This window comes from Manis pentadactyla, chromosome 7 (genome assembly GCF_030020395.1).
Source record: "Manis pentadactyla isolate mManPen7 chromosome 7, mManPen7.hap1, whole genome shotgun sequence".
NCBI lineage: Eukaryota > Metazoa > Chordata > Mammalia > Pholidota > Manidae > Manis > Manis pentadactyla.
In genome coordinates this window covers 39434159-39722516 of record NC_080025.1, presented here as the reverse complement: position 1 = coordinate 39722516, position 288358 = coordinate 39434159, and the positions used below count along the sequence as shown (strand labels likewise).

Genomic DNA, 288358 nt, shown 5'->3' with positions numbered 1-288358 from the left:
ACTGTAGGGTTCCTTTTTGTTCTTTTGATGGTGTCGTTTGCTGTACAGAACCTTTTAAGCTTAATATAGTGCCACTTGTTCATTTTTGCTGTTGTTTTCCTTGCCCGGGGAGATATGTTCAAGAAGAGGTAAGTCATGTTTATAATTAAGAGGTTTTTGCCTATATTTTTTTCCACGAGTTTAATGGTTTCATGGCTTACATTCAGGTCTTTGATCCATTTTGAATTTACTTTTGTATATGCGGTTAGACAATGGTCCAGTTTCATTCTCCTACATGTAGCTGTCCAGTTTCGCCAGCACCATCTGTTGAAGAGACTGTCATTTCGCCATTGTATGTCCATGGCTCCTTTATCAAATATTAATTGACGATATGTGTTTGGGTTAATGTCTGGAGTCTCTAGTCTGTTCCACTGGTCTGTGGCTCTGTTCTTGTGCCAGTACCAAATTGTCTTGATTACTATGGCTTTATAGTAGATCTTGAAGTTGGGGAGTGAGATCCCCCCTACTTTATTCTTCTTTCTCAGGATTGCTTTGGCTATTCAGGGTCTTTGGTGTTTCCATATGAATTTTTGAATTATTTGTTCCAGTTCATTGAACAATGTTGCTGGTAGTTTCATAGGGATTGCATCAAATCTGTACATTGCTTTGGGAAGTATGGCCATTTTGACGATATTAATTCTTCCTAGGAACGAGCATTGGATGAGTTTCCATTTGTTAGTGTCCCCTTTAATTTCTCTTAAGAGTGACTTGTAGTTTTCAGACTATAGGTCATTCACTTCTTTCGTTAGATTTATTCCTAGGTATTTTATTCTTTTTGATGCAATTGTGAATGGAATTGTTTTCCTGATTTCTCTTTCTATTGGTTCATTGTTAGTGTATAGGAAAGCTACAGATTTCTGTGTGTTAATTTTGTATCCTGCAACTTTGCTGTATTCCGATATCAGTTCTAGTAGTTTTGGGGTGGAGTCTTTAGGGTTTTTCATGTACAATATCGTGTTATCTGCAAATAGTGACAGTTTAACTTCTTCTTTACCGATCTGGATTCCTTGTATTTCTTTGTTTTGTCTGATTGCCGTGGCTAGGACCTCCAGTACTATGTTAAATAACAGTGGGGAGAGTGGGCATCCCTGTCTAGTTCCCAATCTCAGACAAAAAGCTTTCAGCTTCTCGCTGTTCAGTATAATGTTGGCTGTGGGTTTATGATATATGTCCTTCATTATGTTGAGGTACTTGTCCTCTATTCACATTCTGCTGAGAGTTTTTATCATGAATGGATGTTGAATTTTCACAAATGCTTTTTCAGCATCTATGGAGATGATCATGTGGTTTTCGACTTTCTTTTTGTTGATTTGGTGGATGATGTTGATCGATTTTCGAATGTTGTACCATCGTTGCATCCCTGGGATGAATCCCACTTGGTCATGTTGTATGATCCTTTTGATATACTTTTAATTCGGTTTACTAATATTTTATTAAGTATTTTTGCATCTACATTCATCAGGGATATTGGTCTGCAATTTTCTTTTTTGGCTGTGTCTTTGCCTGATTTTGGTATTAGGGTGATGTTGGCTTCATAGAATGAGTTTGGGAGTATTTCCTCCTCTTCTTTTTTTTTTGGAAATTTTAAGTAGAATGGGTATTATGTCTTCTCTGTGTGTCTGATAAACTTCCGAGGTAAGTCCGTCCAGCCTCGGGGGTTTTGTTCTTGGGTAGTTTTTTGTTTACCACTTCAATTTCTTTGCTAATAATTGGTTTGTTTAACTTTTGTGTTTCTTCCTTGGTCAGTCTTGGAAGGTTGTATTTTTCGGAAGTTGTCCATTTCTTCTAGGTTTTCCAGCTTGTTTGCATATAGGTTTCCATAGTAGTCTTTAATAATTCTTTGTATTTCTGTGGAGTCTGTTGTGATTTTTCCATTCTCATTTGTGATTCTGTTGATTTGTGTTGATTCTCTTTTTCTCTTAATAAGTTTGGCTAGAGGCTTATCTATTTTGTTTATTTTCTCAAAGAACCAGCTCTTGGTTTCATTGATTTTTTTCTATTGTTTTATTCTTCTCAATTTTGTTTATTTCTTCTCTGATCTTTATTATGTCCCTCCTCCTGCTGACTTTAGGCCTCATTTGTTCTTCTTTTTCCAATTTCAATAATTGTGACGTTAAACTCTTCATTTGGGATTATTCTTGCTTCCTGAAGTGTGCCTGGATCGCTATATACTTTCCTCTTCAGACTGCTTTCACTGCTTCCCACAGAAGTTGGGGCTTTGTGTTATTGTTGTCATTTGTTTATATATATTTCTTGATCTCTCTTTTAATTTGTTTGTTGATCCATTGATTATTTAGGAGCATGTTGTTAGGCCTCCATGTGTTTGTGAGCCTTTTTGTTTTCTTTGTACAATTTATTTCTAGTTTTATATCTTTGTGATCTGAAAAATTGGTCGGTAGAATTTCAATATTTTGGATTTTGCTGAGGCTCTTTTTGTGGGCTAGTATGTGGTCTATTCTGGAGAATTTTCCATGTGCACTTGAGAAGAATGTATATCCTGTTGCTTTCGGATGTAGAGTTCTATAGATGTCTATTAGGTCCATCTGCTCTACTGTGTTGTTCAGTGCTTCCGTGTCCTTACTTATTTTCTGCCCAGTGGATCTATCCTTTGGGATGAATGATGTGTTGAAATCTCCTAGAATGAATGCATTGCAGTCTATTTCCCCCTTTAGTTCTGTTAGTATTTGTGTCACATATGCTGGTGCTCCTGTGTTGGGTACATATATATTTAGAATGGTTATATCCTCTTGTTGGACTGAGCCCTTTATCATTATGTAATGTCCTTCTTTATCTCCTTTTACTTCCTTTGTTTTGAAGTCTATTTTGTCTGATATTAGTACTGCAACCCCTGCTTTCTTCTTGCTGTTGTTTGCCTGAAATATGTTTTTCCATCCCTTGACTTTTAGTCTGTACATGTCTTTGGGTTTGAGGCGAGTTTCTTGTAAGCAGCATATAGATGGGTCTTGCTTTTTTATCCATTCTATTACTCTGTGTCTTTTGATTGGTGCATTCTGTCCATTTACATTTAAGGTGACTATTGAATGATATGTACTTATTGCCATTGCAGGATTTAAATTCTATGCGTTCAAGGTTAGCCTCTTTAGTATCTTGCTGCCTAACTTAGCTCGCTTATTGAGCTGTTATATACACTGTCTGGAGATTCTTTTCTTCCCTCCCTTCTTATTCCTCCTCCTCCATTCTTCATATGTTGGGTGTTTTGTGCTGTGCTCTTTCTAGGAGTGCTCCCATCTAGAGCAGTCCCTTTAAGAAGCCCTGTAGAGGTGGTTTGTGGGAAGCAAATTCCCTCAGCTTTTGATTGTCTGGGATTGTTAATCCCTCCTTAATAGTTAAATGATAGTCGTGCTGGATACAGTATCCTTGATTCAAGGCCCTTCTGTTTCATTGCATTAAATATATCATTCCATTCTCTTCTGGCCTGTTGGATTTCTGTCTTAAAGTCTGATGGTAGCCTGATGGGTTTTCCTTTATAGGTGACCTTTTTCTCTCTAGCTGCATTTAAAACTCTTTCTTTGTCCTTGATCTTTGCCATTTTAATTATTATGTGTCTGGGTGTTGTCCTCCTTGGATCCTTTCTGTTGGGGTTTCTGTGTATTTCCGTGGTCTGTTCGATTATTTCCTCCCTCAGTTTGGGGAATTTTTCAGCAATTATTTCTTCCAAGATACTTTCCATCCCTTTTCCTCTCACTTCTCCTCCTAGTACCCCTATAATACGGATATTGTTCCTTTTGTATTGGTCACACAGTTCTCTTAATATTGTTTCATTCCTGTAGATCCTTTTATCTCTCTCTATGTCAGCTTCTATGCGTTCCTGTTCTCTGGTTTCAATTCCATCAATGGCCTCTTGCATCTTATCCATTCTGCTCATAAATCCTTCCAGAGTTTGTTTCATTTCTGTAATCTCCTTTGTGGCATCTGTGATCTCCCTCCGGACTTCATCCCATGTCTCTTGCATATTTCTCTACATCTCTTTCAGCATGTTTATGGTTTTTATTTTGAATTCTTTGTCAGGAAGACTAGTTAGGTCTGTCTCCTTCTCTGGTGTCTCTGTGATCTTGGTTTGCCTGTAATTTTGTCTTTTCGTGGTGATAGGAATAGTTTGCAGAGCTGGGACAAGTGACGGCTGGAAGAACTTCCCTTCTTGTTGGTTTGTGGCCTTCCTCTCCTAGGAAAACAGCGACCTCTAGTAGCTTGTGCTGGGCAGCTGCACACAGACAGGGCTTCTGCTTCCTGCCCTGCTCCTATGGAGTTTATCTCCACTGTTGCTGTGGGCGTGGCCTGGCTCGGGCAGCTGCTCCAAAGTGGTGGAGTCGCATTGGAGGGGGATCGGCCGGGACGCTATTTATCTCCGTAAGGGGCCTCCATGCTCCCTGCAGCCCAGGGGATTAGAGTGCCCAGAGATCCCTGGATTCCCTACCTCTGGACTAAGTGTCCCACCGTGCCCCTTTAAGAGTTCCAAAAAGCACCCGCCAAAACAAAACAACTACCACAAAAAATAAAAAATAAAAATAAAAAACAAATTTTAAAAAAAATGGCCCCTTGTTTTTCTTTATTCTCCGGTTCCAGCCTCAGGCACCCACTCACCATTCTTGCTGCCCTGTTTTCCTAGTATCCAGAGCCCCGCACATGCACTGTGTCTGCACTCTGGTCTGGATGGCTGGTGTTGAGTGTTCAGCAGTCCTGGGCTCCCTCTCTCTCCCGCTCTTCCTCCTCTCCTCCTGCTGGGAGCTGGGGGGAGGGGCGTTCAGGTCCCGCCCGGCCAGGGCTTGTATCTTACCCCCTTCATGAGTCGCTGGGTTCTCGCAGGTTTGGATGTGGTCTGGATGTTGTCCTGTGTCCTCTGTTCTTTATTCTAGGAAGAGTTGTCTTTGTTATATTTTCATAGATATATGTGGTTTTGGGAGGAGATTTCTGCTGCTCTACTCACGCCACCATCTTGGCTCAACTTCTCCCCAGCTTACTCTTTAACTTAACCTATGTGCTGTTTTTTTCCTCCTCCAGCCCTTAATCAAGTAATCTGCAACTTGGACAGGAGGCGAGTATCATGATTAATTTAGCAAACAAGCCTGTCTATAAACAGCATAATGATCAACAGGAAAGATTCCATCTTAAAGCTAAGATTGCTTTTTTTCTCATTACTAGACTCCCCCTATTATCAAGTCCCCCCCACATACCCCATTACAGTCCCTGTCCTTCAGCATAGTAAGATGCTATAGAATCACTACTTGTATTCTCTGTATATACTGCCTTTCCCGTGTCCCCCCCCAACTACATTATGTGTGTGAACTGTAATGCCCCTTTTCCCTCTTATCCCTCCCTTCCCACCCATCCTCCCCAGTCCCTTTCCCTTTGGTAACTGTTAGTCCATTCTTGGGTTCTGTGAGTCTGCTGCTGTTTTGTCCTAAGATTGCACTTTTAAACCCAAGTTAAGAAATAAGATTCTTAACATACTCTTTAGCAAACAGACAATAACTTAGCCCACCTTGGGGCAGGGCAAGCAGTCCTAATTGGAATGCTCCCAGAGGGAAGCTGCTATCCTGGGAAGGAATCAGAGCAGTAAATTTCTTGTGTTAATTTTGCAGAATTACCTAAAGTACTGATAATAGCAGAGACTTAATGTCTCTCATCAAAGATAAACATATAGGAACCACTTGACAAGTCAACACCCCTAGCCCTTTGTGACATTCCTGAAAAGTCCTTAAAAAGAGGAACCCTTGATCTTTCTGCACACCTCTCTCTGAGGTTGCCCACATTTTCTAAGTGTGTAGGCTTAAATAAAACTTTCCCAATCTTTCATTGCACCTCTTCTCTGAGGTAACCCACTGTAACTCCAGAGGGAAAATTCCAGGGCAAAATACCTCTAAAACCAAAATCAGTAAAAGCAAGAAGTGAAGTTAAGAAGCTGGTTTATTTCTTACAAGCAGCCATCCAGTCTCTCTCTTTTGACCAGGCTGCTGCAGAAGAGAACTCCACCCAACCTCTCAGGTCCAGATAAACCCTCGCACACCCTTGTAATTACCTATTGATCTGTAAATGGACTAATTCTCCCACCCCTTGGAAACACCTATTGATATGCAGATGCGCTAAATCCAGGCAAGTCTTTCTGAAAATATTGCAGTTTACCCACAGTCCACCCCTCCAGAAATCTTACCTCACAATCTCAACATTCCTCCTCATCTGCAATGATCCCTGTGTGAGAAAACTGGAGCATTGTAACCAGGCTAATAACATAAAATATCAACAACAATAAAATCATGATAATCCTCAAGCAAGAGGATTTAGCTAGGCTCAAAGTCATATACAGGTTAAGTCTATATAGCTGGCCCATTCCACAGGCAGTCAGTAGCTGGACAGTAAGGAGTTCAGAGCAATCATCACATGGCAGCAGCAGCCAGAGGGCACATCCAGGCATCAGGGACTGTAGAAGAAAATTAACTTAAGGGTGATAAGATACGTATTTCAATGACACCAGCAGAGGCAAATCTTGTCCATCAGGTAGGATACATGCAAGAGAGTGGTCCTGTGATAGAACAGTGACAGGAATGGGATCTCATCCTGGGCTGGTATATCAGACTTTCATCCCCCTCCCTGTGGGAGTTACAGATGGGTCAATATATAGGGCTATGGGAGGTACACGCATTCACCATAAAGATGAAACAGAACTTCCCCATAACATGCTCTACCTCCTGGACATTTTGAGTACACTACTGTGATCTTTGGAGGCCATTCAGCTGTTACTCCAGGAATACACAGGAGGCCAGCTTCCAGGCCTTTTCCCCAAGGTGCCAGAAGGGCCAGCCATCACTGGTCCATGTGTCGAAATGTCCAGGTCCACGTCCACTCAACAGTGTCTCTGAAGGCAAATTCTGGCACACTAAGACCCCCATGCCTTAAGATCCAACACCACCGACCAGATGGTTGCCCACCCCTTAAGATCCAATCACCAATACAGAACACACCCTACCCCTACTCCTTAAAAACGTGCTTCCATACCCATGAGCTGCTGCTCCCTCTCTCTGGGGGCAGCCATTTTCTCTTACAGATAATAAAATATCTTGCATGGCCCATGTCTCCTAAGTCATTCTGGGGTGAGGGTCACAGCAAGATACACTTTTAGTCTCCAGGGTTTAATGCAGTTGGGGCTGGCAGCAGGATGTTACCCTGCTGGGTATATCCTGGCTCCAAAAATTCCTCTTTGGTTTGCATGTACAGTTGTATAGGAGAGACAGCAAGGTGTGTGAGCATATCCACAGGGCTCGAGGCTCCTTTCTGGGTCTTCTCATTCAAACACCAAAGCACAGTCCATAAGCAAACTGACAAGCCCCATAGACTATTGGTGTCCAACTTCAGGCTAGATTTCAACAACCATTGTATCTCTCTATCATTCCTGCTCCAATAGGGTTATATGGTACATTAAACGTCCACTTTATTCCTATTTACTGCACCCAATCTTGTAACGCATGTCCAGTGAAGTAGGTGCCTTGATCACTCTCAACCACCTGTGGCCAGCCAAAGGCTGCAAAGAGATGCTTGAGGCCCCTCTTCATGGTTTACTGATCTGCACGACATGCAGGAAGAGCAACCAATAGGTCAGTAGCTGTATCCACACAAGTCATGGCATACCGATATCCCTCCGATATGGGAGAGGCCCAATATCATCTATCTACCACCTGACAAGCAGTATTAGACCTCTTACTACTGTTCCATGTTGCTGCGGGATCCAGTGTTAAGTCCCTCTTAGAGCACACAGGGCACTCCTTCTGGGCTCTGCTGACTTCTTCAAAGGTCAACAGCAAGCCCCACCAACAGGCTACAGCCCACACTGTCTCTTGTCCTGTGTACAAAAATGCTGATGTAACCATTGGGCTACATCAGGGGCAGGCTTTCCTTTGAGCCAGTGCACCTGGGCCAATGTGTCTGCTTCATCACTCCCTGGGGATGCCAAAGACAAATGGCCAGTCATGATACATGGTAACAGTCTTAGTCTAAACAGAGGCCCATAGGTCTTGCCACAACTCTTGCCCCCAAAGGGGCTGGTGACCAACCATCCAGCTGGCCTGGTACCATGTTGGTAGCCAAGGGCCAAGCCCCAATAGATGGCCCTGCCGTCAGTGCAGACAGCTATGGGGGAGGGCTCCTGGGTGATCCCAAGCCATACTGCCCACAACTCAGCCCATTGACTGTTCTTCCCCTTTCCATCCTCCATCCATATTGTCTCAGTCTTGGGGATGGAAAGCCACAGCCCTCCACTTCGGGGGCTGCCCACAACTGGAACCATCTGTATACCAAGCATCTTCAGTTACAGGGGCTTTTCCTTCCTGATAAGGACTATTGGCTACCAATGGCTCAAAAGCAAGTTATTCCTGCTTTCCACTGGTATAGATCACTGGCCCCAGTAAGCATTGGAGTTCTCCACTTAAGGGGCTAGTAAAGAGGGTGCTATGCTGCTGTAAATACATGCCCCATTTGGCCAGTGTACGTGTCTGTGCCTCGCCACTCCGTGGCCTTTGGGTCCAGTCTCACACCCATCCTAAGATGGGATAGGTGGTTATTACCTTGGTTGGAACTGTTCCAGTTATGGGCTCCATAGCCAGCAAGGCATAGTACGTACACAGCAGCCAATTGCTTCTTTATCAAAGTGTACTAGATCTCTGCTCTTTTCCATAGTTGTGACCAGAATCCAGTGGGTTGAAGTGTCTATTCAAGCGGCTGCCAAAGATCCCATCTGTAACCATCCTCAGTTACATGAACATCTAGCTCACAGGGCCTTGATGAGTCCATTACATTCAAGGCCCACATGACCTTGACTGCCCTCTTGGAAGCTGCACATGTCTCATCCCATTCCCACCTGATGCGCTTTCATACCAACCAGTATAAGGGCTTCAGAATTTTTGCCAACAGTGGGATAAACACTCTCCAGTAGCCCAAAAGACCCAGAAACTCTTGTAATACTGCCCCAGTGGTAGGGGTGGGGAAAGCCTGGACCTTGTCTATGACTGCTTCAGGAACAACTTTAGTTTTACCTGACCAGACAACCCCTGAGAATTTCACAGACAAACCAGGTCCCTGAACCTTTGTGCTGTTCACAGCTCATCCTTTCTCCTGTAGATGTTGCAGCAGTCTAGGAACTGCCCCCTAAATCTGCTAGAGAATCAAACATAAGCATAATATCATCAATATAGTGATACAGCCACACTATTTGCAGTTTTTTCCATGTGGCCAAGTCCTGGGCTACAAGTCCATGACAGATGGTGGGACTATGGAAATATCCCTGTGGAAGGACAGTGAATGTCCACTGCTGGCCTTCTCACATGAAGGCAAACTGTTCCTGGCTTTCCTGTGCTATGTCAATAGAGAAGAGTAGCATTAGCAAGGTCCACAACATAATGATATGTCCCCAGTTCATGACTTAGTGTGTCCAAAAGGGCTGCTATTGAGGGATCAGCAGCATGCAAAGGGGGTGTGACTTTATTCAATTTCCTATAGTCCACAGTCATACTCCAGGAGCCATCTGGCTTTTTCACTGGCCACACTGGGAAATTAAAAGGACTATGAGTGGGCTTTATGATGCCCACCTTTTCCAACTACTGTAGAGTTTCTCAAATTTCCTTGTGCCCCCCCCCCAGGCAATTTATACTGCTTAGTATTTGTCACACATCTGGGTATAGGAGAGCTACAGGTGGGTGCTTAACATGTCCCTCAGAACTGCCTTTACCACACATACCCTCAGTCTGAACTCACCTGCAGTGGTCTATAACCACAGGCCCTGCAGGATATCCATCCCCAAAATATATTCAGGGATGGGAGAAATGTACACAGTATACTCCTTTGGGGATAAACACCTTATCCCCAATGGGATTTGGGCTTTCTTCACTCTAATTGCCTTACCCCCATAGCCACCCATTACAGCAGTGGTCCCAGGAAAATGCTCCGGGTTGCCATGAATCAGAGAACATTCAGCTCCTGTGTCCACCAGCACCAGGACACATTGTACATTCACAGGGACCAATGAATTGCTAAGTCTACATAGGGCCTCTGGTCCCCACCACATCTCCAAGGTGGGGACCTAGACCCTCCCCTCAGTCAAACCATGATACCCAATCGTCGTCCTTTTGGGGTGAGGGCCAAGGCAGAGCCTGAGTACTGTCCCCAGGAAGTCTTGCAGGAACACAGGTCAGACATGGGGTTTTGACTCCAGCTTCCATGTCCTGGATCTCAGCAGCTGGAACTGCTGCTCTGGCTTTACTGGGTGCTACAGTTCTAACAAGATCCTATTGGGCTGCCCACCAACCTTTTCTTTCACTACCCTGGCCTTTCTGGGTCCTCCAGACCTTCATGGGGCCTTTTGCACCTCTCCTTTCAGTCATAACCCATACTTCCTTCTGGTCTCTTATTGTTTCAGCTTCTCCCAGATCTGCTAAAGTACGAGTAGCCTCTCCTATGGGTTGCCCTATGTGGGGGCAAGAGTAGTCACCAGGGACCCAAAGAGAGATGTGGGAGCTGTATGCAGCACCAGGTTTCTCATTCCTACAGTGAACACCTCATCAGGGCCCTGGGGGTCCATATTATAGGTGATATTTTTCATGCCCAGCTCCCGTAACACCTGCTAGAGCTCTGCATACATTTTCCAGCTAGTGGGGAAATATGGTTAATCTCCCTGATTAGGCCAAACTGCCCTGATGGCTGCTGTCAGTCAATCCAGAAGCACCTGATTCCATGAGGTGTGAAAGGCACTTTGTAACCTCTGCCAGAGGGAAGGGTGAGTCTTCAGGGAAGTCAGTCTACTCATTTCAGAGTATGGCATAACAATTTTCCAACCCCATACCCCAGAGATGCAAAAGCCATGTAGGCAGATGTTCCCATGGCTTCTGCCAATACCGGACGCTCATGCCCACCAGCTCATCCTGGGTATAGGGGCGGAGCATGGAGTGCTCCACCATCTGGGAAGGGGAGCGGCTCCTCCCCCTGAGGAAACCACAGTTGTTGTGTTCTTATTTTCTTAATTACAAGCAAGCAGGCCTTTAATGTGGAAGAGGCTGGTGCCTAAGCCAGTGGCCCTGGCAACAGATCGGCCCTCGGCCCTGCCCCCTCATCCTCTCCCAGAAGCTCCTGTACCATCTCCAGGGCTGAAGGCCCGCTCTTTCCTCCCCCTCCCCCATGGCCTCCTGCAACATGGATTCTCTGGCTGCCTCCTCCCTGGCTCCTGAAGTATCTTCCAGAAGCATAACCTGTCTTCTCAATAACTGCCTCTCTTTATTAAGGGGATCCCATAGGTCATTGCCCAGCTCCTCCAAGCGATGTTGAAGTGTGTCTCTCTCCTGCTGAAGTCTCTCCTTGATAACACTTTCCACTATCTTGAGGAAAAGACATCCTACAATCTCAGTTGCTACATGGCCACTCAGGGCCTCTAAGCATGGAGGGCTAATTCCACAGCATCTGGTGTCTCCACCCTTCCACAGTTCTGCAGAAGGTTCCACCCCTGTAGGAGGTGCTTTACCCCAGGTCAATTTCCCACTGGGGGCTCCCCAATTGGAAGCCCCACAGATAGGGGGCTCCAGCTGAAGCTGCATCCTCTACCACTGCAGCCACTGGGGCCTCCCCACCATCCACAGGGTGGGTTCCAGGCATCTCCCCACCATCTCTAGGGGCAGCCCGCCCAAAGGTCACATGGGAAAGCTGGCAGTGGACATTCACTGTCCTTCCACAGGGATACCTCCACAGTCTTACATGTAGACAGATTTTGGGTTCAGAGGTCCTGCCAACTACCTCTAGATGTAACTCTGGGGAGAAAATCCCGGGGCAAAATACCTTTGAAACCAAAATCAGTCAAAGAAAGAAATAAAGTGGGAGAAACCCACTTATTTCTTCCAAGCAGTTGTCAACGACCTCTGCTTTCCCATGCCTCTCACAACCCGGCTGCAGGAGAAGAGGACCGACCCAACCTCCCTGGTCTGGATATGCCCTCTCTCGCCCTTGTAATCACCCATTGATAAGGAGATGCACTAAGGCCAGGTAAGAGATTCTGGAAATACTGAAATTTTACCCACAGGAGAGGCTGAGGAGGGGGGCCAGCTGTCCAGGTCAACTGCCCAGGAGGTACCTGGGTGGATGCCACTGGCATCTTCAGAGCAGGAAAAGGAAGGCAAAACCTGGCAGGAAGAGCTGCCTGAAGCACTAAGCCTGCAGGGAGGCATCCTGTGGAGGTCCATGCCCCTTGGAGGTCCACGCCTGGCCTGGAGCCTCAGAGGCAGGATGGCAGCAGGGACAGGCCTGCAGGTCTTTGGCACCCAGGTGGCATTTAAAGTAAAAGGACACCTTGCAATTCCCAGGGCTAGTGGAGTGGCAAGAGGCCCTGCCCAAATGCCTGGGCACTGCACTGCTGCATTCTTCCTGCAGCACCATCTCCGGACCGCCTGCACCCCTGACCCTGGGCTTCCCAGACTCAAGCCCTTGTAAAAGCACAAGCTTCAGAGCTGGCCATCTCATCTGGCTCCCGGGGAATGAGCAAGTCACCAAGACTCTAAGGCTCAGGATTATACCTCAAGGATAGAGAGAAGGGGACCCGATGCCTGCGCGACATGGCTTGCCTTCTGCCTCATTACACTGTACCACCCCACACACAGTCAGTGTGAGGAAAGGAAGACACAGGAAGACAGAACAAGAGCAGGATTGTAAGCAGGCAGCTGTGAAGGCAACCACAGGCTGGCCCAGCTGGGGACACTTGGCCACCTTTGGGAAGAATGATGACAATTACCCCCATAACAAGAAGCTGTAAAAGTGAGATTTTCAGTTCTGATGATGTACGTGTCTAACATGCCCAGGATGAATCTCATGTCCCCCTGGGTACAGAGGGTGCCTTTTGTAGAAGATTCACAGGGGCCACAGAGTCCTGCCCTCTGCCTGTCCAAGGGTCTGTCACACACCCCTTCCCACCATCCCACCACCAGTCCCACAAAAAGCTCAGGTCTCTCCACATTCCTGATGTTCCAGCTGAACTGTCATTCACCACTGAAGAGGTCCAAGGATGTGAGAACGGCCATCCCATAGGAGGCCCAGGCCATTCCTCCATCCCGCTCCTGGGGCACCACCTACTTGTACACCAGGTCCTTGGCCGCTGATGGGAGGGAGCACCCCATGCACAATGGGGGATTCAGCGGCTGGGTGCCATAGCCTGCATGCCCACTGTAAGCACGCATTCTGTGTATATGCACATGAATGTGGCATGTGTATGACTGGGGGGGGTGCGTGTGAACATGTCTATATGCATCTGTATGTATGTTATGGGAGAGTGTATGCATGGTGTGTGTGTACATGTATGTGTATGTGTGTGTGTGATACATGTGTGTATGTGATATCGGGGTGCTAATGGATGGCTCCTACAGGTGCCAGAGCCCACTGACCTGGGGAACCGGGCAGGATGCCGTCATGATGACAGTCCCTGTTTCTGCATCTGCATGGCAGTATTTCTCCCAGGAAGGAGGGGATGGGGCCTCAGAGTGCCAGCTGTGGGTGCCACATGGGAACTTGTCCATGAACACCATCCCTTCTCCACGTAAGGGGCTGCTCACAATAGTGTGTCCATTCCAGAGCTGAGGAGCAGTGGCTGCGCCCATGGCCAGGCCCATGCAGAGGATGCCCCCAGGCCCTCCCCAGCCCATCCCTGTGGGGTGGCAGCTCTGGCAGCCCTCAGATGGCTGGGCCCCCACATCCTGGAAACAGCATGGAGGAGCCTGCTGCCTGTCCCCATATGCCCCCACCTTGTTCACTGCCAGCCGTTCCCACTCTGGAGGAGACATCTGAAACCTCATTCACTCACCAGGAAAGCCAGAAAGTCCCTCCCCATAAGATGTGGGATGTCAACCCCAAGCCCAGGCATGGCCCTGCTCCTGGCCTGCCTCCATCCCTTTCTCTTGGCCTGGCCTCCACCACAGTTAAAGATACTTCACCCATGCTGGGGACCTGCCTGACCGCCAGCCTGAACACCCGAGGGTGTTTATGGGTGCTAGCAGGACACTCAGCAACAGGAGCCCAAGCCGGCTGCAGACAGAGCCAGGCTCTCAACACTGGAATCCCTCAGGGCCTGTTGGAGCAGGCCTCAGAGCCTGCCTCACAGGGCCTCTCCAGCCATAGGGCCAGCCCAGGGCCCCCTGACACACCCCACATCTGTTTGCTAACTAACCACGGTCCCCAGACCCACACCACTGCTCTGAAGCCACTGTGGGAACAGTCGAGGAGAGCACTTCTGTAGGTCTTATCCCCACCCTGCTAGACCCACTTCCCACCCAGAAGCTGGGGAGAGACCCATGCACAGCCACCAGCCTCCACTGCTCACTCCTCCCACGTCCTGGCCTCCTGCCAAAGCTGCCGGTCCTCTGGTCCCATTGGATGCCCAGAAGGTTCTCAGCCCACGAGCATGGAGCAGAAAGGAGCCTCCATCGGGGCAAAGGGACACAGTTAACACAGAGGGTGAGGTGGTCCCTGTCAGAGAGGAGACATGTGTCTCTTCAGTTCTCTTAGTTTCTGGGGTTTGGCTTGGGAATCATCCTTTCATTAAATAAGGCTCACTGTGGCAGGAGCCGTTTAGAGCATGGGCACTCAGTTGCTGTCACTCTTGCCCCACTATTTCAGGGTGAAAAGTACATAAAGGGATTGCCTGTCCAGGGCCAGACAGTTGAATTGGGGTAGATATCTTGACATCCAGAGCAGAGCTGTGTGGCATCCTCCAAGCGGTGAGTGGCCTGCAATCAGAGCTGAAGAACGGGAAGTGGGGGCACCAGGTGGGGCGTGAGGTCCTAATTAGGAATTTGTGGAAGAGTCTTTGAAACTAATGAATCTGCAACCACGGCTGGGCTCAGCAGTCGCCAGATCTGTAGCCAGCCAGCTGCCCCATCCATGTCCCCATCTGCAAAGGGACAACAGGCACATGCAATGGTCTGTGGTGATGGGAACAATACTTACGTCACAGCACAACACAGTGGTAGCCTCACGACATCCCATACACAGGGTAACTATTCTTGTCTCTTTAACAGGACAGTTTTTAATTCCCTGCAAACTAGATTGTAACCTGAGGTTGAAGGGTGACCCTTGACTGGAAACCAGGATGGTGTAAGCAGTGAACTAAGGATCAGCTCCCTGCAGGGCACCATGTTTCAGGATGGAGGGTTTCACAAGTGGGGCACAGCTGGCCCTTCCAAAAGGCAGAGAGGATGTCATGCTAATCTGTCCTCCCAAGCTACCTAACAGATACTCAAGAACCCAAAGCAGATACAAATGTGGGGCTCATCCTGGAGGAGGTGGGATCATACCAGGGCAGCAGATGTGCCTGACACCTGCTGGGGCGTCACACAGCCACACAGCCAGGGCACCACTGAGACCAGTGTGTTCAGACCAGGGAGGGAACAGAGACTTCTGTCAAGCCAATGTCACACAGAGGGATGGGAGCCACCATCACAGCAGGACAGCCTCTCCACCACCTCTCAGGGGCCCCTCTGGCTCCAAGGCCCTGGCCATATGCATATCTTTGGGGGCCCAGCCTGGAGCCACAGGGGAGAACAGAAGTCTGCTGGTCCCAGCGAGCCTTGCCCCACCTCCGGGTCTCCTCCCTGGGTAACATCCAGCCTGAGGGGTCCTGCCAGGGAACCCTGAATAGTCCTAAGAAGTGGGGGACAAATACGCAATCAGACATGGGGTGCAGGTTCAGGTTCTGATTGCCCGAACCCCACCAACACCTCACCCACCTGAGCCTCAGCACCGCTGGGACTGTGGGCTTGAGGGGCCAACACCATCCACACCCAGTACGGCCTCAGCCTCCACCCAGCGAGAGTATGCAAGGTGGCAGGGTGGGCACAGGCCTGCACCACAGACAACCACACCAAGACACAGCCCAGGAAGTGTCCTTGGTCCCTTGTACACTCAGCCCCACTGCCCTCCTTCCTTTTTGCTCAGTGTGTGAGGACGTGTAGTGTCCCCTGTGCACAGCACACCCCAGGCACAGGGTGTCTCCACATTACCCCTCTGAGCCTCACCATAAGCCAGAACCAAGGAGGACCAGGTGGCTTCAATAAGTAATCAGTATTCAAAGGTATTAATAAGAGAATTACTTTATTTGAAGACACACAGACCTTGTTTTGGACCCTGACTTGTGTGTCCTTTACTAAACATCTCTAAGTCTGTTGTTTTGCTGCAGAAAGTAGACAGTCCCACTCCAGGGCTGAGATGACACTCTTAATTCCATCCTAATTCCCCCACACACCTCCCCAGCAGGGTCACATGCAGTGTAGGCCCGGGTAAAGAGGCTTCACCAACTCTGTGGTGCAGACTGAGATGAGGGAAGGTAGTACCAGGTGCACAACATGGGGCGGGCTGGGGAAGCCCAGGCTGAGCGCCTGGAGGGAGGGACACCTGGAACAGACACCCCGGCAGTTGATGAGAGGACAGCTCCAGCAGATCTTCTACAAATGTGCACACTTTGTAAAAGTTACATCAGGTTCAAACCTCAAACCATGGCACTGTAGGAAGGAGCATCTGAAAACAGCTGTCCGTTATCTGGGCCATGCAGCAATGCATTCCCCACTGAGCCAACCTGGGGTGTCCCAGCAGGTATGAGCAGCCTGGAGACGGACACCCCAGCTGGCATGAGAGGCGTGGAGAGGGACACTCCAGCGGGCGTGAGCAGCACTCTGATTCACACTCGGCTGAGTAAGGTTGAGAGCCGGGTCTGAAGAGCATGCCCCTTTCTGCAAGTTCCCTTGTACACTGGAAATGGAGGCACAACTGTGATCCCATTAAAGGTAAGGGCTGCAGGATGTCGGAAAGGGGGCTGGAAGGACGTCCCTCTCTCACATACCACTTGATGAACCACTGTGGCACCCACCCTGGCCAGCAGTGACTTCATGGGGCTGTAGGATCCAGAAGGGAGACTGAGAAGCCCTTGTCCTATCCAAGACCAAGGACAGTGGCCACCAGGCTGCTGACCTGCCAACTGTCATCTGCCTGCAGAACAGGAAGCTGCTCCACCCCCTGAGGACTCGGTCTGTCACCAGCATGAAAAGCCAAGGGACCTGGAGGAGCCTCCCTGCCTCACCTCAGTGACAGGCCCACAGACCTCAGCCAGCTGTACACCTTGCAGTGGCAGTGAGCTGGCTCCAGCTCCTCTAAGCCAGGAGCCCCAGGAACAGTGGCTTAGACCATGGGACAAGGACCCATAGACAAGAGAAACTTTGTGAAGCCCAGAACTCCAGCGGAGAAGTGCCAGACCCTTTTGGGGCAGAGTCCAAGGCTGCATGTGCTGGAGAGGCTGAGGGCAGCTGCTCTCCATCTGCTCCCCCACCCAGGATGACAGCACTCTGGAACAAGAGGGACCCTCAGCCTGAGGTTTCTCCCTCAGGGAAAAGCAAGAGCATGTGAGCGAGCACCCAGGTTCTCAACTGGGCGGGATGCTGCAAAGAGGCCTGTTCCTCTCTCACCCTGTGCAGAGGCTGTGACATGAACTGTACCACCAGGGCCATGGGCAACTGGCAGAGTAGAAGTCAGGCTCAGAATGGATGTGTCAGAGGACAAGTGTCCCAGCAACCACATCATGGATGCCATCAGGAGGCCTGCTCATGAGCCTCTGGGGACAACTTGCCTGCAGATCCCCCAGCTGTCCCAAGGCAGCCCCCATGGTCCTCCCCCGCTTGCCCCACCCTATAGCCAGCCCCTCGGGCAGGCTCCCAACAGCGACAAGCGAGTTTTTCAGATAGCTAGGAAGGGAATGCACAGAAACCAGCCCAAGTTCTGCAGTCAAGGGAAAGACCACAGACTCGAGATTCAGCACCACCTTTGGGAAGGCAAGAGGGCAGCTGGACTTGGCACCATCAAGAGAAAACTCTGAGCTTAAGGATTCTGCCTCAGATGGAGCAAGGAGTGTGAAGCAGGTGTGCCCACAAGTCTGAGGACGCCTCAGAGCCCTAGCAGGACTGGTGGGAGGAAGTCCTGTCCCAGAGTCAGTCAGTAAAGATGGGAGGAGGGGGCTGCCCTTTCAACCATGAAGGCAGCAACAAGATTTTAAGGAATATGAAAAATCGGGAAACATGGCAAACAAATACCAAAGAACACAATTTTCCCAGTTTGCAGTGTACCCAATAAAGAATTCAAAATAGCTGTTTTAAGGGAGCTCAGCTACAGGAAGACAGGACAATGAAATGGGGAAAACAGCACATGAACAAAATGAGGCAGAATGATAGAAAAGAAAACTGAACAGTTCTCTGGAGCTCTACCCTGAAAGAACAGGAGAAAGGGCAGACAGCTTATTTAAATAAATAATGGCTGAGGATTTCCCAAATCTAGAGAGAGATCTGGATATCCATTCTCATGAAGCTCATAGGTCCCCAAACAAATTCAGCTCAAAGTGATCCTCTCCAAGACAAAGCTGTCCTTCAGAAGTGGAGGACAGATAAAGACTGTCTAAGCAAGCAGAAGCCAGGCTTAGCACCACTAGACCTGCCCTGTAAAAAGTGCTGACTGGAGCTCTCCAGGCAGAAATGAAAGGATACTAACCAGTAACACCACATGGCAAAGGTGAGTGTCGGATCCAGAAAATTCTAATACTGCAGTGTGGTGATGTTAACCACTTACCTCTGTATAAAGGTTGAAGGACAAAAGTATTAAAAATAACTTTAGCTACAGTAATTTGGAAAAAATACACAATATAAAAAAAGGTAAATTAGGACACCAAACACATTACTAAAGAAGGCAGTGAAAGGCTAGAACCTTTGTAAGCAATAGAATTTCAGTTGTTATCAGCATAAAATAGACTATTATATCTATATGCTGTTTTACCTAACCTTCATGGTAACCACAAAGCACAAACCTACAGTAGATACACAAAAAGAGAAGGGAATCCATGCATACTACTGTGAAAATCATCAATTCACAAAGGCAGATAGCAGAAGGAAGACTGGAAAGGGAGATGTACATACAAAACAGCCAGAAAACAATTCACAGGATGGCAATAATAAATCTTTAGGGGAAAATCTCTTAGATAATGGTCTTGGCAATGATTTTTTTTTTTTGGATATGAAAACAAAAGCAAAAATAAACAAGTGGGATTACATAAAATAAAAGTCTTCTGCACAGCAAAGGAAGCGATGCACAAAATGAAAACGCAATCTACAGAATGGGAGAAAATATTTGTAAACCACTTTAAATGTAAATAGATTAAATTCTCCAATCTAAAGGGAACAGAGTAGCTGTATGGATTCATGATAAAAACACTCAACAAGAGAAAGGGGGTATAAAAAGAACACACCTCAGGATAAAAAGGCCATATATGACAAACTCACAGCTGACATTATACTCAACAGTGAAGGACTGAAATCTTTTCCTCAAAGATCAGGAACAAGATAAATGTGCCCACTCTCACAACTTCTATCTAGCATAGTACTGGTAGTCCTAGGCAGAGCATGCAATTAGGCAAGAATCAGAAAGCAAGAAGTAAAATTGTCTGTTTGCAAATGATATGATCTTAGATATAAAAATTCTAAAAACTCCACCAAAAAACTTTAGAACTAATCAACAAATTCAGTAAAGTGGCAAGATACACAATCAACATACAGAAATCAGTTGCATTTCTATATACTAACAATGAAATATCTGAAAAAAGAAATCCTATTTACAATAGCATCAAAAACAGTAAAATATTTAGAAATAAATTTGACTAAAGGGTGAAATATTTGTACACAGGAAACTATAAGACTTTTTTGTTATCATTAATCTACAATTACATGAGGAACATTATGTTTACTAGACTCCCCCCATCACCAAGTACCCCCCCGACAAACCCCATTACAGTCACTTTCCATCAGCGTAGTAAGATGCTGTAGAATTGCTACTTGTCTTCTCTGTAAACTATAAGACTTTTATGAAAGAAATTGAAGAAGACACAAAGTGTCCATGCTACCCAAAGTCAATGCAATGCTATCAAAATTCCATTGTCACGTTTCACAGAAATACAAAAAGCAATCCTAAAATTTATTTGGAACCACACAAGTCTCCAAACAGCCAAAGCAATCCTGAAAAAGAACAAAACTGGAGGCACATACAACCTGACTTGAAACTATATTACAAACTATTTCAATTAAAACAGTACAGTACCAGCATAAAAAAATATATAGACCAACAGAACAGAACTGAGAGCTCAGAAACAAACCCTAGCATATAAGGTCAACTAATATTTGATAAGGAAGCCAAGAATACTCAATGGGAAAATGACAGTCTCTTCAATAAGTGGTGTTGAGAAAACAGGGTAATAACAGGCAAAGAATGAAATTGTACCCCTATTTTATACCACTCACAAAAATTAACTCAAAACAGATTAAATGTTTTAAAATAAGACTTAAAACTGTAAAACTCCTAGAAGAAAATATAGGGCAAAATCTCCTAGATGATGGTCTTGGCAATGATTCTTTTGGATATGACAACAGAAGCAAAAATAGACAAGGGGGACTAAGTAAAATAAAAGGCTTCTGCACAGCCAAGGAAGTGATGAGCTAAATGAAAAGGCAATCTATGGAATGGGAGAAAATATTTGTAAACAACATATCTGATAAGGGTTAATATCCAAAATATATAAGAAACCCATACAACTCAATAGCAAAAAATCAAACAACCCAGTTTTAAAATGGGCAGAAGATATGAATAGATATTTTTCCAAAGAAGAAATACAAATGACCAACAAGCAGATGAAAAGATGCTCTGAGTTGCTAATCATCATGGAAATGCAAATCAAAACCACAGTGAGATATCACCTCACACCAGTTAGTATGGTCACTATCCAAAAGACAAGAAATTCCAAGTACTGGCAAGGATATGGAGGAAAGGAGCTTCCTGCACTGCTGGTGGGAGTGTAAATTGGTGCAGCCAGTGTGGAAAGCAGTGGATCATTCCTCAAAAAACTAAAAATACAAATACCATAGGACCCAGTAATTTCCCTTCTGGGTACTTATCCAAAGAAAATGAAATCTGGATCTTGAAGAGATGTGTGCACGCACATGTTCACCGCAGTATTCATCACAATAGCCAAGGAATGGAAGCTATCTTGGGTTCCATATGTCTGCCCGTCAATGGGTGAATGGGTTAAGAAGATGTGATACACCTAAAGAATCCACTCTCAAACTACTAGAATTAATATATGAATTCAGCAAAGGTGCAGAATACAAAATTAATACACAGAAATCTGTTCCATTCCTATACATTAATGATGAACTAGCAGAAAGAGAAATCCAGAAAACAATTCCATTCACAATTGTATAAGAAAGAATAAAACACCTAGGAATAAACCTAACCAAGGAAGTGAAAGACTTATACTCTGAAAACTACAAGATACTCATGAAAGAAATTAAAGAAGAAGCCAATAAATGGAAACACATCCCATGCTCATGGATAGGAAGAATATATATTGCCAAAATGGCCATCCTGCCTAAAGCAATCTACAGATTCAATTCAATTGCTATCAAAATACCAACAGCATTCTTCACTGAACTAGAGCAAATAGTTCTAAAATTCATATAAAAACACAAAAGATGCTGAATAGCTAAAGCAACCCTAAGAAGGATGAATAAGGTGGGAAAAATTATGATCCCTGACTTCAAGCTCTACTACAAAGCCACAGTAATCAAGACAATTTGGTACTGGCACAAGAACAGACCCATAGACCAATGGAACAGACTAGAGAGCCCAGATATAAACCCAAGCATATATCATCAATTAATACATGATAAAGAAGCCATGGATATACAATGGAGAGATGACAGCCTCTTCAACAGATGGTGCTGGCAAAATTGGACAGCTACATGTAAGAGAATGAAACTGCTTTAACGCCTAACCCCATACACAAAAGTAAACTCCAAATGGATCAAAGACCTGAATGTAAGTCATGAAACCATAAAACTCTTAGAAAAAAACATAGGCAAAAATCTCTTGGACATAAACATGAGTGACTTCTTCATGAACATATCTCCCCGGGCAAGGAAAACAAAAGCAAAAATGAACAAGTGGGATTATATCAAGCTGAAAAGCTTCTATACAGAAAAGGACACCATTAATACAACAAAAAGGCATCCTACAGTATGGGAGAATATATTCATAAATGACAGATCCGATAAAGGGTTGACATCCAAAATATATAAAGAGCTCATGCACCTCAACAAACAAGAAGCAAATAATCCAATTAAAAAATGGGCAGAAGAGCTGAAAAGACAGTTCTCCAAAGAAGAAATTCAGATGGCCAACAGACACATGAAAACATGCTCCACATTGCTAGTCATCAGAGAAATGCAAATTAAAACCACAATGAGATATCACCTCACACCAGTAAGGATCACCGCCATCCAAAAGACAAACAACAACAAATGTTGGTGAGGTTGTGGAGAAAGGGGAACCCTCCTACACTGCTGGTGGGAATGTAAATTAGTTCAACCATTGTGGAAAGCAGTATGGAGATTCCTCAAAATGCTCAAAATAGGAATACCATTTGACCCAGGAATTCCACTTCTAGGAATTTACCCTAAGAATACAGCAGCCCAGTTTGAAAAAGACAGAAGCACCCTTATGTTTATCACAGCACTATTTACAATAGGCAAGAAATGGAAGCAATCTAAGTGTCCATCAGTAGATGAATGGGTAAAGAAGATGTGGTCCATATACGCAATGGAATATTATTCAGCCATAAGAAGAAAACAAATCCTACCATTTGCAACATGGTTGGAGCTAGAGGGTATTATGCTTAGTGAATTGAAATAAGCCAGGTGGAGAAAGACAAGTACGAAATGATTTCACTCATCTGTGAAGTATAAGAACAAAGAAAAAACTGAAGGAACAAAACAGCAGCAAAATCACAGAACCCAAGAATGGACTAACAGTTACCAAAGGGAAAGTGATTGGGGAGGATGGGTGGGAAGGGAGGTATAAGTTGGTGGGGGGGAGACAGGGGGCATTACAATTAGCACGTATAATGTGGGGGGAGGCACGGGGAGGGCTGTACAACACAGAGAAGACAAGTAGTGATTCTACAGCATCTTACTACACTGATTGACAGTGACTTTAATGGGGTTTGTGGGGGTACTTGGTGAAGCGGGGAGTCTAGTAAACATAATGTTCCTCATGTAATTGTAGATTAATGATTTTTTTAAAAGGCAAAAATCTCTTGGACATAAACATGGGCAACTTTTTCCTGAACACATCTCCTCAGGCAAGGGAAACAAAAGCAAAAATGAACAAATGGGACTACATCTAGCTAAGAATCTTCTGTACAGCAAAGGATACCATTAGCAGAACAAAAAGCCATCCCACAATATGGGAGAATATATTTGTAAATGACATATCTGACAAGGGGTTAACATCCAAAATATATAAAGAACTCACATACCTCAACACACAAAAAGCAAATAACCCTATTAAAAATATGGTAGAGGATATGAATAGACATTTCTCCAAAGAAGAAATTCAGATGACCAATAGGCACATGAAAAGATGCTCCACATCACTAATTATCAGGGAAATGCAAATTAAAACCACAATGAGACATCACCTCACACCGGTTAGAATGGCCGACATTAAAAAGACTAGGAACAACAAATGCTGGTGAGGATGCAGAGAAAGGGGAACCCTCCTACACTGCTGGTGGGAATGTAAACTAGTTCAACCATTGTGGAAAGCAATATGGAGGTTCCTCAATAAACTAAAAATAGAAATACCATCTGACCTGGGAATTCCACTCCTAGGAATTTAGCCAAAGAAAACAACTTCTCAGATGCAAAAAGACATATGCACCCTTATGTTTATTGCAGCACTATTTACAATAGCCAAGATATAGAAGCAACCTTAGTGTCCTTCAGTAGACAAATGGATAAAGAAGATGCAGTACATATACACAATAGAATACTATTCAGCCATAAGAAAGAAACAAATCCTACCATTTGCAACAACATGGATGGAGCTAAAGGGTATTGTGTTCAGTGAGGTAAGTCAGGCAGTGAAAGACAAATGCAAATGATTTCCCTCATTTGTGGAGTATAACAATGAAGCAAAACGGAAGGAACAAAACAGCAGCAGACTCACAGATTCCAAGAAGGGACTAGCAGTTACCAAAGGGGAGGGGTGTGGGAGGCTGTGTGGTGGAGGGAGGGAGAAGGGGATTGTTGGGTATCATGATTGGTGCATATGGTGTGTGTGGGGTCACGGGGAAGACAGTGTAGCTCAGAGAAGACAAATAGGGACTCTGTGGCATGTTACTACAGTGACGGACAGTGACTGCAATGGGGTAATGGGGGGACTCAATAATAAGAGTGAATGTAATAACCACATTGTTTTTCTTGTGAAAACTTCATAAGAGTGTATATCATTGATACCTTAATAAAAAGTGTATATCAAGGATACCTTAATAAAAATAAAATAAAATAAAAGAAGATGGGATATATATGTGTGTATATGTATTATTCTGTCATGACAAAGAAGGACATCCTGCCATTTGCAGCAACACGATGGACCTTGAAGGCATTATGCTCATGAAATAAATCAGACAGAGAAAGACAAATACTAGATGGTTTCATTTTTGTGCAGAATCTAAAAAAGCTGATCTCAGAATGGTAGTTGCCACAGGTTAGGGGTGAGGGAAGCAGGGAGATGTTGATCAAAGGTACAAACTTCGGGTCTGCAGATGAATTGATTCTGGGGCTGTATGTGCAGCACAACAACTAGCAAAGCATTACTGTATTATGTACTTGAAAATAGCTAAGAGACTAGATCTTAAGTGTTCTCACCGTAAGAAAGAATGGATGTGTTAACTAGAAAGAAAGGAAGAGAGAAAGTGAGAAGTAAAAGACAGACAGACAGCAGCAGTACCTAATGGGTAAAATTTTGGCAGTAACAGCACTCCAAGATGGTTGATTGAAATAGTCACTGAACAATGCAATTGCTTTTCACCCTAAAATCACCTTCAGGACTCCTTGTCTCCCGGCCTTTCAGAATACTCTGGAGATTTTAACATCTCCCCCACTGGGTTTTGGATTTAACCAAATATATTGAAGAGAAAATTAATTTCATTTCTAGTACCACTGTACACAGAATGATTAAATTACTTGATGATCATTTTAAGAAACAGAAGACAAGAAGATAAGGATGTCCCAGATGAGGGGAAGGCCCAGTCTAGGGGGCAGAAGGTTGTGAGGGGGAAGGGCTAGCAGATAATGACTCAGGTGTTGTGTGCCGCTCATTTTCTTTGGGTGAAATGGGAGAACAAAAAACACAGACAACACAGACAAATAGACAGACAATGGCTGCAGCCTTGATGTGGCACAGCACCTTTATTTTTATACTGCCTTTCTCGGACCTCAGCCAAGTGTTATACTCATCTTTCTCTTCTCATGGGGGACAGGCCAGAACATCTTGTTGATTTTCTTAGAAGCTGCCTAGTTAGCAGGGGTGGTGTTTCCACACATCCCCAAGGTCTTCCTATTTTCAGCGTGAGGCATCTTGGCTCATCTTTGAGGACAAGATATGTTTTTGTGGGCAGATAACTTCTAAGGATGGCATCATCTGTTCTCAAGTTGGTGCTTTCCCATGCTGCATTCAGACCTGGGGGAAGGTGCTTTCCCATTCTGCCTTCAGACAGGTGAGAAGACAAAGGTCGTCCCCTACACTCAGGATGAAGGGCAGCAGAGTCAGGTGGCCATGGGGCAGAGGAGCCAGCTGCTGAGAATTCAGAGTGCTGGAGGTTGGCTCTGAGCCACCCAGACCATCAGGTCTTGTAGGGGAGCCAGCTAAGTGCAGACCCTCTAGGCAGCAGATGAACAGGGAGGAGCAGGGCTTAGACCTGAGTGGGGGGGCTCCATGCCACCCTGTGGCTGTCCACTGCCCCTTATGGGCTCTGAGGACTGGGTGTTGCTTCACATCTACCAGGTCACTATGTCTGGAAGCCAGAGGCACAGAGAAAAGAGGGACCCTCCCTGCTCTCCCAGCTGGAAAACTAGAAGGAACTGCGGCAGTGTGACATATTCAGGTATGAGCCACGTGGTGCTGGACAGGGAGTGGCCAGTGGGGTATGATGGGACTAGGGAGGTTCTCTTGCCTCTGATGACAACCAGGAGGGAGGTGGAGCTGAGAGGAGGGTGCTCAGGGCTGCAGGTGGGAGGCAGGAGGAGGGCATGTGCTGCAGGCTGCTTGGAAGCTGAGCCCTTCCCAGCATCTGCGCTGCTTATGTGCAGCCAGGCTCCTGGACAAGGAGCGGCAGTGCCTGGCGCTCAGGCCTGTGTGTGGTCGCTGCCTTTCCACAGCCAGTGCTGATCACAGATGAGAGGAGCTGGAGGTGAGATTTGGGGAAGCAGAGAGCGGCCTTGAAACTGTGGAGAGTGCACCCTAAGGACTTCGGCCCTGTGGGGTGGGAACCCAGACTCTGGCTGAGGCACCCACTTGGCACGGGTGCATTTCTCCAGGTTCGGAACTTGAGTATCCCTGGCCATTCCACAGCCCCTGAGCCTCTGGCCTGGCGGGCCTCCAGCAGAGGCAAGGACTGTCTGTTAGGCCTAGAGCAGGGTGTGAGTCTACTAGCCACTGCCCAGGCAGATGGGCCCCGCACCCGGTGTCTGCTTCTCAGCCTGGAGGGAGGAAGTCCCCAGGGGCCCGCAGGGCGGTGTTCCCACCAGGTGCCTCTGCTCTGCCTGCCATTCGAGCAGCCATCTGGCCTTTCCTCTGCCATGCAGGTTTGGCCTTATCTCTGCTGTACAGGGGGTCGGGGAGCTCTGGCATCTCTTCCTCATCTTAAAAGAACGCCAGTCACCTTATGACCCCATTTAACCTTAATTATGTCCTCAGAGGCTGCTCTGGGGTTTGGGCTCACCCTCTCAGCTCCAGAAATCACAGCAGGGAGGCCCATGGGCTCCTTGCCCAGAACAAAAGTAGGACAGACACTGTCACCATGAGAAGCGAGAAGCGCTGAGCACACCTGACCTGCCCAGAGCTCTTCCCAGCCATGGTAGTCGGATGTCCAACCTGGATGAGCCCTGCCAGCAACCCTGCCTCCCCGAGTTAGATTTCCTCCCTGGCATCCGCCACAGAGATAGAAATCTCCAGATGGAAAAGGCGATCCAGGCTGGCTTGACCACCTCCACCCAGCCTGCCGGGCCTGGGGAAAGTGCTACACCACAAACGCCCCATCCTAGGACAGCCCTGTTGTGCCCAGCAGCACTTGTCCCCCACCAGATCTGGGCCTAGACCCACAGGATCTCCTGATCCCACAGGATGCCCCCACCAGGTCCCTCCCCTGGGCTCACTTTGGAAACAGTGTTAGCATTCTCGTGTGGGTACATGCCTGAGCTCCTCAAAGCCACAGCCAAGGGCCTGGTGCTGTGAGTTTGGCCTGAATTATGGATGCCTTCCAGCACCTTCCAGGCCTGCTCAGTGGCTAGTCCTCTCTGAGGACTGTCACTCTAGGTCTTGGAGTCCAGGACTTCCCATGGTGGGCTCCCCAGCATGAACCTTGGGGCTCTGTCCCAAGCCCCCTTCCTGCCCTTCCCTACCAGCCAGTGCATTTCCCCGCAGTCTGCTGGCTCCCTGCACATTCTGGACACTTCTGGCCCTGGATCACTGTCTGCAAAGTCCCTGTGCACAGACCCCAGCCCACTCCCACTCTGGTCTGCTGCAGGGGGCCTGTCCCGCTGCCCAGATCCTGCATGTCTCCCTGTCATACCTAGACTAAAGCACAAAGCCCTTTACCTGGTCCCTCAAGGCCTGGGGTCTCTGACTTCGGCTGCAATAGCCCCTCTGGGTGCTCCCCACCCCTGGCCTCAGTCCCCTTCATCCCCCCAACAGGCCGGAATTTGACCCACCTGCCCCAGAACCTGTTTTCTCAGCTGTCCTGCTGCTGGGGCTCATGAATGAGATGGTAAGGGAGTCCCTAGACCCAGGAGCTTTCCTCGTGGCCCCCAACTGGGGTCATCCATGACATAGTTACACAGGCCCTGACAGTTCTTCCATTGACTCAGCCAGTGTGGACCTGTGTGTGTAGCTTAGCCCAGATTTCATCAGTTCAATTATTTGCAGGGGAAAGAAACATAGCAGCGGGTGAGCACTCACCCCATGTCAAGTAAGGGAGGCTGGATTCTCAGACAGCTGACCCCTGTCCTTCAAAATGGAAACCATGTCCTGTAGGCAACATTCAGCCCTGCCTGGCCTTGGGGGTACCCAGGAAATGCTGGCTTGCTTACTGCCCAGTACAAGACACCCTCCAGTGGTGGCCTGAGGGCCCCAAAGTGCATTTGGGGATGGGATGTTATGATTAGCCCTTGCTAATAATGGCTGTTGAGCAGTTCGTGCCACCATGTGTCAGCATTTTACCTCCTCCTCTCCACTGTCATCAACACACCAGAGAGGTGCCCCACATCTCTCCAGTGCTGACTGGCTTCCATGTCATGTGAGTAAAACATGGCAGAGCCAGGATGCAAACTGGTGACCCCCCGAGCCAGCCATGCAGGTGGAAGTGGGTGCAGGTGTGCTCTCCCACCTGAATTCCAAGGTGAGTCAGAGCCAGGTGGGGTTCCCAAGGCCTCGAAGCCACAGGGTGGCAGGCAGCCATCAAAAGACCCCAGAAGGAGTCAGAGCTCATCCTTGATGGTTAATTTCTTCTTTTTCTTTTACATTAAAAATAGTTTTATTTTGTCAAAATACATTTTATGTAAAATAATACTTCTGAGGTCAAGATTTAAAATTCTGTCTGACTTTATCACAACTGTTATAATTTCTTTTTGTTGTTCTTGTTGTTGTTTTGGTATCATTTATCTACAATTACATGAAGAACATTATGTTTACTAGGCTCCCCCCTTCACCAAGTTCCCCCCACATATGCATTCACAGTCACTGTCCATCGTGTAGTAAGATGCTGTAAAATCACTGTTGTCTTCTCTGTGTTGCACAGCCCTCCCTGTACACCCCCACACTATACATGCTAATCTTAATGCCCCCTTTTTTTTTCCCCGCACTTATTCCTCCCTTTCCCCCCATCTTCCCCAGTCCCTTTCCCTTTGGTAACTGTTAGTCCATTCTTGGGTTCTGTGGCTCTACTGCTGTTTTGTTCCTTCAGATTTTCTTTGTTCTTATACTCCACATAGAGTGAAATCATTTGGTACTTGCCTTTCTCTGCCTGGCTTATTTCACTGAGCATAATGCCCTCTAGCTCCATCCATGTTGTTGCAAAGGGTAGGATTTGTTTTCTTCTTATGGCTGAATAATATTCCATTGTGTATATGGACCACATCTTCTTTATCCATTCATCTACTGATGGACACTTAGGTTGCTTCCATTTCTTGGCTATTGTAAATAGTGCAGCGATAAACACAGGGGTGCATCTGTCTTTTTCAAACTGGAGTACTGCATTCTTAGGGTAAATTCCTGGAAGTGGAATTCCTGGGTCAAATGGTATTTCTATTTTGAGCATTTTGAGGAACCTCCATACTGCTTTCCACAATGGTTGAACTAATTTACATTCCCACCAGCAGTGTAGGAGGGTTCCCCTTTCTCCACAACCTCACCAACATTTGTTGTTGCTTGTCTTTTGGATGGTGGTGATCCTTACTGGTGTGAGGTGATATCTCACTGTGGTTTTAATTTGCATTTATCTGATGACTAGTGATGTGGAACATCTTTTCATGTGTCTGTTGGCCATTTAATTTCTTCTTTAGAGAACTGTCTGTTCAGCACCTCTGCCTATTTTTTAATTGGATTATTTGCTTTTTGTTTGTTGAGGTGTGTGAGCTCTTTACATATTTTGGATGTCAATCCTTTATCGGATCTGTCATTTATGAATATATTCTCCCATACTGTAGGATACCTTTTTGTTCTACTGATGGTGTCCTTTGCTGTACAGAAGCTTTTCAGCTTGATATAGTCCCACTTGTTCATTTTTGCTTTTGTTTCCCTTGCCCCGGGGAGATATGTTCAAGATGAGGTCATTCATGTTTATGTCTAAGAGATTTTTGCCTAGGTTTTTTTCTAAGAGTTTTTTTTTTTTTTTGTAGATAATTATTTTTTTATTGAGGGGTAGTTGACACACAGTATTACATTACATTAGTTTCAGGTGTACAACATAGTGATTCAACATTTATATACATGACAATTCTAGGTACCAGCTATCACCATACCAAGCTGTTACAATATCTTGACTATATTCATTACATCCTGGTTACATATTATTTTACCATTGGAAGTGTATACTTTTTTGTGTGTGTGAGGGCATCTCTCATATTTATTGATCAAATGGTTGTTAACAACAATAAAATTCTGTATAGGGGAGTCAATGCTCAATGCACAATCATTAATCCACCCCAAGCCTAATTTTCATCAGTCTCCAATCTTCTGAGGCATAACAAACAAGTTCATACATGGAGAACAAATTCTTACATAGTGAATAAGTTCTTACATGGTGAACAGTACAAGGGCAACCATCACAGAAACCTTCGGTTTTGCTCATGCATTATGAACTATAAACAGTCAGTTCAAATATGAATACTCATTTGATTTTTATACTTGATTTATATGTGGATACCACATTTCTCTCTTTATTATTATTATTATTTTTAATAAAATGCTGAAGTGGTAGGTAGATACAAGATAAAGGTAGAAAACATAGTTTAGTGTTGTAAGAGAGCAAATGTAGATGATCAAGTGTGTGCCTGTAGACTATGTGTTAATCCAAGCTAGACAAGGGCAATAAAACATCCATGTATGCAGAAGATTTCTCTCAGAATGGGGGGGTGAGGTTCTAAGCCTCACCTCTGTTGATCCCCAATTTCTCACCTGATGAACCCCTGCGACTGTGCCTGTCTTAGGTTGTTCCTCCCTTGAGGAATCTTACCCATCTCTGGCTAACCAGTCATCTTCCGCGGCCATACAGGGAAATGTAAAGTTGGTAAGTGAGAGAAAAGCCTTATTGTTTGAAATGGTTAGCTTTTTATTTCTTTGCATATTTATGCCCTGTAGTTTCTATGCCCAGCATTTGTCTTGAGGTATCTTTACCACTTGGAAGAATTATGATACTTTTTTTTTTCTAAGAGTTTTATGGTTTCATGACTTACGTTCAAGTCTTTGATTCATTTCTAATTTACTTTTGTGTATGGGATTAGACAGTGATTCAGTTTTATTCTCTTACATGTAGCTGTCCAATTTTGCTAGCACCACCTGTTGAAGAGACTGTCATGTCCCCATTGAATGTCCATGGCTCCTTTATCGAATATTGATTGGCCATATATGTTTGGGTTAATGTCTGGCATCTCTATTCTGTTCCACTGGTCTGTGACTCTGTTCTTGTGCCAGTACCAAATTGTCTTGATTACTATGGCTTTGTAGTACAGCTTCAAGTTGGGAAGTGAGATCGCCCCCACTTTTTTCTTCCTTCTCAGGATTGCTTTAGCTATTCAGGGTCTTTGGTGTTTCCATATGAATTTTTGAACTATTTGTTCCAGTTCATTGAAGAATGCTGTTGGTAATTTGATAGGGATTGCATCGAATCTGTGTATTGTTTTGGCCAGGATGGCTATTTTGACAATATTAATTCTCCCGAGCCAGTAGCATGGGATGAGTTTCCATTTGTTAGTGACCCCTTTAATTTCTCTTAAGTCTTATAATTTTTAGGGTATAGGTCTTTCACTTCCTTGGTTAGGTTTATTCCTAGGTATTTTATTCTTTTGATGCTATTGTGAATGGAGTTGTTTTCCTGATTTCTCTTTCTATTAGTTCATTGTTAGTGTATAGGAAAGCCACAGATTTCTGTGTGTTAATTTTGTATCCTGCAACTTTGTTGAATTCTGATATTAGTTCTAGTAGTTTTGGAGTGGAGTCTTTAGGGTTTTTTATGTACAATATCATGTCATCTGCAAATAGTGACAGTTTAACTTCTTTACCAATCTGGACTCCTTGTATTTCTTTGTTTTGTCTATTTGCCATGGCTAGGACCTCCAGTACTATGTTGAATAACAGTGGGGAGAATGGGCATCCCTGTCTAGTTCCCGATCTCAGAGGAAATGCTTTCAGCTTCTCGCTGTTCAGTATGATGTTGACTGTGGGTTTATCATATATGGCATTTATTATGTTGAGGTACCTGCCCTCTATACCCATTTTGTTGAGAGTTTTTATCATGAATGGAAGTTGAATTTTGTCAAATGCTTTTTCAGCATCTATGGAGATGATCATGTGATTTTTGTCCTTCTTTTTGTTGATGTGGTTGATGATGTTGATGGATTTTCTAATGTTGTACCATCCTTGCATTCCTGGGATGAATCCCACTTGGTCGTGGTGTATGATCCTTTTGATATATTTTTGAATTCTTTTTGCTGGTATTTTATTTAGTATTTTTGCATCTACATTCATCAGGGATACTGGTCTGTAATTTTCTTTTTTGGTGGGGTCTTTGCCTGGTTTTAGTATTAGGGTGATGTTGGCTTCATACAACGAGTTTGGGAGTATTCCCTCCTCTTCTATTTTTTGGAAAACTTTAAGGAGAACGGGTATTGTGTCTTCTCTGTATGTCTGATAAAATTCTGAGGTAAATCCATCTGGACCGGGGGTCTTGGATAGTTTTTTGATTACCACTTCAATTTCTTTGCTCGTAATTGGTTTGTTTAACTTTAGTGTTTCTTCCTTGGTCAGTCTTGGAAGGTTGTATTTTTGTAGGAAGTTGTCCATTTCTTCTAGGTTTTCCAGCTTGTTAGCACATAGGTTTTCATAGTAGTCTTTAATAATTCTTTGTATTTCTGTGGAGTCTGTCGTGATTTTTCCATTCTCATTTCTGATTCTGTTGATGTGTGTTGATTCTCTTTTTCTCTTAATAAGTTGGGCTAGAGGCTTATCTATTTTGTTTATTTTCTCAAAGAACCAGCTCTTGGTTTCATTGATTTTTTCTATTGTTTTATTCTTCTCAATTTTGTTTATTTCTTCTCTGATCTTTATTATGTCCCTCCTTCTGCTGACTTTAGGCCTCATTTGTTCTTCTTTTTCCAGTTTCGATAATTGTGATGTTAGACTATTCATTTGGGATTGTTCTTCCTTCTTTAAGTATATCTGGATTGCTATATACTTTCCTCTTAAGACTGCTTTTGCTGCGTCCCACAGGAGTTGGGGCTTTGTGTTGTTGTCATTTTTTTCCATATGTTCCTTGATCTCTATTTTAATTTGTTTGTTGATCCATTGATTATTTAGGAGCATGTTTTTAAGCCTCCATGTGTTTGTGAGCCTTTTTGTTTTCTTTGTACAATTTATTTCTAGTTTTATACCTTTGTGGTCTGAAAAGTTGGTTGGTAGGATTTCAATCTTTTGGAATTTTCTGAGGGTCTTTTTGTGGCCTAGTATGTGGTCTATTCTGGAGAATGTTCCATGTGCACTTGAGGAGAATGTGTATCCTGTTACTTTTGGATGTAGAGTTCTATAGATGTCTATTAGGTCCATCTGCTCTACTGTGTTTTTCAGTGCTTCCCTGTCCTTACTTATTTTCTGTCCGGTGGATCTATCCTTTGGGGAGAGTGGCATGTTGAAGTCTCCTAAAATGAATGCATTGTATTCTATTTCTCCTTTAGTTCTATTAGTATTTGTTTCACATATGCTGGTGCTCCTGTGTTGGGTGCATATATATTTAGAATGGTTATATCCTCTTGTTGGACTGAGCCCTTTATCATTATGTAGTGTCCTTCTTTATCTCTTGTTACTTTCTTTGTTTTGAAGTCTATTTTGTCTCATATTAGTACTGCAGCACCTGCTTTCTTCTCTCTGTTGTTTGCATGAAATATGTTTTTCCATCCTTTGACTTTTAGTCTGTGCAAGTCTTTGGGTTTGAGGTGAGTTTCTTGTAAGCAGCATATAGATGGGTCTTGCTTTTTTATCCATTCTATTACTCTGTGTCTTTTGATTGGTGCATTCAGTCCATTTCCATTTAGGGTGACTATTGAAAGATATGTACTTATTGCCATTGCCGGCTTTAGATTTGTGGTTACCAGAGGTTCAAGGTTAGCTTCTTTAGTATCTTACTGCCTAACTTAGCTCTCTTATTGAGCTGTTATATACACTGTCTGGAGATTCTTTTCTTCTCTCCCTTCTTATTCCTCCTCCTCCATTCTTTATATGTTGGTTGTTTTATTCTGTGCTCTTTCGTGTTTCCTTTAACTGATTTTTGTGGGTAGTTGATTTTATTTTTTGCCTTTCGTTAGTATTTGGTTGGTCTGGTTTCTTTGCTGTGATTTTATTTTCTCTGGTGACATCTGTTTAGTCTTAGAAGTGCTCCCGTCTAGAATAGTCCCTCTAAAGTACCCTGTAGAGGTGGTTTGTGGGAGGCAAATTCCCTCAACTTTTGCTTGTCTGGGAATTGTTTAATCCCTTCTTCATATTTAAATGATAATCGTGCTGGATACAGTATTCTTGGTTCAAGGCCCTTCTGTTTCATTGCATTAAATATGTCATGCCATTCTCTTCTGGCCTGTAGGATTTCTGTTGAGAAGTCTGATGATAGCCTGATGGGTTTTCCTTTGTAGGTGACCTTTTTTCTATCTCTGCCTGCCTTTAATACTCCTTCCTTGTCCTTGATCTTTGCCATTTCAATTATTATGTGTCTTGGTGTTGTCCTCCTTGGGTCATTTCTGTTGGGAGTTCTGTGTACTTCCGTGGTCTGATCGGTTATTTCCTCCCCTAGTTTGGAGAAGTTTTCAGCAATTATTTCTTCAAGGACACTTTCTATCCCTTTTTCTCTCTCTTCTTATTCTGGTACCCCTATAATGCGGATATTTTTCCTTTTGGATTGGTCACACAGTTCTCTTAATATTGTTTCATTCCTGGAGATCCTTTTATCTCTCTCTGTGTCAGCTTCTATGCGTTCCTGTTCTCTGGTTTGTATTCCATCAGTGGCCTCCTGTATCTTATCCATTCTGCTTATAAATGCTTCCAAAGATTGTTTCACTTCTGTAATCTCCCTCCCAATGTCTTCCCTTACCTCTTGTATATTTCTCTGAAGCTCTGTCAGCATGTTTATTATTTTTATTTTGAATTATTTTTCAGGAAGACTGGTTAGGTCTGTCTCCTTCTGAGGTGTTGACTCTGTGATCTTTGTCTACCTCAAATTCTGCCTTTTCATGGTGATAGAGATAGTTTGCAGAGCTGGCACGAGTGATGACTGCAAGAATGTCCCTTCTTGTTGGTTTGTGGCCTTCCTCTCCTGGGAGAACAGTGACCTCTAGTGGCTTGTGCTTGACAGCTGTGCACTGATGGGGCTTCTGATTCTTGCCCGGCTGCTATGGAGTTTATCTCTGCTGTTGCTGTGGGCGTGGCCTGGCTCGGGCTGCTGCTCCAATATGGCGGAGCTGCATCGGAGGGGAAATGGCTGGGAGGCTGGGGGCCTCTGAGCTGCCCTGCTATCCAGGGTTTTAGGGTGCCCGGAATTCCCCGGGATTCCCTGCTTCTGGGCTCAGTGTTCCGGGACACTTCCGTCCAGCTGTGGTGTCCCTGTCCCTTTAAGATTTCCAAAAAGCACTCCCTTTTCTTTGTCCCTGGGGCACCAGCTGTGGGGACCTGCTCATAGGTCTTACTGTCCTGCTTCCCTAGTTTCCGGGACCCCACGCATGCGCTGTGTCTACGCTCTGCTGTGGATGGCTAGGGCTGGGTGTTTAGCAGTCCTGGGCTCCCTCTCCCTCCTGCTCTGACTCCTCTCCTCCCGCCCAGAGCTGGGGTGAGGGGCCTCAGGTCCCACCGGGTCGGGGCTTGTATCTTAACCCCTTTGCAGGGTGCTGGGTTCTCATTGGTGTGGATATAGTCTGGCTGTTGTCCTGTGTCTTCTGGTCTCTCTTTTAGAAAGAGTTGTCTTTGTTGTGTTTTCAGAAATAAATGTGGTTTTGGGAGATTTCCGCTGCTCTACTCATGCAGCCATCTTACATACAGCTGAATTGTCCAAGTTTTGTACAACGTATATGTTGTTTTTCTAGTTCGAAAAATCAAGAGTTATCTTCTAACTGATCTAAAATGTGAAGTTGAAATCCTTCCAGACTTGGAGGCCTCCCATGTTGCTTCCCGTCATCCCCAGACCTGCCCAGCATGAGAGAAGCCACGGCTGTCTCCACTCCACAGAAGGCAGACTGGGGTGTGGAATCACTTGGCTGCAGTCATTCAGCAAGTGAGGAGCAAACTGGGGCCCCAGGATGGCTTCCCTCTACAAACAGGCATTCTAGGGGCCCAATCTCTGAGCCTTCACCTAGTCGGAAAGCCCCAGCGCCAGCCAGTGCCTTTGAGCAACAATGTGTCTGAGATGTAATCTGCTCACAGCACCCCACCCAAAAGTCTCCAGAAGCAGAGGGAGGGACCCAGGCCAGGCAGATGTGGGGAGAGGACTTCCAACCTGCAAAGCTTGCTCACCCTACAAAAAGGAACCCAAACACTGAGGAGGATTTCTTGTGTGTAGAAGTGTCTCCAGACTCACTCACTCCATCTCACTTGTCTGGCACAAAATGACATCACATTTGAATTTAAAGAATGCAGCAACAGTAAGACCCAACATGGCAAACTGTTCCTAAGGGCCACAGGTGGGCAGCGCTCAAGTGCCCCCTTCTGCCCACTGCACGTTGAAGTCATTGTCATCATACAAGGTACAGACGAAACCTGAACGGAACCAGGGATCTGCCTACTGGAGGGAAGGTGCCACAGGCAGGCAGGGCATTTGCCCAAACACAGGGACTCTGCTTGCAGGCAAGTTACCCATGTGGGGCAGGGGGAAGAGGAGTCAGGAGCAAACTCCTGTCCTTGATGGGAAGCTCCCCACACTGACACATCCCCACCCTTTGGCCAGTTGGCCCCCAAGGTTGGATAATCATGGGATTCAGCACATCCAGGGCTGGAACACACTTTATCTCTGGAAAGAGGAGGAAGAAGTCACAGACAACTCTCTGGGAAGGAGAGAAGGCCTTTCCTATCGCAAGCTGGGCTTTTCCTCAGAAATAATGGTGATGGAACAGAGAGGTGGGGCATCTGGGCCTGAGTGGACCAGGTGAGAGGCAGATCCAGGACCCAGGATGGCCTGCAGGGCAAAGCCACTGCAGAAGGCTCAAGGTCGTGAGGTGCTGCTGGGTACCAGGGCAGAAACTGTGGCCTTGCAGCCCACATGAGAGAAGTGCAGGGCCAGAGCAGGGCTGCCAGCAAGCAAGGGGCTGGGCTTTCAGAGAGAGGTGATCATGCATGGGGCAGCCTGGGAGTTAGGGGCAGGGACAGAACCCTGGAGGCAACCTGGGACCTCAGGGGTGCAGCAGGTGGAGGTGCAGTCCTGGGAAGAAGGGGCCCAGGGTCAGAGAGGCTCAGGGAGCCAGGACCCTGAAGCCTGCAGCAAGGAGGAGGAAGCATGACACTGGGAACACAGACACTGGGGACATAGGATGCTGGGGTCACAGTCGCCCATACATGGGGCTGTTACATGAGGGCATCATTGGGCCCCACACTCAATGCCATGCTGTTGCTGTCTTGAAATTCTCAACAAACCAATTCCCTTGGACATGTGCCTGTATTGAAGCCTGGGGACAATGAGGCCTCAGGAAAGTGGGAACATTCGGCATGTGTGGACAGTAGGACCCATGCCCTAGGAGGCCTCAGGCAGAGAGGCAGTGTCCTTCTGAGCAACACGAGCACCAAAGGACCAAGTGTCCTCTCCTAACCAACCAGCATCCTTCTACAGGAGCCAGCCAGTTACGAGAACTGGACAGCAGGGGTGAAAGGGAGGTAGCGCCCCTAGCCCTTCCCCTCTGCCCCCATTCGGGCAGCTGGGGACAGAGAGTGGCAGACTTAGGTGTCCAGGTGTGACACAACTGGGCGCACGGTGTGCCACCCACCATGGCCACTCAGCAGAAACAGCCTGGACCCCTGAATGGAAAACAAACTGGGGCACCCATGCAGTAGATCCACACGGTGGAATATTCCTCAGCTATAAAAAGGGAAGGGAGAGCAGATATACCCCATGTTGTGAATAAACACACAGGACATACAGGCAGACACAAACAGCCACGTGGTGTCTAGTCCCATTTGCATGAAATGTCCAAAATAGGCAAATCCACATAGACAGAAAGTAGATTGATGGTTGCTCTAGGGAGACCTAAAGTGACTGCCAAGGGGAAGCAAGTGTCTTTGGGGTGATTAACATTCTAGAATTAAACAGTTGGTCGCACAACTCTGTGAATATACTAAAAACTGCTGAATTGTACACTTTAGAGGGTAAATTTTATGGCATGTGAGCTACATCTCAGCAAAAATAAAAAATAAGATACAAATAAAGAATGTGACTTTTTTCCTCTTTAATATAAAAATACCTCAGACATGCATGGTGGCTGAAGCAAACCAGGCCCCGGGCCATCAGGACCATCAGGAGCTCATTGATTTAACAGCAGCAGAGTCCAGTCTGACCAGTTCACTGTGTCGGGAGAAACCAAAAGTGCTTATGTGGAAACTGACTCCTCAGAACAAGGATAATCTAAAAACAAAAGAAACAGTGAAACAGCTGAGTTGGTGTTATGCAAAATGAAATCCACATGCCTGCCCAGCCAGGAACATGGCAGGAACAATTTGGGGGATTCCATGTGAATTAAGTGAGAAGTATACAATATCCATGCCAGGAACATAGTCACTTGGTTTTATGGAGGTAGAGTGATACATTCTTTAAAAACACATGACAAGAGAGACATGGTGGAAGAGAGGAAACGTATTTTCTATCTCTACCCCACTGTTTTCCTACCTGTTGAACAAAGTGACCAGAGAAGTACGCGGTGGCCCAGAGCACCCGGCACAGATGGTGGGAGGGAGCACAGAGGCCTGAAGGTCTGGTGGGGGCTACGTGGGAGGTCCCATAGGCCCCAAGGCCAAGGGCCCTGTCCCAGAATGTCAGTGACCAGGACCTGTGTCCTCTGCATGGTGTAGGGGAGGACCAGAGAGCAGGGAAAGAGAGGGGCCAGCAGGGCCTGCCAGGGAATGACCATGGCTTCTCTGAGTCCTAGCCTCCCCAACCCCAGGGGGCTGTGCACTGCAGGGCCAAGCCACCCAGGGGCAAGAGAGCTCTTGACTTGAACCTCTGAAAGTACATGAAGCCCTGGCTGAGCCCAGGAGGCTGTGTCCAGGGCTGCAGGGCCAAGGCAGACAGTGTGGCCGAACCACGTGGACACATGGCATGGCACCCTGGGAGCCCTCCCATCCAGGCCCAGGAGGCAGAGGGATGGAGGCAGTCCCCCCAGCACTTGGCCACCTCACCCAGCGCCAGAGGGGTTCCTCTGAGAAGAGGCCTTCCGGTGCCCACCCTGCACAGAAACAGCCCCTGCCTTCACGCAACAGCTCCACACTGCATGTACCATTCACCAGTACAAGACGCCTGTTCTTGTAGAAAATTCAGGAAAAGACAGGAAGGCCCCACAAGAGAAATCACATGCCCTGCAAGCTGTCCCCATGCTCAAGGCCCTCCATCTCCTGGGGGCTGTGCAGAGGGCAGCCAGACTGCCCTCATGGCTGTAAGATAAATTCTAGCCAGAATAAGCAGGCAAAGAGAGGCAACAAAGGGCCAGGTAATTTATTTAAATACCCCCGGGTGAGGTTCTGTGGCCTTCTTGTCACAGGCCAGAGAAGTCACACCCGGTTGGGGAGGTGGGGGGCTTATAAGAGATTAGGAGGGGGAGGAGTGGGCAAGCTATCTTAGGGGGTGTTGAGAGGTATGATTGGGTAAAGGAGACATAATAGACAACTAGAAACTCTTTTCCTTCCAAGAGGGAGGAGGCTGACATCCGGGTCTTAGTTGGCACATCAGGATGGAATTCAGGGAGAGCTGTCCCCTTTCCATATACGGCACGGGCTTTGGGGTCTGGTCTGTTCTCCCCCTATGGCATCTCTCTGTTCTGTTTGCATGTCTTTGTTTTTCCTTTCTCCAGCCTAACAATGGCCCCTAGGGCACGCAAACTGCACCATCACATCTAGAATGGACCCCATCTCTTCCTTCACTGCACCTTTTCGCTGTTTATCATTTTTTAAATTGAGGTATAACTGACATGTACCGTCACATTAGCTTGAGAGGTACAGCACAGTGATAGGGTATGTGTGTGGATTGTGAAGTGACCCCCACCACCACAGTGAGGCCACTTACAGCCCTCACCTCACGCAGTCGCAAAGTGTTTCCTTGTGATGGGAACTTTTAAGATCTACTCCTGGTGGTACAGTATGGCTACCTGGTCACCTTATTGCATGCTGCATCCCAATTGTCATTCATTTTCTTAATTTTCATACTAAACATGCATTACTTTCAAACTGGGGGAAAAAATGGTCCACCTTATTAAGAACCTTTTTAAAAACATGAGCCCAGTCAGGCTCTGTCCAAGGCAGGAGCCACCTGGATCAGTTTGGGAGGTGCCAACCTCCACCTCTCCTTGTCTGCCCCTCCCTCTCCCACACTTCCTCTAAAGATGCCCTGGGGGCCTGGGCCGCCACCTGCTGCCCCCTGACACTTGCCTCCATGTGCTCTCCTGCCAGCCTGGCCCTGGCCCTGCTTTCCCTGAAGGCTGCTGTCAGCTGGCCCCAGCCCTCACCTTGCCTGGTAGGTCTGGGCTGTCCTCCTGACCTGAGCTCATCCTGGAAGGGCCTCCCCACTTCTCTCTGTTCAGGGGCATCCCTGAAACACCTTGTGGCTTTTTGATGGGACAAGAGCAAAGGAAGGAGCTCCCCCCTGGGGCTTCGTGACTGCAGAAGAGCAGGATTAAGGCTTCTCAGGCCCCACTTGGCGCTGTGCCTGAGGACTCTAGGCCCAGGCCACTGTCCCAGATTAGAGGTGGCTCACAGCAAACCTGGCTGGGGTGACCTACTTCAGCCCTTGGGGTCTTCACCACCTCCCATGGCAGGCCTGCCCCTTACCCCCATTTTCACAGCTGGCTCACACCTTTCTCAGCCTGTCAGGCTTCTTTCCCTCAAAGAAAGGTGTGCTGGGTGCTGGGCATCAGCCACCCAGGTGCCCTTCCTGGCCCACCTTCTTCTCCCTGAGGAGACAGGGAAGAAGGCCTGTGCCCCCACCCACCTACCCTCCTGTGCACAGGACAGGAGCCCAGAGCTCAGCTCCTCCCCCGAGGACAAGGACACTTCATTTACTGCCTCAACTATGAGACCTAACCCCAGGACACCAAGTGCTCCACCAGCCCTGGCAGCTGCACCTGGGTGGTCCCCACCAGACCCCATCCAGGGGAAAGACCGAGGCCCCAGCCAGGCCAAGGGGCCACCCAGCTCAGCACTCCACGCCTGTCACCTGCTGATCTGCGGGGGCCCCAGGCTCACCTTCTCTTCCCCACCACTGCCCCTCTCATGACTTCTTGCTGAGAGTCCCTGCCCTCAGGGCTCCAGGCACCAGGGGAGCAGTGCAGGGACAGGAACCACGCTGTCCCAGTGGGGGGCGGCCCTTGTGGCTGGCGGGCTGAAGGCTGCTCTCTCTCCAGTGTCTGTCCCAAAGGCTGGCCTCTGCCCCCAGGGGCCGGCCCTGGTGGACCGGAGCCCTGCACGAAGAACAGCAAGAGCAGCGAAGGCTCCAGGGTGACCCTGTGTCAGCAAGAGGAAGCTCTGTTCCCTGGGTGTGCCCTGAGCTGTGTGGAGCCCCCAGGCCACCTGCCCCACAAGGATGGTGGTCCTGGGATGGAAAAGGACCCCTGCAGCGCTCTTATGGGCACTTGATGTGGTGGCCGGGTAGGGGTTGGGTGTTAGGAGAGCAAAGGGGCCCCAAGAAGGCCAGAAACTGGCCTGGTGGAGCGGGGTCGGCCAGCTGGCACACTGGCCCTGTGCTTTTGCTGCCTCATCTTGGGGAGCTCCTGCCCCTATGTGGCTCCACAGCACCTCTGAGGCCTCCATGTGCGCTGCAGAGGACCCCCTGCAGTGAGGAGCCTTCCCAGGAGCACCCTGCTACCTCGCTCACTTAGCAAGGACCTTGTCTCTCTGATCCAGAGAGCACAAGATGCACCCACCTGCTGCTAATAAAATCCACTTTGCTTCTTGTCTCCATCCATTTGTCTGGACGTCCTTGGCACCCTCTGGGAGGTAAAAAAAAAAAACAAGCACGCAGGTCTTGCCACTGGGGACTGGCTAGGGCGTTCCACCGGCAACAGTGTGCACAGAGCTAGGCTCTCAGAGTTGAGGGCAGGAGGCATCTGTCCACCCTCCACTGGCCCTCCAGGGTCTAGCCCCTTTGGGAGGCATTGCTGGGCACAGGCAATGAGTCGGAGCCTAGCCTGCAGTGGGGCTTGGAGTTCAGACGCAGCCACAGCCTCTCTCAGTTCCTTGTGGTTCCATCCAGTATGGGGGAGTGGGTGCAGAGGGCAAGAGCAGTTCAAAGAGTTTAGGTGTTGACCAGCCTTGTTCAGGGCCTCCAGCAGATTATGTGTGCCCACCCCAGCTCCCAGTGGCTGTCATAATCCATTTCCAACCTGACGCTAGCTTTGTGGGCCAGGCCAGCTCTTCAGTAGGTGAGGAACCACTGGGTGAGGCTGTAGGGACTCTGGATTCAATTCTCCAGGAACCTCAAAGGGCAGATTCTGATTCAGAATTCTGCATTCCAACCCAGCTCCTGAGAGGACTCCCCACCACCAGTGCCTCCCCACAAACATCAGTCCACAGCGCAGATGCCCCAGGCGGAAGCCAGGGGGATGGTCAGCAGGAAAGGCTGTCAGCAGGCCTCCGGGACTGGGCTGGGGCTGCCGACCATGGGCACGCATCTCCCACACCATGGCGGCAGGGCCCTGCAGGAGGCTGGTGACAGGCAGAGGGCTGGGAGGGGGTGGGGAAGCCAGGGGTCATGTGGGGCACCACAGACTTGGTGAAAGGACTGGCCAAAGGTTCTCTGGGAGGAAGGTGGACTTGGGGAAAAGACAGCCAAGGGGTCACTGGGGGGGCAGAGTTGGTGGGATGACAAGCAAGTTGCCATTTGGGGGGCAGGGGGATCTTGGTGGAGGGATGGCCAAGGGGTCACTGGGGGGTATGGACTTGGTGGAACGGCAGCATTAGGGACCAATGGAGGATGGACCTGGTGGAAGGACAGCCAAGGGGTCACTGCTGTTTATTGTTAAGAGTTCTTTCACTCAGCATTATTTCGATTCAACCATGCCGTTGTATTTTTCTTTTTTTTTCAATTAATATTATTTGTTTCATAGACCAGTTTTAGATTCAGAGCAAAACTAAGTGAAAAGTACAACCCACAGACATTTTGTCTCCCCACCCCCACAGCCTCCCCTTCTGTCAATGTCCCCCAGCTGAGGGTTTCTTTGTTATGCTCAAGGAGTCCTCATGGACACATCACCATCCCCTAGAGCCAGCAGCTGACATTAGGCTCACTCTAGCACATTCTAAGGGTTTAGACAAAAGTGCAGTGGCATGTATCCCCCATTGTAGGATACCACAGGATCATTCGCTGCCCTGAAATCCCCTGTGCTCCCCCTGTTCATCCCTCCCCACCCAACCCCTGCCTACATGATCCTTTTACTGGTCTAGCTTCTCCTTTCCCAGGAGTCAGTGTGCAGCCTTTTCAAATTGTCTTCTTTCTCCTAGTGATAAGCATTGAATGTTCCTCCATGTCTTTTCACAGATTGATAGCTCATTTCTTTTTAGCACTGATAATATTCCATTGTCTGAGTGAAGCACAGTTTATTTACACTCTCCTATTGAAGGATATCTTAGTTGCTTCCAAGGTTTGGCAACTATAAATGAAGCCTCTATAAACATCCATGTCCAGGTGTTTGTGTTTTAGAAACATGAGAAGCTCCCTAGCTAGAGGTTCATGGAATAAGCCTTCAAAATCTGGAATTGACTTCTATGCCCAGCCAGACTATCAATCAAGTGGGAAGCTATAATCAAGACATGTTAGACCTTCAATGTCTTTAAAATCTCCCTCCTTTGCATCATTTCCCATAGAGCTACTGCAGGATGTACTCTACTTAAACCAGGGCATAAACTAAAAAAAGAAACACAGGACATGGAAATAGAGCAGGCAGAGACCAGGAGCTAGAGGAGCCTTTGGGTGCAGGCAGGAACTCCCAGATGGCAGTCCACAGTGGGGGTCAAGAGTGGGGCTCTGCAGTAATATTTACTGGGGACATATCGGATGCATCAAATCATGTTGCAATTTGGACAAGTGTAAAGGACTTGGGGAGAGTTTATTTCTTTATTAATCCAACAACAAAAAAAAACAAGGCAATTGTTATTCCACAGAAAATGGAAAGCTGGGAAATAAGGAACAATAATCAAGTCCATATATAGACCTCAGATGTGTCTTGCTTGGCTTACTCCACACTTCAATTCTTTTCTCATGTTAAAAAGAAAGACACAGTTTCAGCCTGTGGTCACTTTTCCTGGGCTGAGTCACCACACTGGGGCTGAATGCCTAACCTATTTGCAGTTTCTACCTCCCTTAGAAATGTCCTCAGTGGGGAATTCTCTGGTCAGCATCCATAAGATAATGTCACATGTGCCCTCTCTGTTTCCAAAGGAATATGAGGAAATCCACCTAATGAGACCCTGACCATGCCTTCTCACACACAGTGTGCCAATGTGTATGGATGATCCTTTAGGACACTATGTGTTTATGAGGTAAGGCAGGGACATGGGACAAGCATCATGATTAACTTTTCCTGCCTATGATGAAAAATGCTGAGATATAAACAGTATAGTAAGAACAGAAGGGACTCCATCTTAAGGCTAAGATTCCATTTTAAAAAGCAGAGAGTTAGGAGGTAAGATTCCTAACATATTCTCTGGTAATCAGACAATAGCCCAACAGCCTATCTTAAGGCAGGGAAGGCAGTCTTAACTGACATGTTCCCACTACTTGAGGGTGTCCACAATCTTGGAGAAGAACAAAATAAATAAATCCCTTGTGTCGGGTTTATTTAGCGAAATTAGTTGGAGGACTGATCATAGAGGAGAGGAAACATAATGTTTCTCACCAGAGAGAAGCACCTTGGGACCACAAATCAAGCCTATGCCCAACAACCCCCTCTGCCCTTTGCCCCATTCTTGAAACCCTTAAAAGACAGAATCCCCAAACTTCCAGCACACCTCCTCTCTGAGGACGCCCTCACTGTCCTTTCTTTAAGTGCATACTTTCAAATAAAGCTTTCTCACTGTTCAAATTATTGTAGTTTGTCTCTTTGCTATTTCACTTTATTTCCAAGTCTTCACTCTGTCTCTGCTTTATTCCTGGTAAGTAGAAATAGGCTGCTAAGAGCAAAGATTTGGGCCTGCATCATTCCTTTGCCTGGGTGACCTGGATGGAACTGCCACTGTACTATGGGCTCTTAGTAGCCTGCCTGAAAATCCCCTTTCCTTGGGAAGTTCTCAAAACATAATCTCACTCCATCCTGTACTCCGTGGCTCCCCCAAATCCTGGGGTGGTAGGGGCTAGTCCCCATGCTGTGCAGATCCAAGCAGACACAGGATGCCAGGTGACCCTGGCTTCAAGAATTGGCAAAGGAATCTGCCCTAGACCAAGAACTTGCCCTCTTTCCCTCTGTACTTTCCAGCTCTCATTACCTGCTGCTCTTACTTTAATGAATTCTTTCCTTACCTGCACTCATCTGACCTGTTCAAGAATTCTCTTTCTTGCCCAGTCAAAGAACCCTCCCCTGTCCAGGTTGAGGTTTCTCCTCCGGCTTCACCTAGTGCACAGGGAGAGCACCCCCCACCCCTGGCACACAGCTGCTCAGCAACATTCACACCACACTGCTGAAGCACTGATAAAAGTAGTCTCTTTCCTGCACAAAACCCTGCTGTGGAGAAAGTATTGGAGATGCCTCCAAATGAAAGGGCTTTAAAGCAGTTTATCAGAGCGCACTAGTGGGCTCCTCTCTGGCCATAGTCCTTGTAAGAATATAGTAATTTATCCTCCATTTACCCCATGGTCCCAAGCACAGCAGCTAGTGAGAATCATGCCTGGGCTTACCCCACCTTCTCTCTAAACATGCTGACCCTCCCCCAAGGCAACAGGCGGAGCAGATCTGCCACAATAAAAGGCACAATGCTCTGCACCAGGCCGCTGCCCTCTCTCTCTCTCTCTCCTCTGTCTCTCTATCCCCCTGCTCTCTCTGCTGCTCCCTCTTTCTCTGTCTCTCCCTCCACCGGGGCCGCCACTCTCTCCTCCAGATAATAAAATCTCTTTCGTGGGCCCGTGTCTCCTGAGTCATTCTGGGTAAGGAGGGTCACGGCGAGATACCCTTTCATTGGTGCCGTGACTTAGGATGAGGCTCTCCCATGGACTTTGCTCTTCCTCCGGGAACCTGAGCTGCTCTGGGAACCCTCACTGCCCGATCCTCCTCCATGGGCTCACCGTCCACTTCCCTGGTCACTCGTCTTCTCACCCAACACCGGCCTTCCATTTGGTGAGTCTCCCCTTCATGGTCGACTTAAATGTCCCTTAGGAACTTGGGAAGTGACCGTTGAGTGTCTGGCACCGCCAAGGGCTCCTCTGAGACAGGGGCACCCCCAACCACAACTTTCAGAGTCATGGTTGATCCCCATAGTTGACCCTTCTCTGCCTCCTCATGGTGAGAATCCTCATCCATTGAGGCCTGGTCTCCCTTTATCTACGTATCTACTCTACTCATAAACTCCTGGTACCAGGTACCGAGCCTCCCCAGCGTTTTCACCTCAACCCCACGGTTAGAGGTGGTGACGACCCCCTAACTGTGCCTGGTCTTCTCCTTGACCTTCTCAATCACTCAGGGATGCCTCAGCAACTTCTGAATGGTCTCGTTCTCACCATGAGATCTGGCCCCTTCGTTCCCACAGATTCACCACTAGGGTGCTTATTCAATAATCTAAAGCCCCTCCACCTCACTCCAGACCTCAAACCTGTTCACTACTATAATGAGATCTGGTCACAATATCCCTTGAACAATCACTCTAAATGGCCCCTAAATGGCTCTTTAGATCCTAAAATTCTCCGCAATTTATACAACTTCTGTGAGTGCACAGGCAAATGGAAAGAGATCCCATATATCCAGGCTTTCTCCTACCTCTGAACCAAGCTCTCTCTCTGTGTCTCCCCTGCAATCCTAAACACCTACTACTTGCCTTAAAGTCCACACCCCTAAGCTTTTTCATGTTCCCAAATATCCTCAACTGCCTATAAAACTCCTAGACAATGCATAACCATGGGCTCTCTTTTCCCCTCCTGGCTCATGCCAGGAGCTCTGCCTGTCCTCTCACTGTATCATTACGTCTCAATCTGTATGTTTGTGTGTCCAAGTGTGTAAATGAAAAATATTTTTCTACCTCCAGATGGTATTAATAAAATTGATTTAAAGACAAGCGCTTGTGAAAATTGGGCATTCTAAAACTTCCAGAAAATTCTAATAGAAGATATTAAGCATTAATGATAATTTAAGTTGAACTGAAATAGACATGTCCTTATGGTTATCAGCTGCCTGTTTACCTAAAGTCATTTAAGTTGATGTTATCTGCTAAATCTTTCAAGAATAAAATGCTTAGAGGCTTGACTTTGTCTAGTATTCAGTAAAAGTTTTGAGGGTAGTCTAGCATAGTTGTTAGGAATGAGTGAACTAAATAAGTGGCAGGTGAACACCTTGATGATTGTGTGTTGCAGTGTGTATACCTACAAACAGCCTGAGAATCTTTGTGTTAACCTAAAACCTTAATGTTTTGCTAAGTAGACATATTTTGTGCTTAGAGATTGGGCTGCAAAGCACACAGTTCCAGAAATTATAAAATGTGTTCATAAATTTATCAATCTAAAGAATGCTAGTGTAACAGTTTATAATAGCCTACTTCTCAGTGTTCACTGAAAATTAAGGTACCTAATAGTTTTAAGTTCTAATTAAAACTACTTAAAGTAATAAGGAAAACATTTCTACATGCTAAAGAATGTGTCTTGATAAAAGAAAGTAACTTTGTTCTAAAGTACAGCTGTTTATTTAGAGGGAGAACACTGAATGTAAAAAGAAAGTTTGTGAAAGAATTTAATATGGTCATGATGTGTGAAATTAAAGCAAATAAGTCTCAATATCAAGTACAAAGCAAAACTAAAATTCTTTGTTAAAACAACAAAGATTTATTAGTCAATTGTTAATGTTGAAAGATTACAAAGGGTTTTCTAATTGTTTTATCAAAACAGTTTCTCATGTTTAAAGTCTCAGTGAGTTGTCTGAGCATTTAATAAAATGAGATCTTAATATTAAAAAGACTAAAAGCTAAGCTTTGCTAACAACTGTAACCTTCTGTATTTGCTTTTAAAGTCTTTTATTGTCATTCCGGTTAGAACAGATAAGTATTGCTTCATAGCAACCTATAATCCTATTTAAGCAAGTGCCAAAAAACTTTCTTCTGACAACTTCCCAAAAATCAAATTCAAAAAGGTACTTTTACCTCTAGTATACTCTGATATTTTCCAGAGGGCCCCTGGAACATGTCAGAGGAATTTTTTCTCCACATTGGAGAAAGTATTTGGCTAATTTGTCTTATTTATCTGATATATATTTACCTGCTTAATTACCTGGAAGGCACTGTCAAAGGGAATGATGCTAAACTTTGTTACTGAATGTTTTGTGTTACAGAAATATCCGAATTTCCTTATGTCAACTGTCTTACAGTAAGCTCTCATCAGATCTTTAACCATTGTCATTTGTAAGTCTTTTGTCATTTATAGTCACTATTTTATTACTCCTAAGCTAGTAAAGAACTAGATTTCAGCAGAACAGTTATTAGTTATATAGGATTAAGTAAACTGAGAAAGATGATTTTGTGGCTTTTTGTTTCAAATGCTGCTGATAAAGTGTTTTAAGCTTTTCCTCTTAAGCTGACAACAGTTTAGTAAATGACTGCCTTTATAAGCAGAATTGAATATCTTTCTCTCTACCTGATCCCTCCAGAATTTAAAAACTCTCAGTGACTATTTTCATGTTTCATGGCAGTATGTTTATTTGCATAAGTTCAATAAGAATCTGCTTTCCTTGTAAGAGGACCAATTAAAAACACTGGTTATATTACCAAAGCTCTGACTGGAACGTCATACCTGAGAGACACGTGTGTAAACTCAGATATGAACAGACAACTTTAAGAAACTAAGATTGACTTTATAAAGCCAACAAAGCCCCTTGGAAGAACTGGCCTGGTACCTTGCTTACAGGGTTCCCAGCAGCCTTACCAGGTGAGTAAGGAAGGTCACTTCCTGGCAGGTGCAGGAACCTCAGGATGTCTTAGGAACCTCAAGAAGAGAGGAATTCACCCAAATGTACAGGTACTGCAGGCACAACCTGATGGCAAGTCTGGCTTAGCTGTCTGGCCTCGAGAAGCCTTTAAAAGTTCAATCTGAAATTCCTTACAAAAAGTTCCAGCAAAGGACATTTAAAAGATCCCATGTAATCAATTACTCTTCTTGCTGCACTTATGCAAATAATCAAGCCAACTGTTAAGTATTTTCTTAATCTGGTTACTTCTAATAAAAATGAGGGTGATTTTAGAGAAGTATTGTTTCAATAATGCAGTCTTATCTATACTACATCCTAATACTAGTCATTGAGATGTAAACTCGATCCAGAATTCTAGTTTCCCCCATGATAGCTGGCTATGATTCTCAATTAGACTCTTCATATTTCTAGTTCTCATATTCAGCCATGCATTCTTAATCTCATCAAGTTTGTCCTTCCAGAATGGAAAATCCAACTCCAGATGTTGCTACTTAACCTAATAACAATTTGTTCTATCTTGCCTAGAAGCCACAAAACTGCAAATAGTAATAGAAATGAAGTCCAGAATAGAAGCGCCAACCTTCCAAGGCCCTCTCAACTGACCAGTGATGGAGACCTAGCTGCACCCTTTACTGCGACCCCTCTCAGCATGAAGCAGCCAGAGCGGTCGTTGCCCCCTTTCCCTAGCAGCAGCTAGAGTCCCCATCTGTAGAGGGGGGAATGAGACAGGGACCATAGGCTTAGAAGGTGAGAGCCTCTGGAGAAAGCAAGGCAGGCTATTTGCAGTCAGAGCAATGTAAAACTAGATGACAGCAACCCCCCCCCCACTAAAACTATGTTGAACATTAAGCTCTAGAATCATTCTTCAGTGAGATCAGTTAATATTCCCCAGATAAAGAAGAGTAGCACATGTTTTATTATGCTAATCATTTGTAACCATGTGTAAAATTCACATTAGCATACTAAAAGGCCCAGGCCTATGTGCTGTCTTTCCTGCTTCAGATCTGACAGGTAATTTTGCAAACTGAGCAACTAACTGCAGACCCAGCTATAGACGGTGTTAGACTGGAGGAAGGAAAAACAAGGACATGCAAACAGAACAGACAGATACCATAAAAGGAGAACAGACCAGACCCCAAGGTCCGTGCCTTATATGGAAAGGGGACAGCTCTTCCTGAATTCCATCCTTCTGATGTGCCAACTAAGACCCAGAAGTCAGCCTCCTCCCTCTTAGAAGGAAAAAAAGTTTCTAATTGTCTATTATGTCGCCTTTAGCCAATCATACCTCTCCACAAACCCCCTAGGATAGCTTGCCCACTCCTCCCCCTCCTAACCCCTTATAAGCCCCTACCTCCTTGACCGGGTATGACTTCCCCGGCCTGTGTTTCAGACCTGGGAACATCACCCAGGAATTGAGCTCAAATAAAGTACCTGGCCCTTTGTTGCCTCTCTTCACCTGCTTATTTTGGGTAAAATTTATCTTACAGATGGTATAGTAAAAGACAGGATTCTTTAGCAAATAGACAATACCTCAGCCCACCTTGGGAGCTGAGCAGGCAGCCTTTTGATATGCTTCCAGACCAAAATGCCAGTATCCCAAAGAAAAATCAAGGCAGGAAATTCCTTAAGTTAATTTTTAATATTCAGAGACCACTTAACAAGTCCTTCCCAAGGCTTTAGGGATAGTCCCCACCTTTTTGGACAGGCTCTAACACAAGACCTCAAATCCCTTACTCTCTCCAGCTCCACCCTCCTTCAATATGTAGATGATCTCCTCCCATGCAGTCCCTCCCTACAGACCTCTCAACAAGATACTATTCTCCTTTTAACCTTTCTCTCAGAACATGGCTATGGGGTTTCACCCTCCAAAGTTCAGCTGTCTGCCGCTCAGGTCACATACCTGGGAGTTCAGCTCTCCCAGCACTACAAGGCCATTACCATAGACAGGAAAAAACTTCTCCAAATCATGACTGTTCCAAACAACAAAGACACCATCCCTAATTCCCAAATGGCAAAGGACCATACACAGAAATCCTTTCCACGCCTGCAGTTAAACTCCAGGGTCTTCCCCATTGGATACACAACTCCCACCGTAAGCCGTTTGTCTCCCCTTATTCCCCTCCCACCAAATCTCCCACAGGTTCCTACTCCACCCTGACAGGACCTCTTACTCTCCGCATTTCGCACTGCTCATCTCCGCTTCCACTCATCACTGAAGAAGTTTCTGCCAGCACGGAGTCCTAAGACCTTCCTTACAACCGCCATGCGTCATGCTTCAAGACTGTTAACCCTGGTCTCAACACTTACTCTCTCACCAGACCTATCTTCCCAACACCAGCCCTTTCTTCTCTTTCAGACTGTCCAAAAGATTGCACCATCAGGATTCCTTTTGCCCTACAGGTTGCTTTTCTGCCTACACATATGTCCCCATTGATGCTATAATTCAGCCACCCTATGTAAACATAGCAATCAGCCCAAGTGCAAAAAATTTCTAACCAAACCTTTAACCAGCTTATATTACAGGATTACCAACCCCTCTCCAAAACGATGATCCTTCAACCTGGAACACGCCATCGCCACTGCAAACCAAGGGCTCATCTGAAGACCTGCCCTATCAATACAAAAATGAACTTCATCACTCCTATCAGCAAGAAGCAGTTTACTGGACTAACTTTCACCCCTTCCCAAATCCTCTACCACTTATAAAACAGAAAAGGGAGGAATGTAAGAATATAGTAATTTATACTCCATTTACCCCATGGTCCCAAGCACAGAAGCTGGTGAGAATTATGCCTGGGGCTTGCCTGGGCTTACCCCGCCGTAACTCTAAACATCCGGACCCCCCCCAAGGCAACAGGCCGAGCGGATCCCCCACAATAAAAGGCACAACGCTCTGCACCACGCTGCTACCTTCTCTCTTGTAAGGGAATGCAAGAAACACCCTAGAGCGAGAGCCACCCAGTTTCCATACCCTAAGGGGGATGAAACTCGTGACAAGACGTTAAGGGATGCTAGTGCAAAGGTCAGGCAAGCGGCGGGTCCCCATTTCAACTTTATTGGTTAAAGCATGGGGTGTGTTTTAACTTCACTGGTTGTGGTGATGTATGGGCGTTGGTGTAATGGCTGTGGAAATCCTATATAATCTATACCTAAAATTGCTTGGGGGTCGACAGCTCGGACTTGACCTGCGTGTCAGGGGAGGTGCTGTCGGCCCCAGCTAGCTGGCTGAATAAAGACTTTGCTTGGATTTACATCTCCGTGCCTGTGTGGTTTGTTCTCTGGAGAAGCCCTGGAGTCCTGGACCCTAACATTTTGGGGGCTCGTCCGGGATCCGAGCGGCTTCCCGGAGAACAAAGGACGGCTGGAGGCAAGGTCTGATTGTCCAGACGGGGCAGTGTAATTCGAGGGTCGCCCCCTCGTGTCTGCATAAATCCAGTATAAAGCGGGAGTCGCCATCCCGTGTCTGGTCTCGGGTTAGTGATCCCGAGTGAGGAAGTCCGGGTTGGTAGTCCCGGCCCCCAGGTTAGCGACCCTGGGTGAAGCCCAGGTAACCAATCCTGGCCTTAGGGTCCGAGTGACTCGGCCTTAGGAAGGCAAGTCCGATCGGCAGGAACCTGGCCTCCAAAAGGTGGAAAAGATCGAGCTCGTCACCCTCTGGCAGTCCGAGTGGACGCCTTTCAGGAGAGTCACGAGAGTTTCTGAGGATCCTGAAAGTGGTGAGTGTGGTGCGCACCAGAGTGAGAGAAGGACCGGTCTGAGCGAGTGTGATCAGATGTGGTGTGTGTGTGTTTAGTGTTATCGTTGATTGTTATATTGTGTTTTGGTTTTGGTTTGTATTTCTTTCTGCGATTTTCATTTTAAGTTTCCCCTATTCTAAAGTTCTCCTGTTCTTTTCGTTCCTCCTTTCTGCCACTAAATCATTCCCCGCGGGCACGGGTCAGGCAACTAAGAGCCATTAGGGCGCCCGCCGTTAGAAGACTCCCGTGACAGGATAAGAGGGTCACAGCCGCGAATCCCAGATAAATTCGCGTCCCCCGCAGAAGAAAAACTGTGCAATGACAGGCACCCGTTCACAAGCACATACACCAGTCATCTTGTTTTAAGTGGCATCTCTATCCCTCGCCTTTGTCTTTCTCGTATTTTTCACTATGGGCCAGACTCAGGCTACTCCTAAAGGTCGGGCTCTCCCGGCATCGCGTGCCCCCCCCCACCCCGGAGGAATGACAAGCCAAGGATCGGAGGCTTGCCCTGGCCAGGTATTACTGTGTTTGTGTCCGTGTGTCTCTTGTCAAACCTGTAAGAATGTTCTGTGTTTAATCAGAAAGTGCCTTGCCAGATGGTGAGCACACCCAGTGTTTTTGTTCGCGAACAAGCCTGAAACCTGCATGAAGCCTGTGGGAGCTCCAATCTGTGTCTGGGTCGGCATTGACTTAGGTGGACGCGCTGGCAGGTCATCGGCCAAGGGTCTTAGGAGACGTCCCTTATCCCTGTCTGGAGGACGAGGTCCTCATCTGTGAGGAAAGTTGGCTGCCGCTCCAGTCTGACAGGCCCTCAACTCAGTTTCAGTTTTGCCTCCGTGGCCGCGGCAGATTCTTCTCTGTAGGCGCCTGTTTGTCGTTTGTCGGGTTTGTCTTAGTCTTGTTGACATAAGAAATGGGACAGACTCAGACGACCCCCTAAGTGTGGAAATGAAAATATCTTTCTACCTCCAGATAGTATTAATGAAATTGATTTAAAGACAAGCGCTTGTGAAAATTGGGCATTCTAAAACTTCCAGAAAATCTGATTAAAAAATGTTAAGCATTAATGCTAATTGGGTTTGCCTGAGGCGGGCATGTCCTTGTGGTTATCAGCTGCCAAAGTTTACTTAAAGTCATTTAAGTTGATGTTACCTGTTAAATATTTCAAGAAGATGCTTGAAGAAAAGCTTGACTTTGTCTAATGTTTAGTAAAAGTTTTCTAAGTAATCTGGCATGGTTGCTAAAAATAAGTAAACAAGTGTAGCAAATAAACATCTTAATAATAATACTATTAATGTATAATGGTATATATATCTGCAAACAGCCTGAGAATTTTTGTGGTAACCAAAATTTTTAAGGTTTGCTAAGTTATATAGACATATTTTGTGCCTAATGAGAAATTGTGTTGTAAAGCACATTTCCAAAAATGATTATATATATATGTTCATAGATGAAGAATGCTAGTGTGACAGTTTACGGTGGCCTGTTTTTCAGTGTTCACTGAAAGTTAAAGTATCAAATAATTTTAAGTTCTAATAAAAACTACTTAAATAAGGAAAACAGTTCTCTATGCTAAAGGATGTATGTTTTAATAAGAGAAAGTATAAAGAATGAAAACTCGTCTGCATGCTAAAGAATGTGTTTTTTTGATAAAAGAAAGTGGCTTTGTTCTAAAGTGCAGCTGTTTGTTTAGAGAGAGACGGAGAGACAAGAGACACAGAGAGAGAGCAGTGTGGTGCAGCAGCGTGGTGCCTTTTGTTGTGTCAGATCCGCTCAGCCTATTGCTTTGGGGGAAGGTCAGGATGTTTAGAGATAAGGCGAGATAAACTCAGTCAAGCCCCGGGCAAGCCCAGGCATAATTCTCACCGGTTTATGTGCTTGGGACCATGGGGCAAATGAAGAATAAATTACTGAATTCTTACAGATATAGTCGTGCTATGTGAAATTAAAGCGAGTGAGTCTTGATATCAAGTGCACAGCAAAATGAGAATTTTGTTTCCAGTTAAAAAAAAAAAAAAAACAGTTTTCTTTAACTGTTAGTCTGCTCTTAATGTTGAAAGATTGCAAAAAGTTCTCTAATTGTTTTATCAAAGCAGTTTCTCATGCTTAAAGTCTCAGTGAGTTGCCAGAATATTTTTTAAAAAATGAAATCTTAATATTAAAAAGACTAAAAGCTAAAGTTTGTTAACTGTGTATTAAATGCACTTAGTTAACAAACCAAAATTTATTCTTAAAAATTAAACTGTGTAGAATCTGGACAAGATTATGTTTCTCCCAGAAAAACAGGTTTCACTGTAAAGGTTTAGATGGACAAACGTGTGACCACTTTTGAGAAAGGTTATAATAGATTGTTTTGAGAACCACCAGGTCTTCTTGTTTAATTTATCTTTCAGGGAAGACCTGTAGACTTAAGCACTTTCTCTGCTTTTTTGTATCTGGTCTTGGACACTTCTGCTGAGTTATGTTCTTCTTATTTTCACTGTTTGTAAGCTATTGATTGAATATAATATTTAAACTATCCAAATATCCAGCATACATTTCCATGTCACCACAACCCACTATTGACGCCCCCAAGAATGCTTGGTTAAAAACTGACAGCAGCAGTCTCCCCTGCTGCCGCACCTTTTTAAGATACAAAAATATCAGAATTTCTTTATGTCAACTGTCTTACAGTAAGCTCTCATCAGATCTTTAACTATTGTCATTTGTAAGTCTTTTGCCATTTATAGTCACTGTTTTATTATTCCTGAACTAGTAAAGAACTAGATTTTGGCAGAACAGGTATTGGTTACATAAGATTAAGTGAACTAAAGAAGATAGTTTTGTGTCTTTTTGTTTCAAATGTTGCTGATAAAGTGTTTTAAGCTTGTTCTCTTAAGCTGTCAACAGTTTGGTAAATGACTATCTTTATAAGCAGAATTGAAACATCCTTCTCTCTACCTGATCCCTCCAGAGTTTAAAACTTTCAGTGACTATTTTTGTATTCCATGGCAGTATGTTTATTTGCACGAGTTCAATAAGAATCTGCTTTCCTTGTGAGAAGACTAGTTAAGAACACTGGTTATACTGCCAGAGCTGTGACTAGAATGTCATACCTGAGAGACATGTGCATGGACTCAGATGTAAACAACTTTAAGGAACTAAGATTGACTTTATAAAGCCAGCAAAGCCCCTTGGAAGAACTGGCCTGGTACCTTGCTTACAGAGTTCCCAGCAGCCTTACCAGGTGAGTAAAGAAGGTCACTTCCTGGCAGGTGCAGAGACCTCGAAAAGAGAGGAATTCATCCAAATCTACAGGTACTGCAGGCAAAGACTGATGGCAAGTCTAGCTTGGCTGTCTGGCCTCAAGAGGCCTTTAAAAGTTCAATCTGAAATTCCTTACAAAAAGTTCCAGCAAAGTATATTTAAAAGAGCCTGTGTAATCAATTGCTCTTCTTGCTGCACTTATGCAAATAATCAAGCCAGCTGTTAATTATTTTCTTAACCTGGTTACTTCTAATAAAAATGAGGGTGATTTTAGAGAAAAGTATTGTTTCAATAACGCAGCCTCCTTCCAGAATGGAAAACTCAACTCCAGATGTTGCTACATAACCTAATAACACAATTTGTTTTATCTCGCCTAGAAGCCACAAAACTGCAAAACCCAGAATAAAAGCGCCAGCCTTCTGAGGCCCTCTCAACTGACCAGTGATGGAGACCTAGCTGCACCCTTTACTGCGCCCCCTCTCAGCATGAAGCAGCCAGAGCGATCGTCGCCCCCTTTCCCTAGCAGCAGCTAGAGTCTCTGTCTGTAGAAGTGAGAATGAGACAGGAACCATAAGCTTAGACAGAATAAAGTGAGAGCCTCTGAAGAAAACAAGGCAAGATCTTTATTATGCTAATCATTTGTATAAGATTCACTTTAGCATGCTAAAAGGCTCAGGCCTGTGTGCTGTTTTTCTCCTTCAGATCTGACTAAGTAATTTTGCAAGCTGAGCAATTCAGACCCAGCTGTAGACGGCATAGTAAAAAGCAAGATTCTTTAGCAAATAGACAATGTCTCAGCCCACCTTAGAGGCTGGGCATGCAATCTTTTGATGTGCACCCGAACCAAAGCGCCAGTGTCCCAGAGAGAAATCAAAGAAAGAAATTATCTTTCGAAGCATATTGTGCCTTTCCCCTATTGCACTACCAAACAGATGACCTCTAATTTCATGATTGAAATAGTTACAAGAAAAAGGGGGGAATGTAAGGGAATGCAAGAAACACCTTAGAGCGAGAGCCACCCAGTTTCCATACCCTAAGGGGGATGAAACTCGTGGGGACGAAACTCGTGACAAGACGATAAGGGATGCTCGTGCAAAGGTCAGACAAGCGGCGGGTCCCCGTTTCAACTTTATTGGTTAAAGCATGGGGTGTGTTTTAACTTCATTGGTTGTGGTGATGTATGGGCGTTAGTGTAATGGCTGTGGAAATCCTATATAATCTACCTAAAGTTGCTTGGGGGTCGACAGCTCGGACTCGACCTGCGCGTCAGGGGAGGTGCTGTCGGCCCCAGCTAGCTGGCTGAATAAAGACTTTGCTTGGATTTACATCTCCGTGCCTGTGTGGTTTGTTCTCTGGAGAAGCCCCGGAGTCCTGGACCCTAACACTCTTTGTCTCTGTTTCTCTGTCCCCCTGCGCGCTCTCTCTCTCTCCCTCTCTCTCCCAGCTCTCTCTCTCTCTCTCCCCCCCACTCCCTCTGGAGCAGCCACTTTCTCTTCCAGATAATAAAATCTCTTGCGTGGGCCCGTGTCTCCTGAGTCGTCCTGGGTAAGGAGGGTCGTGGGGAGATACCCTTTTAGTCCTCGGTAGGATCTGAATAAACTCTTAAACATAGTCGTTGTGGGTAAAACTAACATTTCCAGAATATCTCTCCTGGCTTTAATGTATTTGCATATCCTCAGGGGTGGAGAGAAGTTCATCTCCTTGTCAATGGGTAATATTACCTAGGCAACCGAGGGCCTGTCTGAACCTGAGAGTTTAAGGGGAGGGGCTGGCTTGCCTGCTGCCTTCCTTCCGGAGCAGGGGAGAGAAATGGCACTGGGCTGCAGTTTGTAAGGAATAAATGGGTTTTAAACTTTATTTCTCCCTTTGACTGATTTCGGTTTTTAGAGGTATTTTGCCCCGGGATTTCCTTTACCCGGACTTAGACTCGTATTGATGTCAATCAGCACTAATTAACCGTCAAAAATTATAAATCGGGACATCGCACTTAAAACTCTAGAATTCTAAACTTTTTTAAGCAAAGTTGCAAGATTCAGGCAAACGTTTCTGCAGTTCTGAGAACCCCTTTGGCGGCCGCCGGCTCTCGCCCGAGGCCAGGTGCCGACTTCTGCTCTGGAGCCCACCCCCTTGCTGCGCCCTCAGCAAAGGCGGAACCTGCCCCGAGAGGGGCGACGACGTCACTTCCGTCCGTCCGCCCTCAGCAAAGATGGCACCTGGCCGGAAAAGGGCCGGAGGAGCGACTTCCGGTTGGGCGGTGCGCGGCAAGCGTAGCTTCCGGCGACGCTCCGAATGACGTAAGAGGGCGCCCTGCTAGTCTTGGGCGGATGACGGCGTGGGGTGCATGGAGGTCAGCGGCGGTGCTCCAGGCGCTGGCGGCGTAGGTCTTACAGCAGGGAGCAAGGAACTGTTGACAGAAGGGCGGGATCTGGAGGGGAGACCAGGCCAAAGCGCTGGGACGGCGGGGTTGCGGGGAGCGGTCCGAAGAGGGGGCCAGCGCGACCGGCGAGGGGGTCAGGAAGTGGGGCCGGTCCTTCTTTTCCGAGGCCCGCGTGCGCCCTTCGACGTTCCGCTGACCCCGAGTGCCCCGAGCCCTTCGGTTCCGGGCGGGTCGTCCTCCACGTCCGAGGGCCGCGCCCTGGGCTGGTGTTGGCCTGATGCCGCCGGGTGTTGTATCCTCGTGCTCCCTGATCGTAGGGTTGTCTGCGATCGGAAGCGTTTCCATGGCTTCCCGCTGGCCGGCCCAGCGGGTGGGGTGTTCCCTTTGCGCCAGGATCGAGTCCAGCCAAGCATTTACAGCCGCTTCTGGCTGCTTGTGCAAATAAAACGGGCCGGCTGTGCACCGAGCTCCCGGTAAGGGAAGCGCAGACGCGCCTTACTGGGGCAGGAGTGAGACCCCGGTCACGTGCCCTGCCCAGGCAGGTCGTTTGTGAGCGAGGCTGTCAAATTGTGCAAAGCTACTTAAACAGGATATGTAAGATTCCTGGGGAGGTGACGTTTTGTGTGGGCGTGGGAAGATGAATGGTGGTTTCCCGGGCCCTGGGGTAGGAAAGCTGGAGACAGGCCCTGCCTGGGAGGTATGGGGGTGTGAGGCAGGGAGGAGGAAGGGATAGAATGAGAGCAGTGATTCTGGACCCTATCGTGAAGCGCTTTGGTCAGTCTGGGAGTTGTGCTCTTAGGAGTCTGCCTCTCAAGTAGGTTGGTGATGTACCGAAGCCAGGTTTGAGAAGGCTCACTCGCACATGTATAAGCAATAGAGTACGTCCACTCAAACTGCGGGATCCTTATTATTTGTCCAGGGTTTTCTAGCAGCAGTCTGATTGGAAATATGCTATCTCTTTGGCTTTGTATGCTAGGGCACTCTTGAAGTATAGAAATGAGCCATGTCCAAACCTTATCTGCAGAAACTCCCCTTCAGGAGGTCGTGGGCCAGGCCTGGAGTGTGAATTGTTGAATCACTTTCCAGGTGATTTTGAAGCACAGGCAAGACTAAATAGCCTCCAACCAGAGCTGTAATGCTCCTGATTTTTTATATTTGGTTACGTTCTACAGTGCGACAAAACCCTGAGATTTTTGCTTCAGAAAGTGCTGTTCCTTGCGTGTGGGCAGTTCGCCCCTTACGGAGGGCAGCTGAGACTCCCTTTCCTTTGTCGCATTTTTCTCAATGTCTGTGAGTCAGGAGCTGTTCTTGCAGCACTCTCTCCTACCCTTTCCTCTTCAGGGCTTTGGGATCACCTGCTAGGAGTTACCTCCCTGTCAACCCGGACCGCCATGGCAGCTCACCTGGTGAGACGATGCTCATGGCTCCTGAGAGCGGCCACTCGGTTGGCCCCTGCCATGGCTCCGGCTGGCTGGCCAGGGCTGGCCAGGGCGGCCCATAGGACTCTGGCTTCTTCTGCCCCCTCTCCCAGTTCCCACTCGTCAGGTTCCTGGTCAGAGCTTCTGGAGAAGGAAGCGTTTACTCCCTTCGCAGAGAACCAGGAGGTGGACCAGCTCATTGAGAAGGCCACCGGGCCAGAGGAGCTCCTGAGGCTGCTCGGGAGTGGTCACTGCCTGCACCAGAACCGTGCGGCCCTCGTGCTCATCCGACTCTGCCGCCTACTGTCTGAGAAGCCCGAGCACAAAGCCACACTCACACAGGACGCCCGCCTTCAGCAGCTTCTCCATCTGATTAACAGTCAGGTTGGTTCTGGAGCATGCCCTGGAGTTTTGACAAGTAAAGGACAGCACAGGCAGTGCATGTGGCTGCCACTCTGGCCTCGTTGGCCCTGCACAAAGCAGTCCCTCTTTCTAGGTAGAGACAGGCCTGCTGTTCGCTCAGTCCCTCACCATCCTGTGGCGTTCGCTGTTGCCTAGGTTGCACAGTTGTGTCTCGTTCTCTCTGTCCTCACAGCAGTGGCTAGGTGAATGCTGTGCCCTTGTATGTAGCAAGAGTTCCACTCAGTCCCTCGGCTGCTTCCCCCTCACCCTGGCTGCTGCCCCACGGCATCTCGCTGACACCAGGCGTTCCTTTAAAGCTGGAGGAGGCACAGGGGAGCTGATGGAGACCTCAGAGACCTGAGTGGGCACGGCATGGCATCCCCCAGCCAGCAGACCCTCTGGGACAAGCTTGGGGAGGAGGGGCCTGCCTGTGGTCTCAGGGCAGAACTCAAGCTGGTTTCTGTGCGCTGAGAAAAGTTGGCCCTCATGTACTCCTGGTCTCCACTGAAGTGAAAGGCTGCTCCCCTGTTAGCATTTTTCACTCACCCTGTGTCCAGCTGTGGAGTCAGTTGACAAGTTTCAGGATATGTGGAAGGGTTGTGGAAGAGGTGTGCTAAATCTGTGTTTCAAACTGCCTGTTATGAAAGTGGTATAGTGGGTGTGGCAAATTGGCTTTTAATGGGATTGAGTCATTCAGGAAATACAGAATTCCCACTCAGTGAGGAAGATACCTTGTGGAGGGACTCTTTTAGTTAAATATGTATGTGCTGGGGCTACCATATGTATATATTGTTACCAAGAATATATAGCTCATAAAAATTAGGTCCCTTTTTATTTATTAATTCTAGTTATTTATTGACTTTTGTATACATAACTAAGCAATTTTACAGAACAAGATTGAACATTGTAACAAAATTATAAGCCACTAAGTGTGGGGAACAGTGTTTACCATGTAAGTGGTGACCAAGCTTTCTCATAAAAGGGTTCCCTACTGCCCGGCAAGTCACAAAAAAACAGGCTGGGTCTCTATGCTGAGATCAGATTCAGAGCTCCCCTGCTTCCTGCTCACCACACAGGTGACATCAGTGGCCCTGTGGTCCCATCTCACAGGTGAGGCCACTGACACTGATGAGCCGGTAGTGGGATTTGGGAGGCTCAGCACAGCACAAGCCATGTTCGAGTTCAGATGGCCTGACTGCAGCCCTGTGCCTGCTTACCACAGGCTGCCCTCCCTGAGGGGGACTGGCCAGAGGCCTTCTGCAGTGGTATTTCTCTGAGGCCTAGAAACGCCCTGCTGGGCAGAGAGGGCCGCCCTTGCTCAGGGACCAGCAGGAGGACAAGGAGGCTGGGCAGTGTAGTGCAGAGGGTGGGGCTGGCCTCAGGCGCCGGTGTGGGATCTGGGTCTCAGCCACCACATGGATTCGGAGAGGTGGCTCTGCAGCCTCCACACTGGCACCTGACTTGAGTGGCCAGAGGACTGTGTCTCCTGAGAGCTAAGCTAGTGGTGGTGGTGGCACAGGTGGCCAGCCAGCTGCTCATCCCTGGTGCCTGGGAGTTTGGGGTGGGCAGGACACAGTGGTACCAGGGTGTCTTCACCCATGTGTCAAAGGGCTCACCCTGGGACACTGGGTTGCTGGCTCTAGTCACTCCACTGTGTGTTTCCAGAGACCGTGTCATGGCTGCTTTTTGGGGGCGAAGGGTTGAGGGTTTATCAGACTTATTTTTCTGAGAAAGTTAGAGGGTCTTTAAAAAGTGACATTGTGATTGTCATTGCAAGCTAGAGAATGAGCTGTTTGGCAAAACTGACCTTCACCTTAGCAGCCCCTTGGCCTGAGTCGCCATCCAGTGGGTTCCTTCTGACTCAAGGTGTGGCGGTTGTATCCCTGCAGTGGGCTGCAGAGGAGAGGCAGCAGGGAGCAGTGCCCACTGTGCAATGGGGGTTTGTGTCAGGGAACCTGGTAGGAGTCTTGCCACCCAGGGCTGTGGCTTACAGGGAGGAGCACGTGGCTGCAGCTGATGGAGCAAATGGGGGTGTAGTGGAGGCTGGAGAGCCAGGCTCAGCGAACAGGTGAGGCACTGGCTGCAGGGGCACCATGGGAGCACATGCCCTGAAGTGACAGGTGGTGAACTGACGCTAGGGAGGTAGCTTCTGGCCCAAACCCTTGGCCTGCTCCCTGGTCACATGGGCAGGTTGAGTCCCAGGCGTGACCTTGCCTGTGTCCTCCCCATGCAGATATCCACAGTCTGGAACGGGACCCTTGTGAAGCTGCTCCGGAGCCTCTATGTGTTGTCGCTGCCCACAGCCTCCAGAACACTGCGGTCGGCAGAGCAGGAGGTCCGCTGGCGCCTCCGCAGGCTCAAGTACAAGCAGCTGGCCTTCCTGGTGGAATCTAGCGCCACCTACATGCAGGAGCAGGGCTCCCAGGAGCTGCTGGCAGAGCTGCTGGTGCACCTGGAGCGGCGCTGGGCGGAGATCGAAGATGGGCGCACAGTCGTGGCCATGATGATGAAGGCAGGCCACCTCTCGGAGTCGCTTATGAACCGCCTGGAGGACAAGGTCCGGGATTGAGCACAGGCTCCAGCCCTGGAGCTCAGCTTGTCTCCTGGGGAGGGCCACGGGACAAGAGCCCCAGCATTTCTGTCCAGAGTCCAGGGTTGGCACTAGGGGAACCACTGGTTCCTGGGGGGCATGGAGAGCCTGAACTCCCCTCCTTTATCTTCCTCCAAAATGGCCCAGGTGCACAGCGAGGAGTGGGGAGGCCCATCGTGGCTTGGCTTCTGGTGAGCGTGTCCCAGCGCCATTGTGCCCCCAGCTCTGCAGTCAAGTCAAATTCAGCCCCATTCTGTGGTGGCCGGGGCTGGCCCAGATGGCTGCCACAGTGAGCTCCACAGCCCATGGGCCCCAGGTCCCCTGCCCTGGGACCTGGGGATAAGTTCGGCTGCAGACATGGTGGCCCCAGACAGGGTCTCACGGGTGGCGCAGAGCAGGCCCTGCATACACGGGCCTGTGTTTAGTCAGCTCAGGCCCAGTTGCTGTCTCACAGGGGCTGCACTGCATGGGACCCCTGGCCCTTGGGCCGTCAAGCTGACCCCTGCCGGCTGTGGTTGACAGTGCCTGGAGCTGGTGGAGCAGTTTGGCCCTGATGAACTGCGGAAGGTGTTGGTGACACTGGCAGCTCAGAACCGACGGTCGGTGCCCGTGCTACGGGCCATCTCATACCACTTGGTCCAGAAGCCCTTCCTCCTGACAAAAAGCATCCTTCTGGACCTGGCCTATGCCTACGGTGAGCCTTCTGCACAAGGAGTGTTAGGGAGGAGGGCTCCGGCCGCAGCTGTGTCAAATTCAGTGCCTGCCCCCACCATGCCAGGCACTGGCCGAAAAGGCTGCCATAGAAACACTGTGACTCATGGGCTCTGAGCCTCTCTCTCTGGGCCTCAGGGATACATCTGGTTACAGACACCAAGCTCCTGAACCTCCGTGCCCAGCTTGGGTGGTCGGGAGGGCCTTGGGGTGGCCTGTGACCCTCACCAGGTAAATTCTGGTCTGCTCTGTCCTGAAGGTAAACTTGGCTTTCACCAGACCCAGGTGTTCCAGCGCCTGGCTGCCGACCTGCTCCCGTACATGCCCAGCCTGACATCCAGCGAGGTGGCCCACTGCACCAAGTCCTTTGCCTTCCTCAAGTGGCTCAACCTGCCCTTGTTTGAGGCTTTTACTCAGGTAGCTGGGACCTGGGGCTGGGCTGGGGCTGTCATGCCTGATTCCCACCTCTAGCGCCTGCTTCCTGGTCATTTCATCGGGGAACCATGACTGGCCTGGAAATGCTCCCTGGTGGATGTGGGATCTCTCTTCTTACTTAGAATTTTACTCAGTGGTGAAAGAAAACGCAGAAAGTGGTTTCCTACAGTTTCCCCAAAGCATGTAGGCATTTCCATCCACCTTGGGTAAGGAGCCTTGCAGGCAGTGAGCTGAGAGTCTGCCTTCAGCCACCCCAAGTTGGATTTGTGGAGAGAGACTGTGCGTGCTCTCATGCACATGGGCACCTGTAGGAAACTGCATTTACTTGCTAAAGAGTTTTGAAAGCCACCATCAGTCAGTTTCCAGGGTCTTGGCTTCTGGGTAATCTCTGTCGGGTGAAGAGGGTCTGGCCCAGGCGGGTGGTTCCTGGCCCTGAGGGCAGGTCTACATGGGGCACTGGCCAGTTCTCATCCTGCCCTTCTGTCTCATGCCACTCAGCATGTCCTGAGCCGAGCCCAGAGTATCACTGTGCCACACCTGTGCAACATGCTTCTGGCTTTTGCCCGTGTGAACTTCCGTCCAGGACAAGACCAGTTCTTCAGTCTGGTATGGTCTTCCTGCCCCTCACCCTCCCTGCTGGCCTCTGCTGGGCCCTCCAGGGAGCGTCTCAGGGTTGGGGTGTGGGTAGAGGCCAAATTTGTGCAGAGGAGCCCTAGGTGGAGAGGCAGAAGGCAGGGCCTGGTGTGGGGCAGCCATCTAGAGCCAGGAGTCCCAGGGATGGTCTGGGGACAGCACCCGTGAAATCCCAGCATGCCAGCTCTGTGGCTAAGAACAGCTGTGAGTCAGGAGGGCGTCAGCCAGCTTACCACGATGAGGCCTGGGAGACCCTGGTCTCACTTCCTAACTTTCCCTTAGCACCCTGCCAAGGCTCAGACACCTTGCTGCTCAGCCTCAGGTGTCAGCAGGACAAGGGGTCCCTGCCGGGCTGACAGCATCCTGTGTGTGGCCCAGGCTTGCTCCTGGGTCCCTGTAGTATGGCGCCCTGCACTGCAGCTCCTGTCCTGGGGCCACTCAGGATGGGGCTGGAGACGTGCCACAGGCCCTGCCTGTGAGCCCCTGCTACCCTCCCACCCCAAGTGCCCCACACCAGACCAAGAGTGCCTCAGCTGGGGTTGCCCCATGAACCCAGGGCCTCAGTGTGGCCAGGCCCTGAGGCTGCCGCTGAGCTTCCTGCTGCCCTGCCCTCCCTCAGGTGCACAAGAAGCTGGGGGCGGAGCTGGAGGGCCTGGACCTGGTGCTGCAGGTGGACGTCGTGTGGGCTCTGTGCGTCCTGCAGCAGGTGCGGGACGTGGAGCTGCATGCCGTGCTCCGCCCTGAGTTTCAAGCCCAGTTTCTCGGTGAGCCCCTCGGTGACACAGCCAGCAACTCGGCCCTTCACCAGGTCCCTGTGCCGTCCAGCCCCTCACTCCACCTTCTCCCTCAGGCAGTGGGTCACCAAAAGACCAGAGCACTTTCCAGAAGCTGGTCCATATCAGCGCCACCGCCCAGCTGGAACACCCGGAGTACACAGGCCCCCTTTTGCCAGCCTCTGCCCTGGTGCCCCTGCTCCCGGCCCTGGACGGGAAGGTGACCCCCCTGCAGAAGGATCTGCAGGGGGCACTGAGGGGGTTGCTGGGGACCGCCGACAGGGGCAGCTTCACTGTGGCCACACAGTATGGCTGGGTTCTGGGTGAGTGCCAGTGTTACCCTTGCCCCTTCCACAGAAAGGGCTCTCCTCTCTCCCTGACAGTCCTGACGCGTCTGTCCTGCCCCTCTCCAGACGCTGAGGTGCTGCTGGACGCCGATGGCCAGTTCCTGCCCCTGAGGGACTTCATGGCTCCTCACCTGGTCCTGCCCTGCGGGAGCCAGCCTCTACCCACGGGAGCCAAGCGGTAGGCCAGGCAGCCCCTCCAATCCGCCCTTGTGCTGCTCCTCTGCCTCCGCCCTCAGCACTCAGGCCCCTCTCCTGCCAGGCTGGCCTTCCTGCGCTGGGAGTTCCCCAACTTCAACAGCCGCAGCAAAGACCTGCTGGGGCGCTTCGCGCTGGCCCGGCGCCATCTGCTGGCCGCTGGCTTCCTGCTCGTGGACGTGAGTACCTGTCTGGTGGCAGAGGCAGCACCAGGGGAAGCCCGTTGTCCAGCTGCTCAGCCCTCCAGGAGTAGGTGGGGCAGCTGCCAACACTCCTACCCCAGCTCTGAAGGCCGGCTGTGTTGAGGTCCCCCTCAGCACAAAAAGGGGATGTTTTGAGGGATGGCATGCTGTCCGAGGCCACACGGCTTGTCAGCATCAGGGCCCAGCAAGCAGGGTGGGGGGTGCAGCCTGTACACTGCAGTGACCCCGGGGCTTTGCCCAGGACCTCTGCCACCACCTCCTATCATCCTGTTTGGGGGCCACGTGGGGTCTTTCTTGTTGAGTTTTCTTCTTTGGGTTTCGTTTTTCTAACAACTCTTTAAAAATATGTCGTTCCCAAGTCGCATGTCCATTCAGACCCCCTGCCTGGGATCTCGGGCCCTGCACCTCAGCCCTACCAGAGCCAGGTATCCCCCCCACCCTCACTCCTGCAGCAGAGCAGGGCTCCCTGCCCCCACTGACTGCTCTCCAACACCCCCTCAGGTGCCCTACTATGAGTGGCTCGAACTCAAGTCTGAATGGCAGAAAGGTGCCTACCTCAAAGACAAAATGCGGAAAGCAGTGGCGGAGCAGCTGGCCAAGTGACCTCTCCCAGTGCATGGCTGGGCCCCCAAGGCCTGCATGGGTACCAGGCAGGCAGGAGGTGGCCCTGGACAGGCCTTGGAGACAGGAGGCAGGAGCTGCCCGCCTCTTCAGGTAGCAGGCCACCCTCTCAGGGGTAATAAATCTTGCTGTTTGGTGTCCAACACCACAAGTGTCCTGGGTTTTGTCACAACACCCGGCGTCCCCCCATGAGTGCTGCCTGCATTCCCTCTACCCAGAGGCAAGGAGTCTCCAGGAGGGAGGTCTGGCTGGCTTGCGTGCTGGCCCAGTTGCTCCGTCTATCCGTTGGTGCCACCTTCCCACCTGTGGGGGAGCCTCACATAAGCACACCAGCCTGCTGCTTGGGCCTGCTGACACACAGATGGTGCTAGGGTTCTGAGCCAGGGCAGGGCCCCTGGATGGCCAGTTGGGTTCTGCCCACAGCCGTCTGGGAAGTTCCCTCCCACCAAGGTCACCAGTGAGGGGGCTCTGAGGGCCTCTGCCAGCAAGTGTCACAGGCTCGGTGCATGGGAGCACTGGCTCAAGTAAGGGGGACCGTCACTGCTGTGGCAGGGTCGAGGGTCCCGACAAATAGCAGCGCTGCAGATGGGCCGAAACACCTTCCCCATGGCATGGAATGCATGGCCTTGTCACTCACAGGGTAGCGGGTCAGACCAGGACACCAGGCCCAGGTAGGATTGGAGCCTGCTTGATGCTCAGCCACAGAGCCTACGTGAGAGATTTCCATGCGGTTGTAAGAAACGATAGTTGGTCCTTGAATAGCATGGGTTTGAACTATATAGGTCCATTTACAGACTTTTTTTGAATAAATGTTTTGGAAAATTTTTTAGAGATTGGTGGCAGTTTGGGGCAGTATTTTTCTCCAGCTTTACTATAAAAATACAGTATTAACAATACAACATACAAAATAGGTTTTGACCAACTATTACTGGTGAGGCCTCTGGTCAGTAGTAGCTATTAGTAAAGTTTTGGGGGAGTCAAAAATTATATGCATATTTTTGACTCGGGGTTAGCACCCCAAGCCCTGCTTCGTCCAAGGGTCAGCTGTATGCAGTGGGCCCCCGCCCCACCGTGCCCTCTACTGGCTGCCCTGTTGCTGACACAACATCACGTGGTGAACACCAACAGGCGTGAGCCACTGCAAGGACCCTCATGTAGCCATCTGTTCTCAGGCCTCCCACTTGGTCTCAGCCACCAACCTATTCTCCATTTCTGCTTGGTTACTTGGAGAATGCTCTGGAGAAGAGTCCTACGGTCTGACCACTGAGATTTGGCTTCCACCTGGTGGTTCAGAAGTCACCCAGGCCGTGTGCACCTGTAGCCCCTGTGGCTGCTGGACTGGCTCATCCCTGAGTGCAGTGTGCACACAAGCCCAAGTTCCCATCTCTCTGGGACAAATGCCTGGGAGTGAAGTACATGCCAAGTTTAAGAAACTGCCAAACTTGTGCAGAGTCCCTGCCTACCCCGGGTCCCACCAGCAGTGCCTGAGGGGAGTTGGTGCTGCCTGCTCACACCCCACAGCCTCTGTACCAGCACCTGGGACAGATGCAGGGAGACCATTTGCATTTCCCTAGTGGCTACCGATGTGGGACGCTTGCACACCTTTAGTCCCCCTGGTGTTCTGAAGCTGTGCCTTTGGGTTTCAGTCACGGTGACTGACGGTGCTTGCTGTAGACTTACTGTCCATTCACATCATCTTTCAAGAAATACCTATTCAGATACTTTGTACAGGTATGGATTAGGTTGTCTTACTGAGTTGTGAGACTTCCTTGTTTGCAAAATAAGCCCTTTATCAGAGAGACAGTTTGCAAACATTTTCTCCCAGTGTGTGAGTTGTATTTTCACTCTCTTGATGCTATCCTTTGACGCACAGAAATTTTGAATTTTGGTGAAGTCCAGTGTATCTTTTTTCTGTTTTTTGCTCATACTTTTGGTGTCATATCTTAGAATCCTTGGTGAAACAAAGTAGTGAAGATTTTCGCCTGTGTTTTCTTCTAAGAATTTAAAAGTTTTCCTGTTCCATTTTTATCTTTCATCCATTTTGAGTAAATTATCATTGGTGTGAAGAGAAAAATGTTTTTTTTTTGACTCTCCAGCTGTCCCAGCACCATAATTGAAAAGACAATTCTTTCCCCATTGTATGATCTTGGCACCCTTACCAAAAATCATTTGGCCAGAGATGTATGGGTTCATTTCTGGGCTCTTAGTAGCACACCATCATTGCTTTGTTGTATGTTTTGAAATTGGAAAGTGTGGGTGTTCCTATTTCATTCTTTGTCAAGATTGTTTTGTATCTATCTTGAATCTGAGTTCATTTTGCTGAGGTAATTTTGTCAGCCCTAATTATTTTTGCTCCTTTTGGGATTCTGCCTTTGACTTCCAGCATTTTTATATGTCTGGGTATGTTTGTGTATAGCTTCCTTGCAGTTCATTGAGCTTCCTGAATGTACACGTTACCCAGTAGACTTGGGGCGTTTCCAGCCATGACTCCTTGAGTCTCCTCTTCCAGCTCTCCTGCTTCTGGGGTTCCCCTGTGTGTCGAGGCTCTCAGCAGTGCCCCGCGGTTCCCAGCAGCTCTGTCCCTTCTCTCTCTGTTCCTCAGCTTGCATGATCTCCTGTGCTCCCCCTTCAAGTTCACTGATTTTTCTGCCAGTTCAGATCTGTTCATTCCCTCCGGTGAGCTTCATGATTGCTGCTCATTCTTGATAATCTGATATGACTGTCATTTTTCACTCCTTACTGCCTTCCTTGTGCTGTCCTTTAGCTCTGTGAACATATTTGTGATGGCTACTTTGGAGCCTCTCTCTGTTGAGGATGGCAGCTGGTGGCATCCAGCAACCCTCCGTTGCTGGTGTAGGGGGCATGCTTTCCAGTTTACTTTGTGCCTGATCATTTCTGTTGGAAATTGGATACTTTGGATAAAAAATTCCAGGCACTGTCCAACCCCCTCTCTTTAGGGCTTCTTACTGTTACTTGTTTGTTGTTCAGTGACTGGCTGGATGACTTTGGGGGTCTCTCTCTTCTACTGAAGGTTCAGCCCCTCATGGTCCTCAGAGGTGCCTGGGGATGCCCACAGTCACCCCAGCCTGTGGTCCTGGGTGTATCTTCGTTGGATCCACGAATCTCCTCCCAAATGTCTTTCACCACCAACTGCACTATGCTGAGAGCACCCTTAGGCTTAAACTTCCAAAGCTCTGTGGCAAGTGAAGTCAGTCCCTAAAGGAAGAGGTCAGGAGCTATGTTTTACAGTCATGCAAGCTGCTGAGAGACCCCCCACTCTAGGAGCTGAGCACTTGGTTAGGGGTGGGCAGCAGCCTCACCTGGCATGGACCTACCACCTCATGAGCTGGGAGAGGGCCTGTCCGGGCCCCAGTATTCTCAGCATGCCATGCCCAAGATATACCCTCCCTATAGGTGGGGCAACACAGAGGAAGGGCACCCCACCTCTTGGCACACTTGCCTGGGCCTCAGCCTCAGCCTAAATAATGCTGACGTCCCTGCACGAGCAGGGCAGGGGTGAGGGGCCTCTTGGCCACACAGTCGGGAGTGGATTCTCTGCCTGGTTCAGCAGGGAGGGAGGAGGCATGGAGTGGCCTTGGCTCAGATGCTACAGATAGCTCTCTTAATGTGCATAGGTTTTCTTGAATAGCTGCTTTGTCACTTCTTGGCACTTCAAGACCATTTCCAGATGCTTTAAATGTTTGCTTTGTAATTGTATAATTGTAACCAGTTTCTTGGGGCTGGTCAGTGGTGCTCCTGAGGCTCTTTTTCTGGGCCTTTGTTGCTTTCTCTGCCTTATTGTGGGGTTAGAACTTCCTGGGCTGGCCACCTAATGCCGACAGACACACCCAGCCTCGTCCCCATCTGGGAAGGTACTCAGTCTTTCACTGCCACAGACAAGTTCAGGTCATCAAACTGATTTTAGCTAGCAGTTTTTTTTTTTTTTTGGTATCGTTAATGTACAGTTACTTGAACAACGTTATGGTTACTAGACTCCCCCTATTATCAAGTTCCCACCACATACCCCATGACAGTCACTGTCCATCAGCGTAGTAACATGCTATAGAATCATTACTTGTCTTCTCTGTTATACTGCCTTCCCCGTGTCCACCCACCCCACTACATTATGTGTGTTATTCGTGATGCCCCTTTTCCCCCTTTATCCCTCCCTTACCACCCATTCTCCCCAGTCCCTTTCCCATGGGTAACTGTTAGTCAATTCTTGGATTCTGTGATTCTGCTGCTGTTTTGTTCCTTCAGTTTTTGCTTTGTTCTTATACTCCACAGATGAGTGAAATCATTTGATACTTGCCTTTCTCTGCCTGGCTTATTTCACTGAGCATAATACCTTCTAGCTCCATCCATGTTGTTGCAAATGGTAGGATTTGTTTTCTTCTTCTGGCCGAATATTCCATTGTGTATATGTACCACCTCTTCTTTATCCATTCATCTACTGATGGACACTTAGGTTGCTTCCATTTCCTGGCCATTGTAAACAGTGCTGTGATAAACATAGGGGTGCATATGTCTTTTTCAAACTGGGCTGCTGCATTCTTAGGGTAAATTCCTAGAAGTGGAATTCCTGGGTCAAATGGTATTTCTATTTTTAGTTTTTTGAGGAACCTCCATACTGCTTTCCACAAGGGTTGAACTAGTTAATATTCCCACCAGCTGTGCAGGAGGGTTGCCCTTTCTCCACAACCTCGCCAACATTTGCTCTGTCTTTTGAATGTTGGCCATCCTAACTGGTGTGAGGTGATATCTCATTGTGGTTTTAATTTTCATTTCTCTTACGATTAGTGATGTGGAACATCTTTTTATGTGCCTGTTGGCCATCTGAATTTCTTCTATGGAGAAGTGTCTGTTCCAGCTCCTCTCCCCATTTTTTAATTGGCTTGTTTGCTTTTTGTTAAGGTGATTGAGCTCTTTATATAATTTGGATGTCAACCCTTTATCAGATATGTCATTTAAGAATATGTTCTTCCATACTGTAGGATGCCTTTTTGTTCTACTGATGGTATCCTTTGTTGTACAGAAGATTTTTAGTTTGGTATAGTCCCACTTGTTCATTTTTGCTTTTGTTTCCCTTTCCCAGGGAGATATGTTCATGAAGAAGTTCCTCATGTTTATGTCCAAGAGATTTTTGCCTATGTTTTTTCCTAAGAGTTTTATGGTTTCATGACTTACATTCAGATCTTTGATCCATTTTGAGTTTACTTTTGTGTATGGGGTTAGGTATTAATCCAGTTTCATTCTCTTACATGTAGCTGTCCAGTTTTGCCAACACCAGCTATTGAAGAGGCTGTCATTTATTGCATATTGACCATATATGCTTGGGTTTATATTTGGGCTTCCTAGTCTCTTCCATTGGTCTATGGGTCTGTTCTTGTGCCAGTACCAAGTTGTCTTGATTACTGTTGCTTTGTAATAGAGCTTGAAGTCAGGGAGCATAATCCCCCCACCCCCCCACTTTATTTGTCCTCAGGATTGCTTTGGCTATTCAGGGTCTTTTGTTGTTCTATATGAATTTTAGAACTATTTGTTCCAGTTCGTTGAAGAATGCTGTTCGGATTTTGATAGGGATTGCATTGAATCTGTAGATTGCTTTAGGCAGTATGGCCGTTTTGACAATATTAATTCTTCCTAGCCAGGAGCATGGGATGTGTTTCCATTTATTGGTTTCTTCTTTAATTTCTCTTAAGAGTGTCTTGTTTTCAGGGTATAGGTCTTTCACATCCTTTGTTAGGTTTATTCCTAGGTATTTTTTTCTTTTTGATGCAATTGTGAATGGAATTGTTTTCCTGATTTCTCTTTCTGCTAGTTCATCATTAGTGTATAGGAATGCAACAGATTTCTGTGTATTAATTTTGTTTCCCACAACTTTGCTGAATTCAGATATTAGATCTAGTAGTTTTGGAGTGGATTCTTCATGGTGTTTTATGTACAATATCATGTCATCTGTAAACAGGGACAGTTTGACTTCTTCCTTGCCAATCTGGATTCCTTGTCTTTCTTTGTTTTGTCTGATTGCCGTGGCTAGGACCTCCAGTAATATGTTGAATAACAGTGGGGAGAGTGGGCATCCTTGTCTTGTTCCCAATCTTAAAGGAAAAGCTTTCAGCTTCTTGCTGTTAAGTGTAATGTTGGCCTTGGGTTTGTCATATATGGGCCTTTATTATGTTGAGGTACTTGCCCTTTATACCCACTTTGTGAGAGTTTTTATCATGAATGGATGTTGAATTTTGTCGAATGCTTTTTCAGCATCTATGGAGATGATCATGTGGTTTTTGTCCTTCTTTTTATTGATGTAGTGGATGATATTGATGGTTTTTTTAATGTTGTACCATCCTTGCACTCCTGGGATGAATCCCGCTTGACCATGATGGATGATCTTTTTGATGTATTTTTGAATTTGGTTTGCTAATATTTTGTTGAGTGTTTTTTTTTGCTATTAGTAGTGTACAATTATATGAGCTATATTATGGTTACTAGACTCCTCTTATTATCAAGTCCCCACCAAATACCCCATGACAGTCACTGTTCATCAGCATAGTAAGATGCTGTAGAATCACTACTTATCTTCTCTGTGTTATACTGCCTTCCCCATATCCCCCCCACTTCATTATGTATGCTAGTCATAATACCCCTTTTTCCCCCTTATCCCTCCATTAGAACCCAACTTCCCCAGTTCGTTTCCCTTTGGAACTGTTAGTCCATTCTTGGGTTCTGTGAGTCTGCTGTTTTCTTCCTTTAGTTTTTTCTTTATTCTCCCCACAGATGAGTGAAATCATTTGTTACTTGTCTTTCTCCATCTGGCTTATTTCACTGAGCATAATACCCTCTAGCTCCATCCATGTTGTTGCAAATGGTAGGATTTTTCTTCTTCTTATGGCTGAATGATATTCCATTGCGTATATGTACCACATCTTCTTTATCCATCTACTGCTGGACACTTAGGTTGCTTCCATTTCTTGCCTATTGTAAATAGTGCTAGAATAAACATAGGGTTGCATCTGTCTTTTCCAAACTGCGCTGCTGCATTCTTAGGGTAAATTCCTAGAAGTGGAATTCCTGGGTCAAATGGTATTTCTATTTTTAGTTTTTTGAGGAACCTTCATACTGCTTTCCACAACGGTTGAACTTGTTTACATCCCACCAGCAGTGTAGGAGGATTCCTCTTTCTCTACATGCTCGCCAAATTTGCTGCTGTTTGTCTGTTGGATGTTGGCCATCCTTACTGGTGTGAGGTGATATCTCATTGTAGTTTTAATTTGCATTTCTCTTATAATTAGCGATGTGGAGCATCTTTTCATGTGCCTGTTGGCCATCTGAATTTCTTCTTTGGAGAAGTGTCTGTTCCAGCTCTTCTGCCCATTTTTTAATTAGCTTATTTGCTTTTTGTTTGTTCAGGTGCATGAGCTCTTTATATAATTTGGATGTCAAACCGTTATCGGATACGTCATTTATGAGTATATTCTCCCATACTGTAGGATGTCTTTTTGTTCTATTGATGGTGTCCTTTGCTGTACAGAAGCTTTTCAGTTTGATATAATCCCACCTTGTTCATTTTTGCTTTTGTTTCACTTGCACAGAGAGATATGTTCATGAAGAAGTTGCTCATATGTATGTCCAACAGATTTTTGCCTATATTTTTTTCTAAGAGTTTTATGGTTTCATGACTTACTTTCAGGTCTTTGATCCATGTCGAATTTACTTTTGTGTATGGGGTTAGACAATGATCCAGTTTCATTCTCTTACATGTAGCTGTGCAGTTTTGCCAACACCAGCTGTTGAAGAGGCTGTCTTTTCCCCCATTGTATATCCATGGCTCCTTTATTGCATATTAATTGACCATATATGCTTGAGTTTATATCTGGGCTTTCTAGTCTATTCCATTGGTCTATGGGTCTGCTCTTGTGCTGTTATGGAAAATACTGGAAAGCCTGGACTGGATCACTGATGGAAGAACCAAGTGGCACTTGGAGGTCTTGGAGTGTTGAGATTTTATTTCACATCATCGGGCTCAGAGGGGAGTAATCTCTGAAGGTCTGAGCCCTGAACACAAGGAAGGGGAGCAATTTATATTATTTCTCTATGTGGCATTTCCGCATGCTCAGGGCAAAAGAGGAGCCCGGACGAGGGGAGGAGGGAGCTGGGAGGGCTTTGCCAACTGAAGGAAAAAAGTGGTTTGCTGACCTGGACGGCTGTGTTGGATATTTTCCTTATCACTCCCACCTCTGATGCCCGTTTAAACACTTCATTTTAGGGGGCATCGTCTTTTTGGTTTATGATGGTTATAATGGCTTGTATTTATACTTTTAATTGCTTTGAGCTAGGGCTTTTTTCCTTGGGACTTTTTCTTTGAAGACCTGAGTACTTTGTGAAGAACACAAATTATTATGTTTTTATGCATTATAGGTTGCAATGAGTCCTTCAGACTCTTAATAAGTCTGTGCTTAACAAAAATACTCAGTTTTTTCAGTCCTTATTTATTTTTATGCAGCTGAGCATTACACTCAGGCTGGTTTATCTGAGTGTGAGAGGACGGGTGCTAAAGGTGTAGGGCCGCTGAGGGCAGCTCCCTTGGGTAAGGACCATGCACTTTATAACTTTTGTAGTTAAACATTATAGAAAGGTAGTTTGGAAATGCAGGCTGAGACTTGAGTTCAGCTAGGAGAGACAGGTAAGCATAGCAAAACAACTTAAGGATTACCCAATAGACAATAAAAAGGACAACTTTTTGAGGAAAATTTAGTCACAGGGGCCAGCAGCAGAGAGTTTAATGCCCAGGATGAGAGATTCCATTCCGGCGAGGGCCAGGATCCACGGTGTGCAGGTGTTCATTAGTCAAGAGGGTAATCGTCAGATGCAGAGGTGGAGAGGATCTGGAGGTCTAGCTGGGCTTTCTACTGATGTATTTCTTTGTCTGGAGTATGGGCTCTTCTCACTCTGGAATGATGGACCCATGGAGTGATGCCTGTAACTTTGAGGGCAGTAGTAGTAGTTAGAACAACAATGTGGGGCCCAGTCTATTGAGGTTTGAGGGGATCTCCTTTTCAATTTTTGACCCAGACTGAGTCCCCAGCCTGGAAGGAATGTACTGGGGTTCCTAAGGAGATTGGGGCTCTTTCTATGGTATATTGCTGCAGCTTATTTAGGGTGGCTCTTAAGGCTTGGAGCTCTTCTCTTACTCTCTTATCTCCTATCTGGTGTAGGTTCCCTGGAAGGCTTCCTAGACATGGGGGAGGGTGTCCATACACTAATTCAAAAGGGGAAAAGTCTTGAGTCCCAGGTGTGCAGCAATCATGCAGGAAAGCCAGGTGCAGTGAGTCTGGCCACGGGAGGCCAATTTATTGGCAAAACTTAGTTAGGGTTCCTTTGAGGGTGTGATTTGTTCACTCCACTTTCCCTGAACTTTGTGGCCTATATACAGTGTGGAGTTCCCACATAATGTTGAGAGATTTAGTTAAAATCTGTACTGCATCTGCTACAAAGGCAGGTTAGTACTGCTTTTTGAGGAGGGCTTCTAGTGCAGTTTTTTTTAGGTGGGTGAGCTGATGGTATTTGCTGACTAGATGCCTTCTGGTTACAGTTGGGACAAAGATGTGTCTGTCAGGCAGCAGCCATCATTTTTTTTTTTTTTTAAGTTAGGGTGGCTCCTTCAGCCATGGCCCAGTCTTTCTCTTTTTCAGTGTACTTGGGTGGAGGGGCCTCCACTGGGGGCGTTAGGGCCATGGTGAAGGAAGGAGCTTTATCTGTTTTTATTGGCTGCTGTTTTAGCTGCCTTATCTGCCAGCTGGTTCCCCTGTGTTGTAGGGTTGTTTTCTTTTTGGTGTTCTTTGCAATGCAGAATTGCTATTTTTCTGGGAGCCAGACAGCCTTGAGGAGTTTTAGTATTGTGCCAGCTGAGAGCTGGAGAGGAATCGGAGTCCCTGTGTGTTTAAGAGGTACACAACAGTATGGGGGACCTTGACATTTATTTTTTTGTCTCAGAGTAAGTTTATCTGCTTTTTTTAATGAATAGAACTGTGGCTGCCAGCGTCCTGAGGCAGGGTGGCCATCCTGCCTCAATCAGGTTTAGTGTTTTTTTTTTTCTGACAGGTATGCAACCGGCCAATGCCCGGGCCTAACAGTTTATGTGAGAACTTCAAGGGCTACTTTTTTTTCATGTATGAAGAGACTAAAGGGCTTTTTTCTATCTGGCAGGCCTAGGGCTGGTCCCTATTCTGAAGCAGCCTTTATTTCCATGAAGGTGGCTCTTGCTTCCTCTGTCCAGACAGGGGGTTCTCGGTATGGCACCCCCAGGAGGTTGTAGAGGGGTTTTGCCATTGCCAAGAATCCGGGAATCCAGATTTTGCAGAACGCGGTGGCCCCCAGGAACTCTCGTATGCCTTTCTTCATCTGGAGCTGGGTAAGGAGATAATGACCTTTTCCTCTCTGGCCCCAGTGCCCTTTCTCCCTGGGTGAGGAGGAAGCCCAAGTACCAGACTTGCTGCTGGCACATTTGTGCTCTTCTTTATCCTGAGTCTGACAGGAGTTGCAGGAGGGCTTTTGTGCCTTTTGCACAATTTTCCTGGGTGTCACTGGCAAGGAGGAGGTCATCTATGTACTGCAGGAGGGTGCAGCGCATGGCTTCCCTTGGAAAGCTGGCAAGGTCTGCGGCCAATGCCTCTCCAAAGAGAGTGGGTGAGTTCTTGAACTCTTGTGGAAGCCACAACCACGTTGACTGCATCTGCCGTCCTGTATCCAGTTCAGTTCAGTCGAAGACAAGTAAGAGCTGGCTTTGGGGGGCCAGCCAGAGGCAGAAAAAGGCATCTTTTAAGTTTAGGCAAGTGAACCATTTGGCAGACCCTGGGATATGGCTGAGGAGGGTGTACGGGTTTGGGACCACAGGGTGTAAAGAGACAGTCACTCGATTAATGGCTCGCAGGTCTTGAACAGGCTGGTGCCCTCCTCCTGGCTTTTTGACTGGTAGAAACAGGGTGTTCCAGGGCGACTGACTCTCAGTTAGAATGCCCGCCTCTCTGAGTCTGATCAGTGTTCCTGGATGCCTGCTCTCACCTCTGGTGAGAGGGGGTACTGCCGCTGTCTCTGTGGCTGGGTCCCCAGTGTGAATTCTGCAATGACAGGGGCTGAGTTATGAGCAAGTCCAGGTGGGTTGTCTCTGTTTTTATTTGATCGTTGACCCATTGATTATTTAGGAGCATGTTATTAAACTTCCATGTGTTTGTGGGCTTTTTCATTTTCTTTGTGTAATTTATTTATAGTTTCATACCTTTGTGATCTGAGAAGCTGGTTGGTACAATTTCAATCTTTTTTAATTTACTGAGGTTCTTTTTGTGGCCTAGTTGTTGAAAATGGTCCATGTGCTCTTGAGAAGAATGTGTATCCTGTTGCTTTTGGATGGAGTGTTCTGTAGATGTCCGTTAGGTCCATCTGTTCTAATACATTGTTCAGTGCCTCTGTCTCTTTATTTATTTTCTGTCTGGTTGATCTGTCCTTTGGATGGAGTGGTGTGTTGAAGTCTCCTAAAATGAATGCATTGCATTTTATTTCCCTCTTTAATTCTGTTAGTATTTTCTCACATATGTAGGTGATCCTGTGTTGGGTGCATAGATATTTATGATCGTTATATCCTCTTGTTGGACTGACACCTTTATCATTATGTAATGTCCTTCTTTGTCTCTTGTGACTTTCTTTCTTTTGAAGTCTATTTTGTCTGATACAAGTACTGCAACTCCTGCTTTTTTCTCCCTGTTGGTTGCATGAAATATCTTTTTCCATCCCTTTATTTTCGGTCTGTGTATGTATTTGGGTTTGAAGTGAGTCTGTTGTAGGCAGCATATAGACAGGTCTTGTTTTTTATCCACTCAGTAACTCTACGTCTTTTGATTGGTGCATTCAGACTATTTACATTTAGGGTGATTATTGATAGGTATGTACTCATTGCCATTGCAGGCTTTAGATTCGTGGTTACCAAAGGTTCAAGGGTAATTCCCTTACTATCTAACAGTCTAATTTAACTCACTTCATATGCTATTACAAACACAACCTAAAGATTCTTTTTTTTTCCCCCTCCTTTTTCTTCCTCCTCCATTCTTTGTATTTTATGAATCATATTCTGTACTCTTTGTCTATCCCTTGGGTGACATCTTTTTAGCTTTAGGAATACTTCCATCTATAGGAGTCCCTCCTAAATACACTGCATAGGTGCTTTGTGGGATGTAAATTCTCTCAGCTTTTGCTTATCTCAAAATTGTTTAATCCCTCCTTCAAATTTAAATGATAACCTTGCCGGGTAGAGTATTCTTGGTTCGAGTCCCTTCTGTTTCATTGCATTAAATATATCATGCCACTCCCTTCTGGCCTGTAAGGTTTCTGTTGAGAAATCTGATGATAGCCTGATGGGTTTTCCTTTGTATGTGATCTTTTTTCTCTCTCTAGCTGCTTTTAAAAGTCTGTCTTTACCCTTGATCTTTGCCATTTTACTTATGTGTCTTGATGTTGTCCTCCTTGGGTCCCTTGTGTTAGGAGATCTGTGCTCCTCCATGGCTTGAGAGACTACCACTTTCCCCAGATTGGGGAAGTTTTCATCAATTACCTTCTCAGTGACACTTTCTATACCTTTTTCTCTCTCTTCTTCTTCTGGTACCCCTATAATGCGAATATTGTTCCATTTGGATTGGTCACACAGTTCTCTCAATATTCTTTCATTCTTAGAGATTCTTTTTCCTCTCTGTGCCTCAGCTTCTTTGTATTCCTTTTCTCTAATTTTTTTTCCAGTTACCATCTCTTCTACTACATCTAATCTGCTTTTAAATCCTTCCATTGTATGTTTCATTTCAGATATGGAATTTCTTAATGATTGAATCTCCATCTTAAATTTGTTTCTAAGTTCTTGAATATTTTTCGGTACCTCCATGAGCATGTTTGTGATTTTTATTTTGAACTCTCTTTCAGGAAGATTGGCAAGTTCAGTTTCATTTGGTCTTTTTTCTGGGGTTTGTGAGATTTTGGTCTGAACCAGGTTCTTTTGACTTTTCATATTTCTGTGTGGTGGCCACTAGTGCCTAGAAGCTCCAGTCTCTGGTGCTGCTCAGCCCCTAGAGTGAGGTTGGGGATCGTAGGGGAGCAGCGCTTGTGCCTGGGGGGAGGAAAGAGCTGTTTCCTGCTTTCTGGCTGCAGTGCCTGTTTCCAGTGTCAGAGCCAGTGGGCCAAGCACACAGGTGTAAGCCTCTGTGCTCGGCATCTCTAGCTGTTGTAGGCGGGGCCTCCCTCTGGCTGGCCTGACGCCAGCACAGTGATGGCCGGTTTGTGAGCTGGTGCCGGCAGGCTAGGAGGGAGGCACAGCAGGTTGTGTGTCACAGTGGGGGGCCTCAGAGCTGAGTTAGCAGCCAGGGGATAGAGCGCCTGAAGCTCATCAAAGCTCCCAACGTGAAGGGCACAGTGCGCCCAGACACCCTTGTCCAGCTCTCCCCTCCCCTGTGCAGCAACCTCCATGGAAACCCCACCCCTTCAGCAGCCCTCTCCCTGCTAGGGAGCCTCTCAGTCTGCCCGCCTTTTCCTTTGTCCCAGAGCGGCCGGGTATGGATCCCCTCCTCCACAAGTGACGGGAATCTGTCTCTCAAGCAGTCCACCTGGCCCAGCTCCGCAACTTCCAAAGCACCACACAATTTGGTTTGTGCTCCAAAGCAGACCTCCAGGGCTGGGTGTTCCAGTGGTCTTAGGCTTCCACCTCCTCCCCGCTCCGTTTCTCTTCCTCCCGCCAGTGAGCTGGGGTGGGGGAAGGGCTCGGGTCCCGCCTGATTAAGGCTTTCGTAAGTTACCCTGTTTTGTGAGGTCTGCTCTGTTCGGGAGGTCTGTGTGCAGTCTGGTGCAGCCTTCCCTCCTGTTGCTGTTTTAGGGTTAGTTGTATTAACTGTATTTTCGTACTCCATGTGGTTTTGGGAGGAATTCTCTGTCTCACCTCTCATGCCGCCATCTTGAATCTCCAGCTTGCTGAGTTTTTAAAGAACTGAAAGACTTGGATTATGTTAGTGTTTTTCCTGTACTGATACTATCATATATTTTTCTTCTTGAGCCTGTTGATGTGGTGGATTACATGGGTTAATTTTCAAGTGTTGAGCCACCCTTGCAGACCTGGGATAAATCCCACTTGCTCATGGCATGTAATTGTTTTCATATATTGTTGGATTTGATTTGCCAACATCTTAAGAATTTTTGTGCGATACTGGTCTGTAGTTCTGTTTGTTTGGGGTACTATTTCTGCCTGTTTTTGGTATGAGGGTATTTCCTGTCTCATTAAATAAGTTAGGAAGTGTTCCCTCCTATTTTGTGGAAGAGATTGTTAAGAATTGATGTTGATTCTACTTTAAGTACTTGGTAGAATTTTCCAGTGAAACCATCTGAGCCTGAAGATTTCTTTGGGGAAGCTTTAAGTTACAAATCGGTTTCTTTCCAGGTTATAGGGCTGTTTGGATTATTTTTCATCTTGCTTGAATTTTCGTAGATTTAATTTTTAAGAAATTGGTCTGTCTCTTCAGAGTTGTTGAACTGAGGAGCACCAAGTATCCTTGTAATGTCCAATATAGGGTCAGCATCTTGTTAGCATTCTCGAGAGAAACAGAACCAGCAGGCACATATTTGATGTAAAAGGAGGTTTATTACAGGAAAAGGCTCATGCAGGCATGGAGGATGAGAGGTCCCACAGTCTGCTGTTCACAAGCTGGAGACCCCAAAGAGCCACTGTTGGTGGTATAATTCAGTCCAAGTGCAAAGGCCTAAGAACCTGGGGCCACTAGTGTCTGTCCTGGAGCCCGGAAGCTGTGATATCTGAGGGCGGGAGAAGATGGACACCTCAGCTCAGGGAGAGACACCTTCCTACACTTTCTCACTCCATTCAGGCTCCCAAGGGATTGGATGAGGCTGCCACACTGGGAGGGCAGCTCTCTGCTCAGGCATCTGAACAGAAGCTCATCTCTCCAGAAACACCCTCACAGACATACCCAGAAATTATGATTTACCAGTTATGTGGGCATCCCTCAGCCCAGTCCAGGGGCACATGAAACTACCCAGCAGAGCCTCTGTTGCATTCCTGATTTGGGTGATTTGTGTCCTCTCTCTCTTTTTTTTTTTCTCATTCTTGCTAGAGGTTTATCGATTTTACTGATTTTTCAAAGAACCATTTTTTTTGTTTCATAGATTTCCTCTCTTTTTACTCTTTTCAGTGTCATTGATTTCTGCTCTTGACTTTATCAGTTCCTTCTTTCTGCTTGTTTCGGTTTAATTTGCATGAAGTAGGAACTTAGGTAATGGACTCCAGACCTTTCATCTGTGCTGGTGTGCTGTGAATACCCTTCTCCACATTGCTTAGCTGCAGAGCACACACTTGAGTGTTTTGTATTCTTATTTTCATTCAGTTTAGTTCTGTGCTTTTAAAGAATTTCCCGGGTACTTCCTGGCTGACCGCGGCTGACTTAGAAGTGTGTTGCTGGCTTCCCAGTGTTGCTGTCATCTTTCTGTTCCTGAATTCTGTTTCTGTTTGCATCCACTGTGGTCTAGGTACACACTCTCTGATTGCAGTTATTTGAAATGTGTTGATGTTTGATGGCCCAGGAGTTTGACCTGTCTTGAGGAATGTTACCCATTAAAGACAGATGCACCCTGCTGTCTTCGGTGTATGGGGGGTGCCCTTGGCTGTTGGCATGCTTCAGGTCTCCTACGCCAAACTGAATGCTGTCTTGCTTCACCTCTAGAGGAGCAACGTGAAGCCTTCAGCTGTCCTGGTGGCCTATACAATTCTCCCAGCAGTGTCAGTCTCCACTTCATGGTTTTTGAGATTCTGATGGCTGGTGGACACTTTTGGGGCTTTTATGTCTTCCCGGTGGCCCCATTGTACAATATGTCATTACATGATGTCCTTTCCTTTGCTTTACTTTGTCAGATAGTATTACAGCCACTCTTGCTTTTGTTTTGTTTTGTTTTGTTTTAATACTTGCCTGGCTTATCTTTTACTGTCATTTTACTTTCAGTTTACCTGTGTCATTGAATTGAAATGAAGTTGCTTATAAACAGCATATAGTTCAGTCTTGCTTTTTTAACCAGTTTACCAATTTTACCTCCTAATTTTTGTATTTACATTTTAATGTACTTCATGTAATTTGTGTGTTTAGCCCATTCATGCATGTTAAGGTGGAGGCCTGCCATTTTGTTATCTGTCTTCCGGTTTACCTGTTCCTTCTTCCTTTGTTTCTCTTGCTCTCCTCCAGATCATGTGAAGATTGTAAAGACTCCGTCATGGTTTATTTACAGAGGTTTTGCGTGTATCCCTTCACACGTTCCTCAGTGGTGGTTCTGGGTGGTGAGGCACACACCTGCAGCCTGTCAGCCTGCTGGAAGCGGTGCTGGCTCTCCACTCTGAGTCACGTGTAGACTCTGCTTCCATTTCCACCCCCTGACCTTCCCTGCTTCTAAATGTCTGGAGCATCAGATGGCATGCTCATTGTTTGTTTCAGTCATCACGTATGCTTTAGAAAATTCAAGAAGCAGGGGATTGCCCAGTGGATTGACTCCTATTTCTGCTCTTCCTGTGTTTCCTTCCTCCCTCGTGCTCCAAGATGGCCTCTGTCATATCCTTTTCTCTTAAAGTCCCTCCTTTAGCCAGTCTTTAGGGCAGGTCTGCTAGTGATAAATTCCTTTGGTTTTCTTTCATCTAAAAATGTATTCTCCTTCATTCTTGGATGAGACTGTCTTGTCCTTCAACACTTAAAAAACATTGTGCCACTTCTTTCTGACCTCTGTAGTTTCAGATGAGATGCTCACTGTCATTTTGATCCATGTCCCCTATAGGTATTGTGTCATTTCTCTCTGGCTGCTTTCACAATTTTGTCTCTAGTGCTCAGGAGTTAAATTGTAATACATCTTGATGTGGATTTATTTGGGTGTTTCCTATGTGAGGCCTGCACAGTCACTTGAGTCTGTAATTTTCTAACTTTTACCTAAGAAATTTCAGCCATCATTGCTTTTTCAGCTCCGCTCTCCTGCTCTCTTTCTGGGACTCTGGTTCTATGAATGGGGGATCTTCTGTTACTATCCCTAGGCTCTGGAGCCTCTGTTCATTTCTCAATGTGTTTTCTTCCTGTTATTCAGGTAAGCCATTTCTGTTGGCCTGTCCTCAGTCTCACTGACAAGCCTCTCTCATTTCCATGTACTCACAAGCCCATCCCCCAAGGTTTTCATTTCAGCAATTTTCCTACATTGTTCTGATTTCCTTTGCTTCTTTCTTATAATGTCTATTTGCTGAGATTTTCCATTTGTTTCAAGATAATTTGTTATTACTTGTTGAACCACTTGTAATATGGCCGTTTTAAACTCCTTGCCAGATGGTCCCAGCATCTTGCCCTCAGTGCCGGCACCAGTCAGTTGCCTTTTTTTCATTCTAGTTGTGATTTTCCTGGTTCTTGGACTCCTCCCTGATTTTCCTGCTACGATGGACAGGTCTTTTGTTCGCTTTGTGTTCGGGTGTAGTGGACAGTTACACCATCATGTTCGGATCTTTAGCAGGCAGTCATCCTGTCGGTGCTTGGTGTGCAGAGACTGCGCTTTTTGTGGCCATGGCTCCCAGGGACAGCGTCATGGTTCAGAGGACTTGTGGCATTATTTTGGCCTCGTGCCGCTGGGGCACTGCGGGGATGGAAGGCTTCCCTGCCTGGCCACCCTGTGCCTCTGGGTGGGGAGGTGGGTATCCGGTCCCTGGGAAGAGAGAGTGCTTCCTGGGCTGAATGCCCCATGCCAGTGCTCCCACCCCATACCCGAAAGCCTCTGGGTGGGATGGGGAAGGGGAGCTTGGGCCTGGGGGGAAAGGGGTGGCCTTTCCTTGGCTCCTTATTGGGAAGCCTCCCCTTGATCATCCTGCCAGCTCCCAGAGTTGACAGCAGGACCCTAGTTTCACACGGTAATGAATACACCTCCCTGGTATTCCTGGTAGTGATGCCGGAGAATGAGCTTCACAAATACTCAAGGTAGGAGAGGCTCATGCCAGGAGGGGACAAAAGAGCCTGTAGTGGTGTGTTGTCTAGGGGGTTTTATAGGCAGTTGAGGATTTTTCAAGAACATGAAAAAAACTTAGGGGTGTGGACTTGCATCACCTGCCCTGTCAAGGTGGGCTGGGTCATAGCCTGATTGCTAGGGGTGACAGTGGGGTCACGGGTTATGCTGATACCCTTGCAGAACACTCAAACATACCAGGCCAAGTTGCTCCTGGCCTTTTGACCTTTAACTGATCTGACTGAAGATGTCTATATTCTTAGGTATCTTTCCCTAGAGAATTAGTGTGACCTTGACTTTGCATAATGAATAACAGAGTTTCAATGGGGACTTCTTTGCCTGTTGTGACATTGCTCTCACTGTAAACATTCCGCTCTGCTTTTCCCAGAGGCCCTCACCCTACTCTGACTACACTCATGGTCTCTGTCTCAGTAGGCTTCGAGTCAGGCAGTGCTGGGCCTGGTGCCCCTTCTGCTGGGTGGGCTGCTGTGCTGCTCCCCCAGACCTGGGGCCCCTTGCCAGCTCAGTTTGCTCTTTTCACCTTTGAAAGTTCTGTTTGTATGGTCTCTTATTTCCTGCATCATCGTCAGATTAATCAGGAGAAACAGACCCACAAACCTGTGCCATTTTGCTGGGTCTGGGGTCCCCTTACTCCCTGCTCAAAGTCTTTGGTTTCTGGAAAGTCAGGGTGTTGGCCAGATTGTACGCTGTTGACAGGACTGGGAGCGGGGGAGGACTCAGCTAAGGCAACAGGAGAAGGGCTCAGGAGGTGAGGGAAGAGGCTGGTGTGGGGAGGGAAGGGAGGCAGACAGCCACATGCCCCCACTGAGGGGCATGCAGGACACGGGGCTTCAGCTGGGCATGGGGGATCTGGCGCCACAGCCGTGCCCAACAGGCAGCCGGCTGTGTGGCCTGACTCTGGAGGCGCGTCGCGCTGCCCCCTGCTCCGTGGGCTCTTGCAGAGCCAGCAGAAGACTGAGGTTAGGGAGAGAGCCCCACCAGTGGCTGCTGTGATTGCCTGCCCTGGCCCCGTCGACTTCAGGGTGGTAACAATGTCCGTGTGTCTCTCGGAGCCTGGCACAGGGCGGGCGCTCCGCAAACCTGATCGCGGGGGCTGTGTGGAAGCCAGGGTGCAACCCAAGGGACTGGGTCTGCTGCATCCTTGGGGGTATGGCAGGGCGGATGCCGCGGGCGCGGAGGCGTGTTTCTCCCTCTGCCCGCCCTCCGGAGCGCTAGGGGAAGGCGCCGCGCTGCGGGAAGCCCGGGACCCGCCCGCAGGGCTCCCTGGGGCTGCCTTCCGCTGCGCTCCTGCCGTGCAGTCTCCGGGCCTCCAGTTGCCATGGCGCCGGGAGGCGGTTGCCAGGGAAACCGGAAGACTGACCAATCAGCTCGGGGCTGCGGCACCTGCTCACCTCTCGGATGGAGGCACCACGCCGGCCGCAGAGCCCCAGCAGCTGGGGGCCAGGAGGCCAGCCATGGGAGTGCGGCGCCTCCTCCCCCAAAGCGCCCGGCCCCTCACCCCGAGGTCTAACCACTCCCGCCTCTTCCCAACCGGCTAAGGGGAGATGCCCCTGGGGTCCGCCCAGCCTCCGACAGGCCCCAAACGCCCCTCCCGATAAGGCACGGGATGCTGCGCAAAGGCGGGGCCGCGCAGCGCCGGATGAGAGCACTGCCTGCGGGGAGGGAGGCCGCCCGCCCCACTCCGTGCTCCGCAGGGCCTGGTGCGCCGGCGCACGCTCACTCGGGGGGCCAGGCCGGCGGGGCGGTGCCGACGTCGTCCAATGACCCCCACCCCCGCGGCCGAGGGGCGGTGGCCTCGCAGGCTCGGCGAGACAGGCGTGTGTGGTCGGACCGGGCTCCGGGGGACGCACGCAAGGCTAGGCCATGCCGGGGGAGGCTACCAGCGCTGACCTGCTGTTGCTGGAGGCCGGTGGGCCGGGGACCCGCACAGGTAAGGAGGCGCGACCCCGTCTAAGCGCGTCTCCGCACCGGTGCCCTCGCTTTCCCCGCTGTCGCCCTCCTCCCCGCTCCCTACCTCACCGTCACGCCCCAGCCTGCCTCCTCCCCTTCACGGGCCTCTCGGCACCGTCCTTCCGCGCACCTGGATCCTGACCCCGGGCCGGCCCCCACACCAGACTTCGGGCAAGGGCGGGCGGGGCAGGGGTGTCCTGCAGAGCCAGACGCGACAGGAGGGCCCGCGAACCGCCTGGGCTGGGTGGCGCCTTGCGCTTCCGGCCCGGCCCGCCACTCAGCTGCCGAGCCCCATTGTCTGCCTGGAGCCTCGGGCCTGAGCGGCTGTGGACCGGAGACGGCAGGTTCTCAACTGCTCCCGCTACTGGGGAAGCCTGTGCCCAAATGCCTGAGGCCACCTCAGGGCCGGCAACCGGTCCCCATTGGGCAGGACTGGAGCCTGAGGCCAGGGAAGCCAGAGGGGTGGGCTGCTGGTCTAGAAGGTGGGATGCCCTGGGGGTGCACCCTCTGGAGGGCAGGCCCTTGTCCTTGGAGAGGCTGGGCCAGCAGTGTTGGTGGGGGCCAAGGGGATCTGCCTAGGCCTGGAAGACCAGCCAGGATGACCCACCCAGAGGTCAGCCATGTGTGGCTGCTGGAGGGCCAAAGGCACCTTGCAGTGGGTGAAAAGTCACCTGGGGGTGGAAACAGTGCTGGGTCCAGGGTCCTGGCCTCCCTCTGAGGTCCAGTAAAGGGGTAGGGGGAGGCTGGAACTCCTCAGACCCAGGGTCTTGGGCTGGCTCTGCTTGGACTGCCTGATGACCTTAAATGAGTCCCAAAAACCTTTGACCTTTGGTTTCTCTTCCACAACCCCCTTAACTGAGTTCTGCCCTCCCCCTGCCCCAGGGCCCCAGAGTCCAATATGAGTGCACAGGGGTAGCATGCCAGGCTCAGTGCCAAGAGCCCAGTCTCTCGTACCCAGACACCCCTGCCACACCCACCTCCAGTGTACCCAAAGGTCCCCCTTCTTAGGACTCTCTGGCCACCCCAGCACTCCTGCAGTGGGGCCCAAGGTCTGGGGCTCTTTTTCAGGCAGGTGGGGCAGCCTGGGGAGGGAGCCACCCTCTGTAAGCTTCAGCTCTAAACCTGGCAAACCACTTTACAGACAGAAAGCTGATGTGCTTGTATGTGGTCACAGGAGAGCATGGCAGAGCAGGAACCCCCAGAGAATGCAGCAGGGCTTGGGCCGCCCTGGGCACTGCCAAGGGACCCACTCGCATGTTCCTGGCAGAAGGGGCTAGCAACATGCGGCAGCTGCCTCTGTGGAAAGACTTGGCTGGGTGGTCCCACCGCCCCCAGAGCCCACAGCTCCCCTCAGCCGCCAGTAGGGCAGGGTGGAGCCCCCTCTTTGGACAGCTATCATCAGGGGACCAGCACTCTCCCCTGGCCTGGTGCCCCAGCTCACCCGTGGGACACCCTGCCTGAGAACATGCCTGCATGGCCCCTGCTTCCCCTCCTCCCTGTGCCAGCCCTGGGACCAGGAGCAGGCAGAGCCCCGTGAGACCCCTGACAGACTGGCTTCAGGTGTGGCAGCAAGAGGCAGCAGAGAGGCAGGACCAGCTCACAGCAGGGGCAGCATGCAGGCCCCTACTCCTGGGCCCTCTGATGTGCCAGGTGGCGAGAGGTTGGCACATGTGCAATCCAAGAGATAGTGCCCTTTTGTGCCCACAGCCACTCCCCATGCGCCATGATCCCAGGCTGCTCCCAATGCTGCAAGCTCTGGGACTGCTCCTCCAGACGGGCAACTCCCTTCCCCTTGCCCTCTGCCCTTCCAGCTGACACTCACTCCTGTGGGTCCCCACCGTGCTCAGCTACCCCCGAGCCACTTCAGGGCAGATGCCTGCCTTTTTCTTTCCATAGATCTGTCCTGTAATGCAGCTGAGACCACCACTCCAAGAGGGAACCCGCGGGAGCACTGTGCCCTGATCCGGGGGCCCAGCACCCTGGCCCTCACATTCCTGCCCAGCAAGCCAGGTGCCCGGCCCCCACCTGAGGGAGCTAGCTGGGATGCAGGGCCGGGCCACACCACCATGGCCTGGGCGGTCCCAGAGGAGGGCAGCCCCAGCCCAGGGTCCCCTGAGGTTCAGCCCACAGGGGGCGCTCAGCCAGCCCCACTGGAGCCCCGGGTTGTGATGGGTGAGGAGACACGCTGGGCACCACTACCCAGCGCAGCTCTACCAGAGTCCAGGAATAGGGAGGGTGGGCATGCCAGCCTGAACCCACCCCTTGAGTTGTGTTCTCAGGGTGACCCTCCTGTGCCTTGCCTTGCCCTGGACCCTGATTCCTACTTCACACCTCCCTCCACCCCCACTGAGACCGCGTTTGCCCTGCTCCCCAGCCACGGGCCCCACAGGGACACCCAGGGTGCCCAGGCTGAGCAGGGGGACTCGCCGCCTGCATCACTCTCAGGCTCCTATGTCACGGCAGATGGGGACAGCTGGGCCTCGTCCCCATCCTGCTCCCTGAGCCTGCTGGCCCTGGCAGAAGCGCTGGACACTTCCTCGGGCTGGGGCTTCTCCCCCCCAGGGTCCCTGGTGGATGAGCAGGAGCTGTGCCCTGCTGGGTCCCCAGTTCCCCCATCCCCAGAGTCCAGCCTCTCCGTGGACAGCAGCTCTTCCCTGGGCCAGGAAGGCCACTTCTTTGAGCTGGACTTCCTGGCCAACGAGCCAATGATGCCCGCCTCCCTCCTGCCCTTCCGGGGCAGCCTGATCTTCCAGGTGGAAGCAGTGGAGGTGGTGCCCCTGCCTGCGGAGCAGGAGGCAGAGCGGGAGGCACCCTCCCCGGGAGCAGATGTGGCCGGGACAGGTGAGGACGACAGCACCTTCGCCTCCTCCCTGCAGTCACTGTCCGACCTCTCCATCTCCGAGAGCGTGGATGAGGCCTTTGCCTTCCAGGACGACATTTCTGTGGCCTCCTCTGACCTTGACCCTGCCTCCTACACGGGGGCGGACGACGAGAGGCTGTACAGCGGGGAGCCCCACGCACAGCACATCATCCTGCTCCAGGACAGCCCTGGCGAGCCCACATCCTGGGGCCTACAGCTGGCTACCAGGGGCTCCAAGGGAGAGGCTGGCCTCTCCGCCCAGAGCCAGGAGCCTGTGGCAGAAATGACGGGGACCGGCCCCTCTGCAGGCCCGGCATCTGCTGCCACTAGGGCCCCTCACACCCGGCAAGAAGACCCAGGCCTCACTGGGGTGACCCTGAAGGCCCAGGGGGATGAAGCAGGCTCTCCCGCAGAACCAGCACCTGTCACCTTGGCCACACCTCAGCCTCTACAGGAGGGAAACAGCGCCAGCTTAGGCCCAGAGCCTTGGACTGCCCAGGAAGAGGAGGACCTCTTGCCAAGTCCAAACTCTTTGCAGACCCTGGAGGAGGAAGCTGCCCAGGGACCTGCTGCTGTGGCCAGCTCTGAGCACCAGCTGGGAGAAGGGGACCCCACCTTACCCCAGGATCCTGTCTCTTTGGCCACACACCTGCCCCTGCAGGATGCAGGCCTCCTCTCAGGCCAGGGACCTGCTGCTGCAGCCAGCCCCAAGGCCCTGCAGACAGACACTGGCTGTGGCCCAGGAACAGAGGCCATGGCTGCCATGGCCCAGCAAGAAGGAGGTGAAGCTTGGGGACTGAGGCCAGTGTCTGACAAGAGGGATGCGAGCACCACTGAAGGCCAGGACCAGGCCCCACAGGGTGTCCTAGAACCAGCTGCAGACACTGAAACACCATGGACCTCATGGAGAGATGTGAGCCCCCCCAGACCTGCCTCGGAGGACCCAGACACTGCCGAGCCTGCTTCGGAAGCCCCGGACACCCCCAAGCCTGCCTCGGAAGCCCTGGACACCCCCAACCCTGCCTTGGAAGCACTGGACACCCTGGATCCTGCCTCAGAGACTCCAAACACTCCTGAGCTTGCCAGGGAGGCCCCAGATATCCCAGATCCTGCCTCAGAGACACCAGATAACCCCAGGCCTTGCTCAGAAGCCCCAAACAACCTGCATTCTGCCTCAGAGGCCCCGGATATCCCAAAGCATGCCTCAGAGTCCCCAGACCCCCCAGATCCTATCAGGGAGGTCTTGGACACCCAAGATCCTGCCACAGAGGTCCCAGACTCCCGAGATCCCACCTCAGAGACTCCGGACACTCTGGATTCTACCAGGGAGGCCCTAGACACCCCAAAGCCTGCCACAGGGACTCTGGAAACCCCAGGTTCTACCAGGGAGGCCCCAGACACCACGGATCCTGCCACAGAGGCCCTGGAAACCCCAGGTTCTACGAGAGAGCCTCCAGACATCCCAGATGCTGCCTCAGAGGACCTGGACAACACTGAGCCAGGCATGGAGGTCTCAGACACACTGGATTCTGCCACAGAGGCCCCGGACACCCCGGATTCCCCCAGAGAGGCCCCAGATACCCCCAAGCCTGCCTCAGAGTCCCCAGACACCCCAGATCCTACCAGGGAGGCCCCAGACACCCTGGATTCTATCAGGGAGGCCCCGGACACCCTAAAGGCTGCCACAGAGGCCCTGGACACCCCAGATCTTACAATGGAGGCCCCAGATACACCAGATTCTACCATGGAGGCCCCAGACACCCCAGATTTTCCCAGGGGGGCCCTGGACATCCCGGATCCTGCCACAGAGGCTCTGGACACCTCAGGTCCTACCATGGAGGCCCCAGACACCCCAGATCCTGCCTCCAGTAGGAAGGCAGCAGCAGAGGGCCTGTTGGCCGATATCCCTGAGAACCCTGGTTTGGGAGCTAAGCCCCCCTCACTCCCAAAGGAGGTACCAGGGTCAGAGAGCCAGGGGGAGGGAGATCTCGAGTCAGCACCCCAGGGTGTTGGGAAGGATCCTTGGAGCAGCAGCCCGGAGGCATGTCCTGCTGCTTGCCCTGAGGTTGGCCAGGTGCAGTCTCTGAGCCCAGCAGAGGAGAGGGCCACCACAGAGCCAGGGATCCCTGTGGCTGTGGCCTCAGAGGTGGGGCTCGACTCCTGCCTAGAATTTCCTTCAAGGGCTGTGCCCAAGCCAGGTGGGCGCTGCCCCAAAGGACCTGCACCTATGTCTCCACCACCCTCCTGGCAGCAGGAACCTGTACTAGGCCCAGGCAGTGCAGATTGGGCCCAGGCAGCACCTGGAATCCTTGGTCCCTCTCGGCCACAGCCCCCAGAAGGCCCCACTGGGGGCCCACCCAGCTTGCCGCCAGACAGGCCCTCTGCTCCTGGGGTCATGAAGGCAGCACTGCGTCCTGCGGGCCCCCAGGAAGACTCCGTGGAAGGCAAGGAGTGCCCCAGCTCTCCAGCTCATCTGCCACCCCAGGCAGGAGCACAGCTGGCAGTGGCTGCCTTCTCAGGAACCACAAACACCCCTGGGGCAGGGCAGCGGGGCAGCCTTCTGCCCCATGCTGCCCTCCTCAGCCCCAAAGCAGCCCCCATAGGAGGAATTCATGCCAAAGACCCAGCCTTGAGGATCTCACCCCCCGGCCAAGTGCCTCCTGGCTCCAGGCCCCAGAGCCCGGCTGGCCCCCAAGGTCTCCCAGCCATTGGGCAGCAGGATGACCAGGACAGCCTGGAGGAAGGTGAGGGGGCCTGGGCTGGAGCACATCCTGAGCCAGGGACAGGAGGTGGGGGGAAAGGGGGAAGGCACAGCAGAAAGCAGAGGCCACCTCACACCTCCTGTCCCCAGGCTCGCTGCAGGCTACAGGCTCCGGCCATCACTCAGACAGCCACGGGGAGTCGGAGGAGCCAGAGGAGCCGGAGCTCTCAGGGCCGCAGACTTCACAGTGCCCAGCCCAGGTGCCCGTGCCAGGGGGTGGGCGTGCCCTGGGTCTCTGCATCCAGGCTCTCACTCAGACCCCACCCCTCTCCCAAGGCCCCTGCAGGTGGAGGCAGTGAGGAGACCAGCTCCAAAGCCAAGCAGAGCCGCAGCGAGAAGAAGGCCCGAAAGGTGGGCTGTGGCCGGCTGCACAGGGACCCTCAATCTCAGAACTGACTCCCAAGGTGTGGGGGAGGCTTCCGCTACTGGGTGCTCTCTTGTGAAATCACCAGGGCCAAAGTGTCAGCAGAGAGGGTGCTCCTAGCCCAAGCCACTCACCCTGCGACATGCAGGGGCCACAGGGGTGCCCAGGAGTCAGTGGCAGAGCCTGATCCCTGGCATTTCTGCCTCCCCCTGGGCCTACTCCACCCCCTCCAACCTCAACTGGGCCCCTAGGAGCCCAGGTCTGAGCCCACTGTGCCCCCAGGCAATGTCCAAGCTGGGCTTGCGGCAGATCCAGGGGGTCACCAGGATCACCATTCAGAAGTCCAAAAACATCCTCTTTGTCATCGCCAAGCCTGACGTCTTCAAGAGCCCGGCCTCGGACACCTACGTGGTCTTTGGGGAGGCTAAGGTCTGAGCAGCCGTGGGCGGTTGGGGGGGGAGGCCTGGGTGCAGCCAGCTGACAGCTGGCCCTGTGCGCAGGTCGAGGACCTGTCCCAGCAGGTGCACAGAGCCGCAGCTGAGAAGTTCAAGGTGCCCGCGGAGCCCGCAGCCCTGGTGCCCGAGTCAGCGCCAGGGCCGCAGATGAGGCCAGAGTGCGAGGAGGATGAGGAGGAGGTGAGGCCGGGCATTGGGGCTGCATCTGGGGGGGGCCTGTGGGGCCCCGATGGGGGAGAAGTCAGCTCAGCACCTCCCTGCTGCCCCCCAGGTGGATGAGGCAGGACTGGAGCTGCGTGACATTGAGCTAGTTATGGCACAGGCCAACGTTTCCAGGGCCAAGGCTGTACGTGCCCTGAGAGAGAACCAGAGCGACATCGTCAATGCCATCATGGTGAGCAACTATGCACGTGGCCCTGCTGCCGACACTCCCTCTCCAGCCTGACCTACGCTTTTCTTTTCCTGCAGGAGCTGACAATGTAGCTGCTGACCAACGCCCTGCTGTGCCCTGCCCCCAGCTCTGCTGCTCAGTAAATGGGTGCCTCTACTGCCTCGCTGTTCTGCTCCACTACTTCACCCTCAACAGGCTCTGCCTGATCAGGATTGAGCATGGTGGGGGTGGGGGTTCCTCCCGTAACCTCAGTGTAGTGGACCCCACTCTTGTCCCCAGAGGGTAGTGATCATCTCACCCTTGTCTGTCCCCTGAGGGCGGTGGTCATCTATATCCTGAGAGTGGGTCCCATGTGTCGCCAGGGGGTGAGGGTCCTCCTGTCTTCCCAGAGCCTGGTGCTTCTCCCTATGTCTACAGAGGGTGGGGGTCACTGTGTGTCCCCAGAGCATGAGGGTCCTCTCCTATCTTTCCACAGGGTGGGCGTCCTCCCCATGTCCTGGCATCTGACTTAACCAGAGCTCATGGGCCATCACACCACCTACCTTAGGCCTGGGTGCCTGGGGACCAGGGTTCCCAGAACTCCCCTGATGGCCCCTCAGCAGGGCCTGTGCTAGAGAAGCCACAGAGGCAGCATTTGCTCAGGCAGACTTCAACCAACCCTGCACGGCTCACCCATCTCCACACGTTCTCTCCTATATTCTCCAGTGGCCAGGCCCACAGAGTGGGGACCCTGACCCAGGACAGGAGGGGGACCCGCAGTGTGGGGCCACAGCACAGGGGACACATGCTGGTGGGCCCAAGACAAGCAGTCCCTGGCCCTTACAGATCCTTCAGGGGGCTCGGTGTGCTGCAGCTGGCTCAGGCCAAGGGTGGGCTTGGGGCGCCAGCCCCAAACTAAGGCTGTCTTAATCCATTCTGGATGCTTCCAGACACATCCAGAAATGGCATCTACCAAGGGTCTCCCTTAGCGCTGCCTGGCTGGGGCCCACAACCAGCTCCTGGACAGCCTGGGCCAGAGCCAAGTCTGAGACCCTTCATCCCATCCCGCCCCGCCCCTTATTAGAGTGGAGAGCCTGAGAGACTCCCCTGCTCAGTTACCACACAGCTGCACCTCAGCCCAGGGCTCTGCACCCCCTACCTAAGCCCAGTGCCCATCCTGCTCAGCGTAGGACTCAGTGCACACACCAGCAGGGTGTCACAGGGCAGAGCCACCACCTTGGGGTGAGCCCAGAGCTGCGCCTCCTGACACCTGCACTGCAGTCTACAGGCCCAGCCCCCACCACCTCCCATGTCCCCAGGGCACAGATGGGGCCCAGCCCAAGGGAGACTAAAGCCAAGGGGCTTGAGAGTTGGACACAGTGCCCTTGCTGGTCTCGCTGACAATCGGACCCTGGGCTCCAAGGTGACATGCTCTCCTGGTGGGCCTGTTCTCAGTATAGATGGCTATGGAAACCACCCAATGGGTGGCCTGGGGTGAGGGGCCAACTGAGGCTCACAATGGCCTGGCCACAAAGAACCCAGCCCCAGCACAGGGCCCAGGCGGGCCAAATTGCATGGCCAGCTCCCTCCCCGCCAGATGAGAAACACGCTGGCAGCAGAGGTGAATCATTCACATTGCAGTAAACTTCTTTAAGGGTCTGTGTTCCTGTGCAAAACTGAACAGCTGTCTGGGGTCAGGCGACAGGACCCCTCTAGGAGCAGAGCCCGTGCAGGCAGCAAGACCACCCCAGGCGTGTCCTTCACAGCAGATGGCACTTGCCCTGGCCTCCCACCCCCTCAGGCTGAGTCCTGGTCCAGGCTGCAGCCCAGGGCCTCAATGTCATTGCTGATGTCTGAGATCATGCGGTCCCACTCATCACCCTCTGAGGGTGCAGACTGGTCATCGGTGTGTCCCACAGCCCTGTCCCCAGTGCAGGTGGAGGTAGGGGTGGAGCTCAGGGCCCGCCGGCACCGGCCGAAACTGTCAGTGATGATGCCCCGGCCGTCTTTCACTCCGATGGTCTCCAGGAAGTTCTCAAAGTGCTGACTGTCCTTCTCAGGGATGAAGGGCCGTAAACCTGCAGACACCGGGTGCAGGGGGCATTTGAGCCCCAGCCCACTCAGCACAGTGGTGGGTGGCACAGCCTCACAGCGGCCCCACTTCACAGGCACAGGCAGGAGGGCATGGCCCAGAGCAGCCTTGCACCCACACCCACACCCAGGTCCCATGCCAAAGCTACCCGGCCAGGGAGAGCATCAACTCCAAAGGCCAGGCCCAGCCCTGGAGCAGAGCCCCACAGCAAAGGGGTACTCCTTAAAAAGTCCTGTTGTGGGTAAGTGTCCTCCCTCGGCCTTCCCTGTAGTGACAGCACAGCCCTGGGACACCTGTGCCCTATAAAGACCCTGCAGGGTGGGTTTACAAATGGAAGAGAGCAGGGAGGGGCAGAGACAGGCTGATGAGGGCCTGGAGGGCACCCAGTCCAGCTGCCCTTCTGGGGGCCCCATCCACTCCCTGACCCTGCCAAGTGGCAACAAGATGAAAAGACACACTCAGCCCGGACCCCAGTCCTGCCCGTGGACCTGACCCCAGGGAGGGTGCAGGTCTGCAGCCCAGCCTCCCGCCCTTCTATCCGTGCCTCTCACTCAGCACCCCATCCTGCCCATGAGCAGAGAGCTCTGGAATGGAGACAAGGGTTCAACCCACCCAAGTAGATTGTTGGAGGCAGAGTTCAGGACCAAGGAGCCTCTGCTGTCACCCAGCCCTGTTCCCTAGACACAGCAAGGAGAAGGCACCCTGGCGATGCCCTCAGGCATGGGCAGCAGTTCAGGGCTGCTGCCCAGCTGTTAGTGGCAGGCCCTAACTGCCCTGCCTGCCGGTCCCCCACCCTAAGATGCTGAGCTTGACCCTCAGCATCTCCGCACAAACTGGTCCTTCCACTTTTCCACCCAGCAAACTCCTGCTCACCCCACCTCAGCCTGGTATCTCTTGGTCTGGCTCACAGGATCCTCTCCTGTGCCCTGGGGGGTGCATCCCCACCCGTCCCTGGGAAGGCCCCCCCAGGGACTCACCCAGCAGCAGGAACTTGCGGCTGTCCCCATATAGCTGCCGCAGGTTGATGCAAAACTCGTGCACGGAGGCACCATCCCGATACTCGTGCAGCAGTGCAGCAAACTGCTGGATCTCCTGCGAGGACAGCTTGGTGCGCAGCTGCCGAGACACGTGCAGGCAGGGCGCAGTGAGCAGTGACACCCAGGCCCTCCGCCCAGCCCCGCCCCTGGAGGACCAGCAGCCCACGGGGCCGCATCCTGCCTCCCTGGAGACCCGAGAGGCCCCATTCTTCGGCACTAAACTGACCCTCGACGGGGCTGCCGGGGCCCGCTTATTGTGCCCTGGAGCCCAGAGCCACGCCCCCTAGGGGCACACACAGGGGTCAGCCAGCTGAGTTTTCAATAGCAAAACCACGTGAGGTCGGTAACAGAGGGAAAGCCCACCTACCAGCCAACCAGTCCCTCTGCCACTGTGGTCCTCCCCCACGTTCTCCCAGGGCCAGTTCTGGCGGGGAAGTGGCACCCCACTCGGCCCCAGAAGCTTCTCCAGCTGAGGCCGCTGCCCTGGGCTGGGCGTGCAGGCGGGCCTCGGAGTGGGGGCGCACCGTGAGCATGTAGTCCTGCAGCAGCTCGGCAGCCGTGGCGCTCAGTTCGCTCTCGCTGACCGTCTTGGCGTGCGGCGCCGTCGGCGCGCAGGACAGCGGCAGGACACCGCCCGCTAGCGAACACTCACGGAAAGAGCTGCAGGGACACCAGCTGTGGGCGCTGGCCTCGCCCACCTGCCCGCCCACCGCACCCTGGGGAATCCATCCAGGTAGACAGGCCTGGTGACTGGGCTGGGACCAGGATCTGAGAGAGGGAAGGGTGCCTGCGCAGGGCAAGGTGGGGCAGGGGCAGGGTCTGGTGGGGCAGGGGCAGGGCCAAGGGGAGGCCGGGCCATGTGCTCCGCTGAGATGCAGGCTGGGCACTCACAAGGGGATGGCTTCCGACTCATAGGGCTCCTTCAGGTCCACTTTGGTGGAAGAGTCGTCTGTAGGGGAAAACATGCTTCCTGTCACATGGGGGACGGGCGCTGAGTCCAGTGGCTAGGTTCTCGTGGAGGTCTTGGCACAGGGGGCTCCTGCGTGCGCTTGAGAGAGAAGCAGCCTGTGCAGGCCCGGGCCAAGTGTTGGTGCGCTGATCCTGGCCATCGGCCAAGTGGCCAAGGACGAGGGAAGCACAGCATGTGGATGTCAGCTTTGCACCAGCAGCGTCATGGGACTGTCATTTTGTCTTCTCTGATCCGAGCAGGCACATCACTGCCCCACTTAAATGAAGACTGGATCAGAGATGCTGTACAACTTGCCCCATGTCATGCAGTGGGTAAGGGCAAGGGCCAGGGCCAGCACTGGAGGTCTGACCCCCAGCCTGGACCCAGCCAGACTCCATGGCTGCTTGCTGATGACAGAGACCCTAGGAGCAGCAAAAGGCCTGGTGCTCAGCAGCCACTCAAGAGCTGCTGGACAGATGACCTAAGGCCACATGCAGCAGGTGAGCTGTGAGAGGGCGGGCAGTAGGTATCGGCACGAAAGAGCTGAGAGCCGTGTGCAAGTGGAGTGCCTTGTGCATGCTGACGGATCCCTGAAGACACTACACTGAGTCCACGCAGAGGGCACAGCCTCCTCCAGCTGCCACCTCGGGCCACCCTCATCCTCAGAAGGGCCCTCTCACAGAGCAAGTGGGGGCTCTGGCAGGGAGGCCCCCAAACTCTCAGCCCTAGCATAGAGCCTGCATGGCCCTCTGCCCTGAGTTAGGTGAGGTGCCTCTAGCTGTATGTGGCTCCAGAACATGTTCCGGGCCCCAAAGCTATGTAGGAAGCCGCCAGGCTGGCCTACATGGGGACATGTCTGCCCTAAGCCCTCAGGTTAATGTGAGCAGTGAAGCCTGGACCCAGCGCCAGCTAGAGCCCCTGGACAGCAGAGCAGCACTGCCGTGTTCCAACTCTGCCTGCCCTCCAGCCCACCTACCGCTGTGAAATGACAGGTGGTGGGTGGGTGTCGAGGCTCCATCGAATATGGCTCTGTCCAGAAAGTCAATCGTTGACTCCGTGTACACAATCTGGAAGACTTGGCCGAGCAGGAGGCACAACTCTTCAGCAGCCACCTGCCATGGGGGATACAGATGCACCTTCCAGGCAGCTCTCCGATGCTTCAGACGCCAAAGGGACAGGACAAAGTGCTCTCTGCTTTCCACTGCCCGGGGGGACCACAAAGCGACCAGCCCACACCCAGGATGCTTTCTAGACCTGCGGGTGGCTGGGTGTGGCCTGCAGGGGCATCAGCTGCCAACACCCTCTCACTACTCCTGTCCCAGCCTCAGGAAAAGGGGCAGGGAGGGGCCACATCCGTGGCGGCACACCCGGGCTCCCAGCACAGCACAACAGGCTTCACCTCTGTGCTGTGAAAGCAGGTCCTGTCTGGGGCAGTTAGTTACGGACATGGGGCTGTGTCTAGAGGGGTTTCCAGTGGGGACTGGCATCGTGGGTATGGTCTTACAGATGCAGAGACTAAGCAGGGTACCCAGGGGCTCACCGAGGCTGGAGACCTAAACCTTAACTTGCCACTCCCACGAATCTTCCCGCAGGGGAGAGGGGACCACCCTCCATCGACACAGGTGAGAGGAGCGAGGCCCAGGCAGAAAACACCTGTACCTACATGGCAGGCCCTGTGCTCAGTGGGACTGGGTGGGGCCAGAGCTGCTATGGGCGTGGCCGGGGCTGCTGTGAGCGTGGCAGTCCCTCTGCTCACCTTACTCTCCACCGCCAGGATCACCAGGCAGCATGCCTCCACAGGCCCCACTCCGCTCTCCGCCAGGGAGACTGTGGTGAGGCCTCTGGAACCTTCCGCACACAGACTCTGGCTGGGGGAGATGCCGGGGTCCTGGGCTGGGAAGTCAACACTGGCATCTTAGGCAGGTGAGGGCAGGTGTGGAATTCAACAGCAGGCTCTGGGCAGCCCTACCTGGCTCAGGTGGGGGACAGGCCTGTACTAAACAAGGGGTGGGAACAAGTGAGCCACCCCCAACCCACATTCCCACAGCTGCTGCCTGATAACTAGAACACAGGACCCTCCTGCATCCTTGCCAAAGATGATGTATCTGAGGCAGAGACATGAAATTATGGTATTTAGCTAATTTTGATGTACACAAAAGAAGGTGCTCACAGGACCCATTAACATGCAAGGGGCCATGAACACAACCCTGGCAGAAGAAGGGGAAACTGAGGTGTGGGGGGGCAAAGGTCCGGGCATAGCCTGGGCAGAGTCTAAACTGTGAGCACTCCGCCTATGGCCCTGATACTCCACACATGGTCCATCAGAGAAACGAAGTCTCATGGTGGCTCCAGGCCTCCTGAGGCCAGAGAATGCTGGCATATTTGTTCAGACAGACCCAGAGCAGGAGCTGGAAGTGAAGGCTCAAGTTCCCCAGGGCTGGGCTGTCTTGGCCAGCTCACTGCAGCAGGGGGCACCTGGAGCTCAGACACATCCGGGAACCAGCCCAGGAGCAGCCAACATGGAGGAGTGGGCCTGGAGACACCAGGGCCCCATGGGGCTGGCAGCATCCTGCAGCCTGCCCCCATGTGGAGGCTGCTCCACGAATCCACAGGACTGCACCGTCCCTCGGTGGCCAGAGGCCACAGGCACTGAGCACATGAAATGCAACAAGTCCAAACTGCAGCCTGAGTGTAAAGCACACACAGGTGGTGGGAGGAACAAAGGAGTGCATGCCATGTCACGGGGGATGGTTCTGCTGGTGGCACGCTGGCATGGTGCTGGCTACAGAGGCTGAAATGAAAGAGATCGTCACACCAATTCACCACTCTTGGCCTTCAGAACATTTCCGTAGGTCCGTGCTGTTCCCGAGGAAGTGGGGTACACAGCTCTAGAGCCATGCACAGCAAGTGTGTGCTGCTCCTACAAGCCTGCATTTAGCCCAGCAGGACAGGGTCCTTAGCATGACCAGCCCCATCCCCGGCTGCCCCCAGGCCCTGCTTCAGAGCCTCCAGCCGTACTCCCACAGCCTCAGAAACTCCTTCAGAGAGATGCCTCCATGGGCTGCGCCACCCTGGCATGAACATACATCTGGTCACCCACCCTCCAAGCTGTGCTCACCACACACAACCTCCTACAGGCAGATTTGATTGATGCATCCACCCTAAGGCAGCCCACACTGTGCCCTGGGCTGAAGGGGCATATAGATGCGCCTGCAGGAAGCAGGTGTAACACACATTAGCTGTCCTTGCCAGGGTCTGTGCTGAGGCCTGCCCCGTCATCCTCAGCAGGCCCATGCAGGAGCAGGAGAGGCGTGGATACACACAGCCTTGGGGCTTCGGGTGACTCACTGAGATGGGGGTACAGCCATTCTCCCTTTTCCTTTACCCCAAAAGCTCACAAAGCGTGGATCCCAGTTTTTCCCTCTTTTTGGAAAGTGTCTCCTGTGGAACTCATTCTCTCCTTTCAAAAACTCTGTTAACCGTTTTCTTGGTAATTTATTCTAATGAGTAACGCTGAGTAACAGCCTGCAACACAAGAAACCAAGGGGACCCAGGTCCCTGCACAACAGCTGCTCTGCCTGAGGCACCGGGCCAGAAGCCAGTCTCTCCACGGTCTGCTGTCCCTCCAGAAGCCCAGACACCAGGCTTCTGTGGGGACTGTCCACAGTGGGGCAGCCATGGTAGACACAGAGCTGGTTCCCACGGCTGGCCAGCCTCACTGCCCCCCAGTAGGTGACCTGCATGAGTAGCTCCCCTGTGAGGTGGGAGTGTACAGAGCCCCCCTTTGGGTTACCATGGGGAGCAAGGGAGGTCACATGCCATGCTCTGTGCTAGTCTGAGCCACATTAAATTGCCATTTTCATAGATTAAGAGGTTGAGTATCAGCAATCTAAAGTATTCCTTCTCATTAAACAGTAGATGCTCACTGAGCACAAGGGAAATGAGCAAGCAGGGCACAGTGGGCACCTTGCCCAGATGCTGTGACAGAGCGGGCACAAAGGTGCAGGTATGTGAAAGAAGTGTGTATGATATTGTGCTTGTGTGTGGGGGTGACTATGTATGACTGTGAGCATGCCCGCGGGAAGGGCCATGGCCACACAGCAGCGGGGCTGTAGGCCAGGTGGCAGCCCCCTTCACAAGCCCCTGGGCCCAGGTGGGCTGCAGAGCCCCAGCAGTCATCTGGAGCCCCTGAGCTCAAGGGATCAGGGCTCCTTGTCCTGTTCTTTCAAGAGCCCTCAGTCCTGGGCATATCCAACCTCCAGCTTGCCTGCATACGGGGCCAGCAGCTGCCCTCAGAGCTGGCCTCTTAACACAGATGGCTCCGGGACCCACCCAGCCCCTGCTGCGCCCAAAGGAGCCTAAGAGAGCAGCGCTGCCCCACTCTCTCTCCTTTGCCCACAGCCCACAGGAGAGGCAGTGTGGCACTCCCTGTGCCTCACCACCCAGGAGGGGAGCAGGCTGGGGGAGGAAGCTGGCAGTGGGCGGTATCTTTCTGGTTCTCCTATGAGGACACACTCAGAGCATGCACTGACCAAGAGCTCCTTGATGGGCTACTCTCATCTCTGCTTGCCCAGCTTTGGGAGATCACGTGGCCAAAAGCAGGGGACAAACACTGGCTGCCTCCACTGCTCGGGGCTCAGCCATGGCTATGTGCCAAGGACAAGCCAGCGTCCCAGAAGGGGCAGCGCCAGGCAGTAGCAGGCCCCCAAGGCTCCAAGCAAGAGCCGCCGGGATCAGCCTCTGCTCCCCACAACCTCCTGGGCCTGTCCTCCTCTGGCTGAGTGCAACCTCGGACACAGGGACCAGTTCTGGGCACATCAGGCTGAGACAACTGACCCAACACTGTGAAATGGCCCAAAGCTCAATCAAACCAACAGACTCACTCCTGAGGACCAACGTGTGGGCGGCTTCTGTCAAGGACCCTCCCAACCCCACCTCCCACCTTCATACCTGTCTTTAGGACCACGAGGTGCAAGGCGTCATCCCGCACGTAGGACACAGCGGCAATGTCATGGATGGGAATCCTGAGGATGGTGTCCTCCCCGTCCCGCCAGGCCAGCTTGACGTTGTAGGCAGACAGGCTGATCACAGCGTCGTGCTCCTGGTTCAGGTGTCCGGGGAGCTGGTGGGCTCTCTGGAAGGGACCACAGGCATCAATGACACAGCGCCCGGCATGGGGTTCCCAGGCACCCTGTGTGAGCCGCTGGGGTGCATGGTGCCCCTCAGCATGGTCACGTATGCTCCAGGCGATGCCATGTTCAAGCCATGTGGGGGTCTTTCCAGAGTGGCCTTTAGATGCACACCTATGGTTTATGGTTTAGGTGTCTCAAAACTGTGCGTATTGAAAGCAGCCCCCAACCACAAAGAACCCATCCTGAGACACAGTTCATGTTCTCTGAGGCCAAAGTGCTCCCAGAGCATAAGGGGCTGGGTCTTCCCCTACAGCCACAAGGTCCAGGGCAGAGAGTGGAGAGCTGGGGTCAGAGGATGTGGGTCAGAGGTCAGAGTTCAGAGGTGGAGCAGGCCAAAGTCAGATTCAGGGCTGTGAGGTAGGGCAGGTTGAGGGTCAGTGTTGGGGTTGGGAGGTGGGGTGGGCCAAGGGGAAGGTTCAGCAAGAGGTGGTTACCTTTGCATTGTCTATGAAGTGCAGGATTTCAGTCCTACTGGAGGGGTTCAGGTATCCTGGCACGGATGTTAACTGACCTAAGTACTGGAAGAAGGCAGAGAGAAGGGCCGTCAGCCAGGCCATCACAGACCGGCAGATTGCAGCCTCCAACCCCCACCAGGCCCCTCGCCTCAGCTGTGCCTCTGAGCCTATTCCCACCTGCCAGGGAAGCCTCTCCCTCCAGGGAGAGCCCTACTTCTGCCACTTGTGCCAGGGGTGCCAGCTGGAGGCCTGTGAGGCCTGAGGATGCTGTACACTCTGAAAAGCAGAGGGAACAGCTGGTGTCCAGATTATCAGGCGCTGCACACTACTCCTGACAACACATATAAGAATCGCAAAGGGGAGACGGATTAAAGATGGCGGCGTGAAAGGTGAGACAGAGAACTGCTCCAAAAACCACATATATTATGAAAATATAGTTAATACAACTAATCCTGAAAGAGCAACAGGAAAGAAGGCTGCATGAGACTGTATACACCTGGAGAACAGAGGAGACCTCATGAAATGTGGTAATATACCAAAGCCTTGATCCAGCAGGACCCAAGCCCTTCCCCAACCCCAGCTCACCAGCTGGAGGAAGAGAAATGGAGTGGGGAGGGGGTGGAAGCCTAGGACTGCTGAACACCCAGCCCTGGAGATCTACTATGGAAGCACAAACCTATATTGCAAGGTGCTCTGGAGATGAGTGGCGCTGGAAAGCTAAGACAGGCAGAATACTTCAGGAGAATAAGTTTCCAGCCATTTGTGGAGGACAGGGATCCACATCCAGCTGGTCTGAGATAGAGGAAAGATGGGCGGTCTGAGAGGCTTCATAACAGGGAGAGGGCTGCTGAAGGGGTGGGGTTTGCATGGAGCCTGATGTGCAGGAGAAAAGATAGGTGGACAAGATTGTCTGGGTACGCTTTGCCCAGCAGGTTGGTAACTTTCAGGAGATTCAAGTGCTCTAGCCCCCTGGCTGGCTACTCAGCTCAGAGGCTCCTCACTGTGATACGCAACCTGCCATGCCTTCCTCCTGGCCTGCGAACATCAGCTCACAAACAGGCAGTCCCTGCCCTGGCGACAGGCCTGCCAGAGGGAAGCCCCGCCTATGGCAACTACAGAAACACAGAGGCTTACACTTGTGTGCTCGGCCCACAGGCTCTGATATTGGAGACAGCCACTGCAGCCGGTAATCAGGAAACACCTCTTTCCTACCCCCAGGCACCAGTGCTGCTCCCCTGCAACCCACAACATCACTCTAGAGGCTGAGTAGCTGCAGAGACTAGAGCTTCTGGGCACTACATGGTGACATATACAAATATGAAATTTCAAAGGAACCTGGTTCAGACCAAAATCTCAAAAACACCAGAAAAATGCCCAAATGAAACTGAACTCACCTATCTTCCTGAAAGTGAGTTCAAAATAAAAATTATAAACATGCTCATGGAGTTACAGAAAAATAGTCAAGAACTCAGGGAAGAATTAAGGATGAATATTCAATCTTCAAGAAATTCAATATCAGAAATGAAACTTACAATGGAGGGATTTAAAAGCAATTCAGATGTAGTAGAAGAGACAGCAAATGGAATAGAAATTAGAACAGAGGAATACAAAGAAGCTGAGGCACAGAGGGAAAAAAAGGATCTCTAGGGTGAAGCCAAGATGGCGGCGTGAGTAGAGCAGCGGAAATCTCCTCCCAAAACCACATATATTTTTGAAAATACAACAAATACAACTATCCCTAAAAGAGAGACCAGAAGACACAGGACAACAGCCGGACTACATCCACACCTGCAAGAACCCAGCGCCTCACAAAGAGGCTAAGATACAAGCTGCGGCCCAGCGGGACCCGAGCACCCCTCACCCCAGCTCCCGGAGGGAGGAGAGGAGTTGGACAAGGGAGGGAGAGGGAGCCCAGGACTGCTAAACACCCAGCCCTAGCCATCCGGACCAGAGCGCAGACACAGCACATGCATGGGGTGCTGGATACTAGGGAAACGGGACAGTAAGACCTGTGAGTGGGTCCCCGCAGCGTATGCCCCAGGGACAAAGAAAAGCAAGTGCTTTCTGGAAATCTTAAAGGGACAGGGACCCCACAGCTGGACAGAAGTGTCCCAGGAAACTTAGCCCAGCAGCAGGGAATCTCAGGGAACTCCGGGCACCCTAACCCCCTGGATAGCAGGGCAGCTCAGAGGCGCCTCACAGAGATAAACAGCCTCCCGGCCATTTCCCCTCCAACGCGGCTCTGCCATGTCGGAGCAACAGCCTGAGGCAGGCCACGCCTACAGCAACAGTGGAGATAAACTCCAGAGCGTCCGGGCAAGAATCAGAAGCCCTGTCTGCGTGCAGCTGCCCAGCACAAGCCACTAGAAGTCACTGTTCTCCCAGGAGAGGAAGGCCACAAATCAACATGAAGAGACATTCTCCCAGCCATGACTCGTGCCAGCTCTGCAAACTATCTCTATTGCCATGAAAAGGCATAATTTAAAGTAGACAAAGATCACAGAGACAACACCTGAGAAGATACAACTAACCAGTCTTCCAGAAAAATAATTCAAAATAAAAATCATAAACATGCTGACGGAGATACAGAGAAATATATAAAAGCTAAGTGATGATGTCCGGAGGAAGATTACAGAAGTGAAACAATATTTGGAAGCATTTATAAGCAGAATGGATAAGATGCAAGAGGCTATTGATGGAATGGAAACCAGAGAACAGGAACGCATAGAAGCTGACATGGAGACAGATAAAAGGAACTCCAGGAATGAAACAATATTAAGAGAACTGTGTGACCAATCCAAAAGGAAAAATATCTGCATTATAGGGGTACCAGAAGAAGAAGAGAGAGAAAAGGGGATAGAAAGTGTCTTTGAAGAAGTAATTGCTGAAAACTGCCCCAAACTGGGGGGGGGGGAATAATCGATCAGACCACGGAAGTACACTGAGCTCCCAACAGAAATGACCCAAGGAGGACAACACCAAGACACATAATAATTGAAATGGCAAAGATGAAGGACAAGGACTGAGTTTTAAAGGCAGTAAGAGAGAAGAAAAAGGTCACCTATAAAGGAAAACCCATCAGGCTATCATCTGACATCTCAACAGAAACCCTACAGGCCAGAAGAGAATGGCATGACATATTTAATGCAATGAAACAGAAGGGCCTTGAACCAAGAGTACTGTATCCAGCACGATTATCATTTAAATATGAAGGAGCAATTAAACAATTCCCAGACAAACAAAAGTTGGGGCAATTTGCCTCCCCCACCTCTACAGGGTATATTAGAGGGACTATTCTAGACGGGAGCACTCCTAAGACTAAACAGATGTCACCAGAGAAAATAAAATCACAGCAAAGAAAGCAGACCAAACAAATACTAATAAAAGGCAAAAAATAAAATCACCTACCCAGAAAAAGCAGTTAAAGGAAACACGAAAGAGCACAGAATAAAACAACCAACATATAAAGAACGGGGGAGGAGGAATAAGAAGGGAGAGAAGAAAAGAATCTCCAGACAGTGTATATAACAGCTCAATAAGAGAGCTAAGTTAGGCAGTAAGATACTAAAGAAGCTAACCTTGAACCTTTGGTAACCACGAATCTAAAGCCTGCAATGGCAATAAGTACATATCTTTCAATAGTCACCCTAAATGGAAATGGACTGAATGCACCAATCAAAAGACAGAGTAATACAATGGATAAAAAAGCAAGACCCCTCTATATGCTGCTTATAAGAAACTCACCTCAAACCCAAAGACAGGCACACACTAAAAGTCAAGGGATGGAAAAACATATTTCATGCAAACAACAGAGAGAAGAAAGTGGGGGTTGCAGTCCTAGTATCAGACAAAATAGACTTCAAAACAAACATAGTAACAAGAGATAAAGAAGGTCATTACATAATGATAAAAGGCTCAGTCCAACAAGAGGATATAACCATTATAAATATATATGCACCCAACACAGGAGTACCAGCATATGTGAAACAAATACTAACAGAACTAAAGGAGGAAATAGAATGCAATGCATTCATTTTAGGAGACTTCAACACACCATTCACTCCAAAGGACAGATCCAACGGACAGAAAATAAGTAAGGACACAGAGGCACTGAACAACACACTAGAACAGATGGACCTAATAGACATCTATAGAACACTACATCCAAAAGCAACAGGAGACACATTCTTCTCAAGTGCAAATGGAACATTCTCCAGAACAGACCACATACTAGGCCACAAAAAGAGCCTCAGTAAATTCCAAAAGATTGAAATTCTACCAACCAACTTTTCAGACCACAGGGGTATAAAACTAGAAATAAATTGTACAAAGAAAACAAAAAGGCTCACAAACACATGGAGGCTTAACAACATGCTCCTAAATAATCAATGGATCAACAAACAAATTAAAATACAGACCAAGGAATATATGGAAAAAAATGACAACAACAACACAAAGCCCCAACTTCTGTGAGACGCAGTGAAAGCAGTCTTAAGAGGAAAGTATATAGCAATCCAGGCATACTTAAAGAAGGAAGAACAATCGCAAATGAATAGTCTAACATCAAAATTATTGAAACTGGAAAAAGAAGAACAAATGAGGCCCAAAGTCAGCAGAAGGGGGGACATAATAAAGATCAAAAGAAATAAACAAAATTGAGAAGAATAAAACAATTGAAAAAATCCATGAAACCAGGAGCTGGTTCTTTGAGAAAATAAACAAAACAGATAAGCCTCTAGCCAAACTTAATAAGAGAAAAAGGGAATCAACACACATCAACAGAATCAGAAACAAGAATGGAAAAATCACGACAGACTCCACAGAAATACAAAGAATTATTAAAGACTACTAGGAAAACCTATATGCCAATAAGCTGGAAAACCTAAAAGAAATGGACAACTTCCTACAAAAATACAACCTTCCAAGACTGACCAAGGAAGAAACACAAAAGTTAAACAAACCAATTATGAGCAAAGAAATTGAAGTGGTAAACAAAAAACTACCCAAGAACAAAACCCCCGGGCCAGACAGATTTAGCTCAGAATTTTATCAGACATACAGAGAACACATAATACCCATTCTCCTTAAAGTTTTCCAAAAAATAGAAGAGGAGGGAATACTCCCAAACTCATTCTATGAAGCCAACATCACCCTAATACCAAAACCAGGCAAAGACCCCACCAAAAAAGAAAACTACAGGTCAGTATCCCTGATGAATGTAGATGCAAAAATACGCAACAAAATATTAGCAAACAGAATTCAAAAATACATCAAGAGGATCATACACCATGACAAAGTGGGATTCATCCCAGGGATGCAAGGATGGTACATCATTCGAAAATCCATCAACATCATCCACCACATAAACAAAAAGGACAAAAACCACATGATCATCTCCATAGATGCTGATAAAGCATTTGACAAAATTCAACATCCATTCATGATAAAAACTCTAAGCAAAAAGGGTATAGAGGGCAAGTGCCTCAACATAATAAAGGCCATCTATGATAAACCCACAGCCAACATCATACTGAACAGTGAGAAACTGAAAGCTTTTACTCTGAAATCAGGAACAAGACAGGGATGCCCACTCTCCCCACTGTTATTCAACATAGTACTGTAGGTCCTAGCCACGGAAATTAGACAAAACAAAGAAATACAAGGAATTCAGATTGCTAAGAAGAAGTTAAACTGTCACTATTTGCAGATGACATGATATTGTACATAAAAAACCCTACTAAAAGACTCCACTCCAAAACTACTAGAACTGATACCAGAATACAGCAAAGTTGCAGGATACAAAATTAACACACAGAAATCTGTGGCTTTCCTATACACTAACAAAGAACCAATACAAAGAGAAATCAGGAAAACAATTCCATTCACAATTGCATCAAAAAGAATAAAATACCTAGGAATAAAACTAACCAAAGAAGTGAAAACTACAAGACAGTCTTAAGCGAAATTAAAGAGGACACTAACTCATGGAAACTCATCCCATGCTCTTGGCTACAAAGAATTAATATAATCAAAATGGCCATGCTGCCCAAAGCAATATACAGATTTGATGCAATCTGTATCAAATTACCAGCAACATTCTTCAACAAACTGAAAAAAATAGTTCAAAAATTCATATGGAAACACCAAAGACCCTGAACAGCCAAAGCAATCCTGAGAAAGAAGAATAAAGTGGGGGGATCTCACTCCCCAACTTCAAGCTCTATAACAAAGCCATAGTAATCAAGACAATTTGGTACTGGCACAAGAACAGAGCCACAGACCAGTGGAACAGATTAGAGACTCCAGACATTAACCCAAACATATATGATCAATTAATACTCGATAAAAGGGCCATGGACATACAATGGGGAAAGGACAGTCTCTTCAACAGATGGTGCTGGCAAAACTGGACAGCTACATGTAAGAGAATGAAACTGGATCACTGTCTAACCCCATACACAAAAGTAAATTCGAAGTGGATCAAAGACCTGAATATAACCATGAAACCATAAAACTCTTCGAAAAAAACATAGGCAAAAATCTCTTAGACATAAACACGAGTGACCTCTTCTTGAACATATCTCCCCAGGCAAGGGGAAAGAAAGCAAAAATGAACAAATGGGACTATATCAAGATGAAACGCTTCTGTACAGCAAAGGACACCATCAATAGAACAAAAAGGTATCCTACAGTATGGAAGAATATATTCATAAATGACAGATCTGACAAAGGGTTGACATCCAAAATATATAAAGAGCTCACACACCTCAACAAACAAAAAGCAAATAATCCAATGAAAATGGGCAGAGGAGCTGAAAAGACAGTTCTCTAAAGAAGAAATTCAGATGGCCAACAGACACATGAAAAGATCCTCCACATCGCTTGTCATCACAGAAATGCAAATTAAAACATCAATGAGATATCACCTCAAACCGGTAAGGATTGCCACCATCCAAAAGACAAACAACAACAAATGTTGGCGAGGTTGTGGAGAAAGGGGAACCCTCCTACACTGCTCGTAGGAATGTAAATTAGTTCAACCATTGTGGAAAGCAGTATGGAGGTTCCTCAAAATGCTCAAAATAGAAATACCATTTGACCCAGGAATTCCACTTCTAGGAATTTACCCTAAGAATGCAGCACTCCAGTTTGAAAAAGACAGATGCACCCCTATGTTTATCGCTGCACTATTTACAATAGCCAAGATATGGAAGCAACCTAAATGTCTATCAGTAGGTGACTGGATAAAGAAGATGTGGTACATATACACAATGGAATATTACTTAGCTATAAGAAAAAAACAGATCCTACCATTGGCAACAACATGGATGGAGCTAGAGGGTATTATGCTAAGTGAAATAAGCCAGGCGGAGAAAGAAAAGTACCAAATGATTTCACTCATATGTGGAGTATAAGAACAAAAGAAAACTGAAGGAACAAAACAGCAGCAGAAGCACAGAACCCAAGAATGGACTAACAGTTACCAAAGGGAAAGGGACTGGGGAGGATGGGTAGGAAGGGAGGGATAAGGGCGGGAAAAAAAAAGTGGGCATTATGATTAACATGTATAGTGTGGGGGAGGCATGGGAAGGGCGGTGAAACACAGAGAATACAAGTAGTGATTTTACAGCATCTTACTATGCTGATGGACAGTGACTGTGAATGGGTATATGGCAGTGACTTGGTGAGGGGGGAGCCTAGTGAACATAATGTCCTTCATGTAATTGTAGATTAATGATACCAAAATAAAATTTTTTAAAAATATTCGATAAAGGAGCCATGGACATACAATGGGGAAATGACAGTCTCTTCAACAGGTAATGCTGGCAAAACTGGACAGCTACATGTAAGAGAATGAAACTGGACCAATGTCTAACCCCATACACAAAAGTAAATCGAAATGGATCAAAGACCTGAATGTAAGTCATGAAACCATAAAACTCTTAGAAAAAAACATAGGCAAAAATCTCTTGGACATAAACATTAGCGACCTCTTCATGAACATATCTCCCTGGGCAAGAAAAACAAAAGCAAAACTGAACAAGTGGGACTATATCAAGCTGAAAAGCTTCTGTATAGCAAAGGCCACCATCAATAGAACAAAAAGGTACCCTACAGTATGGGAGAATATATTTGTAAATGACAGATCCAATAAAGGATTGACATTCAAAATATATAAAGAGCTCATGCACCTCAACTAACAAAAAGCAAATAATCCAATTAAAAAAAGGGCAGAGGAACTCAACAGACAGTTCTCCAAAAAAGAAATTCAGATGGCCAACAGACACATGAAAACATGCTCCACATCGCTAGTTATGAGAGAAATGCAAATTAAAACCACAATGAGATATCACCTCCCACTAGTAAGGATGGCTACCATCCAAAAGACAAACAACAAAAAATGTGAGCGAGGTTGTGGAGAAAGGGGAACCCTCCTACACTGCTGGTGGGAATGTAAATTAGTTCAACCATTGTGGAAAGCAGTATGGAGGTTCCTCCAAATGCTCAAAATAGACTTACCATTTGACCCAGGAATTCCACTTCTAGGAATTTACCCTAAGAATGCAGCACTCCAGTGTGAAAAAGACAGATGCACCCCTATGTTTATCGCAGCAGTGTTTACAATAGCCAAGGAATGGAAGCAACCTAAGTGTCCATCAGTAGATGAATGGATAAAGAAGATGTGGTACATATACATAATGGAATATTATTCAGCGATAAGAAGAAAACAAATCCTACCATTTGCAACAACATGGATGGAGCTAGAGGGTATTATGCTCAGTGAAGTAAGCCAAGCAGAGAAAGACAAATACCAAATGATTTCACTCATCTGTGGAGTATAAGAACAAAGGAAAAACTGAAGGAACAAAACAGCAGCAGAATCACATAACCCAAGAAGGGACTAACAGTTACCAAAGGGAAAGAGACTGGGGAGAATGGGAGGGTAGGGAGGGATAAGGGCGAGGAAGAAGAAAGGGGTGTTATGATTAGCATATATAATGTGGGGGTGGGAAGGGGAGGGCTGTGCAACACAGAGAGGACAATTAGTGATTCTACAACATTTTCCTATGTTGATGGACAGTGACTGTAATGGGGTTTGTGGGGGGGACTTGGTGTAGGGGAGAGCAGAGTAAACATAATGTTCTTCATGTAATTGTAGATTAATGATTACAAAATAAGGAGGAGGGATTACCCTGATAGGATAAAATTAACTGCAAATCAACGATTAATGAATGCTTTACATATCCTTAATTTTGATCTTTTAAAGGGTGTCAGAGGATCAGCTATGGAAGTACATTTTTTCTGGTACTATTTCTTTCTCTTAACAAAAAAACGAAGCAGTTCCTGTGTGGTGGTCTCCAATAGGTTCTTCACAATGGTATAAAGGTCATATCAAAGTGTGGGCAAAGGGTTTGTTTGTGTTTATACAGAGGATCAAAGCCTAATTTGGCTACCCAGAAAACGAATTAAGATACAATATGAAGAACTTCCAACATCAATATCCTCTGGAAGAGTCATTCCAGAAGATGATCATCAAAAAACTTCAACAAAGATCCTGGCACTGTTGCAGTTGTAGCTGCATTCATCCCACCAGTTCCTGGACTTGCCATTGGAATGAAGAAGGAGATATCTAAGCTGGCCTGTGCATACAGTAAAACAACAAATTTGACTGGATCTATACTGTCGGAACTCAACTAACAATTAGGAGAAGTGCAAGTTGCAGTGCTCCAAAATCGTGCGACTATAGACTATCTACTGTTAAAAGAACATATGGGATGTGAACAGTTCCCTGGAATGTATTGTTTTAATTTGTCTGATTTTTCTCAAACTATTCAAATTCAGTTAGACAATATCCGTCATATTATTGATAAGTTTTCACAAATGCCTAGAGTACCTAACTGGTTTTCTTGGTTTCACTGGATATGGCTGGTAACTGTAGGTCTGCTTTTGTTATGTATCTGTATTCCTATTCTGTTAATGTGTGTATGCAATTTAATTAGTAGTTTGTTAAAACCTATATGTGCTTACATTACTCTACAAGAAGATATGTCAAAGAAATAATCAATCTTCCCATTTTTCTTCTGTCTGCTACTTCTATAGCTTTTCTTCTTCCTTCCTAATTACAGCCCTTTAGTAGAATTCGTGCCTCATATCAAAAATTACCAAGTATCATAATTCTTCCAAGTGGTAAAGATGCCTCAAGACAAATGCTGGGCATAAAACCCACAGGGCATAAATCTGCAAAGAAGTAAAAAGCTAACCTTTTCAAACAATATTGCTTCTTTCTCACTTACCAACTTTACATTTCCCTGTATGGCCCCGGAAGATGGCTGGTTAGCCAGAGACGGGTAAGATTCCTCAAGGGAGGAACAACCTAAGACAGACACAGTCACAGGGGGGCCATCAGGTGAGAAATTGGGGATCAATAGAAGTGAGGCTTAGAACCTCACCCCCGCTGTTTTGAGAGAAATCTTCTGCATCCGTGGATGTTTTGTTGCCCTTGTCTAGCTCGGATTAATACTTAGTCTATAGGCACACACCTGATCATGTACATTTGCCCTCTTATAGCACTAAACTATGTTTTCTACCTTTATCTTGCATCTACCAACCACTTCAGCATTTCATTTAAAAAAAAAAATAAGGGAGAAATGTGGGATTCACATATAAATCAAGTATAAAAATCAAATGAATAATCATATCTGACTTGATTGTTTATAGTTCATGATGCGTGATCAAAACCGAAAGTTTCTGTGATATAACTGCCCTTGCACTGTTCACCATTTAAGAACTTATTCACTATGTAAGAACTTGTTCACCATGTAAGCACTTGTTCGTTATGCTTCAGAAGATTGGAGACTGTTGAGAATTAGGCTTGGGGTTGATTAATGATTGTGCATTGAGTCCCCTATACAGAATTTTATTGTTGTTAACAACCATTTGATCAATAAAGATGAGAGATGCCCTCTCAAAAAAAAATAAATAATAATAATTTTAAAAAAGAATGAAACCTTGCCCTGTGTGACAACATGGATGGGCCTTGAGGGCAACATGACTTGAGTCATAAGTCAGAGAAAGAAAAATACTGTATGATTTTACTTATAATATGGAATCTAAACAAATAAAAACCAAGCTCATAGTTACAGAGAACATATTGGTGGTTGCCAGAGGCAGGTGGTCAGAGGTGGGCAAAATGGGTAAAAGGAGTCAACAGATACAAACTTCCAGTTATAATGTAAGTAAGTCATGAGGATATAATGTGCACCATGGCAACTTCAGTTAATAATACTGTATTACATAATTGAAAATTGCTAAGAGAATAAATCTTAAAAGTTCTCATCACAAGAAAAACATTCTATAAATATGTATGGTGACAAATGCTAACTAGACTTATTGTGGTGGTCATTCTGCAATATATACAAACATCAAATCATTATGTTGTACACCTAAAACTAATAAAATGCTGTATGTGAAAAAAAAGGATCTCTAAGAATGAAAGAATATTGAGAGAATTCTGTGACCAATCCAAACAGAACAATATTCGCATTATAGGGTTTCCAGAAGAAGAGAGAGAAAAAAGAATAGAAAATGTCTTTGAGGAGGTAATTGCTGAAAACTTCCCCAATCTGGGGAAGGAGGTAGTCTCTCAAGCCATGGAGGTGCACAGATCTCCCAACACAAGGGACCCAAGGAAGACAACATCAAAACATAATAGTTAAAATGGCAAAGATGAATGATAAGGACAGACTTGTAAAAGAAGCTAGAGAGAGAAAAAAGATCACATACAAGGGAAAACCCATCAGGCGATCATCAGACACTTCAACAGAAACCACCCTACAGGCCAGAAGGGAGGGGCATGATATATTTAATGCAATGAAACAGAAGGGCCTGGAACCAAGAAAACTCTACCCGGCAAGATTATCATTTAAATTTGAATGAGGGATTAAACAATTCTCAGATAAGCAAAAGCTGAGAGACTTCACATTTCACAAACCACCTCTACAGTGCATTTTGTAGGGACTGCTATAGATGGAAGTGCTCCTAAAGCTAAAAAGCTGTTACCAGAGGAAATAAAACCACAGAAAAGTAGAACAATTAATTACTAAGCAGATGCAAAATCAAATCAACTACCCCCAAAGTCAATCAAGGGACAAAGAGTACAGAATATGATAACTAATATATAAAGAAGTGAGGAGGAAGAAAATGGAGGAAAAAGAAAAAAGAACCTAGAGACTGTGTTTGTAATAGCATACTAAGTGAGGTAAGTTAGACTGTTAGACAGTAAGAAAGTTACCCATGAAGGAAGTTACCTTTGGAAACCACAAATCTAAAGCCTGCAGTGGCAATAAGTACATACCTACTGATAATCACCCTAAATGTAAATGGTCTGAATGCACCAATCAAAAGACACAGAATCACTGAATGGATAAAAAAACAAGACCCAACTATATGCTGCCTACAAGAAACTCACTTCAAACCCAAAGACATACACAGACTGAAAGTAAAGGGATGAAAAAAGATATTTCACGCAATCAATAGGGAGAAAAAAACAGGAGTTGCAGTACTTGTATCAGACAAAATAGACTTAAAACAAAGAAATTAACAAGAGACAAAGAAGGACATTACATAATGACAAAGGGGTCATACTAACAAGAGGATATAACCCTAATAAATATCTATGCACCCAACACAGGATCACCTACATAAGTGAGACAAATACTAACAGAATTAAAGGGGGAAATAAAATGCAATGCATTCATTTTAGGAGACTTCAACACACCATTCACTCCAAAAGACAGATCAACCAGACAGAAAATAAGTAAGGACACAGACACACTGAACAATGTATTAGAAGAGATGGGCTTAACGGACCTCTTACAGAACACTCTACCCAAAAGAAACAGGATACACATTCTTCTCAAGTGCACATGGAACATTTTCAAGAATAGATCATATACTAGGTCACAAAAAGAGCCTCAGTAAATTTAAAAAGAGCCTCAGTAAATTAAAAAAGAATGAAATTATACCAACAAGCTTCTCAGATCACAAAAGCATGAAGCTAGAAATAAATTTACATAAAGAAGACGAAAAAGCCCACAAACACATAGAGGCTTAATAACCTTCTCCTAAGTAATCAATGGATCAATAACCAAATAAAAACAGAGATCAAGCAATATATGGAGACAAATGACAGGATTCATTTATCTCATTGAATCATTGAACAATGATTCAATGCCGCAAAATCTGTGGGAAACAGAGAGGCCATGCTAAGAGGAAGTATATTGCAATACAGGCTTACTCAGGAAAGAAGAACAATCCCAAATGAACAGTCTAAACTCACAGTAACGAAACTAGAAAAAGTAGAACAAATGAGGCCCAAAGTCAGTACAAGAGGGACATAATAAACATTAGAGCATAAATAAATAAAATCGGGAAGATTAAACAACAGAAAGAATCAATGAAAGCAGGAGCTGGTCCTTTGAGAAAATAAACAAAATAGATAAACAGCTAGCCAGACTTACCAAGAAAAAAAGAGAGTATACACACATAAACAGAATCACAAATGAGAAAGGAAAAATCACTACGGACAGAACAGAAATATAAAGAACTATGAGAGAATACTATGAAAAATTATATGCTAACAAACTGGATAACCTAGAAGAAATGGACAACTTTCCAGAAAAATACAACCTTACAAGGCTGGCCCACAAAGAAACAGAAAATATGAATAGACAAGTTACCAGCAAGGAAACTGAATTGGTGATCAAAAAACTACCCAAGAAAAAAACTCCTGAACCAGATGGTTTCACTGCTGAATTTTATCAAACATTTAGTGACGACCTAATACGCATCCTCCTTAAAGTTTTCCTAAAAGTAGAAGAGGAGGCAATACTCCCAAACTCATTCTACAAGGCTAACATCCCTCTAATACCAAAACCACGCAAACACACCACAAAAAAAGAAATGACAGACCAATACCCCTAATTAACATAGATGCAAAAATACTCAACAAAATATTAGCAAACCGAATTAAAAAATACATTAAAAATACCATCCATCACAATCAAGTGGGATTTATTCCAGGGAAGCAAGGATGGTACAACATTCGAAAAACCATCAACATCATCCACCACATAATCAAAAAGAAGGACAAAAACCACAGGATCATCTCCATAGATGCTGAAAAAGCATTCGACAAAATTCAACATCCACTCATGATAAAAAGTCTCAACAAAATGGGTATAGAGGGCAAGTACCTCAACATAATAAAGGCCATATATGACAAACACACAGCAAACATTACACTTAGCAGTGAGAAGCTGAAAGCTTTTCCTTTAAGATTGGGAACAAGACAAGGATGCCCATGCTCCCCACTTTTACGCAACATAGTTCTAGAGGTCCAAGCCATGGCAATCACACAACACAAAGAAATAAAAGGCACCCAGATTGGCAAGGAAAAAATTAAACTGTCCCTGTTTGCAGATGACATGATATTGTACATAAAAAAGCCTAAAGAATCCACTCCAAACCTACTAGAATATCTGAATTCAGCAAAGTTGCAGGATACAAATTAATACACAGAAATCTGTTGCATTCCTTTATACTAATGATCAAATAGCAGAAAGAGAAATTAGGAAAACAATTCCATTCACAATTGCATCAAAAAGAATAAAATACCTAGGAATAAACCTAACCAAGGAAGTGAAAGACTTATACTCTGAAAACTACAAGACACTCATGAGAGAAATTAAAGAAGATACCAATAAATGGAAACACATCCCATGCTCATGGATAGGAAGAATTAATATTGTCAAAATGGCCATCCTGCTTAAAGGAATTTACACATTCAATGCACTCCCTATCAAAATACCAACAGCATTCTTCAATGAAGTAGAGCATATAGTTCTAAAATTCATATGGATCCATAAAAGACCCTGAATAGCCAAGGCAATCCTGAGAAGGAAGAATAAAGCAAGGACAACTATGCTCCCCAACATCAAGCTGTATTACAATGCCACAGTAATCAAGGCAATTTGGTACTGGCACAAGAACAGACCCATAGACAAATGGAACAGACTAGAGAGCCCAGATATAAACCCAAGCACATATGGTCAATTAATATGTGATAAAGGAGCCATGGACATACAGTGGGGAAATGACAGCCTCTTTAACAGCTGGTGTTGGCAAAACTGGACACCTACATGCAAGAGAATGAAACTGGGTTACTGTCTAACTCCATATACAAAAGTACACTCAAAATGGATCAAAGACCTGAATGTAAGTCATGAAACCATAAAACTCTTAGAAAAAAACATAGGCAAAATCTCTTGGGCATAAACGTGAGCAATTTTTTCCTGAATGCAAATCCTTGGGCAGGGGAAACAAAATAAAAAATGAACAAATGGGACTACATCATGCTGAAAAGCCTCTGTACAGCAAAGGATATCAGCAGCAGAACAAAAAGGCATCCTACAGTATGGGAGAATATATTGTAAATGACATATCTGACAAGTGGTTAACATCCAATATATATAAACAACTCACATGCCTCAACACCAGAAAAGCAAATAACCCTATTAAAAAATGGGCAGAGGATATGAATAGACACTTCTCCAAAGAAGAAATTCAGATGGCCAATAGGCACATGAAAAGATGCTCCACATTGCTACTTATCAGGGAAATGCAAATTAAAACCACAATGAGATATCACTTCACACCAGTTAGGATGGCCAACATAGAAAAGACTAGGAACAACAAATGCTGGTGAGGATGTGGAGAAAGGGGAACCCTCCTACACTGCTGGTGGGAATGTAAATTAGTTCAACCATTGTGAAAAGCAGTATGGAGGTTCCTCAAAAAGCTCAAAATAGAAATACCATTTGACCAGGGAATTCCACTCCTAGGAATTTACCCTAGGAATGCAGGAGCCCAGTCTGAAAAAGACATATGCACTCCTCTGTTTATCGCAGCACTATTTACAATAGCCAAGAAATGGAAGTAACCTAAGTGTCCATCAGTAGATGAATAGATAAAGAAGATGGGGTACATATACACAATGGAGTATTATTCCACCAGAGGAAGAAAACAAATCCTACCATTTGCAACAACATGCATGGAGCTAGAGGGCATTATGCTCAGTGAAATAAGCCAGGCAGAGAAAGAAAAGTACCAAATGACTTCACTCATCTGTGGAACATAAGAACAAAGCAAAAACTGAAGGAACAAAACAGCAGCAGAATCACAGAATCAAAGAATGGACTGAAAGTTTCCAAAGGGAAAGGGACTGGGGAGGGTGGGTGGAGCGAGAGAGAAAGGGAATAAGGGGCATTACGATTAGCACACAGAACGTGGGGTCGGGGGGCATGGGGAAGGAAGTATAGCACAGAGAAGACAAGTAGTGACTCTACAGGATCTTACTACACTGATGGAAAATGACTGTAATTGGGTATGTGGTGGGGACTTGATAATGGGGGGAATCTAGTAACCACAATGTTGCTCGTGTGATTGTATGTTAATGATACCAAAAAAGGAAAAAATAAAATAAAAGAAGTGCAAAGGGCCAGGCCGCTGGGAGAGAAGCACACAGAGCAAAGGAGTACATGGTCTGGCAACATGGAACCAGAAGGCCTCCCAGAAGGGTGTCCCCCAAACCACTGTGTGTGCTCAGGCTCTGTGGCTCTCACAGAGCAGACTCTTGCATGGACCATCCCCCTCTCACCAGCAACCACGTTCACTCTGTCAGGTGGACACCCATCTCCAGTTAGACACCAAAGGAGCCTAGAAGTGGTCATTTTCCATGTGTACAAGAGAAAAGCTGAGCGTGCAGAGAACCAACAAGTCTTCCTCAATACATCAGAGAATGAGCTCACAGAGCACACCACTGCCCCACAGGCAGGAGCCATGGAGGCTGGAAGCAGAGGACATGGGCGAGGAGGTAACCGAGTGAGCTGTGAGGCTGCACTGCAGCTCCAGGGCAGCCATGTAGCATGAGCTCTGCCCCAGAGCCCAGGTTCACAAGGTTAGGCTGGAGTGCCAGCTCCTCCTGCTCCTGCATCCTCAGCTGTGGCCAAAGGGTTGTAGTCCTTGACCATTCTTCCTCAAGGTCATGACCCTAGCAGCCAGGCCCCAAGGTCCCAGCCCCACCCTGTCTCTCCAAAGGAGGGACCAAACGAGGTACAGAGCACATGTAGGTAGCAGCTGGGACATGGGCTCGCTGCAGGCAATACAATCCCAGGATGGGAGAGCACCGCCTCCTCCCCAGCCCCACAGCCGAGCTGCTGCACAGCAGGAGGGGCCATGCTGGCCCCGTCTTAGTCCCTGACACCACAGACTAAACACAACCTAGCCCCTTGCCAGACACATGGCCTCCACTGAGACCTGTCCACCCCACCTCCTTTTACCCACACATCACATCCAGCCCTCAACAAAGAAATTACACAGCATACTGAAAGGCAAAAAAAACACTGAATAAACAGGGCAAGCATTAGAACCAGTCTCAGATCTGGAAGGCCGCTGGAATGACCAGACCAGGAATCTAAAACAACTATGATTAGTATGCTCAGGACTCTAACAGAAAAAGTGGGCACATATGAGATCAGATGGGTAATCTATGCAAAGATGGAAATCCTAAAAAAAGCAGCAGTGCGGAATGCCAAAATCCAAATCGCTGTAACAGAAATCAAACAACTACCTTTGACAGCTCTAAGCACACTGGGCATGGCTGGGGAAGAAGCAAGGAGCCTGGAATGGATGGACAGAAACTTCCCAAATGAGAAGGCAGAGAGAAAGTCATGAAAAAATGGAACAGAATATCCAAAACATGAGAAAATTCCTAGAGGTGGGATCACCAGCGGGATAGAAAGGAAAGAACAAACATTTGAAGCAGTAACAACAAAGTCCCCCCAGTCAATGTCACAGACACCAAACCACAGACCCAGCAGGATAAACAACTAAACAAAGCAAAACACCAAGGCACATCATATTCAAATGGCAAAAACCAGACAGAGGAAACCCGAAGTGGCCAGAGAATAAAAGCATAGCCACCACAGAGGGAAAAGGGTGGGGGTGATGCCAGACCTTCCTTCAGAAACTGTGCAGGTGAGTGAAATACTTTGCATTGAAAGAAACATCCTCAAATCTGCAATTCTCTGTACAAACTGTCCTTCAAAAGTGAAGGAGAAATTGATTTTCTCAAACGAAAATTGAGGGGTTTCATGATTACATGGCAGGAAACATTAAAAGAACTGGGAGAGAAGGAAAATAATTTGGTTAGAAATCTATCTACACAGAGAAAGCAAAAAGGTGAGAGGGTGTAAGGAAGAGTCACATAATGTCTCCTCCTGCTGAAGCTGGTGGGCCCCACAGGCAGGGTGACAAGTGCAGCTGTAGACACACCTGGCTCTGGGCTCTGCCAGGCAAGCAGTACAGGGAAAGTGGATTTATAGTGGTTGTGGATTTATGTTGCAAACCCTAGAAATATTTCTTAAAGTATAACTGATGTGCTCGAGAGGAGAAACAATGGACTCACATCAAATGCTCAGGGCGAGCAGATTGGGAAACAGGCAGAGCAGGGCCATGCACAGAAAGCAGCCACAGGAGTGGCACAGGTGTCTGCATCACCCACCATGTAAAATGTGAATGGTCTCAACACCAGTCAAACTGTCAGACTCGATAAAAATTCAACTATCAATATTATAGGATTCAAGATGGAGGTGTGAGAGGTGAGAGAGAGAACTCCTCCCCAAACCACACAGAGTATGAAAATATAGTTAATACAACTAACCCTAAAACAGCAACAGGAAAGAAGGCAGCACCAGACTGTATACAGACCTCACAAACACAGCAGACCTCACAAAACAGGATAACGTACCAAAGCCTTGATCCAGTGGGACCCAAGCCCTTCCCCCACCCCAGCTCACCAGCAGGAGGAAGAGAAATGGAACAGGGAGGGGACGGAAGCCTAGAACTGCTGAAAACACAGCCCTGGAGATCAGCTTTGGAGCACAAACCAAATTGTGTGGTGGTCTGGAGATTGGTGGGGTTAAGGAGTTGGGACAGGCAGACTGCTTGAGAGACTGAGATTATGGCCACTTGTGAAGGATGGGGATCCACATCCAGCTGCTCTGGGACAAAGGAGAAGCAAACGGTCTGAGAGGCTTCCTAGTAGCGAGAGGGCTGCTGAAGGAGTGCAGTTTGCATGGACCTTGCTGCGCCAGAGAAGGGATAGGTGGACAAGGTTGTCTGGGTGCACTCTGCCCAGCAGGTTGGGAACTTTGAGGAGCTTCAAGCATTCCATCCCCCTGGCTGGCTACTCAGATCCGAGGCTGCCAACTGTGACATGAAGCCTGCTGTGCCTTCCTCCTGACCTGCCAGCACTGGCTGGCCAATCGGCAGTCACTGTGCTGGAGTCAGGCCAGCCAGAGGGAGGCCCTGCCTACAACAGCTAGAGACACAAAGCACAGAGGTTTACACCTGTGTGCTCAGCCCACTGGCTTTGATACAGGAGACAGGCACTGCAACCAGGAATGAGGACAGCTCTTTCCTTCTCCCAGGCAGCAGCGCTGCTCCCTTATGACCCCCAACCTCACTCTAGAGCCTGAGCTGCTCCAGAGACTAGAGCTTCTGGCACTAGAGGGCGCCACATAGAAATAAGAAATGTCAAAAGAATCTGGTTTAGACCAAAATCTCACAAATCCAAAGGGCCAAATGAAACTGAACTCACCAATCTTCCTGAAAAAAAGTTCAAAATAAAAATCATAAACATGCTCATGGAGGTACAGAAAAATATTCAAGAACTCAGAAACGAATTTAAGGCAGAGATTCAATCATTAAGAAATTCCCCATCTGAAATGAAACAATGGAGGGATTTAAAAACAGATTAGATGTAGTAGAAGAGACAGTAAATGGAGTAGAAATTAGACAAAAGGAATACAAAGAAGTTGAGGCACAGAGAGAAAAAAGGGTCCGTAGTAATGAAAGAATATTGAGAGAACTGTGTGACCAATCCAAATGTAACAATATTTGAATTAGAGGGGTACCAAAAGAAGAAGAGAGAGAAAAAGGGATGGAAAGTGTCATTGAGGAGGTAATTGCTGAAAACCTTCCCAATCTTGGGAAGGAGATAGTCTCTCAAGCCCTAGAGGTGCACAGATCTCCCAACATAAGGGACCCAAGAAAGACAACAAGACATATAATAATTAAAATGGCAAAGATCAAGGATAAAGACAGACTTTTTCTTAAAAATTTTTTAAATTTTGTTATCATTAATGTACAATTACTTGAACAACATTACGGTTACTAGACTCCCCCATTATCAAGTCCACACCACATACCCCATTATAGCCCTGATAAAGACAGACTTTTGAAAGCAGCTAGGAGAGAAAAAAGATCACATACAAAGGAAAACCCATCAGGCGATCATCAGATTTCTCAACAGAAACCTTATAGGCCAGAAGGGAGTGGCACGATATATTTAATATATTTAATGCAATGAAGCAGAAGAGCCTCAAACCAAGAGTACTCTATCCGGCAAGGTGATTATTTAAATTTGAAGGAGGGATTCAACAATTTTCAGATAAGCAAAAGCTGAGAGAATTCACCTCCCACAAACCACCTCTATAGGACATTTTGGAGGGACTGCTATAGATGAAAGTATTCCTAAGATATCACCAGGAAAAATAAAACCATAGTAGAACAATTAATTACTAAGCAGATGCAAAATCAAATCAACTACCCCCAAAGTCAATCAAGGGATAGACAAAGAGTACAGAATATGATATGTAAGATATAAAGAATGGAGGAGGAAGAAAAAGGAGGAAAAAAAGAATCTTTAGGTTGTGTTTGTAATAGCATACAAAGCAAGTTAAATTAGACTGTTAGATAGTAACAGAATTACCCTAGAACCTTTCATAACCATGAATCTAAAGCCTGCAATGGCAATAATTACATACCTATCGATTATTGCCCTAAATGTAAATGGTCTGAATGCACCAATCAAAAGACATAGAGTCACTGAATGGATAAAAAAACAAGACCCATCTATATGCTGCCCAGAAGAGACTCACTTCAAACCCAAAGACATACACAGACTGAAAGGAAAAAGATGGAAAAAGATATTTCATGCAACTAATAGGGAGAAAAAAAGCAGGAGTTACAGTACTTGTATCAGACAAAATAGACTTCAAAACAAAATAACAACAGACAGAAAGGGACATTAAACAATGATAAAGGGGTCTGACCAACAATGGGATATAACCATTATAAATATCTATGCACCCAACATAGGATCACCTACATATGTAAAACAAATACTAACAGAATTAAAGCAGGAAATAGAATGCAATACATACACTCTAGGAGACTTCAACATACGACTCACTCCAAAGGACAGATCAACCAGACAGGAAATAATTGGAGACAGAGGAACTGAACAACATATTAGAACAGATGCACCTTATGGACATCTACAGAACACTTCATCCAAAAGCAACAGGATACATGCTCTTCTCAAGTGCACATGGAACATTTTCAAGAATAGATCATGTACTTGGCCACAAAAAGTGCTTCAGTAAATTCAAAAAGATGTAAATTGTACCAAACAGCTTCTCAGATCACAAAGGTATAAAACTAGAAATTACACAAAGAAAATGAAAAAGCCCACAAACACATGGAGGCTTAAAAACATTCTCCTAAATAATCAATGGATCAATGACCAAATAAAAAAAGAGCTCAAGCTATTGCTTGTCATATGGAGATAAATGACAACAATTACTCAACACTGCAAAATCTCTAAGATGCAGTGAAGGCCATGATAAGAGGGAACTATATTGCAATACAGGCCTACCTCAGGAAAGACAGACAATTCCAAATGAACAGTCTAAACTCACAATTAATAAAACTAGAAAAGATGAAAAAACTGAGGCCCAAAGTCAGTACAAGGAGGGATATAATAAAGATTGGAGCAGAAATAAATAAAATTGAGAAGAATAAAACAATAGAATCAATGAAAGCAAGAGGTTCTTCAAGAACTAAACCCGTAGCCAGACTTATCAAGAAAAAAGAGAGTCTACACACATGAACAGAATCACAAATGAGAAATGAAAAAACACTACAGACACAACAGAAATACAAAGAATTATGAGAGAATACTGTGAAAAATTATATGCTAAAAAGCTGGATAACCTAGAAGAAATGGAGAAATTTCTAGAAAAATACAACCATCCAGGAAGAAACAGAAAATCTGAATAGACCAATTACCACCAAGGAAACTGAATTGGTAATCAAAAACTACCTAAGAATAAAACCCCTGGACCAGATGGTTTCACTGCTGAATTTTATCAAACATTTAGTGAAGCCCTAATATCCATCCTCCATAAAGTTTCCAAAAAACAAGAAGAGGAAGCAATACTCCCAAACTCATTCTATAAGGCCAACATCACACTAATATCAAAACCAGGAAAACACAACACAAAAAAAATTATAGACCAATATCCCTGATGAACATACATGCAAAACTATGCAATAAAATATCAGTAAACCGAATTCAAAAATGCATCAAAAATATCATCCATCATGATGAAGTAGGATGCATCCCAGGGATGCAAGGATGGTACATCCATCAACATCATCCAACATATCAACAAAAAGAAGGACAAAAACCACACGATTATCTCCATAGATGCTGAAAAAGCATTCGACAAAATTCACCATCCACTCATGATAAAAAGTCTCAACAAAATGGGTATAGAGGGCAAGTACCTCAACATAATAAAGGCCTTATATGACAAACACACAGCCAACATTATACTTAGCAGCAAAAAGCTGAAAGCTTTTCCTTTAAGATTGGGAACAAGACAAGGATGTCCACTCACCCCACTTTTATTCAACATAGTTCTGGAGGTCCTAGCCGTGGCAATCAGACAACATGAAGAAATAAAATGCAACCAGTTGGCAAGGAAGAAGGCAGACTGTCCCTATTTGCAGATGATATGATATTGTACAAAAAAAAACTCTAAAGACTCCACTCCAAAACTGCTAGAACTGATATCTGAATTCAGCAAAGTTGCAGGATACAAAATTAATACACAGAAATCTGTGACTTTCCTATACACTAATGATGAAATAGAAGAAAGAGAAATCAGGAAAACAATTTTATTTACAATTGCATCAAAAAGATTAAAATACCTAGGAATAAACCTAACCAAGGAAGTGAAAGACCTATACCATGAAAACTACAAGACACTCTTAAGAGAAATTAAAGAGGACACTAACAAATGGAAACTCATTCTATGCTCTTGTCTAGGAAGAATTAATATTGACAAAATGGCCATCCTCCTAAAGGAATCTACAGATTCAATGCAATCCCTGTCAAAATACCAATATCATTACTCAATGAACTGGAACAAATAGTTTTAAAATTCATATGGAACCACAAAAGACCCCAAATAGCCAAATCAATTGCAAGAAGGAAGAATAAAAAAGGGGGCATCTCGCTTCCCAACTTGAAGCTCTACTACAAAGCCACAGTAATCAAGACAATTTGGTACTGACACAAGAATAGAGCCACGGACGAGTCGAACAGAATGGAGAGTCCAGATATTAACCCAAACATATACGGTCAATTAATATATGATAAAGAAGCCATGGACATACAATGGGGAAATGACAGGCTCTTCAACAGCTGGTGTTGGCAAAACTGGACAGCTACATGTAAGAGAATGAAACTGGATCACTGTCTAACTCCATATACAAAAGTAAATTCAAAATGGATCAAAGACCTGAATATAACCATGAAAACATAAAACTCTTAGAAAAAAACATAGGCAAAAATCTCTTGGACAAAATGTGAGTGACTTCTTCATGAACAAATCTCCCGGGCAAGGGAAACAACAGCAAAAATGAACAACTGGGACTATATCAAGCTGAAAAACTTCTGGACAGCAAGGGACACCACCAACAGAACAAAAAAGCATCCTACAGTATGGGAGAATATATTCATAAATGACAGATCCGATAAAGGGTTGACATACAAAATACATAAAGAGCTCACACACCTCAACAAACAAAAAGCAAAAAATCCAATTAAACAATGGGAAGAGGAGGTGAATAGACAGTTCTCCAAAGATGAAAATTCAGGTGGCCTACAGACTCATGAAAAGATGCTCCACATCGCTAGTCATCAGAGAAATGCAAATTAGAACCACAATGAGATATCACCTCACACCAGTAAGGATCGCCACCATCCAAAAGACAAACAACAACAAATGTTGGTGAGGTTTTGGAGAAAGGCGAACCCTCCTACACTGCTGGTGGGAATGTAAATTAGTTCAGCCATTGTGGAAGCAGTATGGAGGTTCCTCAGAATGCTCAAAATAGAAATAACATTTGACCCAGGAATCCCACTTCTAGGAATTTACCCTAAGAATGCAGCAGCCCAATTTGAAAAAGACAGATACACCCCTATGTTTATCGCAGCACTATTTACAATAGCCAAGAAATGGAAGGAACCTAAGTGTCCATCAGTAGATGAATGAAGAAGATATGGTACACAGACAAAATGGAATATTATTCAACCCTAGGAAGGAAAGAAATCCTACCATTTGCAAGAACATGGATGGAGCTAGAGGGCATTATGCCCAGTGAAATAAGCCAGGCAGAGAAAGACAAATACCAAATGATTTTACTCATATGTAGAGTATAAGAACAAAGAAAAAAACTGAAGGAACAAAACAACAGCAGAAACACAGAACCCAAGCATGGACTAACAGTTACTAAAGGCAAAGGGACTGAGAAGGATGGGTGGGAAAGGAGGGATAAGGGGGGTGCGGAAAGAGGGCATTACAAATAGCATGTATAATGTGGGGACGGGGGTGCAGAGAGGGCTGTGCAACACAGAGAAGACAAGCAGTGATTCTACAGAATCTTATTATGCTGAAGGACACTGACTGCAATGGGGTTCATGGGGGGACTTGGTGATGGCGGAAGTCTAGTAAACATAATGTTCCTCATGTAATTGTTGATTAATTATACCAAAAGAAAAAAAAACATGGTCATTTCCATAGATGCTGAAAAAGCAGTCAACAAAATTCAACATCCATTCATGACAAAAAACTCTCAACAAAATGGGTATAGAGGGCAAGTACCTCAACATAATAAAAGCCATATATGACAAACCCACAGCCAACATCATACTTAACAGCGAGAAGCTGAAAGCTTTTCCCCTAAGATTGGGAACAAGACAAGGATGCCCCTTCTCACCACTTCTATTCAACATAGTACTGGAGGTCCTATCATGGCCATCAGACAAAACAAAGAAATAAAAGGGATCCAGATTGGTAAGGAATAAGTCAAACTGTCACTGTTTGCAGATGACATGATATTGTACATAAAAAACCCTAAGGAATCCACTCCAAAACTACTGGAACTAATATCTGATTTCAGCGAAGTTGCAGGACACAAAATTAACACACAGAAATCTGTGGCTTTCCTATACACTAACAATGAAGAAACAGACAGAGAAATCAGGAAAACAATTCCATTCACAATTAAATCAAAAAGAATAAAATACCTAGGAATAAACCTAACCAAGGAAGTGAAAGACCTATACCCTGAAAACTACAAGACACTCTTAAGAGAAATTAAAGAGGACACTAACAAATGGAAACTCATCCCATGCTCTTGGGTAGGAAGAATTAATATTGTCAATATGGCCATCCTGCCTAAAACAATCTACAGATTCGATGCAATCCCTATCAAACTACCAACAGCATTCTTCAACGAACTGGTACAAATAGTTTGAAAATTCATATGGGATCACAAAAGACCCCAAAGAGCCGAAGCAATCCTGAGAAGGAAGAAGAAAGCAGGGGGGGTCTTGCTTTTCAATTTCAAGTGGTACTACAAAGCCACAGTATTCAAGACAATTTGGTAGTGGCCCAAGAACAGACCTGTGGACCAGTGGAACAAATTAGACAGTCCAGATATTAACCCAAACATATACAGTCAATTAATATATGATAAAGGAGCCATGGACATACGATGGGGAAATGACAGTCTCTTCAACAGATGGTGCTGGCAAAACTGGACAGCTACATGTAAGACAATGAAACTGTATTACTGTGTAACTCCATACACAAAAGTAAACTGGAAATAGATCAAAGACCAGAATGTAAGTCATGAAACCATAAAACTCTTAGAAGAAAACATAGGCAAAACCTTCCTGAATATAAACATTAACAACTTCTTCATGAACATATGTCCACAGGCAAGGGAAACAAGCAAAAATGAACAAGAGCGACTATATCAAACTAAAAAGCTTCTGTTTTGTAAAAGCCATCATCAGTAGAAGAAAAAGGCATCCTACAGTCTGGGAGAATATTTTCATAAATGACATATCCAAAAAGGGGTTGACATCCAAAATATACAAAGAGCTCATGCACCTCAACAAACAAAAAGTAAATAATCCAATTTTTTAAATGGGCAAAGGATCTGAAGAGACACTTCTCCAAAGAAGAAATTCAGATGGCCAACAGGTACATGAAAAGATGCTCCCCATCCCTAATTATCAGAGAAATGCTAATTAAAACCACAACGAGATATCACCTCACACCAGTAAGAATGGCTACCATCCAAAAGACAAACAACAACAAATGTTGGCAAGGTTGTGGAGAAAGGGGAACCCTCCTACGCTGTTGGTGGGAATGTACATTAGTTCAACCATTGTGGAAAGCAGTATGGAGGTTCCTCAAAATACTCAAAATAGAAATACCATTTGACCCAGGAATTCCACTCCTAGGAATTTACCCTAAGAATACAGCACTCCAGTTTCAAAAAGACATATGCGCCCCTATGTTTATTGCAGCAGTGTTTACAATAGCCAAGAAATGGAAGCAACCTAAGTGTCCATCAGTAGATGAATGGATAAAGGGGATGTGGTCCATATACACAATGGAATACTATTCAGCCAGAAGAAGGAAACAATCCTACCATTTGCAACAACATAGATGGAGCTAGAGGGTACTATGCTCAGGGAAATAAGCCAGGTGGAGAAAGACAAGTATCAAATGATTTCACTCATCTGTGGAGTATAAGAACAAAGAAAAAAACTGAAGGAGCAAAACAGCAGCAGAATCACAGAACCCAAGAATGGACTAACAGTTACCAAAGGGAAAGGGACTGGGGAGGATGGGTGGGAAGGGAGGGATAAGGGGGAAAGGGGCATTTCGATTAGCACACATAATGTATGGGAGGGGCACGGGGAGGGCTGTACAACACAGAGAAGACAAGTTGTGACTCTATATTATCTTACTACACTGATGGACAGTGACTGTCATGGGGTATGTAGTGGGGACTTGATAATGGGGGGAATCCAGTAACCACAATGTTGCTCATATAAGTGTATATTAATGATACCAAAAAAGAAAAAGCAAAAAATGAAATCACAATGAAATATATTTTCAGTTGAGTGAAAATAAAATCTGACATATCAAGAACTCAAAAAAAAATTTAAAAGGTTTGTACATCTAAAGATACAATCAGCACTGTGCAAGGACAACCCACCAGTGGGAGAAAATATCTGAAGTCATGTATCTGATAAGGAGTTAACAACATCCAGAATATATAAAGAATTCCTACAACTCAACAAGAACAAAAACCTGATTACAAAATGAGCAAAAGACTTAAATAGACATTTCTCCAAAGAAGACATATAGATGGCCAATAAGCACATAAGAAGATGCTTAGTATCACTAGAAATTATGGAAATGCAAATCAAACCACAAGGTACTATTTCACACCCATCTGAATGACTACTACCAAAACAGAAAATAACATATTGGCAAGGACGTGCAGAAACTGGAACCTTTGTGCACTGTTTGTGGGAATGTAAATTGGTGCAGCCTCTGTGGAAAACAGCATGGTGGTCCCTCAAAACATGAAAAATAGAACTACCAGGTAATACAGCAATCCCACTTCACAGGAATTGAAAGTAGGGCCTCAAAGAGATGTTTGCACCCCCGTGTTCATAGCAGCATTATTCACAATAATCAGTGGATGGAAAAACCCAATGCCCATTGATGAATGGATAAATAAAATATGCTCTATATATACACATGATGAAATAGTATTCAGCCTTAAAAAGGCAGATTTTGACACCTGCTCCAAAGTGGATGAATCTTGAGGACATTTATGCTGACAGACATAACCCCACCATAAAAAGACAAATACCATATGATTCCACTTCTGTGAGGTCCCTTAAGTAGTCAAATTTATAAAGACAGAAATCAGATGGTGGGTTCAGGGGCTAGGGGAGGATATGAGAAGTGAGTTTTTAACTCCCTCCTTCACTTCGAGAAGATGGGAAAGTTCTGGATATGGATGGTGGGGATGGCTGCACAGCTGTGTGAACATTTTTTTTTTCTTTTTTGAAACAAAACAAAAACATTTTATTTAGGTAATAGTGTGACTTATGGCTCTAAACTGGTCATTTATTTTGTTCAGGATGAGTTACAGCCTTAAAAGTCAGGACCAAATCAACATGGGGATTTGTAGTTGTATTTCTCACCAGGCTATTTCACTCAAATGCCACCAAATTAGTGTAGGGAAGGAAAAGCTTTTCCTCTACCCTCTTAGGTTCAGTAGCTGAGGCCTGTGAATTAAATTTACAAGAGACAGATTAATAGGAGAAAGGGTTTGTTGTGCATGTACATGGAATTTCACAGAAAGGAAATGGAAACCCAGAGTGTTAGGTTAAGAACTTATACACCATTTTAACAAAGGGTGATACATTGTAGAGAAGTGACAAGACAAAAGAAAAGGGATTTGGGCTTCTACTGGCAGTTAAGTTATGAGAAAGTAAATATATAAGGAAGCTAACGGAAAATAAAGGTTATTTAATAAGGCTTGTTTATATAGACTTGTCTTAGTACTGACCTTTATCTCCTGTGATAAGTATTGTTCTCTTCCTCCTGGTATGGGAAAGGGGAGGGTGGACACCACAAAGTTTATACTTTGCTTTTAGGCAGAAAGGAGGAGGGCAGAGAGTTCTTTCTATTTCTGCTGTTCCTTAATTGCCTTCAAATCAAGATAATCCTTACGTTAAGTGGCATGTTTTGGGGTAGCATATTCTGATCCCCTTCATTAGCAAAATCTTGACTAATCAATACCAAAATATTGTGAATCTCAATTAACCAGAACTTTTCATCACTACATCATTAGAAATCAAACTGATTTCAGCCGTACTGTTAAGAAAAAATCTTCTGACATGGCTTAGGACCCATACATGTAATATTGAAATACATTTTCCTATCTCTGTCTTTAGTCCTTCCCAGTGAGTAGTGGGTGATTTCTCTGCTCCTGATCCTGTGATCCAATGAAAAGAAGATGATCAATATAATAATGATGACAACAAAAGCTGGCATTCACTGAGTTTGTTCCCACAATAAACCTTCACTGTTATTTTTTTTTTATCATTAATCTATAATTAAATGAGGAATGTTGTTTACTAGGCTCCCCCGATGAGCAAGATCCCCCCACATACCCTAGTGCAGTCACTGTCCATCAGCATAGTAAGAAGCTGTAGAATCACTACCTGTCCTCTCTGTGCTGTACAGCCCTCCCCATGACCCACACACACACATTATACATGCTAATCGTAATGCCCTCTTTCTCCCAGCCCTTCTCCCTCCCTTTGTACCCATCCTCACCGGACCCTTTCCTTTTGGTAACTGTTAGTCCATTCTTGGGTTCTGTGATTCTGCTGTTTTGCTCCTTCCGTTTTTTTCTTTTTTATTCTTATACTCCACAGATGAGTGAAATCATTTGGTACTTGTCTTTCTCCGCCTGGCTTATTTCACTGAGCACAATACCCTCTAGCTCCATCCATGTTGTTGCAAATGGTAGGATTTGTTTTCTTCTTATGGCTGAATAATATTCCATTGTGTATATGTACCACACCTTCTTTATCCATTCATCTACTGATGGACACTTAGGTTCCTTCCATTTATTGCCCATTGTAAACAGTGCTGCGATAAACATAAGGGTGCATCTGTCTTTTTCAAACTGGGCTGCTGCATTCTTAGGGTAAATTTCTGGGAGTGGAATTCCTGGGTCAAATGGTATTTCTCTTTTGAGTTTTTTGAGGAACCTCCATACTGCTTTCCACAATGGTTGAACTAATTTACATTCCTACCCAGCAGTGTAGGAGGGTTCCCCTTTCTCCACATCCTTGCCAACATTTGTTGTTGTCTGTCTTTTGGATGATGGTGATCCTTACTGGTGGGAGGTGATATCTCATTGTGGTTTCAATTTGCATTTCTCTGATGACTAGTGATGTGGAGCATCTTTTCATCTGTCTGTTGGCCATCTCAATTTCTTCTTTGGAGAAGTGTCTGTTCAGTTCCTCTAACCATTTTTTGATTGGATTATTTGCTTTTTGTTTGTTGAGGTGCATGAGCTCTTTATGTATTTTGCATGTCAACCCTTTATTGGATCTGTCATTTACGAATGTATTCTCCCATACTGGAGGATGCTTTTTGTTCTATTGGTGGTGTCCTTTGCTGTCCAGAAGCTTTTCAGTTTAATGTAGTCCCACTTGTTCATTTTTGCTTTGTTTCCCTTGCCCAGGGAGATATGTTCATGAAAAAGTCGCTCATGTTTATGTCCAAGAGATTTTTGCCTATGTTTTTTTCTAAGAGTTTTATGGTTTCATGGTTATATTCAGGTCTTTGATCCATTTCAAATTTACTTTTGTGTATGGGGTTAGACAATGATCCAGTTTCATTCTCTTACATGCAGCTGTCCAGTTTTGCCAACACCAGCTGTTGAAGCGGCTGTTGTTTCCCCATTGTTTACTCCTAAGTATTTTATTCTTTTTGATGCAATTGTGAATAGAAGTGTTTTCCTGATTTCTCTGTCTGTTAGTTCATTGTTAGTGTATAGGAAAGCAACAGATTTCTGTGTATTAATTTTATATCCTGCAACTTTGTTGAATTCAGATATTAGTTCTAGTAGTTTTGGAATGGAGTCTTTAGAGTTTTTTATGTACAATATCATGTCATCTGCAAATAGTGACAGTCTGACTTCTTCTTTACCAATCTGGATGCCTTGTATTTCTTTGTTTTCCCTGATTGCTGTGGCTAGGACCTCCAGTATACTATGTTGAATAACAGTGGGGAGAGTGGGCATCCTTGTCTTGTTCCCAATCTTAGAGGAAAAGCTTTCAACTTCTCACTGTTAAGTATAATGAATGTTGGCTGTGGGTTCATCATATATGGCCTTTATTATGTTGAGGTACTTGCCATCTATACCCATTTTGTTGAGAGTTTTTATCATGAATGGATGTTTAATTTTGTCGAATGCTTTTTCAGCGTCTATGGAAGTGATCATGTGGTTTCTGTCCTTCTTTTTGTTGATGTGGTGGATGATGTTGATGGATTTTCAAATGTTGTACCGTCCTTGCATCCCTGAGATGAATCCCACTTGATCATGGTGTATGATCCTCTTGATGTATTTTTTTATTCTGTTTACTAATATTTTGTTGAGTATTTTTGCATCTATGTTCATCGGGGATATTGGTGTGTAATTTTCTCTTTTGGTCGGGCCTTTTCCTGATTTTGGTATTAGTGTGTAAACATTCTTAATGCCCTGAATTACACACTTAAACTAAGGTTAAAATAGATTTTATGTTACATGTATTCTACCGAAATACAGTTTTTTATTTTATTGGTTTTACTCCGTATTTCATATGCTAAATTCTTTTGGAATCGTTACTGATATTACTCATTCTTAGCTTTAGTGCTTTGCTGAAATACAAGTGCCCGGGTTGAACAGGGATTGCCCCCCCAGAGCGGGGGGCACAGTGCCACCCACTGCTGGCTCAACTCTCTCTTAGTGCCGCCATGCTTTAGACCCAGGGTCACAGGTCTCCAAAAAGGATTCTACCTTCTTCATGTGGTGTCCTCACTCATTTGAGATTTTTTCAGTGTAAAATATGTTACATTGTGTAAATATCAGCATGAAAAATTTTTTTAAATCAGTGTAAATATCACCTTTGATAAATAAAGTGAAACTGCAGCTCTCATCCTTGTCTAATTCCAGATGGGACAGTGTGCCTCCTAAATGACTCTTACAGTGGCTTCCCCCTCATCCTGGGAGGCCCCCACCAGCCCTACAACACACAGAGCCCCCAGCCATGTCAGGAGACAGGCACACCCAGCTCCAGATGAAGCGGCAGGGCCGTAGTGTGACTACCCTGTCTACCCAGCAGAGTCAAGGGCACAGCTCCAGGCACAAACGTGATGCACCACGAGAACCCAGGCTCCACCAGCCCCGGTGCCCATTGAGTGGAGGAGGATAGAGTCCACTGCCTTCCCACAAGGGTGTGTCACTGAGCTCAGCACCACACCCACAAAGAGCAGAAAATACCTCCAAAACAGCTGCTGGTGGGGCAGAGAGAGAGCCCCACACCAGCTCCCCAACACCCACCAACTGGCCTTGATCCACAGGCTGCCCACAGCAGAGCCTGGGCCCTGGTGGGAGGGCAGAACCCGGAACGGGGGTGGGGATACTTGGTAGTTGCACCAGACAACCTAACGTCCTCAACACTGCAGGCCTGCACATGTACCTTGCCCATGCTCCCTGGGCAATGGTGCCCCCAGCCATACATGCGTGCGCACACCCACACACCCTGCTTGGGAAGGGCACACAGGCCAGAGGGCACGGGCACACTATACCACCTGGCCTCCTCGGGTCTGCCCCCAACATCCCTGCTGCTGCTAGGTGTGCACAGTGCAGCACCAGTGGGGACAGCTGGTCCCAGGAGAGGATGAGTGGCAGGCCAAGGCAGACAACAGGGCCCTGGCTGGATAAGCACATGTGCAGAGGCCCCTGTGCTGCCAGCAGAGCCCTCAGAAGCTCAGCAGGGCCAGGCCCGCACTGAACACAGGACACAGAGCTGCGGTGCTGAGCTGCAGATAAAGGTTTCTACAAAAGGCTCCAAGGCCAGCTGGATGGGGGTCTTCCATGGAATGCAGGGAGCCCCACGCTGCCCCTGCCCCTCAGAGGGCCAGAAGATACCCAACTCTTGGGGATAAGCAGGAACAAACAGCCTGGAAGGGGTACTGGCAACACCCGGCACTCAGAGGCCAGGGGACACAGGGCCCTGGGAAAGGAGACACTCAGCCACTGGGAACACTGCTGGTGTGCTCCCCAGAGGAGGCGATCTCCACCTCATCTGCAGCATGGCTCCTATGTGCCTAGAAGGACACCAAGGTGACCAGACGGACTTTTGAGAGGCTCAGAGTCAGCATGTGCAGCCACAGATGTGCTCAACACGTTCTCTCCCAACACTTCAGAGGCCACTCACATCCCAGGAACAACATGCCCACAGCCCTCTCTCGGCCAAATTTGACTACTAAGGGAACCTCACAGAAGTGCAGGGATGAGAGGCCTGAGCCATGTTTGCCCAGCACAGAAGCCCTGGGCTTTTCTCTTGGCTCACCCCATGGCCTCACAAAGGGATCCCAACACACAATTGATGGAAGGTGGAAAGCCAGACTTTGAACAAGTTAGGACACTGCTGTCCCTCCTGCGGTGGCAGCCTGCAGCCCTGAGAGGCGCTGTCCTCATGTTCTGGGAAAGGCTGGCACTCTCCTCTGGGGAGGACTGCAAACACCAGGCCTGCATTTGCCAATCCCACTTGGACTGACTTACCAGCTCCTCCCCTAGAGCTCACAGAACATCTGAGCTTGGACATGGCCAGCACGGGACAGCACCCAGGACCAATGGGATGGCACAGGACAGAGCCCGGGACCAAGGGGACAGCAGGTAGCACTACCTAGGGTTAAGGGCCAGCAGCACGCATGTATCCCCTGGTCTCAATGGTCTTACGGACCCCATACCACCCAGGGGCAGCCTGCCTGGTGAGGACACCCGACAGACACTAGTGTCCTCAGAGTGAGCATCTCACACCAGCAGTCATTACCGCCCTGGGTCCCAAAGGGGCAGAACGTGTGGTCTGGGGCCCAAGGCATGAAGGAGCTGTGGCTCCTATCTGCATGGACCCAGGAGACCTGCTCAAGGAACACATGCATCCTGTCCCAAAACTCCGGCTTCAGAAGCCTGGCTCTATCAGACACAGTAAGGGTCTAAACTTAACCCTACAGCTGCCAGCCGGTCATCAGCAGACAAGCCAGTCAAGAAGGTGGCTGGTGTTCTGCAGAGGCAACCAGCCTCAGTGGTGAGGTGGGAACAGAAGGCCCTTAGGTCCCCATCTGTAGGCAAGTATGCCCCACACACCTTTTCTCCCATTCTAACAGCACAGCCCGAGTACTTTGCCAAATGTCACCTCCAGTAGCAGAGAACTAAGATATCTCTGGACAAAGACAGGTGACCAACAGGGGACCCTTACAAGTAAGGTCACAGCAAAGGGCAAACTTGCCTGCAAGGTCACAGCAAAGGGCAAACTTGCCTGCCATGGTGAGCTGCAGCAAATGTGTAAGGGAACTGCCCATCACCCAACAGCAAGTTGGCTACAGGAGACTTCAAAATGTCTGACTCAGGCCATTTAAAAAGTACTCGGCCTCAGGGCACAAACTGACTGAAACATCTTCCCACCATCAAGGGGCAAAGACCAAAGATCAATGGTTACCATGTGCTCCTTAGGGGCAAGAATAGTGCTGATCCTCCCACAGAGCACCAACTGTACACATTGGCCTAAATGCTCCACAAGGGCAGCCTGAAATGCCTGTCATATCAAAAAGAACCTAGCCTTACACCCAGAAACACTACTCCTGGGATTTATCCTACAGTAGTAATATGCAGGTGATGGCGAGAGACGAATTAAACATCTTCCTACATCCCTGGTTATAAATAGGGACAGCTGTGTAGGGAGAACCAGACAGGCCCAAAATGAAACCACATACCCTATGGGTCCTAACGCATATGCGCCCCGATATTCAAGATGTACTGTTGTGTGTAGACAGCGAGGTGCAGACAATATCTAGTGACCACAGTAACGGATTTATGTGTGTGCTTCTGGACAGAGACTGCCCATGCAGGGACACACGAGAAATATGACCTCTTTTCACCAAGACTTTCCTTTTGAGTTTCATACCATGTGCATAATTTACATATTCAATTAAAAACAAATAAAAAATAACAAATCTAATCCAGAAGCTCTTAGGTTTGAGATTACACGTGATTATGCACTACTGCCCCAGAATTAAATGCTGGGCATGTCCATGCACAGGTCAGGGAGCAGCCAGGAACCACCGCATGCCCACACCGCAATGGGATTGCTGGGGCAGACAATGGCCTATGACAGAAAATGTGGGCTGTTCGCTTCTGGCTTATCAGAGCTGGTGGGCATTACATGAGAAATGTGTTTAAGACAAACGGTGCTGTTGTTCATAGTGAAGGCTCAGAAACTGATGCTACTGTTAAGTTGTCGGCGGTTGCATGTTATGGTGTTCTCTCTGAACACAAGATACTGGCCATAAAGAACCACACTGGGGTCAATGGAGTGAACACTTTCTCCTCACTAATGGACTTTATTATCACTGCTTTTATTTTTGTAAAAGTAATGTGTACATAGTTTAAAACAGCAAACAGTCCCAAATGCATATAACCAAACAACAATCTCGGGTTCCAACCCAGACAACTACAGCCCACTCCCCAGAGGCAGCCATGTTGAGCCTGCTAACAGTTTCTTCTGGCTGTAGGGCCAGCTTTCCTGACCCAGGTGGGCTCTGCTACTGTCTGTTGTGTCCAAGACAACCCTGCTGGAGCAGCAGGAAAAGATGGCAGATAAGAAGGCAAGGTGGAAACACACACTCAAAGGAAGCCACTACAGCAAATACAATTGACCCTGAAAACGACCTGAAGCCTGCAGAACAGACCACGTACACCTGGGGAAGAAGAGAGGACCACCCAGAAAAGGGTAAAGTGGCAGTGCTGTGATCAAGCAGTAACAGGGAGGGGATAGGTGCTCAGGAACACTATACACCTGGCCCCAGAGAGCTGCTCCAGGAACACAAGTCCACACTGCATTGGGTTCCAGTGATTAGAAGGGCTGGACACCAGGGACAGCTGGAACACTCTGGGAGGCGGACTCCAGTCACCTGTGAAGGACAGGCATGCTCCTTTGCTCCCGCTGGGACCCAAAGCAGAGGTGGCAATACGAAAGATTTGCCAGCAGTAGGAGGAGTGCTAGAGGGACAAGGGCTTGATGGAGCTCTCTCCACAAGAGAAAGGGCAGGTGGAGGATACCTCCCCAGCCCTCCCTCCACCCAGCAGGTCAGGCACTCTCAGGAGCCCCAGATGCTACATCCCCTTAACAGGTGGCTCATTTCCAAGGAGCTTCTCTGTGCACTGCCAGTGCACCAACCCACTTGGCTCAGCAGCATCAGACTTTGCTGTCTGGTGGGTAAAGGGAGGCTCTCCCAGCTTTCCCAGCTCTGTCTCAGTGCAACTGGGGAGGTGCACGCAGGAGTCAGCTACAGAGCTAATTTCCTCCTGGCCGGAGGCCAAGCCTGATGCAGAGCACCCTGCCACCAGGGGGGCACCCGCAAGACTCACGAGCAAGCCCTGCCCCAAAGCCAAACAACTGCCTCGCCCACCCCATTAACCCTGCAGCCCTACCCTCACTGCAGGGCAGGCAGAGAGCAGCCCCGCCCACAATGATCCTAGGACAAGCCACTGCTCTGACCAGGAAGGGCCAGCTGAGGCAAACTACCAGCTACAGCGGACTGAGGTAGACCATTGCCAGCAGACAGAAAAGTAGCCCTGCCTATTGTCCATGAATAGCAACTGGGACTACACTGTAAAGAACAGGGCACTGGAGAGGAAAGAGTGTTGAGCTCTGGGCACCACAGGATGCCTTCTTCATAAAGCCATTACTCTCTGGACAAAGAAGCAGAGCAGATCCATCTAATGCAAGGGAAGAAACACAGAAACCTTGGCAAAATGAGGAGGTAGAAGAATTTGATGCAAACAAAATTACAGGATATGACACAAGAAAAAGGGCTAAATGAAATGAGATCACCAATCTTCTTGATGAAGACTTCAAAGTAACAGTCGTAAATATGCTCATTGACCTGGGGAAAAGTATTGAAGATCTCAAGGAGGACTTCAACAAAGAGGAGAGTTGAAAAAAAGTCACTCAGAGCTGAAGAATACAGTAACTGAAATGAAACATACAATGCAGGGAATGAATAAGAGATTGCTGCAAGTAGAGGAGACAGTAAATAAGATGGAAATTAGAGAACAGGAACACAAGGAAGCTGAGAAACAGAGAAAAAAGGATCTCTAGGAATGAAAGAATGATGAGAGCTGTGTGACCAGTCCAAACGAAACAATATTCTCATAATAGGGTACCAGAAAGAGAAGAGACAAAAAAAAGGGATAAAAGTCTCTGAGGAAATAACTGTTGAAAACTGCCCCATTCAAGGGAAGGAAATTGACACTTGGGTCATGGAAAAACAGAGCTCCTAACAAAAGAAAGCCCAGGAACACACCACCAAGACATATAATAATTAAAATGACAGAGATTAAAGATAAGGAGAGAGTATTGAAAGCAGAGAGAGAAAAAAGATTGCTTATACAGGAAATCCCATCAGGCTTTCAGCAGACTTCTCAGCAGAAACATTAGACGCCAGAAGGGAGTGGCAAGATATATTTAATGTATTGAAACAGAAGTACCTTCAACCAACAATCCTCTATGCAGCAAAATTATGATTCACATTTGAAGCAGGGATTAAAGATTTTCAGATAAACAAAGGCTTCAAGAATTTTTTTTATTTTGGTATCATTAATATACCATCACATGAGCAACACTGTGCTTAATAGATTCGCCCCATTATCAAATCCCCACCACATACCCCATTACAGTTACTGTCCACTAGCGTAGTAAGATCCTGTAGAGTCATTTGTCTTCTCTGTGCTGTATACGTCCTTCGTCGTGCTCCCCCTCACATTCTGTGTGTTAATGGAAATGCACCTTATTCACTTTCTCTCTCGCTCCACCCATCCTCCCCAGTCCCTTTCCCTTTGGTAACTTTCAGTCCATTCTTTGGTTCTGTGAGTCTGCTGCTGTTTTGTTCCTCCAGTTTTTGCTTTCTTCTTATGCTCCACAGATGAGTGAAATCATTTGATACTTGTCTTTCTCCACCTGGCTTATTTCACTGACCATAATACCCTCTAGCTCCATCCATGTTGTTGCAAATGGTAGGATTTGTTTTCTTCTTATGGCTGAATAATATTCCATTGTGTATATGTACCACATCTTCTTTATCCATTCATCTATTGATGGACACTCAGGTTGTTTCCATTTCTTGCCTATTGTAAATAGTGCTGCAATAAACATAGGGGTGCATTTGTCTTTTTGGAACTGGGATCCTACATTCTTAGGGTAAAATCCTAGGAGTGGAATTCCTGGGTCAAATGGTATTTCTATTTTTAGATTTTTGAGGAACCTCCATACTACTATCCACAACTGAACTAGTTTCTGTTCCCACCAGCAGTGTAGGAGGGTTCCGCTTTCTCCACATCCTCGCCAGCATTTGTTGTTCCTAGTCTTTTCTATATTGGCCATCCTAACTAGCATGAAATGGTATCTCACTGTGGTTTTAATTTCCATTTCCTGGATAATTAGAAATGTGGAGCATCTCTTCATGTGCCTCTTGGCCATCTGAATTTCTTCTTCAGAGAATTGTCTGTTCATAGCCTCTGCTCATTTTTTAATAAGGTTATTTGCTTTTTGGGTGTTGAGGCATATGAGTTCTTTATATGTTTTGGATGTTAAACCCTTACTGGATATGTGATTTACAAATATATTCCCCCATACTGCAAGATGTCTTTTTGTTCTGCTGATGGTGTCCTTTGCTGTACAGAAGCTTTTCACCATGACATAGTCCCATTTGTTCATTTTTTATTGTTTCCCTTGCCCAAGGACATGCATTCAGGAAAAAGTTGCTTGTGTTTACATTGAAGAGATTTTTGCATGTTTTCTTCTAAAAGTTTTATGGTTTCATGACTTACATTCAGGTCTTTGATCCATTTTTTTATATCATTAATGTACAATTACTTGAACATTAACGTTACTAGACTCCTCCTATTATCAAGTCCCCACCACATACTCCATTACAGTCACTGTCCATCAGCGTAGTAGGATGTTATAGAATCATTACTTGTGCTTGCTGTATATACTGCCTTTTCCATATACCCCAACACTACATTATGTCTGCTAAAAGTAATGCCCCTTTTCTCCCCTTATCCCTCCTCACCACCCATCCTCCCCAGTTCCATTACCTTTGGTAACTACAAGTCGATTGTTAGGTTCTGTGAGTATGCTGCTCTTTAGTTCCTTTGGTTTTTTCTTTGAACTTACACTCCACAGATAAGTTCAATCATTTGATACTTGACTTTTTCTGCCAGGCTTATTTCACTGAGCATAATACCCTCTAGCTCCATCCATGTTGTTGCAAATGGTAGGATCTGTTTTCTTCTTAAGGTTAAATAATATTCCATTGTGTATATGCACCACATCCTCTTTATCCATTCATCTACTGATGGACACTTACGTTGCTTCCATTTCTTGGCTATTGTAAACAGTGATGTGATAAACATAGGGGTGCATATGTATTTTTCAAACTGGGTTGCTGCATTCTTAGGGTAAATTCCTAGGAGTGGAATTCCAGGATCAAATGGTATTTCTATTTTGAGTTTTTTGAGGAATCTCCTTACTGCATTCCACAATGGTTGAATTAATTTACATTCCCATGAGCACTGTAGGACGGTTCCCCTTTCACCACATCGTTGGTAACATTTGTTGTTTGTCATTTGGATTTTAGCCATCCTAACTGGTGTGAGGTGATATCTCATTGTGGTTTTAATTTGCATTTCTCTGATGATTAGCAATGTGGAGCATCTTTTCAGGTGCCTGTTTACCATCTGAATTTCCTCGTTGGACAACTGCCTGCTCAGCTCCTCTAAAATTTTTTTCTTAATTTTTTAAATTTTGCTATCATTAATGTACAAATACATGAACAACATAATGGTTACTAGACTCCCCCTATTATCAAGTCCCCACCACATACCCCATTGCAGTCACTGTCCATCAGCAGAGTAAGACGCTACAGAATCCCTACTTGTCTTCTCTGTTACACTGCCTACCCCGTAACCTCCCAACATTATACATGCTAATCGTAATGAACCTTTCTACCCCGTATCCTCCCCTCCAACCCACCCTCCCCAATCCATTTCACTTTGCTAACTGTTAGTCCATTCTTAGGTACTGTGAGGCAGCTGCTGTTTTGTTCCTTCAGTTTTTGCTTTGTTCTTATACTCCACAGATAAGTGAAATCATTCCATACCTGTCTTTCTCCGCCTGGCTTATTTCACTGAGCAAAATACCCTCTAGCTCCATCCATGTTGTTGCAAATGGTAGGATTTGTTTTCTTCTTATGGCTGAATACTCCATTGTGTATATGTACCCCATCTTCTTTGTCCATTCATCTACTGATGGACACTTAGGTTGCTTCCATTTATTTCCCACTGTAAACAGTGCTGCAATAAACATTGGGGTGCATATGTCTTTTTCAAACTGGGTTCCTGCATTCTCAGGGTAAATTCCTAAGAGTGGAATTCCTGGGTCAAATGGTATTTCTATTTTGAGTTTTTTGAGAAACATCCATACAACGTTCCACAATAGTTGAACTAGTTTACAATCCCACCAGCAATGTAGGAGGGTTCCCTTCCTATACATCATGGACATTTGTTCTTGCTTGTCTTTTTTTTTTTCCGAAAAAAAATTTTTTTTGGTATCATTAATCTACAATTACAGAAAGAACATTATATTTACCAGGTTACCACCTTCACCAAGTCCCCCCCCCCGCCCACATAAACCTTCACTGTCCATCTGCATACTAAGATGCTGTAAAATCACTACTTGTCTTCTCTGTGTTGCACAGCCCTCCCCGTGCCCCCCACGCACTATACATGCTAATCGTAATGTCCTCTTTCTTCTTCCGCGCCCTTATCACTCCCTTCCCACCCATCGTCCCCAGTCCCTTTCCCTTTGGTAACTGTTAGTCCATTCTTGGGTTCTGTGATTCTGCTGCTGTTTTGTTCCTTCAGTTTTCCTTTGTTCTTATACTCCACATATGAGTGAAATCATTTGGTACTTGTCCTTCTCCACCTGGCTTATTTCACTGAGCATAATACCCCCTAGCTCCAACCATGTTCTTCCGAATGGTAGGATCTGTGTTTTTCTTATGGCTGCGTAATATTCCATTGCGTAAATGTACCACTTCCCCTTTATCCATTCATCTACTGATGGACACTTAGGTTGCTTCCATTTCTTGGCTATTGTAAATAGTGCTGCGATAAACATAGGGGTGCATCTGTCTTTTTCAAACTGGGCTGCTGCATTCTTAGGGTAAATTCCTAGAAGTGGAATTCCGGGGTCAAATGGTATTTCTATTTTGAGCATTCTGAGGAACCTCCATACTGCTTTCCACAATGGTTGAACTAGTTTACACTCCCACCAGCAGTGTAGGAGGGTTCCCCTTTCTCCACAATCTCGCCAACATTTGTTGTTGTTTGTCTTTTTGATGATGGCGATCCTTACGGGTGTAAGGTGATATCTCATTGTGGTTTTAATTTGCATTTCTCTGATGATTAGCGATGTGGAGCATCTTTTCGTGTGCCTGTTGGCCATCTGGATTTCTTCTTTAGAGAACTGTCTATTCAGCTCCTCTCCCCATTTTTTAATTGGATTATTTGCTTTTTGTTTGTTGAGGCATGTGAGCTCTTTATATATTTTGGATGTCAAGCCTTTATCGGATCTGTCATTTATGAATACATTCTTCCATACTGTAGGATACCTTTTTGTTCTATTGATGGTGTCCTTTGCTGTACAGAAGCTTTTTAGCTTGATATAGACACACCTGTTTATTTTTGTCTTTGTTTCCCTTGCCCGGGGAGATATGTTCATGAAGAAGTCACTCATGTTTATGTCCATGAGATTTTTGCCTATGTTTTTTTCTAAGAGTTTTATGGTTTCATGACTTACATTCAGGTCTTTGATCCATTTGGAGTTTACTTTTGTGTATGGGGTTAGACAGTGATCCGGTTTCATTCTCTTACATGTAGCTGTCCAGTTTTGCCAGCACCATCTGTTGAAGAGACTGTCCTTTCCCCACTGTATGTCCATGGCTCCTTTATCATATATTAATTGGCCATATATGTTTGGGTTAATGTCTGGAGTCTCTATTCTGTTCCACTGGTCTGTGGCTCTGTTCTCGTGCCAGTACCAAATTGTCTTGATTACTATGGCTTTGTAGTAGAGCTTGAAGTTGGGGAGTGAGATCCCCCCCCCCCACTTTATTCTTCCTTCTCAGGATTGCTTTGGGTATTCGGGGTCTTTGATGGTTCCATATGAATTTTTGAACTATTTGTTCCAGTTCATTGAAGAATGCTGTTGGTAATTTGATAGGGATTGCATCAAATCTGTATATTGCTTTGGGCAGGATGGCCATTTTGACGATATTAATTCTTCCTAGCCAGGAGCATGGGATGAGTTCCCATTTGTGACCTCTTTAATTTCTCTTAAGAGTGTCTTGTCGTTTTCAGGGTATAGGTCTTTCACGTCCTTGGTTAGGTTTATTCCTAGGTATTTTATTCTTTTTGATGCTATTGTGAATGGAATTGTTTTCCTGATTTCTCTTTCTATTAGTTCATTGTTAGTGTATAGGAGAGCTACACATTTCTGTGTGTTAATTTTGTATCCTGCAACTTTGCTGAATTCTGATATTAGTTCTAGTAGTTTTGGATTGGAGTCTTTAGGGTTTTTTATGTACAGTATCATGTCATCTGCAAATAGTGACAGTTTGAATTCTTCTTTACCAATCTGGATTCCTTCTATTTCTTTGTTTTGTCTGATTGCCGTGGCTAGGACCTCCAGTACTAGGTTGAATAACAGTGGGGAGAGTGGGCATCCCTGTCTTGTTCCCGATCTCAGAGGAAAAGGTTTCAGCCTCTCGTTGTTCAGGTATGATGTTAGCTGTGGGTTTATCATATATGGCCTTTATTATGTTGAGGTACTTGCCCTCTATACCCATTTTGTTGAGACTTTTTATCATGAGTGGATGTTGAATTCTGTCGAATGATTTTTCAGTATCTATGGAGATGATCTTGTGGTTTTTGTCCTTCTTTTGTTGATGTGGTGGATGATGTTGATGGATTTTCGAATGTTGTATACCATCCTTGCATCCCTGGAATTAAATCCACTTGGTCATGATAGTTGATGGGGTTTTTTTTGGTTTTTTATTGTTTTTGTTTTCTTAATGTCATTATTTTTATTTTTATTTTTTATTTTTTTATTTTATCATTAATCTACAATTACATGAAGAACATTATGTTTACCAAGTTCTCCCCTACCGCAATACCCCCCCCACAAACACCATTACAATCACTGTCCATCAGCACAGTAGGATATTGTAGAATCACTACTTGTCTTCTCTGTGTTGAAAAGCCCTCCTCTTTCCCCCACCCCCACATTATACATGCTAATCATAATACCCCCTTTTCTTCTTCCCTGCCCTTATCCCTCCCTACCCTCCCATTCTCCCCAGTCTCTTTCCCTTTGGTAACTGTTAGTCCATTCTTGGGTTCTGTGATTCTGCTGCTGTGATAGATGATGTTTTGATGCATTTTTAAATTCGGTTTGCTAACATTTTGTTGAGTAGTTTTGCATCTATGTTCATCAGGGATATTGGTCTGTAATTTTCTTTTTTGTGGTGTGTTTGCATGGTTTTGGTATTAGAGTGATGTTGGCCTCATAGAATGAGTTTGGAAGTATTCCCTCCTGTTCTACTTTTTGGAAAACTTTAAGGAGGATGGTTATTAGGTCTTCACTAAATGTTTGATAAAATTCAGGACTGAAACCATCTGGTCCCGGTATTTGGTTCTTAGGTATTTTTTTTATTACAAATTCAATCTCCTTGCTGGTAATTTGGTCTCTTCAGATTTTCTATTTCTTCCTGGGTCAGCCTTGTAAGGTTGTATTTTTCTAGAAAGTTGTCCATTTTTTCTAGGTTATCCAGTTTGTTACCGTATAATTTTTCATACTATTCCCTCATAATTCTTTGCATTTCTGTTGTGTCCGTAGTGACTTTTTCTGTCTCATTTCTGATTCTGTTTATGTGTGTGGTCTCTCTTTTTTTCTTGATAAGTCTGCCTAGGGGTTTATCTATTTTGTTTATTTTCTTGAAGAGCCTGCTCCTGCTTTCATTGATTCTTTCTGTTGTTTTATTCTTCTCGATTGTATTTATTTCTGCTCTAATCTTTATTTTGTCCCTCCTTCTACTGACTTTGGGCCTCATTTGTTCTTCCTTTTCTAGTTTCATAAACTGAGTTTAGACTCTTCACATGGGATTTTTCTTCTTTCCTGAGGTAGGCCTGTATTGCAATATAGTTCCCTCTTAGCAAGGCCATTGCTTCATTCCACAGATTTTCTTGCTGAATTACTGTTGTCATTTGTCTCCATATATTGCTTGATCTGTTTTTATTTGGTCATTGATCCACTGATAATTTAGGAGCATGTTATTAAACCTCCATGTGTTTGTGGGCTTTTTCATTTTCATTGTGTAATTTATTTCTAGTTTCAAACCTTTGTGATCTGAGAAGCTGGTTGGTACAATTTCAATTTTTTTGAATTTATTGATGCTCTTTGTGGCCTAGTCTATGATCTATTCTTGAAAATGTTCCATGTGCACTTGAGATGAATGTGTAGCCCGTTGCTTTTGGATGGAATGTTCCATAGATGTCCATTATATCCAACTATTCTAATACATTTTTCAGTGCCTCTGTGTCCTTATTTATTTTCTGTCTGGTTGATCTGTCCTTTGCAGTCAGCGGTGTGTTGAAGCCTCCTAAAATGAATGCATTGCAGTCTATTTCCCCCTTTAATTCTGTTTGTATTTCATTCCCATATTGAGGTGAGCCTGTGTTGGATACATAAATATTTATAATAGTTATATCCTCCTGTTGGACTGACCCCTTTATCAATATGTAATGTCTTTCTTTCTCTCCTGTTACTTTGTATTAATGCCTGTTTTAGCTGATACAAGTACTGCAACTCCTTCTTATTTCTTCCTATTAGTTGCATGAAATATGTTTTTCCATCCCTTTACTTTCAGTCTGTGTATCTCTTTGGGTTTGAAGTGAGTCTCTTGGAGGCAGCATATTGATTGGTCTTGTTCCATTAAATGACTCTATGTCTTCTGATTGGTGCATTCAGACAATTTACATTTTAGTTCATTATCAATAGGTACGTAGTTATTGCCATTGCAGGCTTTATATTCGTGTTTACCAAAGGTTCAAGGGACGTTCCCTTAGTACCTAACAGTCTAATTTAACTCACTTAATATGCTATTACAAACACAACCAAAAGGTACTTTTCTTTTCCTCCTTTTTCTTCCTCCTCCATTCTTTACATATTAGGTATGATGTTCTGTACTCTTCGAATATCCCTTGACTGTCTTTGGGTGTAGTTGATTTGATTTTGCATCGGCTTAGTAATTAATTGTTCTACTTTCCTTTTTGTAAATTTTTTTTATTTCGTTATCATTAATCTACAATTACATGAAGAACACTATGTTTACTAGGCTCTCCCCTACCACAAGTGCCCCCCACAAACCCCATCACAGTCACTGTCCATCAGCATAGTAAGATGTTGTAGAATCACTACTTGTCTTCTCTGTGTTGAAAAGCCCTCCCCTTTCCCCCAACCCCCACATTATACATGCTAATCATAATATCCCCTTTCCCCTTCCCCACCCTTATCCCTCCCTACCCTCCCATTCTCCCCAGTCTCTTTCCCTTTGGTAGCTGTTACTCCATTCTTCGGTTCTGTGATTCTGCTGTTTTGTTCCTTCAGTTTTTCCTTTGTTCTTATACTCCACATATGAGTGAAATCATTTGGTATTTGTCTTTCTCCCCTTGGCTTATTTCATTGAGCATAATACCCTCTAGCTTCATCCATGTTGTTGCAAAAGGTAGGATTTGTTTTTTTCTAATGGCTCAGTAGTATTCCATTGTGTATATGGACCACATCTCCTTTATCCATTCATCTACTGATGGACACTGGGTTGCTTCCATTTCTTGGCTATTGTAAACAACACTGCTGCGATAAACATAGGGGTGCATATGTCTTTTTGAAACTGGACTGCTGTATTCTTAGGATAAATTCCTAGGAGTGGAATTCCTGGGTCAAATGGTATTTCTATTTTGAGTTTTTGAGGAACCTCCATACTGCTTTCCACAATGGTTAAACTAATGTACATTCCCACCAATAGTGTAGGAGGGTTCCCCTTTCTCCACAACCTCACCAACATTTGTTGTTGTTTGTCTTTTGGATGGTAGCCATTCTTACTGGTGTAAGGTCATATCTCATTGTGGTTTTAATTTGCATTCCTCTGATAACTAGCGATGTGGAGCATCTTTTCATGTCACTTGGCCATCTAAATTTCTTCATAGGAGAACTATCCGTTCAACTCCTATGCCCACTTTAATTGGATTATTTGCTTTTGGTTTGTTGAGGTGCATGAGCTCTTTATATATTTTGGATGTCAAGCCTTTATCGGATCTATCATTTATGAAAATATTCTCCCATACTGTAGGGTACCTTTTTGTTCTACTGATGGTGTCCTTTGCTGTACAGAAGCTTTTCAGCTTAATATAGTCCCACTTGTTCATTTTTGCTTTTGTTTCCCTTGCCCGGGGAGATATGTTCATGAAGAAGTCACTAATGATTATGTCCAACAGATTTTTGCCTATGTTTTTTTCTATGAGTTTTATGGTTTCATGACTTACATTCAGGTCTTTGATCCATTTCGAATTTACTTTTGTGTATGGGGTTAGACAGTGATCCAGTTTCATTCTCTTACATGTAGCTGTCCAGTTTTGCCTGCACTGTCTGTTGAAGAGACTGTCCTTTCCCCATTGTATGTCCATGGCTCCTTTATCGAACATTAATTGACCATATATGTTTGGGTTAATGTCTGGAGTCTCTAATCTGTTCCACTGGTCTGTGGCTCTGCTCTTGTGCCAGTACCAAATTGTCTTGATTACTATGGCTTCATAGTAGAGCTTGAAGTTGGGGAGTGAGATCCCCGCCACTTTATTCTTCTTTCTCAGGATTGCTTTGGCTATTCAGGGTCTTTGGCGGTTCCGTATGAATTTTTGAACTATTTGTTCCAGTTCGTTGAAGAATGTTGCTGGTAATTTGATAGGGATTGCACCAAATCTGTATATTCCTGTGGGCAGGATGGCCATTTTCACAATATTAATTCTTCCTACCCAAGAGCATGGGATGAGTTTCCATATGTTAGTGTCCTCTTTAATTTCTCTTAAGAGTGTCTCATAGTTTTCAGGTTATAGGTCTTTCATTTCTTTGGTTAGGTTTATTCCTAGGTATTTTATTCTTTTTGATGCAATTGTGAATAGAATTATTTTCCTGATTTCTCTTTCTATTGGTTCATTGTTAGTGTACAGGAAAGCCACAGATTTCTGTGTGTTAATTTTGTATCCTGCAACTTTACTGTATTCCGATATCAGTTCTAGTAGTTTTGGAGTGGAGTCTTTAGGGTTTTTTTGTAAAATATCATGTCATCTTCAAATAGTGACAGTTTAACTTCTTCTTTACCAATCTGGATTCCTTGTATTTCTTTGTTTTGTCTAATTGCCGTGGCTAGAACCTCCAGCACTATGTTAAATAACAGTGGGGAGAGTGGGCATCCCTGCCTTGTTCCCGATCTCAGAGGAAAAGCTTTCAGCTTCTCGCTGTTCAGTATGATGTTGGCTGTGGGTTTATCATATATGGCCTTTATTATGTTGAAGTACTTGCCTGCTATACCCATTTTGCTGAGAGTTTTTATCATGAATGGATGTTGAATTTTGTCGAATGCTTTTTCAGCATCTATGGAGATGATCATGTGGTTTTTGTCCTTTTTGTTGATGTGGTGGATGATGTTGATGGATTTCGAATGTTGTACCATCCTTGCATCACTGGGATGAATCCCACTTGGTCGTGGTGTATGATTCTTTTGATATATTTTTGAATTCGGTTTGCTAATATTTTATTGAGCATTGTTGCATCTACATTCATCAGGGATATTGGTCTGTAATTTTCTTTTTTGGTGGGGACTTTGCCTGGTTTTGGTATTAGGGTGGCGTTGGCTTCATAGAATGAATTTGGGAGTATTCTCTCCTCTTCTATTTTTTGGAAAACTAAGGAGAATGTGTATTATATCTTCTCTGTATGTCTGATAAAATTCCGAGGTAAATCAGTCTTGCCTGGGTTTTTTTTTCTTGGGTAGTTTGATTACCGCTTCAATTTCTTTGTTGGTTATTGGTTTGTTTAGATTGTGTGTTTCTTCCTTGGTCAGTCTTGGCAGGTTGTATTTTTCTAGGAAGTTGTCCATTTCTTTTACGTTTTCCAGCTTCTTAGTATATAGGTTTTCATAGTATTCTCTAATAATTCTTTGTATTTCTGTGGGGTCCCTCGTGATGTTTCCTTTCTCTTTTCTGATTCTGTTGATGTGTGTTGATTCTCTTTTTCTCTTAATAAGTCTGGCTAGAGGCTTATCTATTTTGTTTATTTTCTTGAAGAACCAGTTCTTGGTTTCATTGATTTTTTCTATTGTTTTATACCTCTCAATTTTGTTTATTTCTTCTCTGATTTTTATTATGTCCCTCCTTCTGCTCACTGTAGGCCTCATTTGTTCTTTTTCAAATTTTGATAATTGTGACATTAGACTATTAATTTGGGTTTGTTCTTCCTTCTTTAAATATGCCTGGATTGCTATATACTTTCCTCTTAAGACTGCTTTTGCTGCATCCCACAGAAGTTGGGGGTTAGTGTTGTTGTCATTTGTTTCCATATATTGCAGGATCTCCATTTCAATTTGGTCGTTGATCCACCGAGTATTCAGAAGCGTGTTGTTAAGCCTCCATGTGTTTGTGAGCCTTTTTGCTTTCTTGGTACAATTTATTTCTAGTTTTATACCTTTGTGGTCTGAAAGGTTGGTTGGTAGGATTTCAATCTTTTTGAATTTACTGAGGCTCTTTTTGTGGCCTAGTATGTGGTCTATTCTGGAGAATGTTCCATGTGCACTTGAGAAGAATGAGTATCCTGGTGCTTTTGTGTGTAGAGTTCTATAGATGTCTATTAGGTCCATCTGTTCTAGTGTGTTGTTCAGTGCCTCTGTGTCCTTACTTATTTGTGTCTGGTAGATCTGTCCTTTGGAGTGAATGGTGTGTTGAAGTCTCCTAAAATGAATGCATTGCATTCTATTTCCTCCTTTAGTTCTGTTAGTATTTGTTTCACATATGCTGGTGCTCCTGTGTTGGGTGCATATATATTTATAATGGTGATATCCTCTTGTTGGACTGAGCCCTTTATCATTGTGTAATGTCCTTCTTTATCTCTTGTTACTTTCTTTGTTTTGAAGTCTATTTTGTCTGATACTAGTACTGCAACACCTGCTTTTTTCTGTCTATTGTTTGCATGAAATATCTTTTTCCATCCCTTGACTTTTAGACTGTGCATGTCTTTGGGTTTGAGGTGAGTCTCCTGTAAGCAGCATATAGATGGGTCTTGTTTTTTTATCCATTCAGTGACTCTATGTCTTTTGATTGGTGCATTCAGTCCATTTACATTTAGGGTAATTATCGATAGGTATGTACTTGTTGCCATTTCAGGCTTTAGATTCGTGGTTACCAAAGGTTCCAGGTTACTTTCCTTACTATCTAGTCTTCTAACTTAACTCACTTAGTATGCTGTTACAAACACAATCTAAAGGTTCTTTTCTATTTCTCCTCCTTTTTCTTCCTCCTTCATTCTTTATATATTAGGTATCAAATTCCGTACTTTTTGTTTATCCCTTGATTGACTTTGGGGATAGTCTATTTAATTTTGCATTTGCCTCACAATCAGCTGCTCCACCCTCCCTACCTTGATTTTACTACCTCTGGTGACAGCTATCCAACCCTAGGAACACTTCCATCTATAGCAGTCCCTCCAAAATAGACTGCAGAGATGGGTTGTGGGAGGTAAACTCTCTCAGCTTTTGCTTATCTAGAAATTGTTTAATCCCTCCTTGAAATTTAAATGATAATCATGCCAGATAAAGTAATCTTGGTTCCAGGCCCTTCTGCTTCATGGCATTTAATACATCATGCCACTCCCTTCTGGCCTGTAAGGTTTCTGCTGAGAAGTCTGATGTTAGTCTGATGGGCCTTCCTTTGTATGTGATCTTATTTCTGCCTCTGGCTGTTTTTAACAGTCTGTCCTTATCCTTGATCTTTCCCATTTTAATTACTATGTGTCTTGCTGTTGTCTTCCTTGGGTCCCTTGTGTTGGGGGATCTGTGGATCTCCATGGCTTGACAGACTATGTCCTCGCCCAGATTGGGGACGTTTTCAGCAACTTCCTCCTCAAAGACACTTTCTATCCCTTTCTCTCTCTCTTCTTCTTCTGGTATCCTTATAACGCAAATATTGTTCCGCTTGGATATTCATTCATTTTTAGAGATCCTTTTTTCTCTCTGTGCCTCAGCTTCTTTGTATTCCTCTTCTCTAGTTTCTATTTCATTTATTGTCTCCTCCACCATATCCAACCTGCTTTTAATACCCTCCACTGTGTTCTTTAACGATTGGATCTCTGACCTGAATTCATTCCTAAATTCTTGGATGTCTTTCCATACCGCCATTAGGATGTTGATGATTTTTATTTTGAACTCCCTTTCAGGAAGAGTCATGAGGTCCATATCATTTAAATCTTTCTCAGGAGTTGTATTAAGAATTTTACTTTGGACAAGGTTCCTTTGGCGTTTCATGTTTGTATATGGCGCCCTCTAGTGTCCAGAAGCTCTATTCTGGAGCTGCTGAGGCCCTGAAGCAATGTCGGGGGTCGCAGGGGAGCGGTACTGGTGCCTGGGGGGAGGAAAGAGCTGTTCCCTGCCTCCTGGCTGCTGTGCCTGTCTTCACTGCCTGAGCCAGTGGGCCGGACACACAGGTATAAGTTTTTGTCCCAGAGCAGCCGGATATGGATCCCTGCTTTCCACAAGCAGCCGGAATCCCAGTGTCCCCAGGAACTCTGCCTGTATTAACTTTCCAACCCAGTAGACATGCGAGTTGCATGAAAGCACCATGAAATGTAGGTTTGTGCTCCCAGCGCAGATCTCCATAGCTAGGTATTCAGCAGTCCCAAGCCTTCCACTCCCTCCCTGCTCCGTTTGTCTTTCTCCTGCCGGTAAGCTGGGGGGGGAGCGGCTCGGGTCCCGCGGAGCCATACCTCTGGTACGTTACCCCGTTCAGTGAGATCTGCTCTTTTCTCCAGGTGTGTGCAGTCTGATGCCATCCTCTTTCCTGTTGTTCTCTCAGGATTAGTTGCGCCAATTAAATTTTCCGATTGTATCCCGTTTTAGGAGGAAGCCTCTGTCTCTCCTCTCACGCCGCCATCTTTAATCTTAACCTGTTCTACTTTCTTTATTGTGGTTTTATTTCCCCTGGAGACAGCTATTTAGCCTTAAGAACACTTCCATCTATAGCAGTCCCTCCAAAATGCACTGTAGAGTGGGTTTGTGGGAGGTAAATTCTTTCAGCATTTGCTTATCCAAAAATTGTTTAATCCCTCCTTAAAATTAAAATGATTATCTTGCTGGATAGAGTATTCTTGGTTCGAGGCCCTTCTGCTTCATTGCATTCAATATATCATGTCACTCCCTTCTGGCATGTAAGGTTTCTGTTGACAAGTCTGATGATAGCCTAATGGGTTTTCCTTTGTATGTGAGCTTTTTTCTCCCTCTAGCTGCTTTTAAAAGTCTGTCCTTATCCTTCATCTTTGCCATTTTAATTATTATATGTCTTGGTGTTGTCTTCCTTGGGTTTCTTCTGTTGGGGGATCTTTGCACCTCAATGGCCTGAGAGACTATCTGCTTCCCAAGATTGGGGAAGTTTTCAGAAATTACCTCCTGAAAGACACTTTCTATCCCTTTATCTCTCTTCTTCTTCTTCTGGTACCCCTATAATGTGAATATTGTTCTGTTTGTATTGATCACACCGTTCTCTCAATATTCTTTCATTACTACAGATCCTTTTTTCTCTCTGTGCCTCAGCTTCTTTGTATTCCTCTTCCCTAATTTCTATTCCACTTGCCTACTACTTCTAATTTGCTTTTAAATCTCTCCATTGTATGTTTCTTTCAGATAAGGAATTTAGTGATTGAATCTCCATCCTAACTTTGTTCCTGATTTCTTGAATATTTTTCTGTACCTCCATGAGCATGTTAGGTTTTTATTTTGAACTCTCTTTCAGGAAGATTGGTGATCTCGGTTTCATTTGGCCCTTTCTCTTGTATTTGTGAGATTTTTGTTTAAACCAGGTTCCTTTGACATTTCACATTTGTATGTGTCACTGTCTAGTGCCCAGAAGTTCTACTCTCTGGAGCTGCTCAGAGCCTGGAGTGACTTCAGAGTCGCAAGGGAGCAGCGCTGGTGCCTGGGGGGAGGAAAAAGTGTTTCCTGCTTCCCGGATGCCGTGGCTGTCTCCACTGTCTCAGCCAGTGGGCCAAGCACACACGTGTAAGCCTTTGTGATTTGCTTCTGTAGCTGCCATAGGTGGGGCCTCCCTCTGGCCGGCCCGACACCAGGGCAGGGACGGCCTGTTAGCGAGCCAGTGCCAGAAGGCTGGGAGGAAGGTGCAGCAGGCTGTGTTTCACAGTGGGGGGCCTCGGAGCTGATTAGCCAGCTAGGGGGATGGAGTGCCTGAAGCTCCTGAACGTTCCCAACATGCTGATCAGAGTGTGCCCAGACAACCTTGTCCACCTATCCCTTCTCCCACGCAAGCTCCATGCAAACCCTGCCCCTTCAGCAGCCCTCTTGCTGCTAGGAAGCCTCTCAGACCTCACACTTTCTTTTGTCCCAGAGCAGCTGAATGTGGATCCGTCCTCCACAATCAGCTGGAATCTCAGTCTCTCCAAGTATTCCACCTGTCTTAGCTTTCCAACCACACTAATCTCCCGAGCACCATGCAATGTAGGTTTGTGCTCAGAAAGCAGATCTCCAGGGTTGGGTGTTCAGCAGACCTAGGCTGCCACCCCCTCCCCACTCCATTTCTGTTCCTCCTGTTGGTGAGCTGGGGTGGGGGAAGGGCTTGGTTCCTGCCGGATAAAGGCTTTGGTACATTACCCTGTTTCTTAAGGTCTGCTGTGGTCTCCAGGTGTATGCAGTCTTGTTCAGCCTTCTTTCCTGTTGCTGTTTAAGGATTAGTTGTATTAATTATAGTTTGATTTTATATGTGGTTTTGGGAGGAGCTCTGTCTCACCTCTCATGCTGCCATCTTGTCTCTCTAAAGAATTTATAATCACTAAATAAGCCTTATAAGATATGTTAAAGGAATTGCTGTAGATGGAAATGTTCCTAAGGCTAAACAGCTTTCACCAGTGAAAATGAAAATAAACCCACAGTAAATATAGTAGACAAATCAATTATCAAGTATGAAAGTTAAACCAGATATACAGAAAACCAGTCAAAAGATACACAAGGAGTGCAGATTATCACATCTTCACACATAAAGTGTGAAGAAAGAACAAGAATAAAAATGAAGTACTTTTAGACTGTGTTTGAAATAGAGTGATCATCAACTTAATGCAGACTGTTATATAGGTAGAAAGCTATCCTTGAACCTATGGTAACCACAAGCCTAAACCCTGTTACAGATACACAAGAAGTTTAAAAACAGAAATCCAACCATAACACTAAAGAAAACCATCAAATAACAAGAGTATAAGAGAGAAAGTAATAGAGAGGAGCTATAAAAACCAAAAAACAATTAATAAAATGGCAGTAATTACATATCTATCAATAATTACCATAAATGTAAATGTACTGAATGCACTAATCAAAAAACAGAATGGTGGAGTTGGATAAAGAACAGCATGAGAAGTGAGGCAGAAATCTTCCCCCAAAACCAAATATAACATGAAAATATAGCAAATACAACTAATCCTGACAAAGTGACCAGAGAAAACTGCAATAGACAGCCTACCTCTAGGGAAAACAGAAGATCTCACAGAATAGGGTAAAGTATCAAGCGGCAATCTGGTGAGACCCAAGCCCTCCATCACCCCAGCTCACAGGCAAGAAGAAGAGAAATGGAGCCAGGATGGAGTAGAAGCCCAGGACTGTTAAATACCCACCCCTGGAGATCTACTTCAAGAACAAGAATCCACATTACATGGTGCTCTGGAGATTACAGGGATAGGAAAGCAAAGAGAGGCAGAATACTCGGAGAGACTGAGATTCGAGCCAGTAGTGCAGAATAGGTACCCACAACCAGCCACTCAGGGACAAAAACACGGGCACTATGAAAGACTTCCCAACAGAGAGGACTGCTAGAGGGGCAAGGATTACACAGAGCTTGCTGCTCAGGAGAAGACAGGTGGACAAAATCGTCCCAGCACACTCAGCCAAGAATGTTGGGAACTTTCAAGAGCTTCACTCACTCCATTACACTGGCTGACAACGCAACCCCGCGGCCCCCACCACACTACACATCCTGCCACTCCTTCCTCCCAGCTGGTAACAGTTCACAAACCTGCTGCCCCTGCCATCACACCAGGCCAGCCGGAGGACAGTCCCACCTACAACAGCTACAGGAGCATAAAGTAGAGGCTTTTCCCTGTGTGCTTGGCCCACTGGTTCTAGCAGGGAAGGCAGGTACTGTGACCAGGAAGCAGGAAAGAGCTCTTTCCTCTCAGCAGGCACAAGGGCCACTGGACTGTGACCACCCTCCATTGCTCCAGGTAGGTGCTCTGCAGCTCCAGAGAGAAGAGCTTCTGGGCACTAGAGGGCACTGCCTACACAAAGTTATCATCCCATATTACCCAGTAGGAATATGAAAAGGCAAAAGAACCTTGTTCAATCCAATATACCTGAAACACCAGAAAGAATGCTCACTGAAACAAATCCCCAGTCATCTTGACAAAGATTTCAAAATAAAATCATAAACATGTTCACAGAGCTACAGAAAAATATTTAGGATCTCAGGGACAATGACAATAAAGAAATAGAAACTTTGAATATTACAGAATCTGAAATGAAATATACAAATGGAGGGATTTAAAAGTAGATTAGAAGAGGTACAGGAGACAGTAAATGCAATACAAATTACAGAACAAGAATACAAAGAAACTGAGGTAGAGAGAGAAAAAAGGATCTCTAGAAATGAAATAATAAGAAAACTCTGCAACCAATCCAAACAGAACCTATAATATTAGCATTATAGGGATATCAGAAGAAGAAGAGAGAGAAAAAAGGGATAGAAACTGACTTTGAAGAAATAATTGGTGAAAACTTCCCCAGTGTGGGGAAGGAAATAGTTTTTCAAGCAATGGAAGTGCACAGATCTCCCAACATAAGGAACCCAAGGAAGACAACACCAGAACACATAATAATTAAAATGAGAAAGGTCAAGGACAAAAACAGAGTATGAAAAAGAGCCAGAGAGAGAGAAAAAAGGTCATATACAAAGGAAAACCCATATGGCTGTCATCAGACTCATCAGCAGAAACCTTACAGGCCACAAGGGAGTGGCATGATATATTCAATACAATGAAACAGAAGGGCTTGAACCAAGAATACTCTACCTGGCAAGATTATCATTTAAATTTGAAGCAGGGATTAAAGAATTTCCAGATAAGCAAAAGCTGAGGGAATTTACCTCCCACAAACCATCTATCTCTACAGTGTAAGTTAAAGGGACTGCTCTAGATGGAAGTGCTCCTAAGGCTAAATAGCTGTCACCAAATAAAATGAAACCACAATAAAGGAGTAAAACAATTAGTAATAAGAGACTTAAGTTAGACTGTTAGATAGTAAAGAAGCTGCCCTTGAACCTTTGGTAACCACAAATCCAAAGCATGCATGGCAGTAATACCATATCTATTGATAATCACCCCAAATCAAATGGTCTGAAGACACCAATCAAAAGACATAATTACAGAATGATAAAAAGCAGTAACTATCAATAAGCTGCCTACAAGAGACTCACTTCAAACCCGAAGACATACACAGACTAAAAGTGAAGGGATGGAAAAAGATATTTCATGTAAATAACAGGGAGAAAAAAGCAGGAGTTACAATACTTTTATCAGATAAAATAGACTTCAAAAAAACGAAAGCAACAAGAGACAAGGAAGGACACTACAAAGTGATAATGAAGGGGTCAGTCCAACAAGAGGATATAACCATTATAAATTTATAGGCACCCAACAGAAGAGCACCCAAATATGTATAACAAATACTAACAGAATTAAAGGAGGAAATAGAATGCAATGAATTCATTTTAGGAGACTTCAACACAGTACTCACTCCAAAGGACAGATCAAGCACAGAAAATAAAAAAGGAGACAGAGGCATTGAACACCATATTACAACACATAGAGGGGGATTAAAGATGGTGGCATGAGAGGTGAGACAGAGAACTCCTCCAAAAACCACATATAACAGGAAAACACCATTAATACAACTAATTCTAAAAGAGCAATAAGAAGGAAGGCTGTGCTAGACTGCATACACCTGGAGAACAGAGCAGACCTCATGAAACAGGGTAATATACCAAAGCCTTGATCCACTGGGACCCAAGCCCTTTCCCCACCCCAGCTCACCAGTGGAAAGAAGAGAAACAGAGTAGGGATGGGGGGAAGGCTAGGACTGCTGAACACCCAGCCCTGGAGATCTGCTTTGGGAACACAAACCTACATTGTATGGTGCTTGAGAGATTAGTGTGGTGGAAAGCTAAGACAGGTGGAATACTTGAAGAGACTGAGATTCCAGCCATTTGGGGAGGACAGATACACATCTGGCTTCTCTGGGACAAAGGAAAGGTGGGTAGTCTGAGAGGCTTCCTAGTAGCCACAGGGCTGCTAAAGGGGTGGGGATTGCACAAAGCTTGCTGCGCGGGAGTAGAGACAGGTGGACAAGGTTGGTTGGGCATGCTCTGCTCAGCATGTTGGGAATGTTCAGGAGCTTCAGGTGCTATGTCCCACTGGCTGGCTACTTAGCTCTGAGGCCCCCCACTGTGACACACAGCCTGCTGGACCTTACTTCTGGCCTGCTGGCACAGGCTAGCAAACTGGCAGCCCCTAACCTGGCATCAGGCCAGCCAGATAGAGGCCCCAACTATGGCAGCTACAAATGCAAAGCACAGAAGTTTACACCTCTGTAATTGGCCCACTGGTTCTGAAGGTGGAGACAGATGTTGCAGTAGGGAAGCAGGAAACAACTCGTTCCTCCCTTCAGGCACCAGCACAACACCCCTGTGAACCCAGAGATGACTCCAGGGCCTGAGCAGCTCCAGAGACTAGAGCTTCTGGCCACCAAAGGGCACCACATACAATTATGAAACATCAAAGGAACCACTTTCAAACCAAAACAGCACAAACACCAGAAAAAGGTACAAGTGAAATTGAATTTACCAATCTTCCTGAAAGAGAGCTCAAAATAAAAATCATGAACATGCTTATGGAGGTACAGAAAACTATTAAAGAATTCGGGGATGACATTAGGTCGGAGATTCAATCATTAAATTCCATATCTGAAATGAAACACACAATGGAGGGATTTAAAAGCAGATTAGATGTAGTAGAATAGACGGTAGATGCAATAGAAATTAGACAACAGGAATACAAAGAACCTGAGGCACAGAGAGAAAAAGTATCTGTAGGAATGAAAGAACATTGAGAGAACTATGTGAACAATCCAAATGGAACAATATTTGCATTATAGGGGTACCAGAAGAAGAGAGAGAAAAAGAGATAGTGTCATTCAGGAGGTAATTGCTGAAAAATTCCTGAATTTGGAGAAGGCAACAGTCACTCAGGCCATGCAGAAGCACAGATCTACCAACACAAGGGACCCATGGAAGACAACACCAAGATACATAAAAATTAAAATGGCAAGGATCAAGGATAAAGATGGAATTTTAAAAGCAGCTACAGAGAGAAAAAAGACCACATACAAAGGAAAAACCATTAGGCTATGATCAGACTTATCAACAGAAACCTTACATGCCAGAAGGGAGTGGCATGATAAATTTCACGCAATGAAGCAGAAGGGTCTCAAACCAAGAATACTCTACCCGGCAAGATAATCATTTTAATTTTAATGACAGATTAAACAATTTTCAGATAAGAAAAGCTGAGAGAATTTACCTCCCACAAAACACCACTACAGTGCATTTTGGAGGGACTGCAATAGATGGAAGTGTTCCTAAGGCTAAATAGCAGTCAACAGGGGAAATAAAACCACAATAAACAAAATAGAAAAATTAATTACTGAACAGATGCAAAATCAACTCAACTACCCCCAAAGTCATTCAAGAAATAGAAAAAGACTAAAAGTAAAGGGATGGAAAGATATTTCATGCAAACAACAAGGAGAAAAAAGCAGGTGCTCCAGTATTTGCATCAGACAAAATAGACTTCAAAACAAAAAAAGTAACAAGAGATAAAGAAGGACATGACATAATGATAAAGTGGTCAGTCCAACAAGAGGATATAACCATTATAAATAAATATGAACTCAATGCAGGAGCACAGACATATGTGAAACAAATACTAACAGAATTAAAGGAGGAAATTGAATGCAATGCATTCATTTTACAAGACTTCAACACACCACTCACTCCAAAGGACAGATCCACCAGACAGAAAATAAGGACACAGAGGCACTGAACAACACACCAGAACAGATGGACCTAATTGACATCTACAGAACTCTACACCCAAAAGCAGCGGGATACACATTCTTCTCAAGTGCACATGAAACATTTTCCAGAATGAACCACATACTAGGCCACAAAAATAGCCTCAGTAAATTCAAAAAACATTGAAATTCTATCAACCAACTTCTCAGATCACAAAGGTATAAAACTAGAAATAAATTGAACAAAGACAACAAAAATACTTAACGAACACAGCTAGAGAGAGAAAAGAAATGGAGGCTAAACAACACACTCCTAAATAATCAATGGATCAATGACCAAATTAAAACAGAGATCAAGCAATACATGGAGAAAAATGACAACAGCACAAAGACCCAACTTCTGTGCAACACAGTGAAGGCACTTCTAAGAGGAAAGTATATAGTAACCCACGCCTATTTAAAGAAGGAAGAACAATCCCAAATGAAAAGTCTAAAGCCACTATTATTGAAACTGGTAAAAGAAGAAGAAATGAGGCTCAAAGTCAGAAGGAGGGACATAATAAAGATCAGACAAGAAATAAATAAAATTGAGAAGAATAAAACAATTTAAAAAATCAATGAAACCAAGAGCTGGTTCTTTGAGAAAATAAACAAAATAGATAAACCCCTGGCCAGACTTATTAAGAGAAAAGAAAATCTACATACATAAACAGAAACAGAAATGAGAAAGGAAAAATCACGACAGACCAAATGAAAATCAAAGAAATTACTAGAGAACACTATGAAAATCTCTATGCTAACAAACTGGATAACCAAGAAGAAATGGACAACATTCTAGAAAAATACACCCTTCCAAGGCTGACCTAGGAAAAAACAGAAAATCTAACCAGACGAATTACCAACAAAGAAATTGAATTGATAATCAAAAAACTACGCAAGAACAAAAATTATTATCGAGATGGATTCACCACCGAATTTTATCAGACATATAAAGAGGACATAATACACATTCTGCCTAAAGTTTTCCAAAAAATAGAAGAGGGAATATTTCCAAACTCATTCTATTAAGCCAGCATCACTTTAATACCAAAACCAGGCAAACACAGCACACACACAAAAAAATTTCACACCAATATCCCTGATGAACATAGATGCAAAAATACTCAACAAAATATTAGCAAACCGAATTCAAAAATACATCAAGAGGATCATGCACCATGATCAAGCAGGATTCATCTCACAGATACAAGGATGGTACATTCGAAAATCTATCAACATCACCCACTACATCAACAAAAAGGAAAAAATCCACATGATGATCTCCATAGATGCTGAAAAAGCATTCAACAAAATTCAACATCATTTCATGATAAAAACTCAACAAAATGAGTATAGAGGGTAAGTACCTCCACATAATAAGGGCCATATATTACAAACCCACAGCCAAAATTATACTTAACAGCAGGAAGCTGAATGCTTTTCACCTAAGATCGGGAAAAAGACAGGGATGCCCACTCAGCCCCACTTTTATTCAACTTAGATCAGGAGGTCCTAGACATGGCAATCAGACAACACAAAGAAATAAAACGCATCCAGATGGGCAAAGAAAGAGGTTAAATTGTTCCTATTTGAAGATAACATGATATTGTACAATAAAAAATCCTATAGAATCTACTCCAAAACTACTAGATCTAGTATCTGCCTCAGCAAAGTTGCAGGATATGAATTTAATACACAGAAGTGTTGCAATTCCTATACACTAACAATGAGCTAGCAGAAAGAGAAATTAGGAGAACAATTCCATTCACAATAGCATCAAAAAGAATAGAATACCTACGGAAAAACCTAACCAAGGAAGTGAAAGACCAATTCTGTGAAAACTACAAGACACTCATGAGAGAAATTAAAGAAGATATATCAATAAATGGAAACACATCCCATGGTCATGGATAGGAAGAATTAATATTGTCAAAATGGCCATCCTGCCTAAAGGAATCTACAATTTCAAAGCAATCCCTATCAAAATACCAACAGCATTCTTCAAAGAACTACAAAAACTTGTTCTAAAATTCATATGGAACCACAAAAGCCAAAGCAATCCTGAGAAGGAAGAATAAAGTGGGGGGAATTACGCGTCCCAAGTTCAAGCTCTACTACAAAGCCATAGTAATCAAAGACAATTTGGTGCTGGCACAAGAACAGACCCATAGACCAGTGGAACAGACTAGAGAGCCCAGATATAAACCCAAGCATATATGGTTGATTAATATATGATAAAGGAGCCATGGATAAACACTGGGGAAATAATGGTCTCTACAACAGCTGGTGTTGCAAAACTGGACAGCTACATGCAATAGAATGAAACTGGGTTATTGTCTAACCCCATACACAAAGGAAAACTCAAAATGGATCAAAGACCTGAATGTAAGTCATGAAACCATAAAACTCTTAGAAGACAATGTAGGTAAAAATCTCTTGAATATGAACATGAGCAACTTTTTCCTGAATGCATTTCCTCAGGGAAGGGAAACAAAATAAAAAATGAACAAATGGGACTACATCATGCTGAAAAGCCTCTGTACTACAAATAACACCATCAGCAGAACAAAAAGGCATCCTAGAGTATGGGAGAATATATTTGTAAATGACATCTGAGAAGTGGTTAACATCGAAAATATATAAAGAACTCACATGCCTTGACACCAAAAAAAACAAGCCTATTTAAAAAAGGGCAGAGGATATGAACAGACAATTCTCCAAAGAAGAAATTCAGATGGCCAAGAGGCACATAAAAAGATGCTCCACATCACTAATTATCAGGGAAACGCAAATTAAAACCACAATGAGATATCACTTCACACCAGTTAGGATGGCCAACATAGAAAAGACTAGGGACAACAAATGCTGGTGAGGATGCAGAGAAGGGGGAACCCTCCTGCACTGCTGGTGGAAATGTAAACTAGTTCAACCATTGCGGAAAGCAGTATTGTGGTTACTCCAAAAACTCAAAATAGAAATACCATTTGACCCAGGAATTCCACTCCTAGGAATTTACCCTAAGCATGCAGGAAACCAGTTTGAAAAAGACATATGCACCCCTATGTTTATTGCAGCACTACTTACAATACCCAACAAATGGAAGCAACCTAAGTGTCCATCAATAGATGAATGGACAAAGAAGATGTGGTACATATACACAGTGGAATATTATTCAGCCATAAGAAGAAAACAAATCCTACCATTTGCAACATGCATGAAGCTAGAGGGTATTATGTTTAGTGAAATAAGCCAGGCAGAGAAAGACAAGTATCAAATGATTTCACTCATCTGTGGAGTATAAGAACAAAGAAAAATACTGAAGGAACAAAACAGCAGCAGAATCACAGAACCCAAGAATGGACTAACAGTCACCAAAGGGAAAGGGACTGAGGAGGGTGGATGGGAAGGGAGGGAGAAGGGGAATAAGGGGCATTACAATAAGCATACATAACATGGGGGTGGCAAGGGGAAGGCAGTATAGCACAGAGAAGACAAGTAGTGACTCTGTAGCATCTTACTATACTGATGGACAGTGACTGTAATGGGGTATGTTGTGGGGACTTGATAATGGGGGAATTTACTAACCACAGTGTTGCTCATGTGACTGTATATTAATGATACCAAAATAAAAATAGAAGAAATTAAAAAGTTAAAAAATATAAAACATACCAGTCAACTGCTTACATCCAAAAAAAAAAGTAACTCACACATATCCAAACTCACAGAGAAAATAACCCTTTTAAAAAATGGGTGGAGCATATGAACACACACTTCTGCAAAGGAGAAATTCAGATGGCCAGCAGACACATGAAAAGATGTTCCACATTGCTAATTATCAGGGAAATGCAAATTAAAACCACAATGAGATATCACCTCACACCAGTTAGGATGGCCAACATAGAAAAGACTAGGAACAACAAATGCTGGTAAGGATGTAGACAAATGGTAACCCTCCTACACTGCTGATGAGAAAGGAAGGTTGTTCAACCATTGCGGAAAGCAGTATGGATTTTCCTCAAAATACTAAAAATCAAAACACCATTTGACCCAGATATTCCACTCCTAGGAAGTTACCCAAACAACTTCTCAGATTCAAAAAGACATATGCACCCCTATGTTTACTGCAGCACTATTTACAATAGCCTAGATATGGATGCAATGTTAGTGTCCAGGACAAAAATGGAGTATTAAAGGCAGCCACAGAGAGAAAAAAGGTCACCTACAAAGGAAAACCCATTAGGCTATCTTCAGACTTCTCAACAGAGACCTCACAGGCCAGAAGAGAATGGCATGATATATTTAATGCACTGAAACAGAAGGGCCTTGAATCAAGAATATTGTATCCAGCATAACTATAATTTAAATATGAAGGAGGGATTAAACAAGCAAAAGTTGAGGGAATTTGCCTCCCACAAACCACCTCTACAGGATATTTAAAAGGGACTACTCTAGAAGGAAGCACTCCTAAGGCTAAACAGACATCACCACAGGAAAAAAAAAATCACAGCAAAGAAAGCACAGCAACGAAATACTAACTAAAGGCAAAAAATTAAATCAACTATATACAAAACCAGTCAACGGTAACACAAAAGAGTACAGAATAAAACACCTAACATATAAATAAAGGAAGAGGAAGAATAAGAAGGGAGAGAAATAAAGAATTATCAGACTGTTTAATAGCTTAATAAGAGACTGAAGTTACACAGTTAGATACTAAAGAAGCTAACCTTGAACCTTTGGTAACCACGAATCCAGAGCCTGCAATGGCAATAAGTACATGTCCTTCAATACTCACCCTAAATGTAAATGGACTGAATGTACCAATCAAAAGACACAGAGTAATAGAATGGATAAAAAAGCAAGACCCATCTACATGCTGCTTACAAGAGATGCACTTCAAACCCAAAGACATACACAGACTAAAAGTCAAGGGATGGAAAAAGATATTTCATGCAAACAAGGAGAAAAAAGCAGGTGTTGCAGTATTTGTATCAGACAAAAAGACTTCAAAACGAAGAAAGTAATAAGAGATAAAGAAGAACATTACATAATGATAAAGGGGGCAGTCCAACAAGAGGATATAACCATTATAAATATACATGCACCCAACAGAGGAGCACCAACATATGTGAAACAAATACTAACAGAATTAAAGGAGGAAATTGAATGCAATGCATTCATTTTAAGAGACTTCAACACACCACTTACTCCAAAGGACAGATCCACCAGACAGAAGATAAGTAAAAACACAGAGGCACTGAACAACACACTAGAACAGATGGACCTAACAGACATCTACAGAACTCTACACCCAAAAGCAGCAGGATACACATTCTTCTCAAGTGCACACGGAACATTTTCCAGAATAGACCACATACTAGGCCACAAAAAGATCCTCAGTAAATTCAAAATGATTGAAATTCTACCAACCAACTTCTCAGATCACAAAGGTGTAAAACTAGAAATAAATTGTACAAAGAAAACAAGAAGACTCACAAACACATTCTTCACAAGTGCACATGGAACATTTTCCAGAATAGACCACATACTAGGCCACAAAAAGAGTCTTAGTAATCTCAAGAATATTGAAATTCTACCAACCAACTTCTCACATCACAAACGTAAAAAACTAGAAGTAAATTGTACAAAGAAAACAAAAAAGACTCACAAACACATGGAGGCTTAACAACATGCTCCTAAATAATCAATGGATCAATGACCAAATTAAAACAGAGATCAAGCAATACATGGAGTAAATGACAACAGCACAAAGCCCCAACTTTTGTGGGACGCAGCAAAGGCAGTTCTAAGAGGAAAGTATATAGTAATCCATGCCTATTTAACAAAGAACAATCCCAAATGAATAGCCTAAAGTCACTATCACTGAAACTGGTAAAAGACGAATGAGGCCCAAAGTCAGCAGAAGGAGGTACATAATCAAGATCAGAGAAGAAATAAATAAAATTGAGAAAAATAAAACAATAGAAAAAAATCAATGAAACCAAGAGCTGGTTCTTTGAGAAAATAAACAAAATAGATAAACCCCTGGCCAAATTTAAGAGAAAAACAAAATCTACACACAAAAACAGAATCAGAAACGAGAAAGGAAAAATCATGACAGACCCCACAGAAATACAAAGAATTATTAGAGAATACTATGAAAATCTATATGCTAAAAAACTGGATAACCAAGAAAAAAATGGACTACTTCCTAGAAAAATATAACCTTCCAAGACTGACCCAGGAAAAAACAGAAAACCTAAACAGACCAATTACCAGCAACAAAACTGAATCGGTAATCAAAAAACTACTCAAGAACAAAAAACCCGGTCCAGATGGATTCACCACCGAATTTCATCAGTCATTTAGAGAAGACATAATGCCCATTCTCCTTAAAGTTTTCCAAAAAATAAAAAAGGAGAGAATAGTATCAAATTCATTCTATGAAGCCAGCATCACTCTAATATCAAAACCAGGCAAACACACCACAAAAAAGAAAATTACAGACCAATATCCCTGATGAACATAGATGCAAAAATACTGAACAAAATATTAGCAAATCGAATTCAACAATACATCAAGGGGATCATACACCATGATCAAGTGGGATTCATCTCAGGGATGCAAGGACGGTCCAATACTAGATAATCCATCAACATCATCCACGACATGAACAAAAAGGACAAAAACCACATGCGTTCGACAAAATTCCACATCCTTTCATGATAAAAACTCTCATCAACAAAATGGGTAAAGACAGCAAGTACGTCAACATAATAAAGGCCATATATGACAAATACATACACAACATTATACTTAACAGCAAGAAGCTGAAAGATTTTCACCTAAGATGGGGAACAAAACAGGGATGCCCAATCTCCCCACTGTTATTCAACATAGTTCTGGAGGTCCTAGACATGGCAATCAGACAATACAAAGAAATAAAAGGCATCCAGATTGGTAAGGAAGAAGTCAAACTGTCCCTTTTTGCACATGACATGATATTGTACATAAAAAACCCTAAAGAATCCACTCCAAAACTACTAGAACTAATATGCGAATTCAGCAAACTTGTGGGATACAAAATTAATACACAGAAATCTGTGGCTTTCCTATACACTAATGATGAACTAGCAGAAAGAGAAATCGGGAAAACAATTCCATTCACAGTTGCATCAAAAGAATGAAAAACCTAGGAATAAACCTAACCAAGGAAGTGAAAGACCTATACTCTGAAAACTACAAGACACTCTTAAGAGAAATTAAACAGGACACTAACAAATGGAAACTCATCCCATGCTCTTGGCTAGGAAGAATTAACATTGTCAAAATGGCCATCATGCCTAAAGCAATCCATAGATTCAATGCAATCCCTATCAAAATACCAACAGCATTCTTCAATGAACAGGAACAAATAGTTTTAAAATTCATATGGAACCAAAAAAGACCCAGAATAGCCAAAGCAATCCTGAGAAGGAGGAATAAATTACGGGGGAATCTCACTTACCCACTTCAAGCTCTACTACAAAGCCACAGTAATCAAGACAATTAGGTACTGGCACAAGAACAGACCCACAGACCAGTGGAACAGAATAGAGTCCACATATTAACCCAAACATATATGGTCAATTAATATATGATAAAGGAGCCATGAACATACAATGGGGAAATGACAGCCTCTTCAAGAGACGGTGCTGGCAAAACTGGACAGCTACATGTAAGAGAATGAAACTGGATCACTGTCTAACCCCATGCACAAAAGTAACCTTGAAATGTATCAAGGACCTGTATGTAAGTCACGAAACCATAAAACTCTTAGAAAAAAATATAGGCAAAAATCTCTTGGACATAAACATGAGCAACTTCTTAATGAACATATCTCCCTGGCAAGGGAAACAAAAGCAAAAATGGACAAGTGGGACTATATCAAACTAAAAAGCTTCTGTACAACAAAGGACACCATCAGTAGAAGAAAAAGACATCATACAGTATCAGAGAATATATTCATAAATGACATATCCGATAAGGGGTTGACATGCAAATTATATAAAGAGCTCATGCTCCTCAACAAATAAAACAAATAAGCCAATTAAAAAATGGGCAGAGGCGCTGAACAGACACTTCTCCAAAGGAAAAATTCCGATGGGGAACAGGCACATGAAAAGATGCTCCACATTGCTAATCATCAGAGAAATGCAAATTAAAACCACAATGAGATATGACCTCACACCAGTTAGGATGGCCAACCTCCAAAAGACAAACAACAACAAATGTTGGCAAGGATGTGGAGAAAGGGGTACCCTCCTACACTGCTGGTGGGAATGTAAATTAGTTCAACCATTGTGGAAAGCAGTATGGTGGTTCCTCAAAAAACTCAAAATAGAAATACCATTTGACCCAGGAATTCCACTCCTAGGAATTTACCCAAAGAATGCAGAGGTCCAGTTTGAAAAAGACATATGCACCCCTATATAATACCACAGCACTATTTACAATAGCCAAGACATGGAAGCAACCTAAGTGTCCATCAGTAGATGAATGGATAAAGAAGATGTGGTATATATACACAATGGAATATTATTCAGCCATAAGAATAAAACAAATCCTACCATTTGCAATTACATGGATGGAGCTAGAGTGTATTATGCTCAGTGAAATAAGCCAGGTGGAGAAAGACAAGTATCAAATGATTTCACTCATCTGTGGAGTACAAGAACAAAGAAAAAACTGAAGGAACAAAACAGCAGCATACTCACAGATTCCCAAGAATGGACTAACAGTTACCAAAGGGAAAGAGACTGGGAAGGATGGGTGGGAAGGGAGGGATAGAGGGAAAAAGGGGCATTACATTTAGCACACATAATGTAGTGGGAGTTGGGGGGAACACAGGCAGTATATACAGAGAAGACAAGTAATGATTCTATAGCACCTTACTATGCTGATGGACAGTGACTGTAATGGGATATGTGGGGGGGGCTTGATGATGGGAGGAGTCTAGTAAACATAATGTTACTCATGTAATTGTACATTAATGAAACCAAAATAAATTTTTTAAAAAAGAAAAAGGAACAAAACAGCAGTAGACTCAGACACTGGGAAGTGAGTCATCATGGGGGAGGGGCTTGGGTGGGTGGGTGGCATAAAGAGGCAAAAAATATTCAGTCATAATATAAGTTCGTCACAGGGATGGTAGTACAGCACGGAGAATAGAGCCAATGATTCTGTAACATCTTTCTATGTTGACATATAGTAAGTGTATTAATGATGATGCGGATTTAATATTACTGGTGATCCAGTGAGTCACCGGTTACAGTGAGTAACCGGTGACCCACTGTGTTGTACGTCTGAAACCAATATAAGATTGTATATCAATGATACTCCAATAAAACATAAATTAAAAAAAAAAGACAGCCCTGCTGCCCCCAGTTACGGGGAGACAGCGTTGCCCAGCACCCTGCCCCACACCCTTCCCCCATCCGAGTCGCGCACCTCCTTCCGTCAGTGATGCCTGTGCTGACTGCACTGGGTGTGCACATTCTATCTCACTGCTATGCCAACAAGTAGTGAAACTATAGTTTTGTTCATGCACAATCTTTCTTTTTAAAATGATTGTAGTCTCACACAGTAAGAGTGAACACAGAGCACACACTCCTCACCATGTTACCCAGCAGCATCTTCCGGCAGCACTGGAGCAGCCAGGACACAGGCTGCACAGTCAGTTACAGAACACTTGGTCCCCCACGACTCATTTACAGGCCCTCAGCCCCTCCGTGACCCCTAGCATGCCTTAGCCTTGTCTCTAGTTAAATAAGTCATCATTTCAACAATGTTACACAAAGAGAATCACACAGGTGCAGCCTGTGAGAACTGACTTCTTGTACTCAGCTGGGCATTCCTGCAGGTCCTAGGATGACTCAATAATTCAGTCCTTTTTAGGGCTGAGTGGTGCTCGGTGGTACCTATTTACCCATTGAATGACATTTCGGTTGTTTCTAACTTTTGGGTATTACAAATTAAACTGCTTGGAAGGTACCAGTCTTTGCATCAACATAAGTTTTCATTTCTCTGGGATACATGCCCAGGAGCACAACTGCCAGGTGGTATGGTCGCTATATGTGTAGTTTTTAAGCAACAGCCAAAGTGTCTTCCTGGGTGGCCACATAGCCCCCAGACCCACTGCATGCAGCGCTCTCAGCCATCCTGATCGCAGGGGTGATGTCTCACGGTAGTTCTGACTGCATTTCTCTGGCCCAGCAATGTTCTTTTTGTGTGCTTGCCTGCCATGATCATGCACTCCAGTGAGATGCCTGAGTCTTTTGCCCATGTTCTAACTGGACTGCCTGTCTTGCCCCATGAGCTGTGAGAGCTCTTTATGTCCCAACAATGTTCCTTTGGCAGACATGTGATCTGGGGGCTTTTCCCAGGCTCTACCTTGTCTTTCCACCCTCCAAACAGCATCTCCTGCAGGGTAAAAGTTTTAATTTCATGAAATCCAGTTTATCAATGTTTCCTTTTCTTGGGCACCAAATCTAAGAATTCTGCCTAACCCTATATCCTAAACATCTTCCATTTTTTTCTAAAATGTTATAGTTCTATATTTTACCTTTACATTCATCACCAATTTAGATTAATTTCTGCATAAGGTGTGGACTTTAGGGTGAAGCTCATTTTTCTCTGTGGTGTCCAATGGCTCCAGCAGTGTGTTGACAAGACCATCCCTCCACGGAACTGTGTTCTCACCACTGTAAGAACCCCAGCAGGTCACGGGTGTGGGTGTTCTGGGGCTCACAGGTCTTTCCGTCAGTCCCTCTGCTGCTGTAGCACTAAAGCACACCTTGGAATCAGGGAGACTGATTCCTCATGGCACTCTTGTCCAGAAATGTTCCAGCTCCTCTACTTCTTTTGCCTTCCACATGAATCTTAGCATAGCCATGTTGGTGTGTACAAAGCATCTTGGCTGGCCCAGAAAGGGCTCGTCTGCACTGAGCAGCTTCCAGGAGGGGCACTGGGAGGCTTCTGCTGGGGTCCCCCTTGGGCATACACCTAAGTGGATCCTCTTGAAGCCATTATAAGTGGTAGTGCCTTTTTTATTTTGATGCCCACATATTCACTGCCCACACATGGTTCCTATTTTTCTGAGTTTTATTGTGACTAGCTGTTGAATTTTGTGAAATGCTTTTCCTGTACCAGTTGAGATGATCGTGTATTATCTCTCCCTTAGCCTGTTGATATGATGGATTACCTTTCCAAATACTGAGCCAGTCCTGCATTCCCATGGCCACAGTACGTAACTTTTTCAGGTTCTCAATTCCATGGCTATTGTTTTGTTAGATTCCTGTCTATGCTCTTGTCTGTACCTGTTCCACACTGCCTTGGCAGCAGGTAACATCACCCTCACACACGCAGCTGGAAAGTGTTGCCAGTCCTTCTATTTTCCTGGAAGAGATTATGCAGAATTGGTGTTAATTCTTTAAACATTTGATAGAACTCTCCAGCAGAAGAATCTGGGCCGACAGACTTTTGGAATCAGAATTTTCAAATTAGATATTGCACTTCTGCACTAGGTGCAGGGCCATTCCAATCCCCTCTTCCACCAGGTGGTGTGTAGCAGCCTGGGCTCCTGGAGGAACCAGGTGTGCATGCAGGGTGCACCAGGATATACTTGGTATTTGCGGCTGGCCGGAAGGCCTCAAGAATGCTACACCCCCTTCCAGCCCCGTGGCTCCTGAGAAATCTGCTGCCATTCTGATGGTTCCTCCCATGGATGCATCCTTTCCCGCTGCCCTCAGGACAGTCTTTCCTTCCCTCAGGTGTCACATGCTGGGCCCTGGGCAGCCTGCCAGGTCGACCCATTTGTTGGGTGCTCAGTTCTTCATCTTTGCTGTGGTCTGTTGCCAGATCAGTGAGGTTTCAACCATGACACCTTTGAACAGTTCTTCAGGCCCTCTCATGATTCAGACAACATAAACGTTAGACAGTTTGTTCTTGTCCCATGAAGAGGGAGTGGGCGACACACTACTGCTACCAGGAGTTGGAGGCCTGGGCCCACTGGCCTCTCACAAGGTCCTGACACACAGTCCCACCCGGGCTTCATCACGGGTGCTCCCTCTCTGGGGTGGGTGCTGGTCCCCACTCAGCCTTTGCTGCAGAGGTTAGGCCACAGGTTTCCTGTCCCAGGTGGAGCTCAGCAAGTATGGTTATACAGTTTCTGTCTAGCTAGGCCTTCCCTTTCCTGGTCTTTTGGCCATAAGGAGCCACTTTGGTTAGGGTTTTGTCTGCACCTGTGGTCACTCCTGGTTGCCGGGTCTTCAGCTCCAGGCCTGAGATACGTGAGGAGAAAGGAAAACTGGAGTGCACCACCAGGCGGCTCCCTGTCCCCAGGTCCCAGCTGGCCTGCTGCTCTGGCCTCTGAGTCCCGTCGGGGTGGCTGCATATGCACCACCCAGGGTTTGCAGCCATACTAGTGGAACGAATAGGGCAAGGTGCACACACGTCTTGCTGGGAGCATGCTGGGTTCCCACCTGACTCTTCCCTGCTTCATGTGCCCCCTCCCCTGCCCTGCCCCACTCTCCAGCTCCTCACTTCAGCAGCCTCTGCACAGCTGCTATTTCACTCACATTGCTTCTTGTGTTTGTCTTGGGCTCCATTTTCCCGTTACAGCTTTCCTCCAGTGTGTACTGATCCTCGGCTGCTGTGACAGACTGCACAGGCTGCTGGGTACCCAAGTCAGTGTGAAGGCAGCACTCCCATGGGCAGCTCATCTCCCCATACAGCACCCCTGGAGGGCCTCCTCATGGGACAGGTCCAGCGCAGGCCTCTGGGCGCTTGGCAGGGACGGGGTGGGACTCTCTCCACTGTGCAGAATTTTGATTCAATTTTCCTTGTCTTCACTCTGGGTCCCCCACCACCTCCCTGCCAGGTGTCCCCACATCCAAGCCTCCCTAGTCTCATGTCTCTACCAGGAACCCTCTCATCTGGCTGCCAGGTAAGGGTGGAAAACCCTCCCAAGGACCCAAACTGCCCACACATGTCCTTGCCCCCAGGGACTCTGCCCAGCCCTATTGCCCCCCTCCCACCACTCCCACTGTCCCCCCCCAGGACCTCAACTCCCTTCCACCACCCCCCATTCTTGGTTCCCTCCCCAAGTTCACAACCTTCATGCTTTCCCATCCCCTCTGACCTGGTGACTTTGCCCTTTTTATTAACTCATTTTCACTGCAGTGTTGGGGGGAAGGACCAAAAATGCACAGGTGCATGTCACACTTATTTGGGACATAGGCTTCAGCAGGATTCAGGAGGCCCGCGTCCTGGGCTGTGACAGTGACCCACAGAACAGCAGAGCCTTAATGCTGGAGCACAGCACATGGCCTTCCAGAGAAGAGAGGAAGCCTGTGATGAAGGAAGAGCCAGGAAAGGGGTGGGAAGAGGGGCTTCAGCACAGCAGACGGGGCAAAATTGGGGGCCAGGTGCCACATGCTCACCTTCACCTCCTTCTCGATGTAGTCGCTCAGCAGCGTGTCGGGCTCCACACGCTCCGGCAGGGCTAGTAGCACCGTGTGCAGAGGACGTCTCTCCGCAGCCTTCTCCTGAGCTTTCTTATCTCTACTCTTCTCGCCTTTAAGGAACACCCGCTTAAATGGTGACACGATTCCAGGCTGCAAACAGAAACAGCAACGGTTGGACTGCAGGTTCACAAGTGTGACGTGGCTGGTGAAGCCAAAGCCACACCATCCCCAGGCAGCCGGGCAGAGCCCAAAAATGCACAGGCCATGCCCACACACTGCTTGGGCACCAAGGGGCTTGTCCTGCCCCTGCTCATGGACACAGACAAGGTCCAGGGCAAATTCTCAAGACAAGTAACCCCAGTGGTCAAGAAGAGAGCAGACATGGGAAGACTCCCCACAGAGGACAAAAATGCGGTCCTCTAAGGGTCTCTGGGGGGACGGGGGCATGGCCAGTGCTGTAGCATCAACAAAGTCTGCATTCTCCTTGCCAGCCAGTGCCTGGGCTCCTGCACACCTGAGTTGGGGTCCAGAAGGTCCCAAAGGCCAATCCTACAATCAAAGTAAACCTACAGAGCAAGGGCAAGGGGGTCAGAGAGGATAAGATACAGGCTGGCACATGAGCCCCGGGAAAGGCCTGGATTTCCTCCACCATAACTCCACAGCTAAGTCATCCCAGATGTGGCCAGACAGTCCTGCTGCAGTCCTTGGCACAGACACATGGGCCACTGTCTCCAGTCCACCCAAAGGAACACAAGGCCGAAGCCAGACACCACCCAGCAGCCTCGGCAGGGGCGCCACACAGGACGTGAGCCCCAGCCAATGACCGCACAAGCCACCTTCAATCCTCCTAACTCTCAAGCCCACTTACCTGACCAGGCACCCAGCACTACTGAGGGCAGCCAGAGGCTAGCTCAGACCAGTACACATGCCAACAGGTAACACAGCCACCACCAGACACCGAATAAAAAGCCCTCATGGCTGTTTCTCCTCTACCTGGGACAGACTCGGCCATGCACATGTCCATGCCAAATGGCCCCCTCTGACCCATAGTGCAGCAGCACAGCAAGCCCCACCAGGCGACCCCAGTCCTGACCCCACTGCCTGCGGCTGCCTTCTCACCTCTTCTTGGCCAACACACCACAAGGAGACACCTGACCCTGGGCCCTGGGATGCCTGGCTTTTATTCCACTGACCTTCCAAACTGTTATGGCAGGCCCTTCCTCACCAGGGCCCCCTCACTCACCGGGGTCACCCCTCCCACCCCTGGACCCAGGTTCCCCCTGCCTCACCCAGGGAATCCCTCCTTCACTCAGGGTTCCCCCTCCTTCACCCTCACTGGGGTGCTGCCTCCTGGACCCAGGTCCCCACTCCATTACCCAGGGCCCCCCTCCCACCCCCAGGGTCTCCCTCCATCACCTGGGGTACCCCTGCCCTCACCTGAAGCCCCCCACACACTGGCCCCCAACTCCTCTGTAACATGAAGTCTCATCACACCAAGTGTTTAAGGATGAGGCTACTTCCACGTACAGCTGCTCAGCTATCGGCAGAGATGAGATAAGGGGTGTCACCTGTGAGTGTCACAGGCATACAGGTGAGCAGAGAGCTTCCTGGAGGAGGCATGGCCCCATCTGTCCTGCTTTGTCCTCCATGCTGGGAACCTGCAGCTCCAGCAGGACCTAAGGAAGCAGTAGCTAGACCCCCAGGTGGCTGGGCAGTTGCCATGTGGGGTCTGAGTGGGGAGACCATGGTTTTGGCAGACAAGCACGAACAGCAAGCTGTTGAGAACAATTCTGAAAGTGTAGTATTGCAAACATGATGACTCAGCATCCCCAGGCAGGCCATCTGGACCATGGCTGCTCCTGGGTGGCATCCCAGTGACTTCAACTGCCTTCTGCTCCTCTTCAGTGTAGCCGCTCAGAGAGGCCTCATTCCTGTCCCATGCTAGGCACTGTCGAGGGCAGCAGACTGCTAAGCCTAAGGCATGGACAAATAACCTGAGCTCCAGAAGATCCCAACCTCCACAGATGCAGGTCATCTGAAGTTGGCCCAAGTGTGCAGATGTTACCACAGCACATCTACCAGGTGACCCCACAAAGTTCACCCTCCTGAGTCACCCAATGGGGGCCCAGGTGGAGGCTCACTGAAGCTGTCATGCAGGCAGACAGCTCAGCTCACCTGTTTATTCTGCTACCCCATTCATTACTGCTCCAAACCTGGGAGCGACAGGAAATCAACTCTGACAAGAGACCTGCCAAGCTCAGCCTGCCACCACAAAGCCCAGGCCAACCCACCAGGTACCAGGCTGCACGCACCCCTTGCTATTATGTTCATGTTGAGGTCCAGGTCATAAAATTACAGTCTGCCCACAGAACTAGTGTTGGGAAGGACTCCAGGCCCAAGTACTGCCACCTACCCTAAAGAAAAAACTTCTGTGCGAGGGTGAGCACCACCATGTGGCCCCTGCAGGCCATGGAAAATAGGACCACCCCATACAGACACCGCCTCCCACCTGAGGGCTGCCTCTCTTGGGCTGAGCTCACCCCACCTTCCTCTGGCTTTACTTCTTGGGACCCAGCACCCTACTGGGAGGAGTGAGAATTGGCTATCCAATGTTTGTTTGGTGCTTATGTTGGGCATCAAGAAGGCCCTGTCGGTGAATGAGACCGAATTCCTACCCTCAGGGGGCCACAGTCATTCTGGGAAATAAGCCCAAAGAAGATGAACAAGAACTAAATAAATACACAATGAAAACCACTAGCCAGGTGACTCAAAGGTGTGCTTCAGCGCCAAACTGCCCTGTGTTTAAAAGGTGCCACCCTGGCAACACAGCACAGACCCATGATAAACTGCAGTGCTGTCCTCCACTGCTCACAGTCAGCCAAGCCTCACCTACAACACCTGCATGAACACCAAACCCCACTGGAATGTCTGGGAGCAGGCAGCTTCCCGGCCTTGGTTCTTGGCCTTGACATACATCATCCTGCAGCTTTTTCCAGCCCCTCACCTGTTTCAGTGCACAATGGAGGCTGCTTCTCTGCCTGAGGACCATGGCACTGCACTGGTGTGCCCCACTCCTGCTGCAGCGGGGAAGCAGCACTCTGGAAGCTTCAGATAGCAAACGTGGGGACCCTCAGCCTTCTGAGAAGCACGATGAACAAGAGGGCACTCGTTTTGAACTGATGCTGCTTTTCAATGTGAAAAAGGAGGATCGTTTCAAAACAATAAACTGAGAAACACTTGAGGAAATTTTGACACACAGTCAGGACTCCAGTACGCAAGTGCGTCCCCTTCAACTTCCTGGGTGCCATCCAGATCAACAGTTTTAAAAGTGGGTTCAGAGACTGGCTTAATGATGGCGGTGTGAGAAGTGAGACAGAAACCTCCTCCCAAACCCACATATAATATGAAAATATAGCAAATACAATGAATCCTGAAAGAGCAACTGGAAAGAAGACTATGACAGACTGCCTACATCTGGAGTAAAGAGAAGACTTCATGGAAATGGGTGAAGTAGCAAATCCATGATCCAGTGGGACTGAAGCCCTTCCCTCACCCCCAGCTAACCAGCAGGAAGAAGAGAAACAGAGCAGAGAGAGGGTAGAAGCCAAGAACTGCTGAACACCCATCACTAGAGATCTGCTCCGGGAGCATGAACCCACATTACATGGTGCTCTGGAGATAAGATAGGTTGGAAAGCAAAGACAGCCAGAATATTTGGAGAGACTGAGATTCCAGTCACTGGTAAAGAACAGTTACCCACAACCAGCCACTACAGGACAAAAGAAAGGTGGGTACTTTGAACGACTTCCCAAAAGCAAGAGGGCTGCTAAAGGGGCAAGTATTACACAAAGCTTCCTGCTGGGGAGAAAGGACAGGTGGACAAAATTGTCCTGACACACTCAGCCCAGCAGCTTCGGAAATTTCAGGAGCTTCCGGCGCTCCGTCCCTGTGGCTGGTGATGTGCACCAAGGCCTCCCATGGTGATATGCAGCTTGCAGCTCCTTCCTCCCAGCCAGCACCAGTTCACCAGCACTGCTCACCTGAGACCCCCGCCATTGCTCCAGGTGCTGGGTAGCTAGAGAGAGTAGAGCATCTTGGCACAAGAGGGCGCTGCCTACACAAAGCTATTATTCCAGAGTGATCAATACAAACATTAAACGGCATATTTTGGAAGATGCAAGATGGTGGCATGAGAGGTAAGACAGAGAAATCCTCCCAAAACTACACATAGTGTGAAAATATAGTTAACACAACTAGCCCTGAAACAGCAACAGGAAAGAAGGCTGCACCAGACTGCACACAGACCTCACGAACAGAGCAGTCCTCACGAAACAGGGTAACATACCAAAGCCTTGATACGGCGAGACCCAAGCCCTTCCTCCACCCCAGCTCACCAGTGGAAGAGAAACAGACCGGGGAGTGGGTGGAAGACTAAGACGGCTGAACACCCAGCCCTGGAGGTCTGCTTTGGAGCACAAACCTGCATTATGTGGTGCTCTGGAGGTTGGTGGGGTTGGGGAGCTGGGAAACGCAGAGTGCTTGAGAGACTGAGATGCCGGCCATTTGTGGAGGACAGAGATCCACATCGGGCTGCTCTGGGACAAAGGAAAGGCAGGCAGTCCGAGAGGCTTCCTAGCAGCAAGAGGGCTGCTGAAGTGGCGGGATTTGCACAGAGCTTCCTACACGGGAGAAGGGATAGGTGGAAAAGGTTGTCTGGGCACACTCTGCCTAGCATGATGGGAACTTTGAGGAGCTTCAGGCGCTCCATCCCCCTGGCTGCCTACTCAGCTCCGAGGACCCCCACTGTGACATGCAGCCTACTGCACCTTCCTCCTGGTTGGCCGGCACTTGCTCACAAACTGGCAGTCACTGCTCTGGCATCAGGCCACCCAGAGGGATGCCCCACCTACAACAGATAGAAACACCAAGCACACAGGCTTGCAAGTGTGTGGTCAGCCCACTGGCTCTGATACTGGAGAAAGGCACTGCAGCTGGGAATCAGGTAACAGCTCTTTCCTCCCCACAGGCACCAGCAGTGCTCCCCTATGACCACCAACCTCACTCTAGCAGCTGAGAAGCTCCAGAGACTAGTGCTTCCGGAACTAGAGGGCACCACATAGAATTATGAAACGTCAAAGGAACCTGGTTCAGACGAAAACCCCAGAAAAAAGGCTAAATAAAACTGAACTCACCAATCCTCCTGAAAGTGAGTTCAAAATAAAAATCACAAACATGCTCATGGAGTTACAGAAAAATAGTCAGGAACTCATGGGCAAATTTAAGATGGAGATTCAATAATAAATAAATTCCATACCTGAAATGAAACATACAATGGAGGGATTTAAAGCAGATTAGAAGGAGTAGAAGAGACGGTAAATGGAATAGAAATTAGAGAAGAGGAATACAAAGAAGCTGAGGCACAGAGAGAAAAAAGGATCTTTAAGAATGAAAGAATACTGAGAGAACTGTGTGACCAATCCAAATGGAACAATACTCGCATTACAGGGGTTCCAGAAGAAGGAGAGAAAAAGGAATAGAAAGCGTTATTGAGGAGGTAATTGCTGAAAACTTCCCCAGTTTGGGGAAGGAGATAGTCTCTCAAGCCATGGAGGTGCACAGATCTCCCAACACAAGGGACCCAAGGAAGACAATATCAAGATATATAATAATTAAAATTGCCAAGGTCAGGATAAAGACAGACTTTCAGAGGCAGCTAGAGAGAGAAAAAATATCATATACAAAGGAAAACCCATCAGGTTATCATCACATTTCTCAACAGAAACCTTACAGGCCAGAAGGGAGTGGCATGATATATTTAATGCAATGAAGCACAAAGGCCTTGAACCAAGAATACTCTACCCAGCAAGGTTGTCATTTAAATTTGAAGGAGGGATTAAACAATTTTCAGATAAACAAAAGCTGAGAGAATTTACCTCCCACAAACCACCTCTACAGAGCATTTTGGAGGGACTGCTATACATGGAAGTATTCCTAAGGCTACATAGATGTCACCAGGGGAAACACAACCACAGCAAAGTAGAACAATTAATTACTAAGCAGATGGAAAATCAAATCAACTACCCCTAACATCAATCAAGGGATGGACAAAAGTGCAGAATATGATACATAACATATAAAGGAGGAGGAAGGAAAAGGAGAAAAAAGAACCTTTAGGTTGTGTTTGTAATACCATATGAAATTAGGTAAATTAGACTGTTAGATAGTAAGGGAATTACCCTTGAACCTTTGGTAATCACAAATCTAAAGCCTGCAATGGCAATAACTACATACCTATTGATAATCACCCTAAATGTAAATGGTCTGAATGCACCAATCAAAAGACATAGAGTCACTGAATGGATAAAAAACAAGACCCGTCTATATGCTGCCTACAAGACACTCACTTCAAACAAAAGACATACACAGACCAAAAGTAAAGGTATGGAAAAAGATATCTCATGCAACTAATAGGGAGAAAAACAGGAGGTGATGCAGAACTTTTATCATACAAAATAGACTTCAAAACAAAGAAAGCAACAAGAGACAAAGAAGGACATTACATAATGATAAAGGGGACAGTGCAAAAAGAGGATATAATCATTATAAATATACAGGAACCCGACACAGGATCACCCACATATGTAAAACAAATACTAACAGAATTAAACAGGGAAATAGAATGCAATGCATTCATTTTAGGAGACATCAACACACCACTCACTCCAAAGGACACATCAACTAGACAGAAAATAAGTAGAGACAGAGGGACAGAACAATGTATTAGAACACACACACCTAATGGACATCTACAGAAAACTTCATCCAAAGGCAACAGGACACACATTTTTCTCAAGTGCACATGGAACATTTTCAAGAATAGATGATATGCTAAACCACAAAAAGAGCCTCAGTAAATTCAAAAAGATTGAAATTGTACCAACTAGCTTCTAAGATGACAAACGTGTGAAACTAGAAATAAATTACACAGAGGAAAAAGAAAAAGCACACAAACACAAACACAAACACAAGGAGGCTTAATAACATGCTCCTAAATAATCAACGGATCAATGAGCAAATAAAAATACAGATCAAGCAATATATGGAGACAAATGACAACAATAATTCAACAACACAAAAATCTGTGGGATGCAGAGTAGGCCATGCTAAGAGGGAACTATATTGCAATACAGGCCTACCTAACTAAGGAAAGAAGAACAATCCCATATGAAGAGTCCAAACTCACAGTTTACAAAACTAGAAAAGGCAGAACAAATGAGGCCCAAAGTTAGTAAAGTAGGGACATAACAAAGATTAAATCAGAAATAAACAAAATCGAGAAGAACAAAACAAGAGAAAGAATCAATGAAAGCAGGAGCTGGTTCGAGAAAATAAACAAAATGGATAAATTCCTAGACAGACTTATCAAGAAAAAAAGAGAGTCCACAGTCATAAACAGAATCACAACAGAGAAAGGAAAAATCACTATGGACACCACAGAAATACAAAGAATTATGAGAGAATACTATAAAAAGTATACGCTAGGAGGGATCACAGGAAGATGGCAGCGTGAGTACTTCAGAGTAAATCTCCTCCCCAAAACATATATATTTATGAAAATACAATAAATACAGCTATTCCTAAAAGAGACACCAGTGGATGCAGTATAACAACCAGAATACATCTACATCTGTGAGAACTCGACATCACACGAAGGGGTAAGATACAAGCTGCAGCCAGGTGGGACCCGAACGCTCCCCCACCCCAAAACCTGGCGGGAAGAAAGGAGTCGGAACGGGGAGGGAGTGAAAGCCCAGGAATGCTAAATAACGAGCTCTAGAAATCCGCACCCGGAACACAGACACAAGGGGCATGGGGTGCTGGATATTAGAGAAAAGGAAAAGCAAAACCCGTGGGCAGGTCCCCGCAACCGGAGCCCCTGAGACAAAAGAAAAGCGAGTGCTTTCTGCAAGTCTTAAAGAGACAGGGACCCCATTGCTGGATGAAGTTGTCACAGCACACACAGCCAGCAGCTGGGAATCCCGGGGAAACTTAGGCGCCCTAAAACCTGGGAGGCAGTGCAGCTCTGAAGACCCTCACGACACTAAGCAGGCTGCCAGTCGTTCCTCCAACTGGCGCGGACCCCTACACACCGGCACAGTAGCGGGAGAGTGGCGGCGCGTGCCAGGGACAGGAGTGCCGGAAAGGACAAGGAGCAGATCCATGCGCCAGCGGCACCAGACAGGACCAAGAGAGGCTTGTGCTAGCCCACAGAGGTGTGACCGAACAGCCCAGGCGCAGCTCGCGCACACCGGTGGCAGTAAAGCCAGAGGAGCCCAGTAGAGGCCCTCGCAGGAGAAACCTGCTCACACCTGCAGCAGAGTCAGAGAGAGCAGGCACACTCCCAGTGGCCGACCAGAATCCCAGCCCAATGCACAGCCACCCGGGCCAGCCACAAAGGCCGCTGCTGCCACACAGCTGCACGGCAGGGGTGCTGCAAGCACAGAGGAGCGCAGCTGGTGGGCGTGCCATTCCCCGCAGGGCTCCATGCTGCTCTGATGGAGACCCCGCCCACAGCAGCTTAGGGGACTAACCTGGTGGCTGCTCCAGGAGTGCAGGTAACTGACACAGGCAGGGGAGAAGGGCAAGGCATCCAGCAAGCAGGAAAGGGCTTTCTTCTCCCAGCTGACACACCGCAACCTGCCTACAGCAACTGCTGTCACCATGAAAAGGCAAAAAAATTTAGTCCAGTCCAAGATAGTTCAAACAACACCTGAGAAAGGATCTGCAGAGGCAGACCTAACCAGTCTCCCTGAAAAAGAATTCAAAATAAAAATCATAAATATGCACTCAGAGCTGCAGAGAAATATGCAAGAGTTAAGGGATGAAGTCCGGAGGGAGAGTACAGACATCCGGAGAGAGAATATAGATATCCAGAGGGAGATTACAGAAGTGAAACAAACTCTGGAAGGATATATAAGCAGAATGGACAAGATGCAAGAGGCCATTGGTGGAATAGAAAACAGAGAACAGGAACGCATAGAAGCTGATGCAGAGAGAGATAAAAGGATATCCAGGAATGAAACAATATTAAGAGAACTGTGTGACCAATCCAAAAGGAACAATATCGGCATTATAGAAGTACCAGAGGAAGAAGAGACAGAAAAAGGGATAGAAAGTGTCCTTGAAGAAATAACTGCTGAGAACTTCCACAAACTGGGGGAGGAAATAGTTGCTCAGACTACAGAGGCACACAGAACTCCAGAGAGACAGGAACCAAAGAGGACAACACCAAGATACATAATAATTAAAATGGCAAAGATCAAGGACAAGGACAGAGTATTAAAGGCAGCCAGAGAGAGAAAAAAGGTCACCTACAAAGGAAAACCCATCAGGCTATCATCAGACTTCTCAACAGAAACCTTACAGGACAGAAGAGAATGGCATGATATATTTAATGCAAGGAAACAGAAGGGCCTTGAACCAAGGATACTGTATCCAGCACGATTATCATTTAAATGTGAAGGAGGGATTAAACAATTCCCAAACAAGCAAGAGTTGAGGGAATTTGCCTCCAACAAACCAACTCTACAGGGTGTCTTAGAGGACTGCTCTAGATGGGAGCACTCCTAAAAAGAGCACAGAACAAAACACCCAAAATATGAAGAATGGAGGAGGAGGAAAAAGAAGGGAAAGAAATAATCATCAGACTGTGTTTAAAACAGCTCAGTAAGCGAGTTAAGTCTGACAGAAAGGCAGTAAACAAGCTAACCTTGAACCTTTGGTAAACAGGAATCTAGAGCCTGCAATAGTAATAAGTACATATCTTTCAATAAACACCACTAAATGTAAATGGACTGAATGCACCAATCAAAAGATGCAGAGTAACAGAATGGATAAAAAAAAGCAAGATCCATCTATATGCTGCTCATAAGACACTCACCTCAAACCCAAAGACATTCACAGATTAAAAGTCAAGGGATGGAGAAAGATATTCCATGCAAACAACAGAGAGAAAAAAACAGGTGTTGCAATACTAGTATCAGCCAAAACAGACTTCAAAATAAAGAAAGTGACAAGAGATAAAGAAGGACATTACATACTGATAAAGGACTCAGCCCAACAAGAGGATATAACCATTATAAACATATATGCACCCAATACAGGAGCACCAATATATGTGAAACAAATACTAACAGAATTAAAGGAGGAAACAGGATGCAATGCATTCATTTTGGGACACTTTAACACACCAGTCACTTCAAAGGACAGATCCACCACACAGAAAATAAGTAAGTACACAGAGGCACTTAACAACACACTAGAACAGATGGACCTAATAGACATCTATAGAACTCTACATCCAAAAGCAACAGGATACACATTCTTCTCAAGTGCACATGGAACATTCTCAGGAATAGACCACATACTAGGCCACAAAAAGAGAATCAGTAAATTCCAAAAGACTGAAATCCTACCTACCAACTTTTCAGATTACAAAGGTATAAAACTAGAAATAAATTGTACTAAGAAAGCAAAAAGACTCACAAACACATGGAGGCTTAACAACATGCTCCTAAATAATCAATGGGTCAACGACCAAATTAAACTGGAGATCCAGCAATATATGGAAACAAATGACAACAACAACACTAAGCCCCAACTTCTGTGGAATACAGCAAAAGCAGTCTTAAGAGGAAAGTATATAGCAATCCAGGCATATTTAAAGAAAGAAGAACAATCCCAACTGGTCTAATGTCACAATTATCGAAATTGGAAAAAGAAGAACAAATGAGGCCTAAGGTCACCAGACAGAGGGACATCATAAAGATCAGAGAAGAAATAAATAAAATTGAGAAGAATAAAACAATAGAAAAAAAAATCAATGAAACCAAGAGCTGGTTCTTCGAGAAAATAAACAAAATAGATAAGCCTCTAGCCAGACTTATTAAGAGAAAAAGAGAGTCAACACACATCAACAGACTCAGAAACGAGAAAGGAAAAATCATGACGGACCCCACAGAAATACAAAGAATTATTACAGAGTACTATGAAAACCTATATGTTAACAGCTGGAAAACCTAGGAGAAATGGACAACTTCCTAGAAAAATACAACCTGCCAAGACTGACCCAGAAAGAAACAGAAAATCTAAACAGACCAATTACCAGCAACGAAATTGAAGCGGTAATCAAAAGACTACCCAAGAACAAAACATCTGGGCCAGATGGATTTACCTCAGAATTTTATCAGATATACAGAGAAGACATAATACCCATTCTCCTTGAAGTTGTCCAAAAAATAGAAGAGGAGGGAATACTTCCAAACTCATTCTATGAAGCCAACATCACCCTAAAAACAAAACCAGGGAAAGACCCTACCAAAAAAGAAAATTACAGAACAATATTCCTGAGGAACGTAGATGCAAAAATACTCAACAAAATATTAGCAAACAGAATTCAAAAATACATCAAGAGGATCATACACCACAACCAAGTGGGATTCATCCCAGGGATGCAAGGATGGTACAACATTCAAAAATCCATCAACATCATCCACCATACCAACAAAAAGAAGGACAAAACCACGTAATCATCTCCATAGATGCTGAAAAAGCATTCAACAAAATTCAACATCCGTTCATGATAAAAACTCTCAACAAAATGGGGATAGAGGGGAAGTACCACAACATAATAAAGGCCATATATGATAAACCCACAGCCAACATCATACTGAACAGCGAGAGGTTGAAACTTTTTCCTCTGAGATCGGGAACAAGACAGGGATGCCCACTCTCCCCACTGTTATTCAACGTAGTACTGGAGGTCCTAGCCATGGCAATCAGACAAAACAAAGAAATACAAGGAATCCAGATTGGTAAAGAAGAATTCAAACTGTCACTATTTGGAGATGACATGATATTGTACATAAAAAACCCTAAAGACTCCACTCCAAAACTACTAGAACTAATATCGGAATTCAGCAAAGTTGCAGGATACAAAATCAACACACAGAAATCTGTGGCTTTCCTATACACTAACAATGAACTAATAGAAAGAGAAATCAGGAAAACAATTCCATTCACAATAGCATCAAAAAGAATAAAATACCTAGGAATAAACCTAACCAAGGAAGTGAAAGACCTATACCCTGAAAACTACAAGACACTCTTAAGAGAAATTAATGAGGTCACTAACAAATGGAAACTCATCCCATGCTCCTGGCTGGGAAGAATCAATATTGTCAAAATGGCCATCCTGCCCAAAGCAATATACAGATTCGATGCAATCCCTATCAAATTAACAAAAGCATTCTTCAATGACCTGGAACAAATAGTTCAAAAATTCATATGGAACCGCCAAAGACCCCGAATAGCCAACACAATACTGAGAAGGATGAATAAAGTGGGGGGGATCTCACTCCCCAACTTCGAGCTCTACTACAAAACCACAGTAATCAAGACAATTCGGTACTGGCACAAGAACAGAGCCACAGACCAGTGGAACAGAACAGAGACTCCAGACATTAACCCAAACACATATGGCCAATTAATATATGATAAAGGAGCCATGGACATATAATGGGGAAAGGACAGTCTCTTCAACAGATGATGCTGGCAAAACTGGACAGCTACATGTAAGAGAATGAAACTGGATCACCGTCTAACCCCATACACAAAAGTAAACTCCAAATGGATCAAAGACCTGAATGTAAGTCATGAAACCATAAAACTCTTAGAAAAAAACATAGGCAAAAATCTCATGGACATAAACATGAGTGACTTCTTCATGAACATATCTCCCCGGGCAAGGGAAACAAAGGCAAAAATGAACAAGTGGGACTATATCAAGCTAAAAAGATTCTGTACAGGAAAGGACACCATCAATAGAACAAAAAGACATCTTACAGTATGGGAGAATATATTTGTAAATGACAGATCCGATAAAGGATTGATATACAAAATATATAAAGAGCTTCCCCCCTCAACAAACAAAAAGCAAATAATCCAATTAAAAAATGGGCAGAGGAGCTGAATAGACAGTTCTCTAGAGAAGAAATCCAGATGGCCAACAGGCACATGAAAAGATGCTGCACATCGCTAATCATCAGAGAAAATGCAAATTAATACCACAATGAGATATCACCTCACACCAGTAAGGATTGCGGTCATCGAAAAGACAAACAACAATAAATGTTGGCGAGGTTGTGGAGAAAGGGGAACCCTCCTACACTGCTGGTGGGATTGTAAACTAGTTCAACCATTGTGGAAAGCAGTATGGAGGTTCCTCAGAATGCTCAAAATAGAAATACCATTTGACCCCGGAATTCCACTTCTAGGAATTTACCCTAAGAATGCAGCACTCCAGTTTGAAAAAGACAGATGCACCTCTATGTTTATTGCTGCACTATTTACAATAGCCAAGAAATGGAAGCAACCTAAGTGTCCATCAGTAGATGAGTGGGTAAAGAAGATGTGGTATGTATACACAATGGAATATTACTCAGCTATAAGAAAAAAACAGATCCTACCATTTGCAACAACATGGATGGAGCTAGAGGCTATTATGCTCACTGAAATAAGCCAGGCAGAGAAAGACAAGTACCAAACAATTTCACTCATATGTGAAATATAAGAACAAAGGAAAACTGAAGGAACAAAACAGCAGCAGAATCACAGAACCCAAGAATGGACTAATAGTTACCAAAGGGAAAGGGACTGGAAACGAGGGATGGGAAGAGAGGGATAAGGGCGGGGAAAAAGAAAGGGGGCATTACAATTAGCATGGGGAGCACAGGGAGGGCTGCACAACACAGAGAAGACAAGTAGTGATTTTACAGCATCTTACTACGCAGATGGACAGTGAATGTAAAGGGGTATGTGGGGGAGACTTGATGAAGGGGGGAATCTAGTAAACATAATGTTCTTTCTGTAATTGTAGATTAATGATACCAAAATTAAAAAAAAGTATATGCTAACAAACTGGATAACCTAAAGGAAATGGACAACTTTCTAGAAAAACACAACCTTACAAGGCTGACCCAGGAAGAAACAGAAAATCTGAATAAACAAATTACCAGCAAGGAAATTGAATTGGTAATCAAAAACTACCTAAGAACCAAACTCCTGGACAAGATGGTTTCATTGCTAAATTTTATCAAACATTTAATGAAGACCTAATACCCATCCTCCTTAAAGTTTTCCAAAAAGTAGAAGAGGAGGCAATACTCCCAAACTCATTCTACAAGGGCAACATCACTCTAACACGAAAACCAGGCAAAAACACCAAAAAAAAAAAAATTACAGACCAATATCCCTGATGAACATAGATGCAAAAATATACAACAAAATATAAGCAAACCAAATTGAAAAATAGATCAAAAAGATCACCCATCACGATCAAGTGGGATTCATCCCAGGGATGCGAGGATGGTAAAACATTCAAAAATCCATTAACATCATCCACCACCATATCAACAAAAAGGACAAAAACCACATGATCATCTCCATGGATGCTGAAAAAGCATTCGACAAAATTCAGCATCCATTCATGATAAAAACTCTCATCAAAATGGGTATGGATGGCAAGTACCTCAACATAATAAAGGCCATATATGATAAACCCACAGCCAACATTATACTTAACAGTGAGGAGCTCAATGCTTTTCCTTTAAGATCGGGAACAAGACAAGGATGCCCAATCTCCCCACTGTTATTCAACATAGTTCTGGAGGTCCTAGCCATGGCAATCAAACAACACAAAGAAATAAAAGGCATCCAGATTGGCAAGGAAGAAGTTAAACTGTCCCTGTTTGCACATGACATGATATTGTACATAAAAAACCCTAAAGAATCCACTCCAAAACTACTAGATCTAATATTGGAATTCAGCAAAGTTGTGGTATACAAAATCAATACACAGAAATCTGTTGCATTCCTATACACTAACGATGAACTAGCAGAAAGAGAAATCAGGAAAACAACTCCATTCACAAATGCATCAAAAAGAATAAAATACCTAGGAATAAACCTAACCAAGGAAACTACAAGGCACTCTTAAAAGGACATTAATAAATGGAAATTTATCCCATGCTCTTGACTAGGACCAATTAATATTGTCAAAACCGCCACCCTGCCTAAAGCAATCTACAGTTTCAATGCAATCCCTTTCAAAATACCTACAGCATTCCTCAATGAACTACAGCAAATAGTTCTAAATTCATATGGAATGACAAAAGACCCCGAATAGCCAAAGCAATCCTGAGAAGGAAGAATAAAGCATGGGGACTTATGTTCCCTGGTTTCCAGCCCTACTATAAAACCACAGTAATCAAGACAATTTGGTACTGGCACAAGAACAGACCCACAGACCAGTGGAACAGACTAGAGAGCCCAGATATAAAACCAAGCATATATGGTCAATTAATATATGATGAAGGAGCCATGGACAAACAATGGGGAAATGACAGCCTCTTCAACAGCTGATGTTGGCAAAACTGAACAGCTACATGCAAGAGAATGAAACTGGATTATTGTCTAACCCCATACACAAAGGTAAACTCAAAATGGATCAAAGACCTGAATGTAAGTCATGAAACCATAAAACTCTTAGAAAAAAATATAGGCAAAAAACTCTTGGACATAAACATGAGCAACTTCTTCATGAACAAATCTCCCCAGGCAAGGGAACCAAAGCAAAAATGAACAAGTGGGACTATATCAAACTAAAAGCTTCTGTACAGCAAAGGATACCATCAGTAGAACAAAAAGACATCCTACAGTATGGTAGAATATATTAATAAATGACACATCCGATAAGGGGTTGACACCCAAAATATATAAAGAGCTCATGTGCCTCAACAACCAAAAAGCAAATAATCTGCTTAAAAAATGGGAAGACGATCTGAAAAGACACTTCTCCAAAGTAGAAATTCAGATGGCCAACAGGCACATGAAAAGATGCTCCATATTGCTAATCATCAGAGAAATGCAAATTAAAACGAAAATGAGGTATCACCTCACACCAGTTAGGATGGCCAACATCCAAAAGACAAACAACAGATCAAAACCGAAAGTTTCTGTGATATGACTGCCCTTGCACTGTTCACCATGTAAGAACTTATTCACTATGTAAGAACTTGTTCACCATGTAAGAACTTGTTCGTTATGCTACAGAAGATTGGAGACTGTTGAGAATTAGGCTTGGGGTTGATTGATTGTGCATTGAGTCCCCTGTACAGAATTTTATTGTTGTTAGCAACCATTTGCTCAATAAATATGAGAGATGCCCTCTCAAGAAAAAAAAAGGTATTATAAAAAAAAAAAGTCTTGGAGAGTTTTTAAATTCTGGAGGGATCAGGTAGAAAGATAAAGTTTCAATTCTGCTTATAAAGATAGTCATTTACTAAACTGTTGTCAGCTTATCAGCAACACTTGAAACAAAAAGCCACAAAATCATCTGCCTTAGTTTACGTAGTCCTGTGTAACCAATACCTGTTCTGCTGAAATCTAGTTCTTTACTAGTTTAGGAGTAATAAAACAGTGACTACAAATGAAAAAAAAAAAAGACAAACAACAAATGCTGGTGAGGATGTGGAGAAAGGGGAACCCTCCTATACTGCTGGTGGGAATGTAAATTAGTTCAACCATTGTGCAAAGCAGTATGGAGTTTCCTCAAAAAACTACAAATTGAAATACCAATTGACCCAGGAATTCCACTCCTAGTAATTTAGCCAAAGGAAACAACATCTCAGATTCAAAGACACATATGCACCCCTATGTTTATCGCAGCACTATTTACCATAGCCAAGAAATGGAAGCAACCTAAGTGTCCATAAGTAGATGAGTGGATAAAGGAGATGTAGTACATATACACAATGGAATATTATTCAGCCATAAGAAGAAAACAAACCCTACCATTTGCAACAGCATGGGTGGAGCTGGAGGGTATTATGCTCAGGGAAATAAGACAGGCAGAGAAATACAAGTATCAAATGATTTCACTTATTTTTGGAGTATAACAATGAAGCAAAACTGAAGGAACAAAACAGCAGCAGATTCACAGACTCCAAGAAGGGACTAGCAGTTACCAAAGGGGAGGGGCTGGGGAGGGCAGGTGGGGAGAGAGGAAGAAGGGAATTGAGAGACATTATGATTGGCACACGTGGTGTGGGGGCTGTTCACAGGGAAGACAGTGGAACACAGAGAAGACAAGTAGTGACTCTGTGGCATCTTGTTACGCTGATGGACAGTGACTGTGGTTGGGGGGGACTCGATAATATGGGTGAATATAGTGACCATAGTGATGCTTATGTGAAGCCTTCACGAGATTGTGTATCAGTGAAACCTTAATTTTAAAAAAAGTGGTTTCATACCTGCAATTGTTTATTCTTCACTCAACAAGTATTTCTGTGAAGCTCATTTATTTCATCAAGAAAGTAAGCTTGTCATCTTTCACCCCAAAAGACAAAAGGACCAAGACAGCCCCCAGGAGAACAGTGCTAAGGGCTTCTCCAGGAAAGCAGACCTGGCACTGGGCACAGTCTGGGGTCTGTCTATGCTAAGGCTCTCGAGAAAGGCTGGGGCCCCTGCAGGTTGAAGGAACAGCCAAGGGTCCACACTTGGGCTGGGGAGGGGCACTGAGAGGCAGCATTGGGAACTCTATGGGTGCATGGATCCCTAGATCCTTACAGTATTCTTGCAATATTTTCCATCTTATACTTGAACAACTTTGCAGTCAGAAACCTAAAATGAGATCTTACACACACGCACTAACCCTGCCTACTTAGCCTGGTGCCAGGCTGGCCTTTAGCATCATTCAACTAAAGCTCCTTGTCAGCTCACCTGGGGTGACCACTGTGTCTCCTACACAAATTCTCGGAGGCTTATTCCTCCATAAGTGTTTGTTAATTAATTTACAACAAGAAATGCATCTCTGGAGGAACCACAACCACCCATGGGATAATGGCCTCTACTTGGGAACCAAAGTTAGTAATAAGGAACACTTAACCAAGTGCACACGCTGAGCTCAGCATTTCTGGAAAGTCCTGAGCAGTCCAGAAAGGAACGAAGCCCACTGGGCACCTAGAATACCTCAGTGCAGTGCTTGGGCACCTTACCGGTGTCCTAGCTAACCCTTTAGTAGTTAACACAAAACTTCCCCTGGACAAACTTCTGCCCTTCCGTGGCGGCACAGGGCAGGTGCTCTGCGCCCCCAACCACCTGCGTTCCAGAGGCAGCCAGGTCCAGTCTGCCCCACATGGGTTTGCTCTTTCTCTTCACCTTTTCCCTAAATAATTTCCCAACTCGGATCTTGGGTCCTGACCAGGAATCCACATGACCCCTGCAGCCTCTCCCTCCTTGTGTTCAAATGGGTAAACCCAATGACCTACAAAGGGCTCCCACTTTGCTGTCTCCTAGGAGCCACTGGTTCTCAGACCTGGAAGCCAGCAAGAACCTTCCACCCCCACCTTCCCACAGAAGGGGCCATGGGACCACATCTACCTCACAATCACACCAAGGGACCCCACACCCATCTGCACACCTCTCCCATGCGGATTTGCACCTACCTCCTTCTCCATGGACAGTGCCCCCTGGAAAGCCTGAGGAGGAGCTTTGGTAACCCCCTGCCAATAGTCACTGTGCAGACAGATCCACTCTGATCTTGATGAAAAACACAGCCAGATATCAGCCCTCCCTCTAAAGAAAACACGTGAATGAACAGGAAGACCAGAAACCACAGTTTCCTTCTGCAAACCCCGCTGAAACTGTTTACAGTTTTTATGAACGTTTAAGTAACAGGCAACACCCTGAAACTGCTGGCAAAATCCAAAACAGCCATGTGCACAAAAGACACAAAGTCGTACACACTCCTGACTGCCTCGAGCACACAGCACCCATGGCGGCCTCCTCACATCTCCAGGCCAAGTGGTGTTGCCTCTTGAAGGACATCACCTTGGAAGTCCAGCCATTCTGCAAATCCAGATGCCAAGACCAAGAGACACAAGCAAGCACACTCAGAACACTGCTGGGCCCTCCTGGCCATGTGGTGTCACCCACCCCAGGTGCTTGCTACAAGAGCAAAGTGGGCAGGAGCTGGGCAGAACGCACCTCCCAAGACCCGCAGTCTGCCACCTCCAGGTGACACTAAACTTCTGCACAAGCCCACATTAGCTCCTTCAGGGTCAAACCAAATCTAGAAACAGAGAAGTTAGGTGTGTTGACAGGCCTCATTCTATTCTACCATGTCTGCGAACAGGACAGGCTACTTAGCTAAATATCCTGGTTAATTAGTGACCATGTATGCTCACAGATCAACAGACATAACAATTACATTTTTATTGATTAGGATAAACCAAATCAAAGTTCTGATTTTCAAGTTTTTGCCTCTAAAGGGCAATTTCACATGGATCAACTTAAAACTGTAAAAACGTTTAGTATTTTCAATTCTGAAAATAACAGCTTCAGAACAATGATCTCATGTCTCAGTGATCACTAGATGCCCAAGTGCCATGAGTCAGGAGGGCAGCACTGCACTAGGTTTGTTTGAATAAACATCTGGTTTTAACTGACTGCCCCCTTATCTCTCTGGACTCCGTGCTGTGCAGATGACGGGCTGAACTCAGATTTCTCCCTCTCTTTTGAGCCAGCTTTGCTCTTTACTGGTCAAAGCCCCTCCAGCCTTCACCTTGGCAGGACACACCCTTGGGGGAGGCCAGGGCAGACAGCCCCTCACTGTGGGGGGCAGTGAGAAGAGACAGCAGCTCCCTGGCTGGACCCCTTGTGTCCACTAGGCCTCTAGAAGCAGGGGCAGCAGCTGTAGGGCTCTACCAATGAGGCAGCCAGATCCTTTCTTGTGTAAGCTGCCACTGCAGACCAGGACAGGTGGCCCTGATCACCTGCAGGAACTGAGCCCTGCCTGCAGCACACAGCCACCCTCCTCCCAGGGAAATGGACACATGAAATGAAGCCCACCACTGGCACAAGTTAGCCCACCCGCCTTGCAGTCACAGACACAAGGAAGAGCAGGGCCAGCATGGAAGAGAAAGGCCAGCGAGCATGTGGGCAGGCACTCAATAGAGGGGTGGAAACAGGGCCTTCCTCTTGTGCTCCTAGAGGCTCAGAGGAGGCTGCATCTGAGGCAGCCATGGGAGAGAACAAGAACAGGCTCTCAGAAATACAGACACTACAAGGCATCCAGATTGATAAAGAAGTCATCAGTCACTATTTGAAGATGACATGATATTGTATACAAAAAACCCGAAAGAATCCATTCCAAAACTACTAGAACTAATATTGGAATTCAACAAAGTTGCAGGATACAAAATTAATACACAGAAATCTGTTGCTTTCCTATACACTAACGATGAACTAGCAGAAAGAGAAATCAGGAACACAATTCTACTCACAATTGCATCAATGAGAATAAAATACCTCGGAATAAACCTAACCAAGGAAGTGAAAGACCTATACTCTGAAAACTACAAGACAGTCCTAAGAGAAATTAAAGAGGATACTAACAAATGGAAACTCATCTCATGCTCTTGGCTAGGAAGAATTAATATCGTCAAAACGGCCATCCTGCCTAAAGCAATCTACAGATTCAACGCAATCCCTATCAAAATACCAACAGCATTCCTCAATGAAATGGAACAAATAGTTTTAAAAATTCATATGGAACCACAAAGGACCCCGAATAGCCAAAGCAATCCTGAGAAGGAAGAATAAAGCAGGGAGGACTCATTTCCCAATTTCAAGCTCTACTACAAAGCAACAGTAATCAAAACAATTTGGTACTGGCACAAGAACAGATCCACAGACCGGTGGAACAGAATAGAGAGTCCAGATATTAACCCAAACATACATGGTCAATTAATATACGATAAAGGAGCCATGGACATACAATGGGGAAATGACAGCATCTTCAACAGTTGGTGTTGGCAAAAATGGACAGCCACATGTAAGAGAATGAAACTGAATCATTGTCTAACCCCATACACAAAAGTAAATTTGAAATGGATCAAAGACCTGAATCTAAGTCATGAAACCATAAAACTCTTAGAAAAAAACATAGGCAAAATCTCTTGGACATAAACATGAGGAACTTCTTCATGAACATATCTCCCCGGGCAAGGGAAACAAAAGCAAAAATGGACAAGTGGGACTATATCAAGCTGAAAATCTTCTGTACAGCAAAGGACACCATCAACAGAACAAAAAGACATCCTACAGTATGGGAGAATATATTCATAAATGACATTTCCGATAAGGGGTTGACATCCAAAATATATAAGGAGCTCACGCACCTCAACAAACAAAAAGCAAATAATCCAATTAAAAAATGGGCAGAGGAGCCGAACAGACACTTTTCCAAAGAAGAAATTCAGATGGCCAACAGACACATGAAAAGATGTTCCACATCACTAGTCATCAGAGAAATGCAAATTAAAACCACAATGAGATATCACCTCACACCAGTAAGGATTGCCACCGTCTAAAAGACAAACAACAATAAATGTTGGCGAGGTTGTGGAGAAAGGGGATCCCTCCTACACTGCTGGTGGGAATGTAAACTAGTTTGACCACTGTGGAAAGCAGTATGGAGGTTCCTCAAAAAGCTCAAAATAGACATACCATTTGACCCAGGAATTCCACTTCTAGGAATTTACCCTAAGAATGCAGCAGCCCAGTTTGAAAAAGACAGATGCACCCCTATGTTTATCGCAGCACTATTTACAATAGCCAAGAAATGGAAGCAACCTAAGTGTCCATCAGTAGATGAATGGATGAAGAAGATGTGGTACATATACACAATGGAATATTATTCAGCCATAAGAAGAAAACAGATCTTACCATTTGCAACAACATGGATGGAGCTAGAGGGTATTATGCTCAGTGAAATAAGCCAGGAGGAGAAAGACAAGTACCAAATGATTTCACTCATATGTGGAGTATAAGAACAAAGATAAAACTGAAGGAACAAAACAGCAGCAGAATCACAGAACCCAAGAATGGTCTAAGTTACCAAAGGGAAAGGGACTGGAGAGGATGGGTGGGAAGGGAGGGATAAGGGAGTGGGAAAGAAAGGGGCCATTAAGATTAGCATGTATAACGTGGGGAGGGGCAGGGGGAGGGCTGTGCAACACAGAGAAGACAAGTAGTGATTCTGCAACATCTTACTATGCTGATGGACAGTAAGTGACTGTAATCAGGTTTGTGAGGGGGACTTGGTTAAGAGGTGAGTATAGTAAACATAATGTTCCTCATGTAGTTGTAGATTAATGATACGAAAATTAAAAAAATAAAAATAAAAAAAGAATTACAGAGACCATTGCAAAAGCAGAGCTCAAGAGAAAGCTGAAGACAACAGGCATCACTGAGAGCTGAGCAGTGGTCTGGAGGACATCGGAGGCCACCTCAGCAAAGGGACCTTCCAGTCAGTCAGATGATGGAGAGCACCAGCTCTGAGCCCTAATTAGGCAATGCCAGTGCCCAAAGGAATCCCACCCTCACTGACACTGCATCACGAAAAGCTGTGCTTAGCAACAATCACACTTGAGTTTCCTCAGTGAGAATGTTGTGGAAATTTGTTCTCTCTTCTTAGCACCTACTCAATGTCAATTCCCTCTCCTGGCCACAAAGCCTGAAATACTAACATGAAAAGTTTGCCAACGCTGTCCTAGAACATAGAGCAAAGATGAAAAATAAAAGAATACAAGAGCTAAAGGCCACAGGGGCCAGATCCATGAAGTCTCTGAGACCTCAGAGGAGACAAGGGCACATGAAGAACACAATGTCAAAGATGTCGGCAAAGGCCCCAGCATCAGGAGGCCAAGTGGAACAGACCCCCACCCTAGACACTCAGACCATCCCTGTAAAACTGGGATTCCAAGAGGGTATCTGAAAGCTTCTGGTAAGGACAACGAAAGCGTCCTGCAAAGGAGCAAGAATCAGACCCACACTGAATGCCTCATGCCACAGGGATGTCCCTGTGAAGTCCCAATGGGAAATTACTCTGAACCTACAAATCAGTACAAAGCCAAACTGTCAACCAAGTTTGGGCAAAATTAAGTTATTTTCATACTTGCAATGCCTGGGAATTTCTATACCCTAAAAAATCCTTTTTGGAAAACCTACCAGAAGATGTACTGCCAGCAAAAGAAAAATAGGATCCAAGAGAAAAAGACGTGAACTCTAGGCAACACTGGAATTAACCAGGGAACACAGTGACAGGAAACCCCAGGAGACAGCCCTGCAGCAAGCCACATGGAAGCAGGACAGGGAAGGCCTGAAGACATGCAAGAAGATGCCACTAATGAATTATATGATTCAGACCCTAGAGGTGCTTGATGACAAAGGCATGACTCTTTTGAAAGAAAAAAGGAAAGCAATCCATCAGAAAACTCTAGAAAACAAAGGTGGTCAAACATACACACACAGCATGATCCCAGTGTGAACCATACTAAGGCATGACTCTTGAAAGAAAAAAGGAAAGGAATCCATCAGAAAACTGTAGAAAACAAAAAGGTGGTCAAACACACACAGCATGATCCCAGTGTGAACAATACTAAAGCACAGCCTGACTGAATGTCAGACGGAGTGCAGACTCTCCACGACCTCAATGCGTGACACATTCTCTTACAGAGGCAGACTCTGGGGCCAAAAAGTATGCTTTCCCACCCAGTCAACCCCACTTCTCAGGGCAAAGCACAGACTAACTTCAGGCACAGATATGCTCACTGCCAATGGACCGCCTTTCATCCTGCTGTTCTCGGGGCTACAGCTAAAAAATGGGTGGCTTTAAAAGATCACAAATTCTAAGACTTCTAGTTCAAAATGAATCAAGTAGGATTTTCCTTTAAGTTCTTTTAACTTTATACTTCCATCTTTACATTTTTACTTGAAGAATCTTGATTCCTAATAACACACAGAAGCACTTTCCAAGGCTGCCTCCCGGCCCCAGTGGTCCAGCAGGTGGCATGGGGTCACTCACTGGGCGCTGGCCCTGTCAGTGGTGGGAGCTGGCTCATCTCAGGACTTTGCAGTGCCCTCCACAGTGTCCACCCAAGTTTGGACAGTTTCACACTGGGCAGAAGGTCTGGGCAACAGCAGTGACTCCTGCTGTGTCTACAAGGAGGCCACACTAGGAAGGGGGCAGTGCTAGTCCCCTGTACACACACACTTATAGCTAGGAAGGGAACACAGATTTCCCACTGAATCAAAACCCAGTACAAGATGCCAGACATAAAACACTACTTCTGACCCTAAGAAGATTTTTTGAAAAATAACTGGCAAAACTGACAAAAGTAGGGCAAGTGGTAGACAGAGGCAGAGCAGCATCTGACTGGTGGTTGCACAACCACCATGGGAGAAAGACCCAGCAGTCACCTCCCGGATGAAACACTGCACGTACATCTGAGCGGAGACAGGTGAAACATCGGACTGGAGCCCTCTGTCATCTCGCCTCCAGCATCTGCCAGTGGCCAAAGGCGGGGACCCTCAGTGGCTGTAGGCAGTCTGGGAAAAACATAGCATTTCTCAAGCCCACAAGGATCCTCTGGAGGAAGAGCCCAGTGTCCCCTGGAGGTTGCAGGGCTGAACCAGACATGGAAGGGAGGGCTTCTCACCTGCTCAAGGTCCTGGGAAACCCAACGAGGAAGGGGCAAACAGATGCACAGCTCTGCCCGTGTTTTTTAATTCTGGAGCTGAAGTGCAGCCTACCTCAGTCTCACTATCACTCTCACTGACAGTGACCAGCAGCAATGGGCGGCAGGCAGCAGACTGGGCAGCACCATGCTAACCATGTCACATATGTTCTCAGCAATTGCCTCCACAGCCCCCATCTGCAGAGGAGGGCAGTGAGGCCACCCCATGTAGCACCTACTCCTCTAGGCCATGGTCCCCCGGGAAGTGACATGATGAGGGAGCCCCTGTGGGCTCTGCCCACACAGCCAGGCTCAGGGGTCTGACCACCCAGCTCCCTGAAATGCACTCCTACCATTTCCTATGTAGACTTTGGTCTGGGGTGTTATAGTGGCTGATGTTATGGCCTTTAAAACAGGATGTTTATTCCAAACACAGAAGATTTAGCATATGTCTGAGTTATGTACAGAGTAAGCACAACGTGGCCAGGTCACCTTTCGATGCACTTAAACCCAACAACACTAGGAAATATGCCCCAGTCATCACCAGTTCATTTTGCAACATGGTCTCAATGAGGCAAGGCCCCTTAAAAAAAATAACCACATTACATGATTTTACTTAAAAATTCAACGAGTTTAACAATTTCAAATATCCAATGGGTGCTCAATTTCTGCCAGCAGACTTCCAAATTTCTTAGTTTGTTCAAATCAAGATCTTGATGAGGTCCAAGGAGGTCCACAGAGCATAGCACTGGCCTTGGCAGCACTCCACCCTGGCTGCTCCCTGAGGTGCACACGTCACAAGATGGGGACTCTGAAGAACATTCCACACTGTGGCTCTGGCAGGTTGAGTCTGGATGTCCACCCCCGCAGTTTCTGCAGACTGAGGGTTTGGTCTCCAGGCTTTATTTCACTCATGTGATATGTTGTGCAAGGATCGCAGAGGCTCTTGGATCTTCTGCTCAGAGGTCTTCTGACTGCTCTCGATCATTTGTAATACAGATGAGCTTTCAGTCAAAGGGTCTACTTCCAGAAAAAAGTCCAATGGTATTTTTATTGGGCTCACATTATAAATTAACTCAGAGAAAATGGACAGTCATAGGGCCACTGTCCCACCCAAAACAAGGTGTCTTCCATTTCTGCAATTCCACATCTATGTTTTTCAGGATTTTCTCTCAGAGAGCTTGGATATTTCTGCAGGCTTTATAGCCCTCAAGCATGTATGGTAACTGTGCACAGGTCTTCTCTTCATCAGGAGCCAGAGCTCTGACAGTACACAGAACCAGCCTGGCAGGCTGGAGAGTTATTGAGCAGGCAGAAGGGCGAACGGCAGCCAGGGCCATAGTGCAACCTGAGATGGGGGACTGGGGTGGCTGGGGGTTCCGCAGGCTGACAGCGAAGTCCAGGGCCACATGCTCCTGAGTCAACCTGAATGCTGATTGTGCTTTGTGTTTTGGCCACACTCACTGCTTTCATTAGCGCATATCACCAGGAGCAGAGCTGTGGGGCTGTCGCCAGGAGGCCTCACAGCCAGTACAGAGGACCCTGTATAGCCAGGCCTACCAAATGCACCACTGAGATGGCTGATATCCTCAGAGGGAATGGGGAAGGGAGAGGCGCCCTCAGAGGGAATGAGGGGAGGGAGAGGTACCCTCAGAGGGAATGGGGGGATGGAGGGGTGGTAACGGTACACAGGTCTTCTCTTCATTAGGGCCAGAGCTCCGACAGTACACAGGACCAGCCTGGTGGGCTGGAGGGTTATTGGGGGCAGGGGAGGAGCACCCTCAGAAGGTACACTGATGTCAGACTCCAATTCTGACACTTCTTCTCCACACTGCATTACTCTAAGTCAAGAACCCCCAAGAAATGCCCACTGGGAGATGGAATGAGGGCCTCCACCTCAGGGGTAACCCAGAAGCTCCGTAACAGGTCTGTGTCTGCCTGGACCAGGTGGAGGCAAGGTCCACTATATTCTTACATTACTAGGTAGGGCCTCACCCAGCAGACTGTACCCAGGTCCTGGATAGTAAAGCCTACCTCACCTCTGAGGGCCACAACTGTGAAAGCCTACAGGTGTCCTTGTTAGCAACTGCGAATTTCCCACAGCCCAGTGCCCTGGACACAATCACCAAGGGGCAGCTGTCCAGGGTCCTTCCTGTGAGGTGGATGTTAACCTAGCCATGCATCAAATCTTTACATGGCCTGCCAAGATATGGAAGCAACCTAAGTGTCCATTAGTAGATGAATGGATAAAGAAGATGTGGTACACAGACACAATGGAATATTATTCAGCCTTTAAAAAGAAAGAAACCCTGCTATTTGGGACATGGATGGAGCTAGAGGGTATTGTGCTCAGTGAAATAAGCCAGGTGGAGATAGCAAATACCATGTGATTTCACTTACATGTGGAATCTAAAAACAGAACAAAACAAAAGGAACAAAACAGCAGTAGACTCACAGACACTGAGAAGTGCATGGTGGTTACCATGGGGGAAGGATGGGATGAGTGGGGAGGGCAATACAGGGGCACAAAAATTCTCAATCATAATGTAAGTTGGTCATGGGGATGGTAGTACAGCACGGAGAATACAATGAATGGTTCTGTAACATCTTCCTATGCTAACAGGTAGTAATTGCACTAGTGGGGGTGAGGATTTAATAATATGGGTGACTGGTGACCCACTGTGTTGTACACTTGAAACCAGTGTAAGATTGTGTATCAACGATACTTCAATTAAATAAAAAAATCTTCAAGTGGCCCAAGCAGGCATCCAAAGTATGCACTGCCTCTGCGGAGGCCTTGAGCAGTTCCACTAAGAGCCCAGCCCCTGATGATGGGCTACTAACGGGGCCTGTGTGCTTGAAATGAGAATCTTCTAAAAACCATCCACAACCCCAGTGAGAGTTAGTCAGGAATGTGACAGAAGGAACACAGGTGACACTGCTGATGTGGACACTGCGCAGCTGCTGAAGCTAAGGGGGGGCAGTGCCACGCAACACTGCTTCTGTAGTGGACACAACCTTGTGACAGCCTTGCAATTTTTCTTAAGTTTGGTATGTGAAAATAAAAAGATTTTTAAAACTTGCATCAAAACAACACACATTTTACAAGAACACACATATATGAAAGGACTCACAGTAAACAGGTTACCATGGTTACCAATGAAGGAGGGACATGAAAGAGGATTGAGGGTAGGGAATCAAAGAAAATGAGCAGGTAACTGAGTCAATGAGAAAAACAGACCCTAAGAGGCCTGGCAGGGACCAATCATACATGCCATCAACTTAGTCCCCATATATGAGATCTGAAAGAGGAAGAAAAAATGGGGAGTGGGGGGACCAGAAGGTGACATTGCTCCACTGAAGGTGGCATTCAAGGGCACACACAGGCAGGCACAGGTTTCCAGGCCCTTTTCTGGAGAGCTCAAATCATGCCCCTCCTCAAAATGGATGTGGCACTGGGGAGCCAACTTCCAGTTTCTTACAATATGTAGCATCCAGACACGCAGGAAGAGCTCTGGAAATGCAGGTCTCCCAAGCGGGCATCTGGTACTCTGAGAAATTCATGGATGTGGGATGACTTCATTCCTGCATACACCAGGTGATAAAGCACAACTAAGAAGATGCACTGGCATGGGTTTATCTGCCTCTGGTAGTTACCACAAAACATCAGCTTGGGAGCAAATTTAGGAGAGTATTTTATGTAGACACAGTAGGGTCACCCCAGAAACAGGGCCCACAGATGTTTCTTCATAACAAGTATTCAAACACAAAAGAATCTTTTTTGAAGACAGATCCATAACCAGTTACCATGACTCCACAACTTCCTCCCAGGCTAAATAACTACATTCCTGACAGGCACCTCCAAGGAATCCTCTGCCTCCTGATGGGGCTCCAGAAACCTGGGCTGGTCAGCAAGGAGCACCCCAGAAGGAGCAACAACAGGGCCACATGACGTGGCGTTAGGATGCCACAGGGTAGGAGGCGAATCAGAGAACCAGTCCCTTTGCACAGTGCACGTTCTGGCTCACTGCCCTCTGACCCTTCTAACAGCATTGGGTCTCTCAACCTCACCAGATGGTGAGGGAGATTCGGGAAGGCAGAGACAGCTCCCCAGAAAGTACTGTACCCCAGTGGGTACTAGGCAAGTGTTTGAAATAAATGATACCAAAGAAACACAGCTGTGTATGCAAACCCAGCAAAGTGTACACACATGAAAGCAGTCTGCAAAGCTTTAACAATAGTTGTTTTTAGTGGTGAGGATTTTTCCGTTATTTTTCCTTGAATGTATTTTGCTAATTTTATTCTGAGATGTAGACGTATTTTTTAGTAAGAAAAAAAACTTTAAAGTTCACTTTAGAAAATAAAACTCAAATTAGCAAATACCATTTTCATCTGATAGCAAATACTATCAAAGTGCCAAATAGGTGACAGCTGGGCAATGTGCTATGTGAGGGAATGTTAGAATAAGCCCTATTGCTAAGAATGGAAGCCGGTACAACTGCTGGGGCAAACAGCCCACAAACATCTCCTTGAGTCACAATGGGTGCTGACTTGCCTGACAAATGCAAGTTCAGGAACAAGTCCTGTAGACACATTTATACACATGGAAAAGGTCAGGAAGGCTACCATTGTTTTGTTAGAGTGAAATGACAACCTAAACGTCCACAGCCTGCCTGTGCCTTCCTTCTGGCCTACCGGCACCGGCTCGCAAACCAGCCATCACTGTGCTGGTATCAGGCCAGCCAGAGGGACGCCCCACCTACAACAGCTAGACACACAATGCACAGAGGCTTACACCTGTGTGCTCAGCCCACTGGCTCTGACACTGGAGACAGGCACTGCAGCCGAGAATCAGGCAACAGCTCTTTCCTCCCCTAGGCACCAGCATCACTCCCCTGCGACCCCCAACCTCAATCCAGGGGCTGAGCAGCTCCAGAGACTAGAGCTTCTGGGCACTAGAGGGCGCTACACAGAAATATGAAACATCAAAGGAAACTGGTTCAAACCAAACTCACAAACCCCAGAAAAAAGGCCAAATGAAACTGAACTCACCAATCTCCCTGAAAGAGAGTTCAAAATAAAAGTCATAAACATGCTCATGAAGGATGTTTAAGAAAAATATTCAAGAACTAAGGGACAAATTTAAAATAGATTCATTAAGAAATTCCACATCTGAAATGAAACATACAATGGAGGGATTTAAAAGCAGATTCGATGTAGTAGAAGAGACAGTAAATGGAATAGAAATTAGAGAAGAGGAATACAAAGAAGCTGAGGCACAGAGAGAAAAAAGGATCTCTAAGAATGAAAGAATATTGAGAGAACTGTGTGACCAATACAATTGGAACAATATTAGCATTATAGGGGTACCAGAAGAAAAGAGAGAAAAAGGGATAGAAAGTGTCATTGAGGAGGTAATTGCTGAAAACTTCCCCAATCTGGGGAAGGAGATTCACTCTGGCCACGGAGGTGCACAGATCTCCCAACACAAGGGACCCAAGGAAGACAATAAAAACATATAATAATTTAAATGGCCAAGATCAGGATAAAGACAGACTTTCAAAAGCAGCTAGAGAGAGAAAAAAGATCACATGCAAAGGAAAACAACCCATCAGGTTATCATCAGATTTCTCAACAGACACCTTACAGGCCAGAAGGGAGCAGCATGATATATTTAATGCAATGAAGCAGAAAGGCCTTGAACCAAGAATGCTCTACCCGGCAAGGATATCATTTAATTTGAAGGAGAGATAAAACAATTTTTAGATAAGCAAAAGCTGAGAGAATTAACCTCCCATAAACCACCTCCATAGTGCATTTTGCAGGAACTGCTATAGATGGCAGTATTCCTAAGGCTAAATAGATGTCACCAAGGGAAATAAAACCACAGCAAAGAGGAACAATTAATTACTAAGCAGATGCAAAATCAAATCAACTACCCCCAAAGTCAATCAAAGGATGAACAAAGAGTACAGAATATGATACCTAACATATAAAGAATGGAGGAGGAAGAAAAAGGAGGGAAAAAAAGAACATTTAGATTGTGTTTGTAATAGCATACAAAGTGAGTTAAATAAGACTGTTAGATAGTAAGGGAATTACCCTTGAACCTTTGGTAACCACGAATCTAAAGCCTGCAATGGCAATAAGTACATACCTATCAATTATCAACCTAAATGTACATGGTCTGAATTCACCAACCAAAAGACATAGAGTCACTGAATGGATAAAAAAACAAGACCCATCTATATGCTGCCTACAAGATACTCACTTCACAGCCAAAGACACACAAAGACTGAAAGTAAAGGTATGGAAAAAGATATTTCATGCAACTAATAGGGAGAAAAAAAGAAGGTGTTGCAGTACTCATATCAGACAAAATAGACTTCAAAACAAAGAAAGTAACGGGACAAAGCAGTACATTACATAATGATAAAAGGGTCAGTCCAAAAAGAGGATATAATTATTAAAAATATCTATGCACTCAACACAGGATCACCTACATATGTAAAACAACTAACAGAATTAAAGGGGGAAACAGAATGCAGTGCATTCATTTTAGGAGACTTCAACATACCCCTCACTCCAAAGGACAGATCAACCAGACAGAAAATAATTAAAGACACAGAGGCACTGAACAACATATTAGAACAGATGGACCTAACAGACATCTACAGAACACTCCAACTAAAAGCAACAGGATACACATTCTTCTCAACTGCACATGGAACATTTTCAAGAAAAGATAATGTACTAGGCCACAAAAAGAGCATCAGTAAATTCAAAAAGATTGAAATTGTACCAACCAGCTTCTCAGATCACAAAGGTATGAAACTAGAAATAAATTACACAAAGAAAATGAAAAATCCCACAAACACATGGAGGCTTCATAACATGCTCCTAAATAACCAATGGATCAAGGACCAAATTAAAACAGAGATCAAGCAATATATGGAGACAAATGAAAACAATAATTCAACAACACAAAATCTGTGGGATACAGCAAAGGCCATGCTAAGAGGAAAGTATATTGCAATACAGGCCTACCTCAAGAAAGAAGAACAATCCCAAATTGACAGTCCAAACTCACAGTAAACAAAAGTAGACAAGGAAGAACAAATGAGTCCCAAAGTCAGTAAAAGGAGGGACATAATAAAGATTAGAGAAGAAATAAATAAAATCGAGAATAAAACAATAGAAAAAAATCACTGAAAGCAGGAGCTGGTTCTTCAAGAAAATAAACAAAATAAACAGAGCCAGACTTATCAAGAAAAAAAAGAGAGTCTACACACATAAACAGAATCACAAATGAGAAAGGAAAAATCACTATGGACACCACAGAAATACAAAGAATTATGAAAGAACACTCTGAAAAATTATATGCTAACAAACTGGATAACCGAGAAGAAAAGGACAACTTTACAGAAAAATACAACCTTACAAGGCTGGCCCAGGAAGAAACAGAAAATCTGAATAGACCAATTACCAGCAAGGAAATTGAACTGGTAATCAAAAAACTACCTAAGAACAAAACCCCTGCACCAGATGGTTTGACTGCTGAATTTTATCAAACATTTAGTAAAGACCTAATACCCATCCTCATTAAAGTTTTCCAAAAGTAGAAGAGGAGGAAATACTCCCCAACTCATTCTACGAGGCCAACATCACTCTAATACCAAAACCAGGCAAACACACCACAAAAAAAGAACATTACATACCAATTTCCCTGATGAATATAGATACAAAAATACATGACAAAATTAGCAAACCGAATTCAAAAATACATCAAAAAGATCATCCATCATGATCAAGTGGGATTCATCAGAGAGATGCAAATATGGTACAACATTCGAAAATCCATCAACATCATCCACCACACATCAACAAAAAGGACAAAAACAACATGATCATCTAGATCCACAGATGCTGAAAAACCATTCGACAAAATTCAACATCCATTCATGGTAAAAACTCTCAACAAAATGGGTATAGAGGGCAAGTACCTCAACATAATAAAGGCCATATATGACAAACCTAAGCCAACATTATACTTAATAGCAAGAAGCTGAAAACTTTTCCTTTTAAGATCGGGAACAAAACAAGGATGCCCACTCTCCCCACTTTTATTCAACATAGTTCTGGAGGTCCTATCCACGACAATCAGACAACAGAGAGAAAGAAAAGGCATCTAGATTGGTAAGGAAGAAGTCAAACTGTCTCTCTTTGCAGATGACATGATATTGTACATAAAAAACAACCTAAAGAGGAGGCAGAGCCAAGAAGGCGGCATGAGTAGAGCAGTGGAAATCTCCTCCCAAAACCATATATGTTTTTGAAAATACAACAAATACAACTCTTCCTAAAAGAGAGACCAGAAGACACAAGACAACAGCCAGACTACATCCACACCTGCGAGAACCCAGCACCTCACAAAGAGGGTAAGATACAAGTCACAGAACAGCGGAACCCGAGCGCCCCTCACCCCACCTCCCGGCAGGAGGAGAGGAATTGGAGTGGGGAGGGAGAGGGAGCCCAGGACTGCTGAACACCCAGCCCTAGCCATCCACACCAGAGCACAGACACACAATGCTTGGTGTGCTGGAAACTAGGGAAACAGGACAGTAAGACCTATGAGTGGGTCCCCACAGCCGCCGCACCTAGGACAAAGAAAAACGAGTGCTTTTTGAAAGTCTTAAAGGGACAGTGACCCCACAACATGATGGAAGCATCCCAGGACACTTAGCCCAACAGCAGGGAATCCCGGGGAACTCCGGGCGCCCTAACCCCCTGGGCAACAGCGCAGCTCGGAGGCCCCTCATGGAAATAAATGGCCTCCCAGCCGTTTCCCCTCCAACGCGGCTCCACCATATTGGAGCAGCAGCCTGAGGCAGGCCATGCCCACAGCAACCGCGGACCTAAACTCCACAGCTGCCAGGCAAGAATCAGAGGCCCCGACTTCACGGAGCTGCCCAGCACAAGCCGCTCAAGGTAGCTGTTCTCCCAGGAGAGGAAGGCCACAAACCAGCAAGAAGAGACATTCTCCCAGCTGACAAACGCACCAGCTCCAAACAACTATCTCTATCGCCATGAAAAGGCAGAATTTGATACAGAACAAAATCAAAGAGTCAACCCCTGAGAAGGAGATAGACCTAAAAAATCTTTCTGAAAAAGAATTCAAAATAAAGGTCATAACTATGTTGATGGAGCTGCAGAGAAATATGCAAGAGCTAAGGGATGACATCCGGAGGTAGATTACAGAAATGAAACAATCTCTGGAAGGATTAATAAGCAGAATGGATAAGATGCAAGAGGCCATTGATGGAATAGAAACCAGAGAACAGGAACGCATACAAGCTGATGTAGAGAGAGACAAAAGGATCTCCAGGAATGAAACAATATTAAGAGAACTGTGTGACCAATCCAAAAGTAACAATATCCGTATTATAGGGGTCCCAGAAGAAGAAGAGAGAGGAAAAGAGATGGAAAGTATCTTAGAAGAAATAATTGCTGAAAACTTCCCCACACTGGGGGAGGAAGTAATCGAACAGACCACGGAAATACACAGAACCCCCAACAGAAAGGATCCAAGAAGGGCAACACCAAGACACATAATAATTAAAATGGCAAAGATCAAGGACAAGGAAAGAGTGTTAAAGGCAGCTAGAGAGAAAAAGGTCACCTATAAAGGGAAACCCATCAGGCTAACGTCAGATTTCTCAACAGAAACCCTACAGGCTAGAAGAGAATGGCATGATATATTTAATACAATGAAACAGAAGGGCCTTGAACCAAGGATACTGTATCCAGCACGACTATCATTCAAATATGACGGTGGGATTAAACAATTCCCAGACAAACAAAAGCTGAGGGAATTTGCTTTCCACAAACCACCTCTACAGAACATCTTAGAGGGACTGCTCTAGATGGGAGCACTCCTAGAAAGAGCACAGCACAAAACACCCAACATATGAAGAATCGAGGAGGAGGAACAAGAAGGGAGAGAAGAAAAGAATCTCCAGATAGTGTATATAACAGCTCAATAAGCGAGCTAAGTTAGGCAGTAAGATACTAAAGAGGCTAACCTTGAACCTTTGGTAACCACGAATTTAAAGCCTGCAATGGCAATAAGTACATATCTTTCAATAGTCACCCTAAATGTTAATGGGTTGAATGCACCAATCAAAAGACACAGAGTAACAGAATGGATAAAAAAGCAAGACCCATCTATATGCTGCTTACAAGAAACTCACCTCAAACCCAAAGACATGTACAGACTAAAAGTCAAGGGATGGAAAAACATATTTCAAGCAAACAACAGTGAGAAGAAAGCAGGGGTTGCAGTACTAATATCAGACAAAATAGACTTCAAAACAAAGAAAGTAACAAGAGATAAAGAAGGACACTACATAATGATAAAGGGCTCAGTCAAACAAGAGGATATAACCATTCTAAATATATATGCACCCAACACAGGAGCACCAGCATATGTGAAACAAATACTAACAGAACTAAAGGGGGATATAGACTGCAATGCATTCATTCTAGGAGACTTCAACACACCACTCACCCCAAAGGATAGATCCACTGGGCAGAAAATAAGTAAGGACACGGAAGCACTGAACAACACAGTAGAGCAGATGGACCTAATAGACATCTATAGAACTCTACATCCAAAAGCAGCGGGATATACATTCTTCTCAAGTGCACATGGAACATTCCCCAGAATAGACCACATACTAGGCCACAAAAAGAGCCTCACAAAATTCCAAAAGATTGAAATCCTACCAACCAACTTTTCAGACCACAAAGGCATAAAACTAGAAATAAACTGTACAAAGAAAGCAAAGAGGCTCACAAACACATGGAGGCTTAACAACACGCTCCTAAATAATCAATGGATCAATGACCAAATCAAAATGGAGATCCAGCAATATATGGAAACAAATGACAACAACAACACTAAGCCCCAACTTCTGTGGGACACAGCAAAAGCAGTCTTAAGAGGAAAGTATATAGCAATCCAAGCATATTTAAAAAAGGAAGAGCAATCCCAAATGAATGGTCTAATGTCACAATTATCAAAATTGGAAAAAGAAGAACAGATGAGGCCTAAGGTCAGCAGAAGGAGGGACATAATAAAGATCAGAGAAGAAATAAATAAAATTGAGAAGAATAAAACAATAGCAAAAATCAATGAAACCAAGAGCTGGTTCTTCGAGAAAATAAACAAAATAGATAAGCCTCTAGCCAGACTTATTAAGAAGAAAAGAGAGTCAACACAAATCAACAGTATCAGAAACGAGAAAGGAAAAATCACGACGGACCCCACGGAAATGCAAAGAATTATTGGAGAATACTATGAAAACCTATATGCTAACAAGCTGGGAAACCTAGGAGAAATGGACAACTTCCTAGAAAAATATAACCTTCCAAGATTGACCCAGGAAGAAACAGAAAATCTAAACAGACCAATTACCAGCAACAAAATTGAAGCGGTAATCAAAAAACTACCAAAGAACAAAACCCCCGGGCCAGATGGATTTACCTCGGAATTTTATCAGACATACAGGGAAGACATAATACCCATTCTCCTTAAAGTTTTCCAAAAAATAGAGGAGGAGGGGATACTCCCAAACTCATTCTATGAAGCTAACATCACCCTAATACCAAAACCAGGCAAAGACCCCACCAAAAAAGAAAACTACAGACCAATATCCCTGATGAATGTAGATGCAAAAATACTCAACAAAATATTAGCAAACCGAATTCAAAAATACATCAAAAGGATCATACACCATGACCAAGTGGGATTCATCCCAGGGATGCAAGGATGGTACAACATTCGAAAGTCCATCAACATCATCCACCACATCAACAAAAAGAAAGACAAAAACCACATGATCATCTCCATAGATGCTGAAAAAGCATTTGACAAAGTTCAACATCCATTCATGTTAAAAACTCTCAGCAAAATGGGAATAGAGGGCAAGTACCTCAACATAATAAAGGCCATCTATGATAAACCCACAGCCAACATTATATTGAACAGCGAGAAGCTGAAAGCATTTCCTCTGAGATCGGGAACTAGACAGGGATGCCCACTCTCTCCACTGTTATTTAACATAGTACTGGAGGTCCTAGCCACGGCAATCAGACAAAATAAAGAAATACAAGGAATCCAGATCGGTAAAGAAGAAGTTAAACTGTCACTATTTGCAGATGACATGATACTGTACATAAAAAACCCTAAAGACTCCACCCCAAAACTACTAGAACTGATATCGGAATACAGCAAAGTTGCAGGATACAAAATCAACACACAGAAATCTGTGGCTTTCCTATATACTAACAACGAACCAACAGAAAGAGAAATCAGGAAAACAACTCCATTCACAATTGCATCAAAAAAAATAAAATACCTAGGAATAAACCTAACCAAAGAAGTGAAAGACTTATACTCTGAAAACTACAAGTCACTCTTAAGAGAAATTAAAGGGGACACTAACAGATGGAAACTCATCCCATGCTCGTGGCTAGGAAGAATTAATATCGTTAAAATGGCCATCCTGCCCAAAGCAATAGACAGATTTGATGCAATCCCTATGAAACTACCAGCAACATTCTTCAATGAACTGGAACAAATAATTCAAAAATTCATATGGAAACACCAAAGACCCCGAATAGCCAAAGCAATCCTGAGAAAGAAGAATAAAGTAGGGGGGATCTCACTCCCCAACTTCAAGCTCTACTATAAAGCCATAGTAATCAAGACAATTTGGTACTGGCACAAGAGCAGAGCCACAGACCAATGGAACAGACTAGAGAATCCAGACATTAACCCAGACATATATGGTCAATTAATATTTGATAAAGGAGCCATGGACATACAATGGCGAAATGACAGTCTCTTCAACAGGTGGTGCTGGCAAAACTGGACAGCTACATGTAGGAGAATGAAACAGGACCATTGTCTAACCCCATATACAAAAGTAAACTCAAAATGGATCAAAGACCTGAATGTAAGCCATGAAACCATTAAACTCTTGGAAGAAAACATAGGCGAAAACCTCTTAGACATAAACATGAGTGACCTCTTCTTGAACATAAATCCCCGGGCAAGGAAAGCAACAGCAAAAATGAGTAAGTGGGACTATATTAAGCTGAAAAGCTTCTGTACAGCAAAAGACACCATCAATAGAACAAGAAGGATCCCTACAGTATGGGAGAATATATTTGAAAATGACACATCCGATAAAGGCTTGACGTCCAGAATATATAAGGAGCTCACACGCCTCAACAAACAAAAAACAAATAACCCAATTAAAAAATGGGCAGAGGAACTGAACAGACAGTTCTCCAAAAAAGAAATACAGATGGCCAACAGACACATGAAAAGATGCTCCACATCGCTAATTATCAGAGAAATGCAAATTAAAACTACAATGAGGTATCACCTCACACCAGTAAGGATGGCTGCCATCCAAAAGACAAACAACAACAAATGTTGGCGAGGCTGTGGAGAAAGGGGAACCCTCCTACACTGCTGGTGGGAATGTAAACTAGTTCAACCATTGTGGAAAGCAGTATGGAGGTATATCAAAATGCTCAAAACAGACTTACCATTTGACCCAGGAATTGCACTCCTAGGAATTTACCCTAAGAACGCAGCAATCAAGTTTGAGAAAGACAGATGCACCCCTATGTTTATTGCAGCACTATTTACAATAGCCAAGAATTGGAAGCAACCTAAATGTCCATCTATAGATGAATGGATAAAGAAGATGTGGTACATATACACAATGGAATACTACTCAGCCATAAGAAAAGGGCAAATCCAATCATTTGCAGCAACATGGATGGAGCTGGAGGGTATTATGCTCAGTGAAACAAGCCAAGCGGAGAAAGAGAAATACCAAATGATTTCACTTATCTGTGGAATATAACAACAAAGGAAAAACTGAAGGAACAAAACAGCAGCAGAATCACAGAACTCAAGAATGGACTAACAGGTACCAAAGGGAAAGGGACTGGGGAGGATGGGTGGGTAGGGAGGGAAAAGGGGGGAAGAAGTAGGGGGGTATTAAGATTAACATACATGGGGGGGTAGGAGAAAAGGGAGGGCTGTACAACACAGAGAAGGCAAGTAGTGATTCTACAACATTTTGCTATGCTGATGGACAGTGACTGTAAAGGGGTTTATAGGGGAGACCTGGTATAGGGGAGAGCCTAGTAAACATAATATTCGTTATGTAAGTGTAGATTAGTGATACCAAAAACAAAGCAAAAAAAAAAAAAAAAAAGGGCAGTTCCTGTGTGGTAACCTCCAACGAGTTCTACACAAGGGTATAAAGGGCATATAAAAGTGTAGGCAAAGGGTCTGTTTGTGTTTATACAGAGGATCAAAGCCTAATTGGGCTACCCCGAAAATGAACTAAGATACGATATGAAAAAGAACTTCCAACATCTGCACTCTCTGGAAGACTCATGCCAGAAGATGATCATCAAAAAACCCCAACAAAGATCCACGCACTGCTACAGCTGTAGATGCACTCATCCCACCAGTTCCTGGACCTGCCATGGGAATGAGGAAGGAGATATCTAAGCTGGCCTGTGCATACAGTAAAACAACAAATTTGACTGGATCTATACTGTTGGAACTCAACCAAGAATTGGGAGAAGTGCAAATTGTAGCGCTCCAAACTCTTACAACTACAGACTAGTTACTGTTAAAAGAACATATGGCATGTGAACAGTCCCCAGGAATGGGTTGTTTTAATTTGTCTGATTTCTCTCAGACTGTTCAAGTTCAGTTGGACAATATCCACCATATCATAGATAAGTTTTCACAAATGCCTAAGGTGCCTTAATGGTTTTCTTGGTTTCACTGGAGATGGCTGGTAATTACAGATATGCTTTGGTTATGTAACTATACTCCTATTATGTTAATGTGTGTGCGCAATTTAAGTAGTAGCTTAAAACCTATATACGCTGAAGTTACTCTACAAGAAGATATGTCAAAGAAATAATCAATCTTCCCATGTTTTCTTCCGCCTGCTACTTCTATAGCTTTTCTTCTTCCTTCCTAATTACAACCCTTAAATAGAATTCGAGCCTCATATCAAATTTACCGAGTATCATAATTCGTCCAAGTGGTAAAGATACCTCAAGACAAATGCTGGGCATAGAAGCCACAGGGCATAAATATGCAAAGAAGTAAAAAGCTAACTTTTTCAAACAATAAGGCTTCTCTCTCACTTACCAACTTCACATTTCCCTGTATGGCCCCGGAAGATGACTGGTTAGCCAGAGACGGGTAAGATTCCTCAAGGGAGGAACAACCTAAGACAGGCACAGTCGCAGGGGGGCCATCAGGTGAGAAATTGGGGATCAACAGAGGTGAGGCTTAGAACCTCACCCCCCCGTTCTGAGAGAAATGTTCTGCATACGTGGATGTTTTATTGCCCTGGTCTAGCTTGGATTAACACATAGTCTACAGGCACACACCTGATCATCTCCATGTGCTCTCTTACAACACTAAACTATGTTTTCTACCTTTATCTTGTATCTACCTACCCCTTCAGCATTTTATTAAAAATAATAATAATAAAGAGAGAAATGTGGTATCCACATATAAATCAAGTATAAAAACCAAATGAGTATTCATATTTGAACTGACTGTTTAGAGTTCATAATGCATGAGCAAAACCGAAAGTTTCTGTGATGACTGCCCTTGTACTGTTCACTATGTAACTTATTCATTATGTAAGAATTTGTTCTACATGTAAAAACTTGTTTGTTATGCCTCAGAAGATTGGAGACTGACAAAAATTAGGCTTGGGGTGGATTAATGATTGTGCATTGAGCATTGACTCCCCTATACAGAATTTTATTGTCGTTAACAACCATTTGATCAATAAATATGAGAGATGCCCTCACAAAAAAAAAAAAAAAAAAAAAAGGACAGACTTCCAATGGTAAAATAAATTAGTAACCGGGATGTAATGTATAGCATAAGGAATATAGTCAAGATATTGTAACAGCTTGGTAGGGTGATAGCTGGAACCTAGAATTATGTATATAAATGTTCTACCACTGTGTTGTACACCTGAAACTAATGTAATGTAATACTGTGCGTCAACTACCCTTCAATAAAAAATAATTATTTAAAAAAAAAAAAAAATAGAGATCAAGTAATATACGGAAACAAATGACAACACAAAGGCCCAACTTCTGTGGGATGCAGTGAAAGCAGTCTTAAGAGGAAACTATACAGCAATCCAGGCATACTTAAAGAAGAAAGAACAAATCCCAAATGAATAGTCTAACATCACAAATATCAAAACTGGAAAAGGAAGAACAAATGAGGCCTAAAGTCAGCAGAAGGAGGGACATAATAAAGAGCAGAGAAGAAATAAACAAAATTGAAAAGAATAAAACAATAGAAAAAAATCAATGAAACCAAGAGCTGGTTCTTTGAGAAAATAAATAAAATAGATAAGCCTCTAGCCAAACTTATTAAGAAAAAAAGAGAATCAACACACATCAACAGAATCAGAAACGAGAACGGAAAAATCACGAAAGAGTCCACAGAAATACAAAGAATTATTAAAGACTACTAGGAAAACCTATATGCTAACAAGCTGGAAAACCTAGAAGAAATGGACAACTTCCTAGAAAAATACAACCTGCCAAGACTGACCAAGGAAGAAACACAAAAGTTAAACAAACCAATTACGAGCAAAGAAATTGAAGCGGTAATCAAAAAACTATCCAAGAACAAAACTCCCGGGCCAGATGGATTTACCTCAGAATTTTATCAGACATACAGAGAACACATAATACCCATTCTCCTTAAAGTTTTCCAAAAAATAGAAGAGGAGGGAATACTCCCAAACTCATTCTATGAAGCCAACATCACCCTAATACCAAAACCAGGCAAAGACCCCACCAAAAAAGAAAACTACAGACCAATATCCCTGATGAACGTAGATGCAAAAATACTCAACAAAATATTAGCAAACAGAATTCAAAAATACATCAAGAGGATCATACACCATGACCAAGTGGGATTCATCCCAGGGATGCAAGGATGGTACAACATTCGAAAATCCATCAACATCATCCACCACATCAACAAAAAGGACAAAAACCACATGATCATCTCCACAGATGCTGAAAAAGCATTTGACAAAATTCAACATCCGTTCATGATAAAAACTATCAACAAAATGGGCATAGAGGGGAAGTACCTCAACACAATAAAGGTCATATATGATAAACCCACAGCTAACATTATACTCAACAGCAAGAGGCTGAAAGCTTTTCCTGTGAGATCGGGAACAAGACAGGGATGCTCACTCTCCCCACTGTTATTCAACGTAGTACTGGAGATAATAGCCACAGCAATTAGCCAAAACAAAGAAATACAAGGAATCCAGATTGGTAAATAAGAAGTTAAACTGTCACTATTTGCAGATGACATGATATTGTACATAAAAAAACCTAAAGACTCCACTCCAAAACTACTAGAACTGATATCGGAATACAGCAAAGTTGCAGGATACAAAATTAACACACAGAAATCTGTGGCTTTCCTATACATTAACAATGAACCAATAGAAAGAGAAATCAGGAAAACAATTCCATTCACAATTGCATCAAAAATAATAAAATACTTAGGAATAAACCTAACCAAGGAAGTGAAAGACCTATACCCTGAAAACTACAAGACACTCTTAAGAGAAATTAAAGAGGACACTAACAAATGGAAACTCATCCCATGCTCTTGGCTAGTAAGAATTAATATAATCAAAATGGCCATCCTGCCCACAGCAATATACAGATTTGATGCAATCCCTATCAAATTACCAACAACATTCTTCAACGAACTGGAACAAATAGTTCAAAACTTCATATGGAAACACCAAAGACCCCAAATAGCCAAAGCAATCCTGAGAAAGAAGAATAAAGTGGGGGGGATATCACTCCCCAACTTCAAGCTGTACTACAAAGCCATAGTAATCAAGACAATTTGGTACTGGCACAAGAACAGAGCCACAGACCAGTGGAACAGATTAGAGACTCCAGACATTAACCCAAACATATATGGTCAAATATATGATAAAGCAGCCATGGACATACAATGGGGAAATGACAGTCTCTTCAACAGACGGTGCTTGCAAAAGTGGACAGCTACATGTAAGAGAATGAAACTGGATCACTGTCTAACCCCATACACAAAAGTAAATTCGAAATGGATCAAAGACCTGAATGTAAGTCATGAAACCATAAAACTCATAGAAAAAAACATAGGCAAAAATCTCTTGGACATAAACATGAGTGACTTCTTCATGAACGTATCTCCCCGGGCAACGGAAACAAAAGCAAAAATGAACAAGTGGGACTACATCAAGTTGAAAAGCTTCTGTACAGCAAAGAACACCATCAATAGAACAAAAAGGTACCCTACAGTGTGGGAGGATATATTCATAAATGACAGATCCGATAAAGGCTTGACATCCAAAATATATGAAGAGCTCATGCACCTCAACAACGAAAAAACAAATAATCCAATTAAAAACTGGGCAGAGGAGATGAGCAGACAGTTCTCCAAAGAAGAAATTCAGATGGCCAACAGACACATGAAAAGATGCTCCACATTGCTAATTATCAGAGAAATGCAAATTAAAACCACAATGAGAACACCTTACACCAGTAAGGATCGCCACCATCCAAAAGACAGACAACACCAAATGTTGGCGAGGTTGTGGAGAAAGGGGATCCCTCCTACACTGCTGGTGGGAATGTAAATTAGTTCGACCACTGTGGAAATCAGTATGGAGGTTCCTCAAAATGCTTAAAATAGACATACCATTTGACCCAGGAATTCCACTTCTAGGAATTTACCCTAAAATGCAGCAGCCCAGTTTGAAAAAGACAGATGCACCCCTATTTTTATTGCAGCACTATTTACAATAGCCAAGAAATGGAAGCAACCTAAATGTCCATCAGTAGATGAATGGATAAAGAAGATGTGGTACATATACACAATGGAATATTATTCAGCCATAAGAAGAAAACAAATCCTACCATTTGCAACAACATGGATGGAGCTAGAGGGTATTATGCTCAGTGAAATAAGCCAAGTGGAGAAAGATAAATACCAAATGATTTCGCTCATGTGTTGAGTATAAGAACGAAGAAAAACTGAAGGAACAAAACAGCAGCAGAATCACAGAACCCAAGAATGGAGTAATAGTTACCAAGGGGAAAGGGACTGGGGAGAACGGGAGTGTAGGGAGGGATAAGGGTGGGGAAGAAGAAAGGGGGTATTATGATTAGTATGTATAATGTGGGGGGTGGGGGAAAGGGGAGGGCTGTGCAACACAGTGAAGACAAGTAGTGATTCTACAACGTCTTGCTATGCTGATGGACAGTGACTGTAATGGGGTTTGTGGGGGGGACTTGGTGAAGGGGAGAGCCTAGTAAACATAATGTTCTTCATGTAATTGTAGATTAATGATAACAACAAAGAAAATATATCAGAAAAAAAAAACAACTAAAGAATCCACTCCAAGACCAATAGATCTAATATCTGAATTCAGCAAGGTTGCAGGATACAAAATTAATACACAGAAATCTGTTGCACTCCTATGCACTAATGATGAACTAGCAGAAAGAGAAATTAGGAAAACAATTCCATTCACAATTCCATCAAAAAGAAGAAAATACCTAGGAATAAACCTAAGCAAGGACGTGAAAGACCTATACCCTGAAAACTACAAGACACTCATGAGAGAAATTAAAGAAGATACCAATAAATGGAAACACATCCCGTGCTCATGGATAGGAAGAATTAATATTGTCAAAATGGCCATACTGCCTAAAGCAATCTACAGATTCAATGCAATCCTTATCAAAATACCAACAGCATTCTTCAACAAACTAGAGAAAATAGTTCTAAAATTCATATGGAAGCACAAAAGACCCTGAATAGCCAAAGCAACCCTGAGAAGGAAGAATAAAGCAGGAGGAATTATGCTCCCTCACTTCAAGCTCTACTACAAAGCCACAGTAATCAAGACAACTTGGTACTGGCACAAGAACAGACCCACAGACCAATGGAACAGACTAGAGAGCCCAGATATAAACCTAAGCATATATGGTCAATTAATATATGATAAAGGAGTCATGGATATACAATGCAGAAATGACAGCCTCTTCAACAGCTGGTGTTGGCAAAACTGAACAGTTACATGGAAGAGAATGAAATTGGATTGTTGTCTTACCCCATACACAAAAGTAAACTCAAAATGGATCAAAGACCTGAATGAAAGTCATGGAACCATAAAACTCTTAGAAAGAAACATAGGCAAAAATCTCTTGAATATAAACACGAGCAACTTTTTCCTGAATGCTTCTCCTCAGGCAAGGGAAACAAAATAAAAAATGAACAAATGGGACTACGTCATACTAAAAAGCTTCTGTACAGCAAAGGACACTGTCAGCAGAACAAAAAGGCATTCTACAGTATGGGAGAATATATTTGTAAATGACATATCTGACAAGGGGTTAACATCCAAAATATATAAAGAAGTCATATGCCTCAACACTCAAAAAGCAAATAACCCTATTAAAAAATGGGTAGAGGATTTAAACAGACAATTCTCCAAAGATGAAATTCAGAAGGCCAACAGGCACATGAAAAGGTGCTCCACATCGCTAATTATCAGGGAAATGCAAATTAACACCACAATGAGATATCACCTGTTATGATGGCCAGCATTGAAAAGACTAAGAACAACAAATGCTGGCAAGGATGTGGAGAAAGGGGAACCCTCCTACACTGCTGGGTGGGAATGTAAGCTAGTTCAACTATTGTAGAAAGCAGTATAGAGGTTCCTCAAAAAACTACAAATAGAAATTGCATTTGACCCAGGACTTCCACTCCTGGGAATTTACCCTTAGAATGCAGTCTCCCAGTCTCAAAAAGACATATGCACCCCTGTTTATCGCAGCACTATTTACAAAAGCCAAGAAATGGAAGCAACCTAAGTGTCCATCAGTAGATGAATGGATAAAGAAGATGTGGTACATATACACAATGGAATATTATTCAGCAATAAGAAGAAAACAAATCCTACCATTTGCAACAACATAGATGGAGCTAGAGGGTATTATGCTCAGTGAAATAAGCGAGGTGGAGAAAGACAAGTACAAAATGATTTCACTCATCTGTGGAGCATAAGAACAAAGCAAAAAGTGAAGGAAGAAAAGAGCAGCAGAATCACAGAACCCAAGAATGGACTAACAGTTGCCAAAGGGAAAGGGACTGGGGAGGGTGGGTGGCAAGGCAGGGATAAGGGGAATAGGGGGCATTACGATTAGCACTTATAATGTAACAGGGGTCACAGGGAAGGCAGTATAGCACAGAGAAGACAAGCAGTGCTTCTATAGCATCTTACTACACTGATGGATGGTGACTGTAATGGGGTATGTGGTGGGGACTTGATAACGGGGGGAATCTAGTAACCACAGTGTTGCTCATGTAATTGAGTATTAATGATTAAAAAAAAAAACCAAGACCCCAAAAGAGGTTCCATAATAGAAAAGTAGCTTGTATTAGAACAACACTGTCAGAGAGCAGGCTGATGAACTCCAGGGCCTGGACATAACAGCCCCTGAGTAGATAGGAGCTTGTCCACTGGTCAGACCTTGGTTTCCAAACACCACTGCCAATGAAAGCAACTAGGGCTCCCCAGACAAATGTCTGGCTCAAGGCTGGGACAGCAAAGTCTCAGGTGTACCTGGAATGTTTTAGCAAACATAAGCAAGAGCTCAAAGAACATCAAAAGAGCTGTCAAAAGACACCAGACACAAAACAATGTGAATGTACTTGGCATGACTGAACTGTACACTTGAAAATGGTTAAGATGGTAAATTGTATGTTATGGGTTGTTGTTGTTGTTTTTTACCACAGTTAAAAATAAAAAGACACCAGAGCCAGCTTAAAGTATCTCCTACTCACCGAGTTTGGCACAATTTGAGCTTCAAAATAAGGACGGTAAAGGATTAATAATGCGAGTAAAAGAGGAATAAATAAGAACTTTCAGCTGCAGAAACCTGGCAAGTCCGCATCACAAAAAAATAGGGCAAATTGGCATCCATCAGCCAGTCTGAGTGGGGCCCATGAATTAGAGGTAATACTGGATTTTTAATTTTCTGATTGCTGAGGTAAAGTTGGAGTATACTTAGAAATACACACTGAGGATAAAAGGTCATGGGGCATGATGTCTGCAATTTATTCTTAAATGGTTCAGGAATGTTAACAATTGAGGAATCTGAGTGGAAAGTGTGTAAGGGCTGGGTGAAAAGTGTATGTGTACTACTTCTGCAACTTTTCTGTTAAATTTATTTCAATATAAAAGATTTAAAAAATCAACTGTTGTAAAACAAGTGGATTTACAATATTTTAAGAAATAAAATGTGTGTCCGAAGTCATGCAAATGACAGGAGGAAGTATAAATGGACAATACTGCTGAAAGGTTCTTACAACAGACAAGAAAGTAACTTATGGCAGCCAGACAAGCTGTGGACACGTACTGTAACCCCCAGAGGAGATGGAGCCAAGGAACATGAGCAATAGAACAGAACACTGAAAATGCTCAGCCCAAAGAAGACAGAAAGGAGGAACATGGGAACAAAGCGCAAAGAGCAGAAATAGAAGACAAACAGGACAATGGTACACAAACACAACTGCAACAATAATTATATTAAATATATTGATGGAATTACACCAAAAAAGAAAGATATAACAACCACATAAGCAATATGCAGTTTATAAAAGATACAGTTTCAACCCAAAGCTACAGCCATGCTAGAAGACACCACATGCAGACATGCAGCATAAGCAAGCTGGTGTGAATGCTGACATCTGACACAGCAGACTTCAAAGCAAGAAAGAGCGGCACACGTATCAGCGGTCCAAGCATCAAGAGTCACTCCAACAAGCCCTAATGATCTTAGGAGTGTGTGTACTTATGAACGGAGCTAAAAGTTCACAATGCAAAGTCTAAGAGACCTACAGGGAGAAGCAAACCAAAACACTCAGCTTTCAACCCCCCAAGGACAGAACTGGTGGAGGAAACGCAGGAGGGGCTCAGTCTAGCAGCATCTTACAAAGTTAAAAACAGTTACCATAGAACTTGGCAATTCCATTCTTAGGAATGACAACATGTGTCCATGCAATGACTCATTCACAAAAATGTTCACAGTGGCTTTTCATAACCACCCAAACTGGAAGGAACCCAAACATGTGACAACAGGTGAATGGCAGACAAGCTGTGGTATGTGCACACACAGGGTGTCACTCAGCAGTGACTGACACATGCAACATTAAAGATGAACCTCTGAAACACCTTGCTGAGTAAAGGGATCCTAGCATGAAAAGACATACACTGTATGAATCCATTCATATGAAGTTCTAGAACACACAGAACTAATCCAGGCAGAACTAACCTACAGCGGAAAAATCAGAACTCGGTTGCTTCAAGGAGGGACTTTGCAAGAGGCAGAAGGTCACTTCCTGAGCGATGGGAATGCTCTTGTTCTTGGCAGGGGCTCAGGTTGCAGAGGTGTACGCAACTGTCAAAATTCAGCTCATGTACATTTAAGATGTATACATTTCACTGTATATAAATTTTACAGCAGAAGAAACTTGTAAGCTGAAATGTTTAGATCAAAGTGAACAAATATCTAATTTACTCTGAAATGCATCAGAAAAATAAAGTCGGCTGATGGATTGGTAGAGGGATGAAGAGATGAGCAGATATGGGGTAAAACAAGCACAGCTGGAGTGGGGGACTTTTCCATAAAATTCTTTCAGTGTATTCAAAATTTTTCATGGTAAAATGCAGGAGAAAGGGCTGGACAAAGCTGACAGTGGCTACACCCTGCTCCTCTAAGGAGGGGGCTGAAGATTCAGTATTAGGGGCAAAGAGCCTCCAAACAGAGCCTGAAACACGCCTGACGCCGGCGGACAGGCAGGTCTGCTCTGGCTATCATGTATACCTCAGAACACAAAACACTGAAGTTTTTCAGAGGGACACTGGCAGTAATAAAACAGACAAAGGCAGACCCAGAACATCTCCTGACCCGTGACATGTGGGATGATATACTTGACATTTAGGTCTACTCAGGGCATTAAAGTACTGACTCCCCACCATGTAAACAGCAAGGGGAAAATGGGACACTCTGAGCCACACCTGACTGCACAGTCAGTGGTAACTATCTGACTCCAGGGCAACTACGTGGAATTTAAACTGCACGGTGGATAATGACGATTCCAATAAATAAAAGTTTCTCCCTTTTTCTTCTCAGAGTCACAAATAACAACATAGGTCAAATAGCACCCCAAGGGACACCCACACCAGGTTTTCCTTAAAAACAGTAACACATCAGAGTCAGACTGGACATTTTTCTCTCCCTTCCAGAATGCAACTATTAGTTCCACCTCCTGGGTTACAAGGTATACACTGCAGTTCACCCTCCTAAGCCTCAGACAAAAGCCCAAATTCCAACTTCCTACTGCACTTACCAAAGGCAGTTATTTCCATTGCATGCGTCTAATGCCCACAATCAAATGGCCTACTTCTTAACACAATCCAGCAAAAACTGCTACTGTTCAGGCCACGAAGAAGGAAAAACTGTTACATTTTCGGCACTGGCACAGAACGAAGGAAAATTTTTCCTTTTTATTTCTACTACTAAATTGGTGAATCCAAATCTAAACTCCCGCACCTGTGCCCCATGGACACAGGGCATCCCGTGAAGAACAGCCTCCATCCTGGGCCTGCGGAATGAACCTGCCACCCGCCCACTCCCAGGCCGGAAGCAAGGCCTAGAGGGCCACACCACGGCAGGGAGGCTCCGCCTGGGAACCACAGGGAGCGCTGGGAGCCCACCTGCTGCTTGGAGCAGCTCACCCACGTCTGAGACAGCACGGACCAGGCCTTCAGGAGGACCAAGTCCTGCCAACACGGCCCCTGCCTGGAACCCCTGCCCCATCACCCTGACATCTCCGGTTTGCTGTGAAATAACCTGCTGTCTTACGCTGCCTTACACACATCACAGATTCACAGACAGGATGGCTTAAACCACAGACACTGGGCCCTCCTGGGCCTGGACATCTGAGGTCACAGTGTGGCTGGGCAGGTCCTCCTGAGGCTCCTCCTATGCGTGTAAATGCGATTTCCTCCTGTGCCTCACGTGGTCCCTCTGTGCGTCTGGGTCCTCATCTCCTCTTCTTATGAGGACACTGGTCACATGGGATCAGCACCCAGCAATACCACCTCATTTTACCTTAATCACTTCTGAAAGCCCTGCCTCCACACAGACCCATTCTGAGGTGTTAGGGCTTCATCATGTGAATCTGGCGGGGTGATATGTCGGCCCATGTCACCTGGGGAGCAGGGCTGGATGAGGTACGTGACCTTGGGAACAAGATGTCCTGCAATGTCTCAAGTTGGGCATTGGGGCTTCGTTACCCAATTTTCTCTACACTTGAACTGGACGTCTTCATAACAGGAAGGTTTTCTAAGGTACACTAGTCAAAGCACACTTTCTCACAGCCCTCTGGGCTCAGCTTCAGGCTCCACAGCCACACAGCCCATCTGTCTCCCCGCCATCTACACCTGGCACACAGTCAGGGCCAAAGAACAGTTCTTACAGGGATAAAGGAACGCCTCCCGTGGCTTCATCTGCACACGGTACCAAAGCTGCACGCACGCCCACCCAGGCCCAGGCCCTCCTGGACTCTGGCTACAGCCCCTGCCTCCCCTGCTGCTTAAGGGCATGCACATGGCCCCAGGGGAATCAGTGGAGGCCACTCACGTCTCTCCTGGGATGCTGACACTGGCCCTCTCGTTCTCTTAACGTTACGTGAGCAGCTTTCTCTCCAAACAAAACAGAGTTCTCACCCTTCTTCTCACTGTACTAAGCATGCAGTAGGCACTCAAATAAATAAACAGGATGATTTCATGCTCATCAGCTAAATCTACAGTACCTAACTGTGCCTGTTAACTCCCAATGCAGAGTGGTGACAAGGACAGTTGGGCTGTTGCTGACAAAATGAAAAATGTAAGGTCAGCAGTTATCTGTGGCAACCAACCCCACTGGGTACCAAAGGTGGCCAACCTGACCTCATGGTGGGACGCTGACAGCCCTCTCATCTCAGAGCAGCCCCACTGCAGCTTGGTACCCAGAGAGACATTTCCCTGTACACTCCTCCCCTCCATTGGTGCTCAGAGCAGTGACAGAGATGTACTGTATGCCTCCTGTACACTTTCTGATTCTAAATCATAACAGTTCTAGAATCTGACTGAAGAAAACAAGGACTCTACTGTTTCTTACATTACAAATTAATAAACACAAAACAATGTAAATGGCAACTCTCCAAACCAGAGAGGAATAAGCCTCACATTTGCAGGTTATGCTGGACTCGTCCACAGGACACCTGACCTTTGATCTCTATACCAGGCACCTCCTGCCCTGGTCTTCTCAGCCCTGCACCTCAGGGCACCATGTTGCCGCCCAGGAAGCACCGTGACAACTATCTTAGAGGAAAGATGAAACAAGGCACAGCGCCCACATGCACCTGTTCACCCACATCACAGCTGTGACAGCTCTTGAATCAATTTAGTTCCAAAAGCAATTTAGCAGGTCTTGACAATTTTTCAATGGAAAAAAAGAATAAGAAAACCATTTCTTTAAACTTTCATTTCAGCTACACAAATATTTACACATGCATGTGCACACCTATGGGGAAGGGATGGCTGCCCACAGCAGACTTACAGAGGTATACAGGTGCTGGCCGCTCAACTTTCCGTTCCCCAAGGACACTGGCTGAGCAATGAATGATTCAGGAGGTACAGGAGCTAACCACCAGGGCACATAACCAGGGGCGTCTTTCACTCCCCATTTTTTCTATGGAAACTCTCAAAAATCCACTAGACAGAATAATGAATAATGAATACCCATTGCCAAAGCATTCAGGTATCACCTCCTTTTTTTTCTAGTTTGAGTAAACCATATCACTTCACCTATAAACATCTCAGTACATGTGTCTATCAGATCAGAACTTGACAAAAAACAAATATTACACCCAACAAAGCTGATAATAATTCATCATCATTGAATATCCAGGTCTTTTTATTCTCACTTAAAGAAAATAAACCAACATAAAGCTATTTAATCTTATTATGGCTGAAATCATGGTGACTGGTGGTGAAACCTATAACCTATAACATATCAGCAGAAGCTGGGACCCAAAGAGGGTTGAGGCCCCATAGTGACCTCCCACGGGTTGTGATCCTCATCTGAGTCAAGTGATTTTATAAAAATGCACACAATTCAACTCAAGTGTACATCAAAGTTTCCTACAGAAAGAAATCACATCCTGACAGAATAGTGTTGAAATACATGAAACCTGAGTCCATTATGTAAGGAGAAAGCCTTATTCTCCAAACCCCCAAATCAAGACTGGTGGTCTGAAAGGTATATCAGGGCAGGAGAGTGAACCCAGTGGTCATTCCTACTCCCAGGCTCCACATCTTTAGCAACCAGTGGACTTCTCCAACCACATGTTCATCCCTCAGTAGCTCCAAGACTTACTCATCTCCCCCCATTAGCAGCTCCCACATCCCTGGTGGCTTCCATAGGCCATTATAAGGGCTCAAGTCACCCTCATTGTATGTGCCATGGAAGCATAAGAAAGGAGCCTGTATCTGGGGCCACTTTATATGAAACCCACTCTGGTCTACTGGTTCTCTGGCAGCTCACTTGATTCCTGTCCTGAGGAAACAGGCCACTTTAGAACAAGACTGAATAACTGCTTGACAAAACCCTGAGTGTCTCAAGACCTGACAAAGCCTACCAGTGCACATTTTTAAAGGTTTAAAACTGCATTTTTGAGGGAGCTAACTGGTAAAGAGAGTTTAAATTTCCAAATGACTTTGATAAAACTATAAATTCTTTACTTAAGCTGTTTTACCTTGAACTTGTATACAAATTTTAAAACAGGTATCTCTGGTTAAGTTCACAAAGAGAACAACTTAAACACTAAGTTTCATTAGTTGGAAGTGACCCCACCTTGAATGAGGGAGTAGAGCTGGAAGGTTCTGCCGGCTCAGGATTAGCAGAGAGCGAGAGGTAAAGTGTGCTAAAGTAGTGGCCTGGACAGGAGTTCATGCCACAAGTGCTCTGTCCAGCCTGAGCCTGCCTGTGGGAAAAGGAGCTAGGGCAGCAGCGCTCCAATCAAAAAAGCGAACCTCCATCCTTAGGCACCTATGTAACAACTGATTATCTCCCCTAAAGGACACAGTAAAATTCATCATTAACAACTTCTCTATGCCTAAATCTTCCCATTGTCCCCAGCTCTAAAATTTTTGAGTTTTATTGGTTTTTCACTTCTCTTCCAAAAGCTCGAGAATGTCTTACTGTTTCTCTCTCTCCATGCTGCTGAATGCTTTTATGTTTTTACCAAAGCTGGTAGTAAGAATTCAGTCAACCTCAACCTTCCCCATCACAGACAGGTCAGCACCCCCCAAAAGGAGAGACTCTTCTTAGCAGACACCTTCTGGCCTGACTGTGGAAGATGCATGTGTCCAGAACCGGTGCCTTCCTGGGGCTACTCTACAGAAAGCTGGAAGCCCAGGGTGCAGGAGATAGGCCATTTCCTACTGCAAGACTGAAGGATAGAACTGACTGATTTCTTCTGGAGAAACAGTAAACTCAGCTTTCCTCTTTAGGGTGGGCAGCATCCCTCTGCGGTCTAATGCTTGCAGGCTGAAACCCTTTCTTGGGCTGTTTTCCAGACTTAAACTATCTTCGCAGGTAACTGCTACTGATACTGCTCTTAAATTAGACATGTGTGTTCATGAAGTAACAAAATAATGAGTAAAGAGAGAAGCAGCACCAGACAATCCCCTGAAGAACACCTGGCTACAATCAATTTCAAGTACACCTTTTTAAAATGGGGCATCTTGTACAACAAGGTGATGAGTAACCTTAATTGAAGCACACAGCTGGCTCTGAAAGACGGTGGTAAAATAAGAGGACTTATCAAGGTCCGTTTTAAACTCGTGCATAAAAGTGCGCACGTTTATTAAAACGAAAATGACAGGTAAAACACATTACAAAGCCTGTATTTGAAAAAGATACTACATCACTGAAACCCATTTTTCATTTTAATAGTAACCAAGTAACCAAGCTTATCCAGTTGGTTATTTCAGTCTCCTTAAAATGGTGAGTTTATTAGATACACTGGCCTACAATTAAAGCCACATTTTTAAAACGACATAAACTAAGGGAACCTCTTGAAATGTCCGAAATCCAAGTGCTAAATGTAACGCCACTGAAATCACTCAGCTGGTATTAAGTAAAGCAGAACTCAAACGTGAATAGACTACACCGTGAGGCACAGATTTTGCTTTTCCTTGGTATCAAAAAATTGAAGTCAACTGAGCAGCAAATATTTCCACATTAAGCTCATACCCCACCGCCTCTAAGACAGCAACCCTGGAAAATTTTCTGGCCCCAAATCAGGGCCGGCTCCTCTGCAGCCCTGGTCACTGCCCGCGGGGAAGGCCATGTGGAGAGCCTGGTTTGGGGGAGAGGCGCTGACCGGAAGGGGCGGAAAGGCGCGGCTCCTTCCTCCCCCGCCGCGGCGGGCCAGCCTAGACCACCTAACCCCATTGTCCAGATCCTCGGAGACAGACAGCCCTTTCCCGGGCCTGACCGTGCGCTGCCCTGCCCGCCACTCTCACATCCAATCGTAAGCGTCCCCTAACTCCCCCACGCTGACCTCACAACTCAAACCTCCCAACCCGACCGCCCAAGCCCGCACCAGCAGACCCTAAGGCCGGCCCGAGGGACCCATGCCTGTCCCCCGAGCCCCGGCCCCCGGTCCGCGCCTGCTCCGAAGGACACGCCCGCGGACGCTCACCTTCTTGCCCTTCTTGCCCTCCTCCTCCATGTCGCCACGAGCCCCCGCGGTCCGGCCCGCCCCGGGAGGCCCGCTCCGCCCGCACCCACTACATGCCCGCCCGACCCGCAGCCGCTGCCGCTCCTGCGCCGCCTACCCGCCCTCCCGGCCGCAGTCTCCTCTAGCGGCCGCCAGGGGCCGTCCGCGCCCGAGCCCGCACCGCGCCCGCACTTCCGGGCCGAGGGCACCGCCCGCCCCAAGTCCCGCCCCACGCCACGCCCAACCCCATGCCCCAACCCCGGGGCGACAAGCGAGCCTGTCGCTCCCACGGCCGGCCCACGCCCCTCAAAGTGGGCGGGAGCGCACCTGCCCCGCCCCAAGCCCGCCCCTGTCCTTCAGGGACGGGGGCGCGCCTCGGGCTTTTCAATTCTGCCGCCATCTTTAGCCAACTTCCCAACCTGCCTCGCGCACAGAGAGGCCCCTTTCGGGCCGATGAGGTGCACAGGGCGGGGCCTGCGGGAAAGAGGTGGGCCGGAGTGAAGGGGCGGGGGCAGTGGAAACGTGAGGACGAGGAGGGGAGGTGCAGGGCCCACGGTGTAGGGAGGGAGAACCTGACGTGAGGGGCTATCTTTGAGCGCGGGTTGGGAGGAGGGAGAGGCGGGGCCTGTGAGGAAGTGGGGATGAGAGTGGCAGGAGAAGGCGGGGCCTGCTGGGGTGGGCCGGCTTGGTGGGCGGGTCTGAAGGGTGGGGCCTAAGGTAAGGCGGAAAAGTAAACGGATAGCGGAAAAGCAGTATTCAGCTCAACTGCTTGTGGAGGTACGGGACCCTGAGCCACTTGCAGCTTACAGCCTCAGCTCCTGCTCCCCTGCGGGGTTGAACCGGGTATTGAGCTCTCCTCTGCGGGTGTCTTGTCCAGTTGTGCAGGTGGAAGCTGCAGGGAGGCGGTGCAGGAGGAGGGGCTTTGCTGCTGGGCTGGGGCCTCCCCTGGCAGCTCCTGCAGCACTAGGCCTCGACAGCACCAGTTGCCCCACGTGCAGGCAAGCTTCTAGCGCTGCCGGCTCTCTGCCCCACCTGGTTCTCCAGTGCACGGCTGCCGATAGGACCTGCAGCTAGCGGATGCCCCCAGCCCCTACTTTGGGTAGCTTTATACTCGAGTGGTCCTGAAAGGGTATCTCGCCGCGACCCTCCTTACCCCAGAATGACTCAGGAGACACGGGCCCACGCAAGAGATATTATCTGGAAGAGAAAATGAATGCCCCCAGAGAGAGGGAGCAGCAGCTTGTGGGTGAGAAAGCGCGTTTTTAAGGAGTAGGGGGTAGGGTGTGTTCTGCCTTGGTGATTGGATCTTAAGGGGTGGGCGACCTGGGGTCTTAGCGCGCCAGAATTTGCCTTCAGCTCCCGGTAAGACTGCTCCCCTCGAACAGCTTTTCTTGCACTCAAGGGACTGGACCTCCTGCGAGTTCACTTCCATTCAGTGAGCTGTAGCTATGCTCTCTCCAACAAAGTTGGATCTCAGCTCTGGGGGTGAGAGGGTTTTCTTCGTTGGGAGCTTTTTCTCGGCCCTCAGAATAGTATCTGCTCCTTTGAGCTACTGTTCTTGTATTCTTCAGAGTTCTTTTTACCCTTACTACCCAATCCCTTGTTACCCAATCCCATTATACTTAATAATTCTTTATATTAAGCCTTTGCTGTACCATGATCCTGTCTTCTAATTGGACCCTATTTGATACAGATACCGAAGAAATAGTTGTTCCCTAGAGTGGGTAGTCCATGCCCATCAGCACACAAAGCAGAGGTGCAGGAAATGATTTTTCAGCCTACCTTCTGCAGTAATTCATCTTGACATATTTACAGACACAAATAATGTGATGCATTCGGTAGTTCACAGAACAGAGCCTGATATTTTGGTCTTCCATAATGTACCTTTCCATGTTTGCCACTCAGCAATATGGGAAATAACACTACTAAAACTTCCCTTAACCTGTTGTTTAGGAAAAGCTTACTCCCTTGTGTTTCTCCTTTACTCTCACAATATTGGCAGACTCACACTTCTGACACCACCTGTGTGGAGAATTCTTCCACACCATGCAATTCTGTGGCCCAGGCTGGATGTCCTACACTTTAACTCAATTCTGACGCTACCTACTAACCTCAGTCCACCAAGACTGCCCTGCCCCCACCCCCACTTCAGATAACCAATCTCAAGTCACTTGTGCCTCGCACTTACCTGCTATAAATTGGGTTTCCACAACCCCCTACTCAGGTTCAATTGTTTTGCTAGAGCAGCTCACAGAATTCAGGAAAAGAAATTACCGTTTACCAGTTTATTATAAAAAACTTTTGTTTTAGTAGGTGGAGAACCAGACACGAGCAGGGAGGGGAAAGGAGACTTCTGTTGTTTACATTTGGCTGCTGTTTTCATTCTAAACATTCCATGTAAACTGTTTTCCTGGGTGTGGGGAGTAAGAATATATAATTGACCAGCCAAAACTGTCTGATTCCAACATGGAGAAATTGACTTCACCTCGAAGAACATTACATGCTCATTAGCATACTAAAAATCACATCCTTTGGCGCCATGATAGTTCCCTAAGGACAAAGAGGGCATCACCCTATTTCCCAACAACAGTATGATAAAGTCAACAGGTAAACATCCAGATGGAAAAGATACAGAGGCAGATGTGGGTAAAATTGTAATATTTCCAGAATATCTCACCTGGCTTTAGTACAACTGCATATCAACAGGTGGTTCTCAGGGGTGGAGAAAGGTTCATCTCCATATCAATGGGTAATCACCTGGGCAACTGAGGGCTTATCTGAACTTGAGAGGTTAAGGGAGGTCCTAGCTTGCTTCTGCTCCAGTAGAAGGAGATGGCCACAGACTGCAGTTTGTAAGCAAAAAAAATGGCTTTTAAACTTTATTTCTCCCTTTGACTGATTTCAGTTTTAGAGGTATTAGCCCCGGGATTTCCTCTCCCCAGACTTACATCTGGCGCAACCGGCACTACCTCTGAACGTGGAATCTGTCGTAACGAGTGTAACCTATGGGAGGGCTGCCCCTAGAGACAGTAGGGAGCTGCCCGGAACCCACCCTGTGGATGGTGGGGAGGCCCCAGTGGATGCAGCAGCAGAGTATGCAGCTTCACCTGTTATTATCCCCCCAGCTGTGGGGCTTCCAATTTGGGAGCCCCTAGTGGGGAATTGGTCTAGGGTAAAGTACCACCTGGAGGCGTGGGACCTTCCCCAGAACTGGGGAAGGGTGGAAACACCGGAAGATGCAGAATTAGCCCTCCGTGAGTTGGAAGACTGGAGACCCTAGGGGGCCATGTAGCGGCTGGCATTGTAGGGTCTCTTTTCATTAAGATAGTGGAAAATGTTATACAGAAGAAAGGATTATCAAGAGGGTTAGTGAACAGAGACAGTTACTGAAAAGGCAAGTCTTCCTTGAAAATTCCTTAGCAGCTGTGAGCGGGGAGGCAGCAGAAAAAGCCGCCTTGCCCGAGGCCCTGGGGGAGGGGGAGGAAAGAGTGGTGCCTTTAGCCCCAGAGATGGGGCGGGGAGGCGGGGCCATTGGCAGATCTGCTACCCAGGCCACCGCTGGAGATACTACCGTCTCCTGTCTTAAAGACCCACCCAGCTGTAATTAAGAAAATAAAAATGAAACAACTGGGCTCCTCAGGGGGAGGAGCAGCCCACTCCCCAGGTTGTGGAGCACTCCATGCTCTGCCCCTATACCCAGGATGAGCTGGTAGACATGAATGTCCGGTATAAGCAGAGGCCATCGGAATCTGCCTACATGGCTTTTACGTCTCTGGGATATGGGGGTGGAAAACATTATGTCAGGTACTGAGATGAGTAGAATGACTTCCCTGACAACCCATCCTTCCCTCTGGCAGCGGTTGCAAAATGCCCATCACGCCTCAGGGAATCAGACACTCCTGGAATGGCTGACAGCTGCCATCAGGATAGTTGGGCCTAATCAGGGTGATTTACCATATTTACCCAGTAGTTGGAAAACATATGCAGAGCTCCAACTGTGGGAATTGGGTATGAAAAATATCATCTATAATATGGACCCCCAGGGCCCTGATGAGGAGTTGTTCATGGCAGGAATGAGAAACCTGGTACTGCATACAGCTCCCATATCTCTCCTTGGGTCCCTAGTGAATACTGTTGCCCCCCACCTAGGACAACCCATAAGAGAGGCTACTGGTACTTTAGCAGATCTGGGGGAGGATGAAACAGTAAGGGCACAGAAGGAAGTACAGGCTATGACTGAAAGGAGAGGTGCAAAAGGCCCCATGAAGGTCTGGAGGACCCAGAAAGGCCGGGGTAGTGAAAGAAAATGTTGGTGGGCAGCCCAATAGGATCTTGTTAGAACTGTGGCACCCAGTAAAGTCAGAGCAGCAGTTACAGCCACTGAGGCTCTGGACATGGAAACCAGAGTAAAGGCCTTATGCCTGGCCTGTGTCCCTGCAAAACTTCATGGGAGACAGTACTCAGGATTTTCCTGAGCCCTCACCTCCACAGGAGGATGATTGGGCATCGTGGTTTGACTGAAGGGGGGGTTGAAGTCCCCACCTTGAGGGACATGGTGGGGACCAGAAGCCACATGTGGAATTAGCAATTCATTGGTCCCCTGTGAATGTACAACGTGTCCTGGTCCTAGTGGACACAGGAGCTGAGTGTTCTCTGATTCAAGGCAACCCTGAGCATTTTCCTTGGACCCCTGCTGTGATAGATGGCTAAGGGGGTAAGGCAATTAGAGTGAAGAAAGCCAAAATCTTCTTGGGGATAGGGGTTTACCCCCAAAGGAGTATACCGTGTACATTTCTCCCATCCCTGAATATATTTTGGGGGTAGATATCCTGCAGGGCCTGTGGTTACAGAACCCTGCAGATGAGTTCAGACTGAGAGTACATGTAGTAAAGGCAGTTCTGAGGGGACATGCTAAGCACACACCTGTAGCTCTGCCTGTACCTCTGTGGGTGACAAATATTAAGCAGTATAAATTGCCTGAGGGGGCACAAGGAAATTGGAGAAACTCTATAAGAGTTGGAGATAAAGCCCTCTCATAGTGCTTTTAATTCCCCAGCGTGACCAGTGAGAAAGCCAGACGGCTCCTTGTGTATGACCATGCACTACAGGGAATTGAATAAAGTCACACCCCCTTTGCATGCTGTCGTCCCCTCTGTAGCATACATTCTGGACGCCCTCACCCATGAGCTGGGAACATATCATTATGTAGCAGACCTTGCTAATGCTTTCTTCTCTATTGACATAGCACAGGAAAGCCAAGAACAGTTTGCCTTCACGTGGGAAGGCTGGCAGTGGACATTCACTGTCCTTCCACAGGAATACCTCCACAGTCCCACCATCTGTCACAGACTTGTACCCCAGGACTTGGCCACATGGAAGAAACTGCAAACAGTGTGGTTGTAACACTACATTGATGATATTATGCTCACGTCTGATTCTCTTTCAGATTTAGAAAGGGTGGTTCCTAGACTGTTGCAACATCTACAAGAAAAAGGATGGGCTGTGAACAGCACCAAGGTTCAGGGACCTGGTTTGTCTATGAAATTCTTGGGGGTTGTCTGGTCAGGTAAAACTAAAGTTGTTCCTGAAGCAGTCATAGACAAGGTCCAGGCTTTCCCCACCCCATCACTGTGGCAGTATTACAAGAGTTTTGGGGTCTTTTGATCTACAAGAGAGTGTTTATCCCACACTTGGCACAAATTCTGAAGCCCTTCTACTGGTTGGTATGAAAGGGCATCAGGTGGGACTGGGATGAGACATGTGCAGCTGCTTTTACTGCTGCTAAGTGGGCATTCAAGGTCGTACAGGCCTTGAATGTAATGGACTCATCAAGGCCCTGTGAGCTAGATGTTCATGTAACTGAGGATGGTTACAGATGGGATCTTTGGCAGCCGCTTGAATAGACACTTCAACCCACTGGATTCTGGTCACCACTATGGAAAGGAGCAGAGGTCTGGTACACCTTGATAGAGAAGCAACTGGCTGCTGTGTACCATGCCTTGCTGGCTACGGAGCCCATTGCCAGAACAGCTCCATACAAGGTAATAACTACCTATCCCATTGCAGGATGGGTGTGAGACTGGACCCAAAGACCATGGAGTGGCATGGCATAGACGCCTACACTGGCCAAATGGGGCGCATATTTACAGCAGCATAGCAACCTCTCTACTAGCCCCTTAAGTAGAAAACTCCAATGCTTACTGGTGCCAGTGACCTATACCAGTGGAAAGCAGGAAGAACTTGCCTTTAAGCCATTGGTTGCTGAGAGTCCTTATCAGGAAGGAAAAGCCCTATACCTGAAGATACTTGGTATATAGATGGCTCCAGTCATAGGAAGCCCCTGAAGTGGAGGGCTGTGGCTTTCCATCCTAAGACTGAGAAAATATGGATGGAGGATGGAGAGGGGAAGAGCAGTCAATGTGCTGAGTTGCAGACAGTATGGCTCATGATCACCCAGGAGTCTTCCCCCATAGTTGTCTGCACTGACAGCTGGGCCATCTATCGGGGCTTGCGCCTTGGCTACCAACATGGTACCAGGCCAACTGGATGGTTGGTCACAAGCCCCTTTGGGGGCAAGAGTTGTGGCAAGACCTATGGGCCTCTGTCCAGACTAAGACTGTTACCGTATATTATGTGACTGGCCATTTGCCTTTGGCATCCCCAGGGAATGATGAAGCTGATGCATTGGCCCAGGTGCGCTGGCTAGAAGGAAAGCCTGCCTCTGATGTGGCCCAATGGCTATATCAGCATTTGTTGCACACAGGGCAAAAGACAATGTGGGCTGTAGCCTGTTGGTGGGGCTTAACATTGACCTTTGAAGAAGTCAGCAGAGCCCAGAAGGAGTGTGTCGTATGCTCTAAAATGGACTTACACCAAGTCCCACAGCAACATGGGACAACAGTAAGGGGGCCAATTCCCCTTGTCAGGTGGCAAATAGACTATATTGGGCCTCTGCCCATATCAGAAGGATATTGGTATGCCATGACTTGTGTGGACACAGCTACTGGACTATTGGTCGCTTTTCCTGCATGTCATGCAGATCAGCAAACCACCAAGAGAGGCCTGGAGCATCTCTGCAGCGTGTTTGCCTGCAGGTGATTGACAACAATCAAGGCACCCACTTTACTGGAAATGTATTGCAAGGATGGGTGCAGCAATTAGGAATAAAGTGGAAATTTCATGTATCATATAATCCTACCAGGGCAGACATGATAGAGACGTACAAAAACCTGCCCTCATGTTCATCAACTCAGAAGCAATCCAGACCCCATGCTGTTGGGGCTTCATTGAGGCTTCCTCATGTAGGCATGATCAATTAGCTCTATTTTCAGCCTCTCTCCCCTCTCTGGAGGATGGTAAAGTGGGGCTGAAACTTCCAAGCTTCTAATCATGGTCTTTCTAATGCCCAGCCACCAACCAGGAGCTATTCAGGAGCCCACCCAGAGTCACCTCATTAAAACAAAAGACACTCCTTTCACCTAGGAAATTTCAAGAGTTTTAGGAGCTCTGTGCCTGTAACTGGGGGGCAGAGATCAATATGTGTATTTTCTAGTATTTCACAAACTGATCCTAGGCTGACTGTCCTCAGGCTGCTCCTACCCACTGGCGTGCCTTTTCTTCATCTCACTGTGAAAATTAATCAAAGGAACCTTCCTGACATGGCATGGGGTGGCAGCAGAGCAAGGCTTCACAACCTCTGCCCCAGCCAGCTGCAGACCCTAGGAAGGAACACCTGATCTTGCAAGGCCATAGTGCTGTAGCTCCTGCTTTGCTCCCCACAAGAGAAGGAAGGCTTTCACTCCCTTGGCAACAGCCCAGCTAGTGAGATGCTGTGATGGGTGGGGAAGGCTCCCAGCTTCCTCCAATAGTATTTCTTCTTAGAACAGTTCCCCATCTGCCCCATTTTTTTCTTTTTCTCCCCCTTCACCTATTTCATCCACAGACCCCTCCCCTATGACACCCACCACTCACTCCTCTGTCTACGAGTTTGCTTCTGTTTGTTCTTTTTTTTTTTAGATTCCATATATAAGTGAAATTATATAGTATTTGTCTTCCTCTTCCTGACTTACTTCACTCAGCATAATACTCTCTAGCTCCGACCATGTTAATTGCAAATGGTGAGATTTCATTATTTTTTTGGCTCAGTAATATTCCATTCTATATATGTGTCACATTTTCTTTATTCATCAATTGATGGGTATTTAGGTTGCTTCCATAACTTGGCTATTGTAAATAATGCTACAAATAAGCATAGGTCTGCATACGTCTTTTTGGATTAGTGGTTTTATTTTCTTAAGATAAATTACCAGAAGTGGAATTACTGGGTCATATAGTATTTCTATTTTTAGTTTATGAGAAACCTCCATACTGTTTTCCCCAGTGCCTACACCAATTTACATGCCCACCAGCAGTGCAGGAGGCTCCCTTTCCTCCACATCCTTGCCAACACTTGTTGTTTCTTGTCCTGTTGATATTAGCCATTTCTGACTGGTAGGAGGTGATATGTCATTATGGTTTTGGTATTCATTTCCCTTATGAATAGATTATGTCCATTTATTAATTCTAAGTTTTTTGGTGGGGTCTTCATGTATGTCTTTGGAAAAATGTCTATTCAGGTTGCCTGCCTATTTTTTAATGAGCTTATTTGCTTTTTTGGTGTTGAGTTGTATGAGTTTGTTTTACATTTTGTTTATTGGTCCATTATCAGAGATATCATTTGCAAATATAATTTCCCACACAATAGGTTGCCTTTATGTTTTATTGGTGGTTTCCTTTGCTGTGCAGAAGATTTTAGTTTGATATAGTCCTGAGGCAGTTCAAGGCCCCTGTAAGTTTCAAATCCCCCCACACCCCAGGCCCCCTGGGTAAGTCAGGAGGGACCTAAGGTCAAGGCTTCGCAGTAAACAACAAGCACAACCTGAATATCTGGAAAATTCAGCCTGAAAAACAAGGGAGTTTTTACTTTTCCCTTTGAGCCCTAACAACAACCTCCCCCACCCCTGCCTCAACAATCATGTAAATTCCTCAGTCTTTATAAACCCTAGACATAGTAGCCCTGACCACATCCTTCCCTGGAGCCCCTCCTCATTAGCAGTATTCATTTTCTTTTCACTCATTTAAAGCTCTGCTGGTTGCTCCATACTCGTCTGTTGCTTTCATTTTTCCTTGCCTCCAAGACACAATCCTGGGAAAAATAGCATCTCAGCCAGTAACAATCCCACTTGTTTATTTTTGCTTTTGTTCTCCTTGCCTGGGGAGACATATCCAGAAAAAAATTACTAATGACAAGTTTACTATGTTTTCTTCTAGGAGTTTTATTATTTGAAGTCTTATATTTAAGTCTTTAATCCATTTTAAGTTAATTTTTGTGTATGGTGTAAGATAGTGATCCAATTTCATTCTTTTGCATGTAGCTGTCCAGTTTTCCATACACCATTTATTGAAGATACTGTCTTTTCCCATGGCACATTGTTGCCTCATTTGTCATATACTACTTGACCATATAAACGTGTTTATTTCTGGGCTCTGTTCTCTTTCATTGATCTATGTGGCTGTTTTGTGCCAATATCTGTAGTACAGTTTGAAGTCTGGGAAGCACGATACCCCAGCTTTATTCTTCTTTCTGAAGATTGCTTTGGATATTTGGGGTCTTTTGTGGTTCCATACAAATTTTAGGATTATAAGTTGCTCTAGTTCTGTGAAAAATGCCATTGGTATTTTGATAGGAATTACATTTAGTCTGTAGACTGCATTAGGCAGTATGACGATTCATCCTTTTCATGAGCTGGGAATATCTTCCTACTTGTGTTTTCTTCAATATCTTTTATCAGTGTCTTGTAGTTTTCAGTGTACAGATCTTTAACCTCTTCAGTTAGATTTACTCCTAGGTATTTTATTATTTCTGAAGCTATTGTAAATGGGATTAATTTCTTACTTTCTCTTTTTGTTAGTTTACTATTTATACATTATTTATACAGCAGATTTTTGGATTGATTTTGTATCCTGCAACCTCACTGAATTTATTTATTAATTCTAATAGGTTTTTGGTGGAGTCTTTAGGGTTTCCTGTGTATAGTATGTCATATGCAAATAGTGACAATCTAATTCCTTCATTACCAATTTGAACCATTTATCTTTTTATCTTGTCTGATTGCTGTGGCTAGGACTTCCAGTACTATGTTGAATAAAAGTAAAGTGTGCCTAGCCAGACTTATCAAGAGAAAAAGAGAATCTACACACATCAACAGAATCAGAAATGAGAATGGAAAAATAACGACGGACCCCACAGAAACACAAAGAATTATTAGAGAATACTATGAAAACCTATATGCTGGAAAACCTAAAAGAAATGGACAGCTTCCTAGAAAAATACAATCTTCCAAGACTGACCAAGGAAGAAACAGAAAATCTAAACAGACCAATTACCAGCAACAAAATTGAATCGGTAATCAAAAAACTATCCAAGAACAAAACACCCGGGCCAGATGGATTCACTGCTGAGTTTTATCAGACATATAGAGAAGACATAATACGCATTCTCCTTAAACTCTTGCAAAAAAATAGAAGAGGAGGGAACACTCCCAAACTCATTCTATGAAGCCAGCATCACCCTAATACCAAAACCAGGCAAAGACACCACCAAAAAAGAAAAGAAAATCACAGACCAATATCCCTGATGAACGTAGATGCAAAAATACTCAACAAAATATTAGCAAACCGAATTCAAAAATACATCGAGGATCATACACCATGATTAAGTGGGATTCATCTCACCGATGCAAGAATGGTACAAAATTAGAAAATCCATCAACATCATCCACCACATCAACAAAAAGAAGGACAAAAACCACAGGATCATCTCCATAGATGCTGAAAAAGCATTCAACGAGATTCAACATCCATTCATGATAAAAACTCTCAGCAAAATGGGTTTAGAGGGCAAGTACCTCAACATAATAAAGGCCATATATGATAAACCCACAGCCAACATCATATTGAACAGTGAGAAGCTGAAAGCATTTCCTCTGAGATCGGGAACAAGACAGGGATGCCCACTCTCCCCACTGTTATTCAACATAGTACTGGAGGTCCTAGCCACGGCAATCAGACAAAACAAAGAAATACAAGGAATCCAGATTGGTAAAGAAGAAGTCAAACTGTCACTATTTGAAAATGACATGGTACTGTACATAACAAACCCTCCTAGAATCCACTCCAAAACTACTAGAACTGATATCGGAATTCAGCAAAGTTGCAGGATACAAAATTAACACACAGAAGTCTGTGGCTTTCCTATACACTAACAATGAACTAGTAGAGAAATCAGGAAAACAATTCCATTCACAATTGCATCAAAAAGAATAAAATACCTAGGAATAAACCTAATCAAGGAAGTGAAAGACCTATACCCTGAAAACTACAAGACACTCCTAAGAGAAATTAAAGAGGACACTAACAAATGGAAACATCCCATGCTCTTTGCTAGGAAGAATTAATATTGTCAAAATGGCCATCCTGCCTAAAGCAATCTACAGACTCAATGCAATGCCTATCAAAATACCAACAGCATTTTTCTACAAACTGGAACAAATAGTTTTAAAATTCATATGGAACCACAAAAGACCCCGAATAGCTGAAGCAATCCTGAGAAGGAAGAATAAAGCAGGGTGGATCTCATTTCCCAACTTCAAGCTCTACTACAAAGCCACAGTAATCAAGACAATTTGGTACTGGCACAAAAACAGAGCCACAGACCAATGGAACAGAATAGAGTCCACATATTAACCCAAACATATATGGTCAATTAATATATGATAAAGGAGCCATAGACATACAATGGGGAAATGACAGCATCTTCAACAGCTGGTGTTGGCAAAACTGGACAGCTACATGCAAGAGAATGAAACTGGATTATTGTCTAACCCGATACACAAAAGTAAATTCAAAATGGATCAAAGAACTGAATGTAAGTCATAAAACCATAAAACTCTTAGAAAAAAACATAGGCAAAAATCTCTTGGACATAAAAATGAGTGACTTCTTCATGAACATATCTCCCCAGGCAAGGGAAACAAAAGCAAAAATGAACAAGTGGGACTATATCAAACTAAAAAGCTTCTGTACAGCAAAGGACACCACCAATAGAACAAAAAGGCATCGTCCAGTATGGGAGAATACATTCATAAATGACAGATCTGATAAAGGGTTGACATCCAAAATATATAAAGAGCTCATGCACCTCAACAAACAAAAAGCAAATAATCCAATTAAAAAATGGGCACAGGATCTGAACAGACCTTTCTCCAAAGAAGAAATTCAGGTGGCCAACAGGCATATGAAAAGATGCTACACACTGCTAATCAGAGAAAAGCAAATTAAAACCACAATGAGGTATCATCTCACACCAGTAACGATTGCCACCATACAAAAGACAAACAACAACAAATGTTGGCGAGGTTGTGGAGAAAGGGAACCCTCCTACACTGCTGGTGTGAAAGTAGTATGGAGGTTCCTCAAAAAACTCAAAATAGAAATACCATTTGACACAGGAATTCCACTAGGAATTTACCCTAAGAATGTAGGATCCCAGTTCCAGAAAGACATATGCACCCCTATGTTTATTGCAGCACTATTTACAATAACCAAGGGATGGAAGCAACCTAAGTGTCCATCAGTAGCTGAATGGATAAAGAAGATGTGGTACGTATACACAATGGAGTATTATTCAGCCATAAGAAAACTAATCCTACCATTTGCTACAACATGGATGGAGCTAGTGGGTATCCTGCTCAGTGAAATAAGCCAGGCGGAAAAACACAAGTATCAAATGATTTCACTCATCTGTGGATTATAAGAACAAAGAAAAAAACTGAAGGAACAAAACAGCAGCAGACTCACAGACCCCAAGAATGGACTAACAGTTACCAAAGGGAAAGGAACTGGGGAGGATGGGTGGGAAGGGACGGATAAGGGGAGGAAAAAAAGGGGGCATTACTATTAGCAGACATAATGTAGGGGGGGTGCATAAGGAGAGTTATACAACACAGAGAAGACAAGTAGTGATTCTTTAGCATCTTCGCTGATGGACAGTGACTAATGGTGTATGTGGGGGGCGCTTGGTGATGGGGGTAGTCTAGTAAGCCTAATATTCTCATGTAAGTGTAGATTAATGATACCAAAATAAATTTTTTTAATTAAAAAAATAAAAGTGCAAGTGTGTGCATCCTTATCTTGTTCCTGACCTTAGAAGATATGCTTTCATCTTTTAGCCATTGAGTATGATGTTGGTTGTGGGTTTAACGTATATGACCTTTATTATGTTTTAATATGTCCCCTCTATACTGGCTTTGTTGAAACACTTTGTCTATAAAAGAGCACTCCTATTCTTTATTCTCTGAACTTGCCTGTAGTTTTGCCTAGCTTGCATCTCCGGAATTGTAATTCTCTGCTACTCCTGAATAAACCCATTTTTGCTGATAAAATAACTTTTACTTTTAAAGTTGGTATTACTTGGTGATCAGTGTGGGATCATAGAAGACCCCCAACAGCTCCAAAGCTCATGAGCAAACAGGTGCCAGTACCCACAGGGTTCACTGAGCTTGCTGCTTTCCTGCCTATGCTGTAGCTGGAAGGTAAGTTTTCTCCTGGCTTTCAAGCTCCACTGTCCTTGCATGTGTGAGCTCTCCAGGCTTTTTATTCAGGACCTGCTTTGAGGCCTTGTCCTTTTTGAGAGTACTTATTTGGCATTTAGTCCATATCTTTTCAGGGATCAGACTGTTCCTATTGGAATTGTGCCAGCCTTCAGTCTGATTCCTTTTTAGAAACAGATTGTTTCTACTGGAACTATGCTGGTCTTTGGCCTGATTCCTTTTGGAACCAGGCTATTCTGGTTGAAATTCTGCAGTTTAGGACTTTTTCTTTTTACTGTAGAGAAAAACCTTTAAGAACTGGAACCTCAGTTATCAAAATTTTTTTAGGGTGCCCCCCCTTCTAGGAGAGTCCAACGGTTTTGGTCACCCATACCCCCACACCCTGACACCCATACTCTGGCCTCACAACCATTACCTTCCTAGTTCTCTTGATTATCTCATGGCACAGTGACAGAATGTAAAGAACAGTGAAGTCTGAGCTAGAATGACAGCCATAGCCTTCTATGAGATCTGGAGCAAGCCACTCTGTAGGTGAATGTTAATTTCCATGTCAGCAACCTGGAAGTAATAGTCCTGCCCTATGTGTCTCATGAAATTTAATAAAATAATGGGACATGTCTATTGTAAAGTGCTTGAATGTATTTATTAGGTGCTATACATAAACTATAAGTTTCAAATATTTTACTTACAGACCCAAGTTCTTGCCTTCAAAGCCCAAAACTTAAAACCCTTTGAATGTGTGATTCTTCACACCCTTCCACATGGAGAACACTACAATACTGCAACACTTAGCTTGTATCTTCAACAAGCCACATCTGTTCTAGTCTCGGTACCTTCCAATATACTTTTCGCATCCTGTGGGGGATATAATTTAAAACAAAATCCCCTTCCAACCCAGAAAACCTCTCCACAAAGTAAATTTTTGCGTTGTTTTCTCTTTAAACATCAATTCATAGTATGATGGCGCATTACAGGCAAGCATAAAGGGCCGCAGAGACAAAAGGAAGCCTCGCTCTCTGTAGCTGCGTGGACACGACCCGCTACCCTGGACAGGTCGCACAACTTGCAGTCGGGTGACAGACAGGTGACCCCTGAGTTCCAGGATAGCGTGCGGCCGGGCTATAGATGCCCGGACAACCGCACCTGAACACGAGTGCCCGGTGCTTGGAAGGCCTGCATCGGACTGCCGTGCCTCCGCCACTTGGGCTCACGCCGGCGCAGTACTCCCACAGGTCCACTACAGGCGCCAGGGTCGGGCGCGACCTCCTTCGGCCCGCCTCCGTCGCTCCCTCGACGCGGCCGGCTGCGCAGGCGCGCCCGCCCGTCACTAGACTTCCGCTCCGGGTCCTCGGGGGTTCACGTAGCAGCCTCTCGGGACGCCATTTCGCAGCGCTGATGGGTCACGTGATTCGAGAGCGGCTGCCGGCATGGCTGCTAGCCGTTGCTAGGCTTTGCGGCCGAAGGACCGTCCTGGGCGGTGTCAGCCCTCTACTGAAACGGGTGAGGGGCGTGGGGCCCGCACGCCGGGCTGCAGTGTGAGGTGCGGGTCGCGGCGAGAGGCTCGCACCGGACTTCCAGGGCCGGTGGGGACACGCCTGGCGTAGGGGCAGCGCTCGGGACCGGGGTCGTGGGCCTGGCCCGCCGCAGGTGGCGAGGAGGAGAGTGAGGCCGTCGAGAACACTGAGCGCCTCGGCCTGTGCTGTCCGCGTCCGCGTACTTTCCTATCTGTGGAGGGCACGCCGGACGAATCTGGAGAAAAGATTTTTTCGGGTAATGGCGCGGGTATTCCGGGCTCCTGCAAGCGGGGAGCTCTGCTCTAGAGCGGCCTGGTCTAGGGTACGAAGCTTAAGGTGGCTACTTGCGTCACATCACTTGATAGGCGGCCTCTCCAAGGTTCTTTCTCTTCCCCAGGTCAGGAAGGACCTCGCTGCAGCCCATCCCTTCCTACCACCTGGCAGTTACCTGCGCCCATGGGCTACAGGAAGAAAACCAGGTGGGTCGAATTCTGCCCCGGAGACTCTCCCCTGGCCTCTGGTCGGTGCTGGTGCTCACAGGCGGGCTGTGCGCCCCGGGCCTGAGGGGCTTGAAGGAACGTGGGCCGCAAGCCTCCAGCGTGCTTGGGTCTGGGGTGACCCTGTGCATTCCTATAGTGCTTGCAAGAACATTCCGAAATGGTTTGAGGCCTTGCCCTGCGCCATCCAGAGCAAGGTTATAGAAATTTCAGACAAGTGTGAGCTGCCTTCCATACCCATGTACGGCATTGCGCATTGTGCGGATCTGTACCAGCTTGTGTGATAACTGTTTGCCACACATGGCTAAATTTGTTAAGTAAATTGTGAAGCGCAACTTTTCATTCACACTACCACAGGGTGCTTAGTGGCCACATTTGGTAAGTGGCTACTGTATTGGACTTTGCAGATTGTAGAAGTCACATCTTTGCCAAAGTTAGTTGTTTCAGACTTTGGGTGTTTGCTGTGTTCCAGGATCATTGCAAATTTTATTATATCCTTAAAACAAAATCCTTACCAAAGTTGAAGATGAAGCTCAGAGGGAGTGGTAAAGGTGGGGTGACCCTGCAGAATAACACAGAAAGGAGTAACAGGGATAAACCCTTCCTGGAGAGACGGACATAGAGGATATTTGCAGTTAGTAGGCAAACCAAAGAGAACCCAGGCCTTGGGGCAGGCAGGGTGAGGTCACCATGCACTGATCTTAAAATGTGCACCTCACAGACAGGAGGGCACTAATGTCGGGTGAACTTATTTGTTCTGCATCAAATTTCTTGAATCTTCACCCAGTTTAAATCTTTGAGGTCTGCTGTGAAGGGATTTCAGGTCCTTTACAGATGAGGGGCCCAGGGTCAGAAGCACATGTGCAGGATTGCCAACCAGAAACTGGAAAGCTGGGATGGGAAGCCAGGCCTCCAGCCTGGTGCTCCTTCCCAGGATGCCACATAGGGAGTGGGGAGTGGCATCCAGAAGGGGTGGAGGGAAACACCCTGTGTTCTCTACTTGGTGTGAGGGTTGCTGGGTGCAGTCGGGGATAGTCCAGTAAAGAGAGTGGCCAGCATGGTCATGGAAGGGCAGCTCAGCTCCCGTGCTCCTCTCAGTGGCTGGGTCACACCACAACCTCCTCTTCAAGGTTGAGCCTTCCAGTGGACCCAGATATGTCTCTTCAGTTCAGGGGCAGATGCTTGAAGACACCAGCCTTCACAGGACTGCCATCTGGGAGACAGCTCCACATGAGTCTCCTTCCTGCAGTCCTAGGAGTGAGGTGCTGGCCCAGATGGGCTCTTCAAAGGTATTTGAGCAGCAGACAGCCTCAGCATGCATGAGGTGGCGCCTGCTGTCCACCATACAAGATATGCCTTTCTGTAATGCAACCTACTGTGGCTCAGTGCTTCTGGCCTCCCTGTGCCAGCTGCAGGAGTTGGGGCTGCTGGAAAACGCTGAGACTGGCTCCAGCTGTTGTGAAGAACTAACTGTCCTTGTCTCTAGTCAGGGAGCTGTGCATCCTACCGGAATCCATGAACTGGCACGCCATGTTGTCACCTGGTGGGGGCGCTTCACAGTTCCTGACAGGTGTGTGCCCCAGCCCCTGACATGCAGTATCTGCCATCCCCCAGGGCTTCAGCAAGAGAAATCCCAGGAGCCAGAGCTAGAAGACACCTAAGAGATGACCCTTTCTTTGCTGGGTGTGCTATCCCATGGAGTCTGCAGTGTGAGGATCCAGGAAGGGCCTGGCTTAGGAGGTCAGCTCACTTCTGTTTCGTATGTTAATTGTCCATGAGTTCTTAAACCAAGAAGTTCAAAACCTTGGATGTATCCCGACCATGTCTTACTGTAAGTCAGGTGATTGAGTCCCAGATGTTCGTTGCCTCCAGAGTTTCTTGTGATCAGACAGTTGTCTAGCGTCTGTACTCATATGGCCCTGCTCTGACATGACGTTGGTGGACTTTGTGGTTTTGGGTTCCAATGCAGCCTTCTCCCCAGGAGTCTTCTAGGCCAGTGTTATTTGACTCATCTCCCATCACAGAGGCCTGTTAGCTAATGTGGAGTCAGGAATTGGGAACCCAGGTTGACTTCTGTCATCGCCCAGTTGGCATTTGTAACAGTTCTCGGTTATATGCTTACATCACTTAATTTTTATAGCAGGCCTTGGAATCGTTTTCTATTTCCTAGTTAGTGTAGATGAGGAAGTGGGTGCTGAGTGGGTGGCCTGCCCACAGTGACTCCTGGTGATGCATCACAGTGGCAACCAGGGCCTTTGTGCTTCAGCTTTTTGAGCAGGTTCACAGCCTCACCTGCTCCCTCTTTAGGGAATTTCTGGTTCTTGGCCCAGGCTGGGTGTGGGTGGCTTGAGGCCTGTTGTGCGCATCTTAACTGACATTCTTTCACCCAGGTTTGGGCACCATGTGGTCTGCTTCTGGAGCATGGACACCTGCTGTGTACTGGGACCTGGGCCCCCTGCCATCTCCTGAACAGGAAAAGGACATTTAATAAATGGTTCTTACAGTGTAGCACAGAGAAGACACGTAGTGACTCTGTGGCATCTTACTATACTGATGGACAGTGACTGCAATGAGATGTGGGTGGGATTTGATAATATGGGTGAATGTAGTAACCACAATGTTTTTCATGTGAAACCTTAATTAAAAAAAAAAAACGGTTCTCAGAGTGCAATTCAGCCCAGTCTGTTTCTTCTTTCTTTCCATACTCAAGACATGAAGGAAGCAGGCCCTGCTCTTGAAGGAGGCTCAGCCAAGTTCATTCAGGCCTGGGTGTCTCCCATCTCATTCGTGCCTTTGCAGAGTGGGCAGTGGGGTACAGGCTGTCACCAGGAGCTTGTCCTGGAACCCTGGGGTGGGCTCCATTGGCTTGGCAGGATTCTCTGCCTCTTGTCCCCTTCACCAGCATGGGTCAGACAGGGTGGGGTGCATCCTCACGCTGTGGTATATGCTGAGGCATCCAGACCCAGGTGTGTGGGTTGGTACTCTTAGTATAAGGGGTCCTATTCCATCTGAGAAGTAATGTCACAGCCCACTAACAGGTTGCACCCACAAGTTGAGCCCATCTAGCTCAGTGTTGGTTATGTCAAGGAGTGTCAGGCCAGGCCAAGGCTGACTGAGCCACTTTTCTGTCCAGTTCATTACTGACATAGTGACCATAAAAAAAAACCAAAGGTACCTGTACCCCAAGACATGGTAGCTACCCCTGAGGGCATGAGCAGAAGACTCACCTCTGAACTGGAGACAAAAGGAGCCAGGAGACCCCGCTGACCACCTGGGGTAGGGGTGGGGAGTTCTCTGAGTGCCCATAGAGGGTGAGGGGTGGCCCATGTAGACACATAACTTCAGGGCAGCACGGTGGGGCCTTTCCTGTAACTAAACTCAACAGTGGGGGTGTCCTGAAGTGAGGTGGAATAAACCTTCCATGCAAATACTTGGTGCAGTTGGGTAGGGGGGCCCAGAAACCATAAGGGACTCAGGGTTTGCAAACATCAATGGCAGCAGCACAATATGGGGGACACCAGGCAGAGTGGAGCATCTTCAAATTGATGTAGTTTAAACAGTGAAACTCCTGCCCCCATCCCCCTTTACTGTCCTGGGTAGATGCAGCCTGACGCCACACCCTGGCAGGGGTGTGCCCTGGGAAGCTGCCAATAGGGGCTCCACCTGTCCTGTGAAGGGGAAGGATGTGGTGTGAGGTCACCAGGGTGGCAAGTCCCCTGCAGGTTGTCAGGGCCTCTAAAGCCTGCCTGGGCCACACAACAGCCTCTGAAGCCCAGATGGCAAGCTCCGCCTATGGGTCAGTCCCCAATTTCAGGAAGTTCTTGAGGTTTTTACATGGAAAAGAAAACTTTTGTGACGCATGAAAAAAAGTTAAGGCCTCTGTCCCTGAGGTTTCACTGTTGTGGCCTTGTCCCTTTGGGTGTTAATACCAACCTGGTGGGGAAGTGAAACTGCCGGAGTCCTGAGCTTGGATTGAAAAGCCCTTCAAAAGTACTGGCCCCAGGGGGTGTGGGGTCTCCGTCTCACAGGGAGACCCACCCAGGTCTGCACGGAAATTCCAAGCTCAGGACTCTAGAGGTGCCGCATCAGCAAGGTGACGTCTGTGCCTGTGAGCTATGGGGACCAGGTGGCACGGGGCTCCAACACCCATCCTGGGCCTCCCCATGAAGGAGGTCCGCGGCCTGGGCCATGACGGCTGCGAGCCTTTATCCTGGCAAGCATGTGTGGCTGGCTTTGCGCCCTGGCCTGGTGTGGCCCTGCATGCTGCAGTGACTGACAGGACCCAGCCTCAAAGGCCTGGCCATTCACATTTTTACCTTTGTCAAGGTACAAGGTACCTACCCCAAAACCCACTGGTGCTGAGGTGAGGCTTGACAGACAGGTGGGTCGGCAACTTTGTCCTCGCAGCCCCACAGGTGACTGCTGCAGGGCTGGGATCTCATAGCCGCTGCTTGAAGTTGGGTAACCAAGGTCTGAGTCGTTGCTACCTAAAGGAGCCCATGGGAGCCCACAGCACAGGTGCCTGGACCGTTAGGCACACCCACCCTGGGTGTGGGGACCAGGAAGCAGGGCCAGAGCCCCTCGGGAGGCTGCAGCAAGTGGGTAGGCCCCCCCTCCTCCCGCCAGCCCACTTCCTACTTCATTGTGGCACTGAGAGGCAGGCAGGGTGCACTGTGGGTGGGAAGGCTGGGCTTTCGCGGAGCACCACCCCTCCACCCTCTTAATAGGAAGGTCGGGCAACCTGGGTGGGTGCTTCCCACCAGCAGGATGGAGGACGAGGGCCCTCAGTGCGGCAAACCCGACTTTGTGCTTTTAGACCAAGTGACCATGGAGGACTTCATGGAAAACCTGAAGCTCAGGTGGGCCAGGGGCGCTGTCTCCACCAGCCCAGGGAGGGGATTGCATACACACACACCCTTACCACTGACTGGTGACCGCGGGGCTGTGGCAGAGTAGGACTGTCGCCTCAGGGCAAGGGAGCAGTCAGTCCTGCAGTGGGCTCTCCAGACCCTGCCTCCCACACAACAGTGTCTCCCTGTGACACTAACAGGGAGATCTGGGTGTCTCCCTGCTGCCCAGCAGGCACCAGCCTGGGCCGGGTGGGCACCCATCTCCCCCTTGGGGGCCCTTGGAGGCAGGCAGGCCCTGCCCAGGGGGGCATGTGAAGGAGCTGATACGTTCTCCAGAAGCATGGAGTGCGGCAGGGTGGAATGGGCAGAAGTGGCCTGGAGGAGGGCAGAAGGCTGGGAGGAGCCAGTGCACTTTCATCCCAGGACAGCGGGGACAGAAGGCAGTCTGCTGGAGAGAGCTTGGGGACAGGTTGCTGGGCTGGCTGTAGAAGCCGGGGACAGGAAGTGAGCTGTTTTATATGGGCTTGGCCTGATCTCACTTCATTCTTGTGACCTAGCGCCTGAAGCAGGCAACCCCTCGGTGGGAAAGGTGGGACACCTAGCCTCTGCACTCTCAGAGCAGGTGGGCAGCGGTGGGCCATGGCTACTGAGAGGGTGTACAGGCAGCTGAGTGAGGACTCCCTGTCAGGGCGGAGGAAGAGGAACCCTGTCTGCTGCAGTGGGCGGACAGGCCAGCGCTCCTCCCAGGACAGGAAGCCCAAGAGAGGGACAGACACTGACACCCCCAAGGTCCAGGAGTCCTGGAGGGGAGGGCTGAGAAATCAGGATGCAAGGAAGGGCCGTGCCCACAGCAGACCGACCCTGCCATCAGGGTGGGGCTGGGTGTGGTCCCCTCTGCCTCTGGGTCCCCACCCAGGCCGGAACCAGCCTGGGGCCCCTCCCCAGCCTCCCGCCCACAACCCCCATCTCCCCACCTGCAGCTGGGCCATGCCCAGCATGGCCCTGGGGCAAGTCAGTCCTTTCATAAAATGGGTGGTCACAACTCCTGTGACATTGGGACCCCCAGCATTGGCCCCAATACTACCTGCGGTAGGGGTGGGCTCCCTGCAAGATGACACAAGGAAGATTCAGGTCAAGCCGCACCCCTTCTCGGCTCTCAGCCCCAGAGGTGGGCCAGACTCCCCACATGGGCCCAATGCCCCAGGACCTGGGTATGTGTCTGACCCTGGGTGCTGAGGACCAACTGGCCCCGCCTGTGCAGGTTCAAGAAGGACCACATTTACACCTACATCGGTGAGGTGCTGGTGTCTGTGAACCCCTACCAGGAGCTGCCCCTGTACGGGCCCGAGGCCATTGCCAGGTACCAGGGCCGTGAGCTCTATGAGCGACCGCCCCACCTCTACGCTGTGGCCAATGCTGCGTATAGGGCAATGAAGCTCCGGTCCAGGGACACCTGCATTGTGATCTCAGGTACCTGCCCGATGGCCAGGGCTCAGTCTCACAGCCTCCCTGGAACCCAGTATGTTCCTTCATCAGCGACAGGCCAGTGGTTGGAGTACCAGGGTCGGGGGTGGGCGCAAGGAGCCAGTCGAGTGGGTGCAGCCACTAATTCTGTCTGACTGTCATCTGTATGGCAGGGGAGAGTGGAGCTGGGAAGACAGAAGCCAGCAAGCACATCATGCAGTACATCGCTGCAGTCACCAACCCCAGCCAAAAGGCTGAGGTGGAGAGGTGAGGGCAGGGAGGGCTGGGGTCCAGGTGGGGAGGTGGGCACAGGGAGGGCTGGAGCCAGGGCAGCCTAGGCCTGAGTCTGACTGGGAGCAAAAGGTACACCCTCAGGCCAAGTTCAGTGGGCTTATCTATCAGGGGCTCCAGGTGCCCCATACCCAGGACCTCCCAGGCCAAGCCTATTGCAGGGGCACCCTACCACTAAGAACAGGAAGAAGGTGAGGTGCAGAGGGCCAGCAGACAGATGGAAGGGGAGAAGGCCTAGGAAGACCTCGGACACTAGGCCAGGTGTCAGGGTTTGGGCCAAGAACCCAGAAATCAGGGCCCGTCTGTTTTCTGCTGGCCTGCTGCTCCCTCGCTGTTCCACACTGGGCCTTGGGGGAGCAGCTTTCTGTGTGGGGGCCCCACTCTTCCTACCCAGATGGGGTTAGGTGGAGCCTGGGGGAACAGTGGTGGAGTTCCCAAGGGCATATGGCTGCAGCTGCCCATGCCTGAAGCTGGAAGTCCAGGCAGAGTGGCCACATTGTAGGCTGGGGAGGTAGGGTGCCCCACAGTGTGCTGAGGCCTAGCAGGCACCTCCCCAGAGTCTCAGAGCAAAGAGTCCTGCCACCGCTGGCTTGGAGTCTCATGGGGTGGCAGCTGCCTTGGGCTCCCTCTTCCTGTGATGAACACAGTGCTCAGTGTGAGGTCTGTGCATTAAAGCCCAGCCCCTTGCCTCTCAGGGTTAAGGACGTGCTGCTCAAGTCCACCTGTGTGCTGGAGGCCTTTGGCAATGCTCGCACCAACCGAAACTACAACTCCAGCCGCTTCGGCAAGTACATGGACATCAACTTTGACTTCAAAGGAGACCCTGTCGGTGGTCACATCCACAGCTACCTGCTGGAGAAGGTGAGCCCTGCGGCAGCAGACTCCTCGTAGGGCCAGGCAGAGCTGCCCACCCATGCTGACCCTCCTGCCTGGGGCTCTGGGATCAGGAACATACCTTCTCTGAGTCCCAGGTTTGCAGGGCGGGGCTCCCTCTGTGGCCAGGTCCCCACCCCCTGTCTTCACTGTCCTGGGACCCCTGGGAGGGCAACCCCCTGAGGTGGAGCTGCTATCGGCCACAGGCTGGCTGTCATCTGTCTCCACAGTCTCGGGTCCTCAAGCAACATGTGGGCGAAAGGAACTTCCATGCCTTCTACCAGGTCAGCCAAAGCAGGTGGGAGCAGGCAGGGGACCTCCCATTGGGGCGGGATCTCCCTGGACATGGACAGTGTCTGCACCCTATCTGACTCTGAGGGGGGTTCTACCAGGACTACTGTTTCTACACCCTGTGAGACCTAGTGAGGTAGGTTTTCCCTGGACTTGGGCACTTGTTTACACCAACTCTGGCCACTGAGGTTGATCTGCCTGGATACAGGCAGTGTCTACACTGTGGCCAACCACTGAAATAAGCTCTCCCAGGACATAGGATCTCTAGTGTCTGGCCCACTGAGGTGGGAACTCTCTGGACATTGGTGGTCTACACCATGTCTGACCCATTGATGTCAGATCTCCCCAACTCTGGAGGTGCCTACACGATGTCTGACTATTGAAGTGGGATCTCCCAGGACACAGACAGTGTCTACATTTTTCCAACCCACTGAGGTGGGATCTCTGTGGACTTGGGTGGTAACTACATTCTTTCTGACACACTGAAGTAGGTTCTTCTGGAGGACAGGTATATATGTCTGACCTCTGAAGTGGGTTCTCCCTGGACTCATGCAGTGTCTACACCATGTATGACCACTGAAGTGAGATCTCTCACTGTTCTTCCATGGTATCTACACTATATCTGACCACTGAAGTATTTTTTTTTTTCCTGGACTCTCATGGTATCTACACCATATCTGACCACTGAAGAGCATTCTGATTGGATTCATTCAGGGTCTACACAATGTCTGATGAGGAGTGGGTTCTTCCTGGACTCAGGCAGTGTCCACACCATCCCTGAGCTCCCATGTCTGTTGTCCAGCATGTGGGTGGGGCTTTGAGCTCAGGTGGCCTAACGGAGAGGCATCGCTATCCTCCAGGTGCTGTGGGGCTGTGACGACAAGGAGCTTCAGGAGCTGCACCTGCAGAGGAACCCTGCGCTGTACAATCTCACACGCCAGGGGGCAGGACTCAGTGTGAGTGGGGGCAGGGCACCACTGGAGCTGAGGCCCAGTCCAGAGCCCTGGTGCTGGCGGTTAGCAGCTTCATCAGGGCCCGGAGCCATGGAGCAGCACAGCAGAATTGCAGGGCCCTGTTTCAGCAGGCTTTCGGAGGGAGGGGTTGACCTTGGCATGGGGAGTGGTGCTGAGCCCCTTATCTCCCAGGCCTCAGACAGCGATGAGAGAAGCCACCACCAGGCAGTGACAGAGGCCATGAGGGTGATCGGCTTCAGTCCTGAGGAGGTGGGCTCCGTGTATCGGATCCTGGCTGCCATCCTGCACCTGGTAAGGTTGTCTTGTGGGCATGGTTGGGGGTCATCTTCCCACACGTTGTACCTGAGTGTCCCTGGAGAAGGAAACTGGCCCTGTAGCCATGTAGCAGGCTCATTCCTCCCTCTGCTGAAGCCAAGTTCCTCCTGCTGTGGGCTCCCTCGAGCTGGGTGCTCTGCTTGTCTAGACTGTGGCAGGTTAGCCTGGCAACATGCCTGGTCCACACCTGGCAGATGAGCCCCCCGCTTAGTGGACGAAGGCAGTCTGGGCTCAGTAAAGCCGAGTATCAGGCTAACCTGCATGTCGCTTCTGTCATCGAAGAGCTGTGTGGCTCTGGGCAGGCTACTCAGCACCTCTGAGCCTCCATCCTCCCTGAAGTAGCTGGAGGCATAGGTAGCACACAGCTGGCTGTGGTGGGAGGCAAGTGGGATCCTTCCTAGGACCTTCTGGGCAGGAAGCCTTGGGGAAGCTCTGCTGGACTCTGGCTAACACTTTCCCATCTCTGGTCCCACCACACCCCACCCCTGCCTTCCCTTCTTCCTCTCCAGGCAGAGGTGTGCAGGCTGCCCAGAGACATGGAGCCTGACTCTTCCTGGTCCCCTATCACCAGGGAAACATGGAGTTTGTGGAGACAGAGGCCGGCGGGCTGGAGCAAGGACACCTAGCTGTGGCTGAGGAAGTGCTGGTGAACCACGTGGCTGAGCTGATGGCCACGCCCCGCAAGCTTCTGCTGCGCTCCCTGCTGGCCCGCACAGTGGCCTCTGGAGGCAGGGAGCTCATTGAAAAAGGACACTCTGCAGCTGAGGCCAGCTATGCCCGGGATGCCTGTGCCAAGGTACTCTGGGGCCTCAGCCAGGGTGGCACCCAGGAGGCTTTCCTGAAGGAAGCAAGGCCAGAGGCAGCCAGAAGCAGCCAACACCTGGCCTCTCTCCAGGCAGTGTACCAGCGGCTGTTTGAGTGGGTGGTGGACCGAATCAATGGTGTCATGGAAGCCCGGGGCCGCGATCCCCGGCGCGACGGCAAGGATACAGTCATTGGCGTGCTGGACATCTACGGCTTCGAGGTGTTTCCTGTCAACAGGTGGGCGGCCCAGCCACCACTTCCAACACTCTGACCCCCACCTTCTGGGGCCAGCAGGGAGCAGGACCCCCGGCATCTGCCTGGCCCCTGGCCCCAGGCTCATGTTTCCGAGTCAGCCTCAGCTGTGCCACCATTAAGTGGTGCCCAGGAAGGTGAAATCTGGGGCTCACATCCCCTTGCCATGGCTCCCAAATCCACTCAGAGTGTGCATGCCAAGACTGGGATGCAGGATGGGCCCAGAGAGGCAGATGTACCCCACAGTGGGGCCCTTGGGCCCACTCCAGGGGAGCCACGGGGAGAAGCCTGCTGACCCTGCCCTCAGTCCTCTCAGAGTGGAGACCATAGTGGGGGGCAGGTGTGACCCTGAGCGCTCCGCTGCAGTTTTGAACAGTTCTGCATCAACTACTGCAATGAGAAGCTGCAGCAACTTTTCATCCAGCTCATCCTGAAGCAGGAGCAGGAGGAGTACGAGCGGGAGGGCATCGCCTGGCAGAGCGTGAGTCCTGGGCGGGCTGGGCCAGGACAGGAAGGGGCACGGTCAGGGCAGGGTGGGGCTGGGCGGGCCAGTGGGGAGGGGCGGGGCCAGGAGGCTGGGCAGCATGGGGAGGGGGCTAGGCGGTGGCGCTGGGAGGCGGAGCTGGCTCGGCAGTGTTGGTCGCTCTACCCAGGTGGAGTACTTCAACAACGCTACCATAGTGGACCTGGTCGAGAGGCCGCACCGGGGCATCCTGGCGGTGTTGGATGAGGCCTGCAGCGCCGCGGGCACCATTACCGACAGGATCTTCCTGCAGACCCTGGACACGCACCACCGCCATCACCCTCACTATGCCAGCCGCCAGGTGCCCCTGCCCCCCCCCCGCCACCCCACCAGTGCACCCCCAGCTTGCCCAGGCGCTGGCAAGCCCCCACAGGTGCCATGCCGCCTGTCTTGGGGGCCTTGATCGAGGCCTGACCTTTACTGCAGGAGTGTCCCCCACTAGAGCCCCACCTTCTAGGCCTTGACTCTGGCTCCCCACCTCCCACAGCTCTGCCCCACAGACAAGACCATGCAGTTTGGCCGAGACTTCCGGATCAAGCACTACGCGGGGGATGTCACGTAAGGCCCCCCACTCGGCATCTGGCCCTTCTCGCTTAAAGACACTGAAAACATGCGTTCCCCGGATTCACAAGTGGAAGAATGCAGAGGGGCTCTTGGAGTGGTGTACCCAGCCCTGCTGCATCCTGAATATTCTTGGGAGCTTTAAAAAATGCCTGTGCCTGGGCCCCACCCATCCAGCATCTAGGGCAGGGGCAGAGATTATGAGGGCAGCCAGCATGGGCCTCTGCTCTGAGCCCAGAGTCATTCCCATCAGACTGAGCAATGAGTCCCCCTGGAGTGCAGGTCAGCGTGGGGGGCGAGGGCCTAGAGTCTGCATTTCTATTAAGTTCCTCAGCTGGCCCTCTGTCACACTGAGGACGCAGGCCCAGGGGTCCTTCAAAATTGCCATACTTATTAATTCACCTGGCCCCGAAGCAGAGTTGAGTGACTCACAGTGAGGCACAGGAGTGCCCAGTGTGTCCTTCACGAGGAGGAGAGATGGAGCAAAGAAGGCAAGGTAGAGAGGCAGGTTCCATGCCCACCCCCGCCTCTGCAGGGGCAGCGGATGCAGCAGGGTCTGGGCATCGAGTTCTCTGGCCAAGAAGCAACCATGAATCAGAGGTTCTCAGTGACTCCGAGTCTCTGGTTGTACTTGTGGAAACTCGCAGGCACTGTTCTGAGCTTGTGCCCTATGCACAGGCACAGAGGCTAGTAACATGATCCAGGAGACAAACTGCGGAAGCGGGGGAGGCAGAAAGGCAACCGTGGCAGCCAGTGGGAGGGCTGGGGCGGGGCTTCTTGGTGCAGAGGCCCCGCCCTCAGGGCTGGTCCCGCAGGTACTCAGTGGAGGGCTTCATCGACAAAAACAGAGACTCACTCTTCCAAGACTTCAAGAGGCTGCTCTACAACAGGTGAATGGGCTCGGTGGGTGTGCATGGGAGCATCAAGGCTGAGGGCCTCCAGATGCTTGCTTCCATCCCCCACCCAATGGGCAGATGCCTGCTGTTCCACTCAGGCCTCAAGACTTACCAGTGGCCTGGGGCATGGGGCCTGCCTCCATAGCACAGACCCCACCCTGCGGGCCATGTGGCCAGATGGGCAGCAGGACATCACAGAGGTGACCAAGCGCCCCCTGACAGCTGGCACACTCTTCAAGAACTCCATGGTGGCCCTGGTGGAAAACCTGGCCTCCAAGGTAATACCCGCACCCTAGACCCCTCCTGGGTCTTACGCTTCAAGTCAGATCCCCAACCTCTGCACATCTTGGGGAAGGGGATGTTCATTTCATGCCTTTCTTGGGCTGCATACTCTCCAGCAGAGAGGTTGAGATGTCCCTGTGGGCTGGAATAAAGCAGGGTTTGAACCTGCCTTCCCTGGCCCCACTGCTTGTCAGGTGGGGAGGGTGGGGTGGAGAGGCCCTACCCAGTGCCTGGAAGCTGGGATCACAGGCACAGGAAGGTGGCCTGAGCTTCTCTGCAGCTTGGGGCCCACAGTCAGGCAGCAGGAAGACACTAGGGCCTGGGTGGCAACAGAGCATGAGGGCCACAGGGAGGCAGGAGCAAGGGCCATGGGTTTGTAGCTGCCCCGTCTGGTGCTGGGCTTCCCTGCCAGAGCCTCTTCTCCTTGGGGATAGACTGTGGGAGGCATGTGCGACAGCACACCAGAGCTCACCTGCCGGCCCTGCCCAGTGGCACGGGGCTGTGACATCGGTCTGCCCAAGTGTCCTCTGTCCCCCCAGGAGCCCTTCTATGTCCGCTGCATCAAGCCCAATGAGGACAAGGTGGCCGCAAAGTTAGATGAGGGCCACTGTCGCCACCAGGTTGTCTACCTGGGGCTGCTGGAGAACGTGAGGGTCCGCAGGGCTGGCTTCGCTTCTCGCCAGCCCTACTCTCGGTTCCTGCTCAGGTATGGCCCCTGCTGCCCAGGATTACTGCCACCCTGCCCCCTGTGGGCTCTGTTACTATGTGGAGTCCCAGGGGTGGGCAGGGGGCCCCAAAAGCAGCTGGCAATGCTCAGATGTCAAAACACGAGAGCTGGCACACTGCTGCCATCAGGACATTGACATTCAGCTAGGACCCTTGTGAGACCCAGGGGCATGGTGTCCACTGCCCTGTCCTTGGTGATAGGTACAAGATGACCTGTGAGTACACATGGCCCAATCACCTGCTGGGCTCTGATAAGGCCGCCGTGAGCGCCCTCCTGGAGCAGCATGGGCTGCAGGGTGATGTGGCCTTTGGCCACAGCAAGCTCTTCATCCGCTCACCCCAGACGCTGGTCACACTGGAGCAGAGCCGCACACGCCTCATCCCCATCATCGTGCTACTGCTGCAGAAGGTGTCGTGTGGGGTTGTGTACCACCGGGGGTGGGGCTGCATGCTGCGAGGAAGGGGCCTGTGCACTCACCAGCAGGGTGGGGCGGGTGTAGTGCAGATAGACTGCAGGAAGGCCAGTGGGTATGCAGGAGCCCCTCTGGCAGGACACATGCCAGGTGCATAAGTGCCTGAAGTAAAATGTGGTTCAGGCCACCTCAGTCCTGCTGGCTAAGGGGCCCAAGGCGGAAGAAGGTGCTCAAAACAAGATTCTCAGGAATCTGCTGCCTGCCTGCCTTCTTTCCTTCTTGTCTTCTATTTATTCTAAAAGGCTTCAGACCTAAGGAAAAGTATGCAGAATGTGTACATGGTCATTGTCCAGTGTCAGCCACATCACCTCAGGACACTGGTTGGTGTGGATGCCTGCACCTCTATTCCAGTTACTCAGAAGCATACCACTTCCTTTATGATCATTTTAGTTTGCATTTCCAAAGTATAGGGATTCTGCCACCTCCCTCACAAATTTAACATTTCAAACCTGTAGGAAATTGAAAGATGGGTACAGTGATTACCAGTGACCTGGACTGGTGTGGTTGGATGCTCCCTGCACACTTGTCTTTCTCTCTGCACACTGATACTCATGCACATATTTGTAAGTTTTCCCGAACCATATGAAGTAATGACACCCCTCACTACTTTGGCAGGCACATCCTGAGAACAAGGCTGTTCACCTCTGTAACCGCAGTGGCATTAGCATGTTGAAGAAATCTGACACTGATAATATGATCTTCCCACCTAAGTATCTAATATGTAGGCCACACTCAAATTTCCACATGTGCTCCTCTGTCACCCATTCCATTCCTTCCAGAACCCAGAATCCAATCTGGCTGGCACTGCATTAAGTTATTTACTATCTCCTGTAACACACAGATTCTTTTTAAGAATGAGACACAAAACTGCCATGGCAGAGGGTGATTTCTAGTACCCACGCTCCCACCTCCCCAGTCTGTGAGAGCCAGGGTCCACACTTTGCAGTTGAGTGCGGCACTGTTTACTCTGCTTCAAGCTGTGGGTCTGCTGGGCTGTCTACTTTGTAGGGTTTCCAGTCTGGGTTTTGATGGCTGTTTTTTAAGGGTACCCATCTGTTTGGGGGTCATCTGGGAGATGGAGCTTAGACCTGGACCAAGTCAGATGCCAGGTGAACAGCTGGTACTTGCCCTTCTGGGTAGGAAAGCACCTCCATCTGCCTATGCCAGGTCTCAGCTTAACAGGCAGGAGCAGGAGGGTGGTGCCTTCCCAAGAGTCAGCAGGAACCATCCTTCAGCCATGTGGCAGCTTCTGGGTACCAAGAGCAGATCAGCCTGACCCAGAACCTGCAGAGTGTGGGTGGAGAAGCTGGCCTTCCCTGGAGATAAGCCAGTGTTTTCAGGAAAGATGAGAGATCAGGGCTGTGGATTGGAGTGAGGGAGGCCGGCCTGGCCCAACCTGACCAAGCACCTCTGGCCCTGGGTTCCCCAGGCATGGCGGGGCACACTGGCCAGGTGGCACTGCCGGCAGCTGCGAGCTATCTACACCATCATGCGCTGGTTCCGGAGACACAAGGTGTGCGCTCACCTGGCCGAGCTTCAGAGGCGATTCCAGGCTGCAAGGCAGCCCCCACTCTATGGCCGAGACCTCATCTGGCCACTGCCACCTGTAGTGCTGCAGCCCTTCCAGGACACCTGCCGTGCACTCTTCTGCAGGTTCATGCCCATCACTCTCCTATTAAGCTGGTGCCCACTGAACACCTGGATGGGTCACTCGACCGTGCAGTGCTGGCTGGGAGATGAGAAGCACGAGCCCCTTCAATAAGTGGGAGAGCAGGGGCTATGCACATGAGCTGGCTGCCCATGCCCCACAGTGGGCAATGGAGCTCTGATATCCCTAGCACCGTGCTGGGCACTTGGAGGGGCCACAGACCTCCATTTTCTCTCTAGAGGCCTGCAGGGGAGGGTGTCAGGCCAGGGCTAGGGTGCAGGGGAAATTCCATCTGAGTGGGGCTTTGAAGGCTGAGTAGGAGTTCTCTAAGAGGTGGAGCACAGAGCAACCAGTGAGCTCAGAGCAGGAGGGGCCTCCTACCCCTAAGACCAGGGAGGCTGGGGCAGGGAGGGCAGCCAATAAGAGGCTGAGGGACTTGGCCTTCTGTGTGGGAAGGGCAGGGCCATGGGTGGGGAAGGCCAGGGAGCACAGGGGACTGTCTGACCACCTGGCCCTCTCCAGGTGGCGGGCCTGGCAGCTGGTGAAGAACATACCCCCTTCAGACATGGCCCAGATCAAAGCCAAGGTAGCTGCCATGGGGGTCCTGCAGGAGCTGCGGCCAGACTGGGGCTGCCATCGGGCCTGGACCCAGGACTACCTGTCCTCTGTGAGTGTTGGGGCCTCAGGGCTGAGCACCAAGCAGGCGTTCAAGGCTTAGGCCCTGCTGTGTCCTCCCAAACTGTGCTGTCCCTGTCCCTGGCCTGTTCCATGATCCATGCCCCTCTGCCCCTGACTCCACCTCTGAGACACAGGGTCTTCCACCCAGAACTGGCTGACCAGGGCTTTACCAAGCACCTCCTCCTCTGCTTGACTCCCACTCCCCTTCTCTGGGTTCTTGCACTGCCCCCTCTTCCCAGGTACAGCCCCACCCCCTGTTCTCTGACACAGCGCCCCCCTTCTCTGGCCCAGGCTCACCTTTATCAGTCTCAGACTCCCTCACGCAGACCCTACGAGCCCCCACTCCAGCCCAGGCACTGTGGGTACACCCCTGGCCAGTCGGGGGCGGGGCTCTGGCGCCCGCTCTCCCAGCCTTGTCTCCCTGGAGTAGGCCTAGGCCTGGCCTGTTCAGCTGGCTGGGTGGAGTGGAAGCGCGCGCGCGCGCGCGCACACACACGCACGCACGCTTAGGGCTTGAAGGCAGACCCAATGGGAGGCTGGTGTATGGCCTTACTCAGTTTCCCGAGGTGAAGGATGGCTGTGCCATGGTCCCAGGGCTCTGCCTGTCTCCACAGGCCACGGACAATCCCGCAGCCTCGGACCTGTTTGCTCAGCGACTGAAGATGCTCCGGGACAAGGACGGTTTTGGGGCCGTGCTCTTCTCCAGCCACGTGCGAAAGGTGAGGGTGTAGGCCAGCCTGGCCAGGCCAGCCTGAGGTCCGAGCTGCTCCTGAGGGGGTGAGGGTGGGAGGGCCCGTGCAAAAACTGGGAGCGGGCGTTCTGCGGCGGGGTACGTGATCCAGAAGCGTGCGTCCCGCAGGTTAACCGCTTCAACAAGAGCCGGGACAGGGCGCTCCTGCTCACGGACAGGCACCTCTACAAGCTGGAGCCCGCCCGGCAATACCGGGTGATGCGGGCCGTTCCCCTGCACGCGGTGAGACCCTCGCGGGACCGGGCGGGACGGGGTCGGGCGCGGGGCTCTGAGGCCCGCGGGGGCGGGGCCAAGGAGGCGGTCCGGCCGCATCCCTGACCCTGAGCCCGGCTTTCAGGTGACCGGGCTGAGTGTGACCAGCGGGCGGGACCAGCTGGTGGTACTACACGCGCGGGGCCAGGACGACCTGGTGGTGTGTCTGCACCGCTCGCGGCCGCCGCTGGACAACCGCGTGGGCGAGTTGGTGGGCGTGCTGGCCGTGCACTGCCAGGAGTGAGTCCAGGGCTCAGGGAGGGCCGCGGGTCTGCGGAGCCCCGCCCGCCCGCCCCTGCCGCTGACCCCGATCCGCTCCCGCCCCTCTTCAGGGCGGGACAGGCCCTGGAGGTCCGCGTCTCCGACTGCATCCCCCTGAGCCAGCGCGGGGTCCGGCGCCTTGTCTCCGTGGAGCCGCGGCTGCAGCAGCCGGAGCCGGATTTCTGCTGCAGCCGCGGGGCCTTCACCCTCCTCTGGCCGAGCCCCTGACTCGGACGCCTCACCGGGACTGAAGGTCCAGGGGTCCTCCTCCCTCACCTCGCGGAGGGCTGCCTGAGCGCTAAACAATAAAGGATGCTGTGTAGGCCCGGTGTGGGCTTGTGTCGGTGGGGGGCAGCCACGGGCCACTACCACCTTCACAGTGTCACCCCTAATGGGTCACCCGAACTGGAGACCCCGTATTGGTGGGGCAGCAAGACCCCGTCCCCCAGGGCCCCAGCCTTAGGAACTGGCTGGACGTGGAGCCTGCTGTCTGAGAGGAAACAATGCCCTTTATGCCCTAGGATGCCCCCTGGGTGTCAGACTGTCCCCACAGCGGGGGTCTCTCCCTTTCTCCCCTTTCCCATAGAGGTCCTGGCCTTGTTCCTACTGGGCCATCGGGGATGCTTGGGGGTCCCAAGGTCATCCCCGGCCTTGGGCAGAGAACACACTGGCGCCCAGAGCAGTCCCAGTTGCAGATGTGGTTGGGTGAAGTCCCAGCTGCTGTCTGTGACCTGCTGGACATGGGCCTTCCAGGCCCTGGGAAACCAACTTAGGGACCTGAGCCACCAGGCCCTCCTGAAGTCTGCGAGCAGTGCCTTGTGTGTGGGCTTCTGGGGAAGCTGCCCTAAGCAAGGCCAGAGGGGCCACACCTTGCTGCTAGGTCTGCACAGCCCTGCTCCTCCTCAGATGCCCCCTCCGTACCCCTTACCCATCCCTGAACCCTCTCCTCCCTCAGGCTCCCCTTCCCAGTCCCCCTTCCCCTTGCTAGTGCCAGGCCCCTCCCCAGACCTTCCCCACCAGAGGTCCCCTGGAAACCCCCACATAGCCACCTGTCTCAGGCTCTTGTGGCTTCGGGACAAGCAGGCATCTCCCTTGCAGAGCAATCCACGTGAAGGGTGCTTGGGTCTGTAGCCCTAAGCTGCCCTGGACATGAGGTGGTCCCTGCCCCTTGCAGGCTCCCCAGGTGGCTGTGAGCACGGCTTGTCACAGAGCTGACAGTCACCTGCTTCCTTTCCAAATTCTCCCTCATCTTCAGGAAGACTGGCTGCCTATCTGACAGATGGGCTTAGTTGGAGAGAGAAGACTTCGCAGGGGAGTGCCTCACACACCACCTGGCAGCACTTAGGCACAGGCTGGGGGTCACCCTACACCCCAGGGCCCAAAGCCAAAGGATTTGTCCAGCCTTGTGGGAGAAAGATCAGGACTGCAAAGTGCCTTCCTGGGGATGCAGGGTCCTGACACATCCAGTCCAAGAGTGGTAGGCTAACAGGCTGAGAAGAGGAACTCCGTAGAACCCCACTACTGAGCTCCGACCTGCATCAGGTGATTGACATGCACTACACAGCACTTTACAAACCCTTAATATTTGTCATAAATTGCCTACTATGTGCCACTGTTGTAAACACTTCGCAAATATCACCTGCCTCATACCTAAAAGTCCCATTTTCTCACTGTTACAAGTGGGAAACAGATTCTGTGACTTGCATGGGGCCAGACCAGATGCTGAGTGTGGCAGATCAAGGCACATGCCCCTCATGTCCCACCTACCCAGAACCACTCTTGCAGACAGGGGTACTTGCCATCCTGTGGGTTGGCATGGGTCAGCAGCCACCATCAAAGGCCAAATTCATGCATGCGTGCCGCCAGACCCGGGGGTGTCCAGGCCTGTGCAGGCTTGCATGAGAGTCTGGGCTGCTCCCAGGAGTGGCTATATCCAGAAGAGGTGGAAACAGTTCTGGGGCCAAGTCTCCAGATTGTCAAGAGCTTATGGAGAGGCCAGGGGAGGAGGCCCGAGGGAGAGAGACAGAGATGCAGAGTGGGGAGGGAAGTCCACGAAAATGCCAGCAGATTTTAAGTGGAATCTTCAATTAATAAAATGGTGTTTGTTTTAAGCCACTAAACTGAGTGGTGCTTTTTCACATAATGATGTATAATTGAAAAAAACTGAACTTCCTGACCCATGACTGTGTTGAGATCTAACCAGTGACCGGTGGTGAGGTCTGTACTATCCTCTTATGATGTGCTTCAGGTTAATTATTAGGACCATCACATTTTGATGCTATTGTGAATGAAAACTATTTTCTTTAATTCAAAAAAATTTTTATTAATTGTACATCACAGTAGTTCAACAGTCCCCCTTGCCCTCCCCTCTGCCTCCACCCACTCCCTTTCTCCTTGGTAACCACTAGTCTCTTCTCAGTGTCCATAAGTCTAATGCTGTTTTGTTCCTTTATTTTGCTTTGTTTCTATGTTCCACATATAAATGAAATCATTTGGTACTTGCCTTTCTCTGCCTGGCTTATTTCACCTAGCATAATGCCCTCTAGGTCCATCCATGTTGTTGCAAATGGCAGTATTTCTTTTCTTTTTATGGCTGAATAATATTCCACTGTGTATATGTACCACATCTTTACCCATTCATCTATTGATGGACACGTAAGTTGCTTTCTCATCTTGGCTATTGCAAACAGTGCAGCAATTAACATAGGGGTTCATATATCTTTTTACATCAGGGATTTTGTTTTCTTTGGGTAAATTTCTAGGAGTGGAAATACCAGATCAAATGGTATTCCTATTTCAAGTTTTTTGAGGAACCTCCTTACTGCTTTGCACAGTGGTTGGACCAATTTGCATTCTCGCCAACAGTGTAAGAGGATTCCTATTTCTTCACACCCTCACCAACACTTGTTCTCTCTTGTCTTTTGGATGTTGGCTATTCTAACTGGTGTGAGGTGATATCTCACTGTGGTTTTAACTTGCATTTCCCTGATGATTAACGACATGGAGCATATTTTCATGTGCCTGTTTGTCATCCGTATCTCTTCCCGGGAGAAGTGTCTGTTCAGGTCCTCCACCCATTTTTTGATTGGGTTACATTTTTTGGGGGTGTTGAGGTATGTAAGTTCTTTATATATTTTGAATGTTAACCTCTTATCAGATAAGTCATTTACAAATATATCCTCCCATACTGTAGGATACCTTTTTGTTCTGCTGATGGAGTTCTTTGCTGTACAGAAGCTTTTTAGTTTGATGTAATTCCACTTGTTCATTTTGTACTTTTTATCCCTTGCCCAAGAAGATGTGTTCAGAAAAAAGTTGCTCATGTTTATATTCAAGGAAGTTTGGCCTATGTTTTCTTCTAAGAGCTTTATGGTTACATGACTTATATTCAGGTCTTTGATCCATTTTGAGTTTACTTTTGTGTATGGAGTTAGACAATAATCCAGTTTCATTCTCTTACATGTAGCTGTCCAGTTTTGCCAACACCAGTTGTTGAAGAGGCTGTCATTTCCCCATTGTATATCCATGCCTCCTTTATCGTATATTAATTGATCATAGATGCATGGGCTTATATCTGGACTCTCTAGTCTGTTCCATTGATCTATGAGTCTGTCCTTGTGCTAGTACCAAATTGTCTTGATTATTGTGGTTTTGTAGGTGAGCATAATACCCCCAGCTTTGTTCTTCTTTTTCAGGATTGCTTTGGCTATACAGGGTCTTTGTGGTTCCATACGAATTTTAGAATGATTTGTTTCTTGTTCATTGAAGAATGCTGTTGGTATTTTGATAGGGATTGCATTGAATATGTAAATTGCTTTAGGCAGGATGGCCATTTTGACAATATTAATTGTTCCTATCCCCATATGAGCATGGGATAAAGTTCCATTTTTTGGTGTCCTCTTTAATTTATCTCATGAGTGTTTTGTAGTTTTCAGAGTAAAGGCCTTCCATCTCCTTGGTTAGGTTTATTCCTAGGTAGTTTATTCTTTTTGATGCAATTGTAAATGGAGTTGTTTTCCTGATTTCCCTTTCTGCTAGTTCATCATTAGTGTATAGAAATGCAACAGATTTCTGTGTATTAATTTTGTATCCTGCAACTTTTCTGAATTCAGTTATCAGTTCTAGTAGTTCTTTAGGGTTTTCTATGTATAATTTCACGTCATCTGCAAATAGGGACAGTTTAACTTCTTCTTTACTGGATACCTTTTATTTCTTTGTGTTGTCCAATTGCTGTGGCTAAGCCTTCCAGTACTATGTTGAATAAAAGTGGAGAGAGTGGGCATTCTTGTCTTGTTCCTGATCTTAGATGAAAAGCTTTTAGCTTTTTGCTGTTAATATGATGTTAGCTGTGGGTTTGTCATATACGACCTTTGTTATGTTGAGGTACGTACCCTCTATACCCATTTTTTTTTAGAGTTTTTATCATGAATGTATGTTGAATTTTGTCAAATGCTTTTTCAGCATCTATTGAGGTGATCATGTAGTTTTTATCCTTCTTTTGTTAATGTGGTGTATTATGTTGATGGATATTTTAATATTGTATCCTCCTTGCATCCCGAGAGTAAATCCCTCTTGATCATGATGGATGATCTTTTTGAATTATTTTTGGATTCAGTTTGCTGACATTTTGCTGAAGATTTTTACTTTATATGTTCATCAGGGATATTGGTCTGTAATTTTCTTTTTTTGTGGTATCTTTGTCTGGTTTTGGTGTTAGAGTGATGCTGGCCTCAAAGAATGAGTTTGGAAGTATTCCCTCCTCATCTACTTTTTGGAATACTTTAAGCAGAATGGGTACTAGCTCTTCTTTAAACGTTTGGTAGAATTTGGCTATAAGGCTGTCTGGACATGGAATTTTGTTTTGTAGAATTTTTTGATTACCAGTTCAATTTCATTGCTGGTAATTGGTCTGTTCAGATTTTCCGTTTCTTCTGGGTTAGTCTTGTAAGGTTGTATTTTTTTAGGAAGCTGTCTGTGTCTTCTTAGATGTCCAATTTATTGACATACAATTTTTCATAGTATTCTATAATAAGTATTCATGCTTCTGTGGTATCTGTTGTGATTATTCCTTCTTTGTTTCTGATTCTGTTTATGTGTGTGCACTCTCTTTTTTTCTTGATAATTCTGGCTAGGAATTTATCTATTTTGTTTATTTTCTGCAAGAACCAGCTCCTAGTTTCACTGATTTTTTCTATTATTTTATTATTCTCTATTTTATTTATTTCTGCTCTGATGTTTATTATGCCCCTCCTTCTACTGACTTTGGGTTTAATTTGTTCTTCTTTTTTAGTTTCTTTAATTGTGATTTTAGACTTTTTATTTGGGAATGTCCTTGTTTCTTGAGGTGAGCCTGTATTGCTATATACTTTCCTCTTAGAACTGCCTTTGCCATGTCCCACAGATTTTGGGCTGTTGTGTTTTTGTTTTCATTTGTTTCCATGTATCTGTTGATTTCTGTTTTAATTTGTTCATTGATCCACTGATTATTTAAAAGCATGTTGGTTAGCCTCCATGTGTTTTTACATCTTTTCATGTGTGTGTGTAATTTATTTCTAGTTTCATACCATTATGGTCTGAGAAACTGCATGATACAATTTCAATCTTTTTGAATTTTTTGAGTCTCTTCTTGTGTCCTAGTATGTGATCTATTTTGGAGAATGTTCTCTGCACATTTGAGAAAAATGTGTATCCTGTTGCTTTTGGGTGGAATGTTCTGTAAATGTCTGTGAGGTCCATATGTTCTTAGGTGTTGTTCAGTGCCTCTGTCTCATTCTTATTTTCTGTCTGGTTGATCTGTCTATTGTTGTGAGTGGTGTTTTGAAGTCCATAAAATGAATGTGTACAATCTATTTCCCCCTTTAATTCTGTTAGAATTTGTTTCACATGTTTGGGTGCTGCTACATATAAATATGTAGATATTTATAATGGCTATATCCTCTTGTTGGACTGAGCTGTTTATCATTATGTAATGTCCTTCTTTGTCTCTTGTTACCTTCTTTGTTTTAAAGTCTATTTTGTCTGATACAAGTAATGCAACTCCTGCTTTTTTCTCCCTATTATTTGCATGAAATATCTTTTTCCATCCCTTGACTTTTAGTCTGTGTATGTCTTTGGGTTTGAAGTGAGTCTCTTGTAGGCAGCATATAGATGGGTCTTGCTTTTTATCCATTCTGTAACTATGTCTTTTGATTGGTGCATTCAGTCCATTTACATTTAAGGTGATTATTGATAGATATGTACTTTTGCTATTTTATTAATTTTTTGCTGTTTTTTATATCTCCTCTCTGTTCATTTCTTCCTCTCTTATTCTTTTCTCTTGTTTTTTATGGCTTTCTTTAGTGTTATAATTGGATTTCTCTCTGTTTTTAAAATTTATTAATTTTTTTGTGTATTTATTGATTGTAGGCTTTTGTTTTGTGGTTACCAAAGGTTCAAGGATAGCTTCTTTACTATCTAACAGTCTATCTTAAATTGCTGATTTCGCTATTTCAAACACAATCTAATGGTACTTTTTCCCCCTTCTTCTTCTTCCTCCTCATTTGTCATATTAGATGTCATAATGTGCACTTTTTGTGTATCCCTTGACTGATTTTGTGTATAGTTTATTTTACTTCTTTTGTTTTGTTTTAATTTTGTACTTGCTTGGTAATTAGTTGGTCTGCTACCTTTACTGTGGATTTTTTTTTCACTGGTGAAAGCTATTTAGCCTTTGGGTCACTTCTATCTACAGTGTTACCTTTAACATATCATGTAAGACTGGCTTAGTGGTGGTGAATTCCTTTAACTTATGCTTATGTGGAAATTATTTAATTAGTGCTTTAAATTTAAATGATGATCTTGCCGGGTAGAGGATTCTTGATTTGAGGTCCTTCAGTTTCAGTACATTAAATATATCACGTCACTCCCTTCTACAGCCCTGAGTGGCTCCTTTTCAGGTTTTCTGTCTCTTTGTTGACCCTCTCTCTGGGGTTCTGTCTTATAGTTTTGATTGGATCAAATTCCTCTGCCTGCTCATTTCATCAGGGTTTCTGTGTTTCTTCCTATGTATTAGATGTCTCTGTTGTGCTTTTTGACCTATAGAGTAATAGCTTTATGAAGAAGGTGTGCTATGGTCCCCAGAAACTCAAGACTCTTTACTCTCTAGTGCCTGGTTCTATTTTGTGGGGACCCCAGCTGTGGGCATGCTGTAGGTGGGGTGCCCTCCTGTCTGGCACCTGTAGTGGTCTTAGTCTAGGTAGGCTGTTTGCTTGAGCTGCTCTCTTGTGATCAGCTCAGGAGTCTCTGCTGAGCTCGCTGTGGGCTGCTGCCCTCTGCCTGGCCTGCAGCCATGGCAGAGCTGTTAATGGAGGATTAATGGGGTGGGCAGACTGATGTGCCCCACCTGGATGCACAGCACCATGTTTGGACACCCTTTTCTGTGTGATCCTCTCTTCTTCCTCAGGTGTAGGTAGTCTGTTCTCCAGTCTCCAGGTCATGTTCAGATCTAGTTGCATTTGCTGTATTTTCCTCTTTTATAAGTTTTTGGGAGGAGGTTTCTATCTTGCCTTCCTATTCTGTCATCTTTAATCTGGTAATGAAATGAATGGTATCTCTTTTAAAAATTTCCATTTAGACAGAACAGTAAAGTAACTATATATTCAGTACTGAGAGTGAACAATAAATATTTTGCCACACTGCTTCAATCTTTCCTGAAGTATTTTCAGGTTAATTATAGATATGCTATTTCATCCCTAAAAATCTCAATATGTGCACCTCTAAAAATTAGGTATGTTTTCCTACATAACTAAATGCAATGATCAAAACTAACAAAGGAATAACTCCTTTTCATCATCAATATTCCATTTTCTGCAAATGTCCTTGTACATTTGTTTGTATCAATCATTATCCAAAAATTACATGTTATATTTGTCTGAATCTGTCTTCAAACAAGGGTCATGTGTGTTTGGATATGTTGTCCCCTTGGTTCTCAGGACAAGCTGGTGTGGCTGGCATTACAGATACCAAATTTAAAGGCAGGGAACACGGCTGGGACTCCCAGGCTCTTCTGTGCCCTCCTTGTCCGCTGGATGTTACCCAGACAGGTAGACTTGTCCAAACCTGGCTCCTAATTCTTTCTCCACAAACATAGAAGAGACTCCAGGCACTAGCTGCTCACACCAGAAGCCTCCTGCCTTCCTGCCTCAGCCACCAGTGGGTAACTGGGGTAACCTGTGTGGGCCACTTCACCCTGCACTCTGCCTTCTCTCAAACTCCAACCCACTGCATGTGTTCCCTGCTGTCCCATGAGGATATCAGCATCCCAATCAGGTGACCCCTACTTCCTTAGCCTCACACAGCCCCTCTGGGAGGGGTATCCCCTCCATCCCCAGTCTTTCCTCCACCAGGCCCTTTCCCACTTGCTCTTCATGCCTTGGAAGCCCTCCCTTAACCTACATGGTCCCCCTCTGGGGACGACTGTGTTCTGAGCTGGGGCAAGCAAGATTCCATCACACACTGGGGTCTGCAAACCTTTCGCTGCTGTCAGTTTGCTCCAGCCAGTCCTCACTAGCCATGAGGTGGTGGCCTCATGGACACTGCCTCCTCACCCTACAGGGCTGGCCTGGGCCCTCAGGAACCTTTCATGACTGACCAGAAGGTCCTGGCCAAGTGGCATCTCAGTAGGATAAGCCCCATCCGTGCAAAGGGAAACAGCCAGGGTTAGGCCTGGAGAAGGGCCGGTCTCCACCAAGAGCCATTGTCAAGAGGGGCTCAGCACCCAGGTGCCCAGAAGTTGGCCCGAAGACACCCTACAGGCAGGGCCTGCCAAAGAGGGAATTTTCCCATTGAGGGTGGGAAGTGTTCCAAAAAAGAGTTTTGATGCCTAACGTGCACTCCCCTCAGAAGTACCATGTACCCACAAAACCAACCTGCTACCCAGGCTGTTCCCTGCTGTGAGCTGAGGGCCCAAAGCACCCTAGGCTCCATGATGGGGGGTCATGTCACTCTCCCCGCTGGAACCATGGGACCCAGAGTGGGCCTCCTCACTTCCTAAGGGAACAGGTCTGCTAGAGCATTCCCTGAGGTGAAGACCACAGGAGGGAGGCCATAGGGGAGGGGCCCAACACACAGAGACTGGTGCTTGTCCCAGGGCAGGGACGGGTGCCCCTACCTGGCCCCACACACCCCAGAGCAGGGAAAGGGGAAGGCCATCTCCATTTAGAGGATGAGGAAAGAACCATAACAGTGATCTTGTCTTTTCCTTTTATTAAATTTACATTTTCTTCTGTCAAAAAATGCTCAAACTTAATCCTTTTAGTTATGCTTGCAAACTCTCCTGCCACTTGTTACTGAAGTACAATTTGCACACCCCAAAATTCACCATTTTAACATTGGCAATTTGGCAGTTTCAGTAAATCCACAAGTCTGTGCAACAACTGGCAGCCTCATCTGAAAGGAGATGTTCCTCCCCCAGAGGAAGCATGTGCCCACCAGCTGCATACCAGCCCCCACAGCCTCTGGAAGCACCCATCCCCTTCCTGTCCCTGTGGATTTGCCTGTTTGGGGCATTGCACATAAATGGAGTCACACAACATGTGACCCAATACAGCTGGCTTCTTTCCTCCACATCATGGCTTCAGAGCTCAGCCAGGCTGTAGTAGGTACCAGAACTTCATTCCTTGTTAGACAAACAATAGTCCATTGTGTAGATGGACCACAGCGGTTTCTCCACCCATCAGCTGATGGCCATTTAGGGTGAAAATTGTGAATAATGGTGCCCTGAATATTCCTGTACAACTTTCTGGGTGCACGTCAGTATTCACTTCTCTGGGTATGTGTCTTGTGGGTGTAATGGCTGGGTCAAGTGGTGACTCTGTGTTTAGCTTTCTTGAGGAACCACCAGATGGTTCCACAGTGACTACACCACTTGGATTCCCACCACCAGTGTACAAGGGTTCCAACTTCTCATCCTTGCCAACACTTGTCATTTTTGGCTTTTTTGCTTCTTTCTTTCTTTCTTTTTCAATAGCTCTGGGAGAGTGTGAAGGGATCTCACTGAGGCTTTAGTTTGCATTTCCCTGATGACCTATGCTACTGGCCATCTCCTATCTTCTTTGGAGAAACGTTTATTCAAGTTCTTTGCCCCATGTTAAATTTGGGTATTTGTGTTTTTATTATTGAGTTGTGAAAGTCCTTTACATGTTCTATATACTCAACCCTTTTTTTTAAACTAGCAAAAAAAAAGCTTTATTTTTTTATGCTGTGCACAGGCTAAAACCAGAGTTTGGCTGACTATTGGGAGCAGATCAGCGAATGCACGTCTGATCTGTTCCCAATCTAGGAGAGATCCACTTCTCAAGCCACCATCCGGATCCGACGAAGAACCTAGCGTGGGTGTTTAACGCGTGGCCTGTGAGCTGAGTTCTGCCTCCGTAGTGAGTCAGAGGGCAGGTCACTGGTCTGAGCACAATTTACCTCACAAAGGCGTGCATGTGAGGTGATGTGTGGCCGTTGCCCCTTCTCTGGTGGCCACCCGGGTGCTCCTCCAAGCCGGTGGCAGGGGCCGGCCCTGGTCACAGGGAACCCCTCCCAGCGGCGTGGAGAAGTCCGGGGCAGGGCCACAGGCAGGCCCACGGCTCTGCAGGAGGGCACGACCCTCTCCAGTCCTCCCCAGAGCCGCGCCTGAACCGCAGAAGGAACCGAGCTTCTCCCGCACCAGGAAGCACCTCGGCGCTACCCGAGAAGTACCGTCTGCAAGTCTGTCCCGGCGGCAGTGAGACGCGCAGCACCGCCGCCGCAGGACCCGGGAGCCACCGCGGTCACCCCGCTCTCCTCCGCCGGCGAGGCCTGGGTAGGGCGCGCAGGTCCTACGCCGCCCGGACAGCAGCCCGTGCCCTCTGCCTGCGTGTGCCCCTGCGGGAGGCGGCAGGAGGCGGTGTGCTGCGAGCCCCCTCTGCGCGGCGGGGTATGGGTGCTTGCTCTCCTGCTGCTGCAGGCGTTTTCTATTTTTTCCAGATTTCTACAAAATGTCGCCAAGCCACGCCACCCTGGGTGACGGCACCCCGAACGGGTGGCCACCGGAAAGCCCGCGCCTCTGGCGCCAAACAGGGAGGGGGCGGGGTTGAAGGGGGGCGAGGCGGGACCTAAGGGGCGGAGCTAAGAGTAACCGGGACGGGGCCTATATGGACGGAGGGCGGCGGAGAGGCGTGGCCAGGAGGGGTGGGCAGGGCCCGGGGGCGGGAGCCGGGAGAGGACGGGGCCGGATCCGAGCCGGGCGAACTTTCCCAGCCCCTCCTACCCCTCGCCGGCCAGCGCGGCTGCCGCGCCCCTTCTTCTCCGGAGGCAGATGTACTTTTACTCTGGCTGGGAGGACACGTTCAACAGGGTAGAACGTTCAGGAGACACCGTCTGAATGGGTCTGGCCGTGTGCTGCGTCGAAGTTAGGGAGCTGAGCCGACGCGGGCAGCCGAGCGGGTGCAGAGACTGAGCAGAGCATGTCGGCGTTCCTGCCCCCCCAGCGCACCGCCCCACGCTGTCCTCGTTTGTCAGGAGCAGAAACGCCCCAGCAAGCACCCAGTGCGCCGTCCAAGTGAACAAAAGCCGACAGAAGCCTCACGACTTTCCCGCTTTTTCTCCGCCGTCAGCCAGGCTGTCCCTCCCCAGAGCAGGGCGACCCCGCCCTGGGACTCCGCCCTCAGACGAGGGTGTTGGAGGGGCAAGGAGCAGCCTCTGCATCCCAAGCCCCAATAGTGGGGAAGGAAGCTGGCGACAAGCAACGCGGACAGAAGGGACAGGCGCCAGAGAGTGGCATTCAGGCCTGAGGCTTTATTTCTTCCCCTTATTTCTGGGAAGAAATAAGTGCTCACAGGAGAGGGGCGGGCTTCCCAGAGTCTCGGAAAGAGTTTACAGGACTAGAATCGACGCCTCGCGCACCGGCCGCCCCCGCGCATGGCGGAGTGTCGTGGAGCCTCATCTCCAGGCCAGGGCGCTTGGCCTGGATTCTGCTCCCTGGGTAAACCCGCTGGAATGCAGGCAACAGGCTGAGGAGAGCGCTCCTAACAGGCAAGCACGCTGGGACAGGGGTCGCCCCACTCAGGGTGTCCAGAGGAAGAAGGGTGGGTGCTCTTCCCAGCATTCTAAGGGAGAAAATCTCCCAGAACCTCCAGCCAGAGACAGAGCTTGTGACTGGGCCTGGCGCTGGCTGGGAAGATGGCACGTCCACGATTGGCCTGGAAACAGACCAGCCAGATAAAGCAGCAAGGGTCGTGTATGGTAAGAAAGTCGCCGAAGGCAGCTCACGAGGTGGGTGGGGGATCCAGGTGCCCTGATGGGGGTTGTGGGCTGAAGAACTGGGAGTGGGGCATCCTTGGGGTTGGTTAGGGGAGCATGGTTGGCTTTTTCTGGTTGGTCCTGAGTTGGAAACAGGGACAGAAATTGGGGAAGCTGTCGGTTATCGACCAGTCCTGGCCACATGGGAACACTTGTGGTTATTGGGTGGCTTCCTGGATTGTCACCAGAGAGGTGAAGCTGGCCACCTGCAGGTCTGACAGGTAGATGGCAGCCGGCTTCCTGGGCTGGCTGGGTAGGCGAGCTCGGTGACTCTCTCGCTGGTGGCTGCGGCAGTGGATCAACAGAGGCCTATTTTTTTTTTTGGTATCCTTAATCTATAATTACATGAGGAACATTATGTTTACTAGACTCCCCCCTTCACCAAGTCCCCGCCACAAACCCATTACAGTCACTGTCCATCAGCATAGTAAGATGCTGTAGAATCACTACTTGTCTTCTCTGTGTTGCACAGCCCTCTCTGTGCCTCCCCCCACATTATACATGCTAATCATAATGCCCCCTTTCTTCCCCCCCCTTTTTCCCTCCCTTCCCACCCATCCTTCCCAGTCCCTTTCCCTTTGATAACTGTTAGTCCATTCTTGGGTTCTGTGCTTCTGCTGCTGTTTTGTTCCTTCAGTTTTTTCTTTGTTCTTATACTCCACATATGAGTGAAATCATTTGGTACTTGTCTTTCTCTGCCTGGCTTATTTCACTGAGCATAATACCCTCTAGCTCCATCCATGTTGTTGCAAATGGTAGGATTTGTTTTCTTCTTATGGCTGAATAATATTCCATTGTGTATATGTACCACATCTTCTTTATCCATTCATCTACTGATGGACATTTAGGTTGCTTCCATTTCTTGCCTATTGTAAATAGTGCAGCGATAAACACAGGGGTGCATCTGTCTTCTTCAAACTGGAGTACTGCATTCCTAGGGTAAATTCCTTGAAGTGGAATTCAACAGAGGCCTATTTTTATGTAGCGGTTGCTTCTCTGGTGTTGCTGCAGCTGGAGGTCAGAGGTTTATTTTTGTATGGGGTCTGTCTGTGTCTGTTCGTTCAGGCTCTCTGTGCTAGTCAGCCTCCATCCATATGGAGGACCACTGCCCTAAGTCCAGGGGGGTGACATCTGAACACAAACACTCAAGAGAGGCTGTGGTCACATGGAGCAGCCCTCCAGTGACATCCTGGGTCCTAGTAACAGTCTCATGAATGGGAGACATGACTATTCCAGTCACCAGCAAAGGTAGATCGCACAGAAGGGTAACTCAGCAAATCGATAAAGTAGTGATTTCATTTGTACGTGTATCTGTTAGCTTTTGGTTAGTATGAGACAGCCCTTCAAACTCAGGTCATCTCTGAATGGAATTCCAGAGATCAGACCAGGATCTGGTAATGGGACCAACATGTCTAGGAAGGGAACCTTGCTGGGAGGGGCACTGACAGAAGGTCAGAGGGAAATGTTCCTTTCAGACAGCACTTCTTTTAATTATTCTACATAGTAGAACACAAAACAGTGACAGGGATTTGAGCTGAATTTTGTATTCATATCTGAGGGGCCGAGTCAGAGTGAAGTCTGCTGTCCAATGTGAGGTTTAGGACCATCTCGGCTGGAGCCAATTTGGCATCGGGGCTGACATTTGTCTCGGCTAGAGAGCTTGGCTCCCTTTAGGATCAGTGTAGGCTTACACAGCGCTGGCTGGAGTTCACGGCTGGGTCAGTCTGAGTCTGGGTTTGGTTACCTAGTATTGGTTAATGCTAGTTAGTATTGGGTTGAGACTAATTGTAGGGCTTGGCGATGCTGTACAAGTTAAATTTAAGCTGAATGATGGTGTAGGTGTGCTTCCAGTAGTTTTAGGGTGAGGGTTAAAGTTAGAGGTAACTTTAGGTTTGGGAGTCAGGTTAGGATTAGTTTAGGGTTAATGTCCTAGTCAGCTCGGGCTGCTATAAGAAGGCACCACCAACTCAAGCGATAGGCTGATTCCTCACAGGTTGGAGGTGGAATGCCCTACCAAGGTCTTCTAGAGGCCTCCCTGGGTCATGTAGACAGCCCTGTCCCTTCATCCTCCCACAGCCTGTGTCTGTGCCCTGGCAGGCAGAGCACACACAAGTGTCTATAAGGACACAGTCCTGCTGGGTCAGAACCTCCCTGTGACTTTGTCTCACGCAGACTGCTTCTGTGAGGGCTGTCTTCCTATACAGTCTCCCATTCTCCCATGTGGGATGTGCACACAGGAGTTCTGAGGTCAGCCTGGTGTCAGAACAGGGCAGGCTGTGGCCAGTGTGGAGGGGGGCATGGCTAGGCTGGGGTTGGCTCACCACATGGTGGTGCATAGTTGGGGGGCTTACCACTCTCTGGCAGAGACCCCTTCAGCACAGTGGAGCAGCCACAGCCCACTGGCTCCTCTGAGTCTTGTGCCTCCAGCCCTTCCTCTGGGCTGGGTATCCTTTCAGTCTGTGGGCCATGTGTGCAGGAGCAGGCTTCTTTCTGTCCTGTCTGTGACTCCACATTCCATCACTTTAGGCCACTCTGTGCCCCTCAAGAGGTGCAGGACTCAAACACAAGGGGGGCCACCACTCTCCCCAGAGCAGTCCTTCCCATCCTCTTTGCAGTCGGCTGCAAATCTCTCCTGCTCGGCTTTGGAAGTCTCCAGATGGTAGACAGTTAGTCTTGGCCTCTTGACTTCAGGGGACATGCGTGCAGACTCCCCTCCTTATCGCGTTCGCTCCTTGTGGTGGTGACGACAGCGATACGTACACAGACCTGGTTCACTTCAGTTCTTTATTGTTGCTCGGAAGGTCGGGAGAAGGTGAGTGAGAAGAAGCAACAGCCGGAGGGAGCGAGTGAGAGGAAGAATGAGAGGAGAGGGAGGGAGGGAGGGAGGGAGAGAGAGAGAGAGAGAGAGAGAGTCCTTCTCTTTCCTGCTTATGCCTTATATAAAGGAAGCTGGCCTATGGGGATCAAGATCATGCGTGACCTTTAAGCTGATTGGTAGCATGCCTTCTGCATGAGTTGAGCACGAGCGCGGAAGCATGGGGCAAGCCTATAGGAGCAACTTCCTTATGCTAATGCCACCAAACCAGGAAGGGTGGCGCCCAGGAAGCGGGCGCCATCTTAGGGCGTTGGTCAGCTACGGTGGAAGGGCAGTGTTCAGCCATAGTGGGACTCAGCCTCGGCCATAGGCCGGCCCCTACATCTCCCCCTTTTTTGTTTTTTTTTTAACACAGTGAGGCTCGGGGACCATGCCTGTCTTAGGTTGTCAGGGAGGCGCAGCATCCTTACCCATCATAGGGCGACAGACAGCTAAGGTCTGCGCCCTGTCTTAGGTTGGTATGCATACCTCCTGATCTTACCCGTCTTTGACTACTGGTCCAACATATTGAGCCACACCCTAGGGGAGATGCCTTCCTCTATAGTGGCCATGGCCTGCACCAGAGCCATCCGCACTTCCCGATGTTGCCGTTGCATGGAACAGACTTTTCTCCCAAGTAGGAGAAGACCTACAAGGAGTAATATACGCATAACACCCATGCCTGACCAGGCTTTGGTGGCATTTAGCACGGCTTCAGCAAACTGAACTACAGACAGCGCCTCTACCTTTTAGGAACTAACATTCAATATTTCTAGCTGTAGCTGAGTGGTGAGCACGTCAAACTCACTGGACCAATTGGTGGATAACATCTTGCCTAATTCCCTGGACAGATTGGCAGCTTTAGAGAGGTTATGAAAAGGAATGCCAGTAACACATAGCTGTCAAAGGGCAGATATGGGAGATTAAGTGTACTATTGGTAGAGAAAAAGGCGGGAAAGGTATGTGCAGTTTCAGTCACCGGGAGTGGAATAGGCCAAGCCTTCACCAGACCCCATAGTTCTCTGGGTTCCGCTATCGCCTGCTGAAGGATCAGTAGCAGGATGAGCATCAGTGGGGTCGGCATCTCGCACTTCCGGTTCTGGTCTTGCCACTCTCCGTGTCAGGCATTCAGGCACCCAGATGGGATTGTTTCGGTCCTGTGGGAAAACACAAACAGAGCCTCGGTTCCAGATTAACACTGGATCCGGGCCTTTCCATGATCCTTCCAATACATCCTTCCACATAACTGCGGGCATGTCTTTAGGCCTGGAACGGCGATTATGCCGCTCTGCTGCACTGTGGCCATCTTTGTCCAATGTCAAAAAATTTAAAATGAATAATATGATGTTAAGTTTGTCTCTGGGGGATCTGAAGTCTGCCCCTATTCCCCCTTTTTGTTTATAGAGAGCATTTTTAAGGGTCAGGTTGGTGCGCTCTACCACGCCTTGCCCTTGAGGGTTGTAGGGAATACCTGTGGTGTGGGTGATATCCATTACCCTTAAAAATCTAAGAAAGGATTGGGATGTATATGCTGGTCCATTATCAGTTTTTACATGCTTGGGCTTTCCCCAGGCCGAAAACACCTGAAAGCAGTGAGTTATGACATCTCTAGTTTTTTCCCTTGTATGGCAAGAGGCGAAAATGATGCCTGAGCAGGTGTCAACAGACACATGAATATATTTCATCTTGCCAAACTCTGGAATATGAGTGACATCCATTTGCCAAATGTGATTGGGTAGTAGTCCCTTTGGATTGACTCCCTCTGAAATGGTGGGTAAGAGTGTAACACACCATTTACAACTTACTACTATGGCTCTAGCTTGGTCTCTAGTAATATTATATTTTAAGCGAAGGGTGTTTGAATTCACATGAAATTGTTTGTGAAATTGTGTGGCTTGTTCTACATGGTCAAATATCACTGAGATGTTAGACTCACGGGTCAGGGCATCGGCACGTCTGTTTCCCTCAGCAATGGGTCCTGGGAGGGAAGTGTGGGCTCTTACATGTCCAATAAAGAAAGGTGTTGATCGATCCCAGATCAGTTGTTGTAGCTTTCTAAAAATACTGGCAACGGGGGAAGACTGGCTAATATAACTTACATTCTCTAAGATGGACACAGCATTCACTACATACTGACTATCTGCTAAAAGGTTAAAAGGTTCCTGTGAGAAAAGTATAAAGGCTTGTGCTACAGCCAACAGCTCTGTTTGTTGGGCTGAAGTGGTTGGAAAACTGAATGTCCAAGATTGGTCACCAGTGACCACAGTCCCGATGCCATTCTTTGACCCATCAGTGAACACCACCTTAGCCTTGGGTATGGGATTACATCTTGTGTTTTTAGGAAAGATGACGGGATTAGAGAGGCAGAACTGTAGCCAAGGATGTTTTGGGTAGTGGTTGTCAAAGGAAGCATTGGTGATGGTGTAAGCAACAGCCCATGCATCACAGCATGCAGTAAGACATTCAATCTGCTCAGCAGTATAAGGTGTTATTAGTATGTTTGGGGGAATTCCAAATGTTTTTATAGCTGTCCTGATTCCCTTGATGATCAAATCAGCTATACTCTGAGGATACCAACTTAATGTTTTTCCTGGAGAGTGGGCCAGATATACCCAGAGAATTGGCCCTTCCTGCCAAAGTACCCCTGTTGGGCTATTATTACTGGGTATCACTATAAGGAATAGCAATTTGCCATAGTCTATTCTATCTACCTGGGCAAGCTGTAAGCGGGACTGGACTAGGCTCAAGGCTTCCTTGGCTTGCTTACTGAGAGAGCGCGGAGATGATAAATCAGAATCGCCCTTCAGTGTCTCATATAATGGACTGAGCTCTTCATCTGTAAGCTTTAGGAATGGCCTTACCCAATTTATATCTCCAAGGAGTTTTTGAAAATCATTGAGGGTGCTTAGATGATCTGTTCTTATGATCACTTTTAATGGTCTAACAATAACATCTTCCAATTTTATTCCTAAATACTGTTTGGTACAAGTTACCTGTACCTTTTCTGGTGCTAGTTCTAAGCCCCATAGTTTAAAATGTTCTTGCAAGAAGCAGAGGCCTTCTTCTACTACACTGTTCCTTTCATGACATAAGAGAATATCATCCATATAATGATAGATAATCACTTAAGGGAACCTTTTTCTAACTTCTGCCAGGGCCTTATGTACAAACAATTGGCACATAGTAGGGCTATTTGCCATGCCTTGTGGCAACACCTTCCATTCATACCGCTCATCTGGGTGACCATGATTGACGGCTGGTACCGTGAAAGTGAACCTTTTACAATCCTCAGGATGAAGAGGGATGGAAAAGAAACAATTTTTGATATCTATTACAATGGTCTTCCAATCTTTTGGTAGGGCCATAGGCAATGGTAAACCTAATTGTACTGATCCCATGAGAATCATCTGATTATTTACAGCTCTTAGATCATGCAGCAATCTCCATTTTCCTGATTTCTTTCTTATGACAAATATGGGTGTATTCCATGGGGAAGTAGAACTTTGAAGATGCCCTGCGGCAATTTGCTCTTGCACTAATGTGTGGGCTGCTTCTTTTTTCTCTCTGGTAAGGGGCCACTGAGGAACCCACACGGGCTCCTCTGATCGCCATTGTATTTTTAGTTCTTGTCTGTCCTCAATGGCCCCGAGGAAAAACCCAGTCCTGGGCCTCCAATCCTACTGGGTACCACTCCTGAGAGCGGGATGGGTGTCTCTCTGCCAGTCAAGTTTTTTCCTATGCCTCCGGTCCCTGTATGGACTTTGCCTGATTACTATAGAAGGTTTCTGTTGTTAGTTTAAGATTCATCTGGGTCAGTATGTCTCTTCCCCAGAGAGACACTGGTATGCTCAGCACATAAGGTTGAACTACTCCCTCATGCCCTTCCGGATCTTTCCAGGGGAGTGTGGCAGCACTACATAATGGGGCTTGGGCTATGCCCAGTCCTCTTAGAGTCTGAGCAGCTCGGTTTAGAGGCCAATCTTTAGGCCACTCAGCTTCCCTTATAATGCTGCGATCTGCCCCTGTGTCTAATAGTCCTAAAAAGTTCCTATCTCTAATCTTTAGGACAAGCATAGGCCTGTCTCCCAGCTCTAATGTGAGACAGGTCAGAGGGGCCCCAGATGATCCAAATCCTGACTGACCTCTTTTCATGTTTTTATGTCCATATTGTCTATGCTTACTAGGAAGCATAAGAATTTGAGCAATGCGGTCTCCAGAATTGATGGCTGTAACGCCTCTTGGGGAGGAGACCATAATCTTTACTACTCCCTCATAATCTGGGTCAATAACTCCTGGGTGTACTATCAATCCTGCTTTGGTTGTGGAACTCCGGCCCAATAGGAGTCCCACTGTATCCTTAGGTAATGGACCTTTAAAATCTGTCTCTACTAACTGGACCCCCATCTCGGGTGTCAATATGAGTCTGGTGGTGGCACGGATGTCCACTCCTGCGCTCCCTGCGGTGGCTCTCCTTGGTTCTTCAACTCCAAGCTGGATCCTTGATCTGTCAGATGAAAATGTGTCCTGGGAATTTGTTGGATCACCCCATACATTTGAGGGCCCTGAGGTGGGGGGCCAGGCCTCCCATTTTTTGCCTGCTGCGGGGGTAGTGGGCGTCCCTCTACATCTACTACTGATCTGCATTCTCTTGCCCAATGGTTTCCTTTTCTACATCTGGGACATAATCTTGGCTGTGGTTTGATATTGGTTACGCTGGGTTGTCCTCCACCTAATTTCAGGCATTCTCGCTTTAAATGACCCATCTGCTTGCAATAGAAGCATGCCCCGGGAGGGGTACTCCTGCTACGTGCCTGTTGCAGTCCCTGAGTTATGGCTGTGGCTATCACTTGTCCTTGCACTACACTATCATTGATGTCTCGGCAAACTTTGAGGTACACATTTAAATCTTTATTTTTCCAAGGCCTGATAGCTTCTTTACACCATTTATTTGCTTGCTCATAGGCCGTTTTACTAGGGGCATTGCTGTGTCAGCATCTCCAAATATTCGGCCTGCAGTTTGCATCAGTCTCGCCAAGAAGTCTGCATAAGGCTCATTTGGTCCTTGGAGTACTTTAGATAATTGACCCTGTAAATCACCAGTGCCCTGGAGTGTCTTCCAGGCCTTGACAGCTGCTGTAGCTATTTGCATATACACTGCAGGCGGGTAATTTATCTGATTATGCTGTCCTAAGTAAGGTCCTGTGCCCATTAGCATCTCTAGGTTCCACTGATTGTTCCCTGGCAGCGTTGCACCGGGCAGTGTCTTGTGAAAACTCTGCCCACGCAGTTTTGAATAGCAGGTACTGACCTCCAGTAAGGCATGCTCTGGCTACATTAGCCCAATCATCTGGTGTTAGATTCTGAGTGGCTAATGACTCCACTATGGCCACAGTGAACGCTGCTTGCACTCCATAGGTGGTGGCAGCTTCCTTTAGGCTTTTTACAAGCTTAAAATCTAGGGCTTGATGGTATCTTTGCTGGGTGTTTGGATCTTCTATTACTGGGAAGGCTGCATTCCCCTCCATGGTTAGCCATTCCCTCCATCTATTCTTGCCCAATTGTTCTTGGCACCCCTGACCACCACAACATGAGTAACTCTGGTAATGGGGTGGCTCTGCTCTATAGGTTGGAGAGCAAAATGGATGATTTGGGGCGGTTGGCACAATCTCTTCTACCTTACTGCTCTTATTGGGGAGAGGGGCCGAACTAGTCTCTCCTTCCTCTCTGCTTATTCTCAGTTGGCTCAGTGAGGGGTACAATGTGGGCCGATGTCCTCTCTGAGCAGCCCTAGCCTCTAACTCTTCTCCTGATAATTCTTGGTCCTCTTCCTCATCAGAGGATCCTCTCTGTGTAGGTCCTCTTTCAGATGCTCTCGCAGAGGCTCTTTCTTCTTTCACTTCCTCAAGAACCTCCTCTCCTTCCCTTATGGCCTCTCTACAACTAGGTTTATTCTCCTTTAGGCAGCTCTTAACCAGACCCCATATGGGAAGCATCCCAGCCGGGAGCGGCTCCCTGCGATCTGCGTTGTGCAGATCCTCGCCTAACTTTTCCCACACGGGGGTAGTGATTCTTCCTTCATCTAGGAACCACGGAGCATGCTTCTCCACCGTGTGGAGGAAAGCCCTTGCGGTTTTTGTTTTTAATGGTGTTCCGTTGGCCTTCAGGAGTGCTCTCAAAGGCTCTTCTGCTCTCAGTCTAGACCCTTCAGACCCTATGTTAATAGTGAAGAGATTAAGATATACTCCTGATGTCTATAGGTAGGGGGTACTCTTATCACTAATTCACATTTGTCGCTATACCGCGAACTTTCCTTGCTTCGTCGCTATCCCGCGAACTTTCACTGGCGCCCTAACTTTTCATAACATTTTTGACAAAACAAAACAGTACAACAAAGAACACTATGACGGACAGACAAAACAGAAATCCCCACGACAGCCGCTTGCTATCTCCTTTCCTACTCCTACTTTCGCTTTGCTCGTTGGTCGACTCACCCTTCTCCTCTGAGGCACCTTCCCGAGCGATCCTTCCGAATGGGGTCCACAGGTACTGCTTCAGGGTAAGAAGCTCTATGGCGTCCGCGTCCGCCAGTTTCTCCTCTGGGTGGTTGGAGAAAAAAACCCCAGCGATACAGCGATACGTACACAGACCTGGTTCACTTCAGTTCTTTATTGTTGCTCGGAAGGTCGGGAGAAGGTGAGTGAGAAGAAGCAACAGCCGGAGGGAGCGAGTGAGAGGAAGAATGAGAGGAGAGAGAGAGAGAGAGAGAGAGAGAGAAAGGAAGCTGGCCTATGGTGATCAAGATCATGCGTGACCTTTAAGCTGATTGGTAGCATGCCTTCTGCATGAGTTGAGCACGAGCGCGGAAGCATGGGGCAAGCCTATAGGAGCAACTTCCTTATGCTAATGCCACCAAACCAGGAAGGGTGGCGCCCAGGAAGCGGGCGCCATCTTAGGGCATTGGTCAGCTACAGTGGAAGGGCGGTGTTCAGCCATAGTGGGACTCAGCCTCGGCCGTAGGCCGGCCCCTACACCTCCTGCCCCAGAAAGGACTGGGAAATGGTGTCATCCTCAAGCTTCTAGAGAGTCCTTCTGCAACTCTGCTCTCTCAGGGCTCCTCCTAATGAGGGTGGCTACAAGTCTCAGATCAATTTCAGTCTCTGGAACATGAAGATATCCTGGATCACTCACATGGTAGCCATGGACCAGGCCAGACACAGCTCCTAGGGAGGTTACCAGGCACCAGCCTTCAGAATTCCAACCATTTTGTAACATAGAATTTTACAGCCAGATCATGAAGTTTCCTTGGTTATTCAAAGATTCAGTGTAGTAATTTATTTTTTATTGTAAGGGCCATTGTCTGCCAAGAGATGATGCTCATAAAACTTTTAAACTATGATGGTTTTCAGTAAAACCAAGGAGTACTTCACTGTAATAAAACATTAGACCATTATATGTAATAGAATGGGCTGCTCCCCAAGAGCCACACTGGTGGCAGGTGAGAACCCCAGACCATACCCTTGGAGCTAGTAAGCACTGCAGGGCCCATAGCCCGCTCTGGCTAGCAGTGAGCTGAGTCAAATGGCTCCAGAGGCTGGCTGTATCTTCTCTCAGCTCCTTTCATTCCTGCATCATGTCCAGGCTTCAGTCCATGGAGGCCCCATAGTGCACGATGCCCCATTCAGAAACTCACATGGGGCCACACCCGCCGGCCTGAGGACAGGAGACTGAGAGGCCTGGGCTGTCTCTGCAAGGCCATTGCACCAACAAGGTGCTGACAGCGGGCACAGACAGCAAGGCTCAGCGGAAAACAGGCCCTTCTGTAAGTGGTCCCCCAAATTCATAGCACACCCATGTGCTGAAAACACCCATTTCCAAAGACCCACTTGGAGGAAGATATCATGGGGACTGGTGTCCATCCCCATTCTGTAACTCCTCCTGTCCCCACATGCGTCAGTCCCTGGCCATTGCTGTTGCCAGATGAAAGTCTGGTGCAGCCCACACCTACTGAAGGCAGTGTTGACTGGGCGGGCTTGGGGCCAGCTAGAAACAGGGAGAGCTCCCCTGTGTGCTTCCCGTGGGCAGCAGACTCCAGGCACTGAGAAGTGGCAGTCTGAGCAGAGCCACTGCCTTTACTCACATTTGTCATTGAAACTGAGGGGGTCTCCCACTGCCCTCCCCCTGCCACCACACCTGCTCACAGGCGGGTCTGAGGGGCATCTCCTGACTGCTCCACTGAGGGATTGACACAAGGAGAGCCACAGTGCCTGCAGGACCCATGGGGACAGTGGAGGTTGCAAAGTCCCCCATCCAAGGGCTCTGTGCCAAGGACACTGCAGAACAGTGGGGTCCCTCATGGAAGCTGCCCTCATGTCCACCATGTCCATCATCTCGGGCACCAGTGGGTCCATCTCACAAGATCCTTGGGATTGGGATGTCTCTGCTGGACACAACATCCCTGTCCACTCTCATACACCCCCAAACACCCCCAGCCTGAAGACCCTGATTCCAGGGGAAAGAGGCACCACCACCTCACAGGTGCCCACAGGGAGGCTCAGCTCAGAGGCACCTGCTCCAGGAAGACTCCCCAGCATTTTGTTGTGAAAATGTTCAAACTACATCAATGAGAGAACTTCAGGTTGACATAGCCCCCCAGAGCCCACCAACACTACTATGCATGGCTCCTCTCCCCGTAAGCCCTTCCTTCTGATGCACCTCCAAGTGTTCACTGCGGTGTACTTTCTCCCGAACGCCTTTGCATTCATAGCACGAGTCTGGTATCTGTTTACAGGCTTTTATTTCATATAAATAACAACATACCACTTGGGGGCTTCTAATGCCTGTGTCAGCCAATGTCCTGATTCTGTCCAGAAAGTAACCACGAGCTGGGAGGGTCCCTCAGGCTCCGTGCCATACATACCAAAGCTCGCGGCCCCTGCCCACCGCAGCGGACTTGGGCCTGCTTCAGAACATCCCCCGAATGGACTTGTCCAGCAGGCAGCCTTTTGTGTCTGGCTCTCTCCATGCGGATGCGGGTTTTCAGAAACATATATGGTTCTGCGCTATCGGTGGCTGAATGCAGCCCCGCATGCGGACTGACCGTGATTCCCCTGCCCACGCAGCTTTGGCTACTGTGAGAGACACACTCACTAGTCCAAACTCAGTAAGTGGACACAGAGACAAAGAACAGCGGAGCAAGGCTTTAATGATGGTCTTGCAAGATCCGGTGTCTGGTGATTAGGCACACCTGAGACTGTTGGCACCAAGCAATTTATTCTCTAGTATGTGAGTCCTTCCCCTGGCTCCTCATTGGCTGAGTACTACAGGGTTCACATTCTTTACCAGATGCTGCCTAAGCCAATTATATCCACATTGGACCTTCTCCTACATTTGTCTTAATTTCATTGATAGGTTTAAGAAACTCAAACTGGTATCCTTACCAATTCCCCACCCCACCCCCACTCTCAGCCTGAGCAGCTTCCTGGCATATTTACCACCACCTGGCCCTTTGTTAATACCTTACTGTTAAAATGTTTAAACCTCCAGGTGGGAATAAATCACATTTAGGTTTTATGCTTTTATCAGCACGACTGAATAGAGCAACCGTGGGCTCTCCAGTCACATGTTTGTGTGACGGGTTTTGTTTTCTTTGGGTGAATATCTAGGTGAGCAGTCACTGGGTCCCTGGGGGCAGTTGATGTCCTTTGTAAGAAGCTGCAGCCGTTTTCCAGGGCGTGCACAGCAGTGAGCCACCAGAGCCCCATCCCTGCCACCTTTTTGTCTCTGTATCAATGGGTGCTTTTGCTTTGTCCTCCTGACGCATGCCGAAAAACCTGTTGTCCATTTTTCAGTCGGCCTGCTTGGTCCTTTTATTACTAAGAGCA

At 46.6% G+C, this 288358-nt stretch overlaps 5 protein-coding genes and 3 non-coding genes across 20 annotated transcripts; 7 read left to right on the top strand and 1 right to left on the bottom strand.

The window, feature by feature from the left end:
* The first annotated feature begins 58528 nt into the window (after nt 1-58528).
* Nucleotides 58529-67125, top strand: TBRG4 (transforming growth factor beta regulator 4). 3 transcript variants are annotated; one of them, XM_036910332.2, is made up of 11 exons: nt 58529-58652; nt 59994-60454; nt 62706-63029; nt 63585-63756; nt 64033-64190; nt 64707-64814; nt 65461-65605; nt 65692-65937; nt 66028-66139; nt 66221-66335; nt 66861-67125. In XM_036910332.2, exons 2-11 carry the CDS (start codon nt 60044-60046, stop codon nt 66960-66962), a joined length of 1893 nt encoding a protein of 630 aa, XP_036766227.2. In that variant the 5' UTR covers nt 58529-58652; nt 59994-60043; the 3' UTR covers nt 66963-67125. The 3 variants fall into 3 exon arrangements, with proteins under 3 accessions (XP_036766227.2, XP_036766224.2, XP_036766225.2); XM_036910329.2 differs by having other exon boundaries at nt 65692-66139; XM_036910330.2 differs by lacking the exon at nt 58529-58652 and adding an exon at nt 58742-59125 and having other exon boundaries at nt 65692-66139.
* Nucleotides 63289-63423, top strand: LOC118925009 (small nucleolar RNA SNORA5). Its single transcript, XR_005029834.2, has one exon. It is a non-coding gene; the product is annotated as a small nucleolar RNA SNORA5 (small nucleolar RNA).
* On the top strand, nt 63800-63935 carry LOC118925008 (small nucleolar RNA SNORA5). The gene has a single exon (XR_005029833.2). It is a non-coding gene; the product is annotated as a small nucleolar RNA SNORA5 (small nucleolar RNA).
* Nucleotides 67126-86778: 19653 nt separating the features above from the next.
* On the top strand, nt 86779-93984 carry NACAD (NAC alpha domain containing). The gene is made up of 8 exons (XM_036910324.2): nt 86779-86976; nt 88893-92600; nt 92708-92817; nt 92894-92968; nt 93264-93410; nt 93482-93616; nt 93708-93830; nt 93905-93984. Exons 1-8 carry the CDS (start codon nt 86910-86912, stop codon nt 93917-93919), a joined length of 4380 nt encoding a protein of 1459 aa, XP_036766219.2. The 5' UTR covers nt 86779-86909; the 3' UTR covers nt 93920-93984.
* A 1451-nt stretch (nt 93985-95435) lies between these two features.
* CCM2 (CCM2 scaffold protein) lies at nt 95436-230614 on the bottom strand. Of its 3 annotated transcripts, none has more exons than XM_036910321.2 (10): nt 230475-230614; nt 175812-175985; nt 103511-103594; nt 102835-103018; nt 99641-99777; nt 98861-99041; nt 97827-97884; nt 97460-97595; nt 96876-97014; nt 95436-95884 (listed from the first exon to the last, which is right to left on the bottom strand). In XM_036910321.2, the coding sequence occupies exons 1-10, from the start codon at nt 230502-230504 to the stop codon at nt 95604-95606; spliced, it is 1404 nt and encodes a 467-aa protein (XP_036766216.1). In that variant the 5' UTR covers nt 230505-230614; the 3' UTR covers nt 95436-95603. The 3 variants fall into 3 exon arrangements, with proteins under 3 accessions (XP_036766216.1, XP_036766217.1, XP_057361290.1); XM_036910322.2 differs by having other exon boundaries at nt 98861-98996; XM_057505307.1 differs by lacking the exon at nt 230475-230614 and adding an exon at nt 194399-194529.
* A 14189-nt stretch (nt 230615-244803) lies between these two features.
* On the top strand, nt 244804-248827 carry LOC118924974 (uncharacterized). 3 transcript variants are annotated; one of them, XR_008998748.1, is made up of 5 exons: nt 244804-245641; nt 246053-246134; nt 247320-247441; nt 247639-247722; nt 248543-248827. XR_008998748.1 is itself a non-coding variant. In XM_057505308.1 (4 exons), the coding sequence occupies exons 1-4, from the start codon at nt 245267-245269 to the stop codon at nt 248638-248640; spliced, it is 639 nt and encodes a 212-aa protein (XP_057361291.1). In that variant the 5' UTR covers nt 245180-245266; the 3' UTR covers nt 248641-248827. The 3 variants fall into 3 exon arrangements, 1 of the variants encoding a protein (XP_057361291.1); XR_008998749.1 differs by lacking the exons at nt 247320-247441; nt 247639-247722 and adding an exon at nt 247767-247892 and having other exon boundaries at nt 244943-245641; XM_057505308.1 differs by lacking the exon at nt 247320-247441 and having other exon boundaries at nt 245180-245641.
* LOC118925010 (small nucleolar RNA SNORA9) lies at nt 246240-246371 on the top strand. Its single transcript, XR_005029835.1, has one exon. It is a non-coding gene; the product is annotated as a small nucleolar RNA SNORA9 (small nucleolar RNA).
* A 2022-nt stretch (nt 248828-250849) lies between the features above and the next one.
* On the top strand, nt 250850-263642 carry MYO1G (myosin IG). Of its 7 annotated transcripts, XM_036910307.2 has the most exons (22): nt 250856-251011; nt 252264-252472; nt 252640-252733; nt 253453-253618; nt 253861-253914; nt 254782-254877; nt 255067-255186; nt 255782-256006; nt 256106-256251; nt 256633-256747; nt 256920-257090; nt 257277-257347; nt 258166-258240; nt 258392-258524; nt 259068-259234; nt 259456-259663; nt 261157-261380; nt 261898-262042; nt 262668-262772; nt 262913-263026; nt 263142-263296; nt 263389-263642. In XM_036910307.2, the coding sequence occupies exons 1-22, from the start codon at nt 250920-250922 to the stop codon at nt 263543-263545; spliced, it is 3042 nt and encodes a 1013-aa protein (XP_036766202.2). In that variant the 5' UTR covers nt 250856-250919; the 3' UTR covers nt 263546-263642. The 7 variants fall into 7 exon arrangements, 5 of the variants coding, with proteins under 5 accessions (XP_036766208.2, XP_036766207.2, XP_036766202.2 ...); XR_008998747.1 differs by lacking the exon at nt 263389-263642 and having other exon boundaries at nt 250855-251011; nt 262648-262772; nt 263142-263171; XM_036910309.2 differs by lacking the exons at nt 252264-252472; nt 252640-252733 and having other exon boundaries at nt 250862-251011.
* The last annotated feature ends 24716 nt before the right edge of the window (nt 263643-288358 follow it).

Bases quoted from the DNA above. Each gene is read 5' to 3' on its own strand.
- TBRG4 (XM_036910329.2), top strand. From the start codon at position 60,044: ATGGCAGCTCACCTGGTGAGACGATGCTCATGGCTCCTGAGAGCGGCC. The intron at 63,757-64,032 runs GTGAGCCTTCTG...TCTGTCCTGAAG, and splicing joins GGACCTGGCCTATGCCTACG to GTAAACTTGGCTTTCACCAG. The intron at 66,336-66,860 runs GTGAGTACCTGT...ACACCCCCTCAG, and splicing joins CTGGCTTCCTGCTCGTGGAC to GTGCCCTACTATGAGTGGCT.
- NACAD (XM_036910324.2), top strand. From the start codon at position 86,910: ATGCCGGGGGAGGCTACCAGCGCTGACCTGCTGTTGCTGGAGGCCGGT. The intron at 92,601-92,707 runs GTGAGGGGGCCT...TCCTGTCCCCAG, and splicing joins CCAGGACAGCCTGGAGGAAG to GCTCGCTGCAGGCTACAGGC. The intron at 92,969-93,263 runs GTGGGCTGTGGC...CTGTGCCCCCAG, and splicing joins GCGAGAAGAAGGCCCGAAAG to GCAATGTCCAAGCTGGGCTT.
- CCM2 (XM_036910321.2), bottom strand. From the start codon at position 230,504: ATGGAGGAGGAGGGCAAGAAGGGCAAGAAG. The intron at 103,595-175,811 runs GTGAGCATGTGG...GCCTTCTTCCAG, and splicing joins ACATCGAGAAGGAGGTGAAG to TACTTAGGTCAGTTAACATC. The intron at 95,885-96,875 runs GTGAGTCCCTGG...CGGTGTCTGCAG, and splicing joins CCGCAAGTTCCTGCTGCTGG to GTTTACGGCCCTTCATCCCT.
- LOC118924974 (XM_057505308.1), top strand. From the start codon at position 245,267: ATGCCCGGACAACCGCACCTGAACACGAGTGCCCGGTGCTTGGAAGGC. The intron at 245,642-246,052 runs GTGAGGGGCGTG...TCTCTTCCCCAG, and splicing joins TCAGCCCTCTACTGAAACGG to GTCAGGAAGGACCTCGCTGC. The intron at 247,723-248,542 runs GTGTGTGCCCCA...TCTTTCACCCAG, and splicing joins CGCTTCACAGTTCCTGACAG to GTTTGGGCACCATGTGGTCT.
- MYO1G (XM_036910307.2), top strand. From the start codon at position 250,920: ATGGAGGACGAGGGCCCTCAGTGCGGCAAACCCGACTTTGTGCTTTTA. The intron at 253,915-254,781 runs GTCAGCCAAAGC...GCTATCCTCCAG, and splicing joins ACTTCCATGCCTTCTACCAG to GTGCTGTGGGGCTGTGACGA. The intron at 262,043-262,667 runs GTGAGTGTTGGG...CTGTCTCCACAG, and splicing joins CCCAGGACTACCTGTCCTCT to GCCACGGACAATCCCGCAGC.